A 246287-nucleotide genomic window follows, 5' to 3' on the forward strand; every position below is an offset into this window, starting at 1 on the left:
GTACCAGCTGTTAACAGTGGCTGTATGTCTGGGGCCATTTACTACCTTCTAGACTATGAAAACAAGTCCACTTGGCACGTGATGAAAGCGCACCTCTGGGCAGTACCTCCCCACACAGCATCAGTTCAGCACATTTCAAGTCCTACCAGTCTTTTCAAAATTAAACCCGCTGATATGTTATTTTTCATAGATGTTAGCTACCAGCAAGCTTTTACATACAGCTTTTTTCTGTCACTGCTCTTTTCCCTGCTAATGTTCAACTATCACTGGAAGTGTCATCACATTGGATAGTTTACTGAAAACTTTTTTATTGTAATCAAAAAGTGACATAACAGGGCTGTAATGTATTCTGCAAATCATTCTGCTGATATTTTATAACTGATACCAGCTTCTTCTGCCAGGCAATTAAAAAAAATTCAAATGTGAAAATTTTCACAGTACAGTAAACTCCACCCAAACTAATTAACGGTGGTTAAAAATAAGATGCCCCAGCAAAACCTTTCATGTTACATGGTCACAACTCACAATTCTGTACAAAATGTTCACTTTTATAAAGCTCTGATGTAAAAATCAAATAATCAAGCAGCAATATTTTAAGTGCAGCACAGGGTCTTTCATGTCATTATTTACAACGCTTGAATTCGTTTACATTTTAACAAAATTTAATACAGATGACTTAGGAATTAAGTCATTTTTTTATTATCTGTCATTCTATGTAGTGACAGATTTCACTTTTTGGTCATCTTTCTCTTTATCTTTGCTCTTCTTCGATTTTTTCTTCTTGTGTTTGTGTTTTTGGCTCTTTTCCAATTCCGTTTCATTTCCAATGTGTTTCTTATGCTTCTTGTGTTTCTTATGCTTCTTGTGCTTCTTCTTCTCTTTTTTCTTTTTCTTTTTCTTGCTGTCTTGACTCTCTCCTGAGCTGGCACTGCTGCTGTGGCTTCGAGTCTGACTCTCGGAAGGGCTTTGACTACGGCTGCGGCTAACGCTGGGACTGCTCTGACCTTGACTTCTGCTTGCCTCAGGCTGGTCAACTGCAGCAGGTGCTGCTGTTTCCTCTTTCACCTTCTCAACAGCCTTTTCTTTTGCTTCCTTGGGATTTTTTCCTGCAGCTTCCTCATCTTTTGCAGATACATTACTCTCACTGTCACTTTCATTGTAGTCTGGTACAAATGCAGCCTCGTCAGTCTCTCGAGTTAGATCAGAGGAGAGCCGTGAGGAGCTGCTTACCTGAGGCTTCGGCTTGGCAACGCTTTTATCAGTTTGTCCAGTCACATTCTCTTTCTCATTTTTTACATCTGGTGATTCTTGTTTTAATGGTGGTTTATTACCACCTGGCTCTTTCTCTTTATTGCTCTTTACTTCTGGTACATGTTTCTCCTTCTCTTTTCCTGAATTTTTATCTAGAGGCTTGTGTTCCTCCACTGTACGCTTGGAATCGTGAGCAGCTTTGTGATCAGACTGCTTCCGCTCACGTGGAGGACTGTAGCTGCTCCTTTTGGCATCTCCAGCACCCTTTTTGGATGGCTCTGCTCGTTCGTCTCTTGGCTTGCTTTTCTGTACCGATGTTGATTCTCTGTTTCGAGAAGGGGAGTCTTTTCTCCTTGCTAATTCACTCTTTTCATCTCTACGCTTAGAACTAGAATGATCTCTGTTGCCTTCATGGTCAGATTTTTTCTCTCTGTTAGGAGTAAAGTCTTTACCAGCAGATCCACGGCCAGCATCATGTTTCTCTGAAGACCTGCTGTCTTTGGAAGATTGAGAAACATTTTTTCCATTTCCTTGTTCAGTTGGACGTTCTGAGTGGTCTTTTTCTGGCTGAACACTGCTCTTTCTCTTCTCAGAAGTATCCTTGTCCGACAAAGAATGATCTCTGTCTTTGGTTTTTCCTTTTTCATTCGACAGCGAACTTTTTGAACTTTTTGCATCATGCTGGGAGCTTTCATAACTCACCTCTTTTGTAGTCTTCTGTGTTTTCTCCAAAGGCTCTGTCTCTTTTTCATTGTGTTTTATAGGGTTTGCTGGCTTAGCACTCACATTTTTTATAACACTAGCAGGTTTTCCTACGTTTGCGGGCACCTGGGTAGATTTAATGTCCTCCTCTTCAGACTCAAAGTCATCTTTATCCCACTTTGACTGAGGGACCTGGATCATAATAATGACATCTTCAGCGGGGGCTGTTATATCATTATTATATTCCTCCATGGTCTTAATGACAGTTCGTTTTGTATCTGGCTTTTCTTCAGGCTTTCTAACAGGGCTTCCTCCAGTAGAACTAGTGCTAAGAGGAAAAAAAAGCGTCCATTAATAATGACCGAGATACATGCACCACGGTCTTTTGTAACATTTTATAAAATGGCTTTTGTTTCAATTCTAAATCCTCAGCATTTTTTCAAAAGATGTTCAATTAAGGGAGCAGAAAAGAGAAAGGATGAGTCCACTCGCTAAGATTATGAGCAATCAATTAATTTAGTATCTTGCTACTACACATTTAATTAATAAAGACACAAGATTATCAGACTGGGGACTGGCTGATCTTGTAATTCCTTCATGTCCTATTTCTACCAATGGCAGATAAACTAGATATACATTCTTGTTTCAAACATGTAAGCAAGCCATTATGGAGAGGTATATACCACCAAAGTTCTATTCTCATGTCCCACTGTTGTTCTTCAGAAAAATGTATGTTTTAAACTCTTTAGAATATCAAGACACTATCTCAGGTCTCCAGTATTTGGTTTTGAGTCTGCTTAGTCCTGCTCCTTTAGACACTGAAATTAAGTAAGAACAGCTCCACACTAGATCACTTCCCCACCCCCCCCCCACGTAACACAATGCAATACAGAAGAGAGATCTCCAAGGTAAGTACCAGAAGCAGTTGGCACTGAGCTGTAAGCAGCATAGCTGTGTCAACACGGCACTGCGCTCAACACCAAAATCAGTACAATACATTGGCGACGAAGTAGCTATTTCTGCAAGGTATAATTTTCATGTCACACTGACAGAAGTACATAATTACAGTACCTTGCAATTTTTAAAACACAAAATATGGCATAGTATAGACATGTCTGTTATAAGCTGGATTTGAAGGAAGACATAGAGGGGACACCTCAGAGATTCAACATGCAATGAATAAGAGCGGAAAAGTAAGTCCCAGAAGTAAGGGTCAAATACATCACCAATGAATTAACTTTGTTAGCCTTCTGTGCAGGACAGACTGCTGCTTTAACAAAATCTGGGTTTGACCCAAGTACAGTTTAACAGGAAAGATCACATATTATTCAAACATTTAGCACAGATTTAGCTGTTCCTTTCATCAGTCACCATAAAGACTTTTACATTTTTTTGTCAGGAGAAGGAGGAAAGAAAGAATAGTACGAGAAATTATGAGGTACCTGGTGTAATCTACAAGAGTTGAACTAGATCCATCAGCTGCTGTTACTTTTCTTCTCACTTTTCCCTTTGATTTTTCCTGTTTAACTTTGCTGCTGCTTGGCTCAGGTTTCTCAACAGGTTCTTTTGCAGGTGGTACATTTTCTCCACTTACAATCTTTTTGCCAGTTTCTCTGTTAAGTTTAATCTTTTTTGCCGGGTTGTTAAGAAAAGCAGATTTATCCTTTTCTGGAGTTCGCTCTCCTTTTTCACCATCAGCCTCAGTCTTTCCCTTCGGTGATGTTTTCGATTCAGCAGTTTCTGGTTTAGAAGCCTTTATGGAAGAGGCTTCGTGTTCCTTATCAACCTTTTCATCTGCTTTTCTTTTTCTTTTTTCAGGTTTTGCATCAGACTGTTTGCTTTTTTCAGCAGGTTTTTTTGACTTGTCCTCTTTGTTGGAGGGCTTCTCTGACTTGGTTTCTTTTGGATGGTCTTTCTTTGCCTTTTCCTCCTTGGCTGGTCTGGTTTCTGGGTGATCTTTCATCACTTTTGGGTGAACTTTCCGTGGGGTACCAAGAGCCTTCTCATCCTTTTGAGAGGAAGATGTTTTAACACTGTCTGTCTTTGGCAACTCCTCCTTCACTTTTTTCACAGGAACTTCTGTTCGAGGAGATTTTTCACGATCGGTGTCCACCTTCTCTTGGGAAGCTTTAGCTGGTTTTGCTATATTGTCTTTCTTAGCAGGAACAGCCACTTCAACTTTCCGCTTTGTCTTGTCAATTTTGGCTTTTGGCTTATCCTTCTCTTTTTTCTCCTTCTCAGACACCGGTTTGAAAGCAATAGAGTCTGCTTCCATGGGCTCATCTCTCACAGGGGTAGCATCATCTCTGCTTGGGAGCATGAACAGAGAGTCCGTTTTAACGTCCTCTGTTGTAACTGGCTCTCTTGATTTTCTCGCACTTTCTAACAGCTCAGTATTGGGAAATCCTTCATTCTCATCCCCTTTTCGTCTCTTCCGGTGTTTTTTATGTTTATTTCCTTTGCCATCTCCCAGTGGATTTTCCACCTCCTTCTCTTTTGATTTCGTAGGATCCTTGATGCCATGGCTCTCTCTTCCAGAAGGTTTTTCAGGGTAATTTCCAGCTATACTACGATTTCTGTGGCTCTGCCCACCAGGATAATCCTCCCTACGTCCCCGAGCATATGGTGAATTCTCTCGTCTGGTTCCAGGTGGACCAAACCTATCTGGAGAAAAGTTCTCTCTGTTTACTGGAGGTCGAGGTTGAGCGCCAACAGCATAGCCCTTGTAAAACTTCTCATACCATTCTCTATAGTTCCTTTCCCATTCTCTGTATCTTTCCTTTTCAAATGGATCTCTAAAGTCAACAGATCTGCCATAGTAAGCTTTCATATCATATGGTGGAACTTCTCTGTATCTGTTAAAATACTCCCTTTCTCCTTCCCCTTGAGGTATAGTCCGTTTAGTGGGAGACTGGCTTCTAAATACAGGAGACCTTGACCGTGAATGGTATCGTCTATATGGGGGTGACCGTGACCTTGAACGGTGATAACCATGTGACCTCGACCTAGAACGATAATTACGGCTCTTCCCTTTGCCTCTTCTTTGATACGGCGGTGATCGTGAGTAGGAACGAGAATGGGAACGACTAAATGACCGAGAGTAGGAGCGAGAGCGGGAAGAACCTGATCTTGATTTGGAGTAGGTATATGAACTTCTAGAGTAAGATGAAGCACTATAAGGAGACTTGGACCTTAAAAAAAAAAACAACAACACAAAAGAAATAAATGAAGTTAATTCAAAACTGTCACTCTCCCCAATTTTTTCCTCCCAAATCTGTTTGATTTTTTTTTTCTCCTCTCCATATGCTTATGTCAAAGCTTCTTTCAGCTGCTGACATAATGCTACTGCAAATTGAAGAACTCGATAACATGTAAAAGTTTCTGCTTACAACACAGAACAGCTGCTGCTTTGTTAGTGTAAAAACATACACGAAGGGTAAGTCTGTTTCCACTCACTTCTATTGGATGAACTAACACAGCTACGGATTGATTTAAGGTAGTGTATACTGGCCTCTACTGGTATGTGAGCTCACACTTTTTTCACTACTCAGCAACTACATACAGTGCAGATAATTTTTGTTGCAGTAAGATGCAAAAAGAGCAAGACTTAATAGCTACAGTGCAGTATCAAATATCAAGAAAACAGGGTTTAGCCTGAAGACAGTAAAACTCAATGTTAAAGTATCAACTTGAGCCTATTTAACTTCGTTATTTATTTGGCAATTTGTGCAGGATGCAAAGTACTTGTACTGCAAACTTACATACAGCACTACTTAATTAACGCATCTATACAGATGTCCCAGAAAGATTTTGCATGTACCTCTAGTTCTAACCAAGGCTAGTGACCACATTTCAAGAAAAATCATATCTACAAGTTTCTAAACTCAGCGTCTTGTAATACAACTCAACGTCATTACTCTAGGGAAGATACTGACAGCATTGCTATCAGAGAGCTCTTCAGACTCCTGTCCAAGTGATTTTTTGGAATAGAAAATGTCAGCTAGCCCAAGTTTTTTCTTCACAAGTTTATATTGTTTTTTTAGAGAACCATTTCGCATTATTCTGCATCTGTTCATTAGCATAATTTTTCCTCTCAAAGTCCTTCACCAATTTAAGTTTTCCTTAAAAACAAGTCTGATCTCTTAATTCCTAAGAAAAATTAAACAATGTCAAGAAAACATTAGCGAAAGCCACCAGTTTGCAGTCCACGTTAAAATCTCTTCATGTATCCACATGAGATAAACAAAAGAGGCAATGAAGACAATTTCTCTCACATTATCTTCTCCGAAGTGCTTTGAGGTTAACGGTTACAATCAGAATAGGGAGACGCAGAAAATCCAGCAGCTACACCTATTCAGTTTCTAGCCTCCTCAGGGTGGTCAGGAGGTGAAGGATGTCATTACAGAGAAGCTTTAGACACCTGTTCCTTAACAACTGCTGCCCGATCATAACTAACAGTCAACTGCAATCTGCCATATTTGAGCCAGTAACCTACACATGAAACTCCTGTCACTGCTAATCCTTTGCATCATCCAATCCATCTAACTATAGAGAGGTGGAGTGGAACTCCTCTCCCGATTCTTCTAGACAATCTGCTTCTCCATTACGGACATGTAAAGCAGTTACCTGGAAAACGAACGCCTACGCTCCTTTTGAATCTTTTTATATTCCATCAATTCCTTAGCAAAATCATTTGTAAACTCATCAAGTTTGGACTTTTTCTTTTCCCTGTTAAAATAAGTTTGACCTTTATTACAATTATAGTTTGACCTTTATTACAAAAAGACATCAAGAAACAAAACATGGCCAATATGAGAAAATGTATACTGCATGCAAATGCAAAAGGTGAACATCCTATTTAAGCAAAAACAGTTTTGAATTCCTACAAGTTTTAGGGAAAGTTTTAGAATTACGTATGTCTTGTTTTAGTTTTGCATGTTTACAATCTGCAACGAAAAAGTATATTGGAAGAAATACTATGTCATTTTTGCTTATGTCAGATGCACTTTAGTGTAACTGCAGTCCGATACGCTATCGAAATACAAAAATGAAAAACAATGCAACTTTGCTGAGCCAAATACTTACTCCTCTTTAAGTCTCCGCTGTTCTCTGTAAAACTCCTCCCTAGATAAAGGAGGTGCCTGCGTCGTTGGGATGGTATTTGAATGAGCCGTCGGTACTGCTGTTGGTACCCAGGCTGACGACATATTTGCAGGAGCTGGGGGGTATCCTGGAGGGGGGACACTGTACCCAGCAGATGGAGGCTGACCAGGTGGAAACTGAGGAGGAAACTGTGGTGGTGGCACCCCCGGAGGAAGCGGAAGAGCATGGGGTGGCGGAGGATACAAGGGAGGTGGAGGCACAGGCACAAAGACTGGTGTTGATGCTGGTAGTGTTGGGGCCTGAGTCCTTTGGGTACGGTCACCGTGTGGGCGTCCTCGATTTGAACTTCTAAAGAAACCCAAAAACATGTGTCACTGTTTTGTCACACTCTGCACTGATCTTAAGAGGACAGTGAATGGAACATGGTAGCAAGCACTTCTAGTTCTCAACCCAAGCACTTTTCTCCCCGCTTTCTGTTCATTTGAGACTATACTCATTTCTTGGTCCCCGTACTTCCCTGCAACATCCTCACCCCCAACAGTTCCCTCAGTCTTCATTCCTTATACCCAGTTTTGCGACTGTGTGTGGGAGTCTGCTTACGAGAGACTCCCACCTCCCAGGTGCCAAGTGCCCACCACTCCTTGATATACTCAGTACTCCACACTTCTGAGCTTCAGAATACTGCACAGTATCAACTAATCCCTCTCTCAAACATTTTTTAACTTCTCTCACATATGCTTCCTATGTTGTTGCTTCATGGTGATATATTTGGCCTGTTCTTGTCCCTGAATTATTTTCTTGCTTATCAAATTTGAGACTTTAGATGATCTATGGGATAGATCCTGGGTTTTGTTTTAAAATTTTATAAACACAATGCATCCTTACAATCTGTCTGTAACAAATATATAGCAAAAGCAAGGACTAACTTGATACTGCAGTAACAGATAAAACAGACCCCTCTCTCGCCAGCTGAAAGCAGTTTGGCTGTTTGAGATTATTAAACCGAAGAAATTTAGAATTGTCATAAAATATCAGCGTTGACTCTTTTCCAATAATTTGCACAAACAGTATCAACCAAGTTGTCAAAGAATGAATGCTGGAGGCTGACTTCTACTGGGAAATCCATTTCTTCAGCCCTATTCAGCCACTAATCAAAAGGATGGCTTTCCATCTGATCTTTTAATTATATTTAATTTTTATATGAAATTGATGGTTTCCTCAAAAAGTGTTCATCTTTCAGAGCCCTCTTTTCAATTATGTACTGGAGTTTTATTTTAAATAATCTTACCGCAAGCACAGATCCCCTTTGTTAAAGCTAATTCAAATTAAGCCATTTAAAAATTAATTACCACTTGTATTCTCCACAACTACCTGTGCATACTTATTTCATTATAAATCAGCTGTTGTGTAAGTTATGTGCTACAGCCTAATTTAACAGGTTAGAAATGATACAGTGCGTTTCTGTGGAATGCTTACAGTTCCCAGCCTGGTCTGCCACCTGCTGAGCGAATGGTACCAGCTCTCATCGGATGACCTTTTGGAGGGGGGAGAGGAAAAAAGAAAACCATTCAGTTTATCTGAAGGTATTTTTTTCAGAAGAAATTCTAAAGAGTTATAGCTACTTACCAGTTGTGGGTATTGATTGTCCTTGAGGGCCCAAAAGACTTGGTAACGCTGGCTGTCTTAGTACAGGAACCTGATAGCCCTTGTGAATAAACGCAACAGTTAGAAAATATACTCTACTAAAATACAGGAATCATTGCAAATGTTGAAATAAAATTTACCTTCTCTTCCAACAAACTGCTGATTGACAGGGATGAAGATTTAGAGAGTTCAGCAGCAGTCACCAGAGCAGCAGGAGGTATAACAGCATCAGCATCACTACAAAAAACCCCAAATTTTTATTATTCAAGCATTGTTCTGAAGTGCTGTTTGAAACAAAGTCCAAGGTGAGAAATGGCTGACTACTGTAAATGGGGAAAAAAAATAAAAAATAATCATCAGATTTACAAATGTGAAGTTGGCCAATTCCAAAGGAAGCACTGAAGAGAAGTCAATCCAGACTACTGGCATTTAAAGAGGAAGCTCAATAGAAAAAAATTTTATTAAGCCAGCTGCACATGAAAGGATTAGAGTATGTATAACCCACACGCTGAATCTCAGTTTTGGAAGATGCAAGAACTTAAATTCTATTAGGAAATGTTTATGTGCTAGTTCAGAAGCTGCCTTAAGAGGTTCTTTTGAATTGTGATCCTTTGCATTCAACAGTACAGCTGAGCCTGACAGACTTCTGGCTATTTGCATTCAAGGCATAAAGTTGAAAGGATAAGCCCTAAACAACAGTACAGGTGTTTAATGTACTTTCATATGACTTCGCTGGGTTGCAAACTTGACTTTCATCTTTGTAAATACTTCAAATTTACAGTGTTTCAATGTTTGTTATGCCTTACTGACTATACCGTATATTACTGAAGATGACACTGACATTGTAGTATCGATGACGGAAATACTGCAGCAAAAAGGAATGTGAGAACACCTGGTCCATTTCACCTATAACTGTGCTTTTACACTTCTCATTAAAATGTTATTGTCTCAGTACTAAAGAGAAACTAATGCACTCAAGAAGGTTTGACAGAACTAAAGGGTTACTTTAGGAATTGCTAGCCACTCAAAATCAAAGGGCTCCCAGGAAAAAAAAGGGTCCTCTTTCAGGGTAAACTTGTACTGAATGACTGATAAGGGAACCAAGCAAGAAACACTTCTGAGAAAATTCTTGCATGAGGCACACTTCCAACTTAGCAAAGTGTCCCCATTCAAAGTAAAAACAAAAACCAGAACTTCCACAACTGGAACTGTCACCAATGCCATATAAATCACTGGCAGAGAAGCTTAAGAAGAAGAATCTAACTTAAGCATTTTGGTATCTTTTATATCCATGTCGATCTACAGATTTACTTACCGAAAAGGTCCATCTGGCTTTTCACCACGCAGAGATAGGGACACTGCTGGAGGGAGATCAGAGACGACGACAGAAGACGGATTTACTGGCAGCCCAGCTGCCACAGATGACTGACCAGGGCCCAAGGATGACAAAGCAGAACGAGAAGCCAGAGAAGCTAATGGAATCATTAGTGGATCCTGCTGTCTGGAAATTGCTGGCCGGAGTAGAGGCTGCAGGTTGCGTGTTATTGTTTGTCTCATTAGTGGTGGTGGAGGTGGTGGCGGTGGCAGCTGCTGCTGCTGTTGCTGCTGGATCTGCTTACGCAGCCTTTTTGTGTAGCCAGTTTCATTTTTGAAGTTGTTCACAGCCTAGAGGCAGAAAAATATTTACAAAAAGGTAACATGAAACTTCACTAGATATATGAACAAAAGCCTCCACAGAGTAAAATTACTTGTTTATCTCCATAAATGCTATTAAGCCTAAAAATAAATCAACATACAGATATAGGAACATATGACATTAAACACTGATATTAACAACTGGTAACTCAGAGTATCAGTAAAGTACTTCAGTGTTAACACCGCATTTGAAAGGGAGGCCACCTTGTTAAACCGAAGTGTGACCTGATTTTGCCAGATTGTCTGCAAAGATTTGTAAGCTTCTATAACAACAGATAATGCATTTGAAAAGTAAATTTAGCCTTATTCAACTTAGCCTTGCTTAAGGAGATGTAAATTAGTATTTTCTTCCCTTTCAGCTTTTTACAAATAGACTTTTCTTACAGTTTATGTAAAAGTAATTATAAATGTTACCTGGCGTAGGAACTTGTTGGCAATTAAAGCATCAGGAGAAACATCAGTTTGATGACACGTTGGGCATGTATGTTCCTCAGATTCCAGTAATGCTGTTCTAATACCTGCAAAAAATTAGAACCATTGAAATAGTCTTTAGCGAAATCTAAGGGAATTTTTGGGGTTCCAATCTACTATAAAAACATGTGTATGAGATTAATGGGTGAATATAGTCTTGAATTGAGAGCATGAAGCTACAAACATCTAATAGTGTAAAAAATTTCTAGTACGCAGCAAATAACACAGTTTTGATATTTCACTATTCTAACATTTGAAGATGTAGAGTAGGCTCTGCCTTGGCATTTGAACTGGTCTTTTTTTTTCCCCACCACCTAATACAGTGAGAAGTCACCAGCCTCAAGGTCACAAATAAAACACTTTTCAAAAAAACATTAGCAGGTTTGAGTTCTGAAGGTTTTAACCAACTCTCCCATGGAGAATGTGGACTAAATGCTTAACTGTCCATTTGGTGCAGATCACAGCGAGTCACCAGAGTTGGATATGTAATTTTGTATGAGAGAAAGGGCTGTGGACAAACTAAATGCATTTGATATCTGATACTGTAATCACGTGCACAATCAGGCACTATTCTCATACTCGTCCTTCCACATGTAAAGAGGATTTAACTAGATAGGTAAAAAGGGAAAAAAGCTTTCAGCCTTTTTTTTTTTTCACTCTATATGAGAAAAGTCCTCTCCTATTCAGGTTATACTTAAGTATTAAATAGAACTGGTAACAAAATAATTCTTATCATCTCCTATTTCTGCTCTCAGATGATCAGATTTGATGATCTGAATTAACAAACATAGGAATAACACTTACATTCGTCACAGTAACTGTTTCCACAGCAGGGAATAACAACTGCATCAGTCATTATATCTTTACAAATGAGACATAGCAACTCATCTGGAATAGGATCATCTTCTTCTGAGGAGGAGGATGGCTCCTCCGGTAAAAAGGGAGGCTTCTCCTTCTTTCCTATAGCATAAGCTTCCCTGGAGAGAGGGTGGGGAAAGAGAAAGAAAAAAGTTAAAAGGAAACTTGTCCAAGGTTTGGATTTTACCAAAGGAAGTTAACAGACGCAATTCTTCTCACTCCCCGTTAGCCTTCCACAATGTAAGCATTTAAGTTAGGGTTTTTTTTTTTCCTAGAGCCACAACACTAGAATAGGGAGGGGGGTAACAATTTTGCTCCTGCAGAACTCTCCCATTCGCCAGATCCACTACAAAATTAGCTCAGACTAGAAAAATAATTTTTTCAACAGTTAGAAATCAGATGAAATAAAACCCATCTCTCCTTTGCCAGAGGGCAAATGTAAATTGCAGGCTCAAGATAAAGCTAGTCCCCAAATAATTACATTTTATAAATGAAAGTAGTCTTATGTTACAGCTTCGACAAAAGGAGGATCCATGACAGAAAAACAGCTACCAAGCACATTTTAGAACAGCCACTGTTCTCAGCACACAGTAGTATTTTCTTAGTTTATAGCAACAGGAAAACTTCAGTCTGTTTCACACAGGAGATCTGACATAAGTCAGAGGGGAGGAAATCTCAGTCCAACATTATTTGTTAAAGTTTGCAGAAAGCCTTTGAAAGACAAACCAGATGCAAAACAAGCTTTCAAAGAGAACGATTCCAACTATAAACACTACTGAAATGTTTTGCAGAAATACAGATTCTTAGCATTCCGCAAGTTTAACCAACTTCCAGGGGCATGAACAGTAAGATCACTCTGTTTCAAATATTAGAAAGCACCACAGATTTTCAAGGTCAGGATACAATGACAGTGAGTCCTCTCCTGTACAGACACTGGCCAACTTGGTTGGCCACTCAGGCATTTATGCCTGGTTTCTCTTGTTCACTTTTTGGTCAGCCTGATTAATTCCATACTTACGCATCAATAGTTGGTATTGCGTATTTCCCAGTGTTTGTCAACATAGCACCCTTTGTATTTGGATCTTTCACTTCCATCATGAAACTCCTTGGGATTCCTGTGCTCTTTTTAATTCTGGGAACAGACTCAAAATTTTTGTCCTGTTATGAAAAGAAATGCAGACCTCTCTCATCTTAAGACCCACACTTAAACAACATTTGAATGATTATTTTAAGCAGAAAAAGCCTTTAATCCTCTCCTTTTACCTAGTGTAAGGGTTGCTTAACTAAAATACTTATTTTTCTCTATTAATGTAGTCAGAGAATTCCAAAGATTTGAGCACAAAACACACAAAGATTGAGTGTTTTGAACCCAATCAACATTCTTTGGCTTAACTTCAGGATCCTTAAGGGTGAAACATCCCTTTGCTCACCTTCCACTCAGAGAAGAGACACAAACCCACTTGAAAGCACAGTTCAGAGTGACAGCTTAATTCAGGACTCTGAATCAGTCACTGCAGAAAACTCCTATTCACCATCCATATATGAAGGTTGAATTCATACCTCATACGTATACATTCAATGACTAATGTTCAATAGCATTAATACTCAACCAGAGGCTTGTGTAATTAAAACATGCAAATATTCAACACATGAGGTCAGCAGAAACATCTTATTTTTCACAAAATACTAAAAGCTGTGAACTATCATTAAAAACCAGAAGTTAAAAACAGGGAAGTAGTAATAATGAAAAATATCAAAATAGATATGAAAGTTCACAGAAAAATCCATAGATATATTTAATGCCTAAGACTTAGAAAAAAGAAAATCTTACAATTAGAATTCAAAGTTTCCCTTGAATCTGAAGGGCTTTGCAACACTGCCATAACACCTCTGTATTTCACCCCAAGAAAAACAATTCTTAATATGAACATTCATGCATTTGTTAAGTAACTGCCAAGGTAAAAATAATTAAAAACTAAGCAACACTACAAGTCCCCCACAATCTTACCCCATTTGTTGGACAGTTCTTTATGTAGTGGCCAGGTTTTCCACAGCAAAAGCAACTGGATGATGGTGGAGGTGGACCCAAGGGTTTCTTCATGTAACTAAAAGGGTTGGGTTTGGTTTGTTTTTTTTTTTTTTTTGGGGGGGGGGGGGGGGGGCGGGGGGAGAAAAAGAAAACAAAAAAGAAAGGTATGCATGTGTCTCTCTTCTTAAAACAAGTATCTTTACAATTTTATCATAATCTTCAAAGAACAGATTTGACATTATCAACACTTACTTGATTGGATCATATTCATGGCCAGACTGTGTCATCATAGCTTTTATTTTATCTTCCTCGGAAGCATTGGCTTCAGCCAGATTGGCAGTCTGTTTAACAGGTAATTATTTGACACACACATTAGAAACACATTTAACCCCACACAGCCAAAGACAACACCACTCATCCAATCCTGTAAAGAGCAGCACAACGCTAGCTGAGCTTGCATGAGAACAGCTGCTTATATAAAATACATTTGTCCTGAAGATGTTCTGGGGAGTCCTTACGCCATTACATGATGTTTATGTGCCTGTTAACCTACTTGAAAAGAGCATTCTTGGGCACTCAAAACCTTAGGCTCTGTTTGTACCTTACATAAAGACTTGTGTAACCAATCCAATTTTCTTCAAAGCGGACTGAAGCTATGTGTAGAAAAAAAATATTCTATCCAGTACTTTTAAACTGATTTTTAAGCTCCAGACTATTTGAAGGAGAAGATATCCACTGTACATTTAATTGAGAAAGATGTATGCAAGTACCATTTTGTTTACATTTTGCAGCATTAAAAGGACACACAACTTCAGAGTTGGGGCAGTTGGTTTTGCTTGGTGAAATTCAGCTTCAGACACAGAAGCATTAAAAGGAATCAAGCTTTTTATAATCCCTCAGCAGGACAAAAGATTCTTTTCAGCAGACATCTGACCGTCATGTGCTGTAGGCAGTCCAAACTGCATGTTCCCTCCTCATTAACTTCTTCATGTTAAGTGATTTAGCTACAGTAAGCACAACCTGCAGTTTTTTTTCCAGTTGGCTGTGTCCTTTTAACCTACAAATTGTAATATAAACCTTATGCAGATCTAGATCTTCGAATTATTGAAGCCAGCTGATTTTTTTAAAAGTAGTATTTGTTAAAATATTTGTATTACACACTAGTCCAGATACAAGCAGGGTCTAAGGGAGTGACTGTAAAGTATTTGGACCTTCAAGCACCTATCATTCAGATCAACCACTCATGTTTTATATCTTATAATGCATTCATTCACAAAAGCAACCAACTAGTTTCAACTTTTTATTAAATGGTTGTTTCATATACACAGTTTTTTTTCTCAACAGTAACATAAACCAGATTGACATCTATGAAATCATTTCAATTAACATTTACAGAAAACTTTACAAATACTTGACTAATTTGTTTGAACCCAAACGGTTTACAAAACACATCCAAAAACCACAAAACATTAGTAGGAATAGACCAAAATTCAAATATGGCATTTTATACATAGTAATAATAAACAGAAAACTGTTAATACATTGCCTCCATGCTAAGTCAGTCTGCACTAAAGAGGTTAGAGTAAGTAACAGTTTTGAGCTGCTTTATGTTATGTTCCTGTATTTTTCTGAAATACTTAAAATTTTCTCAAAACCTTAAATGTGTACACCACTTGGACAGTTTTCCACATTTTAGAGTAAAACTTCATGAAGTTTACAAAACCAAGGACATGTTTAGGGACAGCACTAATGGAGACCAATTTCTTTTGGTGGCTACCTTCCAAGCCTTTTTTTTTTTTTTCTGCCAAATGTACACAATTTAAATTCTGCAGTGAGAGAGGGAAGAAGTTACCAGTGGGAAGAGACTTCTTTCTCAGAAGTGAGCTCCAGCCTTTGTTTTCAAAAGAACTAACTACTCTGCATTAGGCCCTACCTTCTCTAATCTTAGTCATTTTAACTAGTAATTTAACTGGCTAGCACTATGCCTTTTCACCAAGTGCAATCACTAGTGCTTTCCCAGACAAAGTTACACATTGTTGAGCAAAAAATGCAAGCAGTTCCATAGCAAAACATGGCATTACAACAGTTTCAGAAGGTCACATCTGCTAATATGCCACACATACACATTGGTATATTCCTATAAACAATTAGGTACATTTACACAATTTACACAGTCTGCGTTCAAACAAATTAGATTGTGTTGTCCACTGTATATAGACTACAATTTATGAAATTGTGCAGCATTCAAAGAACGGATCTGTAACTATAATGACTAGAAATTCAAAAATAGCCATGCAATTGTCCATGTTACAGAAATGCTTCTATTTTGGCTGTTGCAAACCCCCCTGGAATGTCCATAACTTACAGCCAATTAAATTCTTCTGCAAAAATTGTGTTAGTTTCCAACGCAAAATTAATGAAACGTATGAAAAACGGTAAACAGCTTCTGAAGTGCTTCTTCTTTGTGTCTTGAAGATGAGTAATACTGCAACATTATGTTGAGGCTGATAAGGTACTCCCCTTCTATCTTCCCAAACTGGGAACTACTCTTTACAGGATAGTATCAAAATATACACACATTTTAAAGTTAAAATAAATACTTAAAATCATTAAAAATTAAAGTTTTGTTCAAATTACAACAGTTATTCAGCTATAGATCACAGTATAAATTTAAAAATATGAAGCAAACACTTGGTTTTTTTAAAGTATTTGACAAGAATATATATATACCTTAGTAAGCTGGGCCAGAGAAATAGATGCAGAAGAGTCATCAATCTGTTCACAAAAAATTAAACACATATTCAAGTTCTACAGTCAAAACATAGCAATAGTTAACCTCTACTGTAGTCTGAAAGCCTATGCTATATTCTGAGTGTCACTGAAAGAGGCATTTCCAACCCAGTGCTATTTGTATTTGTTCAAAACAAAGTCCAAACCTACGACAGCTTAAGAGTGCCTATGTGGTTATGAGAAGAAACTAAAACAACCAAACCCACTTGAGATCAACTTATTGTTTCAGAATATCTGAGAGAGGGACTCTTGTCAACTGTTCACAACTGCTTAAAAGTTGAAGGGGTAAGGAAGCTGTAGATTTTCAGCTAAAAGGGACTTTAAAAAAAAATTTAAGTTTATTTGAGAAGGAAGCATCACAAGAAATTTATTTTCAGTGTAGTTTGTAAAGTAATTAGTTATTGTCTCATCATTTCTAAATGCATATGCTTTTACGTATGTCAAAATAAAGCACAGGCGTATCAGCCCTGAAACATGACCTCTGCCCCTCCTATTAATAAGTTTTAAAATGTCAAACTCATCATACCCCACAAAACCCTAATAAAAACATTAATCCAAAACATCAGCCATAAAAGTAACCCCCCACTCAAAAAAACCCACTGCTTAGACTACTTAAAAAAAGTGCTTATCATGACAGAGTAGCCTATAAAAAAGGAGAAAACTATTTCCTGTACTTTATTAGGCCACAAGCCATACTATCCAAATTAGTTTGGTCAGTGTGAGAATTTAATATTTTCCTTGCTCTCAGACAAAACCCAGGTTTTAGTAGCAGGCCAGTACAAGTAACAAGAGCAAGAAAGTGTAGAGCATAGTCTTGACAATGACAACATTGATTGAGAGCACAATGCTGTAATTTTTTTTTCGTCCATTGCAACCACACTCCTCCCCTCCCAGCTACCTACTGGATAGCTTGCAGGAATGAAGCCCCCAGGCCACTAGTTAGTAATGGGCTGCAGTGTTCATTGACAATAATACTGAAGTGCAGTTTTTCCACAACTATCTCTTACCCTGTTCCTTTACCAGTATATTGAATTATGCCAAAAGTAGCAGTTAAGCTTACACTAGTAAAACGCTATCAAAAAAATTCAAATAACTAATTTACTGTCTCAAGTTGCTCAAAAACATGCAATAAAATTGCACTACGTAAACTGAACAGCTCTCCTCGAGAGGTCACTAAACTGATCAGAAGAAAGATGAAAACCCTTTCCTGGAAAAAGCTCTTGCCCTTTATTAGCTAATGGAGTGTAAGAATTCAATGGAGCAGTTTTAGCAGACTCTGGGGGAAGAAAAAAACAACCATCTACATACAGAAGATAATTCCTCACTCCAGTTAACCATACCTTCTCTGTATGTCTAGGAAAGCACATACAACATTACTGTATTACTAACGAAAAAGCTCTTGAAAACTTGCCTTTAGAGAGGAACACCCAGACCTGGAAAGATACCTTCTTTTCTTTGCAAGTCTTACCAAGATTCAACTTTCCTTTTTTTCAGAACATTCTGTACCTAGTTCTGTTAAAAAGGAAGTCTGATCAAGTATTTTGAAGCTTCATGCACCATATGCCACTTTTTTTACATGTGGAAAAACAGGCCTATGTTCTCTTGGGGCAGGCACAACCACCATCATTTTGTGGGTCTTCACCAGCAAACAAAAAAGTAGGAAACTTTCTATTGAAGTCTAGCATTAAACAGTCTAGTATTGACCAGTAACTGAAACATAACAGGTAATAAACTCTTAATTAGCTCTCACATTTTTAGTAAGCAGTTATTATATGGCCTGCAGGCAAGTCTGATTTCTTAAAGGAGGTGACAGCACTCCCTCCTACTGAGCAGTTATCAAAAGCAGCAAATAGATAATTAACGCACTATTTAGTATGCGTGCCACATGGCCATCTTCCAATGATCCTCCATTCTTGTGTCTTTTTTTTTTTTTCTTTAAATTTCTACTGAAATATTTCCTACCAGTCCTTCCAGTCAGTCATGTAGAAACATCTCCATGAAACTTGTATACAACCCTAAGATAATACTGCAGAAGAATTGGAAAAAAAAAAAAAAAAAAAAAGGTAAAACAAGCCCACCCCACCCCAAAAAAACCCCAAAATCAACAGTCAATGTATTAAGTCCCATTTAATGCAGAAGACTAAAGAGAAACTAACATAAAGCAAGTGGGAAAGGGGACAGAAAATAAGAGGAAAAGGCTAATTTCACTACCAGAGTGCTACATCTAAATTACAGTGATTTCCTGAAGCCTGATAGCCTGGGAGAAGTCAAAATTTAGCCCAGAAGGATCACAGTTGTGCTTGACAGCACTAAAACAGTGGGCATGACTCCCTGCATTTCTGCAGCCTCAAAGGACAAATGCCAACTAGAGTTCCTTGCAGTTAATGAAATAGTAATACTAAAACAAAGAGGATCCACTTTGTTGCTTTGGCTGTAGCAACAGTAGGACAGCAGCAGAAATTTCTAAGCACAGAATGGCAGTTAATGTAAGAGCAAGACAATGAAGAATATTCCAAGTATAAGCTTTTGTGCATCCTTTAAAAAAAATATCCTAACTAATTTTAATTTTGCTGCTTTACTGTGCAACAATAATTGGCAAGCTTTCCAGTGCTTTTTTCCTGCTACACTAAGATCCAGGTTCTGCTCTGAAATACATATGGAAATAAGTGTTTAAAAAAATCCAAACAGACAAAACCCCCACACTTTAGACCAAGACCTGAGTTAGCTTTAAGAATAAAGCTAATTGTGTCTCCGACACTAGAAGCACTGGAGGCTGCGGTGCTTTTACAGTGAGAGAGACAGACAGTGAGAGAGAGAGAGAGAAAGAGAACTTGTAAAGAGAGATGCAAGGCTTCCACCCTCCCTATAGCTACCCATAACCCAAATCAGGTACCACCAGAACAAACAAGAACAGAATGTTTTTGCTTTGCCTTTCATTTACTTTAATTAGTTCTAACTAACACTAAGTCTTCCCTCCCACTCCAGGATTTCTTCCCTTTTTTATTTTTTATTTTTTTCTTTGAGACATCTATGTTAGCTTATGGTAAGATGCTACTCAGAAACGTAATACAGACATGCCAGGGAACACACGAGGCTAAAAGAATGTTAACTTTATTTATGAACATGTGATTTGTGTTTATACACATGCTAGTAAACAAAAAGAAAAATAATTGTTTTCAAGAAATAAAAACCCATCTGAATTAGATCAAATACTATAAACGTGGTTTACATAAATGCATTACATTAACTACTAGGGTCACTGGGCCAGTTTAACTAACTCAAAACTCACAATGACAGGCATTCGTGCCCAAAAAGGAATTCGAATCAATCAGCAATATGATTATGGATGCAGATTTAGACTTAAGTGTTTTTAGACCTACACACAAAAAGTTTTCAATTGTAAGTTGATTGTATACCATTCCAGAAGAATCAGAGGCTGTATGCTTCACAGAACACAGACCCCGAGTTCATGAATTTCTAGATTGTTATCCTAAGAGCTTATCAAGTGATCAGATCCAATGATCCAGGGTTAGTGTAATGCCTCACACCATTCTAGTGAAGAAAAACCAGTTATACTTAAAATAAAGATAAAACCCCCCACCACATAGTAATTTTTATACTATAAGGACTATTTTGAAATGCGTAGTTACACACAGTATTTGACCTAAGTGGCAAATCAAGATCTAGACCATTACCAGTCAAGTATTGCTGTGTGTTACTTATTTATATTTTAGCACCAGAACGACAGCGTTTTCAAACCTGTAGAAAAATGCTGCCCCTTTTCCAAATGTAAATTCAAAGCGGTGGTATACTAAAGAAAGGCTTAACCTTTGGAAAATTAAAGCAGCATCCAACCCTGAAGTCACCCAGATCCAAAAACATAAAGCAGGCAGAAGTTAAGAAAAATGGTGGGGGTTTTACCCACAAATGCACCAGGCTCTAACCTTGTGCCAAAATTTATATTAGATATTTTCATTTGCAGACAAACTATTGAACTAAACTGTTTCATCAAATAAAGTGGAAAGACCGAATGCAGAACTTTAGAATACCACTTTGTGTAGCAATGATATTTAAATTCAATCTATTAAAGACATTCATGTACTCAGAGGGGCCCAAACAATATCACTTCAATTATACAGTTTTAGGAACACACACCCAAGTACTTAAGGACATGGAAAGAAAGCATTTAGCTGCACACAACTGTCCTCAAAATGTATGGGATATGTTGGTTTTGGTATTCGTTTGAACCCCCAAGTCAAAAGTAAGAAACAGTACCAAGTTAACAATAATGGTTTCTCAGTGGTTTTTGATAACATTTTCAAAAACCATTAGGCAAAAAAAAGTATTTAAAAACAAAAGCTAAGTGATACAATGTGAAAATGGCAAAAAATACACTCCAAACAGTTTTTATTGCAAGAAACAAAAAGCACACAACAACCTATACAAACATACATATCACTAGCTATAGACAGACAGATGTAGAACATGGCACCATGTTCAATTGTGCAAAAACCTTGAACCTACACGATCTAAAAATGATCATACAGTATCTGTACAACACAAAGTCATACAGGAAATATTCTAAGCATATTCAATATGAAATACAATGCATTACTAGGCACAAATACCAATATTCACATTAAAACTGTGCAAATGATGGCATTAGTTTTTACTATGCTGAATCAAATACATTGTATTTACAACATACACTATGTTTTACTGGAAAATATATTTAAGTTAAATGTTTGCAGAATTAATAAAAGGCTACATTGTTTAGAATTAAGTGCAGTGTGTAGAAAAAAGTGTGAGATTGTGTTTTTACATACTGCTTTTGACGTTCCACTCACTGGCTCAGTTCGACTTCTAGAAGAAGAAATAAAGGTCATCAGAATTTAAAAAAAAAGCACTTGTTCCCAACATAAAGCAGTGAAAACAGGTCATAAAAACCAAACATCAAAACATTACGTTCCAAAGTCTAGTGAATGTGGAAATTTATATACATAAACTGTTCTCTCTTGGTACATTCAGTGCAACTAAAAAAAAACCTCAAAAAAATCAGATTTCTACTTTGTCACAAATTACTCTAAGACTTACAGTTATAGAACACAACAGTGCAAGAGGAAGTCTTCAGTTATTTTGTCTCTGCTATGTAAGTATCAAAAATAAGAACTCTGTAATACAGGTTCATGTTCTTAAATAATCAACCACCAAAACATTAAGGTAGCTTTAGCCAATCTGCATATTGCTAGTATTACAATAGGTACCAGATACAGTACTTTAATTTCTAAGAAAGAACAGTGACAGTGTAGACACTGCAAAGTGCAAGTTTACTTAAGTGAAAAAAATCAGTTATCTGACAAAGGAGTAACATAAATATATGTCAGCAGCATTGTCTTTAGAACAGTGTTTTTTTTGTGGAAGCCCAAGCACTGTGTTCAGATATCTACTATATTTAGCCATGGAATTGCCAAAACGCTAAACGTGTTACATATGCTATATTGACTAAAAATAGTAGTAGAAATGTCACCTGAAAGCAGTTTCTAGGATTTTGTGCGATTTAGGAGTCCTGTGACAAAAAAAAAGGTCTTAATTGCCAGAATTTGCTTTAAGAAAATCTTGAAAATGCTACAGTATTTTAGGAAATATTACATTTGAAAACTTGCTGAGATTCCACATACTCATTGATCTGTATTTGCATGCTACTCATGAATCAGACATGCAACCATTGATCTGATTAACAAACAATTCATACACCATCCAAAGGGTCCCATAAGCAGAGGCAATTCAAAGGCTGCTGTGGAATTTCTGTACAGATAGAAAGGCTCATGCTTCCTGCCACGGCTAGACCACCGGGCTTGCAATTACAGCCACATACCTCCTGAAGACAAGGAAGTACAAGGAAATACTTTAGATTACCACACAATGGTTCTTCATTTACCTTGAAGAACATACTACAAGGAGAGTAATGCATTTTTGAAGGCCTCTCCACCACGACAGCATATACTCATCATTCCCAAATATTAACCATTCTACCAGCTGTTCCTGCAACATTTCCAGCTGAAGGAACAGAAAGCTAATTTTCCTGGTTAATTTTCAGTGCTCAAACACCAGTGCCATTCATTCCTTATCCCCTCATACAGGTATTTATTTGGTCTTTGACACTCACAGCATCTATCCTCTCATTTTAGGGCAGCATTACAATACCTGGAGATGGTGCTATCCAGCCAGAAACAGAGAATGCATTGACAAGACAGCACTAAACACACTTATTTAAATTAACTCCCAAAATAAGGCCATGCTTATAAGCACACTGTAGTGTCCAGAATTACTAGGCAGTCCCTGAAAGCACTGCAACAACTACTGCAGCAATATGCCTAAAGTTCACATGCAGAGCCACAAAAATCCAAGTTCTTTTGCTTGCAAATGCTTCATGGGCACCAGGATGCTGCTGTACTGTTTGTTCAAGAACACTGCAACTCAGTGTACTTTATTTATGGAGAACCAACAAGAGAAAGACATGGCAAGCCCCACAAGTTAATACTATGCACTAATTGTGGCAGAGGGCTGGAAAACATGACCATTCAAACAATACTGATGTATTCATGCAGTCCAGTTCTATAACAACTACATCAATGACAGCAGTAACCCTGTAGTCAGGACTGCATTTGAGTATCTGTAGTTCTAATCAATACACCCAATTCTCTGTCCTCCAGAAATCTTAGGAATATAGAATTACAACCTGGAGCACAGGTATCAGATTAAGGTAAAAACAGAAAGATAACTAGTAACATTTGGGAATGTGCTAAACTGCTTATTGAGTTTCAAGTTTGGAAAGGATTAACTACTCCACTGTACCGGCACAATAGGCAATCCACTTAATGATACTGTTCTTTCTCTCTTGCCTGAAACTGACATTGTCTTTAGAAAACTAGTAAAAATCACTTATGAATGAAACTTCTTGTTTGCATGGTTCGTCAAGTGGCAACCCTTGGTCTTTCCTCTGTAGCTAGTATTCAAAAACCCCAGATGTGGGGCATAAGAATACCTGCCGTATCCTGTCCCCCCTCCCCCAAATGCAAGAAATAAACACTGAAAATCAGATTCTTCAGAGACAGGTCACATTACCAGTTTATGCACTACAACACATATCTGTCTTTACTATAAAAGCAATAAAAGCAAACACATGTAACCAGGAATCAGGATCTACTGGCTTTCAGAAAAATCAATCCCAAGAACAAACTCAACAGCATCATCTTGAAAGTTACCACTGTTGGGAGTTTGAACCCCGTGTCCCAGCAGGCCAAAAAAAAAAATGTAAGTCTCCTCTGGGACAGAAAGATGAAAATCTACCCCATGACAACAAAAATTAACAGCAGCTTTAACAAGAAAGGTACAATTTTCATGTCTCTGTAAGATAATATAAATTTTAAAAGTTAATACACTGAAACCCCTCACAAAGAATACAATGCTTTATGGATACTTACATAACATATGTTTTGCTGGTAGCTTTAACTCCTCCGATAGGGATTCTTCTAACAATTACCGATGAGTTCTTGGGAATCAGGGCGTTATCATCTGTGTATTCTGAAAACAATACAAATACAAGAAAAAATCAGTCAATTTCTAAGAATGGATATTAATATGTAATTACATAGTACTTCTGAGAATCCCTTTAGAGATCTAAAAGCAAAATTTTGTATGTAACCGCACTTTTGTTGTCTCAACACATTACTTCAGGTTCAATAATCAAACACAAGCAGCAAAATCTTGTAATTTTTTTTTTAAATAGTTTGAATGTCAACAGCAAAACGGTCTCAAAGCTCACTAAAAGAGAGTCTGCTAACACACGAGATTCTTTCCTGATCTACCTTAAGTTGCTTCTGTTAGGCTACAAAACCAATAGATCTCCGGAGAACAAGCTACAGCAAAGTCTCATGTGCATAAACCAGATTCTGAACTCTGACTAGCTTTCCCTGCAACAAAGCAGGCACTTGCTAAAGCACAAAAACTATGCACCACTGCTTTCATAGCTGTTAACTTAGAAAGATTCACCTATGCTGCTAGTGCTCAAGACTGACAATACAGAAGAGAGCCTGCCATCTCTCTTTCTTGGAGCTTAATCCATCAGGCACCGTATTTCTCAGCTGCTCTGTGCTTTACATTTAAATGCAAACAAAACTGGTAGTGCTAGAATTTGGATCACAGATTTGGGAGGGTTTTGGGGCTTGCTTTCACAAGCAGGGCAGAATTGGCTCAAGTTAAGGTGGTATCTCCCCCCCTTAAGCTAATCACCTAGAGCCATAAATTCTTTCTATTCACTTTCTGCACAGCAGAGACACTCAAACAAAACTACTTAGGAAGGCAGCATTTTTTTAAAGGCCTTTAGAAAACAGCATGTGCCTGAAGCTACCCATGTTTTGCCTTGGCTTACACCACAGTTAGGAGTCTGAAGAAGAGAAAAGCCTTCCAACCTTTTACATAAGGCCCAAACAAAAAACCAACTACCTGAGATACTTTGACTGAGTAAGCTTAAAATGCGAAGATCTCTCCATGAGAATGGTTTTTATATTGCACGTATACAAGCTGGATAGGCCTAAATATTTTAAAGCACTATCAGCAGCCATTCCCTGTAATCTGCCTGTGGTTTTAAATATTAAAAGCCCTTACCTTTGTAGACTGAATCAGAACGATGGTCTGAAAACTAAAGATGCTGTATATCTATCTAGTCAAGCTCTGTCAGAGCCCAGTGATCACACACAAAATATGAATATTTCACAATTTATGCTCCATTTTCCAGTATATTTTTCCTACAGGCAGGAACCTCCCTTAGACCTGCATACCTACCAAAGACATCATTTCAACAATGAAATGAAAGCTTTACTTTTATTTCCAAATGATAGAATGCTTCTTCAGAAAACCAAGAAATCATTTAGCTGAAACAGATTCTTGATCTTACCCCCTAGGGAAGCAAACAGCAAGCTTCCTCTGGACTTCACAATAGTTTAATGCCGTAGGAGAAAGGACTACTAAAGATGAAAACAGAAGCTTTTACAAAAGTCATATGCCCTGAAACCAACCCCTAGAGCTCTTCTCAAAAGAGCAATCTAACCCTTACACAGCCACCTGTCAGGAAAGACCTGCACTGGGATGCTTTGATGGAGAATGTGCTCAAATAGTACTGATGCCCAGGCAAACAACTGGGAGATCATGCCAGCTGCAGCTCTAGAAGCCCAAAGCAGCTGCTTCTACTTGCTGAACAGTCACACAGAGTACCCTTGCTGGTCCAGAACACAGACCATTGGCCTGAGATTTCAGAGATATAAGATAAGCCACGATGGCTCCACAAAAAGGCAGGAGTTTGCTATGCCTGTGCCAAACTCAGGATTGTGGTAGTTCTGCAAAAGATTGCAAGTGGCAACACCTCTCCTAGGAAGAGACTGTATATAGACAGACAGCGACCAATGCATTCGTTCACAAATTATGCAAGTCTGCAGAGGTCTATTTGAACATCCACAACAGGTGTATAATGCAAAAAGAAGAATAATCCTCTTTTACTATTTTGTGACAATTCGTTGACCACTAGAAGAAAGCACTGTGTGCCTTCTGAACAGCCTATCCTTACATGTATGCATATATAGATATATGACTGTCCAGTCCACTTGTTAAGTGCACAGTGAAGAGAGCTCCAGCCATCTAATAACAGACTGATATAAAAATGAATTCACCTTAAAAGTCAATCAGTACACATTAAAATGAATCAACTGAATAATGACAATAGATTGGTGAAGTAAAAGCTTTATTTGTATAGGACACTTATCACAGCACATATTCAGATTTCGTACTCAGAAGTATCCCACTAGCTTGGTCACCATCTCAGGGAATTTGTGTGAGTGTTTATGTACAGCAGAGTACACTGCTGAGTTAGCTCTGTGAAGGGAACTGATAGCAGCTGGCTTTAAATACATTTATTTTTCATCTCAATTATTTGAACTCATTTTGGTGATGAGATGTTATTAAAGGTAAAGTCAAACAGTGTAGACTGAAAAGTTGACTTTTTTTGTAAATAGGAAATGACAAAGAGCTGGAGCACTATTCCTGAAGTTCCTGAAAATTCTTGTTTGCTAAATCTGAATTTAACAGATGCCAGCTTAGTCTAAGAGCTCTCAGACTCAACTGCCACCTCCAGGCAAGAACCTGTTCCCAGTGGGCAGCAATATTCCCTAGCAGAGACCTGGCAACTACCAGGACCTGCAAAGCAGTGTCACTCTGCCTCACCACATGACTCCACATTTGCAAAGTGAGCAGTGACACCACCATCAACAAGACTACTTTTCACACTTGTCCAAGCAGAGTTTGAATAGAAACATTCAACAAAGCAGTGATGGTTGAAGGTAACAACATTCTTGATTCCTACTCCCTTACAGCACAAAACTTGTTTTGCTGCCAGTATGGCCAGAAGTGGCCACCGGGCTCTTATCAATCTGAACTGTGATTAAAAATAAGGATTCAATTAACTCGGAACACCTTCAAAAGCAAAGGAAGATGTGGATGCTGTATTAAAGTCCAGAGCAGAAGAGACATAACAGTCAAACTTGCTATTTCTACAAGAAAATAACATGCTTAAAAGAATCAAGGAAAGAAGTGTTTCAAGGAACCAAAGGAGGTAGACTAGTTAAACAATAGCTACTTTGACTACTGCCTCACACTGACTTAGAAATCTTAAATCAACAACTGCATAGTGTCCACAACCTTCTTCCTGCAAGACAGGTACAAAGAGCTCAGGTTATCCTCTGAAGTCTATACTGCTTTCCATTTCAAGCACAATTTAAAAATCCCACTTTTAAATTTACCTATAATTCTGAAAATCTGCTAGTTTTAATAATTTGTCATATGTATGCTATAAACAAGCTACTGAAAAAAGGCTCCTGCTTTATGTTATGGTCTGCTTTAATCCACCATTTTGAGTCTGACAGCATTTCAAAAACATCTCTCTGAGCACGGTCCAAAGAAGTATCTTCATGCAGAAAAAGCACAGAAGCTCATCAGAACAGAAGTCATCAGAAGGCAAGCCTATAGGGGAAATTGTAAAGAAAAGCCTTTATCAGGCTTAAGATGCCTTGCTAATCAACTATTATGCTACTGGCAAGATGACCTGCAGAGCAAGAGATGAGAATGACTGCTAACACACCAGACTGTCTCTACCAGAATACAGGGTAACTCCCAAGCACATATTTTCTCTCTAGTGCTTAAAATTATGCTCTCTCATTATATAATTTTTCACTCTGTTCTAATCAACACCACTTGCACACTTTGCAACAAACCAACCATCTATGTAGCTGGCATTGAACGCACTGCCTCAAAATGTCCCGATTAATAGGCTGGACTATTTGTGATTTTCACCTTCCACCAGAATAGGCATCAATGATCTCATCTATGACTGGCATAGCATCATTTTTTGGATCTCACCATGACTGGTGTATCATCATTTCTTGAATGAACTAGTTTAGTAGGCCAAACGGTTCACAGAACTTTCATTTGCATTATTATCATACAGTACTGTGCTCCAAAAGAGCACCTATATTGCTTTGAAAGAATGAGTTAATAAGATCTACCATACTTTCAATCATTAATCTGATTATAGACCACCCGATGCCTTAATGCCTTACTGGTGCTGCTTGTCCTTTCAGTGTTTAACTGGGAAAGCAAAAGCAACACTGGAGACAGCATGGTAATGAACCAAACTGAATCCACCCACAGCACCTGGCCAAGGGACACAAACCCAGCGGACAGCACAACCCCAAGAGGTCCCAAACCAGCTGGTGACAGAGCCAAAGCAGCTGACCCCCAGACAGGCAGCACATGAGCTCCACTAACTTCGTGTGTTTTGAATGGATGCACAGCTTACCCTCAGCTCAACCAGGGACACTGGGAACTCCACAGCCTTTCTGAAAGCTCAACTTAACGCTGCATGGCAGCCCAAGATTTAATTGCACTCTGAGGTATAACCAAAGTAATCCCCCGCATTGCAACACACAACAGCACAGCAAAGGGCAAGGTTTAAAAGTTGTTTAGAAGTCTTCTCTAAAATGCTACTTGCACAGTGTTGAAGACATTCCAGTAGACAGACATCAGCTGTGAGGCCAAATGATTTAATTCACTTAACAGCACATCATGGCATTACTGAAACAGTCAAGTGTAGGCTGCAACGCTGAACTCAAGCAAGTTATGAGTTTGAGACAGTCTTACAAGAGCACTACTCTTCCTTAAAACTCCTAATCCAAGACCAGTTCAGAGCCCCATTTTTTGGTTTTATATTTTTTTGTATTTTCCTGATGAGCAGAACAGCACATTCTCCACACATCTTGAGTCAGAACATTACCGGGCAGGAAAGCGCACTCAAGAAACCTCACTTCTTGAGCTCACAGGTCTTCCACAATATTGTGAGAACACCTATTATAAAAGACAGCTCAAGGCATTCAAGATCAAATTAAAAGGATGCAAGTTTAAATGCACCATTCTTCAGTACAGGCTTTTTGAAGGGAATTCTAACTTTATAGAACTTGCCTCTATAGTAAACATGGAAGAGGGCACATACCCACCCGCCTTTTTAAAACAAGTCCCAACCATCCAGTCTGCCTTCCCAGCATCTTAAAAGAGTTCATCTTATTTTTTTCCCCACTGGCATTTAAAATCCTTTTTACTTTTAGCCTGTATTAGCACTGCTTCTGCTACTAGCTTCCCGTTATGAAAAATAAGTTACTGAACTGTAAGAGCTTAGAGTACTCTGAAAAATCTGAACAAGTAGGCCATCCTCACTCAAGGTACACTTTTTCTTTCCCAGACAGTTTTAACATTTAGTCAAAGTTACGAAAAATGAATAGTTTATGTCCATATGTAAGAATTCCAAACATCCCACGTAGGCAGAATATCCTGGTCTAGTTTATTCCTTTATCTTCTGAAGGTCAGTTTAAGCATCTCCTGAATAAAAAAACTGGCACACATGTTTTATGTTCTCTAGCTTCGCTATGCAAACCACTGGGGGATTTTTGTATTTCCACATGGAAGACACCCTTACTAAAGCTTCAGTAAGCATCTGAATCAGTAAAATACAATTTAAAATTTCATACTGATTTTACAAAGGTCAAACTGCAACACTACCTACCTAGAGAAGGATGATCTTGTCCCTGTTAAACAAGCATGATGCTCTTTAAAGTATAGATATCTTTAACTTCACCTTTAGGCAACACCACATTTAGCATAATCTAGTGAAGCAAATGTTTTTCCTTCACTGAATTCTGTTCACATACGAAAACAAGGCAGCACACCTGGTAAAACTATCATGCATACTGGAGTAACACTTTATGGGGCAACACATTTATAAGCATGATTTTTTTCTTCTAAAACATTTGCCTTGTGTTCCTCACCTGCTACAACAGAATCCACATGTTTGGCCTACATTTGGCCTACTTCAAAACATTTTTCTTTCTGGTGATAATAACTGGACTCCATCACAGTTTATTACCATCCAACATTCTGGTTTTAAAGGTTCTGTTTTACACAGACCCATCTTATTACAGGTTTGATGTCAGCCAGTTGGCCATCCAGCCAGCTAGCATCTGTGAGGCTGAAAGTCCATTAGCAACTGAAAACCAAGTTCAGAGACCCTTCCGCAGCAAAGCCCTTAAAGCAAATTAAGTATTTTTCAAAAGCTCCTGACAATTTTATTCAATAGTACTAGAAAAATTCAAGACTTCTGAGATGTATCTCCACCTACATACAACATGCTATCCAGTGGCATCCCTAAGATCCCTAACACTGTGCTTTTAAGTTTCTTCACAGATACCCTTCTGAAAATAGTTTAAATATCTGCAGATAAACGACAAGCTTTAGGTCCAACCACTTTAAAGGCTAGGGCTGAAGTTACAGCCACCAAAACGTGCGAATCACTCTACTTAAGTTTTAATACATGAAGGAGGAAGAGACAAGAACCAGTAGTACACATTTTAAAGAGAAGACTGTTGTAGAGTGTCACCAAACCACAGGATAAAATGAATTTTGATGTTTAAAAACTGAAACGCTTTACAACTCTATTTCTGAAAAGTTAAAACCTGAAGTCTTTAATCACATTCAAACTTATCAAGATGGCAGATTACCAAACTGAAGTATCATACTAATACAAAACCATTATCTCTGAGAATCAATCACCATTTATTAAACTAATTTATGACTTTACTAACAACATTTCTTTATATATATTAATCACAAACTTTCTGCCATAAAACTTCAGTACTGCCAGGTTATGGTTAACATGTACTGCCAGGGGGGGAAAAAAAAAAAAGTTAGAAATGAATGATGAAATGACGCTCAATCGCATCTCAATGACAATGCCTTTGGTGTAGAAAAGAAGTTACATTACAAGAAATTCCGAAGTATAATTTAAATACAGAGAATTCCATGTGCAACACGACTTTGTAGGCTCTGCATAGATTAGAACTCACAGATACAGTCTAGATCCGAAATTATATTAGTGGGCAGTTTCTGCAACGGACACAAAACCGGTTTCCCAATGAAGCGGGCAAAAAAAGTTGAAGACAAAATCAGAGTCACCAAACCCACCTTTTTCTGGAAGTTAACCATCTGTTCTATTTCCATCGCTTCCAGCTTTCTCCGCCAGAATTCAAAATCTGGCAAGTTTGTTACTGTAAGCTATCCTCCCACATTTCCTTAGCAATTTACCTAGAAATCCAGGCAACCAAAACTTTTGTAAGCCCTACAAGTCGCACCTCAACCACGTATCCCTCTACGCCTAACTGCGCGTCTGAGACGGACGTTGTCACAACAGCAACGACAAAAGAGCAGCGCTGCGAGGCCCAGCACGAGCCACGGCAACCGACCGCGGCCCAGCGCCATCACCGCCCCGCTTAACGCCCGGCGCCGCTCCCCGCCCGGGCCGCCGCAGGCCTCGGACCGGGCCCCGGCTGACTCACGCCCCGCGGGGCCGAGCCACAAAGAGCCACAAAGAGCGCAGCGCTGCCCCCGCAGCCCCCGGCCCCCTGCGGGGCCGCCCCCGCCGCCCCACGCACCTTCTTTGGTCTGGGCGTTGGTGATCTGCAGGTCGCAGTCGGCCGCCTTCAGCTTCTCGCGGCCCATGATTTGGCGCTTGAGGTCGCACAGGGAGATGTGGAGGCCGTCGAAGGTGACCGTATCATAGTTGAGCTTTGAGGAGAACTTGTAATGGACGCACGACATGGTCGGGGCCAGGCGGTGCCCGCTGCGCGCCGGCGCCTACCGCGGCGGACGGCGCTGCGGCCTCCGCGCCGGGTGAGGGCCCGCCGAGGGGCCGGGGCGAGCGGCGCGGACCGAGCTCGGGCGGGCCGGCGGCGCTCAGAGGCCGCGGCACTCAGCCATGGCCAGGCCCCGCGGCCTCAGGCAGACTCGGCGGGGGGAGGCCTCAGGGCTCCATCGCAGTGGCGGTGCGAGGCCCCGGCCGCCGCCCCCGCAACGACTCCGGTCCGCGGCCCTCAGCGATCGCCCTGGGCGGCGGCGGCGCCCGTCCCACTCCTGGCAGCGCGGGCTGAAGGGGAGAGGCCCCCGCGGCCCCGGCTCAGCCTCTGCTCGCCCGCTGGCAGGCAGCGCCGGCAGGCCCCGCAGCTGGCGATGGCGACTCGGGCACCCCCGCCTCAGCCTGCCGCCGAGGGGTTTCCCGGCCGCCAACCGCACGGGCCGCCGCGAGCGCGTTACTGCGCAGGCGCAAGGGCGCACCACGCCCACCCGCCGCGCCGCACGTGACCCAGCGCAGTATGGCAAAAGCCCGCGTCACGTGGGCGCGTGGCGGCCCCGCCCGCTCTGCCCCGGCGGCCCCGCGCGCCCTGGGGGACAACCGTTACCGGCCTCCGCGGTGGCCTCTGTCCACCTGGCTGGCGCCGCCTGTGGTCCCAGCGGTCACCCCCGCGCTGTCACCACCCGGTATCCCTCCCGTCACCCCTCAGGCTGTCCCTGCTCGGTGTCCCATCACCTTCTGGGCCTGTGGTGTCCCTCGTATCACCCCGAGGCCTGTCACTGCCCAGCGTCCCTCCTGTCACCCGCCGCGCCTGTGGCGTCCTTCCTGTCACCCCTAGGCCTGCTACTGCCTGGTGTCCTGTCACCCCCTGGCTGTCACTGCCCGGTCTCCTGCCACCCACCCACTCGGTCTGTGATGTCACCCGTCACCCCCCCGGGGGCCTTCACCACCCAGTGTCGCCTCCTATCAGCCCCTGGGCCTGTGGTGTCTCTCCCAACAGTCTTGGGCCCATCACCGCCCCATGTCCTGTCACCCCAGGCTGTCACCACATGATGTCCCCTCCTGTCACCCCCAGGCTGTCCCCACCAGCTGTCCCTCTCCTGTCCCCAGCCAGCCGAGGCAAGGCAGCCTGGGGGGATGCCAGGGCTCTCCCGAGTGGGGCTGGGCTGCCCGTGCCGCAGGGCCAGCGCAGGGAGGGGACATCCCTCCTGGCACCACACCAGCTTTGGGGGGCTTCGACCTCCCGCCGTGTCCGTGGGGAACAGCCACGGCATTTCCCCTGTCTCAAAGTCACCGAACCATGTGGGTCAGGAACAACCTTTAAGATCGAGTCTGACTGTTAACCCAGCGCTGCCAAGGCCACCACTAACCATGTCCCTAAGCGCCACACCTGTGTGTTGTTTGAACACCCCAGGGGCGGTGACTCCAGCACCCCCTGGGCAGCCTGTTCCAGGGCTGCACAACCCTTGTGGGGAAGGAATTTTTCCTAATACCCCATCTAACCCCTCCAACACAACTTGAGACCTCTCGTCCTGCTGCCGGTTACCTGTGAAGAAATGACGCAGCAAGTCACTGGGTCCCCATGTGTGCCCAGGAGAGGCCCCACCAAGGCAGCGGCTCAGCAAAGCCCCCGCTGCAGCCCCCTGGCCACAGGGGCCATGCCCCACACCACAAACACCAAACATCGCCATCCCACGGAGCCAGCGCACCTGGTACGGGGAAGGACCTCAGGAGCGTGGTGGCACTTGTCAACAGAGCGCAGGTGACAAAAATGCCAGAAAAAAATCATGCTGTTATACCTTTGTGCCTGCATCTCACAATGTCCTGTGAAAACAGAAATGACTGACGTGGGCCAGCAGTTGTGCTATGGGCACGCAGCCGAGCATCACTCCATTATCAGGGATGTCTCTGACAGGGTGACTGGCAAAACAAAGCAAAGCAGATTTCAGATGGACTAGATATGTTCTCTCTTCCAAAGGGAAGAACGGTTAGTCTGGACTAGAAATGAAAAAGAAATTATTTAGAACAGGGAACATAACTTGAGGAGTGGAAATAAGGAAATTGAATGCTGTGTATAAACCGCGTGAGGATAGAAAATTCATTATCATCTTACAGTTTTCATTATACAGGCAATGACTGCAACTTAAAATATCTGTTAATGTTTTATTATGCAGATGATTGCTTTTTAGTAAAGGAGCTATTTGTTATTTCCACAAATCTATGATGCACACTCTCCTTTCTTTCCAAGCATCTAAGCTTTTTACAAGATTGAATAATTTGTACTGTGCACATTTCTGGATGAACCCTCATTTTTTGCTTTAACAGTTATTTGCTCACTAATACACTGCAGAAAATTAAATTATAAGATTCATATTAGTCACTTTCTTGGGGATTTCATATTTTTATTAATGCAGTGATTAAATCTCCAACTGTTTAAAGTTCTGTACTGGCTGCATGTCCAACCATTTATTCAAGCTTACAAAGTACAATCTTTCACTTCAAAAATATTTTTTTCCTAAACCTCTGGCCTCAAGTCTTTACAGGGGAAAAACCTTTTGAACATCAGCTGGTGCAGCATGCTCTCAAACAAATCAATCCAAAGACAAGTACATTTCTAAAGTAAAAATAGTGAAGGCTTGGAAAAAAACACTTCTCATCTGAAATTTTAGTCTAGGAGACTTCCGAGATCTGAACCTTATAATAACATTTAGGATCTGCATGGACAAGGGGGCTGGCGGGTATATAAAGTCTCCAAACTACACAGGTTCTGTGTAAAACAGTTTGTCTCCATTAGAGAGGCGGGAGCAGATTGTCTTTGGTTCAGCTTTCAATAATTAGAGAATGTCAGCACACCCAGATTACTGTTTTTTAAACCAGTTTCCAGGCAAGTACCAGCTCTGCGTACAGTGGATCACCCGCCTTGTCGATGTGCTCTGGATCAGATGGCGGTAGAGACACACCGTGTGGGTTCAGCACACACTGCCTGTGCTTACGCTGCCCTTTGGCTCCTGCCGGCGGCTGGAAGGCAGGGGACAACCTGATCTGCGTAAGGTCTGCTGGGACAAACTCACCTCTCTGCTAAACTTCAGAACAAATTCGTATCAGTGGAGTTTGTGCCAGGTCAGCACATTGCATCGTGTAGTCTTGGCCCTTTCGATGTGGTGTTAGGTGTCCTAGAATGAACGTGATGGCTGGCAAAGCCCAGCCTTGGCATCGGCTCACACAGCCAGGAGATAATGTATCCGAGGTGGCAGATGGCTTTATGCCTCCCAGCTCCCCGCCACACTGCCCGGCCATGCCCTGTCCCAGGTTAATCCTGCTCCCGAGCCCAGCACAACCTGCTCAGTTGCTCCCTTGAGTATTTCAGCCAAAGTGGCCTGACCTGGTAACGATCTGCACCTTGGACTGTTGGAGCTAACGCTACTCATTTGGGCTGAGGCAGGATAAGGGATGCTCCCAGGAGCAGCCGAGCTGTGAGATCGTAGGAGTAACCTCCGGCAGCAGGGTGGTGAGAGCAGTTAAACCAGCAACCTGGGCAGCAGCTGCACAGCTGCAGCCAGAGCAGGGTGTGTGGCTGGATCCTGACTGCCTGGGAATGCTGCATATCTCAGCTTGGATAAATTTGTCTAACACAAAAGGTTTGACATGCCTATTGAACAATGTTTGCCACACTCAACAGAAGTGCTTATGTCATAACAAACAATTAGCTTGCTGGTGCAGCATGTAAGGAAGTATTCCCAATTACCCACAGGTATAACTTAAAAAAAACCAAACAAGATGGAACCTCCCAGGGAGGCAAGGAAATGCCCCATGGCTTTCAGAGGGAGCCGGGTCACATTCTGGAAGTCATCAGCAACGAGAGCAGCATTAAGGCTTGGTGGTTTCTGTACACCTGTTGGCATCGAGACTATTTTTTGTAGCTTTAAGTTAGGTCTGTAACTTTTAACTCTTTTGCTTTCAAATGCATTCAGCAGTAAATTGTTCTCCAAGTTCTGCAAAACAACCTGAAATGTGAGTTACCCAAATTTTGTCGTTTTTTTAGTTCATACTCAGCCATTAGTTAAAAAACAGCAATAAAGACAAACCATTTGCTTTAAAATGTAGCTTCAGTGTTTTATCATTACAGATTATTAGGAGCTGCGCAGGGAACTTCATCTCATTTACCACTTTACTGATTTAGAAGCAGCTTATCTCTGTCCAGTTCTGCCGTGCTGTGCTGTGCTGAGCACCTTTTGCTGAGCACAGCTGTCCATGCTGCTTTACTGCTGAAACACAAGCGCTTGGACTGACGGCTGAGACAGAATTGTTCCTGGGGGTTTGCAGAGTATGTGTTATACAAGTGAACAATATAAAAAGAAAAAAACAACAAAACAAGACAACAACCAAACAATCACAAAAGCAGGAAGACAAACTGTTCTGATCGCTTCCCAGCTGCATGAGCAAGCTGTTGGAACAGCACACACGCATGAGCAGGTTGGTGTGGTGGGAAGGTATGTATTTTCATTTTCTTCTTCAGTTTGTTATGTCAGGAGCAAAAAACTCCTTTTTTTTTGTTTGTTTGTTTTGGTTTGGTTTTTTCACTTTGGCTGTGAGCTCTGTGGGAGAGAAGAGGACCTTACATTGTGACCAGCGCCCAGGGCTCCAGAGATCCAAGAGCTCAGATCACTGCCTGCAGAGCTGGGGCTTCACGTGTCCAGTTTTGCTGGAATATCCACATTGTCACAGTTCCACAGCTCTGTGTCATCAGTCCAGCTTCTGAGGTAGCACAGCTGCTGTGGGCAGGTGCTGGTTAAAGCTAATCTTTAATTAAGGATGACAAAGTCATTAACACACTTAAAAACCCAAACCCCAGACTCTGATTATCTGCTCCTGCTCTCTATTATTCAGCTCCTCTACATTCCATGTGCACACCACAGATACACCAAACTGGGTCTCACCACCACATCACACCAACTTAGTGCCACTGATAAATTATTAAATTTTGAGCACAATGATAAAAACTTGGAGCCTAGAGGGCGGTAAATGAAGGCATCTAATTAGGCAAGAGGAATATCATGCAAATGCCTGCACTTCTGCATTGCTGAATAAAGGAAGAAAGCCGCTCTTGGAACCAGCATGCCAACATCTGTACACAGTCAGTAAGCACATTAGGGATGGCAACACATCACATTCACCAAATTTCCGTCTTAGTCTTTATATCCACAGACCATTTATGTTTCTTGCCATAAACCAATGTACTTCCCAAGTGTGACACATCCACTGTTGCTTAAACTCTGGTGTCTTTGCTCAAATGCTCACAGACTCGAAGAACAAGAAGCACATCATCATAATTTAGTATAATCCTCTGCAAACTGCACCAAAACTCAGCACAGTGGATGAATCAGGCATGATCTTAAACCTCTGATCATCCTGGATATGGGGCAGCCTGGTGCAGCCAGGATCTTCCCTACGCAGCTGCCTGCGCAGCGCATCTTCCCAGCCAAACAGCCCAAAAGCTGAGCTGGATCTTTCTGGTTTTGTTTAGGACTTTTAACAACTATTTTTTGAAGGGAGAAAGGGAAGTGAATTTCATCACATAAAAGACAAAGGACAACTAACATCGGGTCACGTTCTGCTGATGACAACAGGAGGAATGACAATTTATTTGCAGAGGGAGTAGAGACCCCAGTTACTGCAGAGCCCCCATCACCTGCTGGCACTTTGTTCAGGGACCTTTCTGGGTTAGAAAGGAGGCCAAGATTCCCAACGGGCACTTTTTAACCCCTGAGATATTTTCCAGGAGTTGTTGCTGTAGCTGTCTAACTTCTGGTGTCATGATTCCCAAAGTTTCCTGGGAGACAAATGCCTTTGCAATGATGGAGGGACAATCCCAAATGCCAGCACAGGGTGAAGGAGGGGAGTGTGTGCCTCGTGAGAGCACCTGGGCTACCCACCCCTCCCAGTGTCTTTCTGAAGACAATAGTTATCAGCTGAGAAAGGAATCCAGACTTTTCCTTATCTTTGCCACTGCAACTAGAAGGAATTTTGTCAAACATACCAAAGCTAATCAGAACACATCCTCTTGTTTTTAACAAATATCCTGTGCCATTGTTCTGCTTCAAGGCTGAAAAATCATGTTTTGGGCACTGCCTGGTGAGTACGTATGAAATGTGCTGGTCTGATAGCCCAGCTGGGGAGCTGTGAATCCTCCAGTTATTCTCAGAACAATACAGAATAATTATGGGATGAAGAAGTAGAATTCTCTTACTTTGTGTCCTGCCAACATCCCTAATAGCATCATTGGCCCTTCTGCTGGGAGAGTGCAAAGGAGCTTGGCCATGACATTTGCACCCATGCCTGGCAACTGGGGAAAGACTGCAAGACCCTTTTATCCCACGGCTGCTCAGTGGATTGCCCAGCCTGGCCATTATCTACTTGTCTGAGTTCAAACTAGTTACCAGATGTGGAAACTGGTTTTGTTAAAGCTCCTTGGAGCTTTCTCACCCACCAGTATCTGCCTGCCCTCCTGTAAACCGTCCAGTTACTTTTTCATGAAAAATCCATTAAAATTTAGGATCCACCCGACTCATTCGTAATGGTCAGGGCTGCACCACCAGCCAGCCATCTATAACGGGAGCGATAGCCCTGCATGGAGCACTGCATCAGGGTGCCAGAGCTTGGGTGATGTATCAGCATCGTACATCATCGCACTACCATTGCCCTGCTGATGTATGGTTTCTAGGGTGGCACTGGCAGGGAAAAATGGGCCCAGGGGCCCAAGGAAGGTGTTATTTATTATTTTGAATGCTAATAAATATTCTGGATATCTGTGAGGAACTGTTCTGCAGTTTATGAAGTGAAGGAAGAAGGATGTAGAAATCCTAAGACACTGAATAGCAGTTTGATTTCACATGATTTTGTTTGGTCTCTTTGGCAATGCTGCACATATTTCCCAAGATTAACGAGGGTCTTAACTCTCCCCACAGATTTGGTTCTACTCTCACAGAGCACTAAAAATGCTCAGATGTTTTGGGATCACTTGTCCCTACAGCTCCTTTGCAGTGTATCATGTGAACAAAAATACACCACCTCTGCTGAAATCTGGCATCGCAGGCAGTGGGGAAGAAATTTGCTGTGGATTTTGTCCTGTTGCTACACAGCAGCACACAGGAGCTGGACGATGGCAGACACCCATTTCAGCCCAGCTGCGTTTGCAGGGGCAGACCAGGGCAGTGCTGCAGGCAGGCAGCCTGCCCCTGCGCGGAGCCCAGTGCAACAGAAACGTGTGCTCTAACACGAGTACCAGCAGAAAACATCCAGCAAAGCACCATTATGGGTCAGGCCTCTTCCTGACTGACCTGTTCATTGGGATTGTTACATGTTTGTGCTTTTCCTCTGTAAATTGCTTCTCAAACCTTAATTAAGCCTTGAAGCACATAGAAGACAGGGAAGCTTGTAACTCCAGTACTGCTGAGAGGCACAGGTGTAAGACGGCAGTGCCAGACAGCTTCAGAGGGTTCCCAGGCACTGGATCCTGCCTCCCTCAGCCTGTAAATTGCGGCTCCTAATCACCTTGTGCAGCACCAGCACTTTATACCTGTGCAAAACAGCCCCTGGATGCAAAGAAAATGACACCTTCCATCCGTCGCTGGTCCTGCTTGGCTTCCCCACAGAATGCCTCTGCAGCCTCTCACTTCCCAGCCCCTGCTCCTCTCACCCAGGCAGCTTTACCGGCTGAAGTGAAACCCATGGGTGTTTGTCTTGGCCTCCTCAGCTGGAGAATTCAGTGAGCAAGTGGTCTGGTCCCCCTCCCCAGCTGGGCACAGGTTGCTGTACAGTGGGTGGGAAACCTCCAAGCCCTGGCTGGGGTGACAGCCTGGCTGCCTGCCTGCTGATGAGCGTCATGAGGACAGTGTCCCCGGACTTCAGAGCCAATTGCTCCCACAACCTTTTGGGGACACATGCCCCCTCCCAGGTGCCCTGCTGAAAAAATCAGTACTTTGGATTTTTTAAGACAGTGACTTTTACTGTGGTTAGTGTCCTGCCCCGGCTGAAGATGCTCGTGGGCTCTCCCTGCCTGGCCTGCAAGAGGTTCAGGGGGTGAGGGGCAGACTCGGACACCTTGGTGGCACTGCATCACCTTGTGACAGTCTCTAGGGAGTCAGGATCTTCTCATGGGCATGTGGAGCCTCCTGTCACTGTGTGGCACGAATTTGTGGTCCAGGAGCCCTGCAGCCAGTTGAGACCTGGGCTCATTCACACACCCTCAACCAGCCCGCAGGTGAGACCAGAGCTCTCTGCCCCACAGCGTGACCTCAGGGCAGCACTGTGCAAAGGGCTTGATTTTTTTTTTTTATTTAAAAAACCCCCATGTTTTAAGTTAATATTTAACATTAGACCATGTCATTGTGGTGCAGACAGGCATGTATTATATCTCTTTGCAAAAACGTCACCTAAATACCAGAGGGTTTGGAGACAGAAGAGGCAAAGAGCCTCTCAGCAATTCAACTGTGTATGTTTACGGTTGGACTCAACGATCTTAAAGATCTTTTCCAACCTAAATGATCCGATGATTAAGATGAAGTGAGGTCTGCTGCGGTGCTGAGCCAGCAGCACTGACTGGCAGCCCTTAAAGAGGGGGCATCCCCAGCCCAGCCGCCCCACGATACCCAGCCCGGAGCTTACACAGCCCGGCAGCCTTTTTTTCCTATTTCTGTTTGTAACACTTTGGCATCCTAAAAGCCTGTGTTTTATGCATCATTCCTGCCTATTGGCACTGCAGGTGGTTGAACCCCAAATAACAGAAGTTCAGGGAGAAAATGGGGGCTGCTGCATGCTGCCAGCCCCATCACTCTCCCACAACCAGGCAGGGAAGAAGGGAGACTCATTGCCATGAGGAAAAATCCTAGAAATATGTGGAAACACAGAACCACCGGCTGACCAGCGTGGAAACCTGACCACAACAGCTGTCCCTCCGAGCAGAGCATGCTTGGGTGTTACTGGCCTGGAAAACTGGGGAATTCTTTCAGCAGAAGCCTGCAAGTGCCGGCACAGCCCATCTGCTTTGTTTCCTCAGTTGTTTTCCAAAGTCCTTTTGCAATTTGCAATCCACTTCAAGTTTCTGATGCTTGCCAGCCCCTTTAGGCTTGAAGGACTTAGAGTTGAGGGAAACTGCAGAAGTTGTGCCAGAAACAAATCCAGAAACCTGCTTTTATGTCATGGCAAACAAACAAACAGGAAAGTAAACAAGCAAAACCCCGGCCCATAATTACCAGGAGAGCCTGTAGGTCCTGGGAGCCGCTCCCTCCACAGCTCTGCTTACACCCTCCAACACACACCCGGGAAGATGACCAGTGGGTCGCACTGACCAGGTTTCCAGTGGGTCCCGACTATGAGCAGTCCTGCAGCCGGGAGGAGGGTGGCACGGGCACCCAGGCAGGCGATGCCTGGATCGCTCCATCCCGGCTGCCAGCCAGCCCTGCTCGCCCGTACCGGGCCAGCCCTGGGCCAAGCCTGCCTGAGCCCCCGCGAGCCCCCGGGGGAGCCATGCTGCTGTGGTCACAGGAATATAAAAGCATAAAAGCCCTCAATGCCAGCCGTGCCCAATAGAAGTAAAACAGTGCATCTCTCCGGCACAAGGGCCAGCAATTTTCAATCTGGGCATCCTTTCTTATGAATTTACATGGATGTCTGAATTTATCACCCTTTGTACTAAGGAAAAGAAAATTGTCCCTATCAACCAGTCAGAAAGAAGAGAGCTCATTTCTTGGCAGGGGTTTGCCATCATCACAAAATGAATCAGGAGAGGTATAGCAGGACAAAAAATTCTTCCCTGAGTGAAGCAGTATTCTGGAGTAAAAGTAACTTTTTCTGTAATAATCAGAGCTATTTTTTCCAAGCAGCCATAAAAACAATATAAAGAACTTCATCAGTAAGTTTCCCCCTAAGGAATCTGCCCTGGGACCACTGCTGCTCACGCCTGAAGGCGTGCGAGACTCAGCCCTGGCACTGAGCACCCTGCAACATAGCCTGTTCTCCTGGGGACGGTGCTCTCCCAGGGTCACAATCCCAGCTCAAAGGGGGATCTCCTCTGCAGAGGTTTTGCCTTTGATCCTATCCCAAAATATTGGCATGGCATGAGCCCACCTCTGGGCCTGGCACAGCAGCACAGACCTTTGCAAGCCGAGTGCCAGGCGAGCAGCAGAGGACTCGGAGAGCAAACACGCAGCACTGCTCCTGAAGCCGGCAGAGCTCGGCCCTCCCGCCAGCTCCTTGTGCCCGGAATCAGGGTGCAGAGAGGGGTCACGCTGCTGGCTGGGGCATCTCCCTTTCCCCCGGGGAATCCACTGGCTCTGGGAAGATGCTGGCTCGTTATCACACTGGCACTGACACTGCTCAGCACCTTCTCTGAATCCCATCCCCACTCTGCCAGGGGTGACCTTGCTGCTTAATGAATTTTGAGTCACTAATTATTCTGCTCAGTGAAAGAAAAGACAAAACTAACTCACCGTTGCCACCTCGTGAAAGAAGCAGCCTGATGCCTTCAAGCGACGGCAGCAGCCGGGAATGGCTCTAGGTCTTGCAGCCCTGCTGAGCCTGGGGGACAACAGCCCGGGGCCAGGAGGAGATGACCTTGACTTTGGGTCTGTCCCTCCCTCGAATGCTGTCGGCAGGAGGGAGGGGAAATGTCTCTGGACCCTCCATGGGCTGAGTTTTGGCTTTACCTCTTGCTTTAGGGTTTTGCCTGCTTACCTCCTGTGTGGCCCGAGGCAGGACCTCTGCCTGCTGCCCCCTTTGCCATACTCTGATGGGGGGAAGCCCCACCGGCTGGAAGGTGGGTGCCAGTGAAGGCCTCACCGAGGCGTGGAGGAGCCTAAAGGTCGGAGTACAGGTTCCTGGTCTTGCCCCATAAAGAACCACTACAGTGTGACATTCAGGAGATGGGGACAGCCACCCAGAGTGTCCTCAGGGTGAGCCAGCCAGACCTGCCACGCTTAGGCCCACAGCCACGGTGATGGCCCAGAGGTCTCCATTTCGGCCTGAGGCTCGAGGCTCCCGCGACAGGCAGAGGTGTTGGCACTTCAACTGCAACTGTGAAGTAACACAAAATACCTGACACCCCCGTTCAGCCTGTACTCGAGCAGGGCTCCTGACCCTGCACAGACAGGGTCACTTCTGTGCCAGCGGAGGACGGAGGTGGAGGCACTGCAGGAAGGATGGAGCCATGCCCCCGCCATGCTGCTGGTACCAGCTCCCGTGGCACTCGTGCCTGCGCTGGGACACACAGCAGCTCTTCCCATCGCCTCATTTCCACTGGCAGCACAGCAGTCCCGGGGAAGGACTTTTGCAGCTGCCCAAAGCCAAGTTTGGGGAGTCCCAGGCAGGCCCTGGTGGCGATGGTGCCCGTGCCTCGCCCCTCCTGCCCCCTGCCAGGGGCCTGGCTGGTGGGCTGGGTCTGGAGGTGCTGAGTCTTCACTCGGCTCCAGAGTCACCGCGGGCTGGGGCAGGCGAGGAGGAGCCGGGCCGGGAGCCGGGAGCGTTCCCACAGGGACCGACAGACACGGGGAAGGGGCGCGCTGCCCTGCTGCGCTTCTTAAAGCGAAAAGGAAGGTTCCGCCGCTCCCCCCCGCCCCCCCGGCGGCCGCTGGAGGGCGCGGCAGCCCCGGCACAGCGCGGGCAGCGGGGACAGCGGGGACACAGCGGGGACGCAGCATCCCATGAAGCGCTGTTCCCACCTGCAGAAGCCCCCAGCCCCGGGGTGGGGGGTTGCTCCTGGGATTTCTCTTTGCTGGAGACCCATGGCCCGCAGCAGTGTCTTCTGCTGACACCAAGCGTGGGGCACAAGGGCGGTGTGGGTCTGCAGCCACCAGCAGTGTAGCAATTACTGCTGAGAAATGTGCTGGTGCCTGCTGCAGGTGGTTGTTTTTGTTAGGAAGGGCAGGAAGCATCCCCGTGGTAACACACAGTCACATCTAGCAGCAAAATCAATAACGGGATATGCACAGTGCAGCCCCGCGCAGGATGCGGCCCCGGCACAACGCAGCCCTGCACATGGCCTTTCCCAGTGCCCTTGTTGGAGCCAGCGCAGGGGATGCGAGTGCTGTCAGCACGGAGCAGCCGTGGCTTTGCTGCAGCATCTGAGCCCTCTGCACGGAGCGAAACGCTGGCAGGAGCAGCCATCCGGGAACTGGGCAGCTTCTGTTCCCCAGTGCCGCCACGCTGCTCCCAGCTCTCCAGTGGGAGTGTCAGCATGTCTGTCCCCATCGGTGCCAGTCAGCTCCTTCTGCTCCCAGGTCCTTGCCTCAAACTTTTCCTGCCTCCCCTAATCTGTGCCCTCTGTGCAGTGGCCATATCCACTCACACACATCAAAGCAACCCCAGCTTTCCTCCTAATTCTTAGCTTCAAAATACATTTTAAATCAGAGTTAATTAGAGGGATCAAAGGCCCTTTCTCTATATCCTCTTGAGCCCTCTTTTCCTAGCCCTGGCCAGGCCTGGCTGGCTGTGCACAGCAGCTATCACAAGATACAGATGCCAAGTTTCAGAGATGGAGAGCCAAAATGAAGCACTGTTCCCCTGCAAACTCCCTGTGCGGTTGCACTAATCACTCAGGAGACGGTGCTGAGTTTGTGGAATTGGCTGATGATGGGACCGTGGTGGTTGACTTTATCCCTTGGATGTTGCCTTTCTTTGAGTCATCTTAGTTCTGAGTCACCAGCAGCCGTTAATCCCTTAGAGATAACAGCCTCATCCAGTTCTTTCTATGCAGGTACTTTTGCCTCTGCGCTTACACTTCAAAAAAAGAGAATATATATGTGTGAGCAAAGGTCCTGGTGGGAGCACTCCAGGACACGCTGCGGGATTGCTCATCACGACAGCACTAGTGTCACCTTGTGGAGCCAGGGCTCTTGGCCACCTCTGCTCAGCAGGCTCAGGAGATTCTGCCCCTTCCTGGAACCGCTGTTTATGTAGGATTTACCCAGTGGATAAACCTTGCAGGACTGCACCATGCAGACCCACGAGCCTCCCCTACAATTGATACGCTGCCCTCGGTAAGGGCAAGCTGAAACCAAGCATCATTTGTCTCCTTCATTTTAAAACCTTCTGTGCATCCTTTAGCAAATTGTTCCCAGATTCATTTCACCTTTTGTTAAAATGTGTGCTTTATTTCCAGTTTAAATCTGTCTCAGTTAAACAACTTGTTATGCCATCCATTATCAAAACTTTCCACACACAGGTACCTGAAGACCACAATCAAGTGATCTTTACCCCCCCACCCCCCCCAAGATACATAGGTTCACCTCTTTAACCTTTCCCTCTGCAGCAGATTTTCAGACCCCGAGCAGCTCTCCCAGCTCCTGCCAGGATTCTGCAGTTTCTTAACACCTTGCTGGGAGCGCAGGCACCAGCACTTCCCACTGGATCTTACTGGCCTGACAGACACTGCAGGGATAACACCGTCTCCACAGATACTGCTTGGGGATTTCCCTCTTGATACCCAGGAGTCGCATTAACTGCAGCATCATACTGGGATCGCCTGCAGCCGGTACCTGCCCTGTGCCCTAGAGCCTTGCAGAGTCCCCCCTTTCCAGGACATGCCCCCCTTTGCCCAGCCCCTCTCTCCTGGCCTTGTGCCCTCTCCCCTCTGCCCCACCGCCTGCAGAGCCCAGCCTGTGAGGCAGCCCCTGCCTTGCACCCAGTGCAGGTGCAGGGGCACTGACCCCTGCAAAATTTCCCTCTTGGTTGTTTTTGTTTTTTTTTTTTTTTTTTTTTTAGTTTTGTTACCTGCAGTTAAACATGAAGCATCTGCTGATTCCAGAAGAAGCAGGTCTGGTTCCAGTCTCACCCGAGACCCAAACGCAGGAGAAAAGGCTGCATCCTCTGTTGCAATGGAGCACGCTTAATCTGATCCCAGCCCACCTGGGCTCCCCTCAGCACCTGCCCCTGGCAGTGGGCTCAGCACCCCAGCGATGCTTCTCTGCCAGTCCCCAGCCTTCACAATCAGCCTGAAGGGTGGGAAATCCTCCTGTGCTGGGGCTTCCCTGTACCAGGCTCCCCAGAGCTCAGGTGGGCTGTGTTGGCCTCACCCATTTCTCAGGGATGGCTTTCTCCTCCAGTGTCATTCTCTGTAATCCAGGGAGTGGAAGCCACATTTGTATGCAGAGCTTAAAAGCTACTGGGCAATTAAATTGAATTCTAATTACTGTATATCGCATATTAGCAATTTCTACCATGGTAATATTAATTGCTAACAAGACGATAAGACATATCAGGCAGTCATGATGGAGCATGTGTTTGCTTGCTTGGGAGAGGTGTGTGGAAGCAGAGTGTCTGGAGTGAGATGCAGAAATCATTGCAGACACGGATATCCAACAGCTGGAAAACATGTCTTGGCTTGGGAGCACTGGGGTTTGGCATAAGCCTTCAGCCTTCCCAGGGCTGCAGTTCAAAGCAGGCTGAAATTTCCAGTTCTCAGGCTTGACTTTATCAAGAAACAGGAACATTTGCAAGGTCACACTGTATGCAACTACGGGTCGGTTATGTGCATATGCAGGGGCCCTCCTCCCCTTCCCAGGGTGTCTGAGGGCATCTTGTGGTACCTATGGAACGTTCAGTCAAAGAAGCCAACGACCAGTTGGTTCTCAAGATGTAGCTTCCCAGTCCCTGTCCAGAGCTGCTCTCTCAAGCCCCCACAGAGGTGTTCTGCCAGGCTGGTATCACAATTACAACACCACTGGTGGCTGTGGGGATGGGCACGCTGGTGGCTGTGGGGATGGACACGCTGGTTGCTGTGGGGATGGACACTAGTGGCTGTTGGGGTGGACAAGGACATCTGCTTCAGCCAAGTGGTGGGGCTGATGTTCTGGTTTAGCAGGACCTGCTCCGAGATTGCCACAGACACTCTGGCAGGTGCCCGACTGCTAGAAAGTCCTCACCCTGTCACAGTCAACATATTAAACAACCTTACAACACGCAGGGAAAACCAAAGAGATCAAAGCTGAGGCAGCTGGAACAACCTCTTCTGGAGAGTTAATCAAGGACAGAATAAGCCCCAGCAGCTGTGAAATTAACCCAAACAGAAGTCTTGAAAGGGCCTGTGGGAACAGAGATCTGCTGGCTGTGCAAGGAAACCCTTCCCAAGGAGGCAGGCTTGGTGGCCGCTGCTAGCCCCTGGTGCCCTGGCAGTGGCCGGCCCAGGGCTGGGCTTGAGGCACTGTGGGGAGGCACGCTGGCCAACTGGCCAGCCGGCAGCACGGGCATGTCCCAACTGCCGAGCGGCAGCTGTGAGCAAATCCCCAGCATGTTCCTGTGCCAGGAGGGAGGAGCGGCTCTGGAGGCAGATGGAGAGGGCTGCTGTGCAGGGAGCTGCCAGCACACGCGTGGAGCTGGGGTGAAACTGGAGGGCAGAAGAAGGGCACGGGCTCCTGGAGCATCCCCTCCAGGATTTGCAACTCCACGTCACTCAGCGTGAACCCCTTCTGCCTCGGGCTGTGGGCAGCTGCCCAGAGGGGCTGCCTAGAGCAGGCTCTGTTCACCTGGAACAATAATGATTTAATATCGGTTTCCTTTCAATGAGGTAATTTTGTCCCAAGGGTTATTTATCTGTCTCTTGAAGAAAAAAAAAAAACAACCCCGTGTGAGTCAGACAGTCTGCACTACAAACCAGTGATAAATTACATTTGGACATATGCTAAATGACATTTACCAAGAAATTTATGCAGATTTCTCCTGTAATCCTTCTCCTCCATCAAAAGTAGTAATACTTTCTCTAATGCAAATGAACTGCTAGAGCCTCACCACATCAAACAGGAGCTGTGCTGAATTGCTAAGAATTCTAAATGATAATCTTCATTGTGCTTATGAATAATCATTTCCAATAGATGATTATTTAACAATGCCTTGGAAGAGCCTGACGGCTCATGCCTGAGCCTCCTTTGAGGTCCAGCTGTTCTGGCTACCCAGGTCCATCAGCTCTGACGAACCTTGCAATCAGATTTCAGGCTCATTTCCCTTCTTGCTTCATGCATTACTTGTGTAGCACAAGATTTAAGGGGCTCCACTAACAAGCCCAGGGAGGGAGCAGAGCAGCATGCTCCACACCGCTGCAGCAGATGTGCAGCGGCGCTGGGTCCCGGGCCGACCTCTCCTCCCCACCCAGCTGCGGCTGCAGCCCCCGCCACCAAACCCTGCCCTGGCGAACCCGGCCCAGCTCGCGGGGCTCCGTCAGGCTGCATCATGGGATCACGCAGTAATTAAGACTGGGAGGGTCCAACACCCGGCTCAGACCATAACTATGGCACGCATCCATGTCCATGACTAAAACTGCTTCTGAAGACCCTACAAAAACACAGCAGGTGCTGCTTCAGCTTCTAATTCAATTGTTTGCTCCTCAGTTGCTTTGCAAGAAAAAGGTCCCGCTCGCCAGTCCCTTCTCGGAGCTGCTTTTCTGGAGAGGGCAGGAGGAAGCAGGTGGAAAGGCTGAGGCACAGACAAGGTCTTGGAGGCTCGGTGACATCTTAGGCACCCAGGGCTGAGAACAATTACCCCGTAAAGCTAAAGGGTGCCTGCAGGTTGGACAGACCAGAGATCACAGTGAAGACCATGGGGTGCAGGTGGGTGGCACGCTGGAAGTGCAAAGCCCTTTGCCACTTCTTATCAGTGGGGTTTATATTTTTTAATCATTTTTAGAGATGATTACATTTTGAGCAGCAATGATCTAAGCTAATGAGCAGCCTGTCACTTCGTGGCTCGGCAGGAAAAGTCATATTGCCAGAGTTGTGGGTTTTTTTCCTTCAATCCAAAACACAGACATTATGGAAATAAATGATTTCTTTTCACAGTTGTTTAATATAATTTTCTCTATGCTGGGTTTTATGAGATACTGCAGCTCATTAAAATAACGATCAGACCTAGGAATAGGACACAGGCGATGAACAGCAGCTGCAGCAAGTCCCGTGTATGGCACGTAGGTTTTACAGAAAGCCTTTGGCTGCCTTGGTGCTCAGTGCCTCTGTTCCCAGAGCCTTCCTGCTGCTGGGAAGCAGGATGCTGGGCTGGGCACTAAGGCATCCCCTCCCTGCAGGCAGCAGCTCGGGGGCCAGGGGCACAGCCCCTGACCTGGAGCGAGATTTGTGCGGGACCAGCCGCCCATCCCACTGGCAGGGCTCATCAGCCCTGGGGATGACACCAGTCAGCGGGTGGCTTGGCTCTTGGAGAGTGAATCATGGAATCAGAATAAACTGCTGGTCTGTCATTCTGGTGGTGGAAGGAACCAGGACTCCCACATTTCTTTGGTCTCCTTCTTGTCTTCTTTCCCTGAGGAACTGTTCTTTGTGGGAGAGTTTGGGGAGCTATGGCAGCAATGTGCCCATTCCCTGGGACAAAGCTCTAACAGAACAACCAGAATAAAACTACATAAAATGTCCAGGCTGCAGCACAACACCTAAGGACACCTATCTCACGCAGTAAACATTAATTGTGGGCCATACAGAGACAGTTTGTTGTTTTTCCATGAAAGTTTTGGAGCCAGTATCTGCTGCCAACATGGCTCCAGGAGCACTGCTGGCAGGTGCTGCCCGCGGAGGGGCCGGGGTGCTGAGCCTGCACCCACGGCTGAGCTGGGCTGGACTCACCTGCTCGGGAAGCTCCTCCTGGGCCTCCCTGTGCAATCCCACTGCTCCCCTGGTGCTGGGCCAGTTCTCTGCAGCCTCTTGATCTCTGCCAGTTTTGTCTCAGCGTGTAAAGGCAAACTGCTCTAGTTGCAGAGGCTGTAACCACAATCAATACGGGCTTCCAGTGCGGCGGCTCATTGTGGCTTTGTACCTGAGCTGCTCAGCCAAAATCCCCCGGCGCCATGTCCTCGGAAGCTGTCGTGGCGTCCTGTGGGTGCTGGTGCTCCTGGATCATGCTGTGACCCCAGCCAGGAGTCCCGGGGCGGCAAGCGGGTGCGGGACAACGTTCAGCACTATCGCCCATCAGGATGGGTGCCACCTCTGTCAAACAGGTTTTCTCACTAGAGCCAGCACGACAGTAAGTCTTCCCCAATTTGCCTTTTTCATTGAAGAAACAGCCTAAATACACCCGTTCTAGGAAACCAATCTCATGCTTTAGGAGCAGGTAAGGTGAGGACATGATGGGATTTGCAAAAGGCACACTCCCCCTCCCACTGCAGGCAAAGCAAGACTCCCACCCGCTCTGCACGGCTCCCTGTCTGCTCACTGCCCCGATGTGCAGCCGCTTTGGTATCCCTATATTGCTGCATGTTGTAACTGTCCTGGCACCCAGGGTGTCTCAGTTAACCCAGGGCAAGGGACAGCTCCAGCGTCCCAGAAACTCCCTGTCTGCCCAGATCAAGGGTGGGGAACTGGGAGAAAAGCAGCGTTTCTCGCTCAGTGCAGCGCGGCTGCTGCAGAGGATGCTGAAGGGACCGGCTGGGTCACGGGCAGCGGTGCTCACTGCTCTCCAAGGGAAAAGCACAGTGGCTGCAGCCTTGCCGTAGGGTACTCCCTCCCTCTGCCCTCCTGAGCCTAAGAAAAACTGCCCAAAAAGCGCCTTTTTGAGCCCAGCATCACAGGCTGCAGATTTGACCGGCTGCTCAAAGTTTGCTCTCGTTTGTAGGAGAATCGGGATTTCTGCCTTCCTCGCTGTCTGAAAAGATCACGCGTTATAAAGCGCATTTCATTCCTCCTTTTAGGATGTTCAACCAGCACCAAGGGTGATCCTGTACTCCCCTGGCAGCCTGCCCTGAGGTCTGCAGCTTCGTTTGGGGCTCGGAGACGCCTGAAGACCTCACAATAGCAAGACAAATAGTTCCTGCATGGTTTCCATGAGCTGAGAGGTTAAAAGGCACTTGAACCCTGAGGTGAGAGCCTCTGGGATGCACTCTGAGAGTGATTTATAGCTTCTCCACCTGCCCAGAGTCAGCTTGCTTCCCTTCTTCTGCTTCTATTTATTCTTCTTGTTATCACTGTGAAATAAATATGAAGAGGATTTAAAATTCAGACTCTTGCCCCAGGTCTTCCTGCGGCAGGGCAAGCCACAAAGCATGGGTGGGCTTAGGGGCCTGTGTTTCTATGTCTTCCCAAATCAGGAGATATTTTCATATTACCTGCTCTGCAAGGTAAGTTCCTACCTGTTGTAACTGGAGGAAAAATAAGCTTGGAAATGTGCAAAAACACTCCAGGAGAGCTGGGGGGCTGGTGAAAGGGACAGGACAGCAGGTATTTGCATTTTCTCAAAGCAGCTTGCAAGCTTGGAGCCTCGGCTTCCATTCCCACTCCCACGGGGCAGGGCACGCTGCTGCGTGTGTGGGGGTGAATCCCCCAGGGCCGGGGCCAAGGCAGTGGTGGGGCGGAGGGGAGCGGGCGGTGGTGTCCGTCCCAGCCCTGCGGGCAGTGGGATGCATGGGCAGGGGGCTGCCAGCCCCCGCTGCTGCATTGCCATTCCCCTGCCAGCCACGAGCAAGGTGTCCTGGTAAAGCTGAGCTCCTCCAGAGCCAAGCCCCTCAGCTGCAGCATGCTGGGCTCTGGTATTAAATTTCCATCTTTCAGCCTTCTGCTGCTGCTCCGGGGGCATGGGGTCAGTGGGCAGGGCTGCGGTCACCCCCCTGCACCCTGAGCACCCCAGGGCACCAAGGAAAGCCAAGAGCAAAGCTCAACAGCAGCAAAAGCAGAATTAAAAAAAAAGCAACAACAAAGAAAGAAAAAAAAACCCAACCTGCGAAAAAAGCAAGATGAATTGCTGGCATGGGGGAGCAATGCTGCAGTGAATTTGCAGAGGAACAGAGCTTGTACAAATCAAAGCAGCCCTTGAAGCACTTTGAACTGGCCAAGTTCACATCCCTGGAGTTCAGCCAAGCCCTGCTCCCACAGGAGCTAGGACGAGCGCTGTACCTACCCACACCCACGCTCAAGATCTCCCACTGCAGATTTACTGCTGTTCATGCAAGAAACCATCCCCAGCAGTCCCAGAACTCCCAGAGCATCCGTGGGGTGGGTATCCCCTAGCCCCAAGCCCACTGCTCAGGGCCAAGCTGCTGGGACATGCGGGCCACTCCTGGGGGCAGCACCAGGGGTCTCTCACATCTGGAGGGGTGGTTGGAGACATCTCCAGACCCACAGAGGTGGAAGTGAACATCCAAGGGGCAATAGGGCTCAACCGGGGCACATCCTGACATCACACCAGTGACAGGTTATTTCTTCCTCATGGAGCATCCATAGAAGCCCAGGCTGCCTTGGCCGGGAGCTATCCTGGCCACACAGGTTGTGCCTGGGAGCAGCTCGACCCTGGGAGGAGATGCATCGACTGATGCTGTCCTGCATGCTCTGAGCAAGGGCTTTCATGGTACAAAGTTTGTGGGGCTGCTCCAGATGTGCTGGGACTTGGTTCCCCACCATGCCACCACCCCCCTCGGGTCCCTGGCACCACCCGGAGAGCCAAAGCCAGCATCTATCCAGTGACAACTTAACCAGTCAACTACTGTCTTCAAAAAGGAACATTTAAAAGATGCAGGCTATGAAATCTTGGCCTTTGTATAAACATTTTAATTACAAGTTTCTAGGACTTCTTTCCTAAGATAAGCACATTTTAATTGCAAATTGCTTCTGCTGTCTTTAACCACCCCCTAACACTGCAAGCAGCTGTTGTTTTTAATGTTTAATGAAATTGTCTTTGGGCTGGGTTGGGCTGTGGCAGCAGCCCCACTCTGCCGACATGGGGATGGGCTCCTTGGCACCCAGCGGGAAGCTGGGTCACACCAGAGTGCCCCGGGTGAGCCGTGGTGACAGTGTGGGACACAGGACAAAGAGCTGGGGAGTGACCCTGGCACAAGACACCTCTCTCTTAGAGTGCAGTGGCTGTGACATGTGCCCCTGCCAAAAGGGACAGGGCCATCTTGCAGCCAGCCGTACCCCACACATCGGGCTCGGGGATGCCTCTGCTCACAGAACCCACCAGCAGCATTTCTGCCCTCGCCTGGCCGAGCAGGAGCTCAGACGCCCTGTGCTCTGCCAGTGCTCAGAAGGGCTTTCCAAGCTGCTGTGTGTGTGGATGCGGGGATGGAGCACTGCCAGATCCCCGGGGCGCTGGCGGGGCTGGCTCCAGCCTCAACACCCACCCGGCTGCTGGGGGGCCCCGGGGCCTCAGCCATGGCCACCCGCAGCGGCAGGGCTGGGCTTGGCCGCCTCCCCGGTCACTTCCCACCGAGCGGCATCACGGTGGCAAGCGGCCGCGGGTGGAGGCACCGCATCCCCTGTGCCACTGCTGGCCCCAGAGCCACCAGGTGACGAGGAAATGCAATTAGCTTTCACGTGCCACCACTTGTAGGTCAGGTCTCTGCAGCGCGGGCTCAGCCTGCCAGATCCGGGCCTTAATCCTCGTGTCTGGCAGCCATCAGATTAGCACAGAAAATTGCTCCGGCAGCGACGAGGGCTGTGCTGCTTGGGAGGGGGAGCCACAAAGGCTGGGGGCTGTCAGGCACTGAATTTCATTTTTAAGCACTAAATCTCCCAGGGTTGAGCAGTGTGTGCAGGAGAGATGCCCCCAGCACGGGCAGGGTGCTCCTCCCTACCTGGGCCAGCACCAGAGCCATGGGTACTTGTCCCCATCACCGTCCCCTCCTGTCCTCTCCTGGCCAGAACAACAGCTGCTCATCCCTCCACTGAGGGCCCTCCAGCCATGCCCTTGGCCTGCACCCCCCTGGTACCCAGACCCTCTGACCCCAAGCCCTGGACACCCGAAGGGTGGGGGGGCGGCAGACACATGGGGCCACCACCACCATCTTCCCCCTGCAGCTCAGCCCACCTGCCCCGGGCAACTTCCCTGCTGCCTTCCACAGCCGCTTCACCTCAGCCATGGGCTTTGCACCCACCGGGGTGACACCAAACCTTGCTCCAGACCCCTGGGGCTGCGGGATGCTGCGGCAGGGACAGGAGCCTTCCAGCTGGAGTGGGGACGTTGAGGCTGTTCCTGTGATGAGGACAGGGACAACTCTGTGGTCAGAGCAACAGGTGGCAAAGGACAGGAGGAACATGTTGCCTTTGTAGTGCCACCCAGGCAGTGACAACCCTGACAGCAATATAAAGTAATTAGCTGGATGCATATTGCTGACAAGGGGCAGGAAATAGAGGCTAATTAAGACTGGGAAGCAAAAGGAAATCACCTACCTGCTTTGAGCTCCAGGCTGCACAAGAAAAAAAAAAGCCCCCTATTAAAAAAGAAAGAAGTAAAAAAAACCCCGAGCCTGCAGTTTTAAATATTTGCTATTTACTTGGAGGTTAGAGAACACTCGTTAGCCTTTTCAATTATTTTTTGCCGGTTTGCTGCTAGGTTAACTGGCTCAAAATTCTCTGTGAAGATATATGATGCATTTAAAGAGTCTCTGAAAAGCTCGTCTCCGCTCCCCGGGGCGCTGGGGAGAGCACGCTCCGCATTCATCCCAGCTGGTGATAGTGCTGCTCATTGTGCTGGCGGTTTCTCCCTGATTTTATAGGTTCAAATCACAACCCTTTACCTGCTGCCAATTTCTTGCTTTTCTGTTTGCCATGAGCCCGGGTGAGTTCAGCGGGCGCTCTCTGCTCAGCCGTGTCCCTGGTACCGACAGTGCTCGCAGCAGAGTGGGGGGCAAGAGGGCTTACCTGGGCTGGGGACACCCAAGGAGGTACAGCAAGCTCGATTCCACCTCAGGTGGAAGCAGGTCCTGTGTTTGCTTGATCTGACCTCCCCAGCTGCAGGCAATGCCCTGATGATCCCTCTCGCCCCGATGCCGCTGTGCTACCGGCTCCTTGGAGAGCCCCTCGTGGTGTGGGGGCGGTGCAGGCATGGGTGCGGGGCACCCGCGTGGTGACCTTAGGCTCCTGCCGTGCTTTGGCTGCTTGGACATCCCATCCACAGGCTGCTGGGAAACATGCCTGTCCCATGGACTCTGGCCATGCTGGCAGCTGTCGGCATGGCGTGGGGCAAACACAGCCCTGCTCCCTGCATCCCTGTGTCACCCAGGCAATGGACCACCCTGCAGCCCCCCAGAGCAGCACCCTCGGGCCACCCTGACTCCTTTTCCCAGCTGCTGCCTTGTCCCAGGAACAGCCTGTGAAGATGGAAACTGCCCATCAGCGACCGGTGTGCATCTGCCTGGCTGCCCTGGGGGGACAGCCCCCCCGGGGCCCAGACCTGCTGGGACAAGCATTTAGGGAGACAGTCGCTAATGAAACCCACATCTGCCCGGCTACCGCCCTTCTCCTCAGCTGGAGTCACAAGTTTTCCCCACACTGTCCCAGTGCTGCCTGCCCATCGCTGGGACTCTCCCAGGCTGTGGGATCGCTGCTTAGCTCCCATTCAGCTGCAGAATTTATATGTGAGTGTCGGGATCTCCTGCCAAGTTTCATTACTACATATGCTCTTTTTTAAGTCTGGTAATAAACCACAGTGGTCATAGTTTACATTGGTATGCAGGGGACATCCCCGGCACACAGAACTGGGCTCTTGGGGAGGCTCTTCTCAGCTGTTTTATCTGTTCCTCGGTGCTGTTAACAAGTTACTGCAGCTGGAGCCGGTGGGATTGCTCATCCCTGCAGGCTACCGACGCGTGCAGAGGGACGTGCAGTGTTTATACACGCAGCAGTGCAGCACTGGCTCCCCAGGCAGCCACCAAAGCACGGTGCTCCCTTCGCGAATGGGCATGGGTTCTCACCATCCCCCCACCCCCACCAGCCTTGGTGAGGAGTAGATGAGACTTTAAAATCTCATTGGAGTATTTACTATTGGTTTTAGTTGGTGAAAATGGATGAGCCTAAATACAGAGCTCCAGTAGCATGTATTGCAAACCTACCAACTATGCAGCGATTGCTAGTAGTCACTGGGACAGAGCCAGTGATTAAAGGATAATAAACACTTTCACATTTATAAACTATGCCCTTGATATGAAAGAGGAATATTTTTAGGTTGGAAGTTGGTGCTATGTGCTCTGGTGCAGGAAGGGCTCTGCTTCTCCAAAGGGAGCATCCTGCAGCGTTACCCCTTTGCCAGCGCACAGGAGGGGCTGGGAGCGCGGACCCTGCCCTGGCAGCTGCTCGACGAGGGGCTGGTGGCTTCTGCTGTGGGACTGGGCACTCGGGCTGCTGTCGCTGGACACCTGGGCATCGCTGGAGTCAGGCACCCCAAGCCCCAAGGCTTTTCCCTCCTACCTGCCAAGCATTAGAGCCTTGGAAGCACTGAACGAACACAAGGTGCCAGCTTCCATGGTCTGGAGAGCCACGCTCCCGCAGCGGGTCCCACGGGGATGTGGGGTTACTTGTCTGTGAGATGTCTGTGCAGCTTCTCCAGCGATGCCCTGGCTGAAGATGGCAGCTGGGCAGAGCTCAGGGCATGCATCTGCAAGGGGCCACCTCAGCACCGTGCCATGGGGGGGGCACAGGGTGACCCTCTCGATGCCAGCCCCAGACACCCTGCTGCAAGAGGATGCCGATTGCCCTCGGGTGCATCTGCTGCATTGCTCACAGTACACCAAGCATGTGCTGCACCTTCCCAAGACACGGCGTGCAGCCTGTTCATGCACCGGCCAGGGAGATTTCGCCTGCCCGAGCCCCCAGCAGGACACAAGGTTCAGCCCCAGCATGGTGCTCTCTGCCCGGGGTGCCTGGCCGGCCCTGGCCGTGCTCGGGCTGCACAGGTCCTTACGGCTTGTCTTGCTTTAAACCCAACCTGCACAGCCACGCTGTGCTGGGATCTCATGTAGGAAAGCAACTGAGCGCTCCCAACTGCTCTGCCTTTTCTTCCTTTGCTTTTTTATCCTCCCCTCCCCTTTCTCTCTTCAAATCTTCCTTTGAAACCAAAACTTCCTGTAGTTTGAAATGGACAATCAGGCCGCTCCGGCAGCTGCAGCCCGAGAGCTTCAGCTCTTGGCAGGAGGATCAGAACTACAAAACTATTTCTTTGAGGCAAATTATGCATTCATCTAGCTCATTTGAAACAAAATATGATTTGCAATTTAACTTTCCATAATGAGCTCCTGCTATTATACCGTTTCCATAATGGCTGGTTTCATTGGAACAGATTGTTGGTGCACATGGTTTACAAAACATTTTCAATGCAAGCCCCATTTTTTCTTATTTTAAATAGCAACAGCTGCTCAGCATGATAATTATTGTATTTCATCAAAATAAACTTACCAAGTTGCTTCTTAATGCTACTCATTGCAGTTTTCCAATGGACCTACAGGTTATGAAAGAAACTGAAACTTTAGTTCTGCAAAGAGAGCGCAGCACCACAGACATGAACCTGGTGTCTGAAAGGGCCAGGGCAGGCAGGGGCTCAGTGCCCCCTGGGGAACGGTAGGGTCCTGCTCCACTGCCCTCCCCGACAAACCTTTGGGGGTCCCCTTGTCCTGTTCCCCCAGGCCAGCAGCGCCTGCCCCTGCAGCAGCGCCTGTGGTCTCCAGACACAAGATCTGCTGCCCTTGCCAGGGTTTCCTAGCACCAGTGACATTGCCACGCTGGCCTTGCCTCCCCCCGCCGTGCTTGGCACCACATCCCAGCCTACCGCTGACTGTGCCTGATGTGTCTCACTGAGCAGCAGCCACTGCCACCCCTCCCCGCAGCAGCCAACTGTGCAGCACAGGCACCTGCCATTGCATGGGACGGCACCTTGTCATCTCCCGCTGTGGCTGTGGCACAGGGCTGCTTGTCCCCTTGACAAGAAACAACTCATCCCAGTCCCTGTGTGCCCACTGAGGCTGCTGAGGGCCATGTCCGCTGCTGCCAGGTTGCGTGGGTGCCCATGGCGAGCTGGTCCTGCCCGTGCTTCTCCCAGCCCCCCGTGTCCCCGCTCCTGGCCCCTGCCTCCTGCTGTCACTGCCCCAGTGGCAGAACTCAAGGTCCCTTTTGTCTTCTGCTTCCAAACAGCTTCTCGGTTCCCAGGAGAACTGCACACACCCCTTCCCAAGTTGCCATCACAGATCTGGAAACCCATTACTTAGCTCCTGGTTGCTGGAGCGAACGGGGTGATGGTGAAGCCCACTGCCCAGGAGGGTGCCATGCTGCAGGGGCAGCCCCCAGCCCTGCCCGCCCGCCGGGACCTGCTTTGCTGGAGGGAACAGGCAGAAAGCAGTGGCACCATCTGCTGCACACTGAACACGGCGCGCTGCCCAGGCGGAAAGGCCAAGCCAGGACAGAGCCACGCGTGCGTGTCCCAGACACCAGCAAGCACTGCCGAGGGCACAGCCCTCACCAGACAGCTCTGGCCACCGTGGCTGGGAGAGGCACATACCCGGGGACACGGTGCGCACAGCATGCACTGCTGCGGCGCTCTGGCAGATCCAACCTGGATAATCCCCGGCTCTTCCCGGAGACGTTACACCCCCAGGGTGGTTTTGTACTGCAGCAGACAGGGATGGATATGTTTGCCACCCTAGCAGGGCAGTCCCCGGGTGAGGGGACACACTGGGTGGCGGCGGCCGTTGCGGTGGAGTCCAGCTCTCCCACTGACGGCACTGCCCACATCCCTGATGGTGCAGGATGCAGTCAGTGCTGTGACAGCGGTGTGAATGCTAATGAGCCTGGAAGGAATAAGAGTAACTAAGGAAACCAAAGAGGATGGGAAGAAAGTTGCTCAATAAGAGCTAAACCCCACTGCAGTGGGTACAAAGAGAGCAGAACGGTGCAGCCAGTTGGCCTGAGGGAGGAGGCTCATGCGAGCGAGGACACAGTCTTCCACTCACTTCAGTTAATGGTAAATTTGATCCTCTCTTCATTTAGACACAAACCCTGCAAATCAGATCATCTGTACTATATATTAAAGCAAATTCCTGTCCTTCCTTGCACCTGCGGCTCAGTCGGTGGCTGCCCCAGGCCGATACCCCTGGACGTGCCGAGCTTGCTGCTGGGAGGCTGCTGAACTGACAGAGACCATCCAAAAAATTGTAATGACAAACCTCAGAAAGACAGAAAGGGAGGACAGTTTGTGCAATCTCAGCACTATTTGTTATCAGCCTTGTCCTGCACTGGGCAGGGTGATAGCAAGCCTGGAATAATTTATATCCTTGGCAGGTTCCTTTTGACCAGTGATAGAAAACAGCTTATCAAGAAAAAGGGAAGACTCTGCTTGACTCAAAAAAAAAAAATCTCAGCTGGCATCGGTGCAAGGTAGCACCTAGAAACGCTCCAGTAAATCTGCTCCCTCTGGTGCTGTCTGGGGACCTGTCACCAGAGGCATCAACACTGGTAACTCTGTCACTGCTTCGCAGCACCACCTGCGCTGGGCTCCTTGGCCGGGCGAGGTGGGGTTTGGCAGGTCCTCGTCCATGTGTTCATAGACAGACCGTTTGTCCCCCCTGGGTGCGCACACCCACACTCAGGGGACCCCAGGGGGTCCCTGCAGCAGCGCTGGCACCCATGGGCTGCCCAGCAGTGTGCAATAGCCACAGGGCTGCTGCTTTATGTTGGGCTGTTTCCTGAAAGATTTGCCCCCCCGGAAGCCCCCAAGACCACGAGCAACCAGCGCAGAGCGTGGCGAGAGCCCTGTCGCGAGCCCTTGGCCCCATGCTAGGCTTGCAGGTCTACAGCAAACATCAGGTGCCCTCCGCAAGCAGAGGCTGCCAGCTCCCAGGCAATCAGAACCAGCAATCGTTAATGCTTAATTGCACTTACCTGCACCGCTGTTTCCTACAGCGTTCCTGGGGTACCCATCAGGAAGCACCATGGGGGGTTCCCCTGGCTCGGGGGCAGCTCCAACGATGCAGGCACACAGCCCCCATTGCCCACCCTCCCAAAACACCTCCAGCTCCTAATGCCCTTCTCTAACACCGCCTCAGGTGGGTCAAGGAGGCTTTTCTCCTCTAGTGACTGGAGGGAGGTTAAGGAGAGAGGAACAAGAGTCTATTAGTAAAGAGACTTTACTGTGCAAGCAGGTGAAAGTCTTATTTGTTGAAAATATTCAGGGGAACTTTAAAGAACTGGGTTTAGTGGCCGCAGTCAGCCAGAGATTTACGGGTGTGCAGGCACTCACGGTGGATGATAATGATGCCGGAGAAACTATTTCAGTCCCCAAATGAAAGGCTGCCCTTTAAAGCATCTCAGCATTTGGATTTAGATGACATATAGTAATGGCACCACAGAAGCTATTACTGTCCATCAAGTAAATAATAAACACGCGATATAAATTGCTTGGACTTACCTAGGCTTTCATAAGCTATTGCAAACAGTAAAAAAAAAACCCCAACAAATCAAAGCAAGAAGGGGCAAAGGACAATATCGAGAAATGAACAGCCAAAGCAGCAGCTGCTCTGCAGGAACACGGGCTGAGAGATCTTCCCTTGCAGCAAACCGTGGCAAAGCCTGTACGTTTATCCTGATGTACATTTGGACCTGGGAAAAAAGGATGAAGCAAAAAGCTATCTGCTGCAGACACGACCCAGCTGGCATCTCCCTTCCACGGCTCCGTGTGAGTGCCAGCTTCTGCAGGCTGGCAGCAGGTTTGCCACCGGGTTCCTATTACAGCACCAATACAGCAAGGAAGAACCTCCCTTGAGAGGTGAACAGGAATGAAAACCCACAATGACCAGCAAGTGATGACTTGGAAAACCATCTCCAGTTCCCCTCACAATAGCTAGGTCCCTCTGCACCCAGCACGCTTCGAGGCTGCACCCAGCACCCAGCTGTGCATGCATCCCGTTTTAGCCACGACCCGCTGTTATGTCCAACATTGAAACAACAGGTGCTGACCTCAGCGGAAACCCTTGCTGTAGTACCACAACTGGACAGACCAGCTTTGTTCTTCCTGTCCAGCGGAATCGTTCCAAGGGCAATGACTGAATTACCCAAAATCTTTTGCTCCGACCAGATGAGCCTACAAGCTGATGCTTATTTTGCATGATTTACAGTGATCTGCATAAAGGCATTGTAGGATAAATATAGATCACTGCAGCACCCTTAAATCAGGCTGCTCAGAAGCAAGTGTAGGATGGGGTTTGTTTGTGTGATGTGGGTCCGCTGGGAGGTGGAGACGGGGGAGTGGGTGCACCTGCACATGATACCCAGCCCCTCCATCACCACGCCAGGCTGTCCTGCCTGCGATGGGGGTGGATACAGGCATTGGCACACGGATCCGTGCCCCAGCTTGCCCTCGCTGGTGGGTCAGTGTGGGATGGCGTGGCTGGTGTTGGGAATGGTGCTGGGTAAGGTGCTGGCAGCCATACGATGATGATGGGCTATCATACTGTTTATCAAGGTCTAGTGGAAAGAAAACAAGGTAATGGGGCATTTGCTGATTCAATTCGTTGAATTTGAACAAATCTTCTTAATCTTCCTCCCTGAAGGATTGGAAAGGTCAGGAAATAGGCAGAATGTGCACTTTCAGGTATTGAAATTAAACTTGTTAAGAAATCCATATTGATTTGCACTTTTCTGAAAAATATTGAAGCCTCCAGATTTAGCCTGGGTATTGATTTTCTCTTCCAGGGGAAAGACATCGGCACGAAGGAAAGATATTACACGTGGCAGTAAACACCTTCAATCACCAGCTGCCCACTCTCCCTTCATAAACAAATGGCCCCGCTTTGCCCAGGGAGGCTGCAGACCGATCCAGCACTGCGACACGGGCGTGCTCAGCTAGTTCTGCAGCTGCAGCCACCCGGGGGGCACGGAGCTGCCAGCCCCCCGCTGACGGTGCCCCCATCACCACTCCCTCCCCTCTCCCCAAGCCGGCGCTGACACTGCCCGGCTCAGGCACGTGCTGTTGTGGAATGATGTGACAATGAGCACGGGGTCCTGTTCGTGCATCGCCTGGTCACTTGGTTCCCTCCGTGCGTGGGACTTGTGTCCTCTGTAGCTTCCTGAGGATAGGACGTGGAGAGGGAGGTGCTGAGCTCTCCTCCCTGGGATCCAGGGACAGGACATCTGGGAATGGTTCAGAGCTGTGCTGGGGAGGTTTAGACTGGACATGAAGAAGCATTTTTTTACCAAGAGGGTGGTCAGACCTTGGAAGAGGCTTCCTAGAGAGAAAGTCGATGCCCCAAGCCTATCCGAGTCTAAGAGGCATTTGGACAACGCCCTCAATGCCATGCCTTAGCTTTTGGGCAGCCCTGAAACGGTTGAGCAGTTGGACTACGTGGTCGTCGTAGGTCCCTTCCAACTGAACTACTTTGTTCTAACAGTTCTGTTCAGGAGCTCCTCAGGTGACGGCTGTACAGCTAGCCCAACACCAAAAAAACCCCACCCATGCAGCAGCACGAGGGGTCTTATCCCCACTCACATGCGCAGCTCCAGAGGTGCTTTACGCCACCAGCAGGACTGAGAGGAGTCATGGAGGTTGGAACCAAGAGCCAAAGGCACTAGCAGGAGCAGTGGCTGGGGTTACGCTGCCTCAGAAACGAACAGTGTCAGGTCATGAATTTAGCCTCAAGTCAGAGCAAAGAGTTTGCTGTGTGACACCAGCACCCGGCATGAAGCAGAGGAAGGTGCCAGCCAGCACATGTCCTGGGGCACCTCCTGCTCCTCTGCAATTACTCAAAGGGATAACTTGGTTAACATCAGAAAATTAATTCTCTCTTTGAATCGAAGCAAAATCTTTTCACATCCCACCCCATCCCCTGTCTCTCTGGCTCTCATGAAAAACAGTGGCATGACAAACTGCCCTGACTGGCTTTAAGGACACCTGAAGGCTCCGAGCGCCCTGCGTGTGCCCAGGCTGCGGCACCGCAGGATCCTGGCGCAGGCAAATGGTTGCTCCAATTCTCTGCTGCAGTGGTAATAACCATACAGTGATGGCCGTACTGGTAGTGATAACAACACTTCCAGTTACATGATCAATGCCTGCCATGCTGCAGGAGCTGGTCAGGCACCTTCCTGGGCACTACGAGTCCCCAGCGCCAGAAGCCAGCCCTGTGCCGGGACAGCCGCCCCTCCTGCCAAGAGGGGCTCCAACCACGCCGGGCACCATGCTGCTCCGGGGCAAAGCCACCACCCGGAAAGGGGCCTCCTGCACGGCTTTGCTGCTGCTGTCGTGGGGTTTGGTTTTAATTAAGAGATGTACCCGGTTCATGCACTTTGTTTTGCCTGATAGAGGCAAAAAGGGTTCCTTACCTGCAACAGCCAGGGACCCAGCCAGAGCCTGCTTTCTGGAGACTGAATTCTAAAAAAAACCCAAGCCATCTTTCCTTTAAGCCACAAAGCATGTGTGTGTGTGTAAATACTAGAGGCTGGTGATGCCCCTGCAGCCGGGCAGGGCTGTCACACCACCACAGCGGCCATGCTCCGGGCGGGGGCTGCCCAGCACAGTCAGAGCAGCCACAGCAAGGCTACTGCCTGCGGCACCATAACTGCTCCCAGGGTCACCACTGCTGCGGCCAGCGCTGCCACCACGGGGGGACGGTAAACGAAGGTCTCGGTGTGGCTTTCATGATCAGAGTCTCTAATGAACTGCTTAAAAGTGCTGCCCCGCTCGCATCGATCCCGGCAGCCAGCCCAACAGTTTCCCCACCGAGCATCCGCCCCTCCATCCCCCTGTCCGAGCATCCATCCCTCCGTCCCCCTGTCCGGCTGGCACCATCAGCCCCAGGCCAGGCTCCCACTGCTCCCCTCCCGCGGGGCTGGGGGCACACAAATCTCCCGGCAAGACTGCCAGAGCAGTCATCCATAGGGATTTAATTCCAGATCTTTGCCAAGGACAGGCAGAGCTCTGGTGTGCATTAATACATTAAGTAAGCAAACCCTGTGTCTGCTCAAGGCTGATTTTTGCAGGGTGAGCCCCGGGAGGGAGCTGGGCAGGAGCCCTGGCGAGACCGACTGCCACGCGCCAGGTAAGTTAAAATGCAGCTTATTCCATATTTTACACTGCCAGTCCTTTCACTACTTTGTTTTAAAATATTTCCCTAAGATCAGAGTGTTACACTTCCTTGACTGTTTCTAATACAGCAACGATGGCAATTAAGAGGTCTAATTAGCATCTGAATCGCTCTCACACAACCCCCTTTTACAATAGCAGCAAATAAACGGTAATGGAGATGAGGAACCTGCACAAGGTCTGCAGGCAAGACCTGCCAGAGGGGCCGATGGCCCTCGCTGGCTGTCCAAGGGGCTCCGGGGGAGATTTCCCTCCCACAGCGACCTGCCCGGTATTCCCGGGAAGGATCAGGACATGCCCTGCGACCAGCCATGCTCTGGTTTTGGACGGGAGACCCAGGGAGGTCACTCAAAGAAACCCACATCAGGCGCCAGATGTTGCTCTGCAGAGAGTGGGAGTAAACAAGGGCTCCGGCCCCAAATTACCTGCAGCTCCTAATGACCCCCAGGCACTCCATGGAATCCGTCCCTTTTGTCAGAAGTTAAGTAAGATTTCAGTGAAGCGACACCTCAAATTGTAAGACTGACGGCTTCAAACCCACCTCCGTCCAGCCCAGCTCTGCTCCAGCGAGAGAAGGCAGCTCGGCACTTGGGGGGGGGGGAACGGGCACGTGCTGACACCCCGCAGGCAAACACCCGGGGCAGGCACTCCCCTGGGGGTCTTTGCTCCCAACCTGGCATTCCCCTGGGAGAGGGGTCTCGCTGCCGCTGCCCCCTGCGAGGGGTTGTCACCCCACTGCAGCATCTTTTGGGGGAAATGGTTTTTGGAGCTGCTCTCCTTGCAGCGCCCACCACTTCGGCGCCCAGCTCCAGGGGGTGGCACACGCTCCCCCAGCTCACAGCAGCCTCTGCACCCGCATCTCAGCGGCCACCCCGCTATGCAAACCAGGGCAGCACCACATGGAGCAGGGGAGCAGGATGGGGGCTGTGGGGCTCCCTCAGACCCCCTGCAGTCAGGGGGCACCGACCCGGGGCACCCCAAGCAGCCCTGGGATGCCCATGGGATGCAGCGCGCAGTTTTCCAGCTGCCCGCAGCAGGGTCAGCGCAACCGGTTCAGCCAAGTAACTTGCTTGCCAAACTGGACAATTTTATTGTTATTTTTCTTACCGATCTCCCAGCCGTTATAGAATCATACACCATCCGCACGCAGCCTGCGGCCGGCGGCCCAGACATCAACCCAGCTCCTCCTTCAGTACCACCAGGTCAAGCGTTGCCTCCTTGGTTGTGCCCAGACAGTTATTTGTGACTGCGTGTGTATTAATTTTAGGGAATTAATTCATTATCTTGCAACATTAGAGGTTAATTAAATGCTGGCTAATTGCTACCAGTCATTGGAGGAATTCTGCTCCTGAGTCCTTTCATGGCCTGAATGCACCAAAGGAAGAAAAAAGGAAAGAAAGAAGGAAAGAAAGAAGCCCTTTCAAGACCACAGAAAGTTGCAAAAGGATGTTTCTTCCAACCCGACATGACAAAATTGAATTCCAAGCTATTTAATGCATGCACGAAACGCCATAGAGAAACCCAGCCCGAGCACTCCATCCACCACGACAGAGAAAGGGGTTTCGTAACACGAGTACTCGCTACGGCACCGACCCAGTGCTTCAAACTCCAGACTTCCAGGCAATTTCGCTTAAATGTAACTACCAGATTAAGGATTCTCACAGACAGGGCTATCGCCAGCATTTCCATGGGACATACAGCTAAGGTAACACTGCGATTATGATCAACATTAATGATGGAGACCTCGGGAAGCCACTGTCCCGGGTGGTGTTGGAAGCCCCGCTCAGTCCGCAGGGGCGCCACGGCCAGGGTCTCGGTGCAGCCCCCGGCCCCTCCCCACCGGGGAGGGAGGGAGGGACGTGAAGGTCCCGGTCCCACCGTGGGCACAGTGGCCTGGCCTGGCCAGTGGCATTTCAGGAGTGAAAAACCAGCCCTGTGGGTAGGGGCACGGGGAGCCATCTGTGTTTGTCCTTAAAAACGGGATTTCACGGGTTACACCGTCACGAGGATGATGCCATGCAGCCTGACAGAACGCCCCTGCCTGCCTCAGACTGGCGTGGTTCGTCTGTTGGCCGGGTTGTTGTGCAAAGACTCCTTGAACTCTTTGGGGATGGAGTTATGGACCTGTAAAAAACCGTGGTCCCGCTCCGAGTTGAGCAGTGTCCCCATGGTGACCTTGGAGGGATCCCTGGAGAGGGTGAACATGGAGATGTCGGTGGAGGGGATGGCGCTGAACCCCTTGCTGACGGGCGACATGTCCCGGGACCGGGGCTCGGTGGAGCGGGAGCTCGACCGCCGGCGGAAGCGGTACCTGTAGGGGGGTAAGCGGGTGAAGGCCGACTTCTTCAGCAGCTCCGAGTGGGACTTGGCACGGATCTGGCGGTGCTTCTCGATGTACATGTGCACGGCGATCACCCCCACCATCTCGGCGATGATGAAGGACAGGGCTCCGAAGTAGAAGGACCAGCCGTAGGAGTAGCTCTTCTTGGAATCGCTCTGCCCTGGGTCCCCTGCGTTGGCCGAGATGTAGACTATAATCCCGATGATGTTGCTGAGACCTTCAGGGGAGGATGAGAGGGAGAGACGCTTGCTTGAGTGGTAGGAGAGAGACAGGGGGACAGCAGCACCCCAGTCCCCTCCCAGCAGGAGGGAAGGAGCTCAGCCCTTCTACCCACCATGACCTGCGTCATGCATGGTCCCCATGCAGGGGACCATGGCTACATCCTCATCTCCATTGGGCACCAACCCCTCTGCCAGCACACCGGGGCCAAACCCCCTCACTGACCTTTGCTGCCATCCCCAGGATACATATATATCCACATACACCCGGCATCCCTGTATATTCAAGTAGACTGGAGGGGCAGGAGGAACAACCACTATTTTGTTTAGAAAAGGGACATTTTAAAAGCTGGTTTTGCTTGGCAGAGCTGTTCGCCGAGCAACGGACCGGTGCCGGGCACTGGTGCTGTGGCCAGAGCAGAGCCAACCCGTGGGGCATCGAGGGGATCGCTCCAGTGCAGACCCCGGCTTGCCATGGCCCTGGGAGCACAGGGAAGCCAGAATGGCTCCATCTCTCTTGGTTTCTGATGGAGCCTGGAGGCTTTATTTGGGATCTGGGCAGTTTTTGCACTGCCAGCAGTGTCGTGGGGCTGTGCTGCAAGGCTGGGGAGCGGCTGATGTATTCCTGGATTTACTTAATGAATCGATTATGTTCTTTCTGTTGTTTTCTCATCTGCATCAGCAGCTCCTGCCAGCCAAAGGAGGGAGAGTAATTTGTCTCTTTGTGGGGAGAAGAAAAACACAAAATAGAGCAGTTTCTTGAGACAAAGACATTGTCATACGATAATCAGTGGAAGCGCTGGGGAACAGTGCACAGAGAAATGAGTAATCCAGAAGGAACAGCCTTTCAGGAGAGAACAATTTCCCTTGCAGAACTGTGGCAGCCCCTCTGCCAGCACCACAGCTGCCCTCACCTGGCCCTGTGACCCGCTGCTTGGCAGTGGGGGAGGGCAGAGCCCCCCAGAACCTGCCCCAGGGACGGCTGCACTCCGTGGGCCCCTCCTGGGCTGCAGCACCCGCAGAGAGGGTGCTTGGGGCAGAGCAGGATGGATGCCTGAAGTGCTGTGTAGCACAGTGACCGCTTGCCAGAAACGTCTGCTGGTTTTTCCCTGTGATGAGGATTTTTCCACTGGGTTAGGACAGCTCAGAAACCCCAGAATCCCTGTGCTGACAGCTGGGGAGGACCCACAACCCGTCTCCAGCAACCCTGTGTCCCCCCAGCCTCCAGCACTCCGGGAGAGCTGCCCCGCTCCCAGCCCCGCTGGGCAGCCCCTACCTGCAGAGACGAAGAAGATGCCGGCGCTGAGGATGACGTTGTGTTTGCTCTTGTAGAACTCGCTGGCTGCCACGCACAGGCCCCCGAAGAACAGCAGACCCACGCTGAGGATGGGGAAGATGCTGGATGCTCTCACCGCACCTGCAGGACAGGGAGAAAGGCACGGTCAGTCCCCAGCACCGCTCTGGCAGCGGGGCTGCCAGCACCTCCTCGCCCCAATGCCAATGCTCGGAAAGGATTGTTGCAATGCTATGCTTGGTTGCTGCCACGAGGGATGGGGGAGACCCAGCACCGGTCCCCACTATGGATCCCCTGCTTGTCCCTAAGCTTGCTCTGGAGCCCAGCATCAGCCCTGCAAACCCTGTGGTTCAGGTCTTCCCGTCAAAAAAACAGCTTAAACCCCAAATTTATTTTTTTTCTTCTAGGTTATTTCAAGGAATTATTTCTTCCAGTCTTGTCACACAGTCAGCACTAGCAATTTACCTTCCCATCACCAAACACACCACCCACGGGTTTTGGCTACAGATGTGACTCTGGAGCCTGGGATTGCAGAACCCCCCAGATCTCACTGGGCTGGCGAGGAACAGCACTGCCAACCATGAGGATCAGGATCCTGTCCCTTGGGCTCCCAGACTACTGTGGCTGCTTTGCAAGACAAGAATTCACAAGCAAACACACCCCAAGCTCAATGAAAAGTTGTTTCCTGCTGTAGGGGAGGCACATTATCAAAATGCACACAATGCCCACGAGCCAGAGCCCACCATGTGTGACGCCGTGGCCCCAGTGCTGGGCTCCATCCCCAGCGGGATTAGCTTGGGCAGTGCCCGTCTCTGCATGCTCAGGTGTCACCAGCCGAGCCCTACACCCAGAAGGGTCTTTCTACATGGCCTTTCAGAAGTTCAGCTTCCAAAATGACAGTGAAGTGTAATTAATGCAGCAAATCACTACCTGCTGCACCCAAAATACACTGTGCCTTGGTTTGGGCTCTCACCCTCTCTCTTAGGGCCTTTATAAAAAGCACAGAAATACAGAGAAGCCCCATTAAAATGCCATTCTGGGGACTTTAAAAAAGTCTTTTCATTTTAAATGTGGGAGGGGGTGGGAGAAGAACTTAAAACGCTAATCTACTAAAATTGCAAACCAATTCCATTAAACACGTTCCCCTCTTAGACGGGTGAGCAGAGCTGACGGCTCCCTGCAGAGTTAGGAAACGGGAGTTCAGAGCAAGAAGGAGCAGCAGCTGCGTCAGGCAGGGGCTGCTGCCCGGTGCTGGGGTCGGGGCTGAGCATGAGGCGATGGGTGCTGGGGGTCACTTTGCCCCCGGGGACTCCCCCCAGCCCCAGCAGCTCAGGGATTGCCCAGAGATGCCAACACCTCCGAGGCTGCCATGTGCCCCTGCCACCTCATGTTCTTACTTGCTCAGAAATTTAGCTGTTCAAATGAACCCTTTGCCGTGCACGCTTTGCAGTCTGTCACACATGCGTGTGTTTGCTGACGTGTGGGGCAGCGCACATCCATGCTGCTTTGCATGGCAGGGTGCACATCATTTGTGTCCAGCCTCTGACGACCTGCACCTCGGTGCCGCAGCGCTCGCTCGTGGATGGGGGTAAAAACCTCACGGGTTCTGCCCCGAGGCCCTGCTGGCCCCCACCACAGGAGACCATGCTCTTCCCAGGAGAGCCGCCAGCCCTATTTTCACTCTGTCTCCCTGCACTTGGCTGCTGCTGGCAGAGCGCGCAACAGATGCTCATTGTGCTCTCCCGGTGAGTGACAGCAAATCCAGCCTGGCTGCGGAGACTTGGGGAACAGGGAGACCAGCAGAAGCACAGCATCCCTGTGCTGCTGCACCACGGACCTGTGGGGTCCCAGTCCCCGGCAGCTCTTGCACCCTGACAAACTCAGGCTGTGCAGCAGCTGCTGGGACCAGCTGCGGGGACAGCAAGTGCCAGACAAATGTGCCATTAACACTGCTACTGCGGCGTGACGTGGCCACGCTCGGGTAACCCGGAGGGTCAGTGCTGCTGAGTGGGGAGCTGGGGGCTGTGACCCAACAGCCTCCTGCCAGCAGGTGTGGGGGACTTGCTGGGTGCAGCTCTGGGAGATGGGGAGGTGGGTGCCAGCGCAGGGCAAGGGAGTCCCCAGGATGCGGGCACAGCTCCACCGCACCATGGGAAAGGAGACTCACGGAGGAGATACTCGGCCGTGTCTTGCTCGTAATCTGCATCCTCAGGGAAGTGGTCGATTTTCTTGCACACTCCTCGGAACGTTCCTGGGGAGACACAAGCCAGGAAACCTTGAGACCTCTGCAGAAGGAAGAAACCTCCACGCTGGCAGGAGCGCTGCTGGATGTGCTGCACGGGGCCGGCGCGGCAGCCACCCAGGAGCCACGTGGGCAGCGCTCAGCTTGGGGCTGCCAGCGACCCAAATGCTGCCCTTGCTCCCCGGGGACAGTTTAGTCCCTGGCTGCTTCTGCACCCTCCAAGCACTGCTGGCGGCCTCTGGTGAGGCTGCACATTTCTCTCTCTACCTAAGCCCTGTCATTAACACCACTGCTGAGCTGGGGGGAGATGCCCAAGCTGCCCTGCTCCCCCCAGAACCCCACGGCAGCCATGGGCAGAGCCTCTCCACGGCGCAGCTCCCACCCCACTCTGCATCCACACGGTGCTGCCAGGACCTGCCGGCAGCTCAGCGCTGCTCAGCACCACATCGCCTCTGCACGGCTGTGGCTGAGCCTCCCCCTTGGGTGCACCCGTGGGCACAGCAAGGCTCGCCTGGCCCCTGCTCTCTCCAGCGAAGGGGAGGAGAAGCAGGGCAGGGGCTCAGGAGCGCCCAGCACCCACCCACCCAGGCAAACCCGGGTCATCAGTTTTGACAGAGAATCGATGCAGCTGTAAATAAACCTCCCGGCCTTCAGGTCCCAGCAACACCTTATTCGGATGCACCAGGGAAAACGCTCCGCGACTGCAGCCCAGGGCTTGTGCTGGGACATCAGGTCATCCACATCATGTTCCTGCTGCGGGGGATGACAGTGGTACTGGGCTCAGTGGTGGCTTCAGCAGAGCCCCCACCCCGGGTCTGCACAGCACTGAGACACCAGCCCAGTCCCCCCAGTTCAGCTTCCCTGCCCCAGCCCCTCAGCTGTGCAGAAGAGCACTGATTCACTGCTGACCTACAAACGCAGGGCACAGGCTGCCGCACAGAGAAGGATCCTCAGCACATCTCCTGAAGTAACATCTGGCCCACAGCTTAACTTCCGAGATGCAATTTTTTTGGAGGCACAGATGAGTTCATTTAAATGACTATAAAAAGTTCCGAGCTTGCTTACCCTTTCCTGCCACCTCACAGCCCTGCTCCGCGCCTGGGGCAGAGGCCAGAGTCCTCCCCATGAGCCGCCCGCACCCCGCTCTGCTCTCAGGCGTCCCCCGCAGCGTGCACACACAGGTGGGCACCCAGGCACGACTGTGGAGAAGCACCCAGTGCCGCGGGTGGGCATCACAGCCGAGCTCGGCATGGGCAGGTGGGCCACCTGCCCCACTGCACAGTCCTGCCGGGAGCCCCCGGCCGCTCCACGCCTGCCGCCTTCCCCCACCGGCACAGGGGTCCCCACGGCATGATAGGGAGTGGGGAGCAGCCCCACCGCGGCGGGCACTGGCAATGCCACCTGGAAGGCCTGGGGAAAGAGGCAGATGCTCTGGCATCTGCTGGCCTCCCACTTAGCATTTGGGGAAAAAAAGGCTCTTTTTCTGTGGCTTCCCCCCAACAGCACTCCTGCCTCTGAAGCAAAACAAATGCATTTCACCTTTAATCGCCTGCCTGTTTGCTTTGGCTTTCTCCTCACTGCACTTTCAGCCTCAGCTCTCTCCTGTGCCAAAGCTGTGCAGTTGTGCCACGAGAGGAAAAAGCCAAGGACGAGTCAGGCTCAGGCAGGTGATGTACTGAGGACTGTTACGTGCTGCAGGGCGTGGACGTGGGGCAGAACGGGGCAGCGCAGCCATGTCCACAGTGGGGGAGAGCCTTATGGCTCAGACACGTTTATGGGACAGCCTGGGGGAAGGACGGGCTGTGAACAGGCTCTCGCCTCTTCTGCTCATCTATCCACCCGCCCCAGCAGCCTGGTCTGCATGCTACTGATGGAGAGGCAGAAAAAATTAAAGGCATTAAAAAATAATAAAAAAAATCCTGGCTATGCCCAGTTGCGCTTATAGATTTGTTGTGATGGATGCAGCCCATCACCTCCCACGGACGCTGCGAGCCTGCTCCTCATGGCAGCCCGCCAAGTCACCGAGCGCTGCACTCGATATCTGCTGGATGGCTCAGAGCTCGGCTCGTGCCACGGTGTTGGACGGGAACACGGCTCCTCAGGGCCTGGGGCAGCAGCAGCTGCTTCTGCCTGCAGGATTCAGAGCTGTCTTGTCCAAAGCAAGCAGCAAACACTAATGCAAGAGTATGCATGATGCTTCCTCTGCGGTGTCAACTAATGCTGTCCTTGATGTTATAAATGGGGAAACTGAGGCACAGAGCGCGTCTTCTCTGGAGCAGCAAGCGAGGTGGGAGGAATTCCTGCAGCGTCTCCCTAGAGCCAGGGCAGCCCCCTCACAACACCAGTGCTGGAGCTCGCAGTCAGGTCACACTGGCTCTGTCCCCTCTCCAAGAGGATCAGAAAGGATGTGTCACCAGGAGACAGGGCTCCAGGCAAGAGAAGGCAACGCGCACGGTGTCCCCCTTGGCATCCCGCACAGCGGCACACTATCAGGCTGCACTCTGGCTATGCACTCGGGGGAGCCGAGCATTGTGACAGGCATCAATTAAAGCCTGGAGATGAAGCTCAGGAGGTGGCAAGCTGTCATCCAAGAGGGAGACTCGGCATCCAAGAGAGAACTGCCTGCTCCCGTTGCTTTGGGAACTGCAGGTGATGGAGAGGCTGAAAATGGGTGCCACACATGGGGCTGGGGAGGCACTGGGCATGGTGAGGACAGCAGCTGTACAGCACAGCCCCCATCCTCCTCCTCCTCCTCTCACCTTTTGGGTTTCTACCTGCCTTCTCTGACCTTCTCCCTGAGCCTGTCAGGGCCCTGCCCCAAGCATCCCGGAGCCGTCCCCTACATTTGTCCCTCTGCTCTCCAGCCAGCAGGCACATGCTGCCAGGTAGGACTGCGCTAAGCTGCAGCACCCCAAAACACCCTGCACCCCGACGGACCCAGAAGGACGCGCAAAGCTGGTGTGTGCCTGGTCCCCCGGACAACTCTCCAGTCTCACCCACTGCTGTCACTCCCGGGCCACCACTGAGGTCTCTGTTCCCAGCCGGTTGCTGCCCACCTCAGTCCCTCGCTCTGCCTCCGAGCGCCCACCTGCACCAGTGGGACAGCCCTGCCCTCTCCAGCTTTTAATGGCTGCAAAGCTGCTGTCAGCAAGGGACACCCGTGCAGCGTGTGGGACTTTGCAAAAGCTTCTCCAGAGGCACTGACACCGGCCAGCGCAGGAGCATCTCCCTCCCAGCAGCCTCCTAGGCAGGGTCTCAGGGCCAGTTCCTTATCTGATTAGTGAGAGGAAACTTTCCCTTGGTGCCACGTGGGAAAGGAGTTTAGAGGCTGAGTCAGCCCATCTGCACAGCATGCAGATGAGAACACTAATTTCCTTGGGCTCAATCTCTTTGAAGTTCTCAGAGGCTCTGTGTGCTGCTGAGCCCCCACCAAAACCCAGTGCTGGGCTGGGGGGACCAGCACCCCCCTGCCCTGAGCAACAGCTGGATGAGCTAGGACCCCCAGGGGCCTCACTTCTGGCATACCAATGTCTAAGGTAAATCTGTGTGTGAGGGAGGAGGGCAAGCCATGGAGCAGGAGGCACCTGGAAGCGCAGGGAATACCCTGTTTGGGTGTAAACGCCTGCTGCTGCGCAGGCACGTTGCTCACTCAGCGTGCAAAACTCATCCCCGCCCTCCTGCTGCCAAGACCACACACATCTGCGCAGCCCCACGGGCACCTGTAACCCCTCTCTTCCCCCAGCCCTGCCTGTCCCACCCAAATGCCTCCTTTGCAATAGAAATGGGAGGAGAAATTAAAAAATAAAAACTAAAGTGACTTTCTCAGGGCAGGGGCAAAACCTTTGCTCAGCATTGCTGCTGCAGGACCCAACACCAAGTTCCGGCTGCCTGGTGCCAGGGGACAAGGACAACCCACACATGCCCTGGAGGGGCTGGGGGCTGCACGTTGAGAGGCAGCACAGCCGGGGCTCACCATGCTCCCTGCTCGCCAGCCCTTCGCCCTGCAATGTGCAGGGGTTTAACAAAACCTGCCCCCCGCAAGGCAAAGGGAGCCCCAGCCCGAGCAGGGACAGGCAAGGCAGCACCACCGCCACCCCACGGGTCGGGGGCAGCCCTGCTGCCTGCCTGCGCTGCCCAGCTCCACAGCATCTATTTCACACCCTGACATTTATTTTGGCTCCTTTACTCCCTCTGTTCATTAACCGATGCTCATTGCCATGGCAACCGCTGAGTCACCTGACACACAACTTCCCAGCCTCCAAACAAATACCACAACAGGGCTTAAATCACAAGAAGCCCCCTGCGACCCCCAAAAACACTCCCTGAGGACGGAGCCCTGCCCTGGGGAGGTGCGGCTGGAAAGGGCTCCAGGAAAGGATGGGGTGGCCGCTCCTGGCCCTGGCTGGGGGCTCATCGCCCTGGAGCAGCCAGCACATCCTCAGCTACCTGGTCCCCATCCCCTGGTGACGGCAGATGCAACTCTGGGCTTTCCTCTCCCAGCTTTGCAACTGGGCCCTGGTAAGGGTGCCATTACAACACCATGGGCACAGAGGCAGCAGGGTTTGTCGGTGTCCTCAGGCTCTCAAGCTCCTTCCTCTGCCCACCTTTTCTTAGCAAGGACTCAAGGCAGAGGTAATGCTGGACCTGCTCCCTGGCCACCCCCGACCCCCTGCCAGAACTGAGGCCGTGGCTGCGAGCTCAGGCACGGGATGCCCCCTGCTCCCGGGGCTCGAGCCTTGCTGGGTGCTGGGGCTGGCTGTGTGGGGAGGACTGGCCACTGGCCAGCGTGGGACTCACTGGGATGCTGTCCTGAGTCGGGTGCAGGCTCAGCTGCTTGCTCCAGGCACTCACAGCCGCAGCCCCTGCCAGCGCCTCGCCTGGGCAGCACCGTGCCCCTTGCCAGCATCCAGCCACGTGGGAAGCACCAGCACCCAGTGCAGCTCGTGCCGTATTGCTGGGAGTCTGCTGCCTCCCCCCAGGTCACCAACTGCTTTGCTCCCGGTGGTCAGGCTCCTCTCCCTTCAGAGGAGGAAGGAGACCTCCTGCCAGCAGGGAGCACGCCGGGATGCTGGGGGCTGCTGGTGGCTGCTGGTTTTGCCACATCCCAGCTGTTCGAGAGTAATTTCCCCAGCTGATACCCATGGCTGCAACGTGACTCTGCGCCGCGTGCATGAGTCACATCACCTTGGGTTTAATTCATCTGCTGGCCAGGAGAGCACCAGCAAAGGCAGTGTGCTGCTGCGGTTATTCATTCCCCGCTCAGCTGTCTCTGTGGTAGATCTGGGTAATTTTCTCTCCCTATTAGTGTGAATCTTGATTAGCCAACTTGGCTTATCACTGCACTTCCCTGCCCGGAGCCCAGCACGGCAGCAGCCAGCTCTGCTCACAGCAGCTCGTGCAGCCCCATTCCAGAGCCTCCCGGCTGGGAAGCAGAGCTGTGCGGAGGAGCCCTGGTCAGCCGGCGCTGCCTCTGCTCACCCCCCCTGGCACAGGACAGCTTCTTCCTCCGCCTTTTTCTGTACTGAGGCACCAGGCCTGCCCACCCCCTCCTCCAGCAGGGTCCTGCTTGAGAACGCACGGCTGCCAGCGCACTCAGTCTCCCCACGCGAGCGCACACTCTGGGCTCCCCCCGAAGCACAAACCGGCAGGGACAGTGCCCAGCCAACAGGCACCGGCAAGAAGCCACAGACACAACGGTCTGAAGCAGCTGGACAAGTGCCAGCTGCAAAGCCTGCAAGATAATCCTTTGTCACGTTACCCGGCCCTTCCATCCCGGCCCTTCCATTTCACTTTCCTTCTTTCTTCCCTAGAGGAGCACCCGCAGCTGCACAACACACTGCCACCCCGGTGCTTTCCCACGGCCAACGCTGCTGCCAGCCCCCAGGGCAGTGCAGAGCCACTAGCAGTGGAAATCGCTGCGGCCATGCCCGGGGAAGAGAGGCATGGCTCTGGAGGGCTGGCGCTTTGAATAAGTCAGCCAACAGAGCAGTAGCATCAACAGGCGGGATGCGGAGCGCCAGGGCTGAGCCATGCCCCCAGCTGCAGGGGGCTCATGGCATGCGGGACTGCCCAGCCAGGACATACGAGTCCTTCAAACACTTGGTGTGCAGCGCAGCACCGTGCTCCTTGCCCAGGTTGGGTTAAAACCTCCGCCACGTCGCTGAGCACCGAGCAGCTCCTGCCACTCCCGCAGCTGCGGAGGCAGCCCCCGGCAAACCCTTGGCCAGTAGCAGAGCAGCACCCATCTGCACCCTGCACCGGTCTCAGTGAGCTTCGGTTTAAGCTCTCAGTTTAATGGTCCCACTTTAATCCAGGGGCACCCCCAGCATCCCCAGGCGAGGGAAGCCCTCGCCAGCTGGCAGATCTTTCAGGGCATTTTCCACGTGTAAGCCCTGTAAGGCAGCGGGGCCATTAGCCATGCAGTGCCTGCAGGGTGTCCCTGCCCCATGGCTTCAGGCTTGCTGCAGCAAGCCCTGCCTTTTAGGTGACAGTGGATTTAATTTGGAAGAGATGAACTCATATAGCACATTTTGCATTCACTGGTTTTGTAAAGGCATCTCTTCCCTTCCCTTCCCGCAGGGCTGTTTTTCATCCTGCGCTCCGTATGATTCTTCGATCCCTCTCACCCCCACCAGATCAGAGCATTCCTGAGCTGCGCATTAAATAACACGACTAACGCCTGCCCCCTGCAAGTCCCCCCTTCTCCCCTGGACAAGGGCTGCCTTACACAGGGTAACACTTCATTTCAGCAAGGTCTTGTTGCTGCTGCTTGAGTTCATTCGCATTTCAATGTACGTACACTCTGCACTGCGTTTATTGGAGAATGCAAAGGCAATTAATTGATTTGATCTCAGGTCTTTTTCCTCTCAAAGTCCTTTTCCCCAGGGAGGGCTGGGGGGGAGCAGGGAGGGGATTGCAAGGGAAGTACAAGTCTCATGATAGTGGAAATATGGCTAAGAATATTGATCCCAACCCACAGAGCCAGAAGACTAAAAAGCTCTAGTTATGGTTTTAAAATCTCATTACTTTTCATCCAGTGGAACAGTTTTCCAGGGACTATTCTGGTTGTTACTGCTCAGTGTGCAAACTAAGTCTCAGCTGGGGAAGATGAGCTAACACTGTTCTTAAATGAGAGCAAAATTCGTCTCTCCCCTCACGTTGGCTGGCTCAGCAGAAGTCCTGGGGCAGGGTCTCATTTCAGCCCTCAGCTCCCCGCACCTCCTGATAAATTCAAGTGAGTTATTTCCCGAGTTGTGGTTTGCGTAATGACTTTCCTAAAGGCACCATGCGATGCCAAATCCCTTTGGAGGAAGTGGTGGGGTCATTATGGTTTAAGTTCTCTGAAAACTAATATTCATTGGAGAACCAGAGCTCCAAGCTTAGCTGGCAAGCACTGGGGTACGAGCCTGCAGCACATCCTCAGATGCTCAGGCTCTGCACTCTCTTGAGTAACAAGAGCAAGATACCTAAATATCTCCAAGGAATTAAAAACTTCAGGGCTCATCTTTTTTTACCTCCCACCCACCTCCCAGATGCTTGGAGAGATGGAAAGAAATTCATCGGTATGCCTTCCCTTCCCCAGCTTCACGCTCTGCGAGGCACCCTGAGGCTCTTTGCATAAGGTCCCTGGTGCGAGACTGCAGAGCTCCAGGGTTTCAGGTTCACATTAGACCTGGCCATCCCCCAGCGCCCAGGGCTTGGCTCAGCTGGTGCTGAGCAGCTCCGTCCCGTGTGCCAGGGAAGGGCTCCAGGGGTCCTGGCCACCCCCAGCATCTTGGTCACCTCCCACATCACCAAGTCTTCAACACAGCCTGGTTTCAAAGACAACACAAGCAGCTCAGAAAGCATCAGGGAGGGCCGGTGGGACAGCCACCGACACGCCGGACCCACGGCTCAGAGCAACTCAGCTGGAAGAGCTGCTGGAGCCGAGGGTGCCCGCAGCCTGAGGAGGGGGTCTCCTCACCTCCCAGAGCCAGGGAAACCCTGAGGAGTCGTGAGGGACCTGTCTGCACCATCAAGTCCCTCAGACCATGAGCTGTCAGCACTTCACACATACATCTGTTTGCTTAAACTCCACTGGAGAGCAGCTCAATTAAGGCAAAATCCACACATTCACTTAAAAAAAGTCCCCTGCTCTGTGTTAGTGTCTCTAGGCAGCAGCAGTCTCCTCGGGGTGGGTGCTGGGCTCCCCACCACCTGCCAGTGGGACAAATCCTCCTCCCTGAGACCAAGTTCTCCTCCCAGCACATCCCCATCACCCCAGCAGCCCCACACCAGCTTCCCACTGGGGTACCAGCGTAATCTGGCTCTATCTCTACTTCACACTCACTCCCCCTCTCTGCGGTGGTGGTTTGTGTCTGAGCAGAGTCACCTACACAGACATGCCTTTTCTGAAGGACTTTTTTCCTGTTGTAAAAAAAAAAACAACCATCAGTGGAAAAAACCCAAGTCAAATGGAAGGAGCACAACAGGGAGGAGGTGGCAGAGGTGGGCTCTGTGGTGCCGGTGCCGGCTGGACGCCGAGGCCAGCACGAGCACACGCTTCAACACACGCGCAGCAGCACAAGAACTGAGCCTCCCGCACATCCCCGACAGCTCAGCGGGTTTGGGGAGCAGCACCCAGCTCCACGCTGCCTGTGATGGGCATCCCCACGGGTGCTCACACCCATGGGTGGACTGGGAGCTTCTGCCAGTTTTAGCCTGTGAGGTGCCAGTGATCGGTGTGTGTCAGAGAGACTTTACTCCCTCAGCATTGCTAAAAGGAAAAAAAAAAAAAAATCTACATTTTGACAGTGACTCATCATCTCCCATTCTGGAATCTGTGGGGTTGTCGCAACCTACACAAGGCAGTTCAGAAAAGCAAAACAATTCTGAATAATAGAGGAAAAAAAGTTTGAAAATGATGGGTAATCTCTAGCGCTCTGCTTCAAGGGTTTAGCTTTGTTTTTCTCAATTATAAAAGTAATCAGGTAATGCACTGGAGCTCCTTCCAGGGTCTCCCCCCACACTCCCATGGGTTTCCTTCCTCCCTCCATCCTTCCACACTGGCAGAGTGCTCATGGCAGGGAAATGCCCCACTGCAAACCTGTCTCCCAGGAAGATGCCAGGCTTTCCCGGCCAGGACGGGGTGGGAAGGCACTGGGTGCTGTGGTCAGGGTGAGCACAGCGCACAATGTACTGCTGGCCCCTCCATGGCATGCCAACAGCAACGGGCAAGCTGGCTGCCAACGCTGGGAGCCCTCGGCCCGGGCTGGGGAGGAGAGTGCTCATCAGCACGTCTAAGGAAACCACTTCATGTTTTATCTTTAACAGTGAATAAACATTGATTTTTATTTTAAAAGGTAATTGACATTCCTATGATAGTGAAATGAGTGGTGGAGCAGCCAGAATCAGCATAAATAAGCCATGTGCTAGAAATTAATGAGCTTCACTGATTGAGTTTATCCGTTTAAATTAATACAATTCTAGTAATTAGAAAAAATAATAATCTCTTGTTTGTTTGCCTGTTTGGAGACACTGATGGTAAGAGACGGGTCAGGAGTGGGAGCCCAGGCCCGGGCTGAGCATCCCTGTGCCAGAGGCACCGGGATCCCCCCCGCGTAGATGCCATCAGGGCAGGATCCCACTCTCCCTTTAACGAACATTTCTGATTCACTGGGATTAACCGGTGAGTTTCTGGGAAGGGTTTGCCTTCCAGCTTCACCTTTGGCTATCAGTAATAGGGGTGGCCAGCTCAGTCCCACGAGATTCCTGGATCCCGAGGCTTTTCACTACCAGGATTGGGAAAGCGGATCCACCCCGCAGGGGGGCAGCCCCGTGCCCACTGGGGGAAGGGAGGGTCGTGTTAGCCTCCCTCCCCCCGTCCCATCACTGCTGAGAACTGGTGCAGCCGAAAGCTCTCCGCAGGGGTCTCTTCATGTTTCCCCAGGTTACTGTTTCCCCCCCGTGGGCTGCAGACAAGGACAGAAGGATGCAAATGCCATTGGCCACATTACCCTCAGCCATGGGCAGAGCATGGTGGGGGGGAGGGGGGCGCTGGCACCCCCCAACCAGAGCTCAGCAGGCATGTCCAGCCTCCAGCTTCACCCCACTGTCAAACTCCAGTTTCACACACCTGTCCGGAGGCATGGTGTGCTCGCCCTGGGGAGAGCCCTGGGGACCCGCTCCCATCCCACCCCCCTCCCAAACCCCGCTTTTCCTGCCACTGCCCAGAGCCCTGCCCTGCCCAGAGGGCTGCAGCCGCAGCCACGGGAAGAAATCCCCCCATTTCCCCGCAGGGAGCCAATGCTCCCCGAGCCACAGCCACCTGCCAGACACCGGCCTTACAGCGGCCAGGGACATGTTTGAGAGTAAAGATTTTATTATTGCTTTTTATGCCTTCAGCAAGTTGTCCTTCACAAACACTTCTGCCCGCCTTAAAACAGCTCCTCATTTAACTTGTTGAAATACGTGCCTTTTTCTGTTTCTCTTTCTGGACACAACTTCTATACATCAAATGATGCCTTTTTCTCTCCTTTGATCTTTCACTATAATGGTATTTTTTTGTCTTCTTCACTGCTGGTGTCTCTCCAGACTAGCTACATCACGTTTGCAGCCATCGTACCTCATCAGGCCACTCTGATCACCAAATTGTCCTGCATCCCACGTCCCCGAGATGATTAAATCAAGTCCCTTACCAGACTGACCAGCCCCTCCAAAAAGCATCATTCACAGTGTGCACTACCTCCATTTCCATGTCACTTCTCAGGGCGCTGTTTCTGCAGCCTGTGGGATAACTGAAGCTCCCCATCGACATGGTCCATCTTCAGCCTCCAGTGCCAGGCTTTGTGTCAGCAAACTTGCAGCAGGGACTCACACGCAGCTGCACTGCTACGAACAGCTCCCGAACCCACCCTGAGGAGGCTGGAGCTGGAGGTCACTGGTCATCGCAGCAGCCAGTGATGGAGAGGCATTAAACCAGCAGAAAAAGAGGAGGGAGGAACCAGGGGACAACCGATCTCTCCTCCAGCACATCATCAAGATGGTGAGAACAGAACACACCAAGAAAGCAAAAGGCAGTCCCTCAGTTGCCTGCATGTCCCAGCGGTGAGCTGGGATAATTAACAGAAGGATCCGGACTCGCTTGTTTGTTGGAGTGAGTTTGACCCATGTGGTGTTTGAGCCCTACAGAGAGACATGGCCAGAACCCTGGAAACTGACGGTAAAACCTGCCCAGAAGGGACCAGGTGGGAAAAACAAGGGTCAAGAGTGGAAAACCCCAGGATCCTCTGGTTAAACAAGTTGCCGGTAGTTCAAAGATAATCTATAGGTACGGGGTGCTCTGGTGTCTGCTTCAAACCCCGAGCTGTGCCAGGGCTCAGACCATCCCAGAGGCTGCTGGAGCACCCGTGTATGATAAATAAGGGAGAAAGCTGCATTATGATGGGAAGTTGGAGGTTTCACTTCGCCAGTATTAAAATGTCCTCTGAATTTCTAAAAACCTATAAATGACGATTTCATAGCTCTGAAGCATGGCATCTCGCACAGGGGAGTGCTATTTTAGACTCTGTGTTGACAGCTGAAGGGGAATGGATCACAGAATTAAAAACTAGTTGCTGCTCAAGTCCAAGCAATCATGACTTGATTACGCTTCTTACAGGCAAACAGAGGCAAGTCCAAGGCACTAGCACATATTCTTAGTGCTTCAGAAGGTCAATTCACAGAGCAGAAAACAATTATAAGCCAAATCAGTTAGGAGAATGGATTTAAGCATAAAAGCATAACTGTGAATAGAGAATGATTTAAGAGTGTTTTACCCCAAAACTCATAACAGCGACAGGAGTTTGCATCAGATTTTTAAACTGCCTGGCTAATATGTAAACAGCTATAAAAATAAAAACATGCCCAACAGAAAGAAGAAAGGAGATATTCATAACTCTGAATATAAATCAGCAACTAGAAATTGTAGAGCACCGATAAAGGACGCAAACAAACAGTAGAAAAACCATCAAAACATCTTTCCCCGATGCATTAGGATGAACAACAACAACAGAAAGGAGCAATGCTATCGCCCGTTACCAAACACAAATGGCAGAAGCGTTAGTCACAGGACTGAGAAATGTTAAATAACTGTTATTACAACTGCGACATTTCATATTCAGCACATTCACATCCCAGCACTTAAAGAGACATGCTGAAGGAGCCGACTGAGCAATTAGCAGCAGTGCTTAATGCCTCGCTGGGAAGTTCCCCAGAAGGGTGAGGATGGAGCTGCTCCGCGGTAGGGATGGGATGCAGCCGCTTGCCCTCCCCGGGCTGCAGCACGCCCTGGACCCGCAGAGCGGTGCCGCCACCTTCGCACCACGGCCCTGGGCACTCAGGCTGGCATCTGATGGCACAAGCGGGGACCAGGAACCAGGAGACAGGCCACGGACCCAGAACTATGAGATCACTGGTCACCAAATTTGCTTTGGTGCAACTGACAGCGGACTGCAACGGGGGCTTTGTGCCGGTAACGGGGGCTTCGTGCTGGCGAGCACAGCGCGGGGCTGGGGCAGGCGTGTGGGTGATGAGAAGCATGATGGGCAAAGGAGCTAACCTGCTGCTTTGATGCACGGCAGCCTGGAATAACAAAGTTTTATTCCCTATTTCAAGGTGAAGCAGCTGCTCAAATTTGTGACCAATACCACGGTCCATTTTGCAAGAAGGATGTTAATAAAACCAGGGAGGGTAAGAAAAGGCAGAAGGCTCAGAAGGCGCTGTAAGGAGCCCGACCGACGAGCGAGCGGCTCCGTGCCCTCTGCGCAGCCTGATCTCAGCCCAGCGCTGCAGATGCTGAACTGCATTGAGGGCTGTGAAAAGCAAATCATTTTCCAAAGGAGCCCCACAGTGCAGAATATCAAGGCTAAAAATATGTAAATCGCCATGGAAAGCACTGTCAGAGCTTCAGCAAGACTAGCAAGTTGCCAAAAGGCAATTTCAAATTTCCAGGCTCACTGAACGAGGCATTAAAAAGGTCACTATTTCTGAAAGAAGGATCTTTACAAATAAACACATTTGCTGAGGACTCGGTGAGTCATGCTGGAGCAGAGCACAGAGCATTTCCAACCTAATGCTTTTGACAGGCCACGAGCAAGGCGATCTTTTCATGTTTACAGTTCATCAATAGTTTTTACAGCTGCACAGTCAATCTTTAAAGCACATTTAGCCTGGGAGGAGGCTCGGCAGGTTGTTTTCCTTGCAAAAGTGATATTAAATTTATTTTTTTTCTTCCTCTTTTATAGCATTGATTTGAAGGTAAGTATTTGAACTTCAAATACGTGACTGCCACTCAAGCACCTGCCTGTTTTATATATATACATATATATACTTCTGTCACATCTCCCTAACGATATAAATATTTGAAGTTTACAGCTGATGCGCTAAAAGGAACTCAATCCATCAAAGCCTATTTATTTCAGGGAATTCAGTGGGCATCGTGCTGCATGTTTGCTGGTGCAGGAGTTGGGGGTGCTGGCAGCCTGCCACCACAGGCTCCCCACTTCCCCTCACCCCACTGGCACCGGGCTCGCTGCACTTGGCGTAACCCGGGGTCAAGGTCCGGCTCAGCCCCACTCACTATCGCAGGTACCAGAGCACATCCAGTGCCAACCAATTTAGCTTGCTGCCTGCTGGGACGCGGAGCCGCCTCCTCACCATCTGCAGGAGGGGAAGAGAGCCCCAGGAAGCCAGTTCCAACGCCCCAGATGGGGAAAAGTGATATTCAAGAGTAGCACCATAGTTTCACTCTTGGCTTTTTTGGGAGAACAAAAAGGGACTATCCTACAGACTGAGCATTAGGAGAGGACCTTGTTGACGAACGAGGGAGTGATGCCAATCTTGCCTTCCCCCTCCAAGAAATAAAAGCTTTTCACCTATGCCCTAGTAAGTTTTCCAGAAATTCAGAGCAATTTCCATCGTGCAGCGCCCTGCCCCGCTGCCTTCGGGAGGGCTCTGCCATGGGGAACTCCTCCACAGTGCCAACTGGCAGTGTGCCCCCTGCCTGGGGGCAGTGGTGAGGAGGATGGTGTGTCCTCTCCACCATCCATTGCTTTGGGATTTCACAGTACCGAGAGACCCCAACACATTGCAACGAGCTTCCCCGGGCCCTTCGAGCACCCTCCCACCCCCAGGCAGCGTGCAGGACTCCTCTGTCCCAGGCTCTCCCTTCCCCTGCCCACACCGCAGCCCTGGCACCGCAGGCTCCGTGTCTGGCCACCCTTGGGGCAGGGAATGGGACCACGTTCCTGGCTACAAACCTGCTCTGCTTTCACACGCGTCAGACCTGGGCCAACTGCCCTCCGGGTCCCCGAGCCACTCACACCATTACCCTGGCCATAAACCAGCCTTGCCTTCCCCCAGCTTCCCAAATGTGACTCAAATCACAAAAAGCACTTTGCTAGAAAAACTCTGGGGCTTTGAAACAGCCCCAGCTCCCCCGTGGCTCTGCCCTTCCAGGAGGCAGCAGCCACCAAAGAGAGGGTTGAGGGGGGAGAGAAATAAAACATAAAAGACCCTGAGATGGATGGGCAAGCAGACAGCCTCACAGCTCGTGTCCATGCTTTCCATCTTCTTCCTACTTTGCATTAAATTACACAGAAGAGCCCGTTCTGCTGCTGTGGAAGCCAGGTGATGCTTTGCCATCAGCTTTGAGGACAGCAGGGCTGTGCCCCACAGCACGGCAAGTGGAGGGGTTATCCCTGCCAGCCCCGGGCATGCAGAAAACCTCCTGGGACACAGCTGCCACACTGGCACAGCCCGGCGGCACCAGCCCTCCAGTCCTGCCACCCAGCACTTACCGGGGCTGCCTCCAGGGGTTCAGTTCCCCCATTTTCAGCTCAGGCTTGTGCCCAGGGTCCGTTGCTTCGCCCTCAGCACTGCTCAGCCCACACTGCACATCCCTGCAGGGAAAGTGGTGCCCCACAACAGCCCTTTTAATGGGTCAGTCCCAGCTGCAGCCCAGCATCTCCAGCCTGGTTAACACTCAGCACACACCAGCCTCGCTCTTGATGATGCACCAGCAGTTTTGGCTAAAGGAGCTGATGAAAGCTGCAGTGAGGGCAAGGCAGTGGGGCTGGGGTCTGCACAGTCTGGGGCCAGGCGCTGTGTATGTTGGGTTACCAGTATTTGCTGCGTTATCACTTCCCATCACTCGCCTGCTCCCACCTCCATCAGCTCCCTCAGGGCACTTTGCTTTCTGCTGGATCTGTGTTTGTTATCTGCCCTCGCCGCTCAGTGTGTGGCCCCCAGCCTCATTCACCTTCCCAGCTGCCAGGAAGGAACTATTGCCCCTCCACGGGCTCCCCGTTTGGCTCTGGCAGCGCCCAAGTGTCTCAGAAGCTCCTTTGGCTCCTGCACTGAGCCGGGGCAGGTGATGTTATCCCCAATTTACAGATGGGGAGTGAAGGACTGGAGAGATGCAGATCGCAAGTGTCTGCTCATTTTTGGGTGCTCAGCTGGAGCTGTGCACAGCCTGGGATTTCACAGCCCTCAGCACAGCCCTGGAAATAGGCTCTGCGCGGGAGGTGACAGTGCTGCCGCCCAGCTGGCCGAAAGCACTGCCAGAGCTTGTGCTGTGAGCGGGGCTGATCACAACAAAACCCAGACCCCGAGGAACAGAGCTCCTGGATGCCGATGGGATGTTCTGCTTCTATTTTCTGGAAGACTTCTCATCCTGGGGGGAGATATATCCAAATGAACAATACAAATAATTTCTAAACATGTGAACTTGTGGATCCTGAGCAGCCCTTCAGACACAAGGGCTGCTTCCAAGATCGTGCAGCGAGCATCCCAGGCATGACACCCAGCACACGCACCGAGCTGCTGCCGCTTCACACGTGCTGCGCTTGTGCTGACCCGCAGGTGATGGAGCACAGCTCACACGTACCCAGTGCTGGGCTGGTGCTGGGGGCCATTGCGCTGCAGCAGCCCCGTGCACCCCGCGCCACTCGCTCCCCAGGCCGAGCGCTCATTGCCTGCAGACGGGCTGTGCCGCGGGAGCGCGGCTCACGGGCGGAGGCGCTGACATGTCTGTCTCTCACCTCAGCCGTGAGCGAGCTAGGACGAACAGGAAAGCCATACGGCACACGTCTATAGGCATGCACAGAATCTCAGCCAAGGGGGTGCCTCTGCCCTGAGGGGATGAGCTGGTGGTCCCTGCTGGGAGTGGGGGCCTGCCCTCCTCCGGCTGCCGGCCAAGGCTGGAGGGCTGCAGCAGCTCCCAGGCCTCCTGCAGCAGCAGTGGGCATCAGGGCTGGTTGCAGCAGTATGCAGAGTAGATATTATTTTAAAATATTATTATTATTTAAAATTATTTAAAATACTCACTCCACCTGCCCCTGGCCTCATGGCCACCCCTGCGCCCTTGCTGACAGCACTTGGGCTGCTCACTGACAGACACAGAAGACCCGGTTCCCACTTCTCCCCCAGCTACAAGGTCCCCACAGCCCAGGCTGCTGCTTTCCTCCTTCCCACGAAAGGCACAATCACTCTTCTCATCCTTCAGCTTTTCATGTTGGATGGAAGGCCAAAGACTAATGCATAGAAACCACTTTCATCCCTGGCTAAAGCATGCTGAGGAACGACAAGAGAATCTCCTGGCACGGAGAGAAGGAGCCCCGGGGCTGCGAGAGGCTTCCCAACACCATCGGACGGCAGCCTGCTGCCAGGCCACCGGCTGGTGGGGGTGGGCAGCAGGTCCCCGTCCGGAGGGGACCTGGCTCTGCTGCCTCGCGGGGTCCCTGTTCCCCCAGCCCGCTCTGCGGCAGCATCGCCAGTGAAGCCGCGCGGTGCAGCTGCTGCACCCTGATAAGGTTGCTCAGCTGAGCAAGGCTGTAAAGGCAAATGGAGGATTTGGCAAAGATGCTGTGCAGCCTGGCAGAAACGACTGCCTGGGCTGGCTGGTAAGGCAAAGCCAGAGCTGCCATGGGCTCAGGACAGCCGGGAAAGTCAGCATGAGATCGCAGTCTGTCCCGTGAAGTGACAGTGACCTTTCCCAGCCAGGCAAGCAGCCCTGGGGTCAGGGTTGGGCAGGAGGCAGCCCAGAGGCAAGGCAGCCGGTGACTCTCGCAGCCCCTTGCAATTGCTCATGCGATGACGTCGTGTGATGCAATTGATAACGCTGATGCATCAAAGCACTCTGACAGCTGCAAAAAATAACTGTAAGTTGGTTTTTAACATCAAGCCAAGCATTGGACAGGCTGGTCCCAAGGGGTTTTTGCTCCCTTGTCAGGAGGGAGCCCAGTCTCTCCAGCTCTGGGGCCAGGGCAGTTCTGCAGGATGTCAGCGCCTCAATGCAGGTGCCAGCAGCATAAGCCAACGCTGATTTTAATAAGTTAAAATCAGGAGTAATTTAAAAGGGTAGTTGCTTGTTGGTAGCCTCTTTGGGGGTTGCTTCCCCCTCCCCTTGTGATTCCAGGCACGCACTGAGAGTAAAGGTATAATTAGGGGACAATTACCAAATCACCAGCAAAATTGGAAATGCAAGCGTTCAAGAGGCACAAACACAAATGTCACCCTCAAATGCTGCCTTTTGTCACTGCTTTCCACTGCCCGAGTCCCACGGGGTGTATGGCAATGCCCACACCCCCACAGGCTCCCAGCTGCCCTCAGAAAGGCCGGGGGGGTCGCACATCCCCCCGCGTGCCCTGTGCCCACCCCCGGGCTCCTGTCCCAGCCCAATTCTCCTCCTTCAGTACAAACCGCCTGGCAAAAAGCAAATGCCCAAAGGCCCCAGTGAGGGTGGTGGGATGGCAAGGAGGTGCTGCTCCTGCTCCCCCGCCGGCCCTCTGCCTTCCCTCACCTGCCTTATCATTTCTTTATGACTCTGTTTGCACAATACAACAACACAGTTCCTAACAACCTGATGTGGGAACAGCTAAGCCATCCTCTGCAGCCTGACAGTGCCAGGTCTGTCTATAGATTGTGGTGTCAGGAGATAAGAAACAGGCAATATCTGAGGAAATCATCATGCAATATCACCCGTCCAGCAGTCACAGTCATTCCTCCTGCCTCTCCCCATGATGACTATGAAAAACCCTGGTATTTTCAAGCCTGTTGTCAAATGCAATCACTTCACCCAGCGTGCAAGTGATTTTTGCAAGGGTTAGGGAGGTGAGCAAAGCCCAGGTGTCCCACCACATGCCTCAAAAGGGAGCAAAATCCTGCTGTGAGAAGATCTTTCCGTGTCTTCTCCTTCGGGCAAGCAAGCAAGCCCTGGGGTGGCAGCAGCCCCGGTGCAGGGGGGGCATCAGCAAGAGCACAGCCAAAGCAATGGGGAAAGGTGGGATGGAGGACCGGATCGCAGCACTTGTAGCACTAACATCCTTGTAAACCCTTGGAACTGAGACGGTGGTTAGATGATGGCGAATCAGCCCTGCTGCTGAGGCTGCCTGCCACGGCGCGCAGTGAGGGTGGGAAACCCGCCTCTGGGAGCCTGATTACAAACGATGTGCAAACAAATGCAAAACATCAAGTTGCCATAAAAGCGACTCAATTACAATCTGGCCCTTTTGCCGGTGCTGGCCCAGATGCAGAGCTGCTAAGGGCAACTGGACGGGTTTTCTGGTCCTGCTGAAGGCAGCTGGCTCTGCTCTGGCTGTGGAGTGTGAGCTAATACACATGTAGAAACCCCACCTTGTCCTCATGTTTCTCCAGAGACTGCAGAGTGAGCAGACCTTTGTTTCTGCCAGCTGCTCTGCATGCCTCCCTTCCTCGGACAAGCGAGGGACTAGACCAGTCAAGCGAAGCCATCGCTCAACAGCTTTACCATGGAAAGCCAGTGGCCAGGCAGAGGCATGCTGCTAGCCACGCAGCGTGCCCCTGGTCCAGGCAGGGATGGTGAGGACTTGACGCGTTTCTGCCTCCAACAGCATCACTCCAAATGACATGGGACACTTCAAAGCACAAAGCATACCCTAGCCTGAACTCTTCATTTTGAAGATACTGTTAAATACCTGCTGCAAGTAGATGGTTAAAAGATAATACAAATGTAAAAACAAGAAAATTTTGGAAAGCAGCCCCAAGTCCCCGGGGCCGACTCACTGGTCCATGACACAAGCAGTGTTTTACGCTGGGGGTTGTGTAACAGATCTGCTGTGCGATGATGCAGCCCGCTGCTCCTCCTCGGCACAGGCTGCGGAACCTGTCCTCCCCGGAGCCGCCGCAGAGCTGTCAGCACGCGCGAGCCAAGGGAGAAGACACCAGTTGTCACCCTGGCACTGACATTCTTTATCACAGCAGGTGTCTTCTTAATCAAAGACGTTATCTCGAGATGCCCGCTGCTGCGGTCCCCCTAAAGTGAGCCACAGCTCATTACAGCCCGCAGGGGTGGGATTGTGTAGAGCGAGCGGCAATGGATGCGTTCCCGGGGTGCCTCACCCCAGAGAAAAGCTATGGAAAACCTCAGGTGCTGAGCCTGAAGTGTCAGCCAAAGCAAACCCACCCATGGACCCTTAGGAAGGGACGTGAAACCCCCTCTTCAACCACTAACACAAAATGCAGTCAAACACCAGCTTACAAATGTCATTTAAAAAACTGAAGGGAGTTTTAGATGTCATAGCACAACTGCAGCCCTTACTGACGGGGGAGCAGGGCAGCGGGCAGGCAGGAGCCCTCCCCAGTTCCTCCAGTGTCACCAGCGCATGGAGAAAACCCTCGCCAAGGGCATGGCCCTGCTCGCCCCCCATCTCCCCATGGCGCTTCGGAGTGACTCAGTGAATGGGGTGGGCACCTTTTCCCTCCAATGTCTTTGACTAACTCACCCTCAGCACCTACCAGCGCTGATGTGCATTAATGACAGTGGATCCGTCGCATCTGCATCCTGCCAGTGCATGGTCATGAGTCAGCCAGAGACACTCAACAGCAAGGTGAGCCAGGGATTAACCTTCCCTGCCAAGCGGGACCCCGCGGGCAGCGGCTGAGCAACCCCCCTCCGTACTTACGGGTTAGTGCATTTATATAAGTTTAGGAGCAATTTTGATTTTCCTGAGAAAACAGGTTAATGTCTCTTTATGAAGTGCACATTGTGTTCATTAAAATTCCATGGTGAAATCCATGTGAAAAGTAACCACTGAGATGCGAGGAGCATTGAGCAAGTTTAATACCACGGCTCTCTCACCTCATCTCATCCCAAACAGCATGGGCAATTGAAGAGCATTGCAGGTGGCCACACCTGGACCTTTACCCTGAGCCACCGTGCCAAAGAGCCCCGCACGGTCCAGGCCGGCTGTGCTGGTGCACAGGGAAGGGTCTTCACCCCATGGCCCAGCCACAGCAGTGCTGTGTGCCTCTCCAGGACCCCTATAAAAGACAAACACTAAGGAATCCACCTGGCCTCAAATTACAAAAGGCAAAAGGGATGCAGAGAGAAGGGAAGTGATTTACCAAAGGCCATGCAGCGGAGCCAAGCATCTTTCCCTCTTCCCTGTCTGCTCTCAGCAAACGTCATCCGCTGGCACCTCCCGGCCAGCCTGTGCCAGCGCCCCACCTCCCTGTGGAGGATCCGGCCCGGTCCGAGGGGCATCCTCCCCCAAACCACAGCTACGCTCCCAGCTGCCAGCCCCAGCACTGGGGCTTGCAGTCTTCATTAGCCATCCCCAATTATTTACAGCCGTAATGGAGATAGTGACCTTGCATGGGAAAAAAACCCACCACTTGAGCCTCATTCAAATTCAGACTTCCACCCCTATTAAGCAGTAACAGCTCTTGAGATGACAGACTCTGCACCACGCCTATGCAGCAATAAAATGCCTGTTTCTGAGCTGTTCACAGCATACATTTTACTCATCACGTGCTGCTCACAGGCAATGTGGGAACCAGCTCTCTACTCCACCCCAGAAAATGGGATTTTTGTCCAGCTAAATACTGCAGCATCCCAGAAGGGTACACTCTGCACCTCCTGCCCAAAGTGGCAGTTTCTCAGAGCAGAGCGGGTGGCAGCGAGCTGAAGCACGGCTCCTCTGCCGGCACCTTCCGCAGAGCAGCGAGATGTGAAGGCACGGCTGCCTGGAGGCTCGCTGCCGGCTGGCAGCGGCCTAGGACCCCTCTCTGCCCAGAAGGATTTTTATGGCTTCTGGCATTTGGCCACGTGCCACAAGATGATGACGGGTCTGGAGCAGACTGAGCGTCAAGCTAGCCCGATTTCCCTCTCTATTGGAGAACAGTAATGAGGGTTTACTCAGTACATCCTCCACCAAGGCGAGGTTCAGGGATTTCCCAGGTCAGAGGTTATGTCTGGGGCATCATGCGTGACACCTCGCAGAGCCCCATGCTCATGGCATTGGCTCCATCCCATTTTGACCCTGGTGGCACAGCTGACCATGGTGCCAGGCGCCTGGCCAGCCCCTCCTCGGTGCTGTCCTGGTGGAAAGGCTTGTTGGGGTGGAGGGGTCAGACCTCAGCGTGGTGATTTCACCAGCTGTTCTCAAATGGGGAACTGGTCCCTCTTCACCCTCACTCACCGCTATCATCTTGGATGCCTCCATCGTCTACTTTCCACCGAAGTTAACTCGACAGCTCCTAGCTTTCATATAAAGCAGAGCACGTAACCCCTCCCCACTCACCTCCCCCAGCCTCCCATGCTGTTACAGACGGGTCCCGTCTCCCCCTCCATCACCTCCAGCCCATGCTTACAGCCCACATCATGCAGTCCCTCTCTGCACAGCCGTTACTCCTGGGCTCTCCTCGCCAGAGGTGGTGGGCATCCCTGGGACAGCACTGCGAGCGGTGGCATCAGCGGGGGGGGCTGTGCCAGGGCTGTCGGGGCAGCGGGCTGGAGCAGCCGCCTGCCAGGGAGGTCGGCGCAGCTGCACACGGAGAGCCTGGCAGCCATGGCACCGGCACCGCTGGCAGCACCGTGAAGCTGGACCAAGAGCACCGTGGAGAAGTGTTCAATTGCAAGATGGGTTGTTGATGAGAATCTATTACAGACACCAACCAGACAGAGGAACTGGATGAGCAGCTCCTTAAATACCTACCTATAATGAGTAGCGAGAAAAAGTGCTCTATCATGGATGATTGCAATCTCAGGGACATTTGCTTGGCGCTTTTAAAAATTAAAGATAATAACTTTCTAACAGAAACAATATTGCTGTCACCTTGGGGAAATTCTCTGCTTGGCCTCACTCAGAAGGACTGAGAGGAGCTGAAAGCAGGGGAAGAGCTGGTGGCTGTCCAGAGGCAGCTGCTTCCAGCCCAATTTAACGCCTTCGGTGCGAACCAGCTCAGCTCAGCAGAGCTAAAAGCAACCATGGACAAAAACAGCTGGGGGAAAAGCATGAACGCAGAGGCACAACTGCTACTCGGGGGCAAGGGCAGAGCACTTCCCTGGCATCCCGATGAGCCTGCTGAAAGGGGAACTGAAGATTCCCATTAAAAAATAAAAAATTAGGGCTTTTGAGACTGGAAGTAGCAGTTAGGACACGCACGCGGCTGATAAAGAAGCTGATGGGATCAGTTAAAATAAACCTGCAACCCAAAGGTTTAAGCAAAACAAGGAGGAATTCTTTCATTAGAAGAAAGGAGCTTTACTGCTGATGTAAATCACTATCAGATCATGACGGTGCAACTGTCAGTCACGAAGCAGAAGTGACACACAATTATTTATTCATCAGATACTTCTGTTCTGTACTTGGAGACAAACAGGTTCCTGTATTCCGCCAGGAGTTAGGCAGGATGCTAAACAGCGGCTATGAAGTGTAAACATGAAACTGGTAGGACTAGAGAACTTTCCCCCAAGAGTGTTCAGAGAATAGGCTGAGGAGTTTTTTGAAGATATAAATGGATTTTAATAAACCTTGGCATTCTGTTGAATTTCTCAAAGATGGGAAAAGCTGGTTTAATGCCACGAGTGATGGCGATGTGCAGTGGTAGGAGCTGCCTCCCCAGCATTGCCTGTGGGTTAGCTGAGGTGGGCAGCGGCAAGGAGGAACCGGGGGATGAGATAAATGTCAAACAGCCTTGCGGAAAATAGATTTATCAAACTTCATAAATTTTTCTTGATATGGTTACAAATTCAGTTGATAAAGGAAGTCAGTAACATAATACATTTAGAGTTCCACAGGGTATTTGATTTAGCTCTCCTGAAAAAGTAAAAGACCAGTATTATGCAGAATCAACAGCGCTTTATTAAAGGGACCGGGAGGCAGATTGCAGAGATTGTACATTGTCATCCGATGGGATATTTCTTCAGAAGATCACCTGTTAACACAAGAGTGCTGAGCTATAACAATGTCTTTATCAAGAGTCTTAAAAAAAACATGAAATAATTGTGTGTAGAAGAGGCAAACGGCAGAAAAAAGACTGACTGCAATATTAATGAACGATGGAGGTAGGTCAGGCGAATTTGGGCAGCTTGGTACCACGGACTCGTTTGGCAACGGCCATTTTTATACAGCCAAGTCTAAGGTTTTGCAGTTAGGAATGAGGAGAGCAAGTTACAGTTTGGGTGTAGGAGATGATACCCTGAGGCTCAGCAGCACAGAAGGGGCTTGGGGCGGTGGCGGAGCACCACGCGAAGAGGTTCCCTGCAGATGCTGCAGCTAAGGGGGCTGAAGCGACCCACAGCCGTACAACCAGACTAGTATGCAGAAAGAAGGGAAAACAGTTGCAAGACCAACTAGCAGCTATTATTTCTTATGTTCAAAGGAAGTTTGAGCAGCTCATTTCTTTTCCCAACGCAACAGCCAGCCTGGGGACATGGCACAGCCACCCTCAGCTGAAGTCTCCAGGGCAGACCATCTACCTACAATGCACCGGGAGCCCAGCAGGAGTTGCGGGTCAGGTGTAGAAATGGCTCAGCAAAGTCCCGTGGGCTGCAGGGGCCAGCTGACAACACCCACAATGTTGTTTGAAGCCAGATCCCCCCCAAATGCCCAAACCGCAGGCAAAGCTCTGCAGGTTCGGCAGGGAAAGGTCACCGGCTTGGCAAAGGCTGCGCTGCTGCTGCGGCAGGGGTCACAGCGCTGGGGTGCTGGGACATGTCCGAGTGGGACAGCTCAGCTGAGGAGCAGCTCTGGGTCCCCATGTCCTCACAGAACCACAGGCAGATGTGTCCTCTGCCAACCGCCCTGCCTGCCCCCCAGCTGGACAGCCCGGAGGGACGGCAGGATGCTGTGCCTCCTCGGGGAGGGAGGCAGGCAGAGTAACGCTTGCCATCCTCCAGAAATGCCAGAGCAGTTTATTCTGATGAGTGAAACGAAGGAGGAAAGGAAAAGTACCACATCACCTTAAAATATGTTATTTCAAGCAGCCTTGGCCAACTCCTCCTGCTACTTCTGCCTGCTTCAGAGCCGCATGATGCCATGGAGCCAGTCCCAATCTATACCACGCAGCGGGGAGGACAAGAAGGCTCCCTGCATTTAACGATGCTGAATTTAATTAACTTTGATGAAAACCAAAGTTCTTTTACTTTCCAAAAAACAACACAAGCCCAAGCAGCTATTTCTCAGCTTCAGCTTTCCCCCTGAAGTGCCGTGCATTTCCCTACCTTTTGCATTAACGAGGAAGTCACAGCAGAAAACAACGGGCGACAAAGAGCCACGCGGGACACGCACCAACAAACGCTGGTCACATTTGAGCGGGAAGTACAAGAAGACACCTACTAAGTATTCGCATATTGTAAAAGTGATAATTAGAATTCAAACGCCGCAATTTAAAACAGAGGCTATCCTAGCCCAGCAGTCTGGGAACGCCTGCCTGGGCTCCAGATATTGAGTCAACCACTAATTTGTGTTTTCCAGCGTGGGTGTCTCTACATAGGTCTGCGGTGGCTTCATTCAAGATTTATCCGCTCTCGCCTATGGGCTTTTGACGCTCACGTGGTGTGAGCGGCTCCCACGCAGGCGCTGCGCGTGAGTGACTGACATGGATTTAAAGAGCATCTGCGACGGAGCGTGCACCCAGCGCTCACGTCGGTCATTTTAATCATCTGCCACTCACACTCAGCCAGAGGAGCGACTGGAGTTCGCCACTTCATTCCTCTGCCGTTGCACACATTTAAACCCCCGTTAAGGGCAGAAAGTTCAAGGCCGAGGTACTTCCCGAGGGGCAGAGAGCGCTCCTCAGTGCTAAAAGCATCTTCTGCACCACAGGAGAACTGGCTCTTTTGACTGACCACGTTCACCCCTGGCGCAGGATGATGAAGTGCAACCTTTGTCCGTTTTTCAAGCCAGATATGAGTGTACAGAAATTAAGAGACGCAATGAGGCCCTGCCAGCAGGAATGAGACAGGACCTGCTGCATGTAACAGTATGGGGTGTGGGGGCTCGGCACCCAGCACACACACCCCCCCCCCCCGGCACAGGGTACGCTGGCAGAGAGAGTGGCCGGGGGCTGCGGCAGCGATCCTGGGCTGCGGGGGAAACCTCAGCCCCCACTGCAGCACTGTCCTTCCTCCACCCGCAACATGCGTGAGCTCTGCACAGCTTGGATGAGGGAAATTTTCCCTTCCCAGCATCGCATCAGTTAACAGCCCACAAGACACCAGCACATTTCTCCAGCAAAATTCAGGAGGGCAATGAGCAGCCCCACCGCGTCCCCCCAGCACTGTCACAGCACCAGGTGCTCACCCTCAGCACTGGCTGGGACCCTCCCCACCAGCCACCGAGGGGGTGCTGCATGCCCCCCCACTGCCCCCATTGCCCACCCACGCTCTCATGCACACGGAAAGGGTGACAGAGCCGGTGCCCAGCGCCAGGCCTCGACTGTGCCACAGGCACGGCCAAGCACCACCAGCACGGCACTGTGCCGAGCCGTCCCGGCAGCTGTTGGAGCACTGGCCCAGGGGTAGAACATGCAGCGGGGAGCGATGAGCCCCATGGCGGGCACGTGCCCTACTGCCGCCAGCCCCGCGCCTGGGCTCTGGCGAGGGACTGTGATTCAGCTCTGAGCTCTGGTGTGGCACTGTTAAGCCCTTTCCTGAGTGTACCGTGCCCAGGAGACCGGGGCCTCACCAGCTCCTTCCAAAGCAGTGATTTATCGCAGTGAGGGAAACATAAAACACTAGCTGAAAAAAAAAAATACAGCCAGCAAACCCAAGAATTTTGGAAATTACTCATGCCTCCAGCGATCCCATCTTTCACAGCCCTGGCTGCTGCCTCCTTGGCTCCCTCAGCCCAAGAGGGGAGACAGATTATCTCAAATTATTTATTATGGAATTAGAGCATGATCCAAACCCTCCTTGAATCAATAAGAAAGCTCCGACTGACTCCACTGGGTTTAGGACCGAGCACCAGGAACAGACAGGGTATTTCTGCATCCATGGCTGTGACTCACCGAGAACTTTCCAATGTGGAGGGAGCAGCTCGGCCGCTGCGGCTTGCTTGCCCCCACCGTCAGAGGCATCGTTCCTGAGCTGGGGGAGCCCAATGCCCCCGAGGCCCCGCGGGACAATAGGGCAGGTGGTCCCCCCACCCCCCAGTACACAGGACACCAACTGCTGCCGCTAATTTTAAAAGTTAAGGCCCAGCGTGATTCCACCAGCCATTTTTTGCTGCGCAGGTACCAGCACCTGGCTCCGTTCGAGCTCATGCTTTCAGCACAGCCTGTTGTTGCTCATCTGAATCTCAGCCAGCAGCTGTGGGTGAGGATCGCCCCCCGAGTGGCCAGCGCTGCCGGGGGGCAGCGGCTGCCGGGTCCCCCCGCCGGGCACTGATGCAGGCGTGAAGCCGCGGGGCGAAGCGCCGAGGCCGGGCAGGAGGAACATGCCCGTGGGGCAACCGTGGGGTGCAGGCCCCGGGGGAGGGGGAGACCAGCTGCGGTGGGGCAGCAGCAGCAGCAGCAGCACACCTTGCCCCGCTCTGCTGCTCAGGGGAAGGGCTGGCAGTGGCCGTGGGGCTCGGAGCGAAAAACACCGGGTGCGACGGGTCCCCCCGCGGCAGGGACACGGTGCGTGCAGAGACCCGGAGAGGGGCAGAGGCTGAGGGGCTTCGCTCGCCAAGCGCTCCGCGTTCCCACAGCCCCCGGGGCCGGGAGAGGGACCTGTGGCCTCTCAGCCCCGAGCTCCCCGGGCGCCGGCACAGGCACCGCGCCGCCGGGAGGCTGCCCGGGGGGGGGTGCCCGGGGGCGGGAGGGATGCCCGGGGGGGAGGATGCCCACCGACAGCGCTGGTGCCCGCGCTCCGGGGGTCCCCAGCACCCCGCGGCCCAGCTCTACCCGGACCCCGCACCCGGCAGGCACGTTTCTCGGTGCCCGGGGAGGGGGGGGGGGGCGGCGGGGCAGACCGGCCGGGAGGGACGCTCCGCTCCAACGCGGGGCCCGGGTCTCCGGCTCCGGGGTGGGGGGGCCGGGAAGCCCCTGCCCTCCCCCGAACTTTCGGGCAGGGCCCCCCACGGGGCCGGGGAGGGGAGGGGGGGCGGCCGGTACCTTCCAGGCAGCACGTCCTCCAGAGCCCCGAGTGGGTCATCACCTCCTCGTTCTTGCGGCTCGTGTCGTTGTCGCTCGTGGACTTAGTCCTGCACACGCCGCGCGAGTAGAGCCAGTAGTCGGTGCCCACGGCGATGGTCATCAGGCTGAAGGCTGCGAAGGCTCCCACCGTGGTGATGAGCATCTGGACGCCTCTGTCACACATCCTCATGCTGCTTCATCCTACGGCGGCGGCTCGCAGGGGAAGGGCCGGCGCCGCCGCCCGCCGCCGCGCTCCGCGCTCGGCGCCTCATGCCCCCGCGGCCCGCGGCGAGCCGGGCCCCCGCGGCGGCGCGGAGCGGGGCCGCCGAGCCCCCGGGCGCCCGGCCGGCATGGCCCCAGCGGCGGCGGGGCGCGGAGCGGCTCCGCCGTGCGCCCGCGGCGGGAGCGCGGCGCCTCTCCCGGCGCCTCCCCCGCGCCGCCCGGCCAAGGCATCGGCGGGGGGCGGCGGGGGCGGGGGGCAGCGGAGGGCGGGCCGCGGGGGGGCCGCGCCGCCGGGACACCGCCCCCCGCCCGGCCCGGCCCGGCCCGGGGGCGGGATGGACGCGGGACCCACCTCGGGGTGCCGGCACCGGGAGTGCCCCCGGGGACCCCACCCCGCCAGACGCGCCCCCCCCCCCCCATACGCCGCGCTCCGCCCCGGCACCGCAGCCACTGCCCCGCCACCGGGCGCCGAGCCGCGGCCGCCGGCGGGGGTCGGAGCCGCGCAGCGACACAGCCCCGGTGCGCCCGCAGACCCCGGGGCGGGGGGGCACGCACCGGCCCGCGCCGCCCGGAGGGGGCACGGCTCCCCCCGCCAGCAGCGCTCTCCCCTGCCCGGTGCCGCGGGAGACCCCAACCCGCGTGGAGCCGGCAAACGGCCGTTGTACCTGGGGGGTGGTCCACGTCCCGCTCCTCGGCCGCCTGCCACCAGTGCGAACCCGCGCTCCCCGCGCCTCGCTGCGCCCGCCGCATCCCAGGCACTCGCCGGCGGCTGGGTGACCGTGACCCACGGCCGCACAAACCGGCCCTGAAACGCACCCGCCGCTGCCATAACGCGCCCTCGGGCCGCTGGTGAGGGGGCGGCTGCGATGCGCTGCGGCACCAGCGGCCCCCTCCTCACCGGTACCGCTCAGCTGTAAGTACCAGCCACCCCCCCCCGAAACAGGAGTCATGGAGGTTACAAAAACCTCAGGCACTGAGAAATGAGCGAGTATGGAATTAAGCAGCCTCGTCACCCTCAGGTCACCCTCTGTGCAGGGTCATCAGGCAGGGCACGGGCACTGCAAGGCCGCAGTGCTCCTGCCCCCACAGTGCGCACTGCCCTGGCTGCCCAGCCACTGACCACCCATGTGCTCCCAGCCCAGCCCACCGATGTGCTCTTCGGCCACGGACTGATGTGCTCCTCAGCTGTGGACCACCGATGTGCTCCCTGGCCTCGCTGCCAGCCCTTTGCCCCTGCCACCTCTGCTCAGAGCCAGGGTGAAGGCAGGGGCACATCTGCCACGCTCTCCCGGGTGCACAGCATCAGATCCAGCTTTTCCAGCACCTCCTCCCAGAGAGCTGCCGGGCTCAGCACTGGCTGGTGACAGTGAGGATGGAGGCTCAGGAGTCATGGTCAGAAGCATCCACCTGAGCTGAACCACAGGACTTTTTTTTTCTGTGTATTTTTTGAGGAGAAGTTATAGTTGCCCAGTTTCTGTGACTGGTAGTGGCATCGGCACACGATGGTCACAGGGCACCCCTTGGTGTCACAGGCTGGACACCAAGATGAGCCCTGCCATGTGGCCGCACCAGGACGCTGCTCCTGAGTGATCTGGTACCACCAAGGTAGCTCGGGGCAAGGTGCCGGGAGAGACGGTGCTCCTCCAGGACAGCTGCCTCAGCAGTGGCATTACACTCCCTCGTCCTGCCACCTCCGCCGCTCCCACCGCCTGTCAGCCGGCTCCCACCAAGCGTGGGGCACAGCCTGACACCAGCACCCCACCCGGCCCCCATCCTGCGCAGAGGCAGGCATCCTGGGGAGGAGGCAGCAAAGATATCTCACACCTACAGCGAAGGGGCTGCAAATTGCATTCCGAGTGGGGGATTTTGCAGCCTTAATTGTGTTATTTTAACATAGTGTGTGTAGGTGTGCGCAGAGTGCACATGTACCGTTTCCTAGGCTTTTAACAAAGTGAGCTCAAACAGAATCAAAGTCCATGTCAGATCATGCCGGGCCTTGTACAGGTTGGTGGCAGGGGCACCCCTCGCCAAGCCCTGCACCCCTCTTACCGCTCCTTGCATGGGGTAGCCGGTCCCAGGATTGAGCCCGGAGCTCTGGCCAGAGCAGCCACCCCAGGGGACACGCAGGGGGGTTGCCAAGATTTGCAGCTCACAGGAGTTTGCCATCCCGCTTTGCCGCTCAGGCTCTGGGAGGCAGCGTGCTCCGGCAGGCTCAGCCTGGCACCCTGCCCTGTGGGCCTGGGCTCCTCTGGCCCCAGCCCTGGTCACCCCTTGCTCCTCACTGTCTTATCCACCATCGCCTACCTGCTCAGGGACCTGGACCCTTCTGAGTTGGGCAAAGTAAAAACAAATAACAAAATCCAGCCTATGCTGCAAAGATTGTACAATTTGTGAAAAAAAAAAAAAAAAAAAAAAAAAAGCTGTCCTTGCAGGCAAAAATGTCCTAAACCAAGATCTGTTAGGCTTTGTCCTTCCAAATCCAGCGATGAAAGCTCTGCTGCATTTAAATTGGCAAAGTGACAGAAAGTAAGTAGTCAGAAATAATCCCTAGCTGGATTAGGTTTTTTCCTTGAAGGAAGAGAGGCTCTGATACAAGGCGAGTTTAGGTCATTAGCAATGCAGTGAGGTGCTGAGCTCCAGCCTTGCCTGGTCTTCATTTCCCTGCTCCCGGGGGCTGCAAGGGGATAAGGACTCCAGAGCCTTTGGCACATGTGTTCATCCTTCCCCACTCCCACGAGGGGATTATTTATATCTGCACATGCTTTGGAAATGCTGGCTGCAATCTACTGGCTTTACCAGGACTCCAGTGGTGAGGCTGGTGCCTGATGTGCTGCTGAGTTCGGGGACGTTCTCCCAGGTGTGACATGAGCCAGCAGTGCCGTACGTGCCACCAGCCCAAGTGCCTGTGGCACAAGCGGGCTCACTCGGTGCGAGCTTGTGCAGTTGCCTACTGGCTCTGCAGCTCCCTGCTGGCCTTCTGACAGTCTAGTAGCAATAAAAATAGCAGGGGAGAGAAACAGAAATCCATTCTTATTAAGGCTTTCTACTCTGGGAAGATGCAGAGCGGGGCAGGAGTGGCCATGCGTGGGCCAGCGAGCAGCACGCAGCCTCCCGGGATGCCCAGGTGGATGCGCTCACAGCAGCGGTGCAGCGGCAGCCTGAAGCCCATGTTACTTTGCCCATGCTCCTGCTTTCGCACACACTGCCGTGCCCCACCATTGCATCTGCTTTTTGTTTTCTTCTCTGTAGGGATACCCTGGGTAGACAAAACTAGTCCAGGAGAGGGAAAGGGATGACACAGGACAGCAAACGTCATGCAGGTGCCACAGGGTGCCCCCAGCTGCTCCGTGCAGTTCAGCAGCTCCCCATCCCAGCAGCCCTGCTGGGGACATCCCAATCCCAGGCTGCCGGAGGGAAGCCGAGGGAATCCCTTCCCCAAGGTCATACAAAGACCAGCCTCTACATGGCGCCTGCCTGCATGGGATGGGTGGGAATGGAGGAAGCTCACCAAAGGGATTCTGCGAGGCCGTGGTACCACAGAAGTAATAAAAGAACAAACAGCAGTAGATTAAAAGATATTTTGTAGTCTCAATCCAGCCGGACCGTGCTGAGCCACCATAAAAGGTTTGCTGCTGCTCCGACCCATGGCAATTTAATTGATTTGATTTAAATTCTTTGAAGAGGAAGTGGATAACGAATAATGAGGCAAACAGGATTGTAATGCAAATGAAAGAGATGAAAGATGGCTTCAGGGAGACGGCTCTTGAAGGTCAGAGCCTAATGCAAAGCTGCTTCTGGTCACTCATTCAAACATTAATGAGGCTGTGTTCCTCCTGGTGCCTTTGATGGATGGAGGGATGGCTTGGGAGGCAAATGCTGTGCTGATGCCTGGCCTCCACTCTCCTCACTCCAAGCGGATCACCCCCTTGCAGCAGTGGGGAGGATTCTACCTGGCGTGTCGTAGGCACTTGGGTCTCTGCTGCCTGTGTTACACTGGGTAAGCAGACCTCTTAATCCTGTTTTTCCAGATACTCCGATGGAGGCTCTAACTTCAGAATTAATTAACTTCACTATCAAAAGCTGAGTCATTTGTCACAATGGTTTTGTCATTAGCTCCCATAATTAAGGAAGGTGTCACAAAACCAAATGTTTCACTTACACAAGCCAGGATAACTGACACTCAGAAGCATTTCTGACGTGCTGGGGATGGGCACAGCAGCGAATCGGGGAGGGGCTTGACCAGCCACCCCAAAACCCTGTGCTGGGGCCATGGGACACCTTCCTGGCACGGCCCAGCAGATCACCCCGTCCCCTGGGACAGAGGAGGACATCTTCTTGCTGAGGGCTTAGCTGAAGTCCCCAAGGGGAGAAGGAAATGCCCTTCCTAACATGTTCACCAGCTCTCACAAGGGCACTTCCAAAGAAAACAAATTCCCTTGATGGAGAAAAGCGGGTGTACACCGTGCAGCTCCCTGTGCAAGCGGGCAGAACACTGCTGGATGGTGCACTTGGCCAGGAGACCCTCCCACAGCCTCAGGAGCACCTGTAGACACTGGGGGGTCTGCTGAGCCCCAACCCTCAGTCTGCTCCCGCTCCTCCACCCTCGCTGCTGCGGGCAGGGATGGGCAAGGTGCTGCTGAGGGTCTGCCTGGTGCCCGGCCCCCCCGCGCCTGCCAGCTCGCCCCCACCGCCCCGCCTGCCCTACAGGGACTAGGAACCAGTGCTCACGGCGTGGTGGGAAGAGCATCTGCAGCAGCGTTAATTGACTTAAATAGTGATTAACTGAAGATACAGCTTACACCTCCCCACTCACTCCCCAGTGGTCTGTATGTCTCTAAGCACAGCCACAGCTGCGGGTCTCTAGTCCGGCACCTGCACTCAGGCAGGCTCCACCTGCTAATACTCTCCAGCCATACAGATACACATCTTTTTTACAGAAAAGCAGCAACATCTCAGTGTTTGCTGCTGTCAGGGGGCTCGGCAGGGCCCAGCTGGGTGACCACACCAGCAGCCAACAGCCAGACCCAGCTGCCGACTCTCCCCCTGCGCGCCACCGGCGTCTCACAGGCAAAGGAAGTCAAGCTCTCAGGATTTCTTTAAAATTATATTTTTTATTTTTTCATACATGCAGCAAATAGAATAAAGAGTATATGCCCATCTAAAAGGAGGTCTTTATGAGAATCTTTTGACAACACACAGCAGGTAGTCTAGGATGTAGAAAAGTCATCAAATACTTGCAGGTGAAATCAAATTCACAAACACAAACTGTTCAACAATAAACATTTTCTTTTTTTTTTCTTTTTCTTAATTGCCACTTTGAACGTAATCAGAAATAAACAGCTTGGATGACACTTCCATGCATGGAGCAAGATGCTTGTTGCTTCTGCTGCTGTTGCAGGCTCAGTGGCTCACCTGCTTCTGCAAAAGCAAAGAAGCTGCAGCACTTGTTAGTATGAGTTAGTTCCACCCTCCAGATGTAAGCTCTACGTCTTGAACAGCTAGATCCTCACACTCTGCGATAGAAACCACCCTAGTTCTTCATTTGGATTAGAGCTCCTGGGATTCACCATCAACAGAACAGATCTACTGCCCAGAGCGCTCACTCATCTTGCCGGCTTTGCGACTATCTATATGGTTGGCCACTATGCAAACTTGCATTTCTTTATTAAATGGATTAATGGATCAGTAACTCCTTTGGTGATGCTCTCTTATCAAGAGAAGCTGTTCAGATGTCCAGCCAGGGGAGACAAGAGCAGCACAGCAGATCCCCCCAGCCATGTGCATGTGGCATGGCCCCAGGGCAGCACATGCTGGCTGGGGAGCAGCAGCGGCGACAGCCCCGGCACAGGCTCGCCCCGAGCGGCTTGTGACGCCTGGGTCGGCACCGGCTGTGTCCCACACATCCATGTGCAGCTGCCGGGCAGCGGAGCTGGAGCAGATCAGAGTTCCCAACCCACCTCGCCTGCCCGGAGCCCCACAGCCCTCAGCAGAGCCCTGCGGGCTGCCCGTGCCAGACATCTCCCAGGCTGAGCCCAACAGCCAGCCCAGCTCTGCCCCTGACCTCGGGTGGGTCTCTGCTCAGGCTTTCCTCCGCTCCCTTCGCTCCTCCGTGTCCCCGTGTGCCACACAAGCTCTCCGGCAGCGCTCCGCTGCTGCAGGTGCCCGACAGCCTCCCCACCGCCCCCCAGCTCAAGCCGGGCTGTGCTTTAGACCAGGAACACGGACAAATGGCCACAGTCCTCCCTCCTTAGCTTTGGCACAAAGTCCAAGTGTCTTGGACTAGGGCAGGTCCAGGGAGCTCCGGCATGTGCAGCCCAGCAGGCCCACAGACAGGAACGGGAGTCTGCTCCCACACCAAGGGATCCTGGCGTATGTCTGAATGCAAGCGCTGGCAATGCTGGTGGGTAAATGTCAAGTGGTTATTTCTTCGCCTCCAGGAGCCTCAGGCCTCCACCCCATGTGCTCATCACCCCGCGGTCTGGTCCCCTCTGCAGAGCCCGTGCTGCCTGCCAGCCCCCGACCAGCAGCGCAGGGGCCAACACAGCCCCGGGGCTGGGGGGCTGCCCTGATCCATCCCACCCTCAGGGGAACCACCTGGGCAGCCTGAACCCCACTTACCTGCAGTGCTCAGGTGTAATCCAGCCCAGGAGAGTCAGGACTTACCGTCCTTCGCAGGTGGAGTGACTGCATGTCTTGCCTCCTCCATTGCCCCCACTAGGGGAGATGGAAAGTTCTGGGTCCCACTCTGACCCTGCTGCCAGTCCTGCAGCCAGGCTGCTCAGCGTGAGGGACACCAGCCTTGCAGCCAACCTCCCCCCCAGCATGCAGTGAGCAGTCGGTGCCCCCTGCAAGCCTTCTCTGCAGCTGCAGGCTGAGATGCCTCCCCTGTCCTACCCTGTGAGCATCCTTCTCCTTCTCACCCACTGCTCTCCTTGCCTTCTTGCCCCCCAGCATGGCACTGCTGCACACGGCGGCGGGCACTGCGTGCTGGCAGCGCTCAGGTCTCATTCTGCTGGGCTTCGTCCATGCACCGACCATGCAGGGACTGCCTGACGGGACTCCGCTGAAGCCTCTCAGCTCTAAGCATCTTCCTCAAGCACTGCTTTCCCCATCCAATAGGGAAGATTAAGTCATTAGATTACAGCAGTGAGTCAACCACTGCCACTCTGCCCTTCCTTGGAAGAATTTGTACAAACCCCAGCATCTGTGCAGGGCTGAGCAGATCCCATCACATGTTTCTCCACAGAAGAAACGGGTCATGCGGAAATAAACCTTGAAATAAGAGTCTGGCAAGTAGCAGAATGGACAATGTCAGAAATACTCCAGATAGGAATTCTGTAGGCAGGACCTAGCCTTTGCTGAGCTCTCCCTGGAGCACAGATCCTAACCCTGCAGATCCCAAAACTGCCCCTGAAGCTGCCCTGCAGCACAGCTGAGCATGGCCCCGTCCAGGCTGCCCGGCTCGCCCCGCGGCTCAGCAATGCCTGCTCCATGCAGAAGTGTCACCCCAACACACACACACACACACACAAAAGTCCCAGACAGAAATGACGTAACTCCCCCCGCAGCAGCCCCTGCATGTGACCACAGCCCCGGGGTGCCCCTCAGCACGGGAGAACTTACAGCGGCATCCTGGACAGACCCCGGGAGCGGCTTCAGCGCTGAAGATACGGAAATTAAAAACATTCACCACTGAAGTAATACTAATTCTGCAGCAACAGGTTCGAAAGTTATGGCAACATACATGCTCTGAACATTAACTGTGGTCTGGCAGAGGATGGCGAGACGTCTTCCAAAACATGTGCTGGGGTTACGGGAGCCCTCACCAGACACTAGCCCATGCATGAGGCTTCGTCTGATGCAGAGTGTCTCGTAAACCCTCTTGGCAATCTGGCACAATTTGCAGTTTTTCTGGGTTTTGGTTTGTTCCCTCCAGCCCAGGTCAGTACCCAAGGCCAGGGGCTCACAGCTCACACCCCAGCAGGTGCAGGGCACTGCCTGCCTGCGCTTCAGTAGCAGGGCAAAGACACCTGGCCGGCGGCTCCCGGCAGGCAGGATGGCAGCTTTAGGTTCTTGCAGCCTTTTTTTCCTCAATGAATCAATAAAAGAAGAAAATAATTTCAAAAGGTAGAGTTTGGTGTTTACAAAAGATCTATAAACCAGAATTTCCCTTATAGGATTCTTTGTGATTCATAAAATTCCACCCCCATTTCCCCTATAGGCACAGAGTAACGTGTATTTACATTAGAACTGGTAGTGGTTCAGAAAACACACACACGGGTTGGGGTTTTTTTTGCAAAACAACTGAACTGGTGTGCAGTAAGAGGGATAACAGCCAGTGACTCGAAGGACGCTCACACCTGGGGCTCATCCTGCTGCGAACCCAACAGCAGCAGGAGTCACCACCCAGCCCCTGCCGGCCAGCTCCTGCCCACCCCTGCCTGCTCCTGCCCCTGCCTGCTCCTGCCTCTGCCTTCCCGTGCCTGCCTCTGCTTGCCCCTGCCTGCTCCTGCCTTCCCCTGCCTGCTCCTGCCTTCGCCTTCCCCTGCCTGCTCCTGCCTTCCCCTGCCTGCCTCTGCCTGCTCCTGCCTTCCCCTGCCTGCCTCTGCCTGCTCCTGCCTGCCTCTGCTTGCCCCTTATCCCTGCCTGCCCCTGCCTGCCCACCCGCCTGGCACTGCTGCTGCACGCCCGACACGGCTCTGCCTTACAAACAGCTGCCGGAATTGTCTCTTCTGATCCAGAATTTTTTAAATGATGCAGAAGGTCCTGGAGTGCTGAATAAAACCCCCAGGAATTTTGGCTGAAATCAGTTAAATCAAGATGCCTGTAAAATTCATGGGGTTTGAGCCTTTAAGAGAATAGCAGAGGGTGTAAAGTAGAAAAGTTACCTTTATAAATAGCCCTCAGTACAGCCCTTTTGCAGCGGGCATATTTTCAGTTGGTAAATTGTAAACCGAGAATATAAATGTGTTTTGTTTTGGTAGAATATTAATATCCTTTACAGAGCTGTTAAATTTCGACAGTGTCTGTGAAAAAACAGGAGAAAGATTTATGAGAGTGCTGACAGAGCGTATCAAAACTGCAAACTGTTCCAGATGTTAAAAAACAAAATCCCACCTTTCACTTAGAAAAAGATTTGCTCTGATTTACAAGAACTGGCATGGAATTCGTTTGGAGTCAATGCCTGAGTGTAGGAAAGGCCGTATGGCGAGGCGCGGGCTTGCGGGAGGCGAGGGAGGAGGACGGCTTCGGTGAGCCAGGCTGATGGTATATACAATGCATTTAAAAATATATGTCTATAAGCAGACTTTTCCACACTGATCAAATGTATCCATGTCTTGAACAAAAGGCTCCTCTAAGACAAGCTCACAGTCATCGCAAGCTTCAGCACAACGGTTTAAGATATCAACCATGCTTAGCATTCAACAGAAACGGTTTGTGAGTAGCTAGGGTCACCGGAATCTCAGCATCCGATTTCAAAAGTTACAAAGACTGTAGCAGTTTGGTCTATTTCTGTTTAAAAACTCTATGAGTCACCACCAACTATAGTTCCTAGAAGTGTTACTGACTGCTAACTCGGACCCCAAACATCCCCAGCTAGGGAAACCAAGCTAGCAAGTGACACAGACATAGAAAGGCCTCCTAAAACAAGCGGTCAGCGTGTTTTGCATGAGGGTATGTATGTCTGCACTGCTAATCCCGGAAGACTAGTGTCGGTATGTACAAGGCGATCGGAGTTTCGGGCTGCGAGGCGGAGGGCGGGCGGCCGCAGTGCCGCAGCTACACGTTAATGACAAACTCGGGGTTAGTGTAGGAGAATCCAGCAAACTCGTTCTGGTCCAAGTTCATGATGAAGAGTTTGTCCGTGGGCGTGAGCTCCACCGGCTGCCGGGTGAACTCTTTGTCGAAGTTGGAAGTGTCTCGTTTGTCTTTCTGTTAAACGGAAAGGACAGAGTTAAAGGCGGGAAGGGGGAGCGTGAGCGAGTGAGCGAGCGAGCGGTGGCAGCACCCAAGGGTGCTGTCCTTTGGTGTCGTGCCGGCACCCCCGACCTCTGCATGGTTTCTCAAGCTGCTGCCGACGAGGAACAGCCACCCAGGCAGGCAGTGCAGCCCCTGTACGACAGAAGCATCCCCCCTCGGCGGGTAAGAACAGAACAGTACCCGCTCAACGCGCTTGAAACACACAACCAGAAAGTAAAGGGACACAATGAGAACGCGGGGTGCTGGGGAGGGCCACGTCGCTCCTGGGCGAGCATCCCTCCTCTCCTGGCCACTGCGAGAGAGAGCAACATTGCGGTTTCTCAGCATGCACAACCACCACTGCAAACGGAGACTCACAATGCACAGGAGGAAGGAGCCTGGAGGAAGCAACATGCCTCAAAATGGAAGCAAACATTCAACACCATTTCAAAACTTTCACAAAATGATCAGCTGTAAGAGCTCCTTTTGCGTTAAGCTTGACTTTTTAAAAATTTCTGCTATGATATGGTATTAACCAAAAGTGTTTTATTGATTTGAGGATGTGATTTGCTCCAGGGTTATATATAGAACATACAGTAGTTCAAAACCTTGAAGAATGAAAATTCCACATATGCAACCTTTCAGCATTTTGATTTCGTAAGAACAGCTTCGCAGCTACATCCAAGCCAAAAAAACTAGTAATAAAAAAAAAAAAGGTAAAAAAAGGAAAGTTATTGTCTTGGTTAGCGCTGGCGACCTCCTATTAGCACTGCAGAGCCCGTCAGCTGGGAATGCTTGGGCCGTTTTTGTGTGTGTGTGTGTATCAGGGATGCCCAATTAAGGCATGTTCTGGCTGTGGGAGGTTATGTGCCGTGGCTGAATGGGAAACCAAAGCGCTGAAGATACAATATCGGCACCCAGGATCCTTCATCAGTAAAGAAAGGCAGTGGAGGGACGTCCCACTCCCTGCGATGCTGAGCGGTGTGAGCAGCCAGGCTGCCCGTGGGCTGGGAACGTGCAATGGGGACAAAAGACCTTCCTCATCTCTTTTCCCTGTCTCTGTGTAGGAGCTTAAACAAGAAAGGAGCACAGAAACACCCTCCCCGCGTGTCTAACTACCTCTAAAGGCTGCGCATGGTGCTGGGATGCTGCTGGGGGGTGACGGGTGGGAGACCCACAGCATCACCTTGCAGCATCACCCCATGGCTGGACCAGCCTCACCAGGGAGCACTGCACCTTCCACCGTGGCTTCATTTTCACTGGCAATTGCAGCCACCCCCTGACTCCATGCTGGAGGTGACCTTGCTCCGATGTGACGCTGGCATGACCCTGCCACAGATTTGGTGCCTTGCAGAAACCTGCAAAACAGTCTTTTTTTCTTTTTGTCCCCAACTCTGCCTTCGAGCAGGGCCAGGAGCTGGCCTGCACTCTGCTACGAGAGATTTCCAGCTCTGGCTCATTTTGCCAGGTCATGCCAGAGGGCCCCGAGGGGTATCTGCGGGGGCTCCGCCGTGCTTGCACCTGCTGCTCCATCACTGGACACGCAGTGTCCAGCTGCCAGTGGAACCAGTTTGTGCCCCCAGCCCGCTCCCTCCCACCATGGCCATCCTCCCCGCTGCTCTGCACCGATGAAGCACCTGCCGGGTGATATGTTGTGTCCTCACTGCAGCATCTCTCATCCCACCAGCTGCTGCTTTCCGGGGATGCTGGGGGCAGGGCCATTAGCACCTTCATGCCTCGAGGAGCCTGGCCAGAATATAGCAAAGAGCCAGGTCCTCCCTGCCCTCCTGCCAGCTGGGCACAGCCAGGAGCACCACACCACACCTCTGGAGACAAGCCCCATGGCCGGCAGTGGGGCAGGACCTCCACGGCTGCTCAGAGACTCCGTTTGTTGCAGAAGGCATCCCATCAGGATGGCATCAGCCTTGCAGGGGGAAGGCCAGAGAACAATGAGAGCCAAGGACAGCTGAGAGGAGATGAGGTGAAGAAAAACAGGGCTGGAGCTCAAGGGACAAGGAGGGAAAAGCCAGGAGAAGAGCCAGGATGTGGCTGTGCCATCAAGCCAGCAAGCTGTGAACGTGCAGTGGTGCTCAGGGCAGCAGCATCGTGACCTGCCGGCCCCAGCCTGTCCCCGAGCAGGGGCTGGGTCTCTGCCTTCCTTTCGGTGAGGGACACGCGGGAGCAGCAGTCCCCGCAGGGCTCTTCTCCACAGCACAGAGAAGGAAGATGATGCAGATCCAGGGGCACAGAGCAGGAATGGGGATGGGCAGACAGAGTGAAGGAGCTGACTCCAGGTGCAGCGTCCTGCCAGGCAAAGGGTGAAGGAGCTGAAATGCAGGTGTAAGCCCTCCTCGGTGGATAGCAGTGTCCCCCCTAGGACGAGAGGGGCTGCCGTGGGGCCATGGAAAAGCAGAGGCAGTGCCCTTCGCTGCGAAGAGGCTGTTTTGAAGTGGTTGCACAGGGACTCTCTCTTGTGGCCCCAGCACGTGCCGAAGGAAGGAGGTGATGGTGGCAGCAGGCTCCTGCCCCGCTCCTGGAGGGATACTGAGCAGACCAGATGGTGCCTGAAGACTACATCCACCTGAACCAACATCAGCCAAGACAACACCATCCCACCAAGCCAGGAGCTTCTCCTAAGTGGGAATGCTGTGGGATGCTGCAAAGGGGAATGAGATGTCCACATGTGCCACTGGTGCAAATTGCCACCGCAGTCCTCAGCCCGTCAGAGTGGCACCAGAGAGGGTGAGCGCTCAGCCTGGGAGCCCCCGGGTGAGCAAAACCTCCTGCTGCTTTTCAGCAGCAGAAAGCTCTGGCAAAGGCTGCGACGTGCCTGGGAGGGTGCTCACAGCAGCTCAGCTCCCCCTACCCCAGCTCCTCCCTCCAGGGGCTCGGCAGGAAAGCACAGCACCAGGAGGGCCCAGCTGCGAGTGCAGCAAAGTAGAGTTTGATCATCTCTTACCTTGAATTTTGTCTGAAATTGGTGGCAATTTGGCCTCTGTCAAAGATGATGAATAGCCTGGGAGCAGGCAGGGAACGGCTACGTGGATCTGGTAAACAGAGAGAGGGGAAGGCAGGGGAAATTCAAGGCTGAAAATGCCTCCAGCAAAGGGCTAACTGATTCTGGGAGGTGGCGAAGAGCCCAGGAGGGACAGCGTGGCAGAGGCACTCCAGGCTCCCGCATGCCCAGGGCAGCGTGACTGGGAATGTCTGGCCTGGAACAGCATTTGTGCCTGGACCATAGAGGATGGGAATCCTCCCCAACCAGTGCCGCTGCCTCTGAGCCCCTTCCCCATGGTCAAGCTCTGGGGCTGCATGGGCAGCGGATGCCAGGGAACAGCTGCTGCCGGTGCTGCTGTTTGGTGCCTTTCAGAGCAATCCTACAGCGTTCAGAACCACAGCAACTCAGCAGAAGCGGATTTCCAAAGACAGAAGGGAAATTCTGCATGTGCTCAGGAGAAGGGAGGTTCACAGGAACCTGTAATCCCTCTTTAGCTGAAACTGCCAATTGCTTTTAACAACTGCTCCTCTGAGAGCGCACAGGCACGGCGCTGAGTCACCGACACGGCGCTGCCTCGCCGAGAGCCTCGCCTCTGCAGGCTCCAGAACACTGAAGCGCATACCGCAGTTGTCTCTGTTCAAGGCATTTAGAGATCCCCAAGTGGCAGAGCTCTGCTCGCCTCGGCAGCACCATCCCGATACCTCAAATCATCCTTCATCCAAGGGACATCGGAGAGAAACTCCTTTCCCTGTCCGTATTTGAGCAGCACGAGTGAGCAGGGTCGCTGGCTGTGCTGCATGAGCTGGTGCAGAGGACACGCAGGCATTTGCTCTCCACTTGGAAGATGCTTCCAGTACGTCGCGCCTTGGTTTGGGGACAAACGCTGCAGAGGACGAACGGGCCATGGCTCCACCGGTGGTGCAGGAGGCTGCGCGGTGGTATGGGCTGCTGCCTGCGCTGCTCTGCCGGGAGCTCTGGGGACCCCCTGTGCCCCTGCACCGGCACCCCCGAGCAGCCAGGGCAGCCTCCAGCCCTCGGCGCAGTGCAGCCCTGACTCTTGGCGCTCCTGGCGTCTCTGATAGCCCAGAACTGCAGAAACTCATTATTGCCAAACACATGCAGGTTTCTTTGACATTATTTCTCACTTTTTATTTTATGATCAGTATTGGGAAAAAAAAAATTGGCACAGTACAACTTAAAGCAGATTGGTACAGTGACAGCCCACAAACATCTGCAGGAGAGTATAAAAGGAAGCTGCATAATAGTTATTGTTTCAAGAGAAATTCACCCTTCCTGAAATGTTTTCTTTGATGCCTGAAACAAAACTTAGGCCATTTAAATACCTAGCTGCTTTTTTTTTTTTAAAGTAGGACTATTAGTTGAAACAAGTTTCTTTACAAGATTCATATCAGAATTCACAACACTGTTCAAAGTTAAATAGCATCCCATTTGTGTTAATACCACTTTTGACACATTTAAAGCGCAGGTAACAAACTCAATCAATCGCTTTGGCATTTGAAAAAAAGAAAAAGTTTTGCTATGAGAACCGGTGCTGCATGGTATTTACTAGGGTGACCATGGATTCAAAAGCATCTGCAACAGCTCTTTCATATCCCTTTAAAACTGGATATGCCTCTTTTGATTTAAAAAAACACTCCTGAGCAACTGCACCATCAGGAGAAATGTTTGCAGACAGCAGACCTGGCTTCCCCGATCACTCATTGCTGCTGCTGCAGGCCCAGCGCAGAGAGCCCCACCGGCCCGGAGCTGCGGTGGCCAGGGGTGCTGCGGGGGGTCCCAGCACGGCAGGACAGTGCTGCCAAGGGAGGCGGCATCGGGAGCAACTGCTCCGTCCTGGCAGAGAGGCTCGGCCGGCAGCACCCGCACTGCGGGGTACACGTTCACACTGGGGTAAGGTTCATTAAAAACACTTACTTGCCACTAAGGCTAAACATTACATTTTCATGATTATATTAAAAGACTACAAAAAGGGAAGAGCAGGAAGCAAAGCACATGCTGAGATTTCTCCTAATTGCCACAGCTTACACCTCTCCGTTTTACCTCCATTAGCCAATGAACTGGTTTCGTTTTCTACAAATAAAATGTCATAAAAGCACATCTGTAGCGCTTACCGTGCATCACCCGCCCTTCAGGCATGCCCCAAGTCACGTGAAGACACTTCTGGCTTTGAAATATGGTCACTCTAGTAGTAGTGCTAAAGGAAAACCATGAATGCAAGTTTTGCAATGGAAAATGTCACCACAACAGCAGTTGGGACTGGATGATAGAGATGCAGGAATGACATCTAAACAGCTACTTAGCTCTTGGCTTCAGGTTTAAAAAACTCAGAGTTAACAAAGGAAAATCCTTCGAATTCTGACTGGTCAATGTTCCTGATGACTTCCTGGTCAGGAGGTGTTAGGACGGGTGGATGGCGAGTGAAAAACCGGTCGAAGTTTTCAGCATTGCGTCCACACTATGAGAGGGGAAGAAAAGAACGTATGGTGGGTGGAGAAAGAAGCGCATGGGATGCGGCTGCAGCCACCCGCCCATCCTCGCCACACGCCGCCGCCCCTTATCTTGGTGCAGCAGTGGCAGAAAAGAAAAAGGTGCAAAATACGTATGAGCTTTGTTAGTTGCAAAGCGATGTTATCTCATGGCACAGCCAGAGACCTGCAAAACCCTCCGGCTGTGCCATGGCAAGTAATTGCAGGAGAGCAATGAGATGGGAGTGCAATTACTTGCTGTCGTTCCCTGCCTACACGCAGGACTGTACCTTCTCTTGGGCTACGCCACGCACAGGGCAGCTGCTTCTGAAAGACCCCTGCGGCTTCACCCGCTCGGTCATCTCGCTTTCCCCGCGAGGGGGAAGTTTTCGTCATGCCTGGACCGCTTAGAGGCTTCTCCTTGCTCCTGCCCAAGGACAGGGCTTCTCACCTTCCGCACAGCTCTTGTAAACTGCTGCTGGCTGAAATCTTAGTGCAGGCACTTGTGTATGGGAATTTCCAGGGCTGCTCCATCCCTTCCCCACATGCCCATCAGACCCTGACGGTCCGTGCTGGTGCCCGGGGTGCTGCTCGGCTGAGGCAGGCGGGAGCTGGGGAAGTGGGGTACTCCTGCCCGCCAGCCGGGCTCTCCACTCGGCACCCCGGCACTCTGCACTGCGACTGGGCAAGGCTGGCTGCCCCTACAGACCCTGCCCACAGCCACCGTTTTCTCTCTGACCCCTCTGCAGGCAGCCAACGACAGCTCCTACTTCAGGCAGGGCAGGATTCCAGGAGCACCGGTGAGCTCTCTGCAGCCACCAAAGCCAGGCAAGAGAGGAAACCAAAAGCTCTGGCATCTGGTGACCACTGTCCCGGCTGGCGTGGCACTGTGGGGCCTGGAAAGCACCCGAGACCGCCAGACCCTCACGGCGTTGGCCAGCACCCATCCATTGCTGCTGGGCTGCTGTGGAGCAGGAGCCGTGGGCAGCAGCTGAGGATCTGGCTGGCTCCGCTGCAGTCTCCGCAGCGAAAGGGGGAGGTCAGGAGCAGGAATACATGCCAAATGCCTTATTTAATTTTCTTAGCAATCAAAACAAGGGTCCTGTAACTTCCCATGCAGCAAGTCATGATTTAATATAATAATAATAGCAATAGCTAATAACAGGTGGATACCGAGTCACTGCAGCAGCTACAAATTGCACTCAATTACTACCCATCACGTGCATGTCACATCCCTATGAACTGCATGTAATGACTTCACTTGAACGGCTGGCGAACTCTCCCCTCTGTTCAGCCGTCACACAGCCGATGCTCTCCTGGCCCTGTTTTATCCAAAGAGATGCAGAAGCCAGCACCTCTTGGTCCCTCAGCTCTCCCCTTCCATTTCCCCACGGAGAACATAGGTGTCAAGTGCTGGGACACTTCTTCCTGGCATTTAACTTTCATTTGCTAAGGAAACAGATTTACATTTTTAATAAACATCAGACTAAATATAATAAAATATTAAAGACAAATACACATAAACTTCCACATTTCCCAGTTCATTCCTCTGCCACAGAGGTTTCAGGGAAGACAATGTGAACATCCATCACCCTCCAATGGGATGTTCCTTTGGCAGCTCTTGTACATTCTTACAGTGCCAAGTGAGACACTTCTTATCCCCAAGCCTCTAAAAAAAGTTCAACGGGTAATGTCTGAGTCGATTTAACCCTAGCTACAGCCACACTGAATGCCTGCTCCTCCAGCCCCTGAGCCCATCCTTCCACACCGTTGTAACTCTCATATTTTGTCAGGCCATGCCTTTGCCTGCAGCACATTTCTAGTCTGGATTTGTTCAGCTTCTGCTCCCAAAGGCATCTCCTGTCCATGACTGTGAGCTCAGCAGGGTTTCCAACCCAGCGACCTTGGAGGTGCTTTTCCCCTCCTGCACCTCTTCCAGGCTCCCTGGTCACACGTGCTGCAGCATCAGCTCCGCAAACACAGCTCCTGCCCCTGGCCACAGCTCAGCCCACCACTGAGCCCAGGCAACAGCTCCTGGTGTGGTAGGTTACAAAATGATTTGCTCTTTTTTCAAGTATTTTGATGCAAAAATGATTTGGTGCCACCCATGGGAGCAGTTAGGCAAAAAACCCCCCCATAAATCCAAACACACACCACCACTACCCCCCAACCAAACACGCAAACACAAGGCAAACCACTTCACCAGGAGGTTGCCGAAGATGAGAGCTTCCCCAAATTGCAGTTACCAGTTTCACAAAGCCTGGAAGTTGAAGTCATGAAACAAAGAGACAGGGGCTTTCCAAAGCCACGTTGTCCCTAGTTTTCCCCCTCGGTGCCGGGATAAAACAAACTACGAGCAAGATTACTGGGGAAATCTGCAGCGCTTAGGGTGAGCCGCACAGTCACACAGACCGTAGCAGGGTTTACTGGCTAATAAGCTGCTCACCTGCAGATTCTATCAACTCCCAACATTCAGCAAAAGCCTTACAGTGCTTTGAAAATATAGCTGTCATTGCCTATTAGCTTCATGAGACCTTGGAGGAGACATGCAAGGCAGTTTGGGTGAAATGTCTGACAGCACTAGCCACCTTCTTGCTGCAAAGAAATGTGCTGTCTTAAAAAAAAAAAAATCAAACTAGCAACCCCATAAAGATTTTCAAACTAATCCTTATGAAATGCTTCCAGTTATTGAAATAGAAAGCACAAACATATTTTTAATAGGCATACTGGCAAGCAATAATTCTCACTATAACGCAACAAGGCAAGAATGTTAAATTTTAAAAGTTCCATCTAGCCACAGTATTTAATTCCCAGCTTTGTGACGTTCGGAGACTTTCTGTTCAGATGCCTAAGAACTTGACCTGGTCAGCAAGCCAAAGAGCATATACTCCTCTTTGGGAGCTTTCACATGGATAAAATACCTTAAGGCTGGGAATTGGCCTGGGGTTTATAGAAGCCACATGCAAGCCCAAGGTCTACAGGCTGTGACCACGCGCTTGTGCTGTCCTGCACGCCACATCCCGCAGTGCCGCAGACGGCCGCAGGCTCTGGGGAATGCGGCAGGTTTTATCCCAGCAGCCGAGGCCCAGCACCGCTGGAGTTCTGGACACGGGGTCTGGCCCACACGCCTGGGATGAGACAGCAAGAAGGATCCGCACCGCTCCAGACGGCAAACAGTCGCTATCTGCAGGAGCACCACCTTTAAAGCTTCCAAAATTAAGTTCCTCATTAAGAGATGGGAGACATGCTGTATGAATTTTTACATTTTTGCTAAAGCCACATTGTGAAAAATCTGCCTCATTTTAGTACTATATTAATGTACAGGCATCACTCCATCCTGAATGGAGAAAGGGGGAGGCTGGCAATTTATCTTACATAAATCCCCAACGTGTCCTGTCTAATATTTATAGCCAGCATAGAATGACATTTTTTTCAAGCTGCAGAAATAAAACTGTCAGCTTAGAAGATAGCCTTTTTATTTTATCGGTTTCTAGCTTGATTTCAAATAGAGACAAAAGGCATAATAAAATATTTTCCATTGATCCCCGAGATGCAATCAAAGATCATAAAAAGCCGAGGACGGCTGTTCTCCTGCTGAGACTAAGCCCTTGCTCCCAGCGCTGCGGAGAAGCAGTGGGCTGGAGACACCCTTGATTTCCCAGTTTTTTGTCCCAAACCAGCGGTACAGACAGAGTCCCACCGGCCTTGGAGGCATCTCTTGGGCGAGCCCAACCTTCCTGGTGCTGCTCTGGGTTAGCAACCTGGGTGCTTGCTGCCCGGGGGAGGATCAGGGCTCAGACACTTGTGGCAATAGATGTGTTGTGTTTAGGGGAGTTTGGGTCACAGCATGAGCCTGGGGCTGAGCCATGGGCAGGAGGAATGATGGTGCTTTTCGTTTGTAAGTGTCCAGCTAACCACCCAGGACCCAGCTCAGGATGCTCCAATGCATTCCACTTCATCCTTGCTCCAGACAAAGGCTGGGAGCTTTCACAGTGAAGGTTTTCTGATGTAGGACTCTCCCCTATATCTATCTCCCCCTACAAACAAAGCCAAATTTCTTCCCAAAACACTGAAAATACCGGCTGAACAATCAGAAGGGAATCTCAGAACGCCTTGATGGAACCCTGAGGCTACCAGAGCAAATCTTGACTTGATTATGAGAGCAGATGTTTAACCTTAACACATCTGACCGCCTCCTCACAGCATGCTGCTGCCCCCTCAATCCTTAAATCTCACCTGATTAGGAAATCACCAATGCAAACATCTGAACTCACCTCGCAAAGACTGAAACTAAAGCTATAAAAATGCACAGGCAGGGGAACCAGAGTTCTCACACATCCAAGTCTACAAATGGCATTTCAATATTAATTAATTCAAAGCAGATAAAATAAAATTAATTTATGCAATTAAAAATTATTAGATTAAAAGCATTTTTTTTTAAACCACTGTCCTGTTGTGAGTAATCCTGTGCCATGTGATTTCAACGCTTTCAAAATGAGGAGACTTTTCAAATCACTAGGCTTTATGTAAAGTGAGTAATTAGATACCAAAACCAATAATTATCTCAACGACAGAAAAAGCAGACAGGGAAAGCAGGCAAGTGTAAATACACTCCCCAGGGTAAATGCAGACCCACAAAAGGAATTGTTATGCACAAGCCAAACCACGGAGCAGCCAAGCACAGCCCCATGTCAAAACCGCCGAGTTTCTGCACACTGGAGACAACCCAGACCCTGATCTGTCTCGTTACCATCTCTGTGATAAAGGTTAATCAAGCACAAAGCAGGAAGCGACACATGAGCTCTTGGGAATTTATTTTCAGCTCTGGGTATGTAACACCCAAGCCAGGGAGACGGCTGAAGTGTCTATCTTTCCTTTGGTGTAAAATGATGCAGGTTTCTAGGAAGTGATGTGAAGCCCTTCCCGGCACGTAGCTGCTGGGAAGGCACAGAGGGTCCTCACTCACATCCACACTCACTACCTGCAGGGATGTTACAAAATCATAGAAAAGTGGCCAAAAAATGGTGGGTGCTACACAACAGGGGGAGGTGCGAGCTGCCCACCCAGCTGCTCTGGGACGGGACCTTCCCCAGTGCCTCCGTTTCACCTCCTGCACCCACCCGCCTGGCCACAGGGCTCACAGACGCAAGATGAGGCTTAGCGCTACTTGAGCCATGAGCAAACCCGAATTAACGATACCTGCTGATTGCAGAATTTGTTGACGTGAGGCTAAAGACACTGGACTGGGCTCTGCTCGCCCCTGCCTTGCGCTGACAGGACTGAAGCGCCCGGCACAACACGGTGCTGGAGCACTGGAAGGCTGCGGGCGCTTGTGGGCAGGTAGAGCCCACATTTATGTATTATTCCGTATTTTGAAACTCTGGCTTACAGGCAATCTCTGCAACCTTACCTTTATAGAAGCCAATTAGAAAAAAAGAAAAAAAGAAAAAAAAAAAAAAAGACTTAAGCCAAGGCGAAGAGCTGGGCTAGCACAAATCCCCCTCTCCGGCTGGCACTCAACCCCTGCATAAACGGCTGAAGGTCAAACCCAGTAAATAACGTCCTTCCCCGTGAGCCACTGAACACGCTGTGAAGTTCCCAAACCCAGATTTTCATTTCTGTGCTGCTCTGATCTGCGCTCACAGCTGGCATGAAAGGAGCAGCATTTTCCAGCACAGATGCATTGCTGTTGAAATACCAGCTATCAGCAGGTACCTGAGTTGTCTTAATCCTACCTAAATCCTAAATCAGCTGCGCCTACCTTGCTGTTAAACTTCCTGTCCTATCCCATGGAGAGTTTTCCCCAGCACCAGCCATGAGTTGAGAAGCGACAGACGGCAGCTTACCGTCCCCCCTTCCACGGTCCGGCGTCAAAAGGATTTTTAAAGAATAAAGACATTTAAAACAGGACAAAATTTGCACATTTTACAACATAAACCCAGTAATAAAGCACTTGTGACAGAATTCAGTTGTTTTTAGCTGTAGAACACTGAACAGTAACGCCACGCCACAGCACAAGGTGAACGGCATCACTGGGGAGCTGCTTGGGAGGGAAGGGCAGGCAGGGCTATGGGCAGGGGCTGCGGGCAGGGGTGCAGGCAGGGGTGCAGGCAGGGCTATGGGCAGGGGCTGCGGGCACCGCTTCCTCGGCAAACACCGCGGTGGGAACCAGCCCGCGTCATGGATTCGGGAGAGATGTGGGCTCCTGCAGAACAAGTCCCCCGAAGCCCCGGTGCCTGCTCAGGCTTCCTGACGCACCCGGCTGCGGAGCAGCACCCTCGCTGGGGTTCACAGCCTACCCTGCCGCCTGCCTCAGCACCCCTCGGACAACAGCTGGGTCCCACCCTGAGCCAACAGGTCATGGTGCGCACAAATAACCCCAAATACTTGCACACTGTTCTGCTTTGGTATCACAGCTAATGCCTTCCCAGCGACGCCTTTCCCACAAGGTCTAATGGCTTGAAGATTCCGTTCCTTCCCAGGGAAAGGGAGGCAGGCAGCAACTGAGACCTCTGCGCTGCCATCCCAGCTGCTTACCGGCAACCTGGATCTCCACATGTCTGAGGCAGGAAGGAGAACGGGACATTTTTCTCTTTGCTGGTGCAGAGGGCAGCCCAAGACTGCACCGCACAGAAGCGGCTCTCAGCCGTGGAAGCGAAAGGCTCTGAGGACAGTGCCCCATATGGTTCCCTGCAAAGGTGTCACTGCGCAGCAGCTACCTTTGTACAAATACTTGCTGAAGTTAAAGTACGCAGTGCAGAACGCACAGAGGGCACCGCTGGCAGACCTGGAGCAAGGAGCAGACCCCGGGGTCGGCACTGCTGCCCCATCTGTACTGCGTGCCGGGAGGCAGAGCCGGTTGCAGGGTCTCCTGTCAGGCCCACCTAACGGGTGGTTTGTTCATACTGGATCAGTCAAGCAAGGAGCTGTAGAAGGGAAAAGGCTGCTAGAGCAGAAAGGCACTTAAAGGCAGGAGAGCTAAAGGAGCAGAGCACCCTATGCCAAGTGGACTCCCACTCCATGTCTTCCCTGAAAGCAGAAATTTTCCAAACACTGAAAGGGGCCCTTAAAAAGAACAGGTTTACTGTAAAGCAGAGGAAAAGCAGACATGTCCAAGGTTGTTAAGGGCAGTGGGGCAGAAAGGCTCAGTTAAATCCATGGAGCATCTCTGGACAGATTGATGGATTAAGAGAACATGCAATGTCCCCACCTTGGTCACTGGGCATAAATATCAGTCCGTATCAGCCGTGTAAATCAGATTTAACTTTGGATTCACCGTTTTTTGTAAAACACCAGTGCCCAGCTAGGGCGCAGCAGCTAACAGGAGGTGGAGACATGTGAATAAGCCCACGCCTTAAGGAGCTGGACTCAGACATAGCTGTGACCCTGCCAGCCCAACAGTGGCAAAGAGAAAAAGAGAAATCCAGGGAGAGATGTCCCTGTCCCCGAGTCTGTGGTCACTGCTGCCTGTGCACCCTCTCCTGGGAAGGGCAGAGACACCACAGGCAGGGGGATGCGGCAAACCGACATGCTCGGGGTCACACCAAGAGGCTTGAGCACGGCAGCTTGCAGGCTCGTGCCCTCACACTGCTCCGCAGGAATCCTGTCGCAGCACGCAGGACACTCTGCGGCTCCGGTGCACCCCTGCGCTGGCACGGGCACTGCATGGCCAGCTGTCACTGCAAAGATGGCTGGACCAAGGCGCAGTCAAGAAGTCTCATCTTTCTGACAAAGCTTTCAGATTACTCATGCCTCCACCTCAGCTTGGCTGCTGGCAGCTTATCTCCCCCTACAGCCTCGCACGCCCAGCGCACACGGCATCTCTCGCTAGCAGAGCCCAAAGCAAGGCAGGGATGACAAAGAGCAGCCAGGTTCTCCTCGCTGCAGAGCTCCTCTCCACCCACGTCAGCGCCCACACGTGAGCCAGGCTCCAGTCTTCCACCGCTTTACCTTGGAGAGAAACTGTTGGGTGAAATACAGCTCCACTGCCAATGCAAATAGACTACGGTGCTGAGCTAGATGTTGAAACAAAGTTTAGATTAAAAAAAGAGAGCTGTTCAGCTTAAGAAGAAGGGAGAAAGACACCAACAGAAACACTGACCCCGGGAAAACGAACAGACAGTATTGCAATGCAATTAAATCCGTGAGCTAAACACGTGGTGTTTCTACCCCTGCAAGCCAGAGCGAGACAAGGCATCCCAGAGTTATCCTCTCATGGCAGCGGTCTGACACGTGCCAGATCTGGGGAGACACGATCTTCTAAGCAGACAGAGAGGCAGTACCTCCATGCTGTGGGTAGGACAAGCAGCGCCCGCACATACATCTGTGTGCGTGCACCCACGAGCACGAGAGAGCCGGCGCGTGGGAGAGCAGCAGGGGAGAAACACGCTTAACGCAGCCACACTTACAGCCTTTGGCTTGAAGGGAGGCTGGATCTCCTTGCGCTCCAGCTTATCCCAGTCGATGTAGCGGAAGAATGCGTGCTCCTTGATGTCCCGCTCCCCTTCTGGGCCGCATCCCAGTCTCTTGGCAGGGTGCTTGGTCATCAGCTTGGGGAGAGGAAGAGAAGAAACAGTCACTCAGAGGGTGTCCAGCTGCTTCCCAAAATGCCCATTTTGAGAAGTTCCCAGGATGCTGTGATGCCCGACTGGGCAGCCTGCGCCACACGGCCGCTGCCCCAGGACACCCCGCATCAGGGTCTGCACCCCAAGAGGGGCTCCCATCTCCTCCACTGGCTTTTGGCACTCGGAGCAGAGAACAGAGGGAGGAGCCAGAGTGGCTCCAGGGACAGGGAAGGCTGCCTGGCTTACAACAGCAGACTAAAGCAGGTCACCGGTACATGAGCACTGGGTGGGATAAGCACATCCCCTTTTCCTCTGGGAATAAAATTGCTTCACCACGAAATACTGTCAGGGTGCCAGCAGAGCTCCCTGCATCGCTGCAGTCTCACCAGCCTGCTACAACGGGGGAGCAGGATGCATGCAAGTGTGCTTAGTGGTCCCTTTGCTTGGTAGCAAACTTCTCAGCATCTGCATAATTAATTTTAGAGGCCAGTGCCCATTTGAGATGAACAATCTGCCCTCAAAATCTTTCATTAGCCCTAGAAGCAGAACCCCCACTTCTCTGGAGCCATGGCAGCAGAGACAAGAGGCGAATTTCTAATGAAAGAGTCAATTTGGAGGAAAAAAAGCACAAACAGGCCATTAATGTTGTTTATCATCTAAACTTCTCTTCTCTGGCTCAATAAGAAAAGTGAAACGGGCCGCAGGAATTAAGGGCAGCTGTACAAACATTAATATCCTGGGGGTATTGTCTGAGCTGTGTTCAGAGATCTGATGGAGATTCCAAAGATTGCTAAGATGTTGATAAGCATGGAGAATATGAGCCGTACACCTGCAACAAAAGGGCTACTTTATTAAAAGCAGGGCACTTAAAACTGATCCCGGAGCTGTGCAGAGGTTGCAGCGAGCCTGACCACGTCCCCAGGGCCATGGGTCTGCGAGGGACCCCACCGTCCCCCCGTGAGCCCCCAGCAGGGACAGGGCACACCTGCAGCTCTGGGGAAGGTGCCAATGCTCCAGCAGCAGAGCACAGAACCCCCCCAGCCCCCTGCTGAGGCTGGCCCGCCCCTGAAAGAAAAGATTTTTCTAAGCAAGCATTTTCTGACAGAAACACATCAGCCCAAGCAGCCAGGCAGCCCGTCATGACGCAGGGAGTGAACGAGCCCCTGCCAGGTCCCCTGGGCAGAGCCCCCCTGCCCCAAGGGGTAAATGCTGTGACACCCACCAGCCCGGCCATCCACCACTGTGCAAAACGCTTGCTCGGGGAAGCTGATCTTTAAAAGTTACACTACAACAGGGAGCTGAAAGCCAGGAAAAGCCTGCAAAAAACTACAAAACCCCCACTAACTAATAATCCAAACCCCAACAAACGTGAAGCGGGAGCGGAGCCACTAAGCACCCTGCTAGCAAACCGCACCTTCTCCATGGCAAGCCAGCGACGAAGGCAACTTGCGGCTGAAAGACTGACGGAGCGAGGCTTCCCGAAACCCACATCACCCCCTGCAAACAGCACGGACACATCAGGCTTCGCAAGCTGGACAAGTGGTTTTCCAGATGGTGAGACCTGCCTCTACTCAGGGCAAGGACGTGACTGGCATCAGCACCGGTCTCCAGAGCCTGTCCCCATTTGATGAGACACGCTGGAGCCACTGCTGGAGAGGGAGGGCCACAGGGTGCCAGCAAAAACAAAAGCAAGACTTGAACTTGCTTTTATTTTTTAACTAATTAATTTTTTTCTAACTTGTTTTACCTTTTTTTTTTTTTTAAATATACAGTTTCCCTTGGTATTGCGGCATGCAGCCCTTTACATAAAAAAAACCACAAAAAATAAATCCCAGTGTAAGAAGCGTGGCCAGGTGGAAGATGTTAAGTATCTTGGCCTCAAACAAGCGTGGCAGCATCATGGGTGAGCAGGTGGGGCTGGATCTAGCGCACTGTCCCCTGCCAGGAGCGGAGAGCGGTGTCACCAGGTGCTGCTGGCAGCACGGGTGGGTGGCCCTGGCAGGCAGGGAGCCCACTGCCAGCTTACAGTCCCCCTGCTGCCGAGGCAGCACAGTGAGGCAGGTGACACGCCAGCCCCTCAGTGCTGCTTCCACATCACTCTCGGCACACGGACAGGCGTCTGCCTGTGGTCCGGCTGCCCCGGTGAACCTCGCCGCCCATTGGCTCTCACATCCACCCCAGCTGAGTCAGGTTCAGCTGAACAAGAGGATCTTTGTGTCTCCTTGGCGGGCTCTGGACAGCCCCCCGACAATCAGTCCGGTCCCACTCAGCTGTGCTGAAGCAGGAGAATAAGCAGCGTCCTGTGACTCAGTCGGGTTTTCCTAAAGCAAGTCTCCAGTAACAACGCAAGAGCCTGAAACTTGCTAATAAACTGATTTAGTGATTTGTCGCACCAAATAGAATTGTAGAATCATTTAGGTTGAAAAGGACTTTTAAGATCATCAAGTCCAACCCTTAACCCAGCGCTGCCAAGGCCACCACTAACCATGTCCCTAAGCGCCACACCTGTGTGTTGTTTGAACACCCCAGGGGCGGTGACTCCAGCACCCCCTGGGCAGCCTGTTCCAGGGCTGCACAACCCTTGCGGGGAAGGAAGGTTTTCTAATATCCCATCTAAACAGCTTAGTTTGCATTCAGCAAACATGGAAAGAAATCTGTGCGTGGGTCCCTGCTGTTAACTGCTGAAGCTGAACGCGCCGACACACTGTCAGCTTTTGCTGCTGGAGATCACACGGGGCAAGGCAGGAAAGCAGCTCTGTGCCTGCAGGTCTGGCAGGGTGATGGTGCCGGCCAGCAGCTGGCTGCTCGGTCCTCACGCCTCCCAGTCCAACTCCCGGCTCTAGCTGCCTCCCGGGGCCCAGCAAAGCTGCCGAGGCTGTGCCACACTGGGGGCACCCCCAGGAGAGCCTGATCCCCCCACACGCACCCAAGTGAGAATGGCTACAGCTCTGCTTGCATCTGCTGACTGTGCACATGCTTCTACACACACATTCCCCCACTAAATCCAGTCTCTCCTCTTACTAATTACCTTTTCCAGCCAGAGCCTAGCTTCCTACCTGCTGCCTTGTGCTGGAAACTGTTTTACACACACCCGTGCAGTACTGTGGTTAAACCCTTGCTTCCTCAGCATAACACAAACACACACCAAATTCAGAGCAGCTCAGCCAACTAATGAATCGTAAAAGATTTTCTACTTCATGTACCTGCCTGTAAAGCTGAACAGAGCTGTACTACAGTGCAGTTATTCAGTATTTTCAATATATGCATCCAGAAATTAAATTTTCTTGTTTTCCTATTGTGCTTTTATGCATGTGAGCATGAAGGCACCATCTGTTATTGATATATAGGACCCCATAAACATGCAGACTGATTCTCCTGGCTTACATAGGATAATCATTTAGCTTTGTTTGTATTAAACAGAAACAAGTTGATTTAATCCCCATACTAACACAGTGAAAACCCTTTGGGCTTCTGCAGATAAGGAAGGGTGCTTTAGACCAAATCACGCTTGATGTTTGCAGCTCAGATACAGGGAAGTCCAAGTCTGGACTCAACGGCTTTGCTAAACCACCACTTTATTTTTTGTCTCGGGAAGGCAAGCGGGTGCTGCATGTTCATGGGCTTCACCTAACAGCAGCCCATTCTGCACCACAAGGCACAGCGGATCCACAGGATCTGTGTCCACATTTGATAAGACCCCACAGCTCACGGCGGCAGCCCCCGCCAGGCCTGTCCCCATCAGGGCACCAGCCCCTCTGCTGACCCAGCACACAGCCTGAGGACACTTCTGTGAGGCTCAGCCGTGCCACCGCGGCAGCACATCCCAGCCCCAGCCCAACCACAGCCTGGCATTTCTGCCAGAGCCAGGAAAGCCCTTGGCACCCAGCCGTGCTCACCACGCATGGCCCCCAAACGCTCCCACCTTCCAGCCGCCTTTTTCCTACGCACAGCCACCCAGGCATGGGCACTGCCGCTCCTGCGAGGGCTGCGGCACGGTGCTAAGCAGCTCATGTGCTTCTCTCAGGCAGTGCCATCAGCAGAAATACGACTCAAAATACCTGTAAACTTTACCGCAGAAAACATGCCATTTTATGTCTTTGCTACCAGGCAGAGATTAAAGAGGGAGCTTATACTCGCAGGCAATCTGTTCACCTGGAAAGGGCTGCTTTGCTCAGGCGCAGTCAGACCCCTCCATATGGGACGGAAAACGGCTGATGGCTTGTGCCAGTGCCCACACACACATGCATGCTGCTCCACGGGTCTGAGCCGGGAGCCTGGCTCCTGACAACCGAGCCAGAGCTTGAGAGCCCAACGCCAAGCTACCTGCACCACAGACACCGCAGCTCCAGCATCAGCCTTCAGAAAAAAAAAATCTGAGTTGATAGCAGAGGAGGGAAATGCTCCATTTGATCTGCTAATTGATACTGACTGTTGAGTCAAGGAGCTGTGTTCTGGTTAACTCTCTGTTTTGCTTCCCAGCCAACAACTGATTAACACTTGTTTCTTGGCTCAGGCCAATACAAGGCTTTCAGGATCAAATGCTTTTCATCTCTGAGCTGTGCAACAGTAAGTGACGACTGGCACCAGCACGCTGGAGCGAAACTGGGTGGGAACAACAAAATTGTTTTGGAGGGTATGGCAGTGAAATACCAAACTGTTCAGGTTCAAGAGCAGCTCCAGGTTTAAGAGCAGCAGCTTCTCCAACTGCTTGTTCTCTGGGCTGACCCAAGGCTGGGTTTGTGCCCTCCTGGAAGACCCACCACATACCAACACAAACAGCATGGCCTGGATGCCCCTGCAGTTAGTTGAGACATATTTCACTGTATTCCAGAGGAACATATGAATATTTTGCTTACTAATGGTTCTTAAATACCACGCATATTCTAATTAAACTTTCTGGCGTAGCAGTTTGGTGGCAGCAAAGAATGTCATGAGTTTTTTGGGTACTCCCCTGAAACAACAGTTGTACAAAGGGAACCACCACCCTGCTGCCAAAAAATACACAATTTATAAAGTACCAAGCCCTCCATACATGGATAAATATCCTCCCATGCAGCCTCACATTTTGAAAGTGAAAGAAGCCATTGCAGTACACCCAGCAAATGTTTCATCCACAGTCTCTTCTTGTCTGTTTACAGCATTCACATTTTGACTGATGCAACAGTAAATAAAGCCGACAGTGAGACTGGTCCCTGTTCCAGCCTCTGCTCTCTTGGGCACTGCGAGGAAAATGATGTTCAGCATCACCCAGCATCTTCCCTTCCTCCTGCCCAGCCAGGAACACAGTGGACTTTCCGTTACATCCCAACCAATGACAGCAAGAGGAATGAGGGACAGTGAGAAAGTTTGTGGAAATTCCCCCTTCGATCACCAGCGTTGTTTCTGAATTAAGGATGTGATTCTACTATGTTGTGCTGAAGGTGAGTGCCAGGTGGCCCGGACAGCATCCCCTCCCTGTGCCCGTTCCAGGCAGGAACACCTGCAGCAGACTTTCCCCACGGGCCAAGTGAATACTCCTCCTTCCCACAAGCTCTGAATCCTGGCAACACTGGGAAGAAGCTTTGAAATGCCACAGTGGGAGCATTAAGCACAAGATGTGTCATTTGCAGACAGAAACGTTATTTTGAAATATAGAATGTTTGGATATTGTAAATACTAACTATTAAAAGCAAACATTTTTAAAATTCCTACACAAACATATTTATAGCACTGTTTAACACTGGCTGGCTGAGATGAGGCTCAGTCCCAAGCAATAACCATACGCATAACAACATCAGGACCTAGCCAGCCTTTACTCATCACAACCCAAATTAATTCAGACTGCATTTAAGTCTTGCCTCAGCCCATTCCACAGAGAGCTCAGAACACTGGGCAACACAGAGCTTCGCTGGGAATTAAGAGATACGGTAATGAAAATACTGCCCCGACCCAACAGAGATGCACGCCAGCAGGGAACTTCAGGTGCCCCTAAAGGGCGACTTGCCGTCGCTAAATGGAACCCTCTGCAGGGAGAAGGCTTTGTGTCTGATCTTAGAAGAACTATTTAGAAATCACATTCATTTACTCTGAGCGTCGTTTTTCTTTTCAGGCAAAGATGCATAAAGCTCCCTTGTTGTCACCTACTGGGCAGCAGGGTCCCTGGGGAGATGCCCTCAGCACCCACATCCCAGCCAACATTCCAGTTTTCTCCTGACCTTCACCTTGAGCAAAGACAGCCCAGCTCTCAAGCCCTACCTGGATTTCTGCTCAGTGTAGTGTAACAGCACAGAGAGAATCTAGGCATTATTTTTAATTAGGTTTTGTACATACACACGAATTAGCACATGGTGTAGCTCTAGGGGCAAAGAGCACCAGAACACAACCGAGTTCTGTCAGATTACCCTGGCGCTGGGAGCCTGCAGTTGGGACCAGGGCGAGGGGGACGAAGAGAAGGTGGGACCCCCGGGCACGTAGGGCTGCACAGTGCGGAGCTGCACGGACAGCCCTGCGCCCACCGGCTGCACTGTCCTCCTGGCAGAGGATGCAGGCCAGCCCTTACCCCTTTGCAGATTGCCACTGCCTCCTTGGACATGGACTTGGGGTAGGCCACATTGTGCTCCATGATGGACTGGAAGAGCTCGTCTTCATCTTCACCCTCAAAGGGAGCCTAGAGCAAAACAAACAGAGGTTCAGTGCATTTCTCGATCTTCAAGTTTCCCTTTGCTAGTGTGACCATCAGCCACAAAACCAGCCCCGGCTGCACCATGCATCTCAGCATCGCGGTCCCCGGAGCTGCATCCATGGCTTCATCTCCAGCACAGATGAGACAGTGCCCTACCACGTGCCAGCAACAAAACAAATTACACGTCAGCATATGCTCACAATGGAATTTAACACAATCCCATAGGAATCAATTAAAATTCAATTACCTGGCCAGCTAACATTTCGTAGAGCAGGACTCCAAATGCCCACCAATCCACAGACTTCCCATAAGGCTGATAAGCAATTATCTGAAAACAACACAAACAGCCGGATTACACTCCTATTTTTAACCTGTTGGCACAATGCAAACTCATTTCGAGTTGTAGTCCAGGTCAAAAGGACAAGGTTATTTACTGAGACACCAGTCCCCGAATGGTGGGAAATTACAATTATGAACAGAGCGCACGATAGGCAAAGAGTTCAGTAACTTAAAAAAAAAAATCTTCAGTCCTCAAACGTGCACTAAATATTAGAAAAAACCCAGAATATTCACTGTGATCTGAGACAGATTCATTCTGATTCAGATGAAACTTTAGCAGATTTGTTGTGCTCTTGCAGACTTGTCACAGCCAGGCACGTTGGAGCTGGAGCAGCAGCCGTTCTTGTTTTCCCTGATGCACTTTGGGATTATTTTTTTTTTCCACTGACTTCAGTGCAGTTGCTTTGAAATAACAACAGAGTCTGTCCCTCTGCGGATGGTATGTGGCCCTTTAAAACAGACTTGCAGCATATGGGTAGTCAAAACCCTCAGCATTCCAGGCTGCCAGTTTGCTTTCTATTATTTATTGCAGAACATCCTTCACAAAATAACCTAATAACCGACAGCCCTAGCCTCACCTGAGGAATATGGCTGCTTTGGAGTTCAGACATAACTTCAGGGTTGGTTGCTTTGTTTGCTTTAATTTTAAAATGTCAACATTTATTTTGGATAAGGCACCAAAACATGAATTTTTCTATTTTCCCATAACTTACTCTGCAAAATCTGAAATACCCTAGATTTCATAACGATCCGACACTGCAGCAAAGCCACCCAACTAATCCGCCTCCGTGGAGCAGCTGCCCTCACCTGCGTACACCAGTGTTTTGGGGTACCTAGAGCAGCACCCAACAAGGGGGTCCGTCCCTCACTAGCCAGACCCCATGTACAAACAAGACAAGCGGCTGGTGGAGAAACGGACCCAGTCCTGGGAGAGCCCTGTGGTACCTTCCCCCAGCGCCTCCGCTGCTCAGCTCCCTACGCCCCCCAGCTCCCTGCGACCCCCGGCTCAGGCGTGCAGCAAGATGCTGGGTCTGTGCCCTCAGCCATGGGCTGTTGACAGGAGCCAGCCCCTCTCCTTCCCCCCCTCCAGCTGGGGGGTCCCCCAGCCCTCCGGCACCCGGGCTGCCGTCATGCCTGAAAGGGAGCGGTGACAGGTCCAGCGCAGGGACCGCAGAAGGAGCCGGGTCCCGGGGGCACCTTTCTGCTTCCCAGTGTTGCTCAAGCTCCAGTTTATCTGCTTGGTTGCTGCTGACAGGCGTCACTTCAGCGTTCGGGGTTTGACAGGCCTTGGGCTTTGCCATCTGTTACTTAACGCCAAACAATTACACGATTTATTCAACCTAATTACAGAATCCTATTCTGCAAAGATTCCTATACTCAAGCACAAATGCAAATCGTATGCTAATCATGGGAGAACGTACACAAGAATTCAGCCCCAAAGGTCTGTCCCCACGCAAGGCTCCGGCCCCACAGCTCCGTGGCTGTGGGCAGATGTCGCAGCCTCAAGGGTCCTCATGTTCAGCCACCCCTGCCCTGGCAAAAGACCCCTGCAGTGTCCAGCAGGATCCAGCCAGGAGGTACCCCGAGATGCAGGTTGGGGGCTGTCACCCTACCTAAGCAGAGGTAAGTTTCATCCTGCAAAAGCATCAGCACCGAGGGACGATTAGAGAACAAGACCGATGCCAATCTCCTGTCCTGGTCCTGGTCCAGCCACACGGCCAAATGGGGTGATGTGACCCTGCCCACCTCCACACGCTGGGCCAGACCCTTCCCACCGAGGCCAGACACCGAGTCCCACCTCCGAAATTCCTCAGCTGCACCTACCTCAAGTCCCTCCTACTTGTCCTTCAGACAATTTAGGAGTGCTCTGGGACATTTAGGTGTGAACTGTTTGCACCATTAAGGCCTTCAAAAGAAAACAGTACTTAGAAGAAATCCTTGCAGAAAAGCAGCTTCTGCAAATTGAAGTCAGGGGCTGCAGGCTGGGGAAGGTCACAGCCCAGCAGCTGAAGAACAGGCTTTGTTAGAGGAGGTTACACGCACAGGTCGTTCGCACTTGGTACCCGTCACCTTGGCACACAGGGCTCTGCCTTAGAATAGAAAAAGTCCTGAAAATGGGTCAAGCAAATCACAGGACATTTTTACCCTGTAGACATGTTGGCTTGAGAGCACTGCAGCTTCCTGATGGGAGGAAGCATGACACGGCAGAAGGACCCTGGAGTGGAGCGACATGCAGGGACCTGGGCTCAGCCACCCAGCTGGAGGCCACGCCAGAACTGCAACCCCCCATCTCCATCCACACAATGCACACGTTCACTCTGAGACCCACTGGTAGCATGCTTTAACATCATTCCTGGGTACCGTAGTTACTTGCATCCTAATTTCCCATTTTTTTTTTCCTTTTGGGAAAAAAACCCCAACCCAGTATTAGAGCAAGGGAGAAGAAAATAAAGAGCTTAAGTGATAAGGCTCAGGCAAATACCAAGAGAACTGGTCATTTGTCCTGCTTTGAAAGAGTATTAATCACAGACAGCGACTGAGCTATGTACCAACAGAACACCAATATTAATCTTGGTAGGATGAGGATATGTAATATACATCTGAAAAAGTAATTAAAAACCTCTCTGGCTGCAGCAAAACACAACGTAGTTTAGCATACAAGCACGTCTAACTACGTCCTAGCAAACAGAGTCTCCTCTAAAATATTTAAATGAATAAATATTAATCTCGTCACTGAAAATTCAGCAGAGTGAAAAGGTTTGAGAGGGGTATTTTTATGTTAAGGGAACAGGCGTTTGAAAATAATTACCTATCTGAATTTCACAAGTCTGACATTAAATTGCACCCATATAGCACTTCATGTAAGTGTCATATGTGACTCCATCATGTAAGCAATAACCAAAGGCACAGTAACTTCGGTGTGATCTACAGCTGTGGATAGGGAGCCTCTCCTCATCAGCTACACAGCCCTTCGCTGCAAGCAACAAGCTGGAGAGATCTCAAGATTTCCACTTCACACGGAAACGCTATCCACTGGTAATTTTTCCCACCGGTCACGTTGTGCTGGAAGGGGCTGTCACACAGGGCAAGGAGCAAGCTCCTCCGGGGCTCATCTCTTCCAGGAGCAAGGAAGAATGCGAGGAGCAGCCCTTGGTGGGTTTGAGCGTGCCAAGGATCGGACAGGCATGGTGACACCAGTGGCACAGTCATGAGAAAAACACCCAGAGAGGGAAAACACAGTGCACGGAGAGCAGCATGGAGGATTTGCTGTCCTTTGAGGCAGAAGCAGGGCACACACGCCACAGAGACAGAGCCAGCATCGCTGCTTCCTTAGAGGCAGCCTCGGGGTGGGGTGGGGCAGAGAGTACTGAGGGATGAACTTTCCAGGTTGACGATGAATTCACTAACGTCCCTGTTTCAATCAGAAAGCCGCCCAAAGCAAGGTCATCCCATGGAAAAGAGCATCAGGCACACTGCCAAAATGTGCACGGAGCATTTACTGCCTTTCTGCATCCCCTACCTCAGGCGCAATGTAGTCTGGAGTGCCGCAGAAGGTCTTGGTGGTCACCCCATCCCAGATGTTCTCCTTGCACATGCCAAAGTCTGCAATCTTTATGTGCCCCTCGCTATCCAGCATCACGTTGTCCAGCTTAAGGTCTCTACAAAGCAAAAGAAGAAGAATGACACAAGAGACGACAGCGAAGCCACCCAGCAAAGACAAATTTCCTGACTCCAGTTGCTCTCCTGCAAGTGAGCTCTGGCTTTGTCTCACACCCAGACTCTTTGTAGGATAACGTCTGGGGAAATGAGCAGAAATAAGTCAGAGATCTGTCAGAATGAAGTGTTTATTTTACTTTTAACCCACAGGAACACCATGCTGGGCAAATCACTTTCAAGTGTATGATGGAAAACACTCTCATCTAGCAGGAGGACAGATTTTTTTTTTTGCACCTATGAAAATCAAAGTGTACTTAAAGCTCACCAGCCACAAAGAAGTACCTACTCAGCAGAAGCCCCTGCATCACCAATGCTATACTGCCCCACTGAAATACACATCAACTGTCTTTCTTGGTGATCCTCATCCGCAGAGTATCTGTCAGTCACACCTAACCCCACAAGAGCTTTGCTCTTCAGCACAAATTGCAGACAGCTGCAGCTCTAGAGCTCCCAATCCAACTCCCAGCCCTGACCAGCCTCTCCAGAGGTGGGTGCTCCAGTCTGAAGGGCAGTTTTATAGCAAACACTCAGTATTTCAGGTGCAATTTCTACATTACCAGCCATGTAATTACCATGCAGTTCTGTGCTCGCTGCTGTTCCGGGCTTGTGTTCTGTACAGTAAAGCACTGCTCAAAGTCTCCATTGCAGTATCGGAGCACATTGGCAAGGCTTCCCCTGCCCAAAGGTGACATTAAGTCGCAAGGCAGGTGACAGAGCAGCACAGTGTGGCAGGCACAAGCTGTGCCCAGCTCCACACCTCACCCACAGGTGAAAAGCAAGCGCACATCGCTCTTGTGTCTTCCTTTTTGGGGGCCTGGCTGAAATACCCCGGTGGGAACAGCTGTGGGGCCATAAGGTGTGTGGGGCTTAATTTTAAGAGCCTAATAAAAGGAATAGTGTAATTTACAACTTGCTGTTTTTTAAGCCTGTTTTTTCCAGTAATTGTGTCAGCGCTTAGGATGCTGACAGGCCAAAGGATTCAACACAAGCCTGGATTCGGAGGAAGGAAGGAAGAAGGGGCACTGGGGACTGACAGACCTAGAATCTCTCTCTGTAGTGGCTGATGGCAAAAAAACCATCCCTCACATCAGGTTTGCTCCACTTCTTTCATCTTTGGAGCAGTCTTCAGCATCTCATAACTTCAGTAGCATGGCTGGCATTTCTTATTGCAAAGCAGTTAATGGTATCTGACACTCATTAAGATGCTCTGCTCTACCTTGGGCTCTGGGAATACTTCCGAGCAGCGGCACGCTAGTTTCAGTGCTTAACTGGTCTGGCACTTGGCATTGTGAAAAGAAGTTTTAGTGTCTGAACCAGAAGTGACAGACTTGCGCTGTAGATCTCAGAAAAAGCCACTCGTAAGTACTGACTCTAGTGTTTATGGTAAGAAAATCGCGCCCTGCAGCAAAATACGTGGCTCAGAACTGGTCCATGCTGCCAGCGAGCATTTGTGTCATATGGAAAGAAATGCATGAAACAGAGGCAAGAGAGGAACCAAAGCTGCCTTCCTATAAAATGGGGACAAAGACAAGAACCTACGCAAAAACCAGTGACACTGTGAGGCTCCCAGCTCCATTCTGGGTGTGTGCACCCACCACACCCCACCTGCAGCAGGAGCAGGGAGGGGAGCCCCAGTGCTGTATGTAGAGCAGGGCTGCAGCAGCCCTGCAGAGCACTGCCGTCTTACATTGCTCTGGCTGTGCCGAGTTCTCGGGGGAAGAGAGGAAGGAGGAACTTGCTCACCTACCGATAAATGATGCCTTTGCTCTGCAGGAAGAAGAGGCCAATGGCTATTTCTGCTGCATAGAATCTGAAATGCAACATTTAAAAGGAAGATTGATAATTAAAGGAGATAAATCAAAATCAAAACCTGTCTAACCCAATTGCAAAAAATGAAATGCATTGGGCATACATGACCAAAGGATAAAGACAGCTATAACATAAAAATACCAGACAAGTATCACATGAGAACGACACAACCCACCCTTGGCTCACATCGGGCAGAGATGCGATCAGGTTGCTGTGGGCTAGCAGGGGGCTGTCACTTCTTGTTACACAGATTCTCATTAAGCAAGAGCTGGAATCTATGGCTGTTCATTACTGTGTGCTGGCAATGCGGCTTTAAAAGTTATCTGTCATCTCAGGGAGGCCACGGAAATAACATGCACTGCCACCGTTTTTTTTAAAGAATATTCTGGGTCTCCAAGGACTCTGCCAGAGTGCAAAGCACCAGTTCAAATGCACCTGGGCTCTGCCCACCGTTTGTGTTTTTTATTTAAGCATATGAAGGCTTTCACAAACACATTCTGCTCTGTCCAGATTACAGGGAGCAGCAGCCAAAAGCCACCAGTTAACACTCAGGCTGGCAACCTCAGCAGAGGAGCTAAAGACCCAACATCCCTCTTATATCCTGGGGAAGGGCACAGGGCAGCTGGCAGCACAGCAGCTGGGAGCTCACCCGCTGCTCCCGGTGTCTCCCAGGAAGCCTCCCTGCCTGCTGCTTTTATGAAGCTCGATTATTTACTGATCAACAAGCGCAGTGTATCCCAAAGGTGAGCTGGAGGCACCAGCATCCTTGGCACCAGGCAGAGAATCATCTCCTGATTCCTGTTGTTCATCCTTTCCCCCCTCCCTTTTTGCCCAGGATTTGCACCACAAAAGCCTGTGGCTTGGACCACATTTCCAGCTGTATCACGAAGGTCCACCAAATACCTACCCTGAAGGTGCCAACTAGGGCTACTAAACTTACACAGCATGTGGCTCTTTAAACCTCCCAACCTGCTGGATCTGGTACATTAAGTCCCCACCATTCACGTATTCCATCACAAAATACAAGCGATCCTAAAGGAAAAAAAAAAAAAAAGCAAACAATTAGCAGCAGAATTATTGTCACAGCACTATCAAAACTAGCCAGCTGCAACAAGGCTTTTACCATCCCACACCAGGTTAACTTCAGTAAGTAGTCCCTGCGCCTTGCCCTGGCATGGCCACCCATCCCCCACAAGGGTTCAACCGTTCATCTACTGTCCGTGCTGTTTTGTCATCTTCTTCAGGCCAGCCCACCCTTCTTCTTGCCTCTGCTGCATCTGGATTCTTTCTTTTCTGGGCTCTTCCAGCCAGCCTCTCCTCATCCTGGTCCTCTTCTTCTCCCAGGGCCTCTCCTTGTCTCTCCTCCATCCGGGGCACTCTCTCTCCTCCCTCTGCTTCTTCCAAGTCTCTCTTCATTGCCCACTCCTCTTCCATACACCCCTTAGAGCTATTTAACCGCTTAGCAGGAACCAGCCACAGCTCCATCTGATCCACATCAGCCAGCACACCCCCCTGAAGCCAGCCCACAGCTGTACATTATCAATGTTAATTAACCCAGCTTCATTCCTCCATAATTCCTCTACAAATTATTAGAGCAGGGAATCTGCAGGGCTCAGAAATAAAGACCAAGGCACTGGACAGCTCCAGTCGGTGTTTTTCATGCCAATACCATCATCACTGCCCTCCCCAAGGGGAGCTGGTGGAGCTCGTGTTCACACAGAGTCTGTAGGACCAGATGACCCCCAGAGGTCCCCTCGAACCCTGACCGTTCCATGATGTACTAACTCCTTGGCAACGCTCTGGGTTTAAGCTCTGCACCTTTGCAGATAGATCCAATGGAGAACACAGGTGGCGGAATTCCTAAACCAGAAGTGTTTCACTTCCCATTAGTAGATGTGTCTGATCCTTCAATGAAGCCATTCTGCAGGTGTCCGACCCCGCAGCCCCTCGCTGGTACATCCCCAGGCACTGCACAGCTTCAGTTAGGAGATGCACAAAAGACGTGAGCGGTTCCTGCGGGGACCAGCCCCTGTGCACCAGCAGCGACCAGTACAACTTGGCCCAACACCAGGAGGGGTGGGCGACATTCCCAGCTCACCAGTCTCACCGTCCCCCCAGGAGCAGCCTGCAGCAATGCCAGGGATGCACATGCTTGCTGGGGACCCAGCAGCCCCGTCAAGCCGGGGGGGCAGGAGCAGGCTGCATGCCCTCTCCTTGCTCCTCGCAGCCTGGTCTAAGGGTGCACTTAATGTTACACATGGTTAATTAAATAAGTGTTAAGAGTAGAACAAACAGGTCAATCAGTGACTTTGAACCAGTTAAAACACTTGCTAGCAGGTGCAATCGCAGCCATCTGTAAGCACACACTGACTTTGCCTCTAATGTGTAAAACCCATTTTGCTTTCATTAAGACTCTCCAGATTAAAGCACCTCTCCTCTTCCACAGTGTGGCAGCCACGTAGGTGCAGACCTAGGAAATTCCCAGGTAAGCTTCTGAAGCAGCATCTTTTCCTCTGCACCGCGCTGTTCCCAGGGGAAGCCAAGCCACTTGCAGGGTGTACTGCCCCGGAGCCGCGGGGACCGCGGTCAGCTGACGAGGGTGTTGAATGCACAGCGTGGCTCCTGCATTAATTGCTAGCATTAGTCCTGCTAGCCCAGTGCTGCAATGTTTGATAGAGATTTGGAAGTGTGGGCCATGATCAATGCTGAGGTGAGCCACAAGGCAAGAAACAAGATCCGAGCATTCCCACAAAGCTCAGATTAATAAAAAAAACAGCTGGACCTCATCATGCCACATCCCAATGAGAGCTCTAGCACAAGCCCTGCAAATTCTGAGAGGAAGAGGGAATTTGGGAAAGCAGGAGCTCCACACCACCACCACCTTTACCCTGGGGAATCTGTGCCCTTGAAACACTGTTTCCCTCTGATGTTCTACAGCCCTTTTTTTTTTCTTTTTTCAAATGGGAAATGGCTGTGAAACAAATCGTGCAAGACTGCCAAAAGCACCAACCTCAACCACTGCAGGACATTTCTCGGGGAGGGAGCAGCAATGGCTCTGGACCACGGGAGCGCATGCAGGAGTGGGACACAGGCTGCCATCCGAGTGGGTCTTCCCTGCCAGCAGACATCTGTGCTCCAACCCGCGTGCGTGTCAGTTATGGATGAGAACTGCAAAGCGCTGCATAACATCACACCTGAGTCACCCTTCTTACAACAAGCAACTTTCTACAGCCCTCAGAAGCCAGTCGTGGGGCCTCGAGGCACAGGAGCCCAGAGCCATCTCCAGGCTTGCCCCAGCCCAGGGATGGAACGGCACAAAGGCTGGAGCACTTCCAGAGGTTCAGGCTGGCAGTATTACATAGGAGGTCATAGTATTTCCCATTCCTCCTTGCTTCCTTAAATAAACCTCATCCTGCTTTTAAGACAGTAAAGACAGGGAGCCCGGAAGATATGCAAATGTGAGTATTACCATAATAAGGGCTACAGAGTAACTCGGGTAATCAGCTCCTCCATCCCAGCACAGGGAAGCCAGGTGATGCACAGCCCACCCTGACAGCACAGCAGGCTCAACGGTAATTAAATATGGTACCAAAGGGGCAATCAGGCTGTGTAAAACATGTGGCACTGATGGGATGGGGAAGAGATTTTGGCTCGTCAGATGACTGGGAATTTCAGAGCACACCCGTCTGTACACGACTGCCTCTGCCAAGGTGTGGATCCAGTTCAGCAGGAAAGCACGGGGCAGGCAAAGTCACCTTCAGCAGCCACTGCCATGCTGCTCATCCTGTGACAGCAACTGGAAAGCAAAGCGATATTGTGCTCATTTGCAGCTGTTTCCTAAATATATCGATCAACTTCAAGAAGGAAGAATATTAAAAAGATGGTCTCTTGAAACAGCCAGCTGAGCTCTAAAAGCAGGATTTGAGCTTTCCTCATTTGGGTGGAGAAGAGAATGCTGGTGCTTCAGAGAAAAAAATGTCAGGAATAAAGCAGCCAGATGGCTGGCCAGCCTACAGGCTGGAAGAGAGGGATGGATATGGAAAGCTGTCCTGGCTCTTGTCTATGGCAGAAAAGGACGGGGTCTGTCCAAGCCTGGAGCATCCAAACTCGCGGATATGTAAATACCCCTGCAGAGACTTGCATGGAGCCGGTAAAACACACACACACCCTTCCTGGGGCAGCCAAGACACAACCCCCAGGTCCCTCCAGTGCCGCCCTCCTTCTAATTAACCACTCATTTGGTCCATTTCCTGCCTGACTCCACACTGTGAACAAGAGCTGGAGCCAGGGCAACAGCCGAGTTCCCCATCCACCCGCTATTTATCATTTCTCAGTGTCACTGCTGCTGCTGTGCCCTTTGGTGCTGAGCCACTGAGTCAGCCGAGGCATGGCTCACAGGGGGACCCCCAGCCCACTCCCCTCCCAGGAGCCCAGGACCTTTTCAGGGCAGAGCACCCCAGCATCCCTCAGCAGGACCAGCACGGGGCTTCTCTCCGCCTTCAGACCCAGGCAGGAGCTCTTTCATTGCTCACCTTCAGTTTTTCTTTAAAATGCAGATTTAGGGCTTTTCTCTCTCCCACCAGTCTCTGAACTAACAGCCCCGGCTGAGAACTGTGCTCTGGACTGTGCTCCCAGAAATCGAAGTGCTTTGTGCCAGCATTTGATAATACACCCTGCTATACATTTTGATTACATTACAAATACGATTACTATTAAGCTACTATAGGTCTGCCAGGACTAATCCTGAGCTGACTCACTTCAGATGCCAGAGAGATGCTGTGTGAAATAGCTTCTCCTGCCACATTTTGATTACTGTGGTGCAAAGCTGGTCCACAGGCTTTAAATACACTGAATGTGTTTGGTAAATGAAATTTCTGGGATAATATTAAAATGTAATCCTCCTGGAAAGCATTGTCATCGTTCTAAAGGACTCCGCCGATTCCCTCTCCCTGCTCCTGCCGACGCGTACCTGGATGTTTTCATTCACAAGTTGCTTGACGGTGGGGCAGAGATTGCTTTAAGGGTCCCCTGTCCCCTTCCCCACTCCCCCTCCCCGCTTCTGCTTTGTACAAGCACAGTCGCACGCCCGTTTCAAACTGGATTTCCTGCGGTTTGTATTAGGTTTCGCTCTCTGCGCAGGTGTTTGATCACAAGAATGAATCCCGAGAAAAAGCGCAGCACTTTGCTATCGAATCATAACGGACCTCACGGGCTGGTGGGCCACCTGAGGGGCTGGGAAATCGTGTCTAACACCATCAACAGCTCCCTGATGAAAAAATCTCAGGGGTGCAGAGACTGTACGTTACCACCTCCGGTTTAACACACACACAGTTTGTTCACAGAGGCACTTTTGCAAGCAAATTGGACAAGTTGTGAGGTTGCCAAGGCAGAAAACACATGGCTGCTTTTACAAGTGTAGCGATGTACATCCGGAAAAAGAACATGAATAAAGGCAAAGGTATGTTTTAAAGAAGCTAAAATACGTCACCACAGCAGAAGTCCCTACAACTCTGTTCCTGGGCACCCTGCACCCACCTAGCAAGGCACTAGTCCCAGATAACTGGTGATACTGGGTCTCTAAAAGAGGGTTTCTGCCCACAAACTCACCAGCGAAGCCAGGTGACTAAAATCCATTTTGTAAAGTGTCAGACCTCCCCCTGCTCACTGCCCAGGGCCCAGCAGGGTCCCGCTCCACTCTGCCCTTTGCCCAGGGCAGCTGTGGCACCGGCACTTACCATCGTCTGAAAGCAGGAGTGGAGCTGGGTCAGGAACGGCGGCTTCCCAGAGAGAGCCAGGACACGCTTTTCAACCATCGTGCACTCAACATCATCATCCTGGATAACAACGTCCTTCTTCAAGATCTTAACGGCATAGAGCTCATCTGTGCCCTTCCTCTCTGCCAGCATCACCTGCACGAGAAGGCACACAGGATAAAGGAAAATGTGGAGCTGCAATACTCCTAGCTTGCTACAGCCAATAATTAAAAATAGTGGCTCGCTTATTATCCTGTGGCTCCCGTTATAACCCTGAAAAGAGATTCAGGTGCCAAATGATGCAGAAAGCTACCAGTGCTATTTCTAGAAGTATTTAGGAACCCTAAGTAACAAGTAACACATCTACTTCGTCGCCACCTAACCGCCTCGAGGAAACCAGCCCAAGGGGTCTGCTGGCGTCTGAGCCACATTCACCCTGCAGCACCTTTCAGCCCCACGTTGTGCCCTGGTTCAGCACCCTCAGGGTGCAAGCAGCATCAGGAAAGGGCGTCACGAGTTTAAACACAGAGTCAAAATTCAAATTATGACATGCTAAAAACTTAAAGTGGAGAAGAGTCAGTATACAGCCAACAGTAAAAAAAAAAAAAGAAAAAAACAACAGCAAGGTTTTAAGATTTTCTCTGCCTCACCGACCACCTCCACAACACGCACAGTGATCAAAACCCAATTATGTGCTGGTCCACCACCCAGCCACAGCCCCTCTCATCCAGAAGAAACCATCCAATCTCCTGCTTTAAATGAGTTTCACCCATTTGCAGGTCTATTTATTACAATAAATGGGATGCACTGCTTCTGCTGGTGCAAATTCCCCTCATTAATCCTATCAGCCCCAGTGAGGATCCTCAGACTGATCCACCATGCTCCACCAGTGTAAGCTGCTCCTTGGGCTGCTGGCAAAATAAACAGCCTCTGAAGCCACACTCTGCTTCCCATTTTCCCTCCTCGCACTCTCTCATCATGTTAGATTCAAGCACTCAGTGGAAATGAATTGCTTTCCATTTGAAAGAGTCTGCAGAAATCCTCTAGTCACATCAGGAGCAGGAGTTCGGATGTTCTGAAAATAAATTATGAGAAGTCAACATCAATAGGGTGGAATTGAAATGCGTTTCAGACTGCAGCAGACTGGCCGAGGCAATGCGAGCAGGTCTCATCGCCACTTCTGAGACGCTAAGGGCAGCAGAACGGACCCTCTCGTTGGCCCCGGGTGGAGGACACGGGGCTGGAGCCACAGGGGGAGAGCCCTGAGCCCCCAGAGCTGGGGCGCAGCGGGTCCCTTTGGGGCTGGGGAGGGGGCAGCGGTGTGCCAGCCCTGGGGTGGCGAGGCAGGGGACACAGCCTGAGGGCTGGGGACATGCAGGGGACATGGCAGAGGACACAGCCCAAGGACTTCAGTGCCCACCCAGCTGGTCGGGTGAAAACGAGAGCGCCGTGGGGAGAGCGCACCGAAAGCACGTGGCTCTGGCTCGGCCCAGGCGCCTGGCTGCGGGCCCGAGAGGCTGGCTGGCCTGGACACACTGCTCGTCAGGATTAGCCAGGAAAGGCACCAGGGCTCCTCAGCGCCAAGTGCTTTGAGAAGCCACTGACATTTACGTTTTCATCAGCGGGGCTGGGATCGCAGCGGCCACAGGCCGCACTCCTCCACTGGCAGGGCTAAAAAGCAGCCCGACAGCGTGTCCGAGACTTCAGAAACAAATCGATTTACTCCCTGATGTTTGGAGGAAGTTGAGCACCTGGAGCAGCTTGGCATGCTGCTGTGATACAGCCCAGCACGGCACAGGCACTGGGACCAGATCCGTGCTTCACCCTTCCCAGCTCCCTGAGGCGCCCTGCACAGCTCTTTGGAGGGGACGGGCTCTCCCAGCAGGATCACCCCCCGGCACGGGCAGGGGGTGCCCTGCCTGCAGCCACAGGTCAGGGTGCAAGGGCAGCAGGCACAGCTGCTTCAAGCGGAGTCCACCCTGCTGCCTGCCCTGCGACTCTCCACAAGCTGAACCATCTCAGTTCATTGCCTCCATTTACCTTCACCATTTTTAGGCAAGTCAAGATTCACAAGTCACTATGCGCAGGTGCTAAAAAATACAGGTGATTTTTAAGTGATAAAAGCAGTTGGGCTCCGGCCATTTAAAGTTGGTGGAAAAAGAGAAGCGACCTCTCCCAGAACACAGTTTGTGCAAAGATGAAACCTGTGATCGGGGACTAAGTGCATTACAGGCGCAATCGATTATATACAGACCTACCCTGCCATCCATAACCCTTTCTGAGAAAAAGTAAATCTCTGAGCCTGGCATCCGCTTCTGGCCCAAGGGTGCATGCCGGGGAGGGGGCTGGCACCAGCCTCCCCCTTGGAAGCAGAGATTGCAGTGGCAGCAGGGCTCGGATAGCACCCTGCTGCTTGGCCAGGCACTTTGCTTGGAGCTCCCAGGCAGAGTGCTGCTGGTGGTAACGGCGCGTGCTCAGGGAAGTCTCAGGGGTACGCACAGATCAGATGCAAAGGTAAAACCAGCTGCTGGAGAGTAGGGTTTGGCTGTAAACCAAAGGGGAGGTGGGCTCTGCCGGGGTGCCTGGAGCCTGTCCCCCATGGGAAGGAACCCCAGGGAGAGCAGTGGGTGCCACCAAGATGTCAGTGTGCGATTCCCACCCAGCCGGGGATGTGGCCACCACCCCCCCAGCGCACGTGCGGGCTCTGCAGTGACAGCAACCACAACAAACGCAAAAAACTGCTCTAAGGCCCGTATGGACTAGAGCATATACGCTCTATGTATGAGCGTACAGCTTCCCAATGACACGGCAGTCCCGAGCCACAGGTGAGCCAACCAGCCCTGCTTTGCTGAAACGTAAAAGGCGAAAGGACTTTGCAGCCACCTAAAACCCAGCTGCCCTCCACCCACAGCAAAGAGGCTGAGCGTGAGAGCACACGTCGGGGTGAGTGCAGAGCACACTGAACACCGCACGATACTGTACTTCTCTCTCACATCTAGGCTGGCAGAGCGAGCAGCTCCAGAAGCGCACGTCGAGACTAATGCTGTTCAGGATGTTGTAATCACTGTGAATTTGCATATGCAGAAGAGCTTGCAGGCTCTGGTCCATGGCCAATTGAGAAAATACCATCTACACCCTGAGTGACAGGCACGGAGTCTGCACAGGCATCAGCAGGCTTGGCCTGTTCTCCATGCAGAAAACAGGGCTGCTCACAGCCCGTGGGGCTGAAGTGACCATCTGATGCCGCCTTGCTCCGACCCTGCCCGCGGTGGCTCGGCAGCACGGTGCCAGCGCGACAGCTTGCAGTGCCAAGCCACAACCCATCCAGCTGCACGGAGGAGCCTGCTCCGAGCCCGGGGCTCTTGGTGTGCCAGGGGCTGGCTCCAGCACGCTGGCATCGCCGTTCCTATGGTGACTGCAGCAGGGGTACAGCTAAGATGTCAAGAGAAGGACAGCCACCAATAAGGCGGCTTCAGCAACGGCTGGAAATGACGAAGAAAAAGATTGGGACCCATTGCACTGTAAGTAAAAAAAGATTCAAACAAGCAAACGCTGCAGCCAGCGCAGTTTGGTCACACCCTGAACAGAGCTGTGCACAAGATGCACACTGGTGAAGGAGGAGCATGCATCCAAACCTCACCGCGTGCCCAGGGGCCAAAGCCCAACTCTGCGAGTCAGAGACCCAGTCTCTGCGCAAGAGTGCCAGCTGCCAGCCCTTCTGCCACGTTTCGTACCAAGAGAGGAGAGGAAAGCATTTCACAGCCTGCAAATTATCATAGGACATGAAAATTGTCTCCTATTGCGCTGTAATCTATAACTGCAGAGGCAAAAGAATCAGCCCTACTCAGAATAACACCAGAAAACCCCCAGAAAAGATTGACAGCATGATAGTATGACAGATTGATTAGCTGCAAAAATATGAGCAAGCCACATAATTTAACTTTCCTCTATTTATATTACAGCAAAGCAAACCCAGGGTGGGCTGTGCCAAGTGCTGCCTTCTCCAGTCAGGACCATCTCCCTTCCCCTTGCCAGCCCAGCAGGACTAGCACCAGTTACAGCTCCTAAGGGTCCCATGGACCCCGTGGCTGGGGCAGGCAGCAGCAGGGGCAAGCCCAAGAAGACCCAAGACCACCAAGGAGCATCAAGGTTCACTCTGTGTACCGCGCCTGAACACGCCGAGCTAAGACCACACGCACTCCAGCCCTTGCCCCTCAGCTATTTCCCAAACCAACGCAATTTTCCACCCCCTAAACCTTGATGCCTGGCTCTGTGGGGACCTCCATCTGCCAGCTCGCTCTCTGGAAAGTACACTGCATATTTTTTCTGGTGCAGAAAAACCCAATATTTAACTTGATTTATTCCTGTAATATAGAGTATTTGTTTGGGAATGCTCCAGCATAATAACTGGAGCTATTCTGATGCTGAATGTAGAGAAAGCAAGTTTATTAAACTCCACTGAGGCCAACAAATAGGTACTCCTGACCCCAGACAGCTGTAGTGGTAATACTAAGCAGTAAATCTTGAGGTACCGATGCCAAAGGGTTATGCCTGAGACAAAGACTCACTGAAATAGCAATGACACTCACAGAGCTCTCACAGCCTGCTTGAACCGAAAGGTCAGGGGCCAGGAGGAGGGAGACCAGCAGCAAGCAGCAAGCAGTGCCAGCCCTGGAGAAGAACATCACTGCCACGGACACCACCGGCTGCTGCCAAGGGCTGGGAGCCTGCCGGGAGCCGGGACCAGGGAGCTGGGCTCCTCTCCTTGCCAGCCAAGCGCTGGCATGGTGCGGATCTGTGCACCTCTGTCCGGCTCCTTCTGAAACACCTTGGCACCTCCGCATTCACGTACAACATGCAAAGCATTCTCTTCAGCAAGGCCCCGCAGCTGTGCCCCTGCGGTGTCCCCATGCCGGGGCTAGGATGCAGGATGCAGGATGCGGGAAGGCAGGAGGGGAGCAGCGGGGGAGCGCTCCCCAGCCAGGCGCAGGCACACGTGAGGGTGAGGCTGCATCTACCCGTAGAAACCAACGTGCTGTTTTAATAAGCACTAATTAGCATATTTATAACATTCTGTTCCAGGGAACAGTTTCTGTCACACATTCCCTTATATAAGCCACGATGCCGACTGAAGAGTTTGCTAATGTTTCTCAAATTAAAAGAAAGAAGGGGGGGTGGTGGGGGGGTGGTGGGGAAGCGGCCGGAAAAAAACACAACTACAGAGTTTCCAGATGCCAGGCACAGACTTTAAAAGGAATTAGGTGTTGGGAGGGAGAGAAGAGGGGGCAAAAGCACTGCAGAAATGGAGATCTGTATATGTTAGTGAGAGCAGCATGGGCGCAACACCCAGCGCTTTCCTGCTCGCCAAGGTTTCTAACCTGCCGCAAAGGTGTTAAACCGCAGAGTAACGGCAGCATCACTGGCAGGGGAACCTCGGGCTGATGGCTCTGGGTGCTGGGAACCACCAGGAACTCCCCCCTCTTCTCTTGTCACAGATGCTTCAGAGAATCTCTAAGCTGTCCACCTTCAGAGAGGGAGCAAACACCCGTCTGGAGAGGCTGGGACCTCCCCGAGCTCAAACACCAGCAGGAAAAGGCTCAGGGAGGGAACAGGTACCAGCTGTGAAGGGGGGTTCACATCCTTGGGCTCAGCAGGCGATGGATGAGCATCGCTGCCCTGGCATTCCCTCCTTCCCTCCACTGCCCACCCAAGAGACATGCCTGAAGGCAGAGCACTATTCCCTGCAATTAAGCCGTTCACTAATCAGAGAGGTGTAAGGCCGTCCATCGCACCAGCAAACGCTGTGCTGGTGCACAGCAGAAGCAGCCCACCTTCCTGCCTGCTCCCAGCTGCGAAGCCCAAGCAGCTGCTCAAGCACTGGAATTTCTAATGGAAATCATGACAAAGTTGGCAAGACCCCAAGAAAAATGAAGGCTCCAAGTCACATAATTACTAGAAGAATGAAATTCTGTTACCACTCATAACCAGTCTGGAAAGTTAATTAAAATGTTCACATATATTTGTAATTATTAGAAAAAAAAAAATGGCCAAATAAAAAAAGAGCTTTAAAGACGCAGCTTCCCAAAAAGAGACCATTTGATTTTTCTGATGGTCTGATAAGACATCTCACATCATCATCACCGTGACACAGCAGTCACACAGTCCAGAAGGAAGCCAGCAAATTGGGCTCCCATTACCGTGACACCAGTGCTCCCAGGCACAGCAAGGACAGATCACACCAGAGTAGCCATCGGACCGCAGCTCAGAAGTGCTAAAAACACGGGCGTTACATACAGAAAGTGCAAAGGCATGTGTTGTACCACACCTTCCCAAAGCTTCCTTTTCCCAGCACCATCAGGAAATTGAAATCCGAAAGTTTCATCCGATCTCTGCTCCCATTGTTGTCGAATTTAGAAATGGCATTTCTTGTCTTCTCATCTGCAGCCTTGGACCCTGTTCCAATCTTGGCTCTCTGCAAAGATGGAGATGGAACGGGGAGAAAAGAGAAAAAAAATTACTGAAAACAGTGTGGAGAAAGGTCATTATAAAACCAGTGAGTGCTCCTCAAATCCCACGTTAACTAGCTCTTCTCCAGGTCAAACACTACCCTGAGCCACAGGAACTTTTTCTCTAAGTGTGACAGGGACAGCATCAGGAAGGACGCTGGAGAAGTTATGAGCCCCAACGCATTGCGCTGTTTGGCTGGTTCCCAGTTAACCTCTGTGAGAGCAACTGGGAACTGCATCAACCCATTACCCTGCTACCCCACTCTCCCTGCCCACACACCCAGGGGGCTCCCCCACATTATGCTCTAGGTCATCCAAAGCGTAGAACAGAGGCTCAAATAAGCCTTTATATTCCCCTCAAAGCTGGCTTCAGTTTCTCATCTCACCAGAGAAATGACAGGTAAATATAAATATATTAAGGTAAAACACAGGACTTTTTATCCAGCTCCACTTCCGTTACTATCTGACATTGAAGAGAACCGCACTCCCGTGCCAGCTCAGGCTGAACGTAGGAAGCTACAAATCCATTTGGAACAAACCAGAATAGAAAGCACTCCTCCCGCATCCCCAAGCAATTGCACGAGCTGCTGCAATCACAATTGCTTATTAAGGAGCCTCACAAAACCCCCACATTTTTAAACACAAAATCTCACCGGTGGCTTGGCACCTCCTCATTGGTGCAGGGGCTATCTAATTTGCTGAACCACAGTTTGTAAAAGCTATCTCACAATTTATTCGGTTTTAATTTTTAGAAATATGCGACAGTGTAAGGCTTGCACTGAGCTCAGTCTAGCATGAAATTCCATTAACCCGATTCCAGCAGTTCAATTTGGCTGCTGCTCGCAGCTCCTCCAGATAGGAGCCTCGCAAGTAATCTCCAAGCCTTTGCTGCTGCTAATTGGTTCTTGCAAGGCTCTCCATGCTGTAAAATTCTCCATTCAAGGTCACCTGCAGCACCTAAATGTCTGAAAAACTCCTGCACTGAGAACTAAAGGAATGGTCTCCCAGATTTGCAAACATCGTCACTGCTAATGCAGCTCTGCCTGGGGGAGGAGGCTGGAGTTATCCAACAGCCACCGGTACCTGCTGCGGCTGCCAGTGGAGCCGCACGCCTGCTCTCCGCCGGGGAAAAGTGTACACCGAAAAGGAACTGAAGTCACCTCTCCTGAAGGACAAGGATTTTCCTCGTGGTAGTCTTTAGGCTTTTGCAACATGCCCAGAAGAAGGGGATACCCAACCAGAGCATCTTCCTTCACATCAGCTGAGGTGACTGACAATGGCTCTAGCACCGACCGAAAGCTGCTTGTTGAACCCAGCCAAGGAGGGATCCAAATGTGGGCAACCGAACAAGAGCAGCATCTGCATCTCCACGAAGCCAGCCCCGTGCTGTGTAACTCTGCTTTCAGCAGTCCACACCCTGTTGTACCTCAAAGCTATCTCCAAAAGAAAGGTGTGCTTATCAGCAGGCAAAATAGTCATATTCTGTGAAAGCTTCCTAAATACTCTACCACGGCCGAAAACCAATCCTGTCATATCAGATTTGACACTAAATTAACCTCTGTGAAAACAAGCTGTAATAAAGCCGAAGGGCAATGTTACGTTCCCATTGAATGACACCCAACAGCACAGCTCTGCTCCCGACGAGCCCGCATCCTCCTGCACACCGGCAGCACCACAGCTGGCCAAGGGCTTGGTGAAACACTGACCAAAGCAGGAGCAGGCTGCCAGTCCTGAGCAGAGCGGAAAAGAGCAACGTGAAGAGCAGGGAAAAGAAGAGGATTTTTATTTGCTTCATCCCAGCAAACTGGCTGGCTTCAGGCACAGTGTTACCAGCAGCACTGGCAGACACCCGGGCGAGCACCGGGCACTCAAGCATGAGAGTGACTCCAGGTCCCTCCTGTTGCCTACAGCTGCCCCCGAGCCCGTTTGAAGAGGGGCTGCTGCAGTCACAGTCTTGCACTTGACCTGAATTTGCGGCACGGCAGCATGTTTATAGGAGACAAGATGAGGGTACAAACACAACATGGCTTCCCTGATAAAACTGGCTCAGCATGTAGCTTGGTCAGGAGGGGGAAAGGTCTTTCCAGAAAGAGCCCAAAATAAAGAGTTGGGGAGATGTAAAGATCGTCACCCCCACGTGAAGTGTCTTGCTTTTGCTAGCGAGTGTCTCTAATATCCACCTCTAAGTGAGTACAAGAGCCCTTTAACCTGTTTTTAATGCACTCCTAACGCTCACACAATCTCAAGACCTCTTCAAGGATTCCAACTGAAGCGTGCCAAATATTGCTCACATTTAAAAAAAAAAAAAAAAAAAGAAAAAAAGCACTTGACCTTCGTTATCCAACTCCATTTGTCATAGTTAATTTACTACATCTGAATTTATGCAATAGCAGCTGACGTTCACATCTATCAAGCTGTCCCAGCAAGCGGCTGATAAAGACCAAGCAGAATTGGCAGGGGACACAGTGCAAGGCTTCGGGCTGTGCTTTTGTCTCAGGATGCTCCCTCGTCAAGCCCAGGACGTGCCCGCTGCAGACTGCAGGTTGCAGGAGGACCCCGGCCAGGAACAGCACCGCAGGCTGCCAGAAAGGCGCATTGCTCTGAGAGCATCCGTCTATCTTCTGCATCACCCAGGCTGACACCACAGTCCTTTCAGCTGGGTGCTTTTGCAGTGCTAAGTCCACCCAAAATATAAACCTGTCATACAAGTCTCAACTCTGTCCTATTGATTTGCGCTGCCCAGGAACAGGCAGGATCAAGCAGCACTAATGGAGATCGATCGAGGGATTCTTTTTAGCCCTTACTGTCTGAAATGCCATGGCGGCACCCTGTCTGCTGCATCGCAACCAGGCTCCAGGGCATTCCTCGTCCCTCGGGATGCCAGAGCAAACCACCGCTCAGCTGGCCAGGGATTTCTCTCCTTGTAACACTGACTTGCTCGCAAAGAAGGATGTGATAGGGGAAGACAAGCAAGGTGAGGGTACAGAGGTACTCTGGCAGAGTGAAATGACACCTCTGGACAATGTACTTTCTGATCTGCAGACAACTCATCATCTGACTTCCAACATATGTACTGTTTTAACACCACTGGAACATCAAGAAATGCAACAAAAGCAGGTAGTTAGCGCTTTACAGAGCTGGCAGCCACTGGCTGCATGCCAACTGTTGTATTAGAACTGTCTTGTTTTCTTGGATATTCAGGAAAGTTATATATAACTGAGATACACATGAGATTAAAAAAAAGAAAGGAAAAAACCGAACTAACTCTCCAATCTTGTGCTACAATTACGGAGTTCACGCTGACAGCCATAAGGGCAACTCCTTTCCTTGTGTATGGCTCATTTCATGCAAGTCTCCAGCTGCACCACATTCATTCTTAGGTTCCTGGGAAGACTTCAAGCTATACTGAAAAATAGCAAAGACCTATTAATTCAGTAATGTCTGGATCAATCATTCCACAGGACCTTCCATGGCTTATTAAGTAGTAAATAGACATTTCTCCTTGAAGCCTCTTTGGGGAGTTGAACCCAAGCACCACTGAAATTTTTCTGAGACTGGCACGGAACTCGCCCTAGCTCCAGCACACCTCCGTGCAGATCCCAGCGCTGCCAGCGCAAAGCCCTGATGCTCTCCGAAGCTGACAGCAGCTTAGCTGGGCCAGCTCCTCAGGGAAGCCTAGGTGTGATAAGGCTCTGCAGAGCCTTTCTGGCTCGCTGGAATCCCACATCCACGCTCACTCAGAGAAGCCCAAAAGCTTTTACATCCTTTGCTTTTCACAGGCAGCAACAGCACTTGCCCCGAGTGAGTATTGGTGCCACTGTTTTTCCCCTCAAGGTGATGGGCTAGCTTCGGGCAAGGCACTGTCACTCATCAGACCTTCACTGTCATTTGCCCATATCAATTAGCCGGTAGTTCCATTAGCACAGACTGCACTCTCAGTTCATCAGGTTATGCCACTATCCGGGCTGAGGACGCAGCGCTGCGCACCACGGGAAGGATGGATTACTTAAGTTACTGAACGCTAAATCACGGGCTTGTACGTGTTGCCTTAGCATTCCAGGCTCACACCAGCATCCAGCAGCGTTTCTGTCGGTAGCACCTGGGTGCAAAGCAGCTCAGGGATCGCTGCTACCACGTGCCAGCTCACCCAGCCATCGCCCTCTCAAACACCCAGCCTGGCCTCGGTGCACCAGGTAGGGTGCAGAGGCTGCCATGGCATTTAATGCCTAAGCAAGGTTTTCTTTCTGAGATTAGCTCCCAATCCAATTATATTAATATCTTAATTTACCTTAATTATATTAATTCATAATCAGCAGCATGACAGAAAAAACAGACAAACAAATCCTATTAAATGGCACCTCAGAACAAGGGTAGAACTGCTGTACCAACCCCACATGCACATGCTGACACCAGGAGCACGGTTACGTCAGGTCATCCCAGGACATCCAGGATCTTCATCCCTCCTCAATTGGAATGTAGCGTTGTAAACACATTAACTGAAGCATCTCCTCTTCTAGCTACGCTATACTCATTTTGGCAAGCACAAAACACAAATTGCGAGTTACGTAACCCCAGCAGCAAGACAGACATCGACTGAAACAGCGCAAATGGCAGGGGGACGTTTGCTGCGCTGCTTTCCTTTTTCTTTTTCATAAGAAGAAACGACTTCTTAGGAAGGATGGGATTTCAGACTCCTTCCTACCCAAAGGTAGCAGAGACACAGGATCAAACACGCTTTTAGCGAAGCACAAGGTGCCAAGCAAGCTTTACACAGAACTCTGCACTGTGCAGTATTCTCTGCTGTATTTTCAACCTGACATAAGCCAAAGAATCATTTGCGTATCTCTCATCTCCTCATCCACCAGAAACAACCGTTTCCTTTCCCAGCTAATCCACCGCCGGCTTCTACCACATGCACAGTCAGACACACGCGTGTGCAGGGAGGTCACTGTACTTTCAAATTAGAAGCGAGTACTCCAGAAGGGTGAGATGGATGGCTCATTCTGTGCGCTACAATTAAAAAAATCCTGTCAACCGCATCAGAAAACCACATGCGAATGAGCCCCGTGCTTCCAGCTTCTAGTATATCCGAATCCTTTTGCCTTAACTTGCTCTTCTGCAGACCTCTACAAACTGATGCCCTCTGGCTCGTCTCTCCCAGCAACCCATCGTTCCTTGGACCACTAAGCAGTTGCTCCTGGCCCTCTGTGTGCCTTGTACTGGAGAATCTGTGCAGCTGTATTGATCCAAGGAGCGATCCGGTCCCTGCTCAAAGCACCCTGCGGTCTCTCAGGTCTCCCCTGCCCTGGAAGCACCAGTGTGGTGTGGTGACATGACTCAGCATTGCACCAGCAAGGCAGAACCACTTGTAGATGCATCATAGAATAGAATTATTTAGGTTGGAAAAGACCTTTAAGATCATCAAGTCCAGCCCTTAACTCGGGACTTGCCATTCCCACATGGATCCAGCAAGGTCCTTGTTCATTATTTAACATAGGTAAACCATTGCTGGAAAGGTTCAGATGTTCAAAGTGACTTCTTTTTTGTTAAATGTAACTGAACAACTTACCTTCTGGAAACACCATCGGAAGCTCGTGCCCCAGAGCTCAGTGCCATGGAGAGCCTCGGGAAGGACCGGCCAAGGGCCCCCAGGAGTGGGTGCAAAGCAGGCAAAGGGAGCAGGGATGGGCTGTACCTTGCTCTGTGCTCCCCGTGCTGCCAGGGAAAGAGCTGGCAGGGAAAGCCCCTTGCCGACAGCATAGCAGGCAGGCAGCCAGGAAAACCCCGGAGTTCCCAAGAAAAATCAATTCACCTCAAATTTCTGCCTCAGTTCCTCATTTCCTTCTTCTCCCTCAGGAGGCACTGGGACGTTGAAATACTCCCCCTCCTCCTGGCTCAGCAGCTTAAACCTGGAGGGACACAGCAAGAATGTGTGGTCAGGATGGCAGGCAGGACCACGGGCAGGCAGGACCGCGCCGCCCACTCAAGCACAACTCTGCCTCCGCTGTACCAGCACCCTGGTAGCCCTTCCCCAACGTTAGAAGACACCCTCCCCAAACCTCACACCCCCAAACTATCCTGCTCAGCAAGCTCACACACACCCAAGGGGAGGGTTGTTTCTGGGGTCCCTCGCTGTACTGGGGACCCTAGAAGATGCACACCCACTACCTGCTGCAGCGGACACCACAAAGCACTGATGGCTCTTCCAAAACATAAGCCTGACCCAAAACCCCACAGACAAAGCACATCTTTCCCATGACAGCCACGGGCACACGTGTGGGCAAGCTCCTTCCCCATCAGCTGCCAAGGCAAGCCAGGCTCCACCGGGACAGCACGCTGAGCCTGCCGGTGCTGGACTGGTGCTGGCAACCTCGAGCACAAAGCCAAGATGCTCACCAAAAAAAGTTTAAACGGCAATTATCAGAAATCAGGGAAATGTCATTCAGATCTGAGGTGTTTCTCACAGCCGCGGGCAAAGCCTTGGCTCCATCGGCAAATCCTCCTGGCAGCTGGAGGCCAGTTATCAACTGGGTGTTACCTACAGAGGCTGCACTGGAGGAACAAAGCGCTGTTTGCATAATACAGGGACAGGCTCTTCCTTTGAGCTCGTTTTCTCCATTAACTGCAGTTGTTTAGATATGAAATATACATCAGAGCTCCTTCCAGAGTTTATTCCAGCCAAATGCTGTGACAAGGAAAATTACTTAGATCTCCACTTATATGATTTTTAAAAGGCTGGGAAAAGGATCAGACTTGGGGCTGCATCAGAAGGCGGCAGCGCACCAGTGCCAGCCGACACATGCATCTTTACAGATGACTGGAAATGTAGGGGGTGGGGGGGGAATGGCAGTTTCCGTGTCTTTTGCAGAAGAGGAGCCAGGTCTCAGCCAGGGTCTGGTCTGTGGCAACCAGGGCTGGCAGGCGCGGTGACATGGCCAGACTGCCCGCAGCCTGCCACCACGGGTGGCTTTTCCCTGGGGAACAGCACTGGCCGCCTGCCTCACTGCGGGAGCACCCCCAGCCATGCCCCCATGCCCCGGCTGTGCCAGGGTGGGCAGGGCGTGCCCGCACGCTGCCAGCCCCCAGCCCACCGCAGGACCCAGTGCTGTGCGGGCAGGCCACCCCGCCTGCTAATTCCTCCTCCTCTCTGTTCTCTGCTCCAAGCGAGACACATACAGCTGCCACGGTGGAAAAGACAGAGTCCAGGGTGTTTGCTCCACTTGCGGAATGCAAATTAATAGCATGCAGGTTTTGCTTTCCAAAAGACATATAATATCTATTTTCAATTATTACACTTGACATGGAAAGGTAACACAGCTCTCAGGCATCAGTGGCTGGGGAAAAAAAAAAGGGGGGGGGGGGCGGGGAAATAAGACAGCATGTGTCCTGCTGGGGGAGATAAAATGGAAATGGAGAGAACCCATTCAGTTCGGGTGTTACAGATCCACTGTGTTCATCTTTCGTATGGTAACGAGCAATGGTAATTACACAGTTTGGTAGCATTCCTCCTTTTATTGAACAGTGCCCCTCAGCACCGCACCGTTCTGCTAGTCTGCGGAGAAAACTGCTGCCTTTGCCACAAATCACAATTCAGTGCGTGTCCCCTATCCCTGCACCGACTCGCTCTCCTGCACGCCTGAGGAAGCTACGTTGCCTCCCCAGTAAGGGAATCCAACCAGAAAATGCTGGAAAATGCTTGTTCGGCAAATGCTTGGCAGGCGATGCTGTCTGCTCCTGAAGCCTGTGTAGGAAGAGTCCACGGGGAGCACCAGCCCTGTGGGCTGCCAATGCCAGGCAGAGCAGCCCCGTATCTGTGCATGCCTGTGGGAGGGAGAAAGGGAAAAGCCCCCCCAGCAACCCTGCAAGGGGCAGGAGGACACAGAGGTGACACAAAGCCAGCCCCTGCAGGGTGCTCAGATGCTGTCCTGGCACTTCTGGGTGCCCCAGGAGACATCCCACTGCCCACCACAGCCCCAGTGACTGCCACCAGTCTGAGAAGCAAAGCAGCACCTTACCAGGAAGCCAGAATGGCCAGTGGTCCCTGAACAGAAGGATGCTGGTGAAAGTCTGATAGGCTGCCACATCCTCTGTCGCATACAAAAAGATGAAAGCTGCATTTTGCCCCATAGTACTTTTAAAACAACTGCAACTCTTACCATCCATCGACTCCTGACTTCTGCAGCTCAGAAATCCCGAAGGACAAGGAGCCCATGAAATCATTCCTGCTGGTCAGATCCCAGTCCCAAATCTCCACAGACAACCGCCTGTCTTTGTCTGCCTCTTTCAGTTGGCTGGAAGAGAGGAAAGAAGAAAAGGATGGTTTTATTCTGGAAGCCACTGCTACACCATCATGCCCCTCCACGCTCCATAAGAACATGGATGCAAAACAAAGGGATGGGCTTCAATGACCATTCAGCTCTCTAAAATTTAATTTCCTGACCACATCCATTTCAAAGGGAGAATGTAGAGGTCCTGCCCCAAAACGCTCAGCTTTGATCAGGGGTCAGGGCAGGGGTTTGAGCATTTCTGAGTCACACTTACAGGAGCGCAAAGAATTATTTCTCAGTTGAATCACCTTTAATGTCTCCAAATAATTCAATCAGAGCAAATACAATCACATTAATTCTTAGGGGTGATAAAAATTAGTTTACAAGTTTAAACATTTTTCTTGTACTTACAATTTAAATGTCTCATTCCACTCAGGATTCAGGGAACACTTGATGGTTTTGGTCTTCTGTTTGCTTTCGTTTTTGGGGTCAGGGATTAGTTTAAGCTTCACATAGGGATCTGACAAGCCATTAGGGTCCATAGGAACTAGGTTTTTAGCATCTCTTACTGGGGAAGAGAAAAAGGATTAAATTCAGTATTCAAACTATAAAAACACCCAACAATTGACAACTTCCCTGTGTGCCAAGAGTAAGTGTGAAAATAGTGATTAAAACCAGAATTAAAACAGAATACGTGCAGACACAGACAACATTACATGAGAAATGACACACAGTTATCAATGCAAAGCAAATACAGCTCCAATGGACAAGGGAGGCTGAAGGATCAACTCAAGAGATTATTTTCACTTTCCAATAGGATGATTTGTTGTTTGCTCTCACAGCTTTAAACAGTTTAAAGCTGCTCTGTTTCCTCTTGCACCTTGGTAAGCAGAATCGCACTAATTCGCACCTTTCTTTTAGGAGAGGTGAGAGCATGGGGATGGTGCTTTCCATGGAGAGTGGAAATAGCAACAAAGCAGCCATGAACAAGGGAGAGCAGGCACCAGAAAGCACCAGAAAGGATCCAGCACTGAGCTCTCCTTCTGGGTCCCCTGGGGTGCCACTACCATGGCCCCAAGGGGCTGGGGGGATGCCCACAGGGAGCCGTGCGGGCGCTGGGCTTGGCAGCATCATCCCGGCTCTGGGAGCCGGAGCGTCTCCTCTGGGGAGCAGGAGCAAAGCAAGGAGCAGAAGGTGGGAAAGCAAACCTATGGGTGACCTTGACAGCTTGTAACTGGATTGCAGCTTCGACAAATTAAACACTATCAGGCTGACCTAAGTCTCTTTCCCCAGATTATGTCAAAAAGCATCTTTCTGCTGGGAGAAGGGTCTTATCTTCCCTCCAGCCCCAGCAAAAATACCAGAGATGGAAAGTCTGATGGGACATGATGGAGCACAGCTGAAACCAGGGGAAAAGATGCTTGCAAGAAAGTCCAGAGCAGAAACTGCCCTCCCCTACAACCAGCAGGCACAGCTCCAGTGGGTGCTGTCACAGGCTCTGCACCCCAGGGATCAGGCACGGCAGGTCGTGCCATGTTGGGAACAGGGAACTCGGTGGTGCCTGAAATCCTGCTGGATCACACCAGTGATCCACACACAAATCCACACACAGTTCTGCTGCAAAGTTCACCTAGGGCACAGCTTCACCCCACACACCCCATAACCCCAAGAAGAGGACTCCAGCTGCGCATGCAGTGCTGCTGGATGTTGGAAGACACTTTTCGGAGAGTCAGCAAGACTAAAAACAATTGTTCAGTCCCCAAGCCACCAGTAAGGCATCAGAAGTGAGGCTGGAAGCCAGATAGTTTTGAAAAGCAAAATCTGCAATCTACTGCTGTTCTCCTGAAGCATCGCCCAACTTTCAGCTCCATAGAATAAAACTTGTAGCCAAAAATCAAATCTGCATTTATAAACTAGCCCATTTATCAAACACCATGCCTTTGACAGCAGCTTGCAAGGCACAGAGCAGCTTGCCCACCTACAGGTGCCCGGGCAGCCCTGTGACCCTGCAGCACACGATGCTCTTCAGACTGCTGAGACGAGGCAGCTGCGGGAGCCAGAGCCACCTCGTGCCCCTCTGGCAGAAGGGGAAGGAATGACTTCACCACTGCCAGCCCCAGGAGCGGCGATACAGTGACCTTGCCATGATGCCATCATGCCCAAGATGGGTCTCTTTGCCGGGAGACTGAGCCCTGCCAGCGGGCGGTGGGGTCAGGGATGCAGATGCTCAGCAGCAGCGCTTACAAGCAGCTTTCTGTGCTTGTGTGCAAGAGGGGATGGACACGTGGTGAGGCTCTGGTTCCAGGGGGCAGTCCCCTCCCCCTGCTGTTTTCCCAGCAGGAATGAATGCCCTGCCAGGACCTGGAGACCCTGTGCACCATTCCGGAAGCCACCATCCCCCGGGAGGGTGCTGAGGAGGGTTGGGAACACTGGAGCATCCTAAAAGCACTCACGAGATGATACCAAAGTAGGAGGATCCACCCTTCCCGTACCAGAGAGGACCGAGGTTCAGAATTTCTTTATGAAGACAAGAGGTATCTCTGGAGGACAGTACAATATCACACCTGAGCAGCTTCCAAGCTTCTCCGGTTACTGCACTGGCTCAGGTTATACTCGTCAGGTGTTGCACAGGCTGCTCCCCGAGCCAGGCTCCCAACATGCAGCACCTGCCCTGCAACCGGCTCACCACGCAGCCAGCCCCACAGCCCCGCGCCCCATGCCAGCAGCCCAACAGCCGCACCTTCTCCCGCTGGTAACTGCTTGCACTGACACCAGCAGCATGACTTCATTTCCATCATGTCCTGACAATTATTTTCATGTGCCATTTGGTAACAGAATCTGGTTCGGTTTTTTTCCAAAGTTCGGACATAAGTACCGGCTCTGCACTTCAGATGCTGGGCAATAGCCTGTGCCTTAATTTGGACTCCCAGCCAAAATCTTCTGCGGAAAGCTCTGTACCGTCCAAGCGGAAAGGCTGTGCAATCTGCTGTGTGAAATCTCTAAGTAATGAGTATAATTTCCAAGGGCCCCGATACACCAAGGCACAGCCTGCGCAAGGCTCTGCACCGATACAGCCGAGATGCCTTCCTCTCCCTCACCCCTTATCAGAGGAGAAGAATACACATTTTCTCCTCATCGTTATAAGCTTTTATCTATGCCTTTTTAATAGGAAAAAAGGCAATCTCTATAACCACATTCTTGAATTACAAAACACAAAAGTGTATTAGAGAGAAATCCCACAATGGGTCCTGCCGAGGTATTACCTGACCAGCAAGGAGCCCTGCAGGGGAGGCAGTCTCCACAGCATTTGTCAATTAACAGCAGGAATTGCTTTTACTGTTTGCAGAGGTTGGAGGAGCCTTGTAAAGAGGAGCTTGGCACTTCTGTACCCCAGCCCAGAGCCCTGTCAGGCACCCCCGCATCCCATGCCCTTTGCACAGCTCCATTCTTAACTCCTCGCTCCATCCAACCATGGGTCCAGCCCTCCTCCTGCAACTCTGCTGAGCTTTTACTACATTTTGTTACCTTCCTGGCTTTAAAATTATTATGAAAACGTATTTTCAGTGACCCTGACCACCTGCAGCAGAGGGAGATGTCAGAGCCTTGGGGAAGATCTCATCTCCATGCCACAAGCCGACAGCCCACTGCCACTCGCTGTCCCACAGGACCACCCGAACTGGGCAGGGGAGCGGTACTGGGCACTGAACGGCACCTGCCCCAGCCCCAGCACAGGTCCCGCACCAAGCGTCTGGGGCAGGAGGGAGGGCACGGTCCACAGTGGTGGCCGTTGCTCTTCATCTGCCCTGGGGGTCAGCAGAAACCCCCAGGGACTTCTCACCCTCCCAGGACAGGCAGCAACAGGCGCTGTGCGAGCAGCAGCACTAACCCAAGAGCTGGGAGAAGCCCCTCGCTCTTGGGACTCAAACTGGACCGGGTCCCCTTGCAGAGAGAAGATGCAGAATTATATCACGCTGAATCAGTGCTCTGATTTTGCTTCCCATTTCGCCATCCGAATGGCCAGCACAACATCCCCCGGAGACAAATGAATAAGCCTTCGTCATTTATCAGCCCATTGTTCACTTCTTTAAGGAGGAAAAGTAATTCCTGACCCTCATAGTTAATCAGTTTATGCCCTGAAGCATGAGATTTGATTACCTCATGTTATTATCTCAGCATGCAGACCTAAAAATTTCATTAATGGGAATAATTTTATCTATTAATTTAAAAAAACCAAAATGCTTCTGTTTGACCTTAAGTAACTTTCTGACTTTTCAAGCAGAAATCAACAATTAAGTGAAAGAAAAATAAAAGCCTCAAGAAGCGTAGTAGTGATACCTCGCAGCAGGAGGAACGTGCTCCTCTCCAAACATTTACAGTGCTTCTTTGACAGTTAAATTTGATGTAAAATAGTTTTACATCTGTCATATTCTGACAGTTTTGTGCATCATTAAGAAGTAGTAACATCATTATTAATAGTGATGAGTAAAAATATTACGATCCCATTTAAAGCAGCCAGTCTTAAATCCGTCTGGGTACTGAGCTCAGCCATGGCTGAGATGCCGCCTTGGTTTCAGGCTACGGCCAGGAAGAGGCACTGGTAAGTCCTGGATGTCACTGGATCGGGGGGATTGGGGTTGGGGCAGTGCCCACATCCTCCACACAGTCACATGTGCCCTCACTGCCACACACTGGGGCTAGCCCACACACCCTGGAGAAATAACCCTGATTTTACACCAATACCTTCCCGTCTCCCCTCCGGGTGCACCTGCAGCACATGCCTGTCACCCAGACCTGGCGAAGCCTTGGCAGACCACAAGCAGCAGCCACAGCCCCGCAGTGCCGGCTGCTTGGCCAAGGCTTGGCAGCGGTGATGCTCGGGGGGGTTCTGCAAGGAAGAGCCCCCCCCTGCCTGGGGAACACGACAGGGCGTGCTGGGGACACTGCTGCATTGCCATGGGAATGAGATGTCACCCATTCCGCCTTGTAGGGCCAGGGCAGGTAGAGCTGGTGGAATGATATCTGAATAATTTATCCTGCAAAATTTGCAATGGTTTCCAAATAAATTATTCAGACGTCTTTTAATTACTCAGCCAGCCGTAACTGCAGAAACAGGCTTGGGAAGACACACTTATTTCAGACACCCACATTTCCAGCGGAAACATGGGGAGAAATACCACTACAACAAACGCCCAGAGCAGGAGGGAAGACAGCCTTCCCAGGCAGCTTCTTCTGGCCACAGAGGTCATGGTCAGAAGCTCACAGAGGCTGCAAGAGTAATGCAAGACCCTTCCATCCAGCCCCAACAAGAGCTGTACCCTGGAAAAGTGGGCCAGGCAGCTCCGGAGCTGCCACGTGCCACAGGCCCAGGGAGCGATGCAGTGTCCGGGTGCATCACATCCCCCTCCCAGCAACGGGGAGGCTCCTGCAGGTCTCCACCAGGAAAGCGCCTGCCAGAGACCACTTCCCTGCAAGTCCCCCTGCTGCATGGCACGGTCCTGCTGAGCTCCGCTGCTGGCCAGCGAGGCAGTAGGCATGAGAGGGTGGTTTCTGACTCTCTGCTCCCAGGACTGTGTTTCACCCGGGGTAAAACCAGCTCCACATCGAGCGAAGGGGGCTGGTGCTCCATCAGCAGCTCCCTGGGGAAGGCAGCCCAGCTTCAGGTCTGCTCCCCACCTCTGGGGTGGTTCCAACGGGCACAGCCCACCCTGCCCCATACCTGGGGGCATGGGAGATGCTGCACAACCCTGTGCAGACAGGCTGCAGCCGCTGGCCCCATCTTCTGCCTGAGGTTGTGTGTCTGCTTGCAGCTGGGACCCAGGTTTCCATGGGAAGGCAAGATTAGTATGCTGGATAAATAAAGACCAGAAAGTTCTTTGCTAAATATGCAGTGCCATATGGGGGTTCACTTTTATGTTTAAAATAAAGCCTACAACAAAACCCACTCCTACCCCGCTCTTGAAGACAACTTACACCAGCTGCCAAATCCTTTACCTTCATCTCTGAGTAAGCAAGACCCTTACAACATGTTCAGTGCTGACAGTTCTGCCTCCTGTTGCCCACCAAAGAAAAAAACCTTTCCAAAAGACCACTCCTCATGAGGAGGTCAGAGCTCAGCCACCTCACCGCAGTCCAATCACCTCACCATGGCCTTGGCCAGCAAAATGCCATGCCAGGGCAGACCTCTTGGCAAGGGGAAGGCTCCTGGGCTCCCAGCAGCACTCACCTTCCTCCCTCCAGCACTCACCTTCCTCCCTCCAGCAGCATGGCACATCCCCGGCTGGGAGCAGCCACCTTCCAGCAAGCACCCGGTGCTCAGAGTAACACCCTTGGGCGCTAAAACATTTAATTAATGCTCTGCAGAGGAACATATTTGCACATACTTATACAACAGAAAAGGCATAGGACTCGTTATGGCTGCATCTTCCTGGGCCGGTGATTATTAATTAAAGCACTTCCAGTTCATTTATCTAATCACAGCATAATTGGTTTCAGTTTTGGTCAATGTTTTACTTCATCAGCTCGGTAAATAGCAAGGCTCCGGTCCCGGCAGCCTCTGCCAACGCTGCAGGCACAACAGGCGTGTCTGGCCGCGACCCTGAGCTGGTGCCACGTTCCCATGGGTCCTAACGGGGGTCTCGGCTTTGCAGGAGCCATCAGGGACATCAGCAGGTAGCTGAGATCCCCAAAGAAGGCGAGGGAGCCCGCCACTGTCCCCGTGCTCCAGCAGCCCCTGCATGAGGACAGGGCATGCTCCACCTCCACGCACACAGATCAAAGTCACCTGAACACGCCGAGCAGTCTCCATCTCCCACAGATACCCCGGGACGTGCAGCAGAAACCTAGCACGTTTCTTTTGCATTTTAGTCCCTGCAGACCATGGCTTCCCCGAGGTGACAAACATGCTGATGCACCAGCACGTGACGGGATGCAGCAGGACATGACAGGACACAACGCCCGCCCGAAGGGAGCAGGAGAGGTGCAGTGTGCAAGCAGCATCCTCCATGCAACTGGCTGCCTCACCACCTCACAGAAGCCACAGATTTAACTGACTCCAAGCCCAGCCTTCATAGTCTCTCGCTCCTCTGTTTCCCAAACTCAGATATTCTTGTCTCTTAATACGACAGGCTCAGAATAATCTGCATTGGGAAGCTTTTCTATTATGGAAGCAAAAATGTGCAACGCCTTGAAGACATTTTAATTCGCTACAATTTCCCACTTTATTCAGCAGTCTTTTCCCGCTAATAAGATACTTGATCAAAGCGCAAACCAGAACACAGACTGCACATATACATTTGCTTGTGGCTAACGCCAGCCAAATGACACCCTGCCGCACTCCACCACTCGTGCCCCCGGCCCCCCAGGGCAGCACAGACACCCCCAGCCGCTCCTGCTCCGCGGCACCGCACTCAGCCAGACTCACGCGCCGGCGGGTGCAGATGTGCCGTCCCACATGCCAGCAGTGTTGTTACCTTCATAAATCTCTTTTTTGCTTGTTTCCTAAAGAAGAAACTGCATGTTACTGTTTACTCCAGGGTCAGGGGACAGTGGCACCGTCCTCGCTGCATTGCTGCCCTTGGAGCTGGCAGGATCTGACCTGTGGACACAGGCCGGCTCCAGGAGATCCTCACTTTGTATTTAAGGCAAAGCCAAGAGTTGTAACAATGTCGGAGCCGGGAATAATAGTGACAAGAATCTGCAGATGCTCTGGATGTAAAGGACCAGATTCCCCGAGCGACTAGGGTAACAACTGCCCGGGTCAATTAAGCATCTTCAAGTAGCATCCAAAGGGGATTAACTTGCTTTGGCAATGTGCCATGTCTCGGAGCGCTGCTAGGTACCCAAATTTTGTTTATCGGGCCCAAAAGATGACTTCTCTTTTGTCAAGCAGCTCAAGCTAAATAACCCAGCCCACGCTACCTACTTAGTATGACAAAGCCCCGGGCAGGAGTTTGCCATGGTTTACACGGTGAGTGAGAGAAGCAGAGATCTCATTTTGCCACTCGAGGAGAAGTGACAGAGTATCCCCGGGCTGGGCTGCCCTCGCCACCATGTCCAGCACCGGCCAACTCTCCAGCAGCTGCGGGCGATGCTCAGCTCCAACAGCCACCCAAGATGCTGCTACCAAGCACCACACTACCTGCATCCCCCCTTCCACAAGCAAAAGAGACTCCAAATCCTGTATTAGGGGAATCATGGTATTGATGTAAAGAAGCCAAAGGGCTGGAGGGGCTTCTACCGGAGGCTGCCTGGAGGCTCCAGGAGCTCCCCGGAGGCTGAGCCCACGGCAGCTTGCGTTGCTCACTGCTGAGGACACTCACAGGACCCCACTCCCAGCGGCACCGTGCACAGCACCAACTGCAAGGATGCTTTGTTGTGATTCAATACAACGCATTTAGCAAGCAGAGCTGCTAACACAATCAGCCGTTTCTAGCCATAAAGGCTTTTAAGTCCAGCTAGCCCAAACGCACAGAAATGCCGGACATCCAGGCACATTTCTCCTCCTGCTCAAATCCATCTCAGCTAATTAGGCTCTAAGCCACAGCCTGTCTGCTACCAGGACGCCATGCAGGACACCTAGCACAGCCAGAGCGGCTCCGTGCTGGGGACCAAGAGCCAAACCAACCCCACCGCAGGAGCATGCCTAAGCCAGGAATGTCACCCGCAGTTGGTTCCTCACTCACACAAAGCAAAACCCCAAGTGTCCCAGAGGGGGGGGCAGCGAGGGGGTCAGGGGCCTCGCTCACCCCCCCAGGCGCTCAATCTGAGCCCAGGGACACTGGTCACACCGTCCCCACACAGCTCACGTTGATGCTTCAAAAGAGAAGTGCTTGCCAAGAGCATGTATCCAAGTGCTTTGCTGGATGAGATGCAGATTGTTTTGTGCCCTAATTAGCAAGGCCCTCAGAAACCTCCTGTACTTTGGAAGCTGCCTTTGGCTGATGGAGATGCGAGCCCTGTCCCCAGCACAGGGCTGGGGAACACACCAAGCCAAGCCGATGGCACAAGACCACAGGCATTAGGGAGGTGCCATTTATTTGTCCAGATGCCCTATTATTCGACGCCATGCATTTTTAACCACTGGGAACACCAATAAGTCCCAGTGCTTCAGCAGCCTCGGGGCAGCAGCAGAGAATGGCAATGCAGGGCTCCGATCCCAGCGTGCGAGGCTGCGCTCCCGAGTGCACCCATTACACAATTACAGCCAAAGTATAGTATGAAAGGAGCTGTAACAGAGCTGCACCGAACATAAAGGAGTGATTAACACAACAGACCCAAGAGCTGGGAAGCTAATTAGGAGGGTCAGCTCCACAGGTTCCCATTGCTGCTGCTGCTCTGGGCACAGCCCTGCAGACAGGGGCTGCTGGCCAAACCCCACTGACCCCCCAGGAACCCACAGAGATGCTCTCAGTTATCTCCTACCCTACAGCTTTGAGGTTCATCCTGGATCTTCAGAACTAAGAATGGGTTAAAAATACTGACATTTGTCTCTTTCTCATGTTATAATTTTTACAGTCATAGTATCTGGCAGGCAACGCTGTAGGCAGACCCCTGTTGTGCAAAGTGCTGTAAAAAAGCAAAGCATGAGCACAGCCCTGGCTGAAGGAAACCCTGAACCTATGGACAACCCTGGGACTGCTCCGTCCCGGCAAACACCCACTCCCTCCTGACACTGCAGTATGGTTTGGGGTCAAAACCGCACAGTGAGGCTCACAGCACAAGATGTTTAAACACATCTCCTTTATTGATCTTCATTTTGTGAGCTGAAAATGGTGAGCATTCACTGCACTGGAAACAGCAGCGCTTGTACCTGCTGCCACCAGGCAGAGGAGGTGCGGGGTAACAGCCCGAACGGGGAGAAATGCTGCTGGGGCAAGTCACGCGAGGGTGCAAACAGATGCAATTTGTCGGGTCACTACATAACTGAACAAGTCACCCCAAGTCAAACAACACGCTAAGTTTAACCAGCAACTGTGTTTTCCATTGGGAGGGAAACATTAGCTTTAGAAAGAAAAAACAAATCATTTAAATAAACGGAGAGAGAGAAAAGAAAAACACACTGCTGAAAAGCGTATGGCAAATTCCTGTCAAATTTGTCAAGTCGATGAAAAAATAAAAGCCATCGTCTCCATTGGCCGTGCCCGTGCTGCCACCTGCAGGCACACGGCCCTGCCCTTAGATAATCGTTTGGGTCGGGAAAGACCTTTAAGATCATCGAGTCCAACCATTAACCCAGCACTGCCAAGGCCACCACTAACCATGTCCCTAAGCGCCACATCTATAGGGACCTTTCACATTTAATACTACAGTCGTCATGCTCTTTGCCATGGGAAAACTTACTAAATTTCTGGACAAAGGTCTCCACTGCTGGTGGGACAGAGAGAAGGTCATGCCCCAACACCAAAACCTGCACTTCACTGTGCAGCCGGGACCAAAGGTGCCCGGGCACCCCTGCCCTCCACCATCCCAGCTCCCAGCCGCTACAGCATCCTGCACTGCCTGCTTAAACCGGCAGAGAGGTGTATTGAAAAGGCAGAGCAGGGATCCCAGCACCAAAATAACCACTGTCTGGCATGACTCAACTCTGCCCACCGCAATGGGCAATGCTGCCTGCGTTTGGCCGCACCAGTGCCCAGAGCTGAGCCTCTGCCTGCTCCGTGCTGAGATGGGGCCAGACCTGGCACAGGGCGAGCACGTACAGCACTAGAAGATGCTGACAAATACTTGGGATCGACCGCGGGAGAACAGCAGCTCATCCATCCCTTAGCACAGCTGGTCCCCAGGATGCAAAACCCTGTCCACAAGCTGGACAAGGTCCATCTTTAAGTTGGTTTCTTGCTTGCTGCTCAGACCTGATCTCCTTTCCTTTGTAGGAACCTCTCCTCCCTCTTCCCACTAGCCTCTGTGCTCATTTGTGCTTCAACAACCAGTTACCACTGGTCTTCTCCATCCCAAACACCTCCCAGTCCCAGGGCACCCACTGGGAGGGCAGGCAAGCAGCCAGCCTTCCAACCTGCAGCCCCAAACCCCTAAGCCTGAGCACCGAGGCAACGGGGCTCACCCCCCCGGCCAGCACTGCCTCCCCACCCCTGCCAGGCTCGGGGTGTTGTGCCACCCACCCACCTACTGCCACGCTGTCACTCCTGTTCTTGACAGAAATCCACCCCCTGCCCACACCAAACTGAAATCTCTGCAGAAAACACGTAAAGGTCATTTTCCACCAGAAATCTGTTCCAGCAGAAGCCTGCCTGCTCACTCAGCCTGCTGCCTCCCCGTGCCAGGCTGGGTCCCCACGGCAGCCACCTTCCCACCGTGTCCCCCCATGCTGGCTAGGGCCAGTCCTGCAGGAATAGACACAGGTGGCTTTTTTGGCACATGCAGTCTGTGGCACCGACCCCTCCGAGCAGCCGTCCTGGCTGCGGTCACCTCTGCAGAGCAGCCACCAGCCACGCCATGGCTCTGCCAGCCCAGCCAGCCCCCCGTGCTGCGCTGCACGTGAAGCCCCCAGCCGCTCACCCCCCCCAGAGCACCCCCGCCGTGCTGCCTGCCACCTCTGCTACAAGCCTGGCCACAACACAGGCTGGCCTCCCCCCACCGAAACACCTGGCAATACAAACCCGGTCGTTATTTGAGGGTTTTTTGGAGCAGTCACTGCAGGAATGGAAATCTCTGCTGACCCACTGGAGAGAAGCCAAACCCAGGCAGGGCGGCACAAACCACAGTGCCCAGCCTGGGGTCCACATGGCACGTGGGTCCCATGTTCTGCTTTGGGTTCAATCAGACCTTTCCACCTCCCCTCCAAACTCTGGAGTGAAAAATCCCGAGCCCCCTCGTGCCTGGAGGGAAGGCAGGGCTCCCCACCTCGGCAGCCAGCACAGCCTCTCCTCCGAGTGCTCCCACTCATTCGTTAGCTATGCAGCAGAGCTGGAGAGCACAGTACGTTTCCCTGCCTTTCTGGAAAAACCAACAGATGACATGTTTTCACCAACACCTCCATAAAGGGCCAGAAATAAAACAGTCTTTCAAACCCAGCTGAAGAAAAGAAAATCCAGCTGCACAGAAAGGGCTCGGGGGAGTTTCTCCCCTGCGTTTGGAGGTAGAGGAACATTGCTCCGGTGCCAGGGAGCCCTGGGTGCCAGCGGGGGTGGGCTCTGTGCCCCATCGTCCTCCGACGGGAGGATGGGTATCAGTCCTGCTGCATCCCCCAGGGGGAAGGTGCCTGAGAAACAGCACTTCTGTGTAAGGAAGTTCTGTGTCATTCATTGAAGCTTTTCTTTAAAGACAAATAGAACAAAAAATAAATAAATAAAACCCAACTACAACTCGTTTCAATTTTTCATTAATATTTTCAGCAACTCTGTATTTTTCTTAAAAACATTTCTGATGGATCCCTAGGCCAGAAAGGATCCTGGCTCTTCTCTGCAGTCCTGGATCACACCTGAGCATTTCCCCACGCAAGGCTGAGGTCAGCCCTGCCACTGCTCCATGAGGTGCGGGACCTGCTGTGCCCACCACGAACCAAGGCTGTCCTCAGTCTGCCATCGCCCTGCGGGGAGCGGCTGGGGTCACCCCTTGCTGAAGGGGCAAGCTGGGCTGGTTTGGGAAGGCTGGTGCCCCCACCGCTGGATCACACGTGTCGTAGCTGTTGCTGCTGGGATGTGTTCTGCTGAGCCTGCTCTTCCAAGCAAGGAGTCGTCAGCCCAGAGCAGCAAGAACTCAGCCCCACAGCCTCACACTCTCCTGGAGGATAAAGTGCCTGTTAGAGCAGCGATGAGCATGGTAGGGTGCCTCTGAGCTGACCCCAACCCACTGAAGCAAACCCTGTGGATGTCATGGCATCTCCTGCTGCCAGCCCGGCAGGATGCTGGGAACTAGAATTCTCCAGGAGAGCCAGCTGGTGGGACAACGGAGAAGGATCTAGTCCTTGTTATCAGTGTCATCAGCCTGGCACCCACCGGAGCCCACTCAGACGAGCGGCTGGCCTTTGCAGCGTGGGCAGGCAGGTGGCATTTTACACCCCCTGGTCTGAACTCATCCTGTGAATAACTGCAAACAGCTTGGCAGCCCCCTGCAGACACTGTAACCGCCCGGAGCTGCCGGCATACCCAGCGTGGGCAGAAACCTCCTTCCCCAGCGCAGCACTGGGCTCAGCCTTCGTGAGGCAAACCCCCAGCTCTTCTGCAAGCCGCCTGCCTGGCCTGCAGAGAGCTCTCCCTGCCCCCTGCCGCCCCTGCACCACAGGATGCTGGTCACCAGCACTGACAGTCACTGCTTCGGTCTGATCCCTCCATGCAAGGGACAAGAGGCTTTACAAGAATACGGCTTATGTTTCATGAGACGCTTACAGGTCACGGGGGAAGCAATATCCTCTGGGAACTCAAAATCCAGGTGGCAAAAGCCTTTAGAGATGGGATAATCCTGTTTCCCGCCACAAACCGAGAATGGAGTTGTTCCAGGACAGAGGAAACCACGATGAGGGACAAGGGATTTCCCCATGGGTGGCCATCAGGTCACTGGGACACTCAGGGCAGGGCAGGAACCTCTGCTGAGCCCAGCACTGCCTGCAACCTCCTCTGGCCTCATCTCCCACCACCTGGCACATCCCCACAGGCAGATGCCATGAGATGGCACCTCCCTGGGGAACATGCCCACGTGGGGTGGCTCCTGCCCACCGCCCACCACCGGGGTGCTCGGATCCACGCAGACCCACACCAGCCCACCCTGCTAGCGCTATGCCATGCTCCAGCTCTCCATCAGGGCTGGGAAACAGCAAGGAAAGGCGAAGAACAGTGGTCAGCTTCACCACAGCGCTATGGAGGGCTTATGCCCCCCGGCGTATGACCGCACTGCAGGGACAGCCCCAGCTCTGAGCAGCAGGCGGAAAGGCAGCATGCGCCTCGGAGAAAGGTGGTGGCCGTAGAGTCTCCAAATGGGTGGAAGAAGGTTGCAAAGCTCTGGTCAGATAAAAGGATCCGTGTGGGCCCAGGTACCATTGATGGCGTGGAAAGAACAGCAGGACATGGATGTTCACCGACAGCACAATAGAGACTCTCTCACACGGCACAGCAAAATGGAGGAACTTTCTGCCACCCCTTCCCAGGATGCTGCGGATGCTGAAATTTGACATGATTCAAAAAGCAGTTTGAAAACTCTTTAAGTGGGAAAGCTATTTAATACAGATAGCCCCTGGAGCCTGTGCCATGCTTGCCAGAGGGCAGGAGCATGCTCAGAGAAGGCTCAAGGCTGACCAGCTGGACCCTGCACCCCCCCAGACCCACCACAGCCAGCACGGCACGCATCAGCAGCAAGAGGCAACTGGGTGACCCTGCATGTGGGGTCTGTACCTCCTGGGTCGCACACCTACCTACGACGGTGAGCACATCCTTCTCGATGTCAGCCCTGATGTATATCCGTCCCCGACGTTCGGTGTGGTCTGTCCCACACAGACTGGGGACGTTCATCACGCAGCGCTTGTGCACGTTCATCATACAGGCTGCGGGGCAGAGAGAGAGAGAAAGGGACACTCAGCACCCCTTTCACCTCTGCCAAAGCTCAGGGGGTGCTCAGAGAGGATGAGGGGAGGAAGAACCTGTCCTCTTTTTAAATGGGGATGCTTGTGAGGAATTCTGGAATAAACATGCAGCAAATAGCTCTTCAAATGCAGCTGGAGACTCCAGCAGAGCCCTGCCCAGACACAGGGGCCCACCACCAGCAGCAGTTCTGGGTCCTGCCTACAAAGATTACAGGGTTTTTAGCCCTTACTCTAATTACTTGAGGTTTGTTGATTTATCAGACTTCTCTTCCATCACACCCGCGGTGCAATGCTGGATGTTCAGCCAGATTCACCAGGAGCTGATAAAGACCATTAAAAATTACCTGTGTATGTGTATAGATATATACGTGTATAAAAAATTATGCATGAAAACACACAAATATATAACAAAATGTATTTTAAAGAAATTCATTTCCACTTGGTAACATTTTAAAGGTGATAATGAATACACTGTTCCCACAACAGTCAGCAAGCTTCTATATTTATGAGGAAGCCAGCACATGGTGAGCAGCAGAGTATGCTGTTCCCTGTAAGCATGGAAGCAGGCGCTGTATATTCACAGTCCTTTTAAATAGGAACGTACAAGATTAACTTGGAAAACAACTGATCTCTCGCTCCATCCTCTCCCTCTTCTTTCATCCCCCACTTTCTCTTCTCTGTACACTCTGTACAAGCGCCCGGCTTGCAGAGCCCAGCGCTCCCCAGAAGCCGTGTCACAGCGGCAGGCACGGCCACAGGGTGTCAGTCGGAGCCAGCACTGTGCGAGCTGCCGGGTGACGCTGCAGGGTGACGTGGGTGACGCGGGTGACGCTGCCACGGGGATGCGGGCAGGATCCCCCCCAGCCAGACGCCTTTCCCTCCCCTCTCCCTGCAGCAGTCATGGGGCCCCCACAAGAGATGAGCAGGTGCCCCTTGTGCCCGGCCGCCCCTGCAGTGTGCCCTGCACCCGTGGCAGAGGGGACAGGCTCTCGGCCGCAGCTCTGGTGGGCTGGGAGCCCCTTCCCAGGACCCCCGGGGTGCCAGAGTCCCATCCCCCCCGCCACCACTGCCACCACTTACTGTCACATTTCATCCCCTGGTGAATGAGCCCGTACAGCAATGACCCGCAGTGGTCACAGAAGGTGGGGCTGGAGTACGTGTGGATTTTAAATTTGTGTTTGCTCCGAGGATCCTAGGAGGAAAATAAAAGATAAAGATTATAAACTTGCATGAAATATTGGCAAGGCACCATCGCTCTCCGCATCTCACATGCCAGCTGGCTTCGGAGATGCTGTTAATGGACTTCAGTCAACTGTCACCAACTGATGTGGACCTTTTCCAACAGTCACCAAGATCCAGCTTTATTACTCTTTATATGTGTTGCCATAACAATGAAAAAGCAGTGCATGGGCTTTTAAGTAACTTGGTCTTAGCACAGAAAACACCAGGTGAAATTTGTGCCTAAGAATCAACATAAGGGCTGAACACTGCTCAACTTCCACATCAACCCAGCGGGGTAAAGCAGAAAAACCCACCCATGTTTTCCACCTATATTAAGACCACCCAGTAAACCTCTTTGCGCTCTCGTGCCAACCCCTCCCCAGCACGCCCCTAGGGAACCAAGCTGCTTAGGGTATACTTTGATATTCTGAGCTTTCTTAAAACCAAGGGCAGCCTTTTCTGCAAGAGCAAAGCATGCAGAACCAGGAGAGCCCAGTTCCTCCCGGACACTGTTTGTAGCCTTGCACAGGCACCTTGCGAACAGCCTTCCCGGACTCCAACAAGGGTCTACCGAGGCTAAACCCGAACAAATTCAAATGAGAAACAGCTTCTCAATAGGGAAATAGGATCAACCACTGGAAGAAATGACTGAGGCAGACGAAGGATTTGGTATTCCTTGGTGCCTTCCATGCAGAGCACCTTTCACAGCTTTGCAGAGGCGGCTGCTGGGCACGCTCTGCAGCAGCACACACACAGGCCGGGGGAAGGCTGTGGTAAGTAGCAGCTGGCTTAATTTCATCTCAGGTTAATTGTTTAAGGGTTAGGGATGAGGCATAGCTCCTGGCTTGGTCATTTGAGCTGCCTGGAAAGGTGCCCAGGCATTAGGAAAGACAGTTTTTCAGGGCACTGTAAGCTAAGTAAATAAATAAGAGTGGAGTCAGAACCAAGCTATAACATCGCTGCCAATACATCACCTCCCGCTGAAATTAATTTTCCTACCACTATTGCACTCAAGCTTTCTGTTGCATTAATCACTAAAATTCTGCATTATTACACAGCACCACAGATAACTTGAGTGATACCAGATAGGTAGAAAAGTAATGGAGCTTCATTTAATTCTATCTGTTAAGTGCTAGGGATTAGGTACATGCTTCAGCAAATTTATTGTACTTGAAACTGAAAATCTCTCACATTTTACCCTAAGCAAACCTCTTCTAGATATGTGCCTCTGATACAGCATGCCACTGTCTCTAGATACAGCATGCCATGTCGGAGAGCTCGTGCGCCAGTTGTGTCAGGCTGAGAGGACAAGGGTTCACGATTAACCCGTCTTCTGGACAACCCCAGCCACCAAGACAACAGTTCTTTAAGCAACGCCGTACATTTGAAAGCTTTGTGTATTCCCCAGAGATATAACAGAGCACGGGGAACTTAAACTTGAATTTTAGGCTAGGAGAGGAGATGGGGGGTAATTTCCCCCCATGAAAGCTTTGGGTAGGCAGTGGGCAGCGAGTGCTGCAGCAGGTGAGCACCAAGCACTGCTGCCCCATGCACAAATAAACACGCACACCTTTCAGAGAGGCTTACGGGTTTAGTCAGATCCTTCCACTGCATACATTGTAAGCCCTTGAAAACTTACCCTGCTTGATTTTATAACCCGAGCTGTGTTTGTACAGCAGCTCAGGACCATCTCCTAAGCAGCTTTGCCTGGACAACACAGAGCTCTTTAATCAGCATGAACCAACTCCCTGCGGGCACGGTGCCCACAGGAACATGTGCAGGAAGGGGCCGGGGCTGCCTCTCTGGAGACAAGGCACCCAAGAAAACGAAAAACTTTCTTTTGCCACCATCCCAGGAGAAAGGTGGTCTCTGGCTGGCCAGTCAGACACTGAACCGTGCATCCTGCAGAGTCCCCCTGGGCACAGCGCCCACACCCCCAGCTGCATGATGCTGCAGAGGAGGACAACCCGGGGATGCTCGGGCATCGGACCACCGCTGACCCTCCATCGGCAGCAGGATGAGGGCAGCGGCAGGGGGGCCACAGGGGCAATTCTAGCAGAACCCCCCCATGCCAGCCAAACCCCAGTGTGTGACACGGGAGGAACTGCCCCCAAGTGTTCCAGTTTCTGTGTTCCCTTCTAGATACAGATATTCCTGTTTAGGCAAATGAAAGTTTTAGTCATTCATAAAAAAACAGAAGCTCAATGCAAAATGAGGCAATTTCCACTTCATGTGAAGGATGTTAAATTCCCACTGGATCTGAGAGTTAAAAAAGACAGAGCTAAAAAAGAAAAGCATGCACCGAGCAGCGCTGTGGCGGCAAGACCATGCTGGCACAGGAACAGCCACAGTTTTCCAAATCACTCCCTCAGCATACCAGCCCCACGAGCAGGCAGGGGGGCTGCTCAGCATCCCAGGCCCCCGCTCACAGGGAGCTGAATCTCTCACAGAGACATTTCAGGCTTCACCTTCTGCTCCCACCCTGAGGGGCTGTTCTGGAGAGATGCAGCACCCTGAGCCCAAGGAGTACACGGGTGGTGGAGGCAGCCAGGCGTGGGGAGGCAGGCTGCCAGGGAGGACGGGGTGGGTCGTCTCACTTTGACCGGTGCTTTAGAAGGTGCCAGAAACTGCAAATTCTGGATATCATTTTCGAACAAGGCTGAAATCGTTTTACAAAGAGACTATTTTTGTCCCAGAGACAGGGATGACGAGATCACTGCGTATGCAGATGCTGAGAGACTTAAAACAAGAATGGTTAAAAAGAAGTTTGCCAAGAAAAGAAAAAGCGCTCCTCCACCACCCTACCAGCACAGAGCCGTCCCTGAAGAACAGGGCAGAAAAAGCTTTCTTTGGAGCAGAACTGAAAAATGCCTTTAGGAGTGTTTTACTGCACTGAGTGGCTCTGACCTTTCTAATAAGCACCACCACAGATCTGTCGTCCTCCAGCAGTGAGCAGCGGAGGGATGTGTGCATGCCCCGAGGATGCAAACCAGGGAAGGAGAGGAGCTGCTGTTGACTCTGACCTGGTACCCTGCAAGCACTGACCCATCAGAGGCAGACGGAGAGACGACTCCTGCTTCTCAAGTTGACAGCAGGCTTCTGGGTCTGAAACGAGCCAGTGCAATATTGCATCCCTGCCTTGCAGAGCAAATCCCACAGCCACTGGCTTCCCCCAGAACCACACACAGCTCTAGTGGCTCATACCTGAGCTGGCCCCAGCCGTCCCACCGTGGGCACAGTGGCTGCCTGTGGGCCCGAGCTGGCAGCAGCCCAAGCTCTCATGCTCTCCCAGGAATCCAAGAGATTTGATTCATAACTGGGTAATCAACTCGTGACCTACAAGGCACTCAGCACAGCACAGCCAGACTTCTATTCAGGCTCTGCAATTACCTGTGTCTTTCTTCTTCAGGGTCATACCCACCACTGAGCTCGCTGAGTGACCGCATCGATGAAATGTATGCTTTCCCGCTGAACCCTGATGGAGATGCTGATGCAAGAGCCACCACTCACCAATTACGTGCAGGCAGGCAGCTGGTGGCATTGATCAGACTGACAATTTACATGCTGCTCACACTAGCCAGGAATCTGTTTGCTCTTTTGCAGTGGTCTGTCAGGGTGGCACTGGGCAGGGGCTCATCAGACCGCAGCAAGCCATGGTGTGAGAGCAGTGCAGCAGGGCAGGACAGCACTGACTGGCAAGCAAGGACGTTTTGCTTCGGCTTTTTCTTATGCAAAGTCTGTGTCCTGCAAGGGCAGTAGCCCTCTGTCATACCCAGAGTTGCAAAGATGCTGCCTGGGGATTTATTTACTTCTGCACTAAATTCAGCTTTGCCTAGCTCCGATGGAGCGCAAGCATCACCTCTCCCTCGGGCAGGGAGCTGGGAGGAAGAGCATGGACCAGACCCATCCTCAGGCCCAGCAGCCCAAGCCCTAAAACATTTTTAAACCATGTCCATCCCACTTGGGTTCAATTTCTAAAACTGAAGAAATTGTATTCGTAAAAATATGAAGAGTACTGAAGTTTCTTCTGCTTCTCTATGCAAATAGACCTGCACAAGCACAGCCCCATCGCTGCACAAAGCGCCGCAGCCCCCACCCCACAGCCCCCTGCCCCAGGCAGCCAGACCTGCACCTACAGCTGGTGCCATTTCAGTCCTTTGTACCGACAACACTTGCTGGACTCCACAGAACAGCCACAGAGCTTTGGTTCAAGATCACGTCTCCCTGCTTTCCCCACCTGACTGCAAGGAAAGCTTTAAATTATCTCTTCTGAAGAAGCATTAACATAGTTCATGTGAAAAGGCCACGCTGAAATGAATTTCATAGCAACTTAAGCAGCCTAACAGCAGAGCAAACCACGCAGCCACAGCTCACCGTCTGCACCTAATGAAACCCAGGCAGCGGACACAACACCAAAAATCTCACACTTTGTTCCCACTTTTCCCCTGGGGAACATCCCCGCCGGTCCACAGGAAACAACTCGAAGCAGCCTGGCAGCAACTCTAAAGGTGACACTGGAGAGAAGAGCCTGTGGTTCCCCTTCGAGGAAATAACGGTTCGCAAGAGGCTGGGTCAGGGATGAGAAGACGACAGCTCCGGGTTGAACTGAAGCCAGGAGGTGGGGGGAGGGGAGGGAAAGGTGAACTGGAGACAATGGCAGCCACCAGGGAGGGGACCGTGTGCTCTCAGCAAGGCCGGGTTTGTGGCAGTGCCCCCCTGCCCTGTCCTGTTCGGGAGCTGCTGCTCCAGCACATAGCTCCTGCATCTTCCCACACACCTGCACAGGGCTGGAACGACACCTTTGGTGAGAAATAGTTCCAAGTCCCAGCAAAAACCAAGTAACAAGTGAACAAGAGCGATGGATCTTTGTTTCAACGAAGAGGGCTATGATAAACCACAGAGGTGCCCCTGAAAGAAGGTTATGCACGAGAGCAAAACACAGGTACTGCTCAAGGCAAGATGGCAAAAGTCAGGGGCTCCATCACTGGAACATCTTTTCTACCAATATTGTAACTCCTTGCAAGCCTGTTTCAGCAGGCCACGCTTTAAAGATAATTTGACACTGCTGCACCAGTAAACGGTACCAACAATATTTTTCCTGTTGCTCACAGTATTGCAGCCACAGAAAACCCCACAGAGCACAGGGCCTGAAGGCATCACAGCACAGGCAGCGGGATGCAGGCAGCTCCTCTGCCCAGCCCTTGGTGGGGAAGGGCAAGCGGTCCCTGAGCACAGCCAGCACACCAGCAGCAAACATGTCCATGGGCACGAGCATCGCCGCTTGGGCTGCTTCCATGTCAAACACATAGCCACAGATAAAACTTGCCCTTGACAGTTTCCAGCAAGTTAATATATTTTTATTGATAAAAGATCTCATCTGCTAGTCAGACAACTGCAGAGGGATACGGATGACAGTTATTCTTCTCTTGCTGCTGCCAATACCAAATAAAATACACTCTTACTAAGCAGCAAAAATAAGAAAAGGCAAAGTCAGCTTTTTTTTCCCTGAGCAGCATTAGTATCTCAGCATCACATAGAACTGTTTGTTATCTTTCACATGCCTTGAGAATCATTTTATTATAGCATAACCTCTCCATGAGAATGGGGCTCCCACAGCGCTCTCCTTTGCACCCTCCGGGTTGCCCAAAATGGCACAAAGACCCCCCAAAACACCTCCTGCCTGCAGGACACCATCTTTCTAGACCCCCTCACCAGTGTCACCTGGGTGGGCAGAGGCTGCACCACCCACCTCACTGCCCTCCCAACAGCTGCACTTCGCAGAACCTAGCTCGGACCCATGCACCAGGTCTCCAGAGCCAGGGGCAGGCCACTGACCCAACCACCCTCTCCAAATCCCCTCCCTTAACCAGAGGCACAACCAGACGTGCCGGGAAAATGAGAGAAGAGCTTTTCAATTACAGGGCTGAAGACATGTGCAGGCTGGCAGGAGAAGGAGCTGGGCTCCGGCAGAGCCAGGGAAGCACCAGAAGGTGCTGGGAGGGAGCAAGGCAGATACATCTTCATCCCACGGGAACTGTCACCAGCTGCCTGTGCTGACAGTGCCGGCAGGAGCAGCAAGCATGTGCCCTCGCGCAAGGGGCAGATGGCACACCATGAGAGCTAGAGAAGTTAATTAGCAAGACAAAAGAAAGCAGCAAGTTGCAGCAAGGCTGTGAAGATCTGCTTATGCACCAGACCTGGGGCATCCCAGAGGTACCAGGGATGTGAGGAGACAGGCTCTGGGCAAGAGGGTGCTTGGCATGTTCAGGATGGGCACATCTGGAGGAAGGGAAGACTGCGCATCCCACCTCCACCCTCAAACCCACGATGCTATCCTACATAAAGGAACTACCCAGGAGCAGGTATCCCTTCCCACTGGAGATAACCCCAGAAAGGAGAAACTTGAAGGAGCTGCTAATTTTCAGGTAACACACGTGGCACCTTCATTTGTTCTGCTGCTGACATCTCCTTGCTAATTGTTGCCAGCCCATGTTTGACCAAACACTCTAGAGAAGAAACTAAATTTGGGAAAACGGAGCAAACTTCTTTGCATCCTGCTACAAGCGTCAGCTGGGATCTGGTGATGCTGTGCATAAGGGGGTAACGACCATGTACTGACACAGCAAAGAGTTTTCTGACACCTGTGACCAGCACCCAATGAAACTTCTTTATTTCTAAGAGAGTGGCAGCAATACTTGCTTCAGTACAAACACAAAGGTCTGGAGCTTTTTGAGAAAGGAGGAGCCCAAAACAAAGATGAAATGATTTTGCCTCCAGCAAACAGAGTGCAGAAAGACCAAAGGTGCAGCCGTGAAATCCTGCCCTAGAGCTTCAAACGGTGGGAAAATTAAATACAAACTTGAAATGACGCTACATTGGCCTGTTACCTTCCTAGAGCAACTCCGATATTTATTAATGCATCCTGATTAGATGACCTTTAACAGGATAATGCAAAGAAGGTCATTTTAATGATTATTTTGTCTACAATTTAAATAATCATGCATTCTACTAATAGCTCTGACTATAATTAGGTTTGCCAACTGCATTACATTACACATGCCTGACTTCAGCTCCTGAAGACCTTGCCATATTTGAGAAAGCTTCAGCTTGAACGGTCACACCAGCTCTGCCTCCAGTGAACAGGAGAGCACAGAAGCGTCAGAGCTTGTAATGAAAAATGGCAGAGTTTAACACTGGAACCAGTGGGGCTGGACTGGCCATCCTCTCCAGAACAGCTCACCAGACCTCAACTTCGGGGATGCTGGGGAGAGCACCCAACCTGCTGGCACATTAATGTGAAAGCTACAGTGAAGCTCAGAGGTTTTGGAGGAATGCATGCCCTGGCAGTCGTGGGAGCCTAGGCCAGCGATGTGGGGCAGGTGAGCATGCAGCCCTCAGCACCAGCACAGCACACATTTGGACCAAGTCACAAAAGTAAAATGTAAAAAGGCCTCTGCCCTCAGCTAGCCAGTGCTGTGTAAGACACGCTGTCCTCAGCAATGCCACTGCCCAAAACACTGACCCACTATCACATCTTCAGTCATCAAAAACCTAAAAAGCAATCTAGCATGAAAGCAGTCTCTGTGTCTTCAGTACCAGCATTTATAGCTACAGCTTCATTTTCTGTTGCGAGAAGAGAATTAATGGTTTGGTGGTTGTTTTCGTTGTTTTTTTTTTTTTCTTAGAGTCCCTATCATCACCATACAATTAGTCCTCCTCTCCTAGACAGAAGATCACTATTCGATAGGCTATCCAAGGTCAAACACACAGTCTTGCTTCCTCAAGGAGGTTCAAACAATCAGATCGAACAGAAAGTGCTCTCAAGCAGGACTAGTTGACAGTAACAGAAAGAGACTTTGACAAAGAGGGTAGATCTGATTAGATGTAAGGAAGAAACTCCCTGTGAGGGCGGCGAGGCGCTGGCACAGGCTGCCCTATCCCTGGCAGTGCTCAGGGCCAGGCTGGACGGGTCTGGGGGCACCCTGGGCTGGTGGGGGGTGTTCCTGCCCATGGCAGGGTTGGAACTAGGTGGTCTTGCAGGTCCCTTCCAACTCAAACCGACCGCCCTATGACTCTATGACTAACATTTCACTGCTCTCCAGCTATTTTATGTTCTGAAAATGTCAGCCTCCCCCAGGATTATCTGCTTGATATGTGCACAAACCACCATCCCATAAGCACTTAAGAACATACTTAAATAAAACTATTCTGTCTGAAGTTAAGTAACTACTATTACTCAGGTGTTTAAAATTAAGCATCCATATATACCATAAGCACTTTACAGGATATAAAGTGGTTTTCTCCTCGATTCTCACAGAACTATTAGTACTACAAGATGCAGAGATCAAGGAACAAAGTTGGAATATTTTTTTTCTTTTAATATTTTTCCCTGGGTTTCACAGCTAGCATACTAGATTAGAGCATCTCTGAGGATGAAAAGCAGCAGCCAGCTGGAATTAACAGCTCCAGCCCCGGCTGGGAGCTGGGTGGAACTGCAGCATCTCTCCTTTGCAGCCCCAGCCGCTGCTCTGCACTGCCCCTGCAGATGCCAAGCCCGGGGATGCCATCTCACTGGATGCCATCTCACTGAATGAATCCCTTCTCTTCCAGCTCAGCAAAATCACGTGGCTTGCTGTAAGGATGAACACACTGTAAGGCTTAAAACCAATGCAATACATTAAACTCATTATTTCTGCAAGATTTCATTGGATATTGATATTTGTTAAAGGAAAGACAGTCACCAGATTACTGCACCAAATGAAAAAAAACGCAGAGCTATAGTCATTACAGCCTAGATGCTAGGTTGACTTAATTATAGGTCATTCTGGATTCATGCTGTGGTTATTAGCAACAACAGAGCAGAGGAAAACACAAGCTTTGTATCACTTCAAAATGAAGCCCCTGTCCTCAGCTCATTCCCAAAGTAGGCAGGGCATTGCTGTTTGCTGAAGCAGTTTTCCATCTCCCAATTCAAAGCTCCTTAAGGATTATACTGCTCTAAGAAGCCTGACTGACAGTGCAAAAGGAACGAGGTTTGCCCTGCATGCATCCCCCAATTACACCCTGGCTGACAGTCATGCAGGAGCACAAACCCGAGGGCTTTGCTAAATAGCAAAAGAAACCCAGGTACAAAAGGGCTATTTTTGCTCCGTGCTTTAAGTCCCAGGCATCCGCATTGCTCTCTTCATTTTCAGAAATAGTCTATTTAAAAATTAACTCACACCAACCGGGCAGCTTCTACCTGCCTGCCCGATGAGCCAGTGGCAATCGTCACCCAGCAGTAATAGCAAGCAACAGAGAACTTGATACGAGGGGATGTGGAAAGGCCCTTGATCAAGCAGCACCTCTTAAAATGTGACAACTTAGATTTAATTTAGACCTCGCCCTTCTCAGGCAGAGGCTGCCCGCAGTAACTTACAGCCAGACAGCCATGGGGCAGGAGGAGACCGGCGCGGGAGAGACCCGGGGCCAAGGGAGTGGGATCAGGCTGCCCAAGGGCTCCTCACTGCTCCTTGCTTGCCCCAGCACGGACAGGACTGGTGGGGAGAAAAAGAAAAGCATTACAGCCACCTTCGGCCAAAACTTCACACAGAAGCATCTCCCCAGGACCTGCTGCCTTTCCTGCTGGCTGCGAGCTGCCATCCGGATGATGAGCAAGGATGAGAAAGTGGTGCCTGGGCGGGCAGGCTGCCCAGCGCCTGAGCAAAGCTCCGGAGGTGGCACCTTCATCACAGCCTTCCCTGCTCTCCCCCTGCGAAACCTCATTTTCCTTGAGCAAGGTTAAGTGGTTTCAGCATTTCCATCCCCACAGCCACCTTTGCCGGCACCTTTCTGCTGTTTCTGTACCACAGCAGGGAAGGTTCCCAGCTCTGCTGCCCCAGGGGCACCCACAGTGAGCTCCTCCTCCAGCTAGTTCGCACCTAAGGCAGCACTGTCAGATTTCACCTCTGTACACACAAATATCTAAGCACCTATCTATACATGCATATTTTTGGATATATGACATATACCTCATAGACTGAACAAAGTCTGCAGGGTGCTAGACTTGTGAGTGGGTCTCCGTGCCATTTTCTTTATGTTTTTTAAATGACAGAACAGGAGAGAAAGCATGTCAGAGCTAAATCCACATGGCCAGAAGGAATCTCACAGCATGACATTACTTAGCAGCAAAGGTCATAAAACCTCCAGCACTGCTGGCTGCACAGTGGAGCGAGCCCAACAGATGCCTCGCTGCCCAGCGGGCACAGGGTGGGCAGTGTGGGTGACAGGGGCTCTGCCACCCTGAGCACTGGCACTGTGCAGAGGGACACAGACACATGTGTGCAAGCTCATTACAGCTTGCCTGGATGGCTGAACTCAACTCTCAGGGGAGTGCTCTCCTGCCACCCTTACCTCACTGCTCCATGCCTTTGCCAGTTCTCTTCACTCTGCTTCAGCAGGCGCCTGCTGCAGAGGCAGTGAGTGAAATTGCACACACACACACACCCCCAAAAAAAAAAAAAAAAGACAAAAACCCCAGGGGCACAAAGGCAAGCAGTGGGAAGCCCTAGCTTCCCTCTCACACAGCTCTACCCTCCTGAGCAACCTGCTCCAGACGTGTGTGCTGGGACACACTCCGGTGCACACACACGCTCGCACGCAGACCTCACCGCTGCTCCCCTGCAACGGATCCCGACTGTGCCCCTTTGGCAATGCCCAAAGCGTTCAGAGATGGAGAAAGAGGGATGCTTTCATCACAACCAAACCCCATCCTGCCAGCAGAGTGATGGAGTCCTGCCCTCGACCACCCATGCCTTGCTCCCTGTAGGCAGCGCAGCAAGCAGGCAGCAGCTCCTGCCCACACCTCCACTGGAAGACCCTGCTTGCTCCAGGCACTGCAAGGGCTTCAAGGGCTCATGTCTTGCAGCCCCACACCAGTGCCACCCTGCCACCTTCCCCCGGGGCTGCTGTACAGCTGCAGAAAGGGCCATCAGTGCCATGGCTGCTCCCACGAAGGCGGTGCAGGACAGAGCTGCAGACACCTGGCTGCCGCATACAGCCATAACCCAGGCCCAGGAACAATCCCCACCAACTACTTGGGGGTCAGGGTGTTCACACAGGGCCCCCACAGCCTGAGTACAGGTGCAGGACCAGAGTACTCGTGGATGCATTAGTCTCTTTTGGGCTGGCATCTCTACAGCATCCCCTTTCCCCCCACACTAACTGATTTTAAGGTTCAACAGCCACCGGTACACCACAATTAGCAGTAACCTCTATGGAGAAGAAAGTCTTCGATGAGGAACATGATGCCCAGGGAGGGGAGATTTAAAAATCCAGGTAACACCTTGACTTCCAGTGTGAAGTGGAAATAAAACTGGGCTTATCAAACCACACGCAAGCCCCTGTCTTAAATGCCCCGTTCTGGGGGCTGCTCCCACAGCATGCCCAGCAGCCACAAGGCAGCACACAGGAGCAGGACTCAGGCAGCTGCGGCACTGAGCTGGAAGACACCTACCAGGGCAGCTCAGACAGCTGGAACCAGCCAAAAGCTCCATCACCAGCTCATTAAAACCAACACTCTGCCAAGCATCCTCTCTGCAGGTGGAGGAGGGCTGTCAGGTAGGCTTCAGCATGCTGGAGGCACCACCCTGTGGAGCTGCAAGAACATGTACCCCAAGAAATCCAGCATCAGGAGGTCAGGGTCAAAACGGGGTTTTGCAGAGGCAGGTGCATTGATCAGCCACAAGCTGGGCACTGGGATAGAGTCACTGCTTTGCTAGAGCCAGAGCAGTGACCCGGTTCAAGGGTAGCTCTGGGAATGGGGGGGGTGTGTGGGGGGTGTGTCAGTCAGGTACCATCCCACCCCATGCCCCTGCCTGGGGTACCCAGCAGCTCTGCCGTGGGGTTGCCCAGCAGTTTTTTTGGGACCAAAGCCCAGCCAGATCTCTCCAATCCAAACCAGAAATTCTCCAAGCCCAGTACAATACAGGAGGAGAAACCAGGCAAAAGGGGAAGCCAGCAAGTCTGCCCTTTGGCTGGAACAGAAACACACTTGTGGCAAAGGATCCCAGACCACTGTGACCCATGCCCAGCCCTTCCCCTCCACGTCCCCCACAGCCCAACACCGTGCCCAAAAGGGGCTGACACCCCCCGTGCCTCCCGCCCCTCCCCAGAGCTCCCAGTATGACAAGCACGGCACACAGCCCCGCCGCGGGCCGGGCGACTGACAACGCGTGTTAAGCCTCCACCTTCAGCTGCCTGTTACGCCGCCTGCTCCCACTGGTTCTATTTTTAAGGGTGAGAGTTGTGGTGCACTGTCGTTTCCCCAATTCAATCTCTTTCCTCCTAGCAGTTCCCCAAATTAGCCAGTTTCCACGGTAAAACGCAAAAACTGCCAGACAGACCTAAAAGGTGCTGGCAGAACTGTGCTGGGGAGCCCAAGCCAGCTCCACTCTGCTGCTCCAGCTCTCACTCGCCCCCGAAAACCCAGGGATTCACCAGGAAATTAAGTCCTTGTGAAAATAAGGATGGGGAATTAGTTAGCAGGCGTTTGGGTGGTTTTCTTGTTTTTTTAAAGAATGGCAATATTGTTTTCCATAAGCCACACCTAGACCGGTATTTCTGAGTAATTCTGTTGTCCTTGATGATGCTGTCCAGTCAGTCCTGTGTTTTCCAAAGGAGTTTAAGCAAACACAGCAACACTGACGATGCAAACCACGAGCAAGCATAAAACATGCCTGCAGGTTTGCTGGTTTATTTTTTCTCCTTGAGAAGACCAAACATACATATCTGTTTAATTAAACCTGCAAGATGATATGGAACAGGCTTGAAAAAAAAAAAAAAACCTGTGTCTGCTCTTATGAGAAAGCCCCCAGGGTGAGGAGCAGGGATGCTGCAGGCGAGTGGCGGAGAGCCCCGACACCAGGTAACACCGAACCACCACGGGGCAATGCAGGACTGACATGGAAATAACGATGCAGGGCATTGATGCCTTTGGAAAAAGTGATGAGCTGAGGAGGAACGAGGGCTGGCACTTCCCCCGGGGCTGACTCTGGTTTAGCAACACAGTGGGCATCTGTTAAACAACAGCTAAATCTTTCAGGTATTTCACTTGTGACACAAGGAATTGATCAAGACCTTGAACCCAGCCCTGCCAAAGAGAGTGTCGTCTTCAGCTGAGGGCACACTGGCCAAAATCTTAAAGCAGTTTTTTAGCACTTAGTGCTTCATGCACTCTAGTGAACCCCAAGCCTAAAACCTCAGTTCAGGCAGCAGAACCTGGAAACATCATTTTACGGGTAGGGAATCTGAGGCTGTGACTCAAGGAACAAGAGGGAGCCGGGGCAAGGCTGCAGGTTCAGCCCCAAACACAGCCCCAAACACACACCGCTGTATGCCTGTACGCTGCCAGCACAGCAGGGAGAACAAGTTACTGGGTGATCTGGAAGTGTTTTAGGTGTCTCAAAACTATGAGAGCCCCCAGATCCATGAAAAACAATTAGAGATGTCCATGAAATAACAACACAGAAGTGTCATCAGCCAAGAAACCTGGAGGAACATCTCCTCCAAATTGCTGGGAAACAATAAGATCCAGGGAACACCGTGCTGTACCTTCAGGCAGGGCACTGGACCAGGTACTTACATCGGAGGCAGGGCCTTTATCAGCGCCGGGGCAGGAGAAGGTAACAAACTCATGGCACCGCTTGTGCACAACAAAGCAGCAAACTGCAAAGAGAAAACAGCGACAGTGTCAGGGTACTTGAAGGGATGGGCACCACATGAATCCAGAGTTTAAGAAAACATAAAAAGCTATTATGTCTAATCTATGAAAACAGTCATCCAGGGCTCAAGCATTTCTTTAAGGTTTAAAAATCTGCCACAGGTTTACTTATCGAATACTGTCAACTGGACCAGCCGTTTCAGTAAAACTAAGCAGAAGCAAAACGCTGAGCGAACGTCAAAGGAGGGCTGGGAACCCTTATGTTCGCTTTGAGCTCATTGTCACTCGTTGCACACGCTTTGAGGTCACTGCCATCTATAAAAAGAGGGAGAATCTGGCATTTGCGGGTATCTGAACTGAAAAGTGCACGTGTCCAAAAATGGAAGATTGTACCGATGGAACAGGTGGGCAATTTTCCTCCCACAGCTCTGCTTTTCTTCAGCAACTCCACAGCCTCCATTTGCCAGACCAGAAGACACGTACATCTTCCTCATGCACGCATGTTGATGACAAAGTCACCCTTTCTGGGAACAGCGCAGGAAAATTAATCCCAACGTGCCACCACCCAGACTTCCAAGTTAAGTACCCAGAGCTAGATCCGCATCCCTTAAACCACACGCTAATCAGAAGCTGCCAGCAGTCCGTGCAGTCAAAGCGCTGTACTTAAAGGCTAATCTTTTCCCCTAAATACCAAATAAGCACCCTACTTTCAGCGATAAACCTTAAAAAAGGCCACTTGGCACTGCAGATAACGTCAACTGACAGCACAGGTCCTTCTCTGAGGGTCTCAGCCTACCTCATCCTGCAGCTGGAGGTGACGTTACTGCTGTGAGAAGCTGGGGTGCCCCAGGCCTGGGGAACAGAGGCACCACCTCGCACCCCACGTCCCCTCCTGCTGGGTGCCAGCCCCCCCAGCTTCAGCTGCGCTCCACACCGCAGCCGCACTGCGCCTCGTCCCCAGGGATGGGACCTCTGCTCCAAGAGGCACCACCACACACGAAGGGAACCCAGGCAGGAACGGAGCAAAGGCAACAAGTGCCGTTTTTGTGAACAAAGCAAAGCTGCACAAAGGCTGCCTTTGTCCGGGGGGGAACCTGGGCACCAGGCTCAGCTCCGTTCAGGGTTCTCATTGCCACATCCTTGACCCAAGAGCCATAATTACACTAAATAGAAGACAAACTGGAAGATGAGATGCAGCCTACTGGAGTTCAGAGAAACTGAGCACATACAACTGATGGAGCAGTGCAAAAACAAAGCAGTTTTCAGTTGCATCAATATTGGACTTTTCCTAAGGAACAAGGAAAAGGCAAGTGACATTTGACATTAAACTCACAATCTCCTTATTGTGCCCTGCTACATCCAGCTTTGATTTTCCTTTCCATATTTTTCTTTGTTTCACAAAGAAACACAGAAGGTTTTAGAGCTGCCAAAAACTCTCTCGTTATAGGACCTCCCCCTTGCTTTTCTGAGTCTAACAAATAAACACTTTTTAAAAACATTGTTCACCGCCTCTGTCATTTGTATACAGAGACAGAAGCATCTGGGAAGCAGGAAGGAAGAAATCAGAACTCTATTAGTAAAGATTTGTCCTGAAATGTGTGTATAAACTCAATACAGCTCCGCGACATGCTGGAGCACGGGCGCTGTCAGGAGGTTACACTCCGATGCCAGCACACAGGCTGCGGTGAGAAGTTCCCAGCAGAGCCTGAATAATTTCAGTTCAACAGAACAAACAAGACTGCTACTGGGCTGAACATCCAGCATTCCTCCATGCCATATGTAAACAGGCTGTTGGACACAAACCTGACTCTGAAGAGTAGGTAACAAAGAAAAGCAGGTCCTTTGGTGCTTCCCCAGGTCCCGAGAAGCTTTTGCACTTTGGGGACAGCAATATCTCTTCCTGCTTGGGGAAAATAACCTTCCTGCCTTTGGGATGACAAGCTATGGGAAAAAAAAAAAAAAAGCAGGAGTTGGCTGTGCTGGTCTTCCCACCAGTGACACTAGGTCGCCAGAGACTGCCTAGTTCTGCTTTATGTGGTGTGAACCAGGTGCTGGCAGCAGCTGTCCTCCCGCCCTCGCCTGGCACCCAGCATCCTGCTGGCTGGACACATCCAGGGATGCTTCCACACATGGGCCAGGCTCTGCTCCGCAGGTCTTTGGAGAACGGAACTATTGCCAGTCTCTCCGAAGGGAAACCCCTTCTGAACACAAGGCATTGCTGCCAGCACCCACAGGACGCCAGCCCTGCCCGCAGCCCCCGTCCGGCTGGGCTCACCCCACCTATGCAGCGCTGGGCGCAACGACACATTTCCTGCAATTCAGGAGCAGGCAGAGGAAAGCAGCCGTCCCAAGGGTGGCTACCAGCACACGGAGCGCTCGAGGTAGGGTAAGGATTGAAAAAAAGGTTCATTTCTATCCCTTGTAATGGTGGCTTCACCACCGTAGCTATTTCTGTGCGTGCTCATTGCTTTACTTCCCACATGCACCTCCCCCAAACAGGGCAAGGGCAAGCTGCCAGTTTGACTTTATAGAAATTCAGAAACCTGGCCTTGCTATTTTTGCCCTCACCAAAAGCTGCAGTACTTTGGTTTCAAAAGCAACGCCCCGATCCCCTCTGTGCCAGGCGGACAGGACCGTGCCCTGCTCTGCCAGCGCATTAACAGGGATGCATCGCTCCCTGCGGTCTGCACCGCATGGCCAGCAGATGCAGCACATCAGCAGCACTGTGGGTTTCATGTGTATTTGATTAAAAATTTTTAAAAAACAAACTCTTAAGTTCTGCCGCACACAGGAACCTGCAGTGGCTTTCTATACTCTGCTCATGACACATTTAATGTGTCAGGCAGAAGTTAGGTGAGAGGGAGAAACAAGGGAGGAAGTTGAAGAAGCAAGGGAAAGGAGAACACAGGACTGGGAGAGGATGACTGGAGCAAGCGAAACCAGCCCTGGGTGAGCTGCTTGCTCTCACCCCTCCAAAGAAACTACAATAGAACACATTCATCCTACATTCTCACTTGCAGAAAAGGTGAAATGCCCATTTCTAGTGGCAAGAGAGACTAGAAGGCCAATGTCCAAGAAGCTCAAAACCACCCCAAACTTTCATTGCAGCCTCTCCCCCATATTCTTTTAAGATTTCATTGAAAAGCTGAATTATTAAAGACCATGTTGAATACATACAGTAATACATCTGTCCTGAGAGGGCAGGAGGTAAGGAATACACTGGAAATTCAGTATTTTCTCTGCAAGTGGAAAAATAATTGCCACGTGTTCCAGACTTTCATATTACAGCTCAATTAAGCAAATGACAGCCAAATCACTGTAAGTCACCTTTGTGGTGACTGAATACTTAGCAAGAATAGCAGGTCCTCCAACAATCAATGTTAACATAGACTGTAAAGACAATCCATTGGGAGATGGTGAAGCATAACACTTCCCTAGACATCCAAAGCAAATGAGAGGCTCTCTGCTGATTGCAGTGGTGCGGGCTTTGCATCCAACACTTTGAAGGAAGCTCTGCAAGCATTGGAAAGACCCATTCAAGCATTTCATGCACGCTTAGGCGAATACTCAATCCACACAACAAGACAAGCCAATAGAATTAAATGGGTACAGGAGCTTATACCAGTAATCCTGCCTTAACTCCTAACTGTGCATCCTACCCAACAGATGTGAGAAGATTTAGTAGATCTTCCCTCCCGTGACTAATCCAGCACATTACACTGGGAATAGATTGCTCGCTCTCCATCCTGCCGAGCAGGAGCCAGGCTCCGGCTCCCCACGAGCATGGTACCACAACAGGCAGCTACGCATCTGGGCACAGCCAGTCTGCTGGGACGAGCACTGCTGTGACACTCCTGGCTTCATCACACTTAAGCATTTTAAGCCTGTATCTTTGTCAGTTTAGAAACTATAGCACAAGCAGCAGCTTTTCCAGGTTGCTAATTAGACAGTCAATTTGTAAATCTTATTATATGGATAATAAAGTTATCAAATCCCAGTGGTGAGCTGCAAAACATCCCGAGTCATTTACGTACAAGAAAAATAAACATTAACCTTTACCATTTGTTATTACATAATGCAAGAATGATTGCTGGCCCCAAATTCTTTTTTAGAGCAATCTCCACTGTAGGTACCTGGGGAGTCGTGTGTCTTGGGGGAAGCGAAGGACATGAAACCCTACAAAAGACAAGGGGCAGAGTCCTGGAGCTCAGCCTCTCTCCACAGGCTTACCAGACTCGCTGGAACACACATTTTCAACAGCAGTCCCAGCAGAGTTCCTCAGATCAGGGGAGATTCGCACTAAAGTGTCAGGGCAAGGTCACACGCCCCCATTCCCTGAGATCCCAACACAGTTTCAGGAAGAAAGGGCTCCTAGAAGGCTTGTTTATAGAGCAAAGAAACCCCAATAGCAGCAGGGCATTTTCAGCGCCTAAGAACTAGCCTTATTTTGAATGATGAAAAACCAGAAAATGTTAATGTTGTTGCTTAAAAACATATATATTTAAATACATACTCAAATGGCTTCTTGGGCTAAACAGCTGCTGAAAAATCCTCAAGACAAACCCTAAAGCAGTTTGTTCACAGAACCTGCCAACCAGAACTGCCTCCTCAAAACTTGTTCCAAGAGTACGAACGTTGCAGAGCACGTGTGCGGCTGCACCCCCTGCACAGGACAGGACCCTGGGGAAGCGAGGGCTGCCAGTGCAGCTCAGTAGTGGGCAGGACACCCATCACCTCCAGGCTGCTGACAGCCAGCCAAAGCAAGCTGCTGAACCCAGGGACACAGGCCAGCGAATTAAAGCTTTATCCAACAGCATGCGGTCGGGAGCAGTCATATGTTTGCATGTTTTGGAACAGTGCTGCAAATTGCTGCAGCAGACAGAAGCCCCTGGTAAGTCCTCAGCAACGGCAGGAGGGACAAATCCAGCACTTCACTGCACCGCATGGAAATATTGCTGCAAGAAGCTGGGCAGAATCAGGACTTTTGTCACTGCAGACCCACGGCTGGTGACCAAGATGAGCTGCAAACTGAATGCTGATCTTGGAGATTGCTTCCCTCCAGCACTGCCTGCCCCACAGCTGCTGTGCATGCTGCTTTGTAGGGCATGGTCTTGCCCTGAGCCTGAACCCCAGCAATTGTCCTGTGTGGTCAACAGGACGAAGAGAATAATAAAATCCTCAGTGAAATTAAAAAAATAGGAGAGGACAGACCTTGACACTAGCCAAAGTACAATGGGAGAAGAGCAGGTGCTTCCAGCAGCGTGAAGCTGCTCTGGGAGCAGCCTGGCAGGTTTTAAGGTGCATCACCCCGACGTGTGGGAGAGCTGATGGGAACAGGCAGCTCCCAGCACACGTGTCAGAGGGCTGCGCAGGGCTCTGGCATGCCAAGTTATCAGCGTGGGGACTGCTTAACACACAGCGACCCACCACAAGCATCTTAGTAAGGCACCAGCCAGAGACACTAATAAGGATTTTTCTTGCAGCCACTGCAGCGCATCGCTATGGTGTAGGCAGTCCTGTGGGAATGGAGAGGCCCCTCGACACTCCCAGCAAAAAGTTATTTGTCAGAGAAGACAGGAAAAGACACCACGGCATTTATGCCACTCCAGGCTTGCCAGGACAGGCTGGGCAGCTGACAGCCCTGGGCGGGGAGATGCTTGTCCACCCCATGCTCTTGGGGGCTGCGCAGGAGCATGGTCCCCCCCGTTCCTGCCCACCCAGTGCAGGGAGCAGCCCCAGCCCATGAGGCTGAAGCCACCTGTGCAAGGGGCTCCCACAGCCGATAGCCCAGGGCTCTGCTCCGCTCTCACGCAGCCCAGGGAGGCGCAGGAGCAGCCCTGGCCACGCTGCCTTCCCCCACTGATGAGCAAGGCAGGTATTGCCACCTTTGTCCCACCAGGTTTGTTCACAGCAAACAGTGCCTGTTTGCTGCATGTCGCCCGCACAGGCATCTTCTCCTTCAGAGTATTTTCTTTTCTTCTGTTTACAGAATGTAAACAAATGCAAAAGAGTTTTCCCCCACCATATGCACCACAGCTCACCTCGCATGCTCCATCTCCATTCAGAAGCTTTCCCAAAAGCAGACAGTTGGGCAGTTTGCCCGAAGAGACAACAATGCTGAAAGATTTGCTCTTAGAATACAAAATCCTTCCCAGTTCAGTGGCTTCTGCCCAGGAAAAGCCCTTTATCAAAGCTATAAGCTCCTTATACTGGCATCAGGCTACCCAGGGAGCCATCCCAACACTAGCACAGGTATTGCTAAGAATATGAAAGCCCAGAAAAGTCTCAGGGTTATGGTTTTATTTGCAGACTTCAAGTGTCCGAGACTGCTGAGCCTGTCCCGGACTGCAGCACAGCAGATCCAAGCACTGGAGCTGTGTCTCTGCTTGTGCTGTTACTGCCAGGACACACGTTTGTCTGATGCAGCAGCTGGTCCTGCTCAGCACAGGTTTCTGGGCGTCTTTTGGGTCCCCATTTTTCCAGCGTACTTTGACCTTGCTCTAGATCAGGTTTGTGGGATGCTAGAAGCACACTCCAGAAGGAAAACTGCCTTGCCCTGTACCCTGGCCACACTGCATGGATCCACTCCATGAAAAGAGTGGGATGAATGCAAAGGGTCACGGATGCTGAAGGGAAAGCACACAGCCCAGAAAAGCCAGGAGAGCCCCAAACCTGCCTCTGAGATGCAGCAACCTTGACACAAGCTGTTGGTCACCTACATGGGGCCCTGGCACTAGCCCACAGCCAAGGGCTTAAAAATGCCAGGAGAGCACAAACCTACAACATAACATCCCTGGCAAGCACAGTAAGGCTGGCTCAAGACAATAAATCATTTCCTGACCCCTGCATGCTATCAGGTTGGAGCCTGCCACATGAGATCTGATTAGCCTCATCTCCCACACGAAACATCGTTAGCTGGCAGGAAGGTATCCAGCCCTCCTCAAAAACCCAGACCCTGTGACAAATGCCTTCCTGCAGGAATGAACCCTGCCTAGCAACTCCACGCTGCACAAAGCAGCACTGCCTTTTATTTGATCTCCATTTGTTGCTCTAATTTCATTGCATGAACTCCTCGTCCTGATGTTCTGAAGGGGCTAAATCAATTTCCCCACCCCGAGCCCTTCATAAAATTAATAATTCAGGAAAGCCCTCTCACGGCTCCCCCCCCGAGTACATCCTTTCCAGGAACATTCCCGCTGAAGGGAAGCCCTCCATCCACCTCCACCAGGCCAGGGAGAGGTCTGGGGGCAGCAGGAACAGTATGTCAAATAAGGCAGACAGATGGAGAATTAACAGAGACAGAAGAAGGTTCAAGCAAGATTCATTTAAAAAAAAAAAAAAAATCAAACCTAGGGAGGAGTTAAAACCTCCCCAGAGAGCTGACAGAGCTGTGATTTAGCAGATGGTTCTAATATTGTGAAGCTCGAAGATTATTTTGAGCATATCTTAGTGCGTAGCTGCTCCCTTACAACCTGTGGAAATTCTCATTTCCTAAATAACAAGAGATTCAGGAAACAGCTTGGAATTCGGATTATCAGAAGTGGAGAAAACAAAATAACCAGAGAAAAAAAAAATATTTTTAAAGGAGCTTTGTGTTGATCCACCTACGCCAGGCAATCCCATGGGGTCAGATGCATTGACACAGCTTTGCCCGATGATGTACTGAAACGCACTGCAGCCAGCAATTGCCCACAATTTTCCATTCCCATGTAAAAAAATAAGACTCGCTACATCAAACGAAGTCAATGAAGCATGGTAATCATAAAATAAGGGGAAAGAAGGTTTTCAGGAGGGGAAGTCCTGAATTTCTGACAGCATTTTACAGCTTTTAATCACTTACAGCACACAGGGAGAAGCTGAGCTAAAATTTGTGCTATTAGGATTTAATCCCCAGCTTTGGTTAAAAGCCTTCTGGAGTTCTTGCAACACAACAAATACCTTCAGCTCCTCATGGCTTCAGCAGTTTTCCCACTGTCTGCTCCAGGGAAACACAGCGAAAACAAGCACGCTCCGGGATTTCTGGACAGCGATGCTCCTCTAGGGAAGCATGCCAGGAACCGCTCTGGGGACCGAATGGTAGGGGTCACGGCAAGCCCAGGCTGATGCACTGGCGGTGTGTGGTTAAGCCTGCTTAACACAAGACACAAAAACCTTGCCCCCTCCTCATTCAGTCCATGCCTGCCCAAGGAGCAACCCCAGGGAAGGATGGAGCCCCCCTCGCCCCACGGAGGACATGGGGTCTGGCAGTTTGCACTGCAGAGCCCCGGCAAGGTGGTCTGCACCGCAGCATCGGGGCGGCAGGACGGTTACTGGAGGCAACAGAGGCTCCTGGGGAACACAGGGAGATGCCACTGATCCAAGTGAAAGAGAGAGGGGCGCAGGAGTGCCTTTAAAAGGCATTTCTGCATGGTCAATGGCTCACAGAAAGCAAAAGCCATTTTCCTTAAGGAGGAAAAAGAAGAAAGGACAGCACACAAGACAGCAGGATTCTCTGCTGCAAGGTCTCGCCAGCCTTACTTCTGTAGGAGACTGATTGCCTGAACCGCTACAAAGACTTTCAATCCAAGATAGCAATTCTTCTTCCTACCAGTTAATTCTGTGCTAATGGTACAAAGAAACCTTCATTACAGATTTGAAGAGGCCCAGCCTTGAAAATTAGTGCTGAGAAAGCTGTCATTCAGTGCCAGGAAGATAAAACTATTTCCTGGTATTTCTGAAGTGAAAGCAACAGGATATATATATTTTTTTTTTAAATTTACACAATCTCCCAGTCATTATAAAAACAATTGGCACTGTCCATTCTGCTCCCTGGCAACTCCACCAGTGGTTCCCGAAGCGGGGACCACCTAGGACCCTACACAACAGGCAGGGCTTTCACCCACCATCACTCATCCCAGGCTGGCTTCGGGAAAGGGATGGAGCACAGACACAAACATGTGCAGAATCAGGGCCTGCCACAGGCTCCACGTGTTACTCCCCACCGAGCATCCCCTTAGCTGATGCCATCTCCCCTTTTGGCAGGGAGAAGGGGATGCTCCTGCTCCTCCTGGCCCCCCAGGGCCCTCCCCTGCTGCCGCAGAAAGTGCTGAGCCTTCCAGGCAAGGAGCTCGGCAATGGGGATTACGTGCCTGAAGAGCAGGAACCCTCTCTTTTGGGCAAATCCCCGTCAGGGAAGGGCAGGCTGAAACAGCCCTCTTTCTCTGGGCTCCTTGTCTGCCCATACGTCCAGTACCAACGCTGGCTGTTTGCACACACTTCCCATTTACTCTACATGGAGACTCCCCAGTTCTCCAAGAAAACTGACCCATGTCTCTTCTGCTTGCTTGATGTTTGGGAGGAGGAGAAGGGGAACGTTAGCTTTCGAACAAGGCCGTGTCTGAAGAGATCCAGGATCCTGCAGGAAGAGCCCCTCTCAGGGGCCCGTCTCCCAGAGCTGGTGATGCTGACCAGCCGGCAGTGCCCGCCGCTCCGCACACCCACACCAGCGCTGGTGGCTATTTCCAGAGACAGAAAGACATTAATTTTACATTAGAGAGCCTCGTCCCAGCTCAGAATTTAAATACTTCATCAGCATTTTCTCCCATACCAAGCTGTAACAGAGATTCACTTTCAGACTGAATAATTTAGCCCCATGCTCGCTCCTGGGCAGCACAACGCACTGAGCAGTGGCTGCGGCTCTGCCGGCAGTGTCGGTGGGACACAGCAGTGCCAGCAGCAGCTCGGTGAGCCCCACTGAGACCCCCAGCACCACCAGGGCCCAGGGAAGGAGGCAATTCCCAGCAGGAACAACCGGCAGCAGAACCCAGCTCACACCAGGCTCCAGCACCAGCAGCAGGGCTTGCCACAGCCTCCAAAGCTGGGCAAGAGCCCAGGCTCTGCCAGCCCAACTCTACCCCATCCCCGACACCTCCATGAATTACATGTTTGAGGATTCCACAGGAACATTCCCATGTTACAGATGCCCCGGGATGGGGAGGAAAATGCATTCAGGTGCTGAGGGGTTTCACAGGCAGGATCTGGGCTGCTCCTCACGTTGCCTCAGGCTGCGTATTTTGGGAGGTTCCTGCAGACACCATCATCTCCTCCTCCCCTCTTCTCCTGCAGTTCATGGATGACTGAACCTTTCAGCTTGTGCTGTCTCCACGCTCTGCTGCTCATGCACATTTCCACAGCATGTCCCACCCATGGCTCAGCATGGCAGCCACCTAATTTCCAAGACCAGTCTGGCAGACAAGACTCTGCGGCCCATGCCCCTCACCACACCACTGCCCACACTGCTGCAGCACAGGCAGGATGCTCCAGAGAGCTCTCAACACATCCAGGCAGCAGCGTAACTATCCTCCATCCCTCCCACGTACCCTGCGCTCACTGCGTGGCTATCTTATCTATGTCGTTTCCTTGTAAGCCTGTCATGACTTGTTCACTCTTTGAGCTCCTCCACTTTCCCATGCTCAAGCGCCAGGTGAACTGAGCACAATCCAACACAAGTTCTGCACCAACCCCCGGTGCTGGCACCCACCCTCAGCCCTCGGGAGGAAGGGGGTGCAGTGGGCAAAGCAGGAATTCAAAGCATGCTCAGCTGTCCACGGTCCCCACGCCGCAGCTCTGACCCTCGGCAAGGTCCCTGGATAGCTGCAGCAGCACCCATTGCTCCCCCAGGGAATTGCACATCCACTCCTGAACTCAAGGAAATACAAAGAATACAAAAATACAAAGCAAATACAGCTTTGCAGAATTCTAAGAGGAAACCTTAACTGCTCCCTTTGTATCTGGGGGGCAGAGAGACCCTATAGATGATGTAGGGTCAGATGCCTCCCCTGCTCAGATCCCAGCCCAGGACTGGGGAATATCACCCTACAACGCCAAGCCACAGCGGCATTCAGGTGCTAAAGCTGAGGGGTACAACTGGCATTTGTGGCTTCTCTGGATAAGACCTTGTCAACAAAAATCAAGTGAATCCAGTGCCTGCAGTGTCCAACATGCAGAAGCAGCCCACAGCAGCTGCGCTGAAGAGCAGGCGGAGGAAGGCTACTCTGCTGTTTACTTCTAAAAAGAGGTATCTTTAATATTTTTTTTAAGGGGGTTAAATATTTTGAGCCCAGCCATGCACTTTTAGAAGGATTTGAGTACGTATGAACAAAACATTCAAAAAAGTCTGCAGCTCTTATATGAAATACCAGCAATGGATTGACAACATCCTCTGCATGACAATGAATGTATTGAAGCCAGGCGGGATGAGGAACATCAATCATCCACGGCAATGTAATGGGTGTGGGTGGGGAAGGGGACGATGACAGCATTAGAGCTTAGATCAGGGAAAAGATCTTCATTTTCCCCCCACGTGCCAAAGAAACACCTAAAGCCACATGCAGGCTGCAAGGACGGGGGCTGCCTGGGCAGAGATGCTGCTCTGGGAAGCAGTGTGGGCACCACGACCCCGCTTCTGTGGCCCTTGCTGGCCCAGCGCCCACGGGCACGGCAGAGGGTTGGTCCCTCCACCCAGGACAGGGCAAGAGTCCAGCTCCTGGTTCCTCTCCAGACTGCTTGGGCCAAAAAAAACCACTTGGGAGCAGCGAGCTGAGTGCCCCAGCATCCAAAGACACCCCCCCCCAGAACTGCTCCTTGCTCTGCACCAGCCGCGCAGGCAGGGGGGTTGGGTACGCAGCCAAGCCCCACCACAGAGCCTGCCACTACGAGACCAGCAAAAGCCCCCGGCAGAGCAGCTCACCGGTGGGAGCCCGTCCAGGGGCTGCCTGCAGCCAGCGGAGCTGCAGCCCCAGCGCTGCAACGAGGGCGGCCACACGCCGAACCGCTCCCCTGCTCCCCAAGCTCAGCTCCCTCCCGGGATGCGGATGGGGCCAGCAGAGAAGTTGAAAGCAACGAGAACGAAGCCACCAATATGTTTCCCTGCACGAAGCGCTCAGGAGCTACAGACACCTTTTTCTCTGCTCCTTTTGCCTGTGCCAGGTGCCGTTGCAGAGACCCACGCACAGGACCGGGGGGGGACCACACCAGCCACAAGGGCTGCCCACACACCAGCCCCAACAGACATCCTGAATGAACAGCAGGGAAACGTGCTATTCCCTAATCTTTAATTATAGCCAGGTGACATGCTGCAGAAACACTAAGAGGTAATTTTTCAAGTTGGAATTTGTTTCTTTCCATGTTAACATCCCCTCTAACCTGCTTCTTAAAAGCCCTAATTACAAGCCTCGTGACACAGCACGCAGAGAAGTTCGTCACCGCCTCAGACGGCGAGAGGGACAGCGCTGGGCTGCAGCGGGATGGCCCCAGCTCCCGGACTGGACTGCAGAAGCATCCTGTGACAGTCAAGGCAAGCGGGGACACGAACATTTCCACAGCTCCTCTGGGGACCACAGGCACCAGAGAAAGAGCAGCCCGTGCTGACCCAGGCCAGGCTGAGGAGAGGCTTCTCAAGATGCAGGACTGATGGGCAAACCCAGCTTCTACCCTAGACAAGGAGGGTCAGGCAGCATCGAGGGAACTACTGCTGCAGCCCCCTCCAAGTCTGGTCCCTTTGCAAGGGGACAGGGTCTGGGTCCTTCGGGACATCCCAGGTACACCCCAGTGCCTGCAGCCAGCGCTGCTCACAAACACCCGCGCAACAGCTTCAGGACCTGTCCCAGCCCCCAACGACACCTTCAGCACCTCCACCAGCAAGAGATGAAAAATAAGTACTCTGTGATTAATCAAAGCCCCGAGGGACCAGATTAAACAGTCTTGGCAATTAGTTCTGGATTTCTTACGAAGGCGCTGGAAGACAGCAGAAAGCTGCTGCAGTCCCTGGAGGATGAATGCCGAGTCCTCTTAAAACCCTGCCTCGCCTGCATCAGTTACACAACTCGCCACTCACTTGCTCCTCAGGCTTGCTGTTGTGATGTGTTAAATTACAGATGGTTTCAATTAAAAGTGCATAGATAGAAAGGAGGCTTTGGAAAAAAAAAAAAAAAAAGAAGCCACACCAAGCCGCACATGACAAGAAAGAGAAGATCATTAAAAACTTGGCAGCCTACTTCGACTCTGGTGACCTGGTAATTTAATATTGTAATTGAAACTCCAGGTCAGCCTCATGAAAGGAGGTAGAAATATGGAAAGGTATCCCTGCAGGATCGGTCCTGCCCAGAGAACAAGTCAAACATTAAGGAGAGGGTAGTCCCAGGCACAGATAACTCACCATCATCCCAATTATTAAGCTTGCATCCCAGAGCCCTAGAAGATGGCTGCTAACTTGCTTTGAAGACATTACTTTGTATAATAGAGTATTAATCCCACTCAAGGAAGATAAAAACCCAGTCCCCAAAGTGCTAATAATGTAACTCAGTTAAAGCTTAATTTTGCCACTTATCTCCAAGACAGAGGGGAACTTCACTCCCATTTTCTTCCTCACATTCCCCCCCGCCCCTGAAATTTCAGTATTCTGAACACTGTCTTATTTCCAAAAGCAGAGACCAGGGTCATTAAGTAGAAATGCGCAGACAACACTACCTTCACTTCCAAATAAGCAAGAAGGCTTCAGGGACACCAGGCTGGTAAAGGATCTTTCAGTATTTAAACAGTTCACAGCGCATACATCACCTGGCATGCCACTGCCACACGTCCACATCCCACCACCTCCTCCAGCTTGTTCCCTCTCACCCCAGTTCTAGCTCTGCTGAAGCCTGGTGCCCACCTGGCTCTCCCAGCGCTGGTGCTGCCTGGCACAGCGGGCACCAGCCCCTTGCACCGCTCTCTCCACCCATGGTAAGCACCGTTACAACATTTTTTCACGTCAAGTGAAAAGCCACTCCAGCCTCAGTACCCACTTTCCCTTTCCACCATCGGTCCGTCTCCCCCAGGTCAATGAGATGGTTATTTTAAATTCCCTGCATTTGACCACAACAGGTTTTTTTTTGTCCCTCCACCCCCCCAGCATTTCAAGATGCTCACCCCAGCAGCAGCTTTGTCAGGCTTGTCTGACATAACCAGGGTAACCTCCAGCGATGCTCTCGCAGCTGGGATTTAAAATTAGTGACAGTTTCTCAAAAGATGTCTTTCAAACACCACAGACCCAGGATTAGCCTGATGGGAGTAACAGGGTGTCAGACTGCACGGAGAGGATCAGGAGGCTCCCACAGCTGCTGGAGGGAGGTGTGGGCTGGTTTCTCCAAGTTCCCTTCATGAACCTCAGCAGGATCCGCATGGGCAGCTGCTACTCAGTCCCATGAGGGCAACAGGATCTGCATAGATCTGTTTCAGGAATGTTACGGGTTTATCTGCCTAAAGGACCTGGTGTCACATAAGCCTCGATAGTGCACCAGAAGCCATGGATGAGCAACCATACAGTTGGGCACCTGCCTGGAAACAGGGACACCTTGCTAAGGCGAGTGGATTAGGGAGCCTTTTCTACAAATGGCAAGCATTAAACCAGTCTTCTGTATAAATCACGAAGTTTGCATACATTCAGAGCATCTCAGGATGATGGCATCAGGGGTCAGCCACATGCCTACGATGAAGTTTCAGCAGCTGACATGTGACCATTCTCTCTCACTGGCATCCCCACATCAACTGTGCTACAGCATCTCAGGGTGCAGATGTGCTCCAAACACACTGTCGTCCTCCTGAACCTGTAGCACATTGAAACCCGTAGATGGAAGCCAAAGCAGAATGATAATTTCGCCGTGTTCTTAAGCCTCTGGCCAAGAGGCTTCATAATTCTGGTATCAAAATTAATTTTCCATGGCACTGGAGATCCAGAGAGACTGAGCTGCTTTTTCTTCCTGAAGACTACAGCAAGAGGAATTATGCTGAGCACACATTGCAAGATAAAGCATTCATTTCCTTTAAATAGTCTATTTGGGGTACAGAGCTAAGCCCATATACACGGGTGAGAAGTTTCCTAAGCACCCTTAGCCAGCAGCATCATGTCTTCCTTCCCTCCAGCAGCACTCGTGTTACCTCCAGAAACTTGTAACCAGGTGAGTCAAGGGCTGAATTTCAAAACTGGCCCTACCACAACTGCAAAGAATTTAAGGTCTTTGACCAACACCACATCAAGAGCAGACCACAAACACAGAGCTACTGCACAACGAAGTTGGGGGCATTTATATACTACTAAAAAGACAGCGTGGTCTGTAAGCTTGTTCCCCTCTCTGTCCCTGTGTGTTTCTAACAAAACCCAGGCTTTAAATCAATCAGACTAATCCAAATTTGGGGAGGTTTGTAAAGTAAATCTATTCAGAACAACAGAAGAGTGCAGGTGTTTATTTCTCACCTCATTTAACATGTATTAATGTGTATTAATTACATACACCACCTCACATCCAGCTCTAACACACTTTCCCGGTGCGCAGCAGGGCTCACTCCAGCCAGCATCCCAGTCAGTCGTGTGCCTGCCAGCCGCCCCAGCGCTGGCTGGGATGTTTTACATCCACACAGGGCTTAACATGGGGTGGGCATAACATACCAGTACCGTGTGCGGGCGAGCACCCGCCCTGCCTGCCTAACCCTGCGATTCTGGTCACTGTGGTGAGCCGCCAGGTGACCCCTGTGACTCGTGCTGAAGCACCCGAGTTGCTGTGCTGTCCCTTTGCTTTTCAGGAAGTGCAAGGGGAAAAAAAAAAAATAATACAACAGCAATTGTTTGGGGGGTTCTTGGCTGATAGGAAGAGTAATGACTTCCCTGCTGCTACCTCTGGCTTATTTTGAACAGACTGTATCTTGGGATTTTTTGTTCTCTATATACAAAGTGATGTTTGAAGGGTTTCTTGAACACCCAGAAATGGTAACAAATCAATTTAAGGGCAACTGAAAGCAGGAGTTAAACAAGGGCCTCGTAAGGTGAAGCTTTCTACATAGGATTTATTAAATGCTGCGATGGTGTCGGGTAATTGTGCTGCAGTCCTGGGTTTCCTATAGCAAAACACTGACCATTTCCCTGCTCTGCTGCCTCACCGCCAGCAAAGCGTTTCCCCAGAACACCAGCACAGAGGGCAGGAACCCAAGGCACGAATTTCCCCTGACAGCACTCTAAACACAGGCACAAATGGCTGCTGACATTAACATACCTCCTGTGCATACAGAAAAGCAAATGGGAGCATTCAAGACAATCTCAAGATACTTGTCAGTTTGTCCCTGGCCTTTCTCTTCTGCACTGTCACACCATGTTCTGCCCCAGCTGTGCAAGCCACCAGCATGCTGCTGGGCACCTGTGCCTCCAGCCAGAGGGTCAGGGCACAGCACAGCATGTCCTCCAGCACTTCTGCCTAATCAACACACAGGTCTCCCCACCAACTCATGTGGACCATCATGGGCCAGCATGTTTTGGAGCTTGGAAGGCCACAAGACAGCCACAGGACCTGCCAGATGGCAGGAGATGAAACTCCATCCCTACTGCTGCATGGCGAGAAGCCAGAAAATGCTCCTGCAAGCCTGTTCTGCTCCCCCAGCATGGCTAGCTGTGGCCAGGATGGGTCCCAGAGCCCCTAGGGGAAGTGGGACCGCGCTGCCCACCCCCCCGCCCCCCGCCCCGCAGCCGGAGGAGAGCGGCCAACTGGACTTTATCTTGTTGTTTCAACCACTTCCTCCTGCAACACACCAGCAGAAAGCGGGCTCATCTTCAACAGCTCTGAGGCAGAGTACGGGTTTCCTTTATTTTTGATTCTCCCATGCTCTCCTGTAAGAGGAGTGCGTGTCTCAAACCTCTGCAGCTGACAGCAGAGAGGGTTCAGAGGAGAGACCCGGGGGGCTGACGGCCGAGCACAACAGTACGTTGTGACTCCCCACTGCTGAGCCTCCATGGCATTATCAAGGCAGCAGCTCCATCTGCATGGGCAGCTGCTGACTCACATTTCCCCCATGCTCTGCACCTTCCCACACTGCCACCAAAGCCCCAGCCCTCAGCTGGGGAGGAGGTTCTGAGGGGCTGAGCAGGGCTTGGCAGCCTGCAGCCACCCTCCATGAGCAATAGAGTGATCAAGAAGTTGTTCCAGGTTCATTAAGTCTATTTTAAAACGGGGGTGGGGAATAATCATCCAGCATTATTTGGTCCTTACTGTCTCTCTGCTTTAAAAAAAGATCACTGCTACCACAGGCAGAAGCATCAAATACCCCAGGAAGCTGAAGACGGGCGCAGGGCATCCTGCAACAGCTGGGATGCTCTCCACCAGCAGCCCCCACTGAAGGTCCTCACCACACACCACCATCTTCCCCCAACCCTGCAATATCTTCAAATGGGCAAATAAACACCCACTGCCAAGTACAAGCAACTCCATTCGACATCTGGTTGCCAGTACAAAAGCAGCAGCCCAAGGCTCCGCACCACGGCCCGCAGGCTGCCCTCTCGGGAGGGGGCCTGGCTGTGGTGCAACGCTCACTGCGGCGACATCGGGGGGCCCCACCGAGGCGTCTCTCTGCAGATGCACCAGACCAAAGCAAGGTCTCAAGCTGCCAACCCAAACCTGGGGGCTGCATGCCCCCACCCTAGGCCAGCAGCCAGGCTTTCGGTTAGCAGAGAGCACCAAAGCACTGTGCAGCAGGTGGCAGCCCCTGTTGCTGATCAATTAGCAATTGCCTTATTAAGGCTAACAAGCAAGCCACCCTGTAGCTACTGCACCTTCAGCAAGTGAAAGCCATACGGTGCACTGAGAGGACACAGCGAGGAAAGAGCAAAACCCAAGCTCTGCAGCCTCATTTCACTTTCACTTGCTGTCACACCTGACCCGATCACCCCAGTGGACACTGCTAATTTGATGAGCTTAATTCTCCAAGGCTGTTTTCAATCCCCCTTCTCTGCTGCAGCAGAGGCAGCAGAGGAAGCAAACCTCCTTGCAGCGAAGGCTGGGCAACGGCAGCAGAGCAGGGAGCCCCTGCCCAGGCTCCTCCGGGCACACAGCTGCTCGAGGTGGGACAATTCCACTCCTCATGTTCTCCACACAGAGGGGGCTCACACCTGCACCCCAGCCCCTCTCCCATCCACCACCATGGCTCAAGGCTGCTGCTGCCCCCCACCATGCATCATCTTCCCGGCATGGGCAGTGGAGCCCTGGGGCCAGTCCATGGGTCAGGTTATAACTGGGAAGGGTAGCCCAGAGCCACAGCCAGGGTCTCCGGCAGCAGCCAGGCCCAGCTGCACACACCAGCAGGTTGCTCATTTGTCAGTCTGGAGACGGGATTTGTCCTGAGCTACACATCAAGTCTGCGGCCAAGGAAGGGACAGAGCTTGGCTGTCCTGGTGCTGCACCAGCCTGGCCATATATACCCTGTGATCCTGCAGAGAGTGGAGACACGCTCGCTGTCTGAAATCTGCTGGGGAATCATTCATGGGAAGCTTATTAGGAACAAGTTGTTCTTATTTTCCAAATCCTGTTCAAACCAATGGCTGTTGGCTTTTGCCCACCAGATGTGCTGCAGGCTTGTCCGGGTGATGCATCCAATGCACTGGGCAGGTTCCGACCTCCGTGCAGCATCCTCTGTGCGTGGCCAGGGTCCACACGCCCAGGGAGCCCTCTGCCAGCTCGGGCTCAGCTTCCCAGACAGAGGCGCACTGTTGAGCTTCATGCTCCTCCAAAGCGGCAAGTATCTCTGCCTTTACATTACAGACACATAAGTCGGATGTTAACAAGAAAAGACATGCTGGGGTACCATGCACCGTGGACAAGGCTCCCACGAAACTGCTCTGCTGAAGGCTCCTGAGCCTGGCAGCATCGCTGCAGAGCCTGTGCCCAACTCGCTAGAGCCACAGCCTGCCATGGGCCAGGACAGCACCCCAGCACAGCGAGTCGCATTTCTCAGACCAAAAATCAGACCATTTACAGGGGCAATTTGCTGTTTGGAAAACCAGTCACCCACACCAGGCACTCTCTTAACCCCATCGCACAGGGCTGATCCTTCAGCACACGTGCCAAGCTGTCAGAGAAGAAGAATGAGGGAAGGGACCCAGCGATTATCAGCCTCCTTCAAGTGCCCTTCCCAGCCACACAGGCTTCTCATCTCCAACTGACTCCCTATCCATCAGAGGAAATCCCACCAGAAGCAGCATACTGGAAAATATTTCACACGTTCACCTAAACCACATTTTCCCCAGTTTACACATATAAATGGAAAACAAGACCATCCCAAGCCCTTGCTGAAGTCGTAGCCTCTCCCCACTGCTCTTCCCTCTCCCTCCTCCCTGCAGTGCTTCAAGCCCCATTTCATATTGTGAAGTAAAGAAACTCCCCTGGGGTTTGTCCTGGGACAGTCGATCTCCTCGGAAAGCCTCAGAGCGTTACTGACATTAAACCCTTTCCTGCTACCAGGAGGCAAGAGAAAAGCCGCTGAGGGTAAACAAAACAAAAAAACACCAAAAAAAACCCCTAATTAATTGGAAAACCTCCAATCAAGGAAAAAAGCCATTTATCAAACACAAGCCTTTTCACACGAGTGCTGGGGGTCAAGGGCAGCCTGGGCAGAGGCCCAAGTCCAGGAGGCAGACGGACAGCAGGGGGGCCCTGCGGCAGGGAGCCTGCGCTTGGTGGCACAGGGAGCTTTCAGGTGGTCCCACTGGCACAGGGCAGCCTCCCAGACAAGTCATGCCACAAAGAACACCAATTTACCGAGTTCTGGCATAAATTGGAAAGAAAATCTGCCTGGGCAGAGCAGGGCACAGAGCTGAAGAACTCCAGTTTTGCTCCACCAATGACCTTGCCGCCCTCCCTGCTGCCAGATCTCTCCAAAAGGCACCCCCTGCGCAGGGACTGGCACCGTGGGCTGCGGGGAGCAAAGAAACTGAGCCACGGAGCACCCTGGTAGCAATGCGCTGGAGCATCCATAACCTGTTCTCCATCTTATTTCATGCCTGCTCAGTCCCATGCTCCACACAGGGGAATTTTGGGAGGTCTCACAAGCTTCCTGCTCTATGTGCTGCAACGGGGCCATGCTGATAAGAAATCCAGCCACTTCCTCTGCAGAAAAAAACACTTCAGCGAACAGCTGGTGAGAGCACAGCAGCTCTGGCAGCATGTAGTGCCAGGGGCAGAAAAATCCTTCACCACCCAGGAGGATGCTCAGCCCTGGCTCCTGCTGAGGCTTTGGCTCTCCGAGTACCACTCGTGCTTGCCTGCCAGTGGGGCAAGCCACGGTTGAGCTGGGGCAGCAGGGACTGGCATGGGGACACAGGGTTAGTACCAACTGCTGGTCCATCCAGGGCACAAGGCTTTGCCCACAGCAAGTTGCCCAGTGCCGGACTTTGCAGGGTTTTGGGACCACCTGGCACCTTGCTAACACAGAGCGGCACATGGGGCGTGAAGCCGAGTCTCACCCGAGGGAGGATGCTGGCCACAGTGTCGAGCGCTTTCCTAGGCTTGCCTTTGGCTGCAGCCAGGAGATGGATGTTCACTTGTCAGGAGAGGCTTGCCAGCAGCGCTGCAAACAGCACAATCCCTCGGTGCTGACCCTCGCGAGACAAGTGCTACCACACTCCAGCCCCCACATGCCACAGCTACACTGCTGCAGGAAAGGATGCAGATTACACTGTTTGTTGTTTCTCTCCCCTTGAAAACAGGCCATTATCTCATGACAATTTGGAGCACTATATGTTATTATACAGCAACATTACTGCCTTTAAGACATTCAAAGGGCTGCAGCTGGCAAGATCTCTCGTGTACTTGGCACTCCTTTTGATGCTGTACAGATGAGATATTAAAATAACATTTCCAACATGCAGATTTACTGTGTCTGCTCACTTCTCTCTCCAGCCAAAGCCGTTCAGAACAAGATTTTTACTGATGCTGCAAGACAGGCGGTGCGCAGTGCAGCGCAGGCTGGAAGAGTCACCTTGCTATGAGAGGGAGCAGGGCAACTCTGTCTCAGGCATCTGTCTGTCCCTGCCCCAGGTTCTCCTGAGGGAAGGTCTGGTATCCAGCACCAGCTAGAATGCACTCAGAAATCTGTTCGAGCAACGGCCGCGGAGAGGGGCACCAGCACTTGACCAAGGTCGGCAGAGAGAAGGGGAATCAGATGCTACCTGCAGTATCATGTTAAGGGAAGCATCTTAAAACACGTTGTCGGCAAGGAAGAAATCAGACCTGCTTAGTATTTTGCTTTTTTTTTTTTTTTTAAGCAATTCTTTTAGGTAAACTGTGCTTTAGCTCTAAGTGGCCAGTATGCTTGGCTTCCACTTCACTAACAAAACTTCATCAAGCCACAAATTATATTCTCTCTTCATGGGCAACGGTCCTGTACAATTACATGCCACTGTGTTCAATTAAAACATTATCTAGGCTGCCAGCTTTCAGAGGAGGAGAAGAGAAAGAGAGAAGAGTCGTTCTATTTACATGGAGCTCTGCAAAGAGCTTTCTTGGCTCACTTTCCACATCCACGTCCCTGCTGGCCAATATGACTTTATTAATGTTTACAATATGGCCTACTTTTTAATGCAACTCTGTCCCAGTGAAAGAATCCATTTGCATTTTTAATGAAATTTGGATAAGCCATTTAGCCTGTCCCCCAGCACAGCAGCCTCCCTAACCCTCGCACAAGGCCTGGGTGCAGTCAGCCCCTCCACGCAGGCTGCCGCAGCTTCTCCCCTGCAAGCCCCAGGGGTGTTCCAGGGCAGCCCCCCCACGCAGGGGTGTCACTTTGTACCAGTCTGCACTGCTGCAGCCTGCACGGCATCTGCACTGGCCTCGCCACAACAGTAGCTGGCCATCACTGGCTAGCCCAAGGACAGCTTTACATACAGTTTATTTTAATAAAGCAATAAAAGGAAAAGAAGTCATATGTAAGATGCTAAACGGAACAATAAAAATCTTAAAGCTCGCCTGAAATTTCTCCCAGCTGTTACAAGGTACTTCACAGAAATGAAATAGGGCATGTCTCAGAAATACTGAGCCGAGTTTTGTTTGTGTATCCCTCAGCAGCTTTCTCCAGCTCACGCTGGGCTCTTCTCCCATTTTCTTTGCTACGCAGCATAAAAAGAGAGAAGACTCCTTGCTGAGCCATGAGAAGCTATCTGTGGAGCTGGGAATGGGAGAATGAACAGAAGCTTCTAGTAACTCATTGAAAGTTGCAGTACCAGCTCACACAGCATCAGCCCCCAGCCTGCGTGCCTGCCTTCGCCAGCCTGACAGACACACAGCCGACTCCTCCACCGCGCTCAGCCGGCACCGCCACGGCCCCACGCTGGGGTCTGCCATGCCGTCCCCTCAGTTTGTTTTTTAGAAAAAAGCCCCGATCTTCAGCAGAAGAGATGCTCACCCTTTACCCAGACACGCTTATGTGCCATCAAGCCAGGCCACCTCACCTGGGCAGGAAAAGGAGCTGCAGCAGCTGGATCAAAAAATCCACCCCACCTCCAGGCAACCTTCCCTGGAGCCATACAAAGCTTCCGCTTCTCCCTACAGAGAGTACAGTGCAGCATCACCCCCATCAAGCCATCTCGGACACCCTGCAAGGCCTCCCAGCAAAGTCACAGAAACGCCCCTAAAACTGCTTTGTACAGCAGCCTCCCGCATACCCCACAGGAAGAATAATATTCCTGAGAGCTTAAAGGCCGCCCAGAACTGTTGGTGCCAAACGAGGAGGCACATGCACAAAGCCCCAGCACTGCCTGGGCTCGGAGCTGGTTGGCAGAGACCCCCCCTCGGCATGGTTTAAGCAGCAGGATGCTCCCTGCAGCCAAGGGACCCTCTCCCACCGTGCTGCCTTCCAAGCTCCCTGCAAAGCCACCCACATGCTGGTGCAAACATGAACTTGTGTCTGCTTGAAAGGTTCAGGGTGAGAAAAACCCTCAGAGGTGACTTTCCAGCCAGACCTCATTTTAAAAATCCCGCTTCACGCTGCCTTCCAGTCCTTCCCTCTAACCTGCACCCATGCTTGACCATCCTGAGGGTCCTCAGCAACCCACCCTGCTCCCCAGCACCCAGTGGGGTGGGCTGGAGCCCCAGCACTGGCAGCCCCCTGGGGCAGCACGGCTCCCAGCCATGACTCCTGCCCTGCCACCCAACTGCACCTCGCGTTCAGCCTCATCTGAGCCTGGCAGCTGCTTGGGGGCGGCTTGCCATTTCTGAATGCACGGCACCCGCTCCTCAGCACATGATATAGTAATAAATATTTGGAAAGTTTTATTATTTTTATATAAACAGTAACAACATACTGCAGAGGCTCGGGTAAAGAGCCTGCTCCTCACCACACAGCTCTCCGGGACCCCGTGGCGCTCCTCCGAGCCCTGCCAGCCCCGGGCGACCCTCGCCACGTGCCCCAGCATGCAGAGAGGGAGCGACGAGGGATGCTGGACACAGGACTCCCATCCCAAGCCGCACAGGCTCCTGGTTCTTCACTCCAGATCTCCACACTGTGAACCACCTCTCTGAAGCCCTGCCAAAGTTTTGCCAGGGCACAGCACGAGCGCATCGCCCCATCACCTCTCCCAGCTCCATTTTCCCAGCCCTCCCCTGGTCACAGAGCCCTGTAACACGGGAAACCTCAATCTCATCTCCCTTCCTTCCCGATCTCCTGGCTGCTCCCATCTCCGAACACTGAGCAGCCTGTCAAATTTGCAAAAAAAGACCCCAGAGCCCCTCCTCCACCCCAGCTCTTCAAGCTACAATAAATACAGTCCGTCTGTAAAATGCTGCATACCACACAGGCTATTTACCCTGGGATTTATGGAGACTGGAGCTACAGAAGAGGAAGCAGGTTCAGCCTAGGACAAACTCATTTGCCAGCCACCCCCAGGGAAGCATTTCTCTGCCCTTCAGACTCCGGGAACATCAAACGCACACCCACAAAAAGGTGTTTCCCAAAAAAAATCATCTGTTTTACACCCTGCCAGGATTCTAATTCACTGCAAATGTGGTTCTCAAGCAGAGCATATTTAGATGGCTGAAACTCCTTCTAGATTGCATGTTTTTCTGTGTTACATCATCCTTCCACCTTTAGCGGCTCCAGGATCTTCCCCCTCCTCCCATCATCACTGGGGCACTGCTACTCAACCATGGCCCAACATGACACTTGCCTGCCTACGTCAGCCCTATTCCAACTTTGGTGCCATTAATAATAATTACACTATAATTCTATTTCATTATAATATTATTTTGAATGGCAAAGGCTGAACCCAGCATATTTCTATTGCTAATGGAATTACCTCTCCTGCAGCCCCGAGCGCCTGGGGAGTGGGAGCTGCATGCTCCTCTTGTGCAAGAGCAGCCCCACTGCATCTCTACCTTCCTGAGCCACGGGGGCCGAGACAGAGCAGGCTCTAGAGGCTTTGTCTTTGCTCAGCCAGCAGCTACTCCCACCCACGCTGGCTCACTCTTGGCTTCTGACTTCAACCTGCAGACAGGCCGCCTCGTGCCACGCTCCCCTCGTGCCAGCATCCCTGCAGCCACATTGAACAGCAAGCTCCCTAGCACATGTCTAACCACCCACCGATCCCCCAGGAGACAGCTGCAGCCTTGCACAGCTACCTGGTAGTATCCAAAAGTGACAAGGAGATTACCAAAGCAAGGCTTTGATGCTGCCTGAGCCTTTTTTCCCCTCAAGGTTAGCATCCACCCACAGCCCCTGTTCCCCACCAGACCCCCCAGCTGCTACAGCCCAGCACTGCTCTCCTACTGCTGTCCCAGTCTGCATCCCGGGATGCACAACAATGAAAATATCAACATGCAGGGACTGTCATTTCAGAGCTCTTCGCTATGAAGTTGTAACTGAACAAAAATGCCCTTTGCTGCTGCACTTCGCAGCGCTGCAGGTTCCCAAACCAGCAAGAGTGAGTGGCTAAGCTGTGTCAAGCAGGGCAGGGCTCTGGAGCTGTGTTCCCAACACCCCCATGAGCTTCATCACCACCTGAACTAACCACTATGACTACCAGGGGGGTTTAGAAAGCAAGAAAGGGTAAGCAGGCTCCCAAGAGCAGAACAAAGCTTCTTGGCACTGAAGGTTAACTCCCGCTACAATACCCTTCTCTGAAGCTATAGCGCCCGCTCACAGGCACCAGGTTCAAGAGGAGGTGAGATTGTTTCTAGCTGGGCTGATGCAACTGAGAATGAAGTTGCTTACACCATTAATAAGACCAGGATTTAGCCTACGTAAAAATTCTGTTATCCTTGCACAGGCTGCTGAAGTCTCTCTAGCGAGAAAGGAACATTCTGGACAATATTTGTTAAAAACCCCAAACAAAGAAAGAGCTGGAAGTTTGATCATCACCTCCATCCTGCAAATTACAGGGCTTGCTAAAGCCCTCCCCTTCTGTACCTGCCACCAGCGCACCTCACAAAGACAGCATTCCCAGCTCTTGCAGTTTTAAAGAAAAATACCCCAACTATCAATTGATGCAATATTGGAAGCAAAAATACTCTCTATGGCAACCTGAAAGGTCTTAATTTTCCATGCAGGTGGCATAGCGAGCAGCCCCAAGGCACACGGAGCTTGTAAACTTTGCTTTTGATAGTAGGCACTGGAAAAAATAAAGATCTCATTCAATCCCTTGAGAGTTCAGGCAGCTCTTTCATTAGCAAAAGATATTCTTGAACTCCCTGCACAACCTGAAAGACTATTATATTCACAACTTAAAATCCATCTCAGTGTCTTAACTAGCAGGGAGCCGGGAGGAGAAGAAGGAATTAAATCAGGTTTCTAACCCAAGAACGCCTGTTCCCGTAGCAACGGCAGCATCGGCAATGGCTCTGGCAGCAGGATGGGTATGCCGCATGCAGATTTCTGCTAATAACCCGTCACCCAGAGGACCCGAGAAGAACCCTCACCATGCTGCCCCAGCACACGCTCCAGGGCTTGGGGGAGGTTGGGTGCTAGCAGAGGTCTGAGAAAAAAGCACAGCCCAGCCTTGCAGGGATTTCAGCGCACAAACCAGCTAGTTCCTAAGGATGTGCTCTGATGGCTTGGGATGAACAGAGGGGCCAGCGGCATCTGCAAAGAGGGAGAAGTGTTTAATCACCACGGAACCCGTGATTTTCTCCAAGGCAGCAGTAAGCATCCTGGTGGGCACACAAGAATCAAGAGTTACCAACATACAAACATTGCCTTTGGGGAAGGATCAACTCTCCAGGGAAATCCTGACCAGCCAGTAAGAAGGTGCTTAGGCATCATTACTTCTAGATACAAAGACCAGAAAAAAAACCAATCTGCAGCAGAATCAGTCTGAAGTCAACTTTCGTGTGAAATTTGTTATGTGACACTGGAGCAGAACAAGCTCCTTTTTAATCCAAAAGTCATCATGAGAATGAAATGCTACTCTTCAGTCTCACCACTCCTCTCAGATTTAGGCATTCATTTTTCAACCAGCTCAATACCAAGAGCGACCCGACATCATCACACAGCAATAACAAGAAAAAACAACAAATACGCTCCAACCACACTCACTTTCAAAGCCTGACGCACAAATAAGCAATTTGGGCTAACTTCTCTCTCAGTCATATGGAGCAGATCTGGCAAAATCACCGAAAAGCTTCCAAGAGTTAAGAACTAAGAGCTCGGTTGCCCCCATAGAATAAGGGCTGAGCGCTGCAAGCGTCCACAGCAGCGCCCACATGGCACAGGGGGGTTACGCACATGAGAAGACAGGATGGTGTACATGCAACGAGGGCAAGAGCCTGCTGCAATTTCAGCACGTGCTTCTCAGGCACAGTCACGGGAGTGTCACCCCTACGTGGCTGCAGGGCAAGAACTGCACCAGGGACACAGGAGCAGTGGTGCCACCAGCACCAAGCGAGTGATATGCCACCGTCCCGCTGAAGTTGCCTGCATAGGAAGCACCAAGTGCCACCAGCAATCTGATGCCAAAGGACTCAGTAGTTCTCCTTCCCACAGCACCCCTGTTTCTTGGAAATGTTTTCCACAATCAGGGACAGAGCTCGCTGAAAGAGACTAAGTCTGTGCCATCAAGGTTTGGGCATGAGCAACAGCAGAGACAGCAGCGCAGCTGTGCTGTGCTACCTGCAGCTCTGTGAGGACAAGACACCTCGGGAGACAACACCTCACCACCCACCTTCAGCTGCCAAAGAGGGCACTGAAACCTCGCTCTGAGGATCAGCTTTAGCAGATTCAGGACTCCAGGGTCACACAAGCAAGCGAGTGCCAATCAGCCCAGCAGACAGGACAGGGAATGTGCAGCAGAATTCAAGAGTTACAGGCAGGTTAGCAGATGCAGATTTCGAAAGAACTGAGCCAGCTCCTGCACGCAACAGCATCACATTAATATCGCTACAACCTTCAGCTCCCTCGATAGAAGCGACCCTTCCGCAGGTGCTCGTGCATGCAAAGCCCTTGCTCCATCGTACCCATCTCTGGGATCTGACAAGCCCCAGCAGCAGCAGAGTCCTCCCGGGGTTGCATGCCGCCTCGCAGCTTCATTACAGGTCAGCCCCAAACCTTCGCCTCTGTGAAATCCAGTTTCCACCTCAGAGCCCAGCCTAAGGCTGCAGCATGAGAGGCTCTGTGCAACGCCAGACCACGCACAGGCACCCTCACAGCTCCAGGGAGCCCCTCCTGCAGACCCTCACCTCTTCCACCAGAAGAGCCTCCTGCCTGTCTTATTGCCAGCCTCTAGTAGCGAGTCTGGAGCAAGGACTTCAAGAATACCCTGAAGAGCAAGCAGTGGTCAAAGCTGCCATCCTGCTGGGGCCTGCAGCAGAAACCTCCCCTCAAGGGCAGCATCCTGACCTTCCTCACCTAACGAGGGCTCACCACAAACAAGTGCTGCTCAGCTGACACACAGCAACTCTAGAAAACAAACTCCCCTCACCGAGCACGGACAGTTATCCCACCCTCAGCGCTTGAAATGCTGGCTGCTACACCAGATTTTTCCTTTGAAAAGTGCAACCTCGTGGGAGCAGAGAAACACACAGCTGGTGCTCTGACCCCAGCCCACATGCAGACCCCGGGGTGCGCAGCCCAGCCAGGCAAAGGGACCCAACGCCGGGGAACACAGCCCTGCTCCTACCCCATCCCGGTGCGCAGCACCACCGATGGGAACAGTCCTGACTGCTCCTCGCCCCTGCTCGGGAGGTTTCACTACAGCCCTGGCATCCTCCACCGTATCAAGAGGCAGATGGATCGTTCTCATGTCAAAGGAAAGACGGACCGGGTCACAACAGAAGGATGCCTTTTGAATGGACTGACTGCGGGGAGGGTGCCAGTGCAGCTGCTGGAGATGACAGAACCAGGCAGCATCCCCAGGGACACAGCTCAAGACAGCTCTCTGCTCACTCAAGTACAGAAGTGGGAGAGCAATTAGGAGGAACAGCAATGAGCTTCTCCCCCTTCCAGCCTTCCCACTCGCAAACACCTTCCATCATGCCGCAGTGCCGGAGAACGGCCCCCCATCGCAGCAGGACCCCCCCGCACCTCCCAGCGCCACAGCACCGACCCCCCCATGCCAACCCCAGCTTGAGGGGACTTGCTCCTCTGAGCATTGCAAGAGAGACAACGGTCAAAGGCTTCATGAGGCTGCAGAAGGGCTGGGGATGGAGCTGCCACCTGGTCTTGCCAGCGGCCAGAGATGGGCTGTTGGAAATCGCTGCCAACAGAAGAGCAGCAAAATGACACCAGCACAGCAGCTCTCCAACCTGGCTGCAAGCCGTGGGTCAGCACTGCAATTAACATCATCTTTTTCAACTGAGCAAGCGCAGAGCAAAGAGGACAGGCTGTACAGCAGCACAAGGAGATGCAGAAGTGCACGGGACCAGGGAAGGTGTGGAACTCCTGCAGACTGCTCCCAGGGCACCAGCCATCATTGGGTCCTTAAGGAGATGTACAGTCTTGGCTTACAAATCCTGAAGCACTCTCACAACAGGGGAAGTCTAACTTGGTCCTGATGCCCTAGTTCAGAGAAGAAAGCTGGTGAGCCCCATGGCACCAATGGGAGGGTCCAGGAGAACAGTGTTCCAGCACAGAACAGGACAGACAACTTAGAGCCAGAAACTGCATGCGGCAGCAAGGACATGCTGAGCACTAAACAGAGGTCCTCTGCAAAGGGAAGGATGCTGACTGCTTGCCAGAAGAATAACTAGGGGCTTCAGACCTCACACAGTCACCACGGTGAGCACATGCCAACCACTTCCCAGGATTTCCAGGAGCAAGACCAACAAGCAGCTGGGCACAGGATGTCCAGGCTTCATTGTGCTCACTGACTGCAACCATCGGACACCTTTCCTGCAACTGCCACCACAGCCACTACTCCTGCCCTCAAAAACTCCTCCTCAGAGCAAGGATGAGCATGACCCTGCAAAGGATGCACTGTCACATCGTGGCATTAGCACAGAAGCTCTGCCAGACATGAAGCAAGAGAAGTTCAAGCTGGTTAGTGAGAACCTCCAGGCTCAGAAATAGTTTTGGGGAAGTGATACTGCAGATGATGCTTCAAGGGCATGCACGGGGACTTCTGGGGGCACGGTGCCTGGCGCTGCTCTGCTGCTGCAGCTTCCTGCTCTCCCACGAGCACCGGCAGGGCCACAGCCCCGGGGCCAGCACTGCACGTGCCCAACAGGCAGCTTGGTCCCAAAGCCCTCGCTGAGCCACAGCGCTGCATCTGCCCAGGTGACCAGGGAAAAGGAAGAGCAAGCTGAAAATAAGGCTTGAGACCTGGCAACCAGCAGCCTCCTCTCCACTGCTTTGCCAGTCTGCGAGTGGACACCTGCTGTTGCTGGATCATCTCCAGCCTGGTCCTGCTTGCTCCTGCCCTAACTGCAGCCCGACCTCAGCTTCCCCAAAACCAAGTCCACAGGAACAGCCTACCCCAAGCCTGTGCACTGACCATCTTCCCTCGTTTTCATTTCTGTTCTTCTGCCTTGATATGAAGTCATGTGTTGAAGTTATCGGAGAGCTGGAAGTGAGTCAGCACAGTAAACAACAGCCTAAGAACGTAACTAATTTAAACTATTCACTCAAGCCAGCATGTTCCAACATACTCAAGTCCCTAAACAAAGCCAGTTGCATCAGTGGGACGCAGCACACAACCCCAGTACATCAGCTCCCGTCTTCTACAGCAGATTGTACGAAGAACAAGTCCATGTACCAACACAGAAGTCAGGGCTCGCTACCAGGGACCACGTTCCTCAACAGAGATCAAGGGATGGGTTTTGAGAGCGCTTTACTTCAGCCTCATAGACTGCAGAAGTCATGCTTTGGTAGAGGGAATACCTGAAGCCATCACCAACCCACCCAGGGGTGGAGGGCAAAGAGCAGTGTTTGTACGAGACCCAACAAATTGGTGACTCTGACACAGCAAGTCAAACCAGCAACAGAAATGAACTGTGACTCATCTCCAGTCCATGCAGGATGAGCAAGGAGGAGGTGGTCAGCCAAATACCTTACTAACTTTAATTATCCTCCTCTTCTCTTTTTAAGGGGTAGGAGTGTAGCTTGCTGGCCAAGACTAAAAGACCCCGAGGTCACACAGGCAGATTACAGCACGACAGGGGATCTGAGCCCACAGCATTTCCCAGGTCCAAAAGCAATGCCTGAACCAGGTCTGCTGCAACTCCCAGCAACCAGAGAGGACCGAAATTCTTCACTGTCACCAAACAGCACCCACTGGTGTTATGGAAACGCTATGCAAATAGATGATAGGATATCCATTTGCAGAGTGATACCCACAGGGACAGGTCTGAAAAGCTACAAAGAGTGCACTGTAAGTGTTCACGGGCATCCCACGTGCACAGCAGCTGGCAGGAACAGGGCTGCCTCCATCCCCCCTCCCACGGACACAGAAACCAGGGAGACACTCACCCCCCCCAGTGTAAACGTCACAAGATGAGTGGAGAAGGCACCTTGCGTACACCTGCCGACATGCACGCAGGCTGCTGGGCCAGTTTAGTGTCTCCTTATACACCAAAACCACCTGTGAGAGCATGGGAGCAAGGCAGAGCGAAAGCATTTTAATCACCAGCTTACACGAATAAAAAGCATTTAGTTAAAGACCCCTCTGCTGCAGAGAACATTTCCTTTATGCAATTGAGATGGAGTACGAGAGCATGAAACCAAATCCAGTAAGTGCAACGGAGCTGCAGCAGGCAAGGAGGGAAGAAGAGCCTGGCAGCAGGCGTCTGCTGCACCAGGTCCGCGGCGCAGCCTCCCCCAGACAGCGATGCAACTCCAGCCTGCTGCCGCACACATGGTAACAGGGGAAGAAGCACAGAAGACTAATTTACAAGAACTCTTTCATGTTTCTTTGGCATTAAAATACAGAGATCCTGAGCACTATATCGCACTGCTTGTCTCCCACCCAGCCAAGTAAGATAAAACTTAAAGATCCAAGACCCTATTTAATAAATACAAGTATTCAGTAAGACTTGGCTTATGCTATCAGACTTTGACAGAAGATAACCAACCATCCAGCTATGAGCACTGCAAGGATAATATCAGACAATTAAACAGCATTTCTAAAAATAGACTACCTGACCTGCTACCACTTCTATCAATCCAGCTTTCCCTGCAGAGAAGCTGCTAAAGTTGAGTCAAACCTCAAAATACTACCTCAAAATAGTTGTTCTCGCATCTGAAACGATGCTGTGTCTGTAAGCGATCCACCCCTTCCTCAATTTAGATCACTCAGAAACCTTCACAGAAGGAAAAATCACTACGTGTCAAGGCAGAAACAGAGAGACAGATATTGATTGCAGTAACAACAAAAGCTGTGGGAAAGGTTGCAAAAAAAGGGGGTGCAGCCAGCTGGAGCTTCACAGTGAGATGTGCTTGCATCTTGAGAAGTCGCCAATGGGGAAGGAGCAGGCAGGGCTTGGGCATTAATACAAGGTCACCAGGGAGCTCACACCACTCTGTAAGGGCTTTGGTAAGAAACGAGGGAGGGGTTCAAAGCCTTCAAAGCGTGCCTGTTGCTGCTTTCCATTACTTTATCAGCCCACCGATGCATGCCAGCACGCTGCAGCACAGGACAGCCACACTGCACAGACTCACCACCTGCACGGGCAAGAGGGGCTTCACCTGCCGAGCACGCAGCTCCTGCACCCACCCCACAGCCTGCCCCTTGGCTTGCCCAGTTGCAAGCTCGTTTACAGGAGCGCTGCAGTTTGCACCGACGCGTGGCATTGCTCCTGCCCTGCAGGCTGTCAAGAAGCGGGGTCAGCTCTGTGCCACCATGCAATGGCTGCGCTCATCTCGGGTTTTGTAATTTCTGTGCTGCGTTGCTTCAGCCAGAAGACTGCACACAACTACGCTTGCCTTCTAGCTTTTATGGAAGCAGAGGTGAAGGCTGTGCCTGAAGAAGCACAGGTGCTCCTCGTTTCACAAGGACCAACAGCAGCACCACGTGAAGGTGGGTGCACAATCACACCGGGCTAGCACAGCCTGCCATGAACAGCATTCTGCAGAAAGGCAGGGCAGTTCATGGAACTGAGCTTAAACTACAGAGGAAATGTTTTTAACCGGGCATGATGACACCAGACAGGCTGAAGGTCACCTCCCCCAGACACACAGACGAGTTACCCTATGCCCCAGCTGGCCACGCAACAGAGCAGGCTCCTGAATTAGTCATGTATGTGCAAATAAACATCAAAAAAATTGACCATTTCACATTACATATTACATACAAAGACCTGAAACACATAGTTTGATTATTTAATTCTTTAGAACTGTTGGGTTTTTTCCTGCAAAGACTGCTCTAAAACCTACAGGGTTAAGAACAAAAGTGAAAACTCAAGTTCTTGATCTGGCTGGGAGCATAACACTACAGGGAACAGGAGCTGCATGGCCAAGCCTCCAGCCACCACAACCCAGGAACAAGGTTCAAGAGCTCCCAGGCCACCCACTGCATGGGAAGATGCTGTGCATCACAGCCCACCCCTGCAGCGCAGGGTCTGCTCAACACCCTGGTACTGCCAGGGCAGGGGGAGCACTGTCCCCATCACACCCAAAAGCAGAGTGTGCTGGGGACAAGTGACCATTTTGCTGGTGCGTCCCACAGTCAAAGCACTCACACCACCACCCCACCAGCACCCTGGGAGCCACGCACAGCAATGTTGATTTTCCTGGTGTTGGCAGCTCTGGGGAGCCCATCCAAAGCACCATGAACACTGCTTGAGGGGGTTGGGTGGCAGGGGTGACCCCTTGTCCAGACAAAACAGACCAGGAACATCCCAGTTTTGCAGGGAAACTTTAAAGCGGCTCTTCCAAGACTACTCCAGCACTCCCAATCCTGAAAACTCTCCCAGGTACTGTTCTTTAACCTTTCTGCTTATAATTTTCATTCCTCTGCAGTGGAGAAAGTCATTTACAGGAAGTTACTCTGTGGTTTCCCTGTTACTTCAGCATAGCCCTGCTTACAAAACCTGGGCCAGGGAGCTTTAAAATGCACTCCAGGAAGGGACCAATGCCACTAAAACTATCCCACCAGGTTTTGCCATCTTCTTCCCAGTCCACCAGCAGCTGGTGGGACCAGGGCTGGCAGTTCCAAAAGGACGGGCAGCATTACAGCAGCACAGGAGCCAGAGACTTTGTAGGAGACAAGCAGCATCCTGAACTGCTCCCCCAGCTCTTCCACATGAAACAGGGTAATTATCACATCCTTTCTTCCCCCTCCGAGCACAGCTATAAGGCAGTGGTGGGATGTTATTTGACAGTGCAGCTGAGCTCCGCTCCTCGGGAGAGCAGACATCATGGGAACAGCATCACAGCCCGCAGTGCCCAGCATCAGCCAAGGAACCCCCGCTCAGCCACACAGAGGCCAGAGGTTCCAGCCAAGCTTTGCTATCATTGAGTACAAAGCAAACATGGATTTTGGCAGTCTAAGCACAGTCCACCATCGGATCCAAGTGCCCTGACAGAGCATCAGCCCCACTGCAGGCTGCCCCACTCGCTCCCACCTGGAGCTCATCCCCTCCAGCATCTACCTCTCTCTACCACTGCAGAGAGGGCTGCTAGCTGCACACCCCAAGCAAACATTAACAGCTTCAATAACGAAGGAAAAATGGTGGTTTTTTTCAAGACATCACAAACCACCACTTCTTTCAGCTGTTTCAGCACGGATTTGTTAACAGTCTCGTTGGGCACGAGCACTGCTCCCTGGATTAGCAAGGGCGGCACATGCAGCAACACCGCTGCTCCCAGCCGGCTCTGCCAGAGGACATGCACAGCTCCCGCACCCAGCGACACCATCAGCAATGCACAGCCACAAGCCTTTGCAATTAAGCTGCTCATTTCAGTCTAATGGCTTGGCAGTTCGCATACAGCAGGGCCCGGACAGCAAATAAAACCTGAAGAGGACAAGACCTGAATGGGCAATAACCCGATCAAAGGGGAACAGCTGTCCTAACAGGCGGCCACCTCCAGAAGGCCACCACAGAGCAATTAGGAGTGCAGTGGCCTCCACAGTGGTGGGAAGATGAGATACACGTTCTCTATTAGACATCCGTCAGCCCTCACTCATTAGAGGAAAAGTACATCAAACCCAATAGCCAATAAACATGAATTTCAATGTGAGCAGCAGGGATCCATCCACAGGCACCTCTGCCCCTAAAATACAAGGCAATTACGCAGCACCTGCCCCAGCGTTTCCAGCACAGAGGCACACGCTTGTGAGTGCTTCCACGTTTCAGGGTCACATACCTGCTCCAAAAATGCCAAGAATAAAAATGTTGAAAGAAACTGTTTGACCCTAGCTCTCCTGAAAGTTCAGTTTTGGTCTTGTAATAAATGGACAGCTCCTCAAAAATCATGAGAGATTCTTAACAGCAGGAGGTCATGGTCCTGAAAGCAACCACCCCACAGCACATGCTCTGTGGGGCGCAGACACATGCAGGTCTGGCTAGAGCCCACCAGCATTTTTGTCTGCAAACTGTCATTCCTAAAGACCCAAGATTTAGCACCCTGTGCAAGTCAGCAATGAGCTGACAGCTATTATTTTAGGAGTCTCCATATGGACCCATTGCAGCATCTTGCAGCTCTCGTTCAGGGCACAGGCTGCCTGCGGGGGGATGGCAGTTTCCACCCCCCAGGTGCACCGAACAATGGAGCATCTCCCAGCCGGCTCCAGCAGCACAGTGCTGTGAGAGCTCAGACCCTGCTCACCCCCTTTGTTAAATGCAAGCAGCTGCAGGAAGAAGAGACGAAAAGAAAAGGCACTACCCAAGAATGTACTTTCCAAAAATATATGCAAGGAATTCATCTCTTTAGAGATGAAGGGGAAATACACCTTCAGCACCTGCACAGGACCATAATGTCCTTTCAGAGCAAGGAGGCGCCTCTTGCTCCTACACGCAATGCTGTTCGTGGTCATGCATGTCACCCATCCCAAATGCAAGAAGGGGAAGAGAAAGAGCACTGGCACTGCAGAAGTGCTCACCATGCAGTGGGAATGTCCATGCCCCTCCGCAGCCACGCGCATGCAGAGGGAGAAGCACCATGAGCAGACAGAGCTTTGAGCCCACCGTGTCCCCACAGCCCTGAGCAGCTTTGCCACCCATGCATGCCTGCGCAGTGCAGAGGTGCAGCAGGTGGGTACAGCCCAGCAGCCGAGACCTCAGCTGATGTCCCCCCGTACAGGCTCGCATCAGCCATCCTGCACTGAGGATGCTGGCCAGCAAGGGACAAGCATCACTCGCCACTTGACGTTGAGAAGGGATCCTGCCCCAAAGAGCAGCAGCCCCTCAGGCAGCCGAACACCCTGAGGAGCTCTGATCAGCAGTGCTGTCCAGCCTGGTGACACCGACAGCACCGCCTTGCCCTGCATCAGCAGCGCCCAGCAGCGAGTGATGCAAACCAGTCCCGTTGCAATGCCACAGGGACCGAGTTCTGCTGTCACCCACACCAGTCAGCATGTCTGTGGGCTCCTTGGGGACACCAGCCTCCGTCCGCCTGCCCCAGCACTGCCTTCCACACAGAGCAGCCATGGCCAGCACCACCATCCAGCCAGGCCCACTGCGCCTTCCCAAGCATCCCAGCAGAGGGGCGAGGGCAGCCGCACAGCCCCTCACTTCCCCTTCGGAAGGGACCCATCGGCCACGTTATTTTGAACCCTCTAAGTGCTGACATACCGCTGCTTACTCACATGATTTTCCTCTTGCTTTTTAAAGAAGTATGCTTGTTTCACTCTGACATGGTGGAAGAAACATTACGGCCAAGCAGGCAGCGATAAGGGAGGAACTTGCAGCAGAGCTGCAGTGTCTGAAGCAGCCAGCCACGCGGCACCCGATTCAGGAATAAGATAAGTCACTGTGCCCCACAGCTAGGAAGAGGCCCCCGCTGCTGCCGGACAGCCCAGTTCTGGGGCTGCTCAGGGGTCGGGGGGCTGCAGGGCAGCCTCTCCACCCCATCAGAAAAGGCTTGCTGCCTTCCAATCACCACAGCCCAGGAAAAGGTCTAGAAAAGGGCAAGATGATCAAAGCTGTGAAGTTGCTTGCATACAGGGAACGAGTGAGTAGGCTGCAACCCCACAGCCTGGAGGTGGGACAGATGGAGGATACCATATAGCCTACAAAATCCTAACTAGCACTGCAGGGGCGAGGAGCAGCTGTTCTGCCTCTTCCAGGACCAGAGCTAGAGGCCATCAAACAAAGCTAGCAACAGCGGGAGTAAAAGCAAACAAGAGAAGGAGGTTGTTCAGGCTGTGGGAGAGCAGCGAGCACCTCGCTGGCGCAGGTCACCCCTGCAGCCCTCAGGCTGGGTGAGCAGCAGTCACAGCATGAGCAGCACCGAGCCACCAAAGCACAAGCTGTATGGTGTAAAGTTCTTTTTGGTGGCCCTGGAGTAGACCACCTAAAGACAACCCGCAGGTAACAGCTGGATTTGGTAGTCCTTTACAAGAATCACAGCCCTTTGATTTCTGCAGTTAGAAAGGGGGTTCTTCTACTGTGATCTCAAAGAGAAGTTTTTGTCACAGATCAGCTTTCACTCCCCTCATACCTGAGCTTAACCCAAAACTTATATGGAAATTTACAGGAGAATGAGAAAGTGAGTCAGTCTGTCCTTCCCAACAGTCCTTAACTGAGTCCAAGAGGATGAAAATAGTAACACCTTTGAGTTTATGTTTATTATGAGGAGGAAATGAGAAATTCCATTTCTTCCAAACTTACAAGGAGGCAGTTTTGGAAGGGAACCCTGCCTGCCATGGACCACTGGCAGCACTGGGATTTGCCACCAGCCAGGGATGCCATACCTTGGCTCCTGCTCCCACCCAGGCAGGCACCCAGGGGACGGGGAGAGCTTCCCGCTCCAGCCCACCCCTTCAAGACCTGTCCCTGCTCCAACAGGGGGAGGGACAGGCATCATGTCACAGCACTGCTACTCCTTCCTACCCACATGAGCAACTCATGGCCACTTTGGGAAATGGCTAAAACTGACCTAGAAGGGAAGCCTCTTGCCCAGTAATTTGCTCTTTGGCCAAACTGTAACCAGGCAAAGGCAGAAGGAGCTTTGGCTTCTGAAGTGTGGCACACAGAGGCCAGCGCAGCTGCAGAGCTCTGACTCACATTTGGGAAAGGAATAGCCACCACCTGCAGCAAAGCCATAGCGCCAAGGCAAACAATCCCCCAGCACAGCAGGTCCTGCGGAAAGCCTCCCCAGTGAGCTCAGGAGCTGCCTACAAGGAGAACCAGCCCCAGGTTCTCCACAGCCCAGCTGAGCAGGGGGTCCTAGAGGCAGCCTGTGAGCCCTCTGCCCACTTCTGCTGCTCCCCCCAAGAGCGAGCAGCACATTGCTGGGGAGACAGCTACTCCTGCCCTACGCGAACCCCCGGCGACAGAGCCGCTGCCTTCCAACACCCAACCTGCAAAAGCCAGCCGCTGGCCTGTTGGGTGATACAGATGCAGTCTGGAGCAACAGCCAGTCCAAGGTTACCGAGGTTTGTTCTCTTTCTGTACTGGCAGTGCTTAGCATCACCTTGTGCAAACTGACAATGCAGGCAGAAACAAAAAAAAAAGTTACCAGAATGTATTTCAAAGCACCTTATTTCCAACTTGCAACAGAGCTGAGATTCAGAAGACATGCTGCAAAGCTTCCTACATGTCTCCTGAGTATTCAGGTCAACAGAGGGACCGCTGTTAGAGGGAAAAAAAAAAATCCTTTTAGGTATATAATAAGAGAGAATTCAATTCTGCTCCAAGGTTGAGAGAAGCCAGCCATTTGTCATGCAGTATTTAATGACAGCACTTGTCCACAACCCAGACAAGCATTCGTTTCCCTTACAGTAGAGCAAGAGCAGCAAACAAAGGAATCCAAACTCCAAACTGTTTGGCACCAAGACAGATAGCCATACATTTTCAGAGAAAGACAAAATTCAAACAATAGTTTCAAGTTATTTCAGAAAAATTCTCTGTGAGGGTTTAGTACTCAACCAAAATGCAAATCACCATCATGGTTTCCTAAGCAAATGAGCTATTGTTACATTTTTTCCAGTCCAGCAACATCTTGCTCTGAAGATCTAATAGCAGCCCTACTGAGCAGCAGCTAATTAAAGCCTTTCCTCCTGCCAAAACCCCAGATTCAGAGTCACTAAATGACCCAGTAAGCGAGACTTTTTCCACCTCAGAAGCCCTAGGAGACTCTAGGTCAGAAGCTCTGCTCTTACCACTGCCATGGCTGTACATCTGCCATGTCCTACCCACCAATGGTGTCTAGGGCAGAAGGAACAGACTGATACCCAGCTCCTCTCCCTACTGCTCCAAGTCACGTGGTGCCAGAGCACAGGTTCAGAGACATGTCTCCAACCAGCATCCCACCTTCCGCAGCTTTTCCTGCCAGCCGGGTACAGGCTGCAGACAGCATGGACACCTCTCTCTGGTGCAGACCTTGCTGCCAGCACCACTCGTCCCACTGTAGGTCTGAGGTGGGTCTGACCGTGGCCAGACCCCCCACCTTCCCACCTTGCCTGAAGGCCACCGCTGCCTGCATGGCTGAGCCAGCTCTCCGGGTCTCCCTCCCCCTCCCCAGCCACCCTCACAGCTGCAGCCCCCAGCACTAGCCCTCTAGACACACTCCCCAAGCTGATGTGAATCCTTCAGCCCACCTCATGCATGGTGGCACCCAGCAGCTTCAGGCACCTGGAGAGACCTGGAGGACAAGGGGCAGCCCCAGGAGACTTGATGGCGAAGCATAAACTTCACTGTTTCAGCTGGCAGCTGCCGCGGCACAGGACACCAGAGGAGGAGATGGCATCGAGGAGGTGGCACGATGGTAGAAGTCTTCTGGGACAGAGACAGGCCAGCCTCCAAAGAGGACAGCTCGCAGGACAAGCTGCCAGGCCACGAGCACATGGAAACCGATGTCCAAGTCAGGGAACAACCCCAGAAGCAAACTCTGAAGTCAGCTTCTCAGCTGCCACGAAGGTCACTTTGTTTTACCCAGGAGAATAACTCACTGCTGTTACAGACCTACAAGCCTCATTTCCAGAAGACTGGCCCTGAGGTACCTCTCCATCAAACGAACAAGACAAATTTGGAAGCTAATGGACTGAACTATTGGAGACAGCCCTTAAGACGCATGATCAGGCTAACGTGAATTAGTTCGGTTTTACAGCCATTCCTGGGGCAGCGAGCAGAAAGCAGCAGCATCTCCTGCGGCAGGCTGAGGGGTGGGACAGGGCAGGCAAGGCAGCAGAGCTGCCCTGCTCAGCCCTTCTCCCCCCTTGCATGCAGGGATGTCCCCTCCTGGCAGCTCTACCGTGCTCAGAAGCTCTCTCCACTGGCAATTACAGCCATTGCACGAAGGGGCATTTTGCTATGATCAGACCCCCAAAAAAAAGGAAGTTACTCCACCAAACTCTTCAGAAACTGAGCAAACACGGAGACGTTGATAACCTCTCCCGTAACGGCTGTTTTCCCGAAGAAGCCCATACAAAGGCTGAAGCAGGCAATGCAAAATAAAGCCTGTAACAAAGCTAGTCTCCATCATGACGACATTGCAAAGGTTGCTCCACAGTAAAAATGGTGTCAGGCTCTGCAGAGTCTATAAATAACTGTTTGGGGGATTATTTCAAGCTGTGCATAAATCTTCCACCAGTACAGGAAAGGTGACAATGCACGGACTTACCCCAAGCAATAGCGACTGCTGGGGGCAGAGGGGCTCCAGCACCGTGACCAAGCCTGAGAGCGGCAAGCACCACGGAGACCACGCTGCCACTCCTGCAAGCTCACCAGCACGACTCGGCTACACCTGCTGCTGCTCCGTGGGGAAGATGTGTCTGTTACAGAGACCAGAGACACAGGCTGCACTGTTTTTATCGCTTAGGCAGTCTTGCTCCCTTTGACTACTCTAGGTCAATGGCAAGTTACAGAGCATTTTTCCTAAGCCAAGCTGAAGCTGAAGTATTTAGTGTAATGAATGCAAAGAAAAAAAAACCTAAAACCAAATTACTCAGCCTTTTGGGGTAGGCACAATATTAACAATCTTGACAAGCACCGTTTTGCTTACAAGGCAAGTGTTAATGGTCCCCACCAAGTAAAACGCAGAGATGTAATGATCTCTGAATCAGCCTCTCCAAACCATTGCACTGATAAAGGCAACAGATCTGGAGACATGGTAAATAATGACTTTGCACTGCGTCAGGAGCTAATCCACTCAGTGATGCAAATTAAACTCGTGGGCCACTTCCCCCTCACTCCAGCTTCTTACTGATATTATAAAACAATCTTCGTACTGACTCCTGACTTCATAGCTATGTCACTGAGCAAAGTTGCATGAAGCCATTCAAGAGAGCCACGACAACATTCACTCCTCTTCACAGCCTCACTTTCTCGTTCTTCTGCTATAACTGGAAATCATGAAAATGCATTTGTTCGTGTACTAAGAGTGTCAACTATTAAATGTGCTTGCTGTTCAGGACATCAGAATAAAGGTATTTAACTGTTCTCTCCATAGGTGAAGCTATTACTGCTGCATCATTTCACATGGCAACAGAAGATGGGGAGGAATCTACCAGCATGATCAGCTACAACACACCAGCGTCACAGCATGAGGAAGAAGAGGAGCAGCTGAAAATTGAGACTGAAGCATCAGAACCTTTTTTTAGCTTCCCTGCTGCTGGCGAAACATCAAACATCGGAAGACCAGATCAGAACTAGCAAGAGACCAAAGTTTTTAAACATGACCCCCAGTCGACAGCAGAGGCACCCCAAGCAGCCAGCCACAGGCATTGCCCTCGATGCCCTCCCTGCACGACCCCTAAAGCTGCCTGCACCAGCAACCACACACCCTGCTCAGGCCCAGCAGCACCCAAGACCTCCCTGCAGAGCCGCTAATTATCTCCCCATTTCCACATCTGCACCCCAAAACATATTAACCTGGTTTTTTCCTCCTGCTTGGAGCTACAAAGACTTTCTTGATCAGAAGATTGCTCTGGGAAGCGAGCACTCCCACCCAAAGAGAAAAGCTCGTAGACTGACACTCTGGAAACATACAGATTTAACTGGATGAAAAAGAGCCAATTTAAGGGGATTTGTACCATAACGAGTCTCTTAGCAAGTCTAGTAACTTGCATGTGCTGGTGCCTATTAATATTGGGTCTTTTGGCAGGCATTGCCTGTCCAGCTCGGATTAGCAGTAAGTATATTCTGCTTGTCATACTTAAACAAGATGTATAAACCTGGCACAAAAGCAAGACCAAATATGGAAGCAAATTATTTAACAGACAAGATGTAACTCAAATGCATTAGATATTCAGCAATCAATGCACATCGGCTGGGGCTGGAAGACATGTGCTCCCATGCTACAGAAGTTAAACTCTGAAAGCAAGCAGCTAATGAGGCTACAGGTGTTTGCCCCAAACACTCACCGATTTGGGGGTGGTGGTTCACATGATGGGAAGAGCAGGACAGCTCAAAACAGCTGAGGAAGGCAGCCCAAATCCCTCAAAAGCAAACAGCTTGAGCAAAGCCACAGTTATGCCTCAGGTCAACCGCGAGCCACAAAGACTTGGCCAGCCAGCTTGCCTGGTTTCTGACCACGCACGCCATCCCCATCAGCCTGACAGCATCACCCTCTCAGCTGAGACACGCCAACAGATACGCTGCGCAGGCAACCCAGGCGTGCCGGAGAAGCGGCACTGGAAAGAATTACATCTTCATCTAAACAGCATTTATCAGCACCTAAGTGCAGAGCAACGATTGCCACAGCCCAGGTCTGCCCAGCCTTGGACAGCTTCCAAAGCAAGAGGCACTGTGTAAACAAGACGAGAAACTAACCCGCTTCCACTAACCTCTTAGCAGGCAGGTAATGATGAGTCCTATTCCAGTTTACAACAAGCATTAAAGCACAGATGACAGGGCTGCCAGGGCACCGTCCTGGAGCAGTTTAACGCGCTCCAGACCAGCATGCAGCCAGCAGACAATGCCCGTGGCTGCCAGCAGATGCTGGGCTGCACAGCAGTGGCAGCGTGCAGTTTCATCGGCACGGTGGTGCTGCAGGAGCAGCGCTGTTGTGTTTCACAAAATGCATTTCCTTCTGCTGGGAACCACGATGAGCTGTCGGAAGTGATGGTGAGGGCTGACTTGCTGCATAAAGCGGGACTTTGTAAGGACTTGTCATGCTTCCTCCCGTATCAATGAACAATTAAATAATCCTGAACTGGCAAGGAAGGAGTGCTGCTTGCAAGTTATTGTTCTAATTATACAGAATTCAGGTGGCCTACTCATAAGGAAAACATTTTAATTTTATTTTTCCAAGGGAGGCTGGTCTAAGAACAGGACAGATAAATCACTCACATATTAAAGTAATCAGAGCAGAGAGCACAGCTAACACAGAACAGTCATGAGCATCAAGATCCCCCTCTCAGTCCACAGCCCACACCAGCCCCTGCAGCCCACCAGGGCCACGCGCCCGCCCCAGCACTCCACAGCACAGGGCATCCCCAGTTCCTACCACTCCCTGAGGAAGCAAAGAGGGTTTTTTTTTTTCCCCACCCCCGTCCACCTCACCAGGTACAAACCAGCAGAATTACTTCTCACAGGGCAGAAGGTGTTACAGGAGGCAGTGGCTTCCAGCCATCTCTCTGGGCACAGCACCGGGGCCAACCAGAGCTGAAGAGAGAAAAGCCAAACAAGCAGCCTCCAAATGGGGGAGCAGCCAGAGCCATCCCTTTGCCTGTTTGAGCCAAGCCGTGGCCACATGGAGGGCAGCAAACACTTGGGGTCCACCGTGCAGGCAGCTCCCCCAGCTCAGCTCCCCATTTCCCTCGGCAGCCACCCCTGGAAGCTGCAGCTGTAGCTCCCCACAGTTGAAGCCATTTGCTGCCCTGCAGCCCTCAGCTCCCTGGGATGAGACACGGCAAGGGGGAAACAGAGAAACCCCCTGGGGGAGACCCCACAGCTACTCTCCACGTGGTGCCTGCAGAAATCCTTACCACCCCAGTAAACCGAGCAAGCGCTCAGCTGCTTCTGCCCTTGCACAGCATCGAGTACCACTCTCACCTAGAGCAACTCGTGGCTGGGAACGCTGCCTTCCCGGGAAGAGTTACAGCCAGCACAGCTACTTCTGTGAATTGCTTCTGCTTAATACGAAGCATTTGGCTGCTACCAAAGAGCACACAACTGGAGCTTTCTTCCCGTCTCCCCCACCCCTCCTGCGGCTTTTGTGGAAAAACTGACTTCTCTGTGATGGCTGCTCCAGGCTGGCAGGACAGGGCCAGCCAGGGTCAAGTGTCTCCCAGCAGCAGCCCCTTCCCGGCTGGGGCAATAGCCCCTGTGCTTAACACTAGCCCTGACAGGGCTGAAAAGCTCTGGAGTGATTTCTGCCTTCATCTGTTGGGTCACTGTCTGGAGGAACGACAGCATTTGCTGCATCCATGTCACATCCCTGCCAGCACCACTGCCTCCCCACCTCGCTCCCGGCCAAGGCACGGTGCCACCAGCAGCAGCCCAGCTCCGGCTGGCTGGCACGGTTTGTCTCAGAGCAGGGAAGCAGCAGCCTGCAGCTGTCCTCTCCCAAGTGACTGTGAACCCCAAGGGACAGCCCTCGTTTCCTACCGCACTCAGGTCCAGATACCCCAACCCCATGCCCCTGTTTAGGTACAAGATTTGAGCACAATGCCCCACTCCAGGGAGCCCTCACAGGGGTCCTGCTCTGAGGAGCGCAGCAGCTCTGGCTCCAGTAGGAGTTTCTGCTAAAACCTGAGGTACAGGACAATGCCAACACAGAGGATGAGCAAGTCCTTGGCCAGACTGTTTCCTACAGCATCATTTGAAATGCCTGGAGGGTCTCTGGATCTTTCTGCATGCTCTGCTCCCTCTTCCCCTTGCCCAGCGATCAGGGACAGCATGCACAACAGCCATTAGCAGAGCAAAGGGTATTATTTGTGCCAGCAACACACAAGGCGACACCAGAGCACGACAATGAAACCCGAGGCTGCACCTGGGATCACTGCACAAGGACTCCTGCTTTTCTGATTTTGTTTCTACTGCCTTTTCATAGGGCTTGCTCTCAGCAACCTGTCTTGGGTTGCAGCCCTTGAAGAACGCAAGGAACAGGCTACCCAGAAGACCTACAGTTACCCCTCTCCTACAGGGAGCTTGTTATTCACCTTTTCTAAATGGCTCCAATTTACGGACTTTCAGAATAATGATTCACAAAGCCATGCTAGAGGAATTAATCACACAGCACCACAAACACCCTCCACCACTGCTCTGTGCTGTCCTTTATGCTGGAGCCTTACCACATGCATAAAAAGGTGACCAGCCCACGGTCGGACTCTCGCAGGTCCGTAGCTCTGTTTGCGTTAATGTACAGCACTAATCCTCTGCACAGCCGGCTCCTGCAGGAAAAACCCACCCAAACATTTCTCTTGGGCAAAATCCCATCCCACCCACCATTATAAGCATCCCTTCTCTTTACCACACACATTCGATTCAGACCAGGGGACAACACTTCTGATTGTACAGTTCCAAACAGTTCTGCCCTGAACTAAATTATGGGCACAGCTAGAAGTTAATTTCTTAGTCACTGTGATCACGCAACTTATTTGCTGATAAATCCGATGGGGGGCTCCATGGCATTGACAAGCATCTCAAGCATTTTTAGATTTTTGCCTTTTCAGATGCAGACAGAAAAACAAGGAGCCATGCTTGCTGGCTGGGAGGCCAGCAGCGCACCAGAAGGGCTTGTGCAACTACTCTGGCTTGAGTTTCTAGATAAAACCCCATCAGTTAACAGAATTCACACTGTGTTTGGAGAGGACATTCAATCCCACCTCCGGTTTCACACCAGGTATCAAACCCTCAAGGTCTTGTTCTGTTTTGCAGCCCCAGTATCTTCTGCTGGTGGTGAGACAGGTGAGCATCTACCCACAACTTACTGCAAGGATGCTCTACACACCTTTCCAGGAGCCCACGTGCTGTAGGGATTTGTAGAGTCACATGCACGTGAGCTAACGGACATACAGAAACGCCTGTACTGTTGGCTGAGAAGTCTCCTTAGAGACAGCCCTGACATTAAATTCCCCTGGAAGACCCAATACCCAGAGAATAATCATAGCAGAAGCTTGTATACTGTGGTGGCTTAAACTCTGCAGCAGAGTCACAGCTGACAGACACCAGCTAGATGTGACAGAAACCTTCCTGCACCCCCAAGGTGCCCAAACCTCCCCCCAGTGCCAGCTCCAAGACCCTCTGCCCAGCTTCCTATTGCTGGCACTGGTCCGCGACAGACACCCCAGGAAGGAAACTGATCACCTCCTTACCGAAGTCTGAGATAATTTTAGGATGACAGCTATCTCAAGAGATAAGAAAGAAAAATCTACCATGCTAACTGCAAAGGGGGAGGGAAAAGAGAAACCACTTCCACTAAGAAACTCAAAGGAACCCTTCTGCACTGTAAGGAGACACTAATGGGGCTCAACGTATCAAGTGATCCCTGCTGAACCTGATAGCCACCGACCCTGCGCTGCATGAGGCTTCTGCAGGTCCAGATTTCCTTCCAAAACAGCTCTCCTTCCCCAGCTGTGCTCCTGAGCCCAGGTATCTAGTGCAGGGAAGAGCAGGATTAGGGAAACCAGCTCCAGCGACAGACTTTAAAACTAGTCCTTGAAGGAGACTCGATCCTTTGACCGAAACACAAAGGGGCACATCTTCCCGTTTTCCCCGTCAACCCTGTTTGTAGTCACAGTTCTGCAGAACCGCAGACCACCTGGTGCAGCACAGGGGACCGGCCAGACTTCTCCTTTCCGTCTGTACCTGCCCCCGGGTGCTGCCGCGGCACCCGGAGCACTGGGGCTCCTGCGCCCAGGGCTCCACCACTACAGTACAGAGAATTGTATTACCGCTGCACAGCTCACAAAAAGCCCTCCAAAATTATGTTTCCAATTTCTGCAGCATTATATAATTAGCATCATTTGTGTTGCAAAAAGTAATTGCAGTAACATTTTTAATTAGTCTATTTGAACACTAACATTTCTCCAGTGTGCGTAATATGTTGACACGAAATTACTGGGTTTGAGGCAACTCAATGATTGGAGTTTGTTTTGCTTTTGTTTCTCACTTGCTTAATACAGTCAATAAAAGCATACGCTGAATGCCTGCGTGAAGTTAATGGCGACAAACCAAAACTCGCAGCAGCAGCAGGAGCTGCAGTTGAGGCCAGAGCTGCTCTGGGTTTCGCTTCCGTCTGGAGGGCAGCAGGGGGGAAGGAAGGGTGGGTTTTGAAGGCAGATAGCAAGACAGAAATACTTGCTTCAAAGGTAAGGCCTGTGTGATGCTTTCCAGCTGCTTAGTTTTGGTATCAAACGTTGAACTGTGAAAACACAAAACAAAAGAGCACTGGGTTTGGAGGATGGGGAGAAGGAAACCTGGAAGGAGGAATTATGGTTGGGATGAAGTCTGGAACAAAATTAAATCTGAAGAGTATCTTTGCTTACTGAGTCATAACCAGGGAGAAGGAGGAAACATTCTCCCCAGAGAAGTTACTGCATGAGATCTAAGCATCCATTACTAAATTATGCCTGCCTTTCCTCCTTTGCTCCCCACCCCACCCCCCCACCTTCTCTTCAGGAATCAAGATGCCTCTTTCCAAGAGCTTTTCTACCTTGTACACGTGAAAGCAGTAACAGATGCAGGTTATTTTTTGCTTCTAAGTGAGAATCACGTTACATGGCTCTTCACCTCTACGTGAACACCTCTTCCAAAGTTCCTAGGGTGGAAGCCCAGCTCAGCTGCCACGACAGCAACTCCAGGTTAAACAACCCCAGCTCTCAGTGAGGTGCCCCCCCCCAAAAAAAAAAAAACCGTCCAATGGTCCAATGCAGCTGGCACCCTCATCTGCAGAGGGACCAAGAGCTGCTTGGACAACAGGAGAAAGATACCCAAGGATGCCAAGGAGTGAACACGAGCACAGAAGATGAAGAAAGGCTGTCAGTTCCCAGAAGCAGCACATTCTGAGAACAGGACCAAGAATTTCACTCTCGACAGCTTTCAAACCAGTTCCCTTTACCACCCTGAAAGCACTTCCTAAGTTAGGAGAATGAAGACAGCAAAGCCATCGGCTGTGACTTTGCCACAGGTCGTTCCTTCACTGAGACAGCCTGCAGATAACGAGATGCAACTCTCTCTCCCTCCTCATGAATTCCTTGGTAATGGTATCAGACAGGTGGATCTTGAAACCCAGGAAGGGGAGAACACATACATCCCTCTCCCTTTGTTATTTATGAGTTCACATGAGAGCTCACATACCTTTCAGCTACAACAGATCGTTTGTTAACAGAGTCAGAAAGCCCCCTCTGCACCTCAGGCTGATACATGATTAGTGCACAACCAGTTTCCCCCAGGAAGAGTTCGTCTTTCTGGCAGCTCCAGGCACATCCACAGCACTTCTGTCTTCCAACACCCACAATATATTGATATTTTTTGTTAAATTGCAAGAACCAGTCCTGCTCCTCAGGACCGCCTGCGAATAGACCTCCTGCTGCCCAGCACAGAAATGCTTTCTGGCTCTGAAGACAGACATTAAGCCCAGGAAGTCTTAAGATGCACACAAGGATAAGGAGGAGATTGTATACAAGGATAAGAAGCAGATTAGCAGGCAATCAAGTGGCATTTGCGGTATCCATTAGTATTTCAAGCTACAAAGACTCAGTTTCTGCTAACTTCCTGCCAAAAGTCACAAGTAATGAGCTAATTAACAATCTAATTATTGCAAATGCCCTAGAAAGAAATCAGGGCACTGGCAAAAACCTACTTGAAACAAGCATGGCCGTAGGAAACTGCTCAGAAACAACTGGCATGTGCCTTAGCTACATTTCCAGCCATCCCACTGACCAACGGGATAAAATAGTTGCGGAAGTTGTTAAAAGTTGAGTTAAAGCTGCATTCAATAAAGGGAGAGCTGAACACTTAACAACCAAAGCTTACTGCAAGCCCTGTAGGGCTGAAGAAAAAGAACCACTAAACAAAAGCTAGCCCTGAGGTTTTTGTCCTTCCATGTAAACATTTACCAAGTTCAGCAGCAACGGCAGCACAACCTGCGGGGCACAAACCTAAAGTCTAGTGCTTCTCACCCACAGGAGTGGTGCCCGGCACCACAACAGCTCTGGAGCAATAGCTTGACCCACTCCGGGGGCAGGAGCAGCGTGCGATGCCAGCCCTGGCACTCCAAATTCATCCTCCCACTGCAGAACCACCGCTCTCCCTCCTGGAAACTGCCGGGGTAGCTGTGATTTCAAAGCAGATGGCAGGCAACAGCAACTTCTAGCTCGTGCTCGACTTCCCAACCTGGAAGCGTTCTGCACGGAGACACAACATGCCTTCTGTCATGGGGCACCCGACTGCAGGATGCTTTTGCTGTAATGAGGATCACACCCATGGTCTACCTTGCTAACCAGAGCGCTTTCACCTGGGGGCCTCGGAACCTCGGAGAAGGGGATGCATGTGAAAATCCACAGAAGATAATCAATTTTAGGAAAGTATCTGGGGTAAAGATTGGTCTGTTCCACATACCACAGCCTGCAAAATCTCCTGCTGCTATACAGTAATGCAATTTTCATGTCTGTAATACCAGAATAACCCAGAAACTGTTTTTTTAAGGGTCTGTTACAGATCAGTCACACGCCTTTGGAGACATCACTGAGCAGAGTGTCCTGCTGGCGATCTTACTGGTGTTACTGCAGCCTTGAAAGGGCTCCTGGTCCAAGACCCACAGGACAGGGCTGCGCTGTTGAATATCTACTGCCATGGGGAAGGTCACTCCTTTTGGGGGCCAACTGCTATGCGTCAGCAAGTCTGAGACCACCCTCATAGGTCCCATTTACTGATCTCACACCAAAGACTGAGTTTATAAATGTCTGGTTAAAAACATCTGAGGGTAAACCTTGAGAAAAGGGCACAGTTACAGATTTGGACAATAGCTCCTAACAGCTGGAAGACAGACTTGAAATGACTCCAGTTATCTGACACTGAATGCTATCGGTGGAACTGAGCAAAGCACTAGAAATGAGACAGGAAAAACCCTGCTCTGCCAGCACGAGTCTCCCTAGCTTTTCTGGCACACTTCAAATTTCAGGGTGTTGTGTTTGCACCAATACGACTGGTACGATGCTGCCTGCACCATAAGGAAAGTCAGAGAATTAACAATTGGGTAACCCAGGGAAGACTCACACTAAGAGATAGAAGCTGCACAAAACTCCCCTAAGTAATGAAACTCAGCTGCCCATGTATGAAACCTCCAGTACCAGGGGAAGCTGTGACCTTGAGTAACACCACTAGGACACATTTTAGTCTCCACATCTGCTTTCCTCTGCTTGCCGACAGCAGCCCAGGCCTTTAGGTAGGTGTTTAGGAGGCAGCAGGGAGATGCTTTTGGTATTTCCAGGTTATACTCCTAAAGCAAGTATTAAGAATGAGTATCAGCACCACTTAGATTGGGCTAGACTTACACTGCTCCTGCGAGTATCTGCAGAGATGCTCCTGAGAGCACCCAAGGCAGAGCCCCCCTGCCTGCAGCCGCAGCACACACAGAGCTGCCGTCAGAGACTTGGACCCACCACAGCACCTCGGGGTTTGGTTCTGCGCCACACCACAGCCCAGTGGGGTCTGCTTTCTGCTTCAGATACGGATGAAAGCGGCCAAGATGAGCTGTTCTTGAGATATTAGAGCTGTAACAGCTGTTTTATTTTCATGCAAAATACCTCAACTTGGGATTCAGCCACTTACCAAAATAAAACTCTGCCTCCAATACTCACAAGAGCAAAATTTCACCGCCAGCAACTGCAAGCACCAGGCTCGTTTGAATGCCAAGCCCAGACCCTGACCAGGGTTAGCTAGGTTAGCTGCCAGCACGTGCGACCCACAGTTAGGCTAACTACAAGAGCACCAAGCGACCGGCTACAGGCCAGTTAATTCATCCTAATTTCCTGAGGGGACAGCCAGAATCCCGGCACTGTCAGAACAAGGAATTCTGGTCGTAGTAACCCTGAAGTTATTGCAACATATTGTTGTAAAGCCTCAGTTCTCCCCCTGGCAGCCCAACTAAGCCACTCAAGTTGCTCCAGGTCGCACAGTGACAGCGCCAGCCGCCACCCCACCCCCCCCGCGGCCCTTTTGCCGTTAAAACACGGGGGTTTGTGTTAACGACATTAAAAACAATAAACTTCCCTCTGCCTTTTTGGGGGGATTTATGTGAAGTCCTGGGCGCTTATCTCCGGTAACGAAACCCACCGGCTTAAAAGCACCGACCAGTTGCTCGGTTGATTAAAAAAATGACTAAGCTGCTTCCCTGGCCTGGGCACGGCGGCTCCCGGGGGTGCTGCCCGCCGCCCCCCAGCGATGCTCCGCGGCCGGGACCGGCCCCGGGGGTGGGGGACAGCGCCTGCTCCCCCCTCCCCGAGCCCCCCGGCGGCGCCACACTCACCTTGACACTGGAAGCCCTGCTTGCCGAAGCCCCTGCGGAGAGAGAGGCGGTGTGAGACCGGCCGGGCCCCGCAGCCTCCCTGCCCACTGGGGGGGCCCGGGGGAGCGGGCAGCGGCCGACTGGGGGGGGGGGGGGGTGCCGGGGCGGGGGGTGGCGTCCGGCTGGGGGGGCACGGGGCGATCTCCGGGGGGATCTCCGGGGGGGGGGAGGGGAGGGGTGTCCGGGAGAGCGGGCAGCGACTGGCTGGGGGGACCCGGGGGGCCTGGGGGGGGGGGGGGGGGGGCGGGGGGAGGTATCCGGGGGAGCGGGCAGCGGCCGGCTGGGGGGACCGGGGGGGGGGTCTAATGAGGGGGGGAATGTCCGGGGGAGCGGGCAGTGGCCGGCTGGGTGCATCCGGGGAGAAGCTGAGGGGGGGTCCGGGAAGGACCCCGCCGGGCGGGGGCCCCGGGAGAGGTCGCTCACCAGATGAAGTCGGTGCAGTGGCTGCAGAAGGTGGGCTGCTTGAAGAACCGCGCCGTGAACTTGTGGTTCTTCACCTCGTGCACGTTCTTCTGCCGCAGGGCGCCTTTGCGGGCGAAGCGCACCGGGCCCTCCTCGCCCTCAGGGCCCGGCGCCGGCGGCGGCTCAGCCATGCTCTGCTGGGGCTGGCGGCCGCCGGCTCGGCTCGGCTCGGCCCGTCCGCTGCAGCTGGAGCCGGGCTCGGCTGCGCTCGGTACCTCTGGCTGCAGCTGGCGAAAGGCACCGACACACACCCGGGCACCGCCCCGCCCCTCATCTACATAACGCCTCCGCCCCGCCCTCATCTGCATGGCGAGCCCCGCCCCCGCCGCTGCTCGACATGGCGAGCCCCGCCCCCCGCTCGCGCCGCTCGGCTGTCGCCCCGCCCCTCCGCCTGCTGATTTGCATAACGCCCCGCTCTGTGGGGCGGGGGGCGCTCCCTAGGGCACAGTGGGCGGGGTCAGAAGAGGCCCCGCCCACACAATCATTTGCATGTATCATCTGCATCCCCTCGGCGATGCTGCCCCGGCCCCGCGGGGAGAACCCGTCCGGCGGCCCACGCGAGCCCAGGGCACACGGGGTGACCGGCAGCGGCTCAGCGCCGTGGCAGGGGCACCATCCTCTCCCGTGGCCCCCAAACAGGCAGTGGGGGGGGGGGCGAGCAGGGGTCAGCAGAGGGGGTTAAGTAATAACAGTGATTGAATAGTGCTGGCGGTAATCGTAACAGTAAGAAAAGCCCAGAAGCGGGTAACCCTGCCTTCCCGTCAGCAGGGGGGCAGCTGCACCGCACGGCATATGCCTGCTGCAGGGCTGGCGGTGGGAACGGCGTTTCCCCCACATTCCCCCAGGAGCCCAATGCTTCCCGCTGTTAAGGCCAGAATGATGCTGCTCTACCCTGATTTTCTGCACAACACAAGTCAGCAGCAGGAGCAGTAAGCTCAGAGGGGAGATGCAGGGCGTGTGTGAACCCCAGCCTGGCTGGGCGCTGGGTGTGACAGTGGCTCAGGGGCCACCAGCAGCCTGGGCAGGTCCCGGCTCACCTGCACAAGGGATGCAAAGCCGACCAGCTCAGCAGTCCTCTCAGAATGTTTTTTTTAAAACTTACAGTTCAAATAACGACCTTCTTTTACCCAGCCCACTGAAAACACCTCAGCTGAGCTGCATGGAGGAGTTTTCAAACCACATTTACCATTCACCTTTCTTGCTACCTGCTGGCAGTCACAACCATTGAAAATCAGATCTGTCAGCTTCCTCCTCCTCCGACGTCCCTGTGCCAGCCTGGTGCTGCATCATCCCTGGCCTGGGAGCTGAGGAAATGAAAATCCAAATGAAAACAGGAGGCAACTTTAACTGAAATGTAATCATGAAAATATTTCTGTGAACAAGTCTTTCTAAATTCTCATTTGTGGGATTTAATTCTGGCTCTGCAGCCATGTGATCGTATTCCTTCTGTGGCCCTAGACCGTCCCTACTCCACTGGGATCCAGCCCTCCATCCTACAGGCTCTTTCTCTGAAGAATGCCCCTCTGGCTCTATAGAATTAAACACCCGGGAGGCTTACCAGAAATAGGCCCAGAGCTGTTATTAGGCAGCTGCTTTAAAAGGTTCATTACAATAATAAACTGTAGCTGACCTGTCCTGCTGATGTTGCCTTTCCATAAACAGGCTCGTTACTAAGCCCCAGTGCCATGTGATTTCAATGCTAAGAAGGAGCAATAAATTGCAGGGATCCCTCCTCGTGCTGTGCTTGTGTCAGAAGGAAATGAAGGGAAACCTTGCGGAGCCCTCCCGTGGCATGCTGGAGTGAGCGGGGGCCAAGGTGGTGCTTTTTCTCCCCGTCACCACGCCAGCCTGTGCTGCGGGGTGTCTTCTGCTTTGGGAGCGAGGCCCTATTCACCACTGGTTTGCATATAGAAATCTTCGCCACAGAAGTAACTCCTGCAAGCAAAAGAATGAGAGCAATAATGAAAATAATAACAGGTCATTTTGATTCCTTTCCTGTGTACTTTCACGAAGGAAAGCGGTATATTACCCTAAGTGCATGCTGCACTTAACATGTAACCGTGCCAGGCTGAATTCTTCTCGGTTTAATTGTAAACTCTGAGCTTTGCCTGTTTCTTCTCTGCTGTTCTTTTACCGTATGTACCCATTTTCCAAACACAGCCCGCATAGCTGCTGCATATGAAACCCAGCAGCAGCAGAAACCACTGAGAATATGTCTTTAACTCTGCGCTATAAGTATTGATGATCATGTTAGTGTTCGTGCACAAGCTTTCTTCACTCTGCTGGGCCAAGAAGTACAAAACCCAGGTACAGTTCCTGCTCTTGGGAGCTTGTTTTCTTTTTCCCTTATTTTACCACTTTCATTATTTAGCACACTCAGAGTCATGTCATGCTGAACGAAGGATTTTCAAGACCATGCTGATTTTCATGGGAGCTGGGTATTCAGATCCCCTCAGCACTCTGAAATGTCAGGCTGAACATCCCAGCAGCTCCTTCCTCTAAGGAAATGGTTATATTTAATAATGCAAGTAAAATCCCCACAGGTGCGACGAGAGGACTAACGCACAAACAACTTGGAACCGGTGCTCTCAGGGGAGCACAGTGCATGGACCAGAGGGGAAACCAGCCCGGTTCGTTCCTGCTTCCGTAAAAGTGCCGGTTTTGTACCACGTCTTCCCCTCCATCAGCTCCTGCCATCAGACAGACCAGGGCACCGCAACCCAACGCAACCCAACCGGTGATACGGGCAAATGGGCTCTCCTTTCCTTGCCTGCAGCTGCAGCGTACCTCCATGGAGCACAGCGCTGGAAAATCCTGGCTCGCCTTTACCCCCCGGCTCTGCAGCCTTCCTCCACTGCTGTGGGGTGGGAGAGCAGCCCCGCAGCCACAGGAGATGCAGAGACAACAGGTGCAGGAGCAGGCTCCCATAGAGACATGATTCACATCCTCAGGAAGGGACCTCATCCTCCCACAGGCAACCGAGGAGCTGCTCTGTGGAAGGGAAAGCACTGAGAGCGCCGCAGGGCTGCTGCTCGCTGCGGGAAATGTGTGAGCAGAGCGCCTGGTGCGAGGCTGCAGGCTTGGGGCTGCAGGAGACATGCCCAACAAGCCCTTTCCAACAAAAATCCCAAACCACAACTAACAAATTGCAGGGGTTCAGGTCAGAAGCCCACCTCAATCGCACAACCCGGTGCGTTGCACCAAGCATGCTGCAATGTGCCTGCGGTGCCGGCCGACTCCAGCCCTGCAGCATCACTGCACCGGTGGGGAGAGCCAGCCCCCGAGGCCAGCAAAGAGGCAGAAACCCAAAAGACAAGGTACGTTCTCTCCATTTCCCAAGCAAGCTTTGCCTGCACATGTGCAGGAGCCCCTAACACTGCTGCCGTGGTCGGGACCATGCCGGAGCTGCCGTCCCGAAGCAGCAGCTTGCGTGGGAGAGCAGGCAAGCTCCTGGCAAGCACGCTGCAGCCTCCAGCCTTGCATCGATGTGGGGATGCTGCTCCCTTGGTGCCCACATTGGCTTTCTCTAAAAAATTCAAAGAAGCTGGAGAACAGATTTTTCTCTTTTTTCAGCATTTGTTTCTCAGGGACCTAAATCCGCCACAGGAAACAGGTGGAGGAAGAGTCAAAGTCTAATTAAATATAAAGGTGTCTCAGCAGTGCTCAGCGGCCTCCGCCTCCGTTTGCGGATGCTGTCTTGCCCCACCAGCTTGCCAAGAGGGCCAGGGCAGGGCCAGGGGACCCTGCGGCCTGGACAGGGGACACTGGGGCAGGGATGGGGACACTGGGGCAGAGACAGGGGAGCCTGGGGCAGGGACCCACTGCACCCTCCCTGTGGGTGCAGCCAGGCAGCTCCGCGAGCAGCAAGTCTTCACTCTGGCTCCCAGGCTCCGCATCTCTCCATGCCCCCTTGCAGCGCTGCAGAGCTCGTGGAGGCGTTGGGAGGCTGCGCCTGAGCGCAGGTAAAGCTGAGAGGGGCAGCAGGCTGGGTGCAGGTGGGTGGGGGTTTGGGAGGGTCTCCCAGTGCTTGGGGGTGCACGCTGAGGCAGCAGCACTGCTCCTTAGAGCCCAGGAGATATACGTAAAGTTGTAAAAGCTTTCACCCGAAATGTTCTTGCCAGGAAGGGGCAGATACACACACACATTTCTTTTTTTTTTTTTTTTTTGGAGAAAACCCCTGGTCCCACCAAACTTCAGAAAAGCTGCTTGTTGCTCACAGCAGACAATCCTTCAGGCTCCGGGCAGCAGCTGCCCAGGCGGTACCTGGAGGGCAGCGCGGCTGTAGGAACCAGCATGGGGCAAAGGGCCCGTGGGGCTCAGCCGCCGCAGGAGGTGCTGCTGCTCTGGGCAGCACTGGCCCCACTGGTCACCCACTGGGGAGGGGGGTCTGCCCTGGGCTGTGCAGGCACACTGGGGATGGAGGGGGTAATGGACAGGCCCCCCCCCCGCAATGGGGCAACGTCAGCAGTGCTGGTTTTTCCCTTGCTGCTTTCACAGTTTTTGCATGTTTCACGTCCTCCGTGCAGAGAGGATGGAGCGAGGAATAGAGAAGCTGCGTTCATGTGAGGAGAGACCTAGTTACCCACCCACCAGAGGCAAGAGCATCCTTCGCAGCCAGCCGCTGTGTGAAAAAAAAAAAAAAAGCAGCCCAAACGTTAGTGCCTGAGCATTACATAAATGGCACGGGTGGCCAGCGGCAGGAGAGCACCGGGAAGGAGAGCACTGGGAGCACTGCGATGCTCGGCTGGAACATCCGCTGCTCCAGTCTTAGATGTGAAAGCAATCCTTTCATTTACCTCCACCCAAGTTTTTCAGCAGCCTTGTTTTGGTCTGGCGGGGCCGATGCCGAGCTGCTGGCTGCTCTGGCTCTGCGTCGATGTGCTGGAGGGGAATCAAACAGGGCTGTGGCCGAGGGCACGGGGACCACTGCCCATGGTGGTGGGGCTGCTGAGGACACAGTGTGCTCTGGCCAGCCGCAGCCCTGCAGAGAGCCTCTGCTCACCCAGGGAAGGTTTCAAGCACAGGGCGCAGAGACACCCAGGCATGTTGGGCAGAAAAGAGGAGACCTGGGCAAAGAAAGCAACGAAGTGCTGTCCCTCATGGTCCCCAGAGCACAGGTTACCCAGCTGGCAGAGAGCTGGCACACGCTGACCCTCCACCCTGGGGCAGCAGGGCACAAGCAAGCGAAGGGACTGCAATAAAAAGCCGTAGTTAAACAGGGCTCCATCCACCCCAAGCCCGTCCGCTCCACACAGAGCAGGCAGGACAGCATCTCCCCGTCACACCAGAGAGCACTATTTCCTGCAGAAGCAGAGCTTGTGCCCTCATTCCAGGCTCTGTGCTCCTTTGCCCGGGACTCCTAGGCATCCAAGAGCAAGTGAGGATGGCCTGGGGTGCAGTGCCCAGTGGGGAGCTGCCAGGCTGTGAGGAGCAGCGGGGCAGAGGCAGAGAAGCAAGCCAGTTCCCGGCTCAGCATGCAAGCTTGCTGTGCCTGGTGGTCAGGGCTTGTGCAAATGCACTGCTGTTTTTCAGACTCCCCGAGGTTTCTTCCATCCCTCCTCAAGGCAAAGCACTCTGCAGATGAATAAATGAGATGAAGAGCCTGTGCTGTTTGCTGCCCCACAGCGATACACCCTCTGCTTGCTCTGGCAAGGGGCACAGGCGTCAAATCTGCCAAAAAGCTGCAGAACACGCGTGCTCCAAACCTGCAATGCATGGAGAGTGCAGTCACACATCGGCTATTTGCATGCTTCGGCACATCACAAACATGGTTAGGCTATTTAAATGTTTTATATTCCTGTCTGCTGGCTTTCAGGGAGAACAAATTAATTCTGTTTCATGTACCCAGAAATGGTACACATCAAACCGCCTTCCTGTACAGTTGGTTAAACAAAGTTAGTGGTAAAATCCTTGGGGTTTTGCTGCTTGTTTCCAAACCCTTTTGATCAATACGTGGCTTTCATGTCCTATGACTCTAAGATAGGAAGTGGCCCTTACTTCTTGCTATTGATCCAAACCGGTGGGAGTTCCCGCTGCCTGCCAAGTGGGTTGGCACACAGGTGAATCCAGCCTGGTGGCAGGAGCCGGAGTGGCACTGCCAGCTCCGCTTGTCTCACCAGTGTGCAAAGGGGACGTCCAGGCTCAGGACAGCCAGGCAACAGCATTCAGAGTTAAGGACAGCATTACATATTTCTTCTGAGTTATAAAAGCAGGACCCAAACTGAACAGCAACAAGACCAAGCTGTAAGCGATGGGCTTGAGCTGATGCACGGTGACTTTCCCATCCAGCTGCACTGATGCAGTCCCTGAACCTGCGTGTGCACCCCAGGGTGCCTGGCACGCTCCCGGCCTGGCAGCTGTTCACCCCTTTCCCTTCCTTAGGATCAGTCTTGCCCAGGGACCAAGCCCAGCTCTGGAGGCAGAGCAGTGGGGAAGCAAGGTGCAGCACACCCACGGGTGCCAGTGCCCGGAGGCCCCTGCCAGCCTTTCCCATCTCTCCGACAGGGGCTGCAGCTCCTGCTTCTTCTGAAATGCAAAATGACTCTGCTTGTGCCATGGCAAACTCCACCTGCTATCCCCCAGGAGCTGGATTTCTCTGCAGCGCTCCTTCTCATAAAGTATGGCTGGTTTTATGTACATGGCTCATCACATCGCTCAGAAAAATCATCTGATCATGAAGTTATTCATCCAGCCCGGCAAGGATCTCCATTTAAATAACAATGAGGCTCAGTTGCAGGCGCGGGGCTGATCCCGGTGCACAATGACTTCTTCATTAAGCTTTGCCTCAGAGGGTTTTCCTCACAGCTGAGCCATTAACCTCTTCCCTTACAGCCACACTCTGCTGCTCCACACCCAGCCGGTCCTGCTCTGAGCCCACAAACCCACAGAGCCCAGATGGGCCCAGCTGCAGGGATGCGCTGGGGATGCTCTGGAGCCTGTTTCTTCAGGAATGCTGTCACCTGGGTGCCTTGAATCCTGGGAGATGGAAATCCTCAGATAGATGTTCCTATGATGGCATTGGCCTTTCTCCACTCCCAGCTTACCCTGGCACCGCTGCTGGCATGCCCTCAGCAAGTAAATCCTTTCACAGATGCTTCACGGAAAATCGGGCGACTTTTCCCTGACTGTTTGCTCCATTTGGCTTGTACCGCTGAAACATTGTGCTCATACTCTGCTCCCTTTCACCCAGCAGCTCTGCTCCTGGGCCACCATCTCTCCAGCTGATCCGGTCATTTCCCAGCAAAACCAAGCCTGGGATAAAGCATAGATCGCCCATTAGCACAGGGTGGGGGCTGCCTTTTCTCACCACTTTTATCTCGTGTTCTTTTCCACTGGAGATGATTCCAGCTTGAAGGCGAGCATGCAGGCGAGAGCTGCGGGCCAGGCATGCCAGGGTCCTGCATCCCTGTCCCCCTACATCCCATCGGCCACCCTTCCTCTACCCCATAGCTGGAGGGAGCGTGCCTGGGTACTGTGGCAGAGCTGGCAGAGGAGAGGTGCAGGGGATGCTCACAGAGGCTTTGCAGCTGGAGACATGGGTTTCCCTCCTTCCCCATCCATGGCGCTCTCTTGTTTCTACCTTCTCAGCAGCCTCACCCTCAAAAGCCTACCGTGTGGACACCTGCCACCACTCAACACTGCTACTGGTGGAAGCTGTGGATGGCACTGCTCTGGTGCCACCAGCCCCTTCCCCAGGCCTGGCTGAGCCCACCCCAGGTCACACATCTGCTGCGCTGTGAATCCTTATGCACAGGTTTGTTACTGGAGTATCCCTAATGGGCTGCAATAGCCACGGCCGGGGCACCTCACCTTCCCTCGGAGGAGTGGGGACCCCGGGAGCCTGTCCGCAGCTTTACCACTGACTTATTGCTGCCATCTTCAGCTGCAGCATCACCTCTCTGCAGCTGGGTTACTCCTCTCCAGCCTGGTCCAGCAGTGCTAGTACAGACAGGCAAGCTGCTGTTTGTGATGGCTTTGAAACTCCAGCACCAGAGCTGCAGGCAAGCTGGTCTGCTCTGCATGGTGGGGAGCATCGTGGGACCTCATGGTACTACCCAGACCACAAGCGTTTGAAGTCAGTCAAAGCTGGGGACAAAAAGCAATGAAAAGATAAATTGAAAGCAGAGAACAACATCCCTGTTGATGATTTCCAGAAGTATTTGAAAAAGTTTCAACACACACCCCCCAAAAAAAAGAAAAAAAAATCCCCCAGAAAGACTTGCTGTTACTAATTTAGAAATCAAAAGAATTTTTGAATGGAAAACATTTGCATGAGGTTTTCACTCCTCTCTCACTAAATGACTTGGGTTTGGTTTTGGAGTGCCTCAGCTGCTCTTGGGTTTGGTTCACCCCAAGGGCATCCCTGGGGGCGGCAGGCGGAGGGGTGTGGGTGCCTGGTGTGTCCCCTGGGTGCCAGGGTCCTGCCCCAGCAGCTCCCACCAGCAGCCCTAGCGCCGGGCAGGGGAGCAAGCTCGGCACTGGCCGAGTGGGGTTTTTCTGCTGTAAATCACAGCAGGTTGTTTTACTCCGTGAGCTGCAAGGTTTATTTATCCTTCCCTTACGCTTGCTTATCTGTGTTTGTTAGCCAGATCATACCGGCTGCCATCTGGAAGAAGCTGTAAATTATTTTCTGGCTTTTCCCTACCGACTGCAGCTCCTCCAGCTCCTTCCTGCCCTCGCAGAGCTGGGAGTTCTGCGGCAGGGAGTGATGGATGTCGGCTCCACAGTGCTTGACCCTGCCATGGGCTGCTGGCAGGGCCATGGAGACCCACGAGCCACAGGTCCAGGGGGCACAGAGCCCCACAGAAGCTCCAGTCTCCAGGGGGATTTTCCCCTTGTTTCTGTGTGTGGATGCCAGGCCTTGGCAAACCCGCTCACCGCTCCCAGCCCTGAGCACTCGCGGTTTGCTGCGACACAGGAGGAGGGTCTGTGCTCCGCCAGTCCCTGAGCCAGCCGCATTCCCCAGCTCTCCCTCTGTATTCCTCTTCCCAACGTCCATCCCCCCCAAATCCGCTGCTTCTGCACCCCAGGGCAGCACTGGGGCCTGAGGACAGCCCCCGAGACCTCACCTGGGCTTTCCCAGGCATCTCCCTGCTCCAGGCCACCTGCTCTGGGAACAAGTGGAAGGTGAAATGCTCAGCACTCCCAGCTCCACGTGGACTGTGGCCATCAGGGTGCTGTGAGCTGGTCTGTGACGGAGCATTCGGTGCGTGAAGGGCCACCCTGCCATCTTCCCTCCCCGCTTCCATCAAGGTGGAATCTCCTCCCCTGAAACGGCTTGCTGGACTGTCAGCAGGTATCTGAACATAATTAAATCCCGCTGCTTTTTCAAATGTCCTTGGAAACCTTCCGCCTGACCTATTTCTGGCACATCCCAGCAATGACAGTGCCTGTGGGGTGCCCCTGCCAGCCCCCCAAGCCCCCTGCCCATGCAGGCAGCGTGCCCTGCCTCGGCCAGGGCAGCATCACTGCTCATGGTGTTTGTGAGCGATGGGTGTAAGCTGGACCAGACTGCTAGCAGGTGCGGGGAAAGGCAAGGGGAAGGGGGAGGGGAAGGGAATAGGGACTGGGATGGGAACAGGGAAGGGGAAGAGAACAAGGAAGGAGAAGGAGAAGGAGAAGGAGAAGGAGAAGGAGAAGGAGAAGGGAAGGAGAAAGAGAGTGGGATGGGAACAGAGAAGGGGAAGGGGATAGGGAGTGGGATGGGGATAGGGACTGGGACAGGGAAGAAGGGTATGTGGATGGGGGACTGGGATGAGGGTGGGAAAGAGGAAGGGGAAGGGGATGAGGAAGGAGAAGGGGAAGGGAAGGAGAAAGGGATGGGGACAGGGAAGGGGATGGGGATGGAGATGGGAATGGGGAGGGGAAGGGGAAGAGGAAGTGGAAGGGGGAGGGGACCCCACCACCCCCGGCCCCACTGCCGCTTGCCGAGGGAGCGCTGGCGGGGACCCCAGTGCCCGGGGCAGCCCTGGCAGACGCGGGTGTCCCCGCACCCCCGGCAGCTCCGCGGCTCGGGATGTCACCGTTCTCATGGCAACGGCAGCGCTGGGGAAAAAAAAAAAAGAGAGAGAGAGAGAGAAAAGGAAAAAGAAAAGAAAAAAAAGGCAGAAAAGGGGAAAGGAGCGGGGGGAGGGGAGGGGCGGCGGGGGGTCGGTACTTAGAGGCCACCCCCCGCCCCAGGGACATTTCCCCCCGGCTGCACCGGGGGATGCTCGGGGGGGGCCGGGGCAGCCCCCTCCCCTCGGCCCCGCGTTAGCCACGGCAGCGGCTCAGGCAGCAGAGCCGGGGGTCTGCCCGCTCCCCCCTGCCCCCCGGCCGCAGCCCGGGGGTCCCCAGCTCTCGTGCCGTTCTGCGGCAGGCGGGGACCCCCAGCCGGGGCGGCAGCTTGGGGGCTGGGAGCGGGGTGGGACCCCCGGGCGGCCCCGCTGCCCCCCCGCGCTGTCGGGCCCGGGGGGGCCCTTGGCCGCCCTTGGCGCCGCCGTTGCAGAGAAGAGGAAGCCCGGCCAGCGCCGAGGTGCCAATTACTCCTTCATTAGCAGCCAATGTATTTCTTTATCAGCCCTGTGCTTCTCTGTACAATGTTGATCATTTTGATGGAGCATTTGTTTTAATTTCCCAAATGAGGAAGCAATCTTGTAAATATTGTGCGGTAATTAAAATGGCTATTTATTGTGCAGCATCCTGGCTGCTGCCAGCATAGAACTTGATTAGCATTCCCCTTCCACCGAGCCCTTGCTCCGGCCGGTGCCGGTGCCCCAGCGAGCTCCTTTGCCCTCACACCTCTGCTCTGCCGGCGGCACGGCCAGCGAGGTGCAGCTGAAGCCCCTCGGCCACGGGTCCTGCTGCTCCCATTCCTGGCTGCTTCCAGGCGAGGTCCAATACCCTCCAAAAGCCGAGAAACCCAGCAGTGAGCGATGGAAACTGTTCCTGGAGCAAAACCTGCTCCTGGGGGTCTTGCTGGCAGCAGCGGCATCAGCCGCTGTGGGCAGTTGTGGGAGACGATGGAGTAACACAGGTTGGGGAGGAGAGGGGGGGCCCTGGGGCAGCGACCCTGTTGCCAGCGATGGCCTCGGGTCAGGGGGGTCCTGTGCGCCCTCTGCTCGGCCCGGGGGTGGTGCCTGCCCCAAGGTGCACGGTGGTCCCACAGCACAAGGATGGCAGGT

General features: G+C 51.5%; 3 protein-coding genes across 11 annotated transcripts; all 3 read right to left on the reverse strand.

Annotated features, from left to right (window-relative positions):
• Nucleotides 1-287: 287 nt before the first annotated feature.
• On the reverse strand, nt 288-32264 carry RBBP6 (RB binding protein 6, ubiquitin ligase). Of its 7 annotated transcripts, XM_037382842.1 has the most exons (18): nt 31627-32264; nt 24028-24127; nt 22071-22109; nt 21370-21406; nt 16484-16528; nt 14006-14094; nt 13733-13829; nt 12743-12882; nt 11671-11843; nt 10810-10913; nt 10016-10365; nt 8841-8937; nt 8683-8761; nt 8533-8590; nt 7039-7404; nt 6580-6681; nt 3396-5144; nt 288-2281 (listed from the first exon to the last, which is right to left on the reverse strand). In XM_037382842.1, the coding sequence occupies exons 1-18, from the start codon at nt 31790-31792 to the stop codon at nt 712-714; spliced, it is 5361 nt and encodes a 1786-aa protein (XP_037238739.1). In that variant the 5' UTR covers nt 31793-32264; the 3' UTR covers nt 288-711. The 7 variants fall into 7 exon arrangements, with proteins under 7 accessions (XP_037238739.1, XP_037238740.1, XP_037238741.1 ...); XM_037382843.1 differs by lacking the exon at nt 22071-22109; XM_037382844.1 differs by lacking the exon at nt 16484-16528.
• Nucleotides 32265-64698: 32434 nt separating this feature from the next.
• Nucleotides 64699-97494, reverse strand: CACNG3 (calcium voltage-gated channel auxiliary subunit gamma 3). The gene is made up of 4 exons (XM_037385324.1): nt 97106-97494; nt 69653-69736; nt 67468-67608; nt 64699-66190 (listed from the first exon to the last, which is right to left on the reverse strand). Exons 1-4 carry the CDS (start codon nt 97314-97316, stop codon nt 65679-65681), a joined length of 948 nt encoding a protein of 315 aa, XP_037241221.1. The 5' UTR covers nt 97317-97494; the 3' UTR covers nt 64699-65678.
• An 8501-nt stretch (nt 97495-105995) lies between these two features.
• Nucleotides 105996-235386, reverse strand: PRKCB (protein kinase C beta). 3 transcript variants are annotated; one of them, XM_037385392.1, is made up of 17 exons: nt 235087-235386; nt 234625-234656; nt 183781-183863; nt 170019-170130; nt 168771-168899; nt 154820-154976; nt 154298-154432; nt 151954-152050; nt 145961-146107; nt 139618-139791; nt 134823-134914; nt 133821-133883; nt 131877-132015; nt 128265-128345; nt 127895-128002; nt 121201-121341; nt 105996-107281 (listed from the first exon to the last, which is right to left on the reverse strand). In XM_037385392.1, exons 1-17 carry the CDS (start codon nt 235254-235256, stop codon nt 107129-107131), a joined length of 2013 nt encoding a protein of 670 aa, XP_037241289.1. In that variant the 5' UTR covers nt 235257-235386; the 3' UTR covers nt 105996-107128. The 3 variants fall into 3 exon arrangements, with proteins under 3 accessions (XP_037241289.1, XP_037241288.1, XP_037241290.1); XM_037385391.1 differs by lacking the exon at nt 105996-107281 and adding an exon at nt 111624-112782 and having other exon boundaries at nt 235087-235385; XM_037385393.1 differs by lacking the exons at nt 105996-107281; nt 234625-234656; nt 235087-235386 and adding exons at nt 111624-112782; nt 184252-184349.
• Nucleotides 235387-246287: the final 10901 nt, after the last annotated feature.

The sequence above is a fragment of the Falco rusticolus genome, chromosome 4 (genome assembly GCF_015220075.1).
Source record: "Falco rusticolus isolate bFalRus1 chromosome 4, bFalRus1.pri, whole genome shotgun sequence".
In the NCBI taxonomy this organism is placed as follows: Eukaryota; Metazoa; Chordata; class Aves; order Falconiformes; family Falconidae; genus Falco; species Falco rusticolus.

What these genes read in the sequence shown, in the direction of transcription:
- CACNG3 (XM_037385324.1), bottom strand. Translation starts at nt 97,316, where the DNA reads ATGAGGATGTGTGACAGAGGCGTCCAGATGCTCATCACCACGGTGGGA. An exon ending in GAGGACGTGCTGCCTGGAAG is followed by an intron (nt 69,737 to 97,105) that starts GTACCGGCCGCC and finishes GTGTCTCCCCAG; the next exon opens with GAACGTTCCGAGGAGTGTGC. An exon ending in CACGGCCGAGTATCTCCTCC is followed by an intron (nt 67,609 to 69,652) that starts GTGAGTCTCCTT and finishes CCTGTCCTGCAG; the next exon opens with GTGCGGTGAGAGCATCCAGC.
- PRKCB (XM_037385391.1), bottom strand. Translation starts at nt 235,256, where the DNA reads ATGGCTGAGCCGCCGCCGGCGCCGGGCCCTGAGGGCGAGGAGGGCCCG. An exon ending in GCAGGGCTTCCAGTGTCAAG is followed by an intron (nt 183,864 to 234,624) that starts GTGAGTGTGGCG and finishes TTCTCTTTGCAG; the next exon opens with TTTGCTGCTTTGTTGTGCAC. An exon ending in GGATGTGCTCACCGTCGTAG is followed by an intron (nt 154,977 to 168,770) that starts GTAGGTGTGCGA and finishes TCTCTTCCCCAG; the next exon opens with TAAGAGATGCTAAAAACCTA.
- RBBP6 (XM_037382842.1), bottom strand. Translation starts at nt 31,792, where the DNA reads ATGTCGTGCGTCCATTACAAGTTCTCCTCAAAGCTCAACTATGATACG. An exon ending in CCAACAAGTTCCTACGCCAG is followed by an intron (nt 10,366 to 10,809) that starts GTAACATTTATA and finishes TTCTGCCTCTAG; the next exon opens with GCTGTGAACAACTTCAAAAA. An exon ending in CGTAGGCGTTCGTTTTCCAG is followed by an intron (nt 5,145 to 6,579) that starts GTAACTGCTTTA and finishes TTTTTTTTTAAG; the next exon opens with GTCCAAGTCTCCTTATAGTG.